At 41.7% G+C, this 238,076-nt stretch overlaps 3 protein-coding genes and 1 pseudogene across 9 annotated transcripts in view; 1 reads left to right on the forward strand and 3 right to left on the reverse strand.

The window, feature by feature from the left end:
• Positions 1–45,743: 45,743 nt before the first annotated feature.
• On the reverse strand, positions 45,744–125,039 carry sepsecs (Sep (O-phosphoserine) tRNA:Sec (selenocysteine) tRNA synthase). 7 transcript variants are annotated; one of them, XM_059988969.1, is made up of 12 exons: positions 124,800–125,039; positions 110,344–110,462; positions 101,814–101,968; positions 97,737–97,855; positions 88,249–88,407; positions 83,964–84,117; positions 83,021–83,123; positions 70,141–70,270; positions 68,809–68,900; positions 54,139–54,232; positions 46,961–47,051; positions 45,744–46,638 (listed from the first exon to the last, which is right to left on the reverse strand). In XM_059988969.1, exons 1-12 carry the CDS (start codon positions 124,879–124,881, stop codon positions 46,320–46,322), a joined length of 1,617 nt encoding a protein of 538 aa, XP_059844952.1. In that variant the 5' UTR covers positions 124,882–125,039; the 3' UTR covers positions 45,744–46,319. The 7 variants fall into 7 exon arrangements, with proteins under 7 accessions (XP_059844952.1, XP_059844956.1, XP_059844953.1 ...); XM_059988973.1 differs by having other exon boundaries at positions 124,807–124,906; XM_059988970.1 differs by lacking the exon at positions 124,800–125,039 and adding an exon at positions 114,914–115,028.
• Positions 125,040–125,153: 114 nt separating this feature from the next.
• Positions 125,154–180,747, forward strand: LOC132404657 (phosphatidylinositol 4-kinase type 2-beta-like). Its single transcript, XM_059988977.1, has 9 exons — positions 125,154–125,668; positions 153,932–154,132; positions 155,867–155,998; positions 162,544–162,697; positions 168,869–168,936; positions 172,340–172,439; positions 177,273–177,406; positions 179,706–179,765; positions 180,174–180,747. The coding sequence occupies exons 1-9, from the start codon at positions 125,186–125,188 to the stop codon at positions 180,345–180,347; spliced, it is 1,506 nt and encodes a 501-aa protein (XP_059844960.1). The 5' UTR covers positions 125,154–125,185; the 3' UTR covers positions 180,348–180,747.
• A 43,004-nt stretch (positions 180,748–223,751) lies between these two features.
• Positions 223,752–224,686, reverse strand: LOC132405091 (RNA-binding protein 25-like; annotated as a pseudogene).
• An 8,837-nt stretch (positions 224,687–233,523) lies between these two features.
• Positions 233,524–238,076, reverse strand: part of LOC132404660 (transmembrane protease serine 9-like) — a 6,635-nt gene continuing 2,082 nt past the window's right edge. The window contains exons 3-6 of the mRNA XM_059988980.1: positions 236,261–236,429; positions 235,697–235,956; positions 235,232–235,365; positions 233,524–234,140 (exon numbers count right to left, since the gene is read on the reverse strand). Coding sequence (XP_059844963.1) covers positions 233,976–234,140; positions 235,232–235,365; positions 235,697–235,956; positions 236,261–236,429 — 728 coding nt within the window. The 3' untranslated portion in view covers positions 233,524–233,975. The remainder of the gene's footprint in view (positions 234,141–235,231; positions 235,366–235,696; positions 235,957–236,260; positions 236,430–238,076) is intronic.

Raw genomic sequence — 238,076 nt, forward strand, 5'->3', positions numbered from 1 at the left:
ACATTAGAAAGAAACTTATCTGGACTGAGTTCTCTTGTAAACTGTGAAAAGGAAGTATCACTGTGGTGCCTGTAAGATCCACTTTAATTTCAAACATAATTACAGTACTTGTTATCCTCGTCATCTGAGGAATTTGCAAATAACCCCACAATTTTCAAAATTATCTTCACGACTGAGCATTTATGCGCTAGAACGAATCTCTATTTGTTTTTACTCGCATGATTAAATTATATTACTTCTAGCAAATTTGATTTAAAAAATTTTTAAAAATTTTTGAAAATGACGGGAATTACAGGGAGTACCACGTTAGATCGGAAATCGCTATTCAAAAGGAAATGACTACACTGAGTGGCGAATCTTTCACATAACCTGGGATGTTATATTCTCTGCAAGCGTGTGTGGACCCGAAAGAGCCCTCATTTGCACATAGCACCTCCATACAGGGACACTGTGTGACAACCAGCTTCTTAAGGAAAGGCAGCATCACGCGGAGTGACTGCGCACCGGGGATTACGAATCACGGGACACCGACCAGCACTCGGCTCACGGGGGTAGCTGCTGACACTCAGCAAGACCGGACTGTTTCACTGGTACCGTCTACAGATAGTCTATGTAACACCTCGGCAGCCTCGGACAGCTTGACAAGGCGATGAGATATGCAATGCCTATTGAAATAGATACCCAGCGGTATTGAAAGCGAAATACTGCACTAGGCGAGAAATATAAAAGAAAAAAAAGTCATTATGCCATAATTAAATGCAGCGAAGTGGGCAGGGGAAGGGGGGGGGAAGGGTGCAATGAAAACACGGGCCGTTTGCTCCACAGCCAATCCATTAACTGATAGCAACTGGCAGGCATGTGACAACTATTCTCTGCTGAAGGGCTTCAGAGTGGAGTGACTGGGTCCGTATTCTAAACTGTTGGGATCCTCTCCAGTCAAATGCAGTGCGAACTGGTGAATTTTGCTTTTAGTCTCCAGTTTCTGGGGTCCGTTTCTTAACAAATACACTCAAAATTTAGCCAAAAGAAATATCAAGTCAATTTTAAATCTAATACAGGTTTTAAAGAAGGAGTAAGATGATTGGGGGTGGGGGGGGGGGAACAGAGCGGCTGCAATCTGGAATGCACTAAGGCTGGTGTTCTCATAACATTTAGCAAGTACACAGAGCACTCAGGCATAGCAGACCCTCTTTAGAGAAGTCTGATGAGTACTGGTGAATACTTGAAGATCTGCGTGGATCTGGTGGGCCAGGAGCCTGTGTCTTTGCTGTATGATTCTCAGGCCCTATGATAATCAAGGAAGACAGTACAATGATGCAGCATTTTGTGTGTGTTGCTTGAGACAATATAATGACACAGGAAGATGCTGAAAGGAAGGGAGGTCCTTCTTGGATGTGTAAAGCAACACACACACACACACACAAACAAACAAACAATGCTGGGGGATCTAAGCAGGTCAGGCACCACTTATGGACGTTTTGGGCTGAAACCCTTCATCAGGACTGAGACGCCAGAATAAAAAGTTGGGAGTGGAAGGTGATAGGTGAAGCCAGGTGGGTGAGAAAATTTAAGAGCTGGAGAAGAAGGAATCTGATAGGAGAGGAGAGTGGACTATAGGAGAACAGGAAGGGACCAAGGGAGAGGTGATAGACAGGTGAGAAGAGGTAAAAGGTCAGGGTGTGGAATAGAGGAAGGGGGAGGGGAAACTTTTTTTACTGTAAGGATAAATCAATAGTCATGCCTTCAGGTTGAAGGTTACCTGGCAGATTCGCAAGTGAAATGTTGCCTCACCTGGAAGGACTGTTTGGGACCTTGAATGGAGGTGAGGGAGGGGGTGTATGATCAGGTATAGCACTTAGTCACTTGCAGGGATCCAGGAGGGAAATTATTGGGGAGAGACGAATGGGCAAGAGGGTCGCGTAGGGAGCGATGCCTGTGGAAAGCAGAGATTGGGGAAGGGAAAGATGTATTTAATGGTATTTATCTCTTTGGAGATGGTGGAAGCTGCAAAGCATGGTATGTTAGATGCAGAGGCTGATGGGGTGGTAGGCAAGGACAAGAGAAACTCTATCACTGCTAGCCATTTGAAGGTATCTCTCTCAGATGAAGTGACTGTTCTGTGATGCATTACTCCTGAACTAGCTTTGTGCAAATTTTATATGTTCTTAAAGCAGATCAGGTAACCAAGATGTAAATCCTTTGGAACATATTTTTCAAAGTCATTTGATTTTCAAGATATTTTTCATCACTGATTTCTGCTTGCTCTTCAGGAAAACTGCATAATCATTTAGTGATTTACATAATTTTTGAAATATATGGCCACCAGATAAATACCTACAACTTCTGTTTAATTGATGCTTCTCTGGGTAAGACAGCCTGATTATGCACATTCATAGACTAATGTCTAAAAACAGGTACTACTAAAATAATATTTCCAGTTTAAGTAATATTTGGCTTTTGTTTAATGATGCAGAATGAAACATAATGCTGAAAATACCAAAATGCTATTGGAAAATTGTGCACTGATTATCGATCAAGTAAAGTGCACTGCAATGTGTTCAAGTTGGTGCTGATTTTGCACTGTATATGAAATCATTGTCTCCAAATGTAATGGGTAAAGAATGAACAACGTTAGTCAATTAAACAAGCAATATTAATTGCAATTCTTTCCATTTCATTCATTTTATGGTTTTCAATTATAATGAACTTAATCACGGTGTTAATAATTTATAATAGAGGGAATTGAAATGTTGACTATAAGACAATTTAGGAAGCCCAATAATTTAAGCAGTTTAAAATTAATTTCCCTCATGTCACCATTTTGAATCTTGAGGCTGTCATTTTTTGAACAACCCACCACATTTAGGCAAATTACTTCATTCAATGTATTGTTCATTTTTACTTCAACAGGCCATAAACAATGTGTACCTTCTTTATTTAACTTATATTGTCACTTAAGGGAGGCAAGCAAGCACACAGAATGTAAAAATGCAGGGCATCAATTAGCCTTGATTGTTCTCAAGATGACCTACAGGACTGGTCCTTGTATGCTCTCTACTGTGGTGAACCTTTTCATCCATCTCCTGTAAAAAGCAATTAACTACTTAGTTCAAGTCTGCAGTGTACACAGAAGAGATCAACTCGATTATGAGCTAGGTTCAAATTACAAAATGTTAACAGTAAAAGCCAAAAAAAGTCTGATCAATAAAATTTCAATCTTGGAAGTATTCCCTTCAGTGTAATAGTACACAATGAAAGGGAAGTCGTTGGGAGCAGTACTGATCAGTGTAATATGTCCTGATGCAACAAATACTGACTCTACAGTAATACTGAAAATGGAGCAAGTTCTCTCAATGTTAAAGCCAACGATGCAGCTTCAACTAATAACAAGAACAATAAACTGTCAATCAATTCCCTTTATATTTGTGGCACAGTGCGAAGCACAAATTGTTCCACTGGTTAAACTGCAACAATAATTAAATGACTCTGAAGGACTTTGGAGACATGATAATGAGCTAAGTTGATACAGGCTCTACGTGTCCAGGAAATAATGCATTTTCCACTATTCAATGAGCCAAAGACCAGAATTTTGTAATCAAAGAACTCCATCATCATGAAATATCAATTTGTTTACATTCAAATGAGTTTACTGAACGGATTCCTCATGCGTTCAGATAACATCAGGAATAAAATAGTATACAAATCGTATTTTACTAATAGAATGTGTAGGACAAATAACGGATATACATATTTTAGACTGAATGAGAAACTTTTGATTTAAGTAAGCCTACAGGTCTTAATTATCCAAAGTGTAAGAATTTGTTTCAGTTCAAATCAATTTTCCAAAGTCATCTTGACATTTGAAAACGTCGCCTTATTTATCCATAAATTATTGGGACCTGTCAATGATAAATAAATCCAATTACCCAATAGCAAAAGAGAATTATTTGCTATTACTGTCACTATCATGCTTCTCAAGATCATACTTAACATGAAAAGTTATTTGAGTTGTGTATTACATATATTAAATGAGTAAGAAATATCTAGCATTTTAAAATTTGAAACAATTGCCTAAAAATTGGATTTCATCTACCACAACTTGGTGGCTTTTATCACTTACGCCACTTCATCCCACTCAAAAAAATGCAAAGTTGACCAATGGAAGTAGAACCTCTGTGGTTAACATTCTACATCAAGTGGGATCTGTGCAGATCTGAATGAGACCAGGCTCAATGGGCCAAAATGCAGACTTTGCATCATGGAATTACAGAAGACATCAGCCTTTAAAGGCACACTGTTCCTGGCAGCAAAGCTGCAGCAACTCACTTTCCAGTTGCCATGGAGAAGGTGAGACTATTGGTTAAAGGGGTGAACACTATAAACCCATGAAAGAACACTGAAGTTCTTATAACTGGAACGCATACTAGGAGGGATGTTTTATGTGCTGGGGGTTCGTGGTGAGATGGAATAGACTACCAGCCAGCACCACGGTTAGGAGACCTTGACTGAAGCTCAAGTGGTTTCCTCCAGTCGGGAGAATTTACAAACATGGAGCATTTTTTTTAAATCTTGTGTTACATAAAGATAAGCAGATACTCATACATATCGTAAGTCAGGCAAGTTTACTGATCTTTACTCACATAGTCTATCATTTTGTTCCTCTCCTACACCATTATTGGCCTTCAAGTGACATCCTACCACATCACTGCCTGCACAACAGGACATGCCTCCGAATTTGGACAACGAACAGCTTATACGTCTGTTCAGGAGCAGTTATCAAGGAATAGAAATCAGTCCCCCCTCCCCTGCAGAAGGAGGTTCATGTGAGTCCTGTTCTTCTAAAGAGCCTGGGGAGACAGGTAACAGTCAGTGCCTGTGCCACATGACAGTCAGTATAGGAATAGAGTGAGGTGGAAAATAAATACATGGCTGAGGGATTGGATCGGGAGCATGATCATGTGGACAGTCAGAGGCTTTTACCCAGGGCTGAAATGGCTAACACGAGAGGACACAGTTTTAAGGTGCTTGGAAGTAGGAACAGAGATGTCAGGGGTAAGTTTTTTACGCAGAGAGTGGTGAGTGCATGGAATGGGCTGCCAGCAACTGTGGTGGAGGTGGATACGATAGGGTCTTTTAAGAGACTGCTGGATAGGTACATTGAGCTTAGAAAAATAGAGGGCTATGGGTAACCTAGATAATTCCTAAAGTAAGTATGTGTTTGGCACAGCATTGTGGGCCCAAGGGCCGGTATTGTGCCGTAGGCTTTCTATGTCTCTACGTTTCTATAAGGCTGGAGGAGACCATCATAGGTAGAGGTTCACAGAGCCTTAACTAGCTGCTGGGTAAGCTCATTAACTATGTAATGACTACATCCCCTTGGATCTGATCTACAATAAACACCTTCACCTATATCACCATACGTGTGCTTTGGATGAATGCAACTACATTCCTTTCTGGTTTTAAGATGATCAGAAGTGGCCCCTTGTTTCTCCCTAGTCTCCCATTCCTCCTTCCCCACCCCCAACTCCAAGCAGATGGAGCAGGGAGATTAAGCAAATGATGAAGTTCTCATTGCATCATTACCCACCAGACACCCCTCAGCATCACTGAGGTACTGGCACCATGAGGTAGTGGGCGGGTTAGGTTAGAGGAACTGGAGGAACTCTGATGAATTCAATGATTAGGCGATGATCTCTTTACCAGGCTTCCCTGCCCAAATGCAGGAAATAACACATCCAAGATCTTGCAGGAGGTTGAGCAGAGATAGCTGACCATGACCTCCAGTGGCTTTGAAGACCTCATTGACAATCTCAGCACACAACTCACACTCATGCAGGTGACAGCTGTCACGAAGGCACAGATGGAGATCACACAAAGTCTTTATGTACTGTCAGCCTGATCAGGCTCGTGGTCTGGTCTCTGCCACACACGAGATCGGGAGGAACAGTGATGTATCACCAGGGAGCCAGTTATTGTCCACATGCCACTCTTGTATCGATCACTGACCTCATTAGGCAGTGAAATGCAATTTGTGAGCAGATTGCTGCTCTCACCCGCCACAGGGATCTGTCCACAGGCCACCAGCTGTTCGACACAAACAAGGCGACGCGGCAAGTCAGCGGATTGCTCCCTGGCTGAGCACACACAGGCACGTCGCTCTCTTGTGGGGATAAAGATACAGCACAGGTGTGTCAGAATGCAGCTCTCTTCTCCAGGAATGGCGTCGCTCCCCTAATTCCTTCAAACAATTTTCCCTTCACCCTATCCCTCACAGATCCCTTCCGACTCACAACTCTTCATCTTGAGCAGGCCATAAGATGCAGAAGGAGAATTAGGCCATTCAGCCCATCGAGCCTGCTCTGCCATTCCATCATGGCTGATTTATTTCCCCCTCAACTACATTATGACTTAGATTGCACGGAATGATGACTCTAAAGAGAAGAGTGAAAAGAACAAGGGGCATTCATCGACCAACCCGGCTCCAGACATGATGGTCATAACAATGTTGGTGAGGTCAGAGTACTCCCTTTTCTGTGTGTCCCACTTACAGCCCGTGCCCGTGTTCAGAACAGCAATATCCACTCTTGCAACTCATCTCCCACAGTGACCTCTCAGCTGCCAGCTCAGCTATACCCCTCTGCCAGCAATCTCAGGCTGCACCTCCAACTGGCCCACCGCAGTGTAAGAAATTAACACCTCTCAGCAAAGAAGCAGGACAAACTATAAATAATATGAAGCTTTTGAACATACTTACTTCAGCTGAAATTACAGAGTCCTTGGAGAAAAACTGAGTTGTTTGTACAATCTGAAAACGCAGAGCTGTTGAGCAGAAATGATAACAAGACAATGAAGCAGTGTTGCACATAGTAATGGGATGACAAGATAATACCAAGCAGGTATGGCCCATGTAAACCATTGATTCCTGCTCTAAATTAAGATATGGACATGTGCATAAGCCTGATCATGATTTTATTCTCTGGGATATTGCTCAGCAGGATTTAGGATAAAAGTGACCCTCCACACACAGAGTAAGAACCAGAGACAAGATAACAATAGAGTCCAAAGATCGGAATGTTTGCAGTTCTTATATAGACTGCATTGGCTGAAAGTCGCCGTCATGAGTTTAATCCTTGCATTTAAGTAAACTGCATAATCAGGTTTTACATCTCAGTAAAGTAGCTTTATGACTATATTTTCTTAGTTTCATCTCTTCTTGTACCAGTGAGTGGCATGAGCCTTATTATTATGTACAATGGAACATCCTGTGGCTAACTCATTGTGAACAAATGCTCCTTATGAGTCATCAAGAACATCTGAATTGAGTCAAGGGGGAGAAGTCTCCCAGCGGCCAGGCAGCACGTTCACCAGGATACTTCAATGTACTGCAGCTGCAGGGCACAGAAACTCACACACAAATCCTACTGAAAGATGTTATGACTTCCATGCTTCTATTACTGTGTTGTGTTCCCATCCCGTGTTCATTTTCCTTCCCGGAATTCTGGATGAATTTGGGAGCTGTTCAGTTCACATGATCAGCAAAGATGCTACTGATATTTACAGCTGGTGTGTGAGTTGGAATTCAGCAAGATCTTCATAATAGTCACTGTAGAATGGTGGTATTATACACAATAGGGAACGGGGAAGGGGGAGAGGACCAGGGGAAGTTATAGGCAGGGGAGGAGAAGTAAAAGTTCAGAGTGGGGAATAGAGGAGGGGGGGAGTTTTTGTTCACTGGACGGAGAAATTGATCTTCATGCCATCAGATGGAATATAAGGGGTTGCACCTCCACCCTGAGGGTGTCTTCATCTTGGCAGAAGAGGGGGCCACAAGTTGACACATGGGAAAGCGAATGGGAATCAGATTTAAAATGTTGTGAAGTCCTGCTTGTGGCGGATGGTGTGAAGATGCTCAGCGAAGTGGTCCCCCAATTTAAAGCTCAGTTGCTACAAAGTTTGCACTACACTAGGTCGATACACAATCAATGTATGAGATCTGACTGGGCCAGCTTTCTCTTTGAATGTAATCATTGTTTCAGTGATGCACCTATCCACACTGGCTGGCAAATGACCACGTCAGCTTTCCTTGACAGCATACACATGAGAAGTTATGCTTTTAGTTAAAACTCCTCCAGTCATAAAGCGTTTTTCTTTGATCTAATGCTATTTTTGCCTTCTGCATGGGGGCAGGAGGAACGAGTTCCTGTGACACCCTGGGGTTTCTGAATTGGTGACCCAGATGTTTGAGGCCTAATGTTTGGTGATGTCCTGTTTTTAATGCCAAGGATCAAAGCCCGAGAGTCAAATTGGAAGTCCACAAGTCAAGACCTGTTGACCGGAGCCCGAGTCTACAAATCTCTGTGAGTCCATTGGGCAAGCGTGAGTCCAATGGAGGCTGAAGATGGACTGCCCAGGGGTCGGAGCACTATGTATGTGCCTGGGTTGGGAGGAAGAAATGGGGCTTGTCTTGTTATTATTGTTTTGTTGCTTGTTGTGTTCTGTGTAATTCTTTTGAGCCTTGTGGGCATGGTATGTTATTGCCGGAATGTGTGGCAACACGTGCATTCTGCGTCCAGCACACCCTCGGGTGCATTGGTTGCTCATACAAATGACATATTTCACTGTAAGTTTCAGTGCACATGTGATAAATAAATCTGAATCGTAAACCTTGAATCATGAATCTCCCTCCTCTGCAGTACTAAGTTAACAGGCCCTTTCCAACCTGGAATCTGTGCAGCTGTTTACTGTTACTGTTACAGAGTCGTAAGTTTTCATATTAACTCCCAAACTCAACTTCAATAGTTACAATCAGACTTTTTCAATTAAGCTCCAAGTAGAAAGATAGTTCAAAGGGAATTGCACATTCACAATGGGATACATTCCAGGTGGGAAGATTCAACGTCACTTGCCCCATCATTGAACTGTTCCCCCAAACTATGGACTCACCTTCAAGGACGTTACAACTTATTGTCTGGATATTTATTGCTTACTCATTTATTTTTGTCATTTTGTATTTGCATATTGACTTGTCCATCCTATGGGGGGGGGGGGGGCTGCAATCTTTAATCGATTCTATTGTATTTCTTGTATTTATGGTGAATATCCACAAGAAAATGAATCTCAGGGTTGTATATGGGTTCATATATATACACTTTGATAATAAATTTACTTTGAGCTTTGAACAAACTTTTAAAATGTCTACCACCTGTTCTTTTCTCATACTCACTACTTCAGTATAGCACAATTGATGTGGTCTTTCTGAAGGATCTTTTCCCCCTAACAGCTACTGACTCAATAGTTTTTGATTGTTTATGTGCACTTTTCAAAGATTTTGTTTATTTTACAGTTCCATTGATGGTAGAAAAATGTCACAGGGCAACAAAATGCATCTCTCTCTCTCTTACTCTTGCTCTTTCTGACACTCTGCTCCTCACTCAGCATGTTCACTTCAAAGAGTTATAGTTCTTGTTCTGGAATACTGGTGGCGGTGGTGGCATCTGTTGGTCTCGAGAGACCATGGATCTGTGCCTGGGGTTTCCAGGCTGCAGGCCTGGGCAGGGTTGTATGAGAGACCGGCAGTTACCCAAGCTGCAGGGCTTCCCCTCTCCACGCCACCGATGTTGTCCCAGGGAAGGGCACTAGGACCCATGCGGCTTGGCACCGGTGACGTCGCAGAGCAATGTGTTGTTAAGTGCCTTGCTGAAGGACACAAACACGCTGCCCCAGCTGAGGCTCGAAACAGTGACCTTCAGGTTACTAGTCTGATGCCTTGCCCACTAGGCCACGTAACCCAGAGGTTGGGTTTCCGGACCACAAGCTGTCTATAATGTGTGGCTGCATGTGGAGCCCCCTGCCCCTGTTTGTTAATATAGGTAGAGTTTGCCAGTCTTCCTGTGAGATTCCTACACCAAAAACCCACAATATAACATCAATATGCCCGGGCATCACTCAGTACAGTAAAAGAGCTGCTACACAGATGATTTAAATATCCATCGTCAAGAAACCATGAGAACCACCACTGGAGCATCATGGCCAATGTAACTAATGGCTACCTGTGAACACTCAATTGCACCTCTAAATGTCAGCAAAAAAAGCATCCATCCATATAAAAAAAATCACCAGTTAAAAGCCAAAAGGCTTTCCAACGAACAGAAGAGCCCTAAATGATTCTTTAGCTGCTCAGGGAACTTTAGAGAATAGTAACATCCCAGCTCTGCATGAAGAAATTCCCCCTTGTGTTCCCCTTAAATATTTCACCTTTCACCCTTAACCCATGAATTCTAGTTGTCTTCTCTCCCAACCTCAGGGGAAAAAGTTTACATGTATTTACCCTAATTATATCCCTCATAATTTTGCATACCTCTATCAAATATCCCATTAATCTTCCATGTTCTAGGAAATAAATTCCTAACCTATTCAACCTTTCCTTACAACTCAGGTTCTCAAGTCCCAGCAACTTCCTTGTAAATTTTCTCTGCACTCTTTCAACCTTATTTACATCTTTCCTGTAGATAGATGACCAAAACTGCACACAATTCTCCAAGTTAGGCCTCACCAATGTCTTCTGCATCTTCAGCATAATGTCCCAACTCCTGTACTCAATACATTGATTTATGAAAGTCAATGTGCCTAAAGCCTTCTTTATGACCCTGTCTACCTCTGGTGCGATTGTCAAGGAATTATGGATCTGTATTCACAGATCCCTCTGTCTATCACACTCCTTAGTGCTCCACCAGTACTCTGGCTGGCCCCCTCAAAGAGTAACACCTCACACTTGTCTGCATTAAATTACATCTGCCATTTTCCAGTCCACCTTTCCATCTGGTTCAGATCTCACTGCAAGTTCTGATCGTCGTCTTTGCTATCCACTACACCCACAACCTTGGTGTCATTGCTGATCCAGTTAATCACATTATCACCCAGATCATTGATATAGAGGACAAACAACAACAGACCCAGCACTGATACTTGCAGCACACCACTAGTCGTAGGCCTCCAGTCAGAGAGGCAATCACCAACAACCATTTTCTGGTTTCTTCTATGAAGCCAATGTCTAATCCAATTTACTACCTCATCTTCTATGCCAAAGGACCGAACCTTCTTAACTAACCTCCCATGTGGGACCTAGTCAAAGGCCTTGCTAAAGTCCACATAGACAATTTCCACTGCCTTGCCTTCATCAACTTTCCTGGTAACTTCTCTATAAGACTGTGTCGACATGACTACGCATGCACAAATCCATGCTGACTATTTCTAATCAGTCGTGTCTATCCAAATATCGATATATCTGGTCCCTTAATACTGTTCAATACATTTCCCACTACTGATGTCAGGCTCGCCGGCCTATAATTTCCTGGCTTATTTTTAGAGCATTTTTTAAACATCAGAACAACATTAGCTATCCTCCAATCCTTTGTCACCACCCACATGGCTAAGGATGTTTGAAATATCTGTGCTGGAGCCTCTACAATTTCTGTACTTGCCTCCCAAAAATCTGAGGGATCACCTTAACAGGCCCTGGGGATTTATCTACCCTAATATGCCTAAAGATAGCAAACATTGCCTATGTAATCAGTATAGGATCTATGACCTGGCTGCTACATTTCTTTTCCCACATCTATAGACTCTGTGTCCATCTCCTGAGTAGATACTGATACAAAAAATCCATTTAAGATCTCCCCCATCCCTTTAAGCTCCAGGCATAGCTTTCCAGTCTGATCTTCCAGAGGACCAATTTTGCTATCATTTTGCTCTGAATATATCTGTAGGCAGCCTTAGAATTCTCCTTCACCTTGTCTACAAGAGCAACGTCATGCCTTCTTTTAGCATTCCTGATTTCCTTCTTAAGTGTTCTTTTGCATTTCCTATATTTCTCAATTACCTTATTTGTTCCTGCCTACCTATATCTGTTATGCATCTCCTTCTTTTTCTAAACCAGGGCCTCAATATCTCTCAAAAACCAAGGTTTCATAACCCCGTTATCTTTGCCTTTTATTCTGACAGGAACGTTAAAACTTTGTACTCTCAAAAATACCACTTTTGAAGGCCTCCCATGGCTGATCCATTTTCTTTTAATCTCCTCCTCAATCCCAGTTCCCGGCCTTCTCCCCATAACCTTTGATGCCATGTCCAATCAAGAACCTTTCAATCTCTGCCTTAAATACACCAAATGACCTAGCCTCCACAGCTGCATGTAGCAACAAATTCCACAAATTCACCACCCGTTGGCTAAAGACTGTCACGTACTCCGTGACGGATTAAAAGAACCAGCAGAAGCGGAAAACACATTGCAGTCCGGTAACTACACAATACAGTAATATAAATGCAGATATATCAAACAGGTTAGCAATGATATATATATATATACATAAGTGTGGAAATAGGAACAAAACTAGGCTCTTTCAAATCCAGGGGTGAATGGATAGAGTCTTACGATGATGAAGAGAGTTCAGTTCAGTTCGAGGTAGTTAGTTGAGTAACGTTGGAGAGAGAGAGAGGTGAGCTGATGCCGTCGATCTTCCCGTTGTCTTCTGAAGTCCTGTTGTAGTCACTGACTATGACCATAACACGTACGACCGTTCTTCAGTGGTGGAATTATCACTCAGGCAAGGGTGGATAGACAGATAACTCCCCATCAGTCGCACCTTTTCACACTGCTAGAGCCACTGTTCGATTTCCCCGAACCGACCCTCCAAAACCTCACCTTCCTGTGGGTGCAACAAAGCTTGTCCAGTGTCCGAAACTGCGTGTCCGTCCATGTCCCAGCGGACCTGGTTTTTATCTCCATATGTTGGACAGCAGCTGTCCATCAACCTGCTCTGCCCTCCTCTCTCTTTGCAACTTTGCAAGCAGGCAAGTGTCCTTGGAAAGGTAAACAACTTGTAGAGAAACCATAACATCAATCTTTTGAGCAGTTTCTCTCTCTCTCTCTCTCTCTCTCTCTCTCTCTCTCTCTCTCACTGCATTGGATGCCTCCCTCTCTCACTTAATAGCAGTTCAAACAGTATCCAAAAGCTAGTCTCATTCTCCCAACATTTTAAAGTGATTGTCCACAGAAAATATGAACCCTAGGGGTACATAACAAGACCCAGACCCAGAGCCATCAAACGTTCCTTCTATAATAACCCTTTCATTCCTGGAATCATCCTTGTGAACCTCCTCTGGACCCTCTCCAATGCCAGCACATCTTTTCTAAGATGAAGGGCCCAAAACTATTCATAAGGTGAGGCCTCACCAGTGCCTTATAAAGCCCCAGCATCACATCTTTGCTCTTGTATTCTAGACCTCTTGAAACGAATGCTAACATGGCATTTGCCTTCCTCACCACCGACTCTACCTGAAAGTTAACCTTCAGGCTGTTCTGCACGAGGACTCCCAAGTCTCTCTGCATCTCAGATTCCTGGATTTTCTCCCCAATTAGAAAATAGTCAGCACGTTTATTTCTACGACCAAAGTGCATGACCGAGCATTTTTCAACATTATATTTCATTTGCTACTTTCTTGCCCACTGGAGGCAGGAAGCATGTTCCCACTGATGGGTGAGTCCAGAACTAGAGGCCACAGTTTAAGAATAAGGGGTAGGCCATTTAGAACAGAGATGCGGAAAAACTTTTTCACCCAGAGAGTGGTGGATATGTGGAATGTTCTGCCCCAGAAGGCAGTGGAGGCCAAGTCTCTGGATGCTTTCAAGAGAGAGTTAGATAGAGCTCTTATAGCGAGGTCAAGAGATATGGGGAGAAGGCAGGAACGGGGTACTGATTGTGTATGATCAGCCATGATCACATTGAATGGCGGTGCTGGCTAGAAGGGCCGAATGGCCTACTCCTGCACCTGTCTATTGTCTATGACTACCATAACATTGCCCTTTTGACTCACCTTTTCTATTTCCTGTTGTAACCTGTGGTCCACCTCCCAGCCACTGTTGGGAGGCCTGTATATAACTGCCATCAACGTCCTTTTACCCTTGCAGTTTCTTAACTCAACCCACAAGGATTCAACATCTTCTGATCCCATGTCATGTCTTTCCACTGATTTGATGCCATTCTTTACCAGTAGAGTCACACCACCCCCTCTGCCTGCCTTCCTATCCCCCCGATATAACATGTAACCTTGGACATTCAGCTCCCAACTACAACCATCCTTCAGCCATGATTCAGTGATGGCCACAACATCATACCCAACAATCTGTAATAGTGCAACAGGATCATCTACCTTATTTTTTATACTACATGCATTTAGATACAACATAATGAGCACCGTGTTTGCTTTCCTTTCTGATTTTGCATCCCTAATACTCGGCCTGTTGGCTGCAACTAAGTCCCATCACCCGCCTGCCCTTCCTGACAATCTGACTGCACACTATCTTTACTTTTTTACCATCCGTCCTTTCCTGAGTCCCTTCACTCCAGTTCCCACCCCCCGCCAAGTTAGTTTAAACACTCCCCAACAGCTCTAACAAACCTGCCGCGAGAATATTGGTCCCCCTTGGGTGCAGGTGCAACCCATTACTTTTGAATAGGTCATACCTTCCCCAGAAGAGATCCCAATTATCCAAGAATCTGAAACCCTGCCGCCTGCACCAGCTTCTCAGCCATGTACTTATCTGCCAAATTACCTTGAAACTAATGGCATTGTGATCACTGTCTCTTCCCCTAATAGAAGATCTACTGCTACATTCTCTCTAGCTGGGACTTCAATGTACTGATTAAGGAAACTTCTCTGAATACATTTGACAATCTCTTTCCCATTCAGCCCTTTTACAGTATGGGAGATCCAGTCTATACGTGACAAGTTAAAATCACCTACTATCACAATCTTACATTTCTTGCAACAGTCTGTGATCTCTCTACAAATTTACTCCTCTAAGTCCTGCTGACTGTTGGGTGGTCTATAATATAATCCCATTAACGTGGTCATACCTTCCTTATTCCGGAGTTCTACCCGTAGGGCCTCATCAAATGAGCTCTCCAATCTCTCCTAACATTTTCCCTGACAAGTAACACCACTTCTCCCTCTCTGTCACATCTAAAACAACAGAACCCCCAGAATACTGAGCTGCCCCTCCTGCAACCAGGTAACACTAATGGCAACAATGTTGTAATTCCTTGTGCTGATCCATGCCCCCAGCTCATCTGCCTTTTCTACAATTCTCCTTGCTTTGAAATATACTGTATGGAGCTCAGAACATTAGTCCCAGCATGCACACCTTTGGTTTCCTGACCTTGTACATAGGCTTTCTCCACAACCACTCCACTATCTGTTCTGGCACACTTGATATTGATGTAGAGCAGCTGTCCAAATGGTTCAAGACTTTGGCTATATTTAGGTGTTTCACATTGAGCTAATCCATGGAAAGTGCATTTTGTGCAAAACTCACAGGTGTTTGAGCAACATGCCAGTGATCAGGAATACAGAGAATTTATAGCAAACATTTGCATTATAAAAACAGGGAATCTTCACTGAAGTGCAACATTCAGTGCATAGCAGGATGTGAGGGAATTTTATGCATCATCTGGGCTTTCCTGGTATACTACGTTGATGTTAATGGCTGTAGCGTGGGGAGTGTCAAGATTTACTTGGCATAATTTTATTTTGCATATGGCCACCTATTTCAATTCCACTTCCCATTCCCATTCCAACATGTCGGTCCATGGCCTCCTTTACTACCACGATGAGACCACACTCAGATTGCAGGAGCAACACCTCATATTCAGTCTTGGTAGCCTTCAACCTGATGGCATGAACATTGATTTCTCTAACTTCTCATAAGTTCTCTCCCCTCTTTATCATTTCCTTATTCTGGTTCCCCTCTCACTCCATCTCGTCTCCTCATCTGCTCATCACTTTCATCCGGTGCCCATCCTCCTTCCCCTTACTTGGCTTCACCTATCACCTGCCAGTTGCCACTCCCTCCACTCCCTGCACCATCTTATTCTGACCTCTGCCCCCTTCCTTTCCAGTCCCTATGATGTATCAGTAGTATCACAATGGGATAGAGAATTACAGAGGCATGAAAGAGGAACTTGCCCAGGTGGATAGGTGGCTAAAGTTTCTGGGATTAGTTCACAATGCGCAGGATAGATATGTTCCACTGACGATGTTCTCAAATGGCAGGGGTAGGCAACTGTGGCTGACATGGGACGTTAAGGACTGCATCAAAGCCAAAAGGAAAGGCCATATGAGGCAGTAAAAGCATGTGGGAAGTTGGATGATTGGGAAGTTCCAACAAAAGGCAACTAAAAAAGACATAAGAAGGGAAAGGATGAAATATGAGGGCAAACTAGCCAATAAGATAATGCAGGATGCCTAACATTTTTTCAGTTTTCTAAAGAGTAAAAAGGAGATGAGAGTTGATACTGGACCACTGGAAAATGATGCTGGTGAGGTAGTAATGGAGTACAATGAAATGGCAAATGAATTTAATGGGTACTTTGCATCTGTCTTCACTGTGGAAGTCACTAGCAGTGTGGCAGAGGTCTGTGAATATCAGGGAGCAGAAGTGAGCACCATTGCTATTACAAAGGCAAAAGTGCAAGGTAAACTGAAAGGTTTTAAGGTGGGTAAGCCACCTGGACTGGATGGACTACATCTCAAAGTTCTGAAAGAGGTTACTGAAGAGACAGCCGATGCATTGGTCATGATCTTTCAAAAATCACTTGATTCTGACGTGGTTCCAGAGGACTGGAAAATTACAAATGTCACTCCATTCTTTAGGAAGGGAGGAATGCAAAAGAAAGAAAATTATAGGCCAGTTAGACTAACCTCAATGGCTGGGAAAGTGTTGGAATCCATTATTAAGGATGCAGTTTCGAGGTACTTGGAGACTAATAATAAAATAATTTAAAGTCAGCATGGTTTCTGTAAAGGGAAATCTTGCCTGACAAATTTGTTACAGTTCTTTGAGGAAATAAGAAACATGGTGCTCAAAGGAAGGCGGTGGATGTCATTGACTTCGATTTTCAAAAGGCCTTTGACAAGGTGCCACACAGGAGGCTGCTTAACAAGATTAAATCCCATGGTGTTACTAGAAAGATACTGGCGTGGATGGAAGAATGACTGATGGGCAGAAGACAGCGAGTGGGAATGAAAAGGGCCTTTGTTGGTTGGCTGCCAGTGACTAATGGTGTTCCTCAGGGGCCAGTATTGGGACTGCTGCTTTTCACATTGTCTGTTGATACTTTAGATAATGGAATTGATGGCTTTGTGGCAAAGTTTGCGGATAATACGAAGATAGGTGGAGGGGTAGGGAGTGCTGAGGAAGCAATGTGATTACAAAGCACTTAGACAAATTGGAAGAATGGGTAAAAAAGAGGCAGATGGAATACAGTGCTGGGAAATGTATGATAATGCATTGGTAAAAGGAACAAAGGTGCAGACTATTATCTAAATAGGGAGAAAATTCAAACATCAGAGGGACAATCGTCATGCAAGATTCCCAGAAGGTTAATTTACAGGTTGAGTCTGTGGTAAAGAAGGTAAATGCAATATAGGCATTCATTTCAAAGGGAATAGAATATAAAAGCAAGGAGATAATGCTGAGGCTTTATAAGACACTAGTCAGGCTGCATTTGGAGTACTGTGAACAGTTTTGAGCCCCATATCTCAGAAAGGATGTGTTGACATTGGAGCGAGTCCAGAGGAGCATCCGGGAATGAAGGGGTTAACATATGAGGAGTGTTTAGCAGCTTTGGGCCTGTACTCACTGGAATTTAGAAGAATGCATGGAGATCACAGTGAAACGTACTAAATGTTGAAAGGACTGGATAAGGTGGATGTCGAGAGGATGTTTCCTATGGTTGGGGTGTCCAGACGAGAGGGCACAACCTCAAAATTGAGGGGTGACTCTTTAGAAGGGAGGTAAGGAGGATTTTTTTTTTAGCCACAGAATAGTGAATCTGTGGAATGCTCTGCCACAGACAGCTGTGGAGGCCAAAACCGTGGGTATATTTAATGTGAAAATTGATGGTTTTCTGATTGCTACGGGCATCAAAGGTTGTTGCAAGAAGGCAGGTGTGGCTGGGATCCAGGATCAGCAATGGTTGGATGGTGGAGCAGATTCGATGGGCTGAATGGCCCAATTCTGCTCCTATGTTTTATGCTCTTGGCCCAAAACACCGACTGTTTATTTCCATCCATAGATGCTGCCTGACTTGCTGAGCTCCTCCAGCACTTTGTGTGTATTGCACAGGAAAGGAACTCTTCTGTAACATGACCTCAATGTGCACTTGTAACACTTCTTTCAATGCAATAACGTTTTCTGAGATTACAAGGTCAGCATGAGGAGACATAAAGAAGCATAAGTCATCATGGTGAAATTATAATGGGTGAAATTATATTTTCTTTCCCAGCTGTTTCATATGTCTGGACCGTCCTTGCTTGGTCTTTATATTGTTGTACAGGCTCAGAAAGTAGCAACCTGTTCTACTCTGCATATGCCTCTTTGCTGAGCATAAGGATCATTAGATGAGCATAAGGAACAATTTTCCATTATTTATTCTGTTTCTCTGGCAAAAGATGTGGATTTTCCTTCTGGCTCCTCCACATTCATTCAGTTCATGCTTGTCCTGCAGAGTGGAGATTTGCATCGGTATTCCAACATGCTAAATCATATGATAGCCTCTCAAATGAAATGTAAATGTTTTATTTCCTTGATGAAATCTCTCAGTTCAGATAATTGGCTCTTCAATACCAAAGGCCCTTTAGGGAAAGTCCATAGTCTAATGCCCTTCAGCTATTGTACACAACAAAAGCAGAAACAATGTGAAGGCCCCCTGAAGTGTTTTCTTCAAAAAACATGTCAGAGAAATTGATGTGTGGTTGTGCAATGTACATGGCTTGCAATTAAAGATGCAACATGAATGTTCTGTACTGTATATACAAAATGTAATGTCATTGAGTTTAAAAAGGAATCCTAGTGTAAGACCCCTGCTTAAGGGATGCACAATTTTCCAGAAAGGAAGGCCAATATCTCTGTGGGGCAAAGATTTGCTCACTGTTTTCTGATTCTCCATATGTCCAAACCACAGCCCAAGTAGATTTGGTGTATCTGCAACCCAGCTGAAATACCTTTGCCACTACTGATATTTGACAGCTGCTATTTGTGGAGGTGAGCATAAACATAATGAAATAGTTTTATAATTATACCCAATCAATAAGATATCTGCCATGATCTTTGAGGGTACAACAGACAAGGACAACACAGACTAGTGGCGAGTGGTCTATTTCTGTATTTTCAAAATGTATTTGATAAGGCTTCACCCATCAAGCTGCTACGTAAAAAGCAGACTTAAATAATGTGTTAAGATGAGTAAAGAACTGGTTGAAGAACAGAAAAATGACAAGGAATTCCCTTCCTCCACTATCAAAGCTGCCCTCAACTGCATCTCTTCCATTTCGCACACATCTACCCTCACTTCATCCTCCTGCCATCCCACCAGGGATAGCGTTCCTCCTGTCTTCACCTACCACCCCACCAGGGATAGCGTTCCTCCTGTCTTCACCTACCACCCCACCAGGGATAGCGTTCCTCCTGTCTTCACCTACCACCCCACCAGGGATAGCATTCCTCCTGTCTTCACCTACCACCCCACCAGGGATAGCATTCCTCCTGTCTTCACCGACCATCCCACCAGGGATAGCATTCCTCCTGTCTTCACCGACCACCCCACCAGGGATAGCATTCCTCCTGTCTTCACCGACCATCCCACCAGGGATAGCATTCCTCCTGTCTTCACCGACCACCCCACCAGGGATAGCATTCCTCCTGTCTTCACCGACCATCCCACCAGGGATAGCATTCCTCCTGTCTTCACCGACCACCCCACCAGGGATAGCATTCCTCCTGTCTTCACCGACCACCCCACCAGGGATAGCATTCCTCCTGTCTTCACCGACCATCCCACCAGGGATAGCATTCCTCCTGTCTTCACCGACCACCCCACCAGGGATAGCATTCCTCCTGTCTTCACCTACCACCCCACCAGGGATAGCATTCCTCCTGTCTTCACCTACCACCCCACCAGGGATAGCATTCCTTCTGTCTTCACCGACCACCCCACCAGGGATAGCATTCCTCCTGTCTTCACCGACCACCCCACCAGGGATAGCATTCCTCCTGTCTTCACCGACCACCCCACCAGCCTCCAAGCCCAGCACAGAATTCTCTGTAACTTCTGCCATCTCCTACGGAATTCCACCACCAAACACATCTTTCCCTATTCATTCATCCTGACACTTATCCTTGCAAGCAGAACAAGTGCTACACCTACCCCTACACCTCCTCCCTCACTACCATTCAGGGACCCGAACAGTCCTTCCAGGTGAGGCACCACTTCACCCGTGTCTCTGTTGGAGTCATCTTCTGTATCCAGTGCTCCCTGTGTGGCCTCCTGTATATCAGTGAGACCTTACCTAGATCAGGAGATCACTTCATTGAACACCTACACTCTGTCCGCCAGAAAAAAATGGGATCTCCCAGTGGCCACCCATTTTATTTCCACTTCCCATTCCCATTCTGACATGTCAGCTCTTCTACCTTCATGATGTAGCCACACTCAGGTTGGAGGAGCAACGGCTTATATTCTGTCCAGATAACCTCCAGCCTGATGGCATGAACATTGATTTCTCAAATGTCCGGTAATGCTCCTCCCACCTTCACCATTCCCCATCCCCTTTTCCCTCTGTCACCTTATCTCCTTACCTGCCCATCACCTCTCTCTGGTGTTTCTCCCCCTTTACTTTCTTCCATGGTTTTCTGTCCTCTCCTATCAGATTTCCCCTTCTCCAGCCCTGTATCTCTTTCACTGATCAACTTCCCAGTTCTTTACTTCACCCCTCCCCCCTCCCAGTTTCACCTATCACCTTGTGTTTCTTTCCCCCCTCCCACCACCCCCCACCTTCTGGACTCATCTTTTTTTCTCCAGCCCTGATGAAGGGTCTCAGCCTGAAATGTTGACTGTACTCTTTCCCGTAGATGCTGCCTGGCCTGCTGAGTTCCTCCAGCATTTTGTGTGTGTCACTTGCATTTCCAGCATCTGCCGATTTTCTCTTGTTAGGAGTAAATTGGTCTTATTCGGGTTGATTGGTGATGAAAGATTTTGATGGAATAAATGTAAATGTGAAGTGACTTTGATGGAATAAATGTACCCCTATACCTATGTTCCCGTTTCTAGCTCTGGTGACACATTTAATTATATTCCCAACCCTTAGCACTGGCAGCACATCCCTGATCCTTGGCAGTGCCAGTGCCCCGAATCAGTTTCACACCTAAATATGTTTCCGGTTAAAGCTCTGACCACGTATCTAATCACATCCCCACCACTGGAACCAACCACTCATCTATCTGCCTAATTGTTGTGTTTGGTCATACACCTAACCCCACCGAACATGACTCTTTCTACACACCTGACCATATCATCCCGACTCCTGCTGAACTACCAGGCAGGTCGTATGCTTGGCCTTTACTGTAAGGGAGAGGAAGGAGTTCTTGCTGCAGTTGTAGTAGGGTTTGAAGAAACTGTACCTGAAATACAGCATCCGATATTGGGTCCATGACTATTTTTGAATTAGTGCAATGTATATCCAATTCATGACAAGAATGAGAGGATTTTTTTCAAAAGCAGATTGGATAATGCTCATCTTTCTAGAATCTGATGGAGAAATTAACCTAAATCATTTATTTCTATCAACAACTTGGAGAATCTATGCCTTTTCAAAGAGCCCCAGTAAGTACAATGGCCAAGCAGATTTCACAAATCATTAGGTTACAAGTAGATCAGTAAATGTCCCATTTTCAAATATGGAACTGTGTAGTCATATGGTCAACCAGAAAATACCTTCACTTCCTCACGAATTTATCATATGAAACACAGATGTTCACATGAAACTCTTTTAAAAATACACTATTCTAAAATCGGATAAACATAAACAAATACAAGCTTCCTACTTCCCTCATGTAAATGAAGCTCAAAGATGCAAACTAAAATAAAAATGTTTCTGCAAATGTCATTACCTGTTCCCAAATAACATTAAGATGAGAATCCGGTTCTAATAATCCCTGTATAATTTGCAACATTGTAAAACTGCATGCTTAACAATTTATTACCACAGTGCCTTACAGCTGAGTCATTAAATGTTAACACAACCATATGTCAGAAATAACATTGCTGTATCAGCTCACAGAGATGATTTTTAGCTCTTTTATGCTTCTAGATATATCTTTGTAATAAATCATTTCACATTTAGTTGAAAGTGATAACTTGCATTTCCTTTCTCCTCCAAAATAATAGTTGCTGGTTCAGAGATGGGATTCAGAATGCTGCAGCAGGAAACGGCAAATGAGAAACTGGCAAGACAGAGCCACAGACCCATATCACCAAAGGGACTGTCTCTGGCCACCAGCATAAACAATCACGAAGGGCCAAGGGAGAGATTTGCTTCTTCCCTCCTGACAAAACCTACAAAAAATAGTGGCTCAGCTTCCCAAAAGTGCAAAGTAAATAATTTCCAAACATGAAAGCCCACTGATGTCAATCAATCATACTTGTAATAGTGGCCAAATAATAAACATTTTCTGTCACTCCAAAGTCACCAAAATTCATCTTAGTAATGGAAATTGGTACTTTAAAAGACACTTTTTGGGCCTGGTCTGATGAAACATGTTGCTCTTGCATTCACAGTTAGGGAACATGAGATAAAACTGCTAAAACTTCAAACTTTCCGAACCAGAACCCTAGATCAGTAGTTCCGTGTGAGCAGCGTTTACCGCACAAAACAGAGCTTACACTGCCGGCAATCAGCAGGAGCTCAAGAAAAGCAGCTACGATCTGTGCAAAGATATCAAGCCTGCGAAACAACAATATAGGGACAAGATTGAGTAGAGATTCACAATGAACAACACACGTGACTTGTGGTGAGGGATGCATACCATCGCAGACTTCAAAGCCAAACGCTGTAGAGCTACCAATATCATGGCCTCTCTCCCAGATGAGCTCAATCACTTTTACACTCGGTTCAATGCCGCTATCAGCCTCTGAGGAAAGCCACTGCTACAACCTGCAACCTGGTTATCTCTGTGCCATAGTCCCAATTGTTAATCCCCTATCTTGCCCCTAATCTCCTTTGATTATGCCGTGATTCCAATCATTATTTTCCCATTTATTGCTAATTCGCTTGATGACAGCACACCTGGTCTCCATCAAGAACTGCAGTATAAGAACCCGGGTGTCACAACCACTGGTTGCCAGTTCGTTGGTCTATTTCTGTGTGATAACTTTGTTTCCCGGCTGATTAGAACTGTTTGTTCTAAATTCAGCTTAAGTTTCAAGATATTCCATGAAAACCCCATCTCTGTGTCAAGACTCCATATCAGAGCTCCGTGTCAAGATTCCTCCTGTTTGCAGTTCAATGTTCATGTCTGCACTAGTGTCCTAACTGCATCTCCATGCCTGTGTTCTGCACTTGGGTTCTCTTCAGTCACTCCATGCAACAGAACAAACTGGACATAATGAACCCAGCGGACACGAATCCCCTGCAACAATCCCTCACCAGCCTGGGCTCCCTACTGGGCCTGCACGATCAGCTGCTCTGGGATGTCATGGAGAACCTCCGTTCCCTGTCAGCTGACATAAGAAAGCTCAGTGAACAGGTTGACCAAATATCTGCTCATCTTACACCGTCCACTCCGGGAGCTCTGTCTGACCAGCCCGGACAGCCTGTAGTGGCAACGCCCTATGTGTTGACAACACGTCCGCTAAGAGAGCCGCACGTACCTGAACCAGAACCCTACACTGGGGATCTGGGGAGGTGCCGGGCCTTTCTGCTGCAATCCTCCTTGGTGTTGGAGCAGCAGTCATCCACGTACAACACCGACAGGTCAAAGATAGCTTACATCACGGGGTTGTAGTGAGGAAGTGCCTCAGCATGGGCCACTGCAATTTGGGATAATCAGCCAGAGACCTGCTCTTCATTCCCCACCTTCATCTCAGAAATGAGTAAGATTTTTGACCATCCCGTCTGCGGTAAAGATGACGCTAAGTGTCTACTCACCCTCCATCAGGGCTCATGCAGTGTTGCCAAATACTCCGTGGAGTTCCGGACGCTAGCGGCCGACTCAGGGTGGAATGATGAGGCACTCCAGGAGGTATTTCAGCAAGGCCTCTCCGACATGGTAAAGGACGAGTTGGCAGCTAGGGAAGACACCAACAGCCTGGATTCATTGATCTCCCTAGCCACCAAGCTGGACAACTGACTCCAAGAACATCAGAGAGAGAGGAGCAGTCGTCCCACACCTTTGGTCACCCCATGGCATGCTTTACCAGCCTCAGCCTCTCTCCTCCTCCCGCTCCTAGAATAGCTTCCGATCTGGCCGCTTCCACCGCCCCAGGAGAGGAACCAATGCAGCTGGGACAGAACTGTCTTTCTCCCACAGAGCGCCTCCGAAGATTAAGAGCAGGGGATTGTCTCTATTGTGATGTGTGATGAGCAAACCAGGCTGAGTTGGGGTCCAGAGTTGACACCCCTGTGAACTATGCTGCTAACGAGAGAGGGAGAAGAGGGGCGAGGCATTCTGCTGCAGATGCTGATAATAAGAGAAACAGATAATTTAGTATTATGGCTTCATCTCTAATTGTTTACTTTACTCCAAGGACACTTTGCCTGCTTGTGTGGATTCCTGCTGAGACAGCAAGGCGGTACCAGGTGATGGACAGTTGATGGATGGCTTGTACCCCGGCAGGGGAGATGAAAAGCAAGTCTGCTGAGACACAAGCAGACACACCACGGGACACTGAAAGAGCGTTGTGCACCCACAGGAAGGTGGGGGTTTGGAGGATCGATTCGGGGGAATCGATCAGAGGCTCACAGTGTGTGAAGGCAGACCGGTGGGGGCTTGTATCTGTGTGTCCACCCTCGCCTGGGTGACAGGCTCACCACTGAAGAATGGTCTGGCCTGGAACGGAGGGGTCACAGTCAGTGACCACAACAGGACAAGAAGACAATGGAAGGTTTGCCTGCAACTGCATCACCTCTCGCGCTCTGTCTCTCTTTCTCCAACGGTACAACAGCAACTACCTCGACGTAACCTAAACTGAACTGAACTCTGCACCATCATAAAACTATTCATTTACCCCTAGACTTTGATACAGCTTGGGTTTTGATTCCTATTTCTACACTTCTGTATATATCATTGCTAACCTGTTTTATATATATTTGCATTTTTATAGTACAGTATTACTTAGTTTACTATTAAACACTTTTAGTTACAGTAATACCAGACTCTAACGTATTATTCCATTTCTGCTGGTTTGGTAACCTGGTCATGGGGTATGTGACACTATTGCGGTCAGTCTGGCCATTTTCATGCTACCTGTTCCCTTCAGCCAAAAGGAAGGGTTCACCAGTAGAAAGGGGGACCCTGGTGAGTCCCTTCTGTCCCCCAAACCTGGATGCAGATCCAAGCTACTCAAAGCTACCACCAACAGTCCCTGTCTGTGTCAGCCTTGGTGGACTCCAGTGCCGAGGGGAATCTGTTGGATGAAGACACAGCTTCCCAGGCCAGAATTACCCGGGAGCCGTTGAGTACCCCTCTGGAAGCCCGGACACTGGACGGAAGACTTCTGGCCCAAGTCACTCACTGTACACCACCGCTGTCTTTGTTTCTCTCTGGGAATCATCAGGAACAGGTACAATTTAACCTAATTTCTTCTCCTCAAGCTACTATAGTTCTTGGGTACCCCGGTTAAGTCGCATTATCCTCACATTGATTGGTCCACTGGGAAGATAGCCAGCTGGAGTCTGTTTTGTCACTCCATTTGTCTATAGTTGGCCCTTTCCCCTGTGAAAGCCTCTGCAACTTCGTCTGCCACTGAACCCCCTGACATCCAGGGTTCCAGCGGAGTACCACGACCTGGGACACTAAACAAGGGGCCCTTTCCCTGCCTCCACACTGACCATACGATTGTGCTATCGACTTTCTCCCCAGAGGTCCTCTACCCACCAGTCGGCTGTATAACTTGTCCCGGCCACAGAGGGAAGCAATAGAGGGTTACATCAATGAATCTCTTGCAGCGGGCATTATCCGACCCTCATCCTCCCCGGTGGGTGCACGGTTCTTCTTTGTGGGGAAGAAGGATGGTTCGCTACATCCCTGTATTGACTACCTAGGCCTAAATCATATAACCATAAAGAACAAGTATCCACTGCCCCTCATAATCTCCACTTTTGAACCACTTCACGGAGCCACCATCTTTTCCATGTTGGACCTACGAAGCGCCTACCATCCGGGCAGAATAAGGGAGGGAGACGAGTGGAAAATGGCATTCAAAACTCCTCTAGGGCACTTCAAAGACCTGGTCATGCCATTCAGCCTCACCAATGCCCCTGCTGTCTTCCAAGCCCTGATTAACGATGTCCTAGGATACTTTATTAACTGTTTTGTGTTTCTTTATCTGGATGACATCCTAATCTTCTCCAGCAGTTTCCAGGATCACACCCATCATGTCCGTCAGGTTCTACAGAGGCTTTGGGAGAACAAATTATTCGCTAAAGCTGAGAAGTGTGAGTTCCATGTCCCCTCAGTCAGCTTCTTAGGGTACATCATCAAGAGCGGGCGAGTGAGAGCATATCCCAAGAAGATCCGAGAAGTGGTAGAGTGGCCAAGACCTACGACACACAAGCAAATCCAGTGATTTCTGGAGTTTGCAAACTTCTATCGCCAGTTCATCAGGGATTATAGTCGTGTAGTGGCGCCCCTTACCCAACTCACCTCAACTACAACCCCGTTTCACTGGGACCCCGAAGCTGACTCAGCATTCTCGGAACTGAAGAGGCATTTCACATCTGCTCCCATCCTGGTCCAACCAGACCCCTCTTGTCAATTCATTGTGGAGGTTCAGGTTTACATTCACCTGTCGTCCGGGGTTCAAGAATGGGAAGCCTGATGCCCTCTCCCACCAATACATTTCCGAGGAGGGCCTTCCCAACCCTGAGACCATCCTTCCACCATCCTGTGTGGTGGCTGCCCTCGCCTGGGAGATTGAGGCCATAGCCGAGGAGGCCCAACGGGCACAGGTAACGGATCCTCCAATCGCCTTTTTGTGCCCGACTCCGTTCGATCTCAGGTTCTCCAGTGGAGGCCCAGGTCTCATTTTGCCTGCCATCCTGGGATTGATCGGACTCTGTCCCTCCTGAAGAGACATTTCTGGTGGCCCTCCGTGGACGCTGACACCCGTTCCTTTGTCTCTGCCTGTTCTGTTTGTGCCTGTGGACAAGCCGCCCACCAACCACCTGCTGGATTGCTTCATCCCCTACCTGTTCATAGCCGTCCTTGGTCTCACATAGCACTGGATTTTGTTACGGGACTACCCCCTTCACATGGGAACACTGCTGGTGGACCGCTTCTCCAAAGCTGTGCACTTTGTAGCCCTTCTCAAACTCCCTACAGCTCGTGAAACAGACAACCTTCTCATCCATCATGTCTTCCACCTTCACAGGATTCCTTTGGACATTATTTCTGACTGGGGTCTCCGATTCATCGCTCAAGTCTGAAGATCTTTGTGTCAAGCCCTTGGTGCCTCAGTGAGTCTGTCATCCGGCTTTCATCTGCAGATGAATGGGCAAACAGAGCGAGCTAACCCGGATTTGGAAGCAGCACTGTTCTGCATAACCGCCAACAACCTGTCTGCCTGGAGCAGCCATCTCGTTTGGGTAGAGTATACCCACAATTCCCTGGTCAGCGCCACCACTGGAATGTCTCCCTTTGAATGCTCCCTCAGTTACCAAGCCCCTCTGTTCTCTGCTCATGAAGAGGACATTGCTGAGCCTTCTGTTCAGGCCCATCTCCACCAGTGCCGCAAGATCTGGAAAGACACAAACTGCCTAGATCTATGCATATCCATCCTACATTGCACGATTGAAACCGGTATCTGACAGCCCTTTGTGCCCTCTGGCCAAACCCCCTCCACTCGCCTGGATCATTGACGACCATCCGGTGTACACTAACTGGTGAATACCTGCTCGACTGGGAAGGATATGGCCCAGAGGAATGTTCCTGGATTCTCTGCTCCTTCATCCTGGACCCTTCCCTCATCCGTGATTTCCAGCGGGACCATCCAGACAAGCCTGGTGAGTTGCCTGGAGACTCCCATTGGGGGGGGGGGGGATACTGTCATGATCCTGATTGTTAATCTCCTATCTTGCCCCTAATCTCCTTTGATTATACCTTGATTCCAATTGTTAATTTCCCGTTTACTGCTAATTCACTTGATGACAGCACACCTGGTCTACATCAAGAACGGTAGTATAAGAACCCTGGTGTCACAACCACTGGTTGCCAGTTTGTTGGTCTAGTCCCATGTGATAACTTTGTTTTTGGCTAATTAGACCCATTAGTTCCAAGTTCAGCTCCAGTTTCAAGATATTCCATGAAAATCCCGTCTCCTTGTCAAGACTTCATATCATAGATCTGTGTCAAGATTCCTTCTGTTTGCTGTTCAATGTTCACGTCAGTGCCAGCATCCCCAACTCAATCTCCGTGCCTGTGTCCTGCACTTGGGTTCTCCTCAGTCGCTCCATGCAACACTCTGAGGCTGAGGTATGCAGATGTTTCCAATGAGTCGACAGTCGCAAGGCTGGAGGATTGGACGGCATCCCAGGGCAGATACCCAGGATGTGCCCAGCACAACTGGCAGGCGTGTTTACAGACATTTTTAATCTCTCCCTGTCCCAGTGTAGAGTGCCCTCCTGCTTCAAATTATCCACCATTGCCCCTGTACCAGCTAAAATGCCTGAATGACTGGCGTGTTAGTCACACTCACCTCAATAATAAGCAAATGCTTTGAGAGGCTGGTCAAAGACTACATCTGCAGTATGCTACCACCCACACTGGATTCCCAACAGTTCACCTACTGACACAACCGATCAACAGATGACACAATAGCCATTGCTCTTCATACTGTCCTTACACATCTGGAGAAGAAGGATGCTTATGTGAGAATGCTGTTCTTGGACTACAGTTCAGCATTCAACACCATAATTCCATCCAGACTTGACAAGAAGCTCAGAGACCTCGGCCTTGATCCTGCCTTGTACAGCTGGATCCTGGACCTTATGTCAGATCACCAGCAGGTGGTAAGAGTGGGCTCCCTCACCTCTGCCCCTCTGATTCACAACACAGGAGCCCCTCGGGACTGTATCCTAAGTCCCCTCCTTTATTCCCTGTTTACCCATGACTGTGTCACCACCCACAGCTCTAATCTGCTAATTAAATTTGCCAACAACACTACATTAATTGGCCTAATCTCAAACAATAACAAAGTGGCCTACAGGGAAGAAGTCATCTCTCTGAGCCTCTGTGCCTCTTCCACCTCAGATGGTTGAGGAGGTTTGGTAAGGGCCCCCAAATCCTAAGAACTTTCTACAGGGGCACAATTGAGAGCATCCTGACTGGCTGCATTGCTACCTGCTAGGGGAACTGCACCTCCCTTAATCACAGAATTCTGCAGAGAGTGGTGCGGACAGCCCAGCACATCTGTAGATGTGAACTTCCCATGATTCAGGACATTTACAAAGACAGGTGTGAAAAAAGGGCCCGAAGGATCATTGGGGACCCAAGTCACCCCAACCACAATCTATTCCAGCTGCTACCATCCAGGAAATGGTACTGCGGCATAAAAGTCAGGACAAACAAGCTCTGGGACAGCTTCTTCCACCCAGGCCTTCAGTCTGATTAACTCATGCTGATCTGAGTGTATTTCTATGTTATATTGACAGTTCTATTTATTATAAATTATAAATGGCTAAGATTGGAGATTGCACATTTAGACGGAGAGAAAGTCAATTCAATTCAATTCAATTCACAGATGGTCCTTGCTTGCACAAGTATGTACGATGCTGAACTGATAAAACAATGAAGATAATACTAACTAATTTTATGCAGTGAATTCAAGTTTAATAAGGACTGAGTGAACCTTTATCTTAATCATAAAAATTTGCAATAGATCCACCTTTTTCTGCAAAAACCATTTTGTTACTTAAAGGCCTTCACTGTGATACTGTTCCATTGGCCAGTATAAGTAGTTTTGTAATTAAGATACTGAAACTAAACCTAAACATTCAGCAGATTGAATTTTGTGTAACAAGCTTTTTGACCACATTCACAAAAAATATATTTTTGACAATTCAATTTGCCAATTATTTCTTTGCAATACCAGTCAGCATATCTGCCTGCTTGCAATCCTAATGCATTTTCTCTTCCTCTGTCCGCTATAACATATTGAAATATTGCTATGGTAGCTCAGGTGTAGAATGCTAAAGGGGATTCTGGACTATTGATCCAAATACATGAGTTTGAATCCCATCATGACAGCTGGGAAATTTAAATTCAAATAATGAATAAATCAGTAATGTCCATGAAAATATTGGATTTTCATAAAAATGCCTCTTGCTTACTAAAGTCCTTCAGGGAAGGAAGTAAATCATTTTTATCTGGCCTTTTCTGTTATGTTGCTTTACATTCACAGAGATGGTTACCCTTAAGCAACTCAACTCAGTTCAGGAGCCATTTAAAGTCATGGTGTTGTCAATGAAGATTGCTTATTGGGAATGAATGAATTAAGCAGATCATTGACCAGTTCATCTACTGATGGACATACTATGTAATTCTGATATTTTCCTATTTTTATCTTGTGTTTTTTTTTGCTTTGATGTGATTTTCTTTTAGATTTTGCACTTTGTTTCATTGACTCAGGAATATTTGCACTGATGTTTTCAGATTTGTTTTTTCTTGTCTGTTTTGTATACACCTATCAAAATTCAAATTTTTCAATTTGTACCTCTAACTACAATTGTCTTTCTATATTTTTTCAAGCACCATCATAACTGACCAACTATGTTTGTGATATTCTCTGCTTCTTTTACCACTGTACTTGCTGTATTGCAAAATTCGATAGCGTCAGATGCAGTGGGATATATTCTCGGCTTCTCTTCCTAAAGCCATTGATTCAGCCTGCGTCATAGCTGACCTTGTCCTTTCTCCAGCAAAGCATTTCTCTGAGAAATAACCTTGCTTCTTTCTTTCAGAATGTAAGTGTATGTCACGTGTAATACTTGTTGTTAAATGTTGATTTTAAAAAAAACACAAGAGATTCAAGATTCTTAGAGATACCAAGATAGTAAGGATCAAAACTTTACCAGTGAGTTCCACACAACCGCTTTGAATTGGACCCTTTGCTTCACTTCGCGTCCTTGCCTAAATGAAGTTCACTCTGAAACCTCTCTCATGCTATTGTCTCTAACTTTCATGCTTTTTCTTTCAACAATAGGCTCCATGGTTTCAATCACGTTTGCTGCTTTAGCCATCTCACTTTTATTTTGTCTCTCCACTTTTTCTTTTTTGCTCAGTAGAAACAGCTATTGCAATATTGCTGAATATGATGTTTCCTCTTTACACATTATAATCTACTTTGCATTTACAGCCACAACACTGCCATTCAATTGTGCATCTGTAAAACAAAAACTATTTATTTTTTTCCCCGACTCCACCTTGCTCAAGTCCCTAGTCAAATCATCATTGCACAAGTCGTCACTCAACCAGTCTCTTTTCTGGACATATCTGCTATATCGCTTCCATTCCCACCCTCCACGCACCTGCCCTGCCCTGTGCTGTATTGTATGTTGCTAGATTTTTTTCATCAAATACTGTAGCCTTAGTTTCCTACACTGCCTCACTGAAAGTGAGGATAAACTTCAGAAATGTACTTCAAAGAGCTCATCTGCTTCTAATTCTCACTAGATTTCTCATTGTGGATCTGCTGTAAGTTCTGTAGCTGTGTTTTTCTTTCTGAATCTCTTTGCAAGGTGGCCTGCTTTAATTGTAATGAAGAATGACCTTTTTCATGGGGTGCTTTCATGTGCCTTCCTGAAGACCATGTACCATTTTAACTTAATCCAAACTCTTGCAAATCAGATCATTCAACTTTTTATCCACTTTCATGAGCAGTTCAAGTATATAGATAACATTTTCCTTTTTTGATTGAATCAGAGACAAAGCAGGTTCAGCTGACAGATTTCTCAAATTGAATTTAAGGAACTCTTGTAAATCAGAGTTGCCATTCAATGGGAGAGAACAGATCTTCCTTCAAAGGGAGATAACTGATCTACAAATTGACCAAGAAATGAAGAGATGACAAAATGTACAGCAAACCTCTGAGGCTAGAATAATTATTTCATGCAGATAAATGACAATTAATATAAAGTTGTTGCAACCCTCAATATGAACCCATACTTCCTTTTCAGTTATTAGAAGTGTATTATACCTCTTAGTCCTGTTGACGAGAGGGCAGAGAAACAGATTTAGATGTTGCCCATCAGGCTTTGTCGGAGATACTTTGTCCAATCCCACTCCGGAGTTTTGAAAGTCATTACATACAGCAGTTTTGATTTTCTTCATTGCACAATTGATTTCCAGTGTAAACATGATTCCAAACACAATCACAGTTTGTAACCAGTCGTCTGCTCTGAAGCATTCTTGCTACTGCTAAAACCCCATGGTGCAGATATGGATGATGTTATTCCACATGCAATTCCCAACTGGCGGCTTGTTTTTGAAGTGGACTCATTGAAGGACAGCTATCACTGTTGAAGCTACATGTCAGCAAAAGAAGCCTGAACAAGTGAGTGGTATGGATCAAGAGAATCACTCAGTAAACAGAAATGTATTCATTCGGTAGATCTTTTAACTGAGGAGGAAAAGGCAAGCCTATTCACCTTACTGGTAGTCTGGTGAACACACTCTCTCTGCTTGTACCCTTAGAGACCAGATGTTTGCTTCTTGACCAACCATCCATCCCTTTCTTGTGGCCTCCTGACTGAACTCTCCTCCACTCACACACTCAGTGATTCAGGAACAGCTTCTTCCCCTCTGCTATCCTATTCTTAAATGGACATTGAATCTTTGGACACTACCTCACTTTAGAGTTTAGGGGAGATTTCAGTCTAGTTACTTTATAGAGAGATCGTTGGGTGCCTGGACTGCACTGCTGGGATGATGGCAGAGGACGATGCAAATGGGGCACTTAATAGACTCTCAGATCAGCACATGGATGGAAGAGAAATGAAGAGTTATGGGCTGTGTAGGAGGAAAGGTTTATATAGGTCAGCACAACATTGTGGGCTGAATGGCCTGTACAGTACTGTACTGTTTGATGTTCTCTATGTTCAATGTTAAAGTATCTTTTTGCTTATTTAAGGTTACCTGTTGCACAAATCAGGACTAAGGGTACGTCCACACTAGATAGGGTAAGTCTGTTACTGAAGCTTTTTCTCTTCGTTTTGATCCTCCGTCCACACTGAAACGGTGTTTTCCTCCCCCGAAAACAGAGCTTTTCTAAAACGCCCTCCTGAGTGTGTAAATTAGAAAACCGTGATTGGGCAGAACAACGTGGACAAGGTAACTGGAGATTTCTAAGAACACTGTCATGTCATGCCAGAACAGATGGCAGTGGCAGCGAGGCATTTCATTGTTTTCTTGAATGCAACCCCCACACAACCTAACAATTTCAGAACAGATGGCAACGAGACTGAAGCCAATAGAGTTGGAAATGTACTCACCAAATATTTTGACCCATAAATAAGTATACTCACTTTGCCCCGTTTTCTGTCCTTGCTTGTATGAAGGTGGTTTACCTATTTATGCAAGTACTTCTCTGACAATAGATGTGTAACTGCCTAATGTAACATTGTATATAAATACAAGATAACACTGATGCAGACATGTTTTATACATGTAACAAGGTGCTTTATTAATGCAACAGAGTTAGTCAGTTTTTCAATGTTCGTCGTCAGCTGGGTCATACTGTCAGTGAACTCCGTAGGTTGGCTCCATACGCTTCCTCTCGCGCTGTCCTCCTGCGCGAGAGCAAACAGCTGTCCATCATTTGGCAATTTCCTTTTAAGTTTTTCTAGTCTGTAACTGTATAATCGTGCACTTTCACAGTGAGATCTGACACCAAACATGTTGCTTGTTTTCTGTAGATGTGTCCTGCGCATGCCCAGGAGGAGGAGGTTCACCCAAATACCCATTTTAATGTGGACTGAGCTATCTTCAAAAACACTTGGTATGGACACCTATCATTTTTACGTGAAACCGTCTTTTTCAAAATTATCCGGTGTAGTGTAGACGTAGCCTAACTTTCTTGAAATACACTTTAGACTTACAGTATGATTTTATAATGCATTTGTTTATGTTAACTCTATAGTCTATGTTCCTGATTTCACATTGTGTACCACTTCCAGAGATGCTCCAGATCTTTTCTGTTTAGGGAATCATCAATATTTGTATATTTCTTGGGGACTGGGTTGAATGAGAGCTCATTGTATTTAACAGAGCAGAATACTGCACCATGAGGTGTTGAGAATTTGCTTGATATATGCAACTCTGATAACTTTTACATACTCATTGTTATTAGTGCTCTTATATGCAGGGGAGGGAAGAGGGGAACACATATCACACTTGCTCAGGGAAGCTAAAGAAGAGTAGACCGAAGAGCTCTGGTTAGGAGTTCTAAATACCAAAAGTTGGCTTGGAGTCATCTCCAGCCTCCAGTGTTTGAAGAGCTGGGGGTCTGTGCCTAGACTTGGTTAGAGAAAAGTATAAAGGCTGAAGTCCAACAGTCTCTTGAACCTTATGGTCTGTGTCCCAGTATCTTAAGGAAAAAATGCATTGTTTGGAATGTACTAAAGTTCTATAAATTCTGGAGAGATCCAAGAGGATTGGAAGACACATAATAATACTACTATTCAAGAAAGGAAGGAGACAGAAAACAGAAAACTAAGCCAGGTAGTCTAAAGTCTGTCTTTGATAAAATGCTGGCATCCATTATAATGGAAGTAACAGCTGGCAATTAAAAAAATCATCAAGACATTGAAGCAGAGTCAGTATGTTTTTTAAAAATAAGAAATAAACAGTGGTGGACATATATTCTATAGTTTTTTTAAGAATGCAATAAACTGGGTGTAAAACAAGAAACCAATAAATACACCATATTTAGATTTCCAGACAATATTTGATAAAGTGCTGTGTAAAAAGACAAGATGAGATTGCAAGTGGTTGGGGAATGATAACAGGTCATTATCTTCATTTACATCCTGTCTGCTACCTCCTCCCACTGGCACTTTACTTCTCTGCTAGGTGGCATCTACAAACCCCCAACCAATAGGATCTTCTGGATCCCCACCTACTAAGGCCTCTGGATCTGCATACACAAACAAAGTGCCTGTTGATTTACCTATGATACCAGGGCTCCCAGTAATGTCTGATTCAGTGCTCCTCTTCCTCATGCTTTCCATCCCTAGTTGATCATTACTTTATACAACATTTCCATCCTGATTCAAATCAGATTTATAGAAAACTTTAAACATAGGTTGTAAAAAAACCTCTCATTAGCAAACTACTATAGGTAAATAGAATCAGGATCAGGGTTATTATCACCTGCATGTGACGTGAAATTTGTTAACTTAGCAGCAGCAGTTCAATGCAATACATAATCTAGCAGGGAAAGATGATAATAGAAACAAGTAAATCAATTACAGTATACATATATTGAATAATTTTTTTAAATGTGCAAAAAACAGAAGAACTGTATATTAAAAGAAGTGAGTTAGTATCCAAAGATTCAATGTCCATTTTGGAGTGGGATAGCAGAGGGAAAGAAGCTGCTCCTGAATCGCTGAGTGTGTAAATAATATTCTGTCTAACCAAATGTTCAAATTACCTAGTCTTTTACTTCTTTGTATACAACAGTTTCTATGTGGGTGATATGCTTATTGAATGAATGGGATGTGGATTCATCTGAGGAGTCAAATGCTTTTAAACAGATTTCTACTTTAATATTGTGAGTCAGAATAAAGTCCTCCAATATTAGGTACATCAGTTGTAAGGAAATATTATTATTGTGTTATGGCAGCCATAGTTCAAGCTGCTCTCTGACAGCTCTGATGACTTTGGTTTACAATCCTGCCCATGTGGAGTTTGCATGTTCTCCTGACTACACTGGTTTCCACCAGATACTTCCACTTCTAATATCCCAAAAAATGTATTGAGGGTGGGTTAAGTGACTCCTCCAAAAAGCTCCTTGTGTAGGTGGATAATTAGAGGGATTTAATAGGCATGAGACAAGGAATTGATTCCAGAGATATTAATAGGGAAATGGGGCTAATGGGAATGCTGTGGGAGCAGCACAGATTTATGGGCAAACTGGCCTCCCTGCATCATATGAAAATAAACTAAAATTGGCTGTGACTATTTGCAAGTTGCCAGTGACGCTTTCAATTAGATTAAAATCAAATATCAATACTAGGCATTAAGTTTGAGACTGCTCAAACAAATTTCAGTGAGATTGCTAATAGAAGAGAACTCCATTTGGTTGGTTATGGATTCACAATAATTTCCCAGCAGTAATAAGACTGAATAATAATCTGTCGCATCTGCCATTCCAACCTCTTGAGAATCCATTCCATTTGACAGGTCTTCTCTCTCAACCGCCCAATATTTTTTTCAGAATACTTTTGTAAAACAGGATGCTATTTCTGACAGGAAGGAATCAAGTTGCAACACCTTAGTAAGCATGAGGATTAAAATACCCTAAACAAATATCTTATAACGTAATCATGAGTACCATCAACCATCGGGTAAGAATTTTACACCATCTCCACTTGGTTTACTTCACATACTGTCTTGTATAATAAAAATTTTTATGTCTCTGTATTTCCAATTCTTTGACTCTGTAATTGAATAAAATATTAGTCCTTTTAAAAACAGAACAATTGCATAAGGAGCTAATGTTGCAGCAGGATATTCTTTAAAAATAACAGCGGGTTTAATGGTGCATGATGCTATTATTGCATAAGAAACCCAACTATTGGCACCCACAGAGATATACTATATTAAAACTAATACTCATCTCACTATCAACCTCTCTGTGCTTTTCATGAAATTGTTGCATCTACATATTAGTTGTGAATTAAACTAGAAATGTAGAAACTAACGGGTGATGGTCAATGATGTAAAGACTAATTTAATTGTTTTTGTAATGCCATTCAGTTCCACTAGCCCAGCAAGGAAACATTTAAAACTATAGAGTCTCCTTTTTAAAAGTAGTTAATTGTTCCTAAAGGTCATTAAAACATAAGATAGGTTTTATTTTTAAATTCTTGTTCTGTTCAACTTTATTTTCTCACAAATTAATTTGACTCAATTTCATCCCATCTCTGTTTCTCTCTCTACCCTGAAACTCACAGTGTATGGAGAATGATTACTGGATTTGATGCTTCTCATGCTCATGGGTGCACTGATTGCCTCACTGAGCTGTCATCAATTTGAACATTTTTCTACTGATATTTGCAAAATGCACCATGTTTTTTTCACACTACTCTGATCATGAGTGCTGGAGCAAGGTTAGTTAGCTCTGTATCCATAATGCCCATACAAACTCTTATTCGGGCGGAGGAAGGGATAACCAGCTCTCTGCCCTTGAGGTGACCGAGGAGGCGGAATGTGCTTCAAGGGGTAAGAGGCTTCAGACACCAAACCCTTGCCCTCTGAAACCACCTGTCAAATGGTTGTGGACATTTTAACTGCCTCTGAAACTTGAGGACATGTTTAAAAAAAAGCAACTCAAATAGATTTAATTATTTAAAACATACTGTTGATATTGGAGGTGAAATAATCTCAAGTAAACCTTAAAACGCTAAATCATTTAAATATATTAAAGAAACATCCCTCCCCCCCCCCATATAGTCAGTAATCCAATTCAAATAAATGGGCTTGTACTACGACACCAACTCCCCAGAGCAAAGCTGAGGCTGGATGCAATGTACATCCCCCCTCTTCTGCTGCTGAGCTCTAAGTGAGTTCTGCAGTGAAGCCAGGGATTAAGTGGGCTGGGACTTCTCAAGGTGGACTGGGAACTCAAAGTGAGTTCTGCAGTGAAGCCAGGGATTAAGTGGGCTGGGACTTCTCAAGGTGGACTGGGAACTCAAAGTGAGTTCTGCAGTGAAGCCAGGGATTAAGTGGGCTGGGACTTCTCAAGGTGGACTGGGAACTCAAAGTGAGTTCTGCAGTGAAGCCAGGGATTAAGTGGGCTGGGACTTCTCAAGGTGGACTGGGAACTCAAAGTGAGTTCTGCAGTGAAGCCAGGGATTAAGTGGGCTGGGACTTCTCAAGGTGGACTGGGAACTCAAAGTGAGTTCTGCAGTGAAGCCAGGGATTAAGTGGGCTGGGACTTCTCAAGGTGGACTGGGAACTCAAAGTGAGTTCTGCAGTGAAGCCAGGGATTAAGTGGGCTGGGACTTCTCAAGGTGGACTGGGAACTCAAAGTGAGTTCTGCAGTGAAGCCAGGGATTAAGTGGGCTGGGACTTCTCAAGGTGGACTGGGAACTCAAAGTGAGTTCTGCAGTGAAGCCAGGGATTAAGTGGGCTGGGACTTCTCAAGGTGGACTGGGAACTCAAAATGAGTTCTGCAGTGAAGCCAGGGATTAAGTGGGCTGGGACTTCTCAAGGTGGACTGGGAACTCTAAGTGAGTTCTGCAGTGAAGCCAGGGATTAAGTGGGCTGGGACTTCTCAAGGTGGACTGGGAACTCAAAGTGAGTTCTGCAGTGAAGCCAGGGATTAAGTGGGCTGGGACTTCTCAAGGTGGACTGGGAACTCAAAGTGAGTTCTGCAGTGAAGCCAGGGATTAAGTGGGCTGGGACTTCTCAAGGTGGACTGGGAACTCAAAGTGAGTTCTGCAGTGAAGCCAGGGATTAAGTGGGCTGGGACTTCTCAAGGTGGACTGGGAACTCAAACTGAATTCTGCAGTGAAGCCAGGGATTAAGTGGACTGGGAACTCAAACTGAATTCTGCAGTGAAGCCAGGGATTAAGTGGGCTGGGACTTCTCAAGGTGGACTGGGAACTCAAACTGAATTCTGCAGTGAAGCCAGGGATTAAGTGGGCTGGGACTTCTCAAGGTGGACTGGGAACTCAAAGTGAGTTCTGCAGTGAAGCCAGGGATTAGGCGGACACCAGCCTGTCCAGACCTTTGCATGGCCCAGACTTGAATGATTGATGGCCACAAGTTAATTGGTTGGCTTTTTCCAATCTCTTGCTCAAAGTAAAAGATCCTTAGACTCTATTGATCTAACCACTCATTCGGTAGACTGAGGTACCCACATGCTTCAAGTAGGCTTCAGTTATACTGGTGCCAAAGCAGAACGTGGTAACCTGCCTCAAGGGCTATCGTCCAGCAGCATTTATATCCACAGCGATGAAGTGTTTTAGAGGTTGGTGATGAAACCTATCAACTCCTGCCTGAGAAGTGATTTGGATCCATTCCAATTTGCTTACTGTCACAACAGGTCAACAGCAGATGCCATTTCATTGGCTCCTCACTCAACCATGGACCATCTGGACAGTGAAGATGCTGACACTGAATGTAGCTCTACAAATCAGAAAGGAAGGGAGGGGGAAGAAGACACATGCAGACATGATAGAGGATTCATTCATTAGGGAAATGGACAGGAGGTTCTGTGGACAAGAACGAGATTCCCAAATGATATGTTGCCTTATGGGTACCACCGTCTGGGATATCTTGGATTGAGTCCTCAGCCAGAAGTCATGGTCCATGTAGATACCAATGACATTCGTAGGACAAGGGATGAGGTTCTGCTAGGGAGTTCAGGGAACTAGGTGCTAGGTTAAAGGCTGGGACCTCTAGGGTTGTGATCTCAGAATGGCTATCCATGCCACATGCTAGTAAGGCCAGAACTAGGAAGATTTTACAGTTTAATACATGGCTAAGGAGTTGGTGTAGAAAGGAGGGCATAAGATTTTTGGATCATTAAGCTCTCTTCCAGGGAAGACAGGTTTGCACCTGAACTGCAGAGGGACTAATATCCTAAGAGAAGGTTTATTAATGCTGCAGTGGGGGTTAAACTATAGTTGCAAGGGGTTGGGAACCAGAGTGCCAGAACAATTAATGTAAAGGTTATGGAGGCAGATGTTCATACAGATGGTGTACACTCCAGGGTTCTGAAAGAGGTGGATGAAGAGATTGTGGAGGCATTAGTATCTCATCTTTCAAGAATCATTAGATTCTGGAATGGTTCTGAAAGATTGGAAAATTTCAAATGTCACTCCACTCTTCACTACACAGGCCAGTTAATCTGATCTCAGTGGTTGGGAAGATAGAAGTGATTATTAAGGATAAGATTTCAGGGTACTTGGAGGGACATGATAAGTCTCGTCAGCATAGTTTCCTCAAGGGAAAACCTTGCCTGACAAATCTGTTGGAATTCTTTGAAAAAATAACAAGCAGGATGGACAAAGGAGAATCAGTTGATGCTGTGTACTTGTATTTTCAGAAAGCCTTTGACAAGTTGACATACATGAGGCCAGTTAACAAGCTATGCGCTGATGGTATTACAGGGAAGATCATTATGCTCTCATCAGGATGCTGGTCATTGATTATAGCTCACATTCAATACTATCATCCATCAAAAATTATCAATTAGCTTCAAGACTTAGGCCACAGTACCTGTTTGTGCAAATGGGTTATCAATTTCCTCATTTGCAGACATCATTCAGTTTGGATAAAGGGCGACGATGAAATGGAAATCAAACTTTAGTTAAGTATTTTGCATCAGTCTTCACTGTGGAAGACTCTAGTGATATACTAGAAAATCAACAGTGTCAGGGGGCAGAAGTGAGTGCAGTTGCTATTACTAGGGAGAAGATGCTTGGAAAGCTGAAAGTTCTGAGGGTAGACAAGTCATCTGGACCAGAAGGACAACACCTCAGGATTCCAAAAGAGTCAGCTGAAAAGATTGTGGAGGCATTAGTAATGATCTTTCAAGAATCACAAGATTAAGGAATGGTTTCAGAGGACTGGAAAATAGCAAATGTTCACTCGACTCTTTAAGAAGGGAGGGAGGCAGAAGTCAGGAAATTATAGGCCAGTTAGCTAGACTTCAGTGATAGGGAAGAAATTGGAGTCTATTATTAAGGATGAAGTTTTGGGGTACTTGAAAACATGATAAAGTAAGCTTTCCTTGGGGGAAAGCTTGCCTGACAAATCTGTTGGAGATCTTTGAGGAAATAACAGGCAGGGTAGACCAAAGGAGAGTCAGTGGATGTTGCTTACTTGCTTTCTCAGGAGGCCTTTGACAAGGTGCTGCGCAAAAGGCTGCTTGACAAGATAAGAGTCAATGGTATTACAGGAAAGATTCTAGCGTGGATAGAAGATTGGCTGATTGGCAAGAGGCAAAAACTCAGAATAAAGGAGGCCTATTCTGGTTGGCTACTGGTGACAAATGGTGTTCCATAAGGGTTGGTATTGGGACGGTTTCTTTTCATGTTTTATGTAAATGATTTGGATGATGGAATTGATGGCTTTGTTGCAGTTTGCAGATTATATAAAAATAGGTGGAGGGGCAGGTAGTTTGAGGAAATAGAGAGGCTACAGAAGAACTTTTACAAATGAGGAGAATGGGCAAATAAATTACAGATGGAATACAGTGTAGGTAGGCGTATGGTCATGCACTTTGGTAGAAGGAAGAAAGGTGTAGACTATTTTCTCAATGGAAAGAAATTCAAAAATCAGCAGTGCAAAGGGACTTGGGAGCCCTTGTGCAGGATTCCCCAAATGTCAACTTGCAGGTTGAGTTGGTGGCAAGGAAGGCAACTGCAATGTCAGCATTCATTTCGAGAGGACCAGAATATGGGAGCAAAGATGTGATGCTGAGACTTTATAAGGCATTGGTCAGACTGAACTTGGAATACTGTGAACAGTTTTGAGCCCCTTATCTAAGAAAAGTTGTACTGGTATTGGGGAGGGTCCAGGGAATGATTCTAGAAATGAAAGGGCTAATGGATGAGGAGTTTTTGACGGCTCTAGGCCTGTGCTCACTGGAATTTAGGAGATTGAGGGGAGATCTCATTGAAACCTATCAAATATTGAAAGGCCGAGACAACGTGGATGTGGAGAGAATGTTCCCTATAGTGGATGAGTCCAGGACCAGAAGACACAGCCTCAGAATTCTCTATTTAGAAGAGAGATGAGAAGGAATTTCTTTAGCCAATGGGTGGTGAATCTGTAGAATTCATTGCCATGGAGGCCAAGTCATTGAGTATATTTAAAGCAGAGACTGATAGGTTCTTGGTTAGTCAGGGTGTCAAAGATTACAGGAAGAAGGCAGGAGAATGGGTGTTTGAGAGGGGTTAATAAATCAGCCATGATGGAATGGTGGAGCAGACTCGAGGAGCCAAGTGGCATAATTTTGCTCCTATGTCATATGGTCTTATGGATTGGCAATGATATTTCCTCCACAATCACCATTAGCACAGGGGCATCACAAGGCTGTATGCTCAGCCCCTGCTCTACTCACTTTATATTTATGAATATAAGGCTCAAATCCCATCTTTAAGTTTTCTGACGACACCACTGTCGTTCGCCAAATCAAAGGTGGTGACGAATATTTCACCATGTAGGAGGCAGATTGAAAATCTGGCTGAATGGTGCCACAACAACCTCTCACTCAATGTCAGCAAGACCAAGCAGCTGATTATTGACTTCAGGAAGAGGAAACTGAAGGTCTATGAGCCACTCCTCATCAGGGGGATCACTGTTGGAGAGGGTCAGCAACTTTAAATTCCTCTGCGTTAACACTTCAGAGGATCTGTCCTGAGTCCAGCATGCAACAGCCATTAAAAAGAAAGCACGTCAGTGCCTCTACTTTCTCAGAAGTTTGCGAAGTTGCAGCATGTCATCTAAAACTTTGACAAACTTCTATAGATGTGCGGTGGAAAATATATTGACTGGTTGCATCATGATCTGGTATGGAAGCTTCAATGCCCAAAAACACCTATACATTCGGGACAACTTATAGTGGCCCTAATCTACCAACAGCAAGGTTTTGGAAAGTGGGGGGGGGAAGAATCCAGAACACCTGGAAGAAACCCACATGATCAAAGCAAGATGAAAACATAGAGAGCGTCAGAGGTCAGAACTGAACCTGGAGCATATGAGCTGTGAGCCAATAGCTTCATTAGCTGCACCACTGCCCTTAACTGGTGTGTCCTAAATACTAATGAAGGACTACTTCACACTGTACCGCTAAATTAGTAACTCAAGTTGCTACTGCAAGCAGTTTACTCTGATAACTTATACAGTTACAGATGGGGATGTAGCCTCATCCTACAAGTTAGCAATTTCCACTCAGGGATTTTTTTTTGACCTGCGTGAACCCTTCCTCAACCATCAGATGTAGCCTATCAGCTGAATGAAGGATACACTAGTGACTTTCAACCAGTTATACATGGCATTAGCTTTTGAGTTGCTGCTGCTATTGATATTGCCCCACATCATCTATGGCCCCAGGCAGAAATTGCTCTGTAAATATAAATTCGACATTTAATGTAGCGTAAAGACATTTCAGAGGAATATATTAAATGTTTATGTACTAGTACCCCAAAGTGCAATTTTAAAGCCATTTCTGTTTAGTGGATCAAAAAATACAAGTGATAAAAAAAGTTCCACAGCTATGTTATGTGGATGTTAAAATAGTTTACTAACAGTATTTTAAACATATGGCCAATATATTGTTATTACAATACTAAGAGAAATATGTAATCATGGCATCTGAAATCTCAATTAAATATATTGATGGGAGAGGAAGGATAAAAACACTACTAAATTTTACGATCTTCAATAGTAAGGTAGCAAAGGAGTGGATAAGGAGCCAAGCATAGGAGGGTGAATGGGATTTGATTTGAGTTAATATTTCTGAGTTTTTAGTCTGTTTAAGGAAAATGAAAGACATGAAGCCAACTGACAGAGGGGGCACAAAAATCCTGATCTCAGCTCAATTATCAGGGAAGTAAATAATAATGCAAATAATAAAGCAAAACAAAAAATATCAGTGATAGTCATAGAAAAATACAACACAGAAGCAGGCCCTTTGGCCCATCTAGTCCATGTCAAACCATTTCAACTGCCTACTTCCATCGATCTGTACCCAGACCACATTCCTACCATCCATGTACCAATCCAAATTTCTCTTAAACGTTGGAATCGAGCTAGCACGCACCACTTGCAGTGCCAGCTCGCTCCAGTGCAGAACATAAAAAGTTTCCCCTTAAGTTCCCCTTAAATTTTTCACCTTTCACTCTTAAGCCCTGACCTCTAGTTGTTGTCTAACCTACCTCAGTGGAAAAAGTCTGCTTACAGTTACTCTCGCTAAACCTCTCATAATTTTGTATACCTCGATCAAATCTCCCTTCAATCTTCTATGTTCCAAGGAATAAAGTCCTAACTTATTTAATCTTTCCTTGTAACTCAGGTCCTCCAGTCCTGGCAGCATCCTTGATGGTTTGACTTCTCCATGAGATTGTCCGTTGAGCTTCCTGCATTACAACACAGTAATTCCACGGTGTCACTAATGTGATGAAAGAGGAAGATTGTATGTGTATTGCAACATGGATTGTAACACTGATTCTGATCACCAGCAACACTTTCACCCTAGTTATCATTCTTTACACCATCTGTAAGTGTAGCACAATTATATGCATTAGCAACTGTTTGAAAGCACAGTCTCTCTCAACTCCTTTACTGAAAAAAAATCAGCAATGTTATATGTTTTGATGCTAGTCGTTGACTTGGAATTTTTATTTTATTTCTCCCTCCACATATGCTGTCTAACATGCTGAGTATTCCCTCAGCTTTCTTATTTTATTTCAGGTTTCTAGCATCTACGATTAATGTGTTTATACCATTTTTACAGCTTATTTCACATAGTAAAACACACCAAGATGCTTCACAGGAGTTTTTCATCAAACAGCAAGGAGATATTAGGGTCTTTGACCAAGAACTTGGTGCAGTAGAAAGGAGGAATTCCTGGTCATTGGACCTCAGCACCTGAAGATCTAGTCGTCAAAAATGCAGGTTTGATGAAGAAATACACTAGCTCAGACTTAACAGCAAAAGATCTGGGAGTGTTCTAGGAGTCGCCACGATTACAAAGTTCAGGAAAAGTAAAGCAATGAGGGGATTTGAAAGCAAAGGGGAGAATTTCAAAACTGAGGCACTGCTGAACCCGGAGCCTGCACAGGTTGCTGGGTGAACAGAACAGGGGAACAGCACTTTGTATAAGTTACAACAAAGGATCACAATTCATAGAGGTCAAATAAGGGAAGCTGACTGATGCAAAATTGCAATAATCAAATCTTAAGATAAAAAGAATTAACAAAGGTTTTATTAGCTGAGACAGGAGCAGAATTGGAAAACATTATGAAGGCATTTGGAATTGGCTACTCTGTTCTCTTACATTTAGAGCTTAAAGTACAAGCGCAATACATGGAACTACCTTGCTATTTGGTGTCATTATTCTCTTTCTTCTTCTTGGAAAAGAAGTGGCCTTATAGACTCTTCAAATGCTATCAAAGTGAAAATCATATTTACTTCTCTTTTAAACTTAAATCTCAACTGCAAGACATTCATACTGCAGAGCGAAAGAGAAAAAAAATCAACAATTTAGTCTGTGCATTTGAGCCCCAAATAGAACTAGGTTCCTGGTCTATAATCCTGTTGCAGAATGGTAACTTACTTTGAGGGTGTTAACTCTGTCAGTATAGCTTTTTAAGGGTCTCAAGTGAAATGATGTCTGGCTTTTTTCCATGTAGTCTATAGCGGATTTGATTTGACAACTGTCTGAAGAGCTGCCTAGTGCAAAGGAGATAAGTGATTTCTTAAAGCCAATGCTGGGCCACCAAATAATCCCACAGATAAAAAGAAATGCATCATTCATTATTCCCAACTCTCATCTTAAGAAAACACAAATCCCTCATAGTTGCTAAATATTTTTCGTACTCACAAGATTCATTTTTACATACACATATTCTAACAGCTTTTAATAAACAAAACAAATTGTGCAATGTCAAGCATATTTGACAAGTTATCCTAAATGCTCAGGAGAAAGCACATAAAGGGTATTTCTGCAGTGCTAGCACAAATTAAAAAATGCTTTCAATTATTTTTAAAATTTTGTCCTTTTTCCTCCAACTCCCAATCTAAATATTAGCTGCAAAATATACATATTAAACTAATTGACAATTAATTTGTTATAGATTACACTAATTCTTTTTTTTTTGCTTCACCATTCTTGCCTGGCTATCACAGAAACATGAGTTTCTCCAATACGAATCAAAATCATCCCATAATTCCACACCAGTGTTACCTTTACAGTCATGCACTTCAGAACATACTCTGAACTGAGCAAGGATCAGTGAGTTAAAAGGCATCAAAGAGGCTGATTTACCCCATCAGCCGCAACTTCTAGACTATTTTGAAGAGTTTCTGACAAGTGCTTGGTATCAACATCTTTGGTATTTTCTAGCACTGCCGTTCCAGTTTCCACTTCGGTTCCTGAAATTCCATTCTCCTTCAACAAATAATTGAGACATTTGTCCAGCTTCTTAATAAAAAGGTCCACATCTTGTTTTTTCATCCCAATAGCTGATGCAGCATTCAAATAAGGGCACAGATAGCAATTAGTGTGAGACATAAATCCTTGGAAAGAATAGCCATTTATATCTTGTTTAGAGCCAACTGGAACAACTCTGAAAAGAAGGGGACAGGAATCAATGTGGGATTGGTTCATGTTGAATTTATGTAGATATTCAATATGACACTATTAAATTCAACCTTTGAATAATATTTCAAAAGACCAAAAAAAGAACACTAAAATATTTTTTAAATCCCTCCTCACTAATAGCAAAATGATGAAATAGCTGGGAGTGGCTACTGTTTTTTTTAATGATAAGTCTTGGTGGATGCACCTTACATACCTATTCAGATATTCATGATCCTCATGTGAAAAGGAAAACAAAGCTGAAGGCAATCAATAACTGCATTAAAGGTGCCAAATACTGAGTAGCTCACCTGGCTCCAGATACCAGTCTGGTGAAAAGCATAGATCCAAGCTGAGTGACAGCCTTGTCATTCTTCTCACTGAATCTCTTTAAGGACATTGCTGAAACGTGCAAAAAGAAAGCAACTGTAAGGTGACAGAATAGTGAGAGCTTCATAAAAACTGTTCCCAGACAATTAATAGAAAATATAATAGCTTAAATATTTGTGTTGTTACTGCTCTGTGTAGTTCTGCTGAATATCATGGACATGTTGGCCATGGAATGTGCGGCGACATTTGTGGGTTGCCCCCAGCACGTCTTTAAGATATTTTGGTTGTTAATGCAAACAACGCATTTCACTGTATGTTTCATTGTATGTGTGATCAATAAGTAAATCTGAATAAACATTGAGAACAAGAAGCTGCAATTACATAATCTTTAGGAATCTTTGTACTGATGAAAATATCAGAACTTTACAATAGATGTAAAATTCTTAGTGCAGAACACTCTGTAAGTGTCAGACTTGGCTGTATAAAGCACAGACAAGGCCTCAATGGTATAACAAGCTTAATATTTCTGCCCCCCCCCCCAAAAAAATGTGTATGTAATTTTTCCTAGTAAATATTACAAACTATGTTGGGTTTTGAAGGTAATATTTAACATTTAAAATATTAATTATATTTCAGCTTCTTATCCATGAAATTTTAGTAATATGATGGGATACTTATCCAGCTTAACAACACTATACTCTGATTTAATTTAGCAGGCATTTAACAGCAACCACTGTCAGGCAAAGGGAAACCATGGAATGGAGATAACTAGATCTTTGTGGGCAGCGTTCTTCAATGTCAGCAGTAAGCACCATCACTTCAATTTTGACTGCAAAATCCAAGTCTAAATCTATCAAACTGTCACTTGTGGTCTTTGGGAGACACTAAATGGAATTGAACAACTTTCTCTTGATAACGGGCAAAAAGCGATTACACACAATTAAGTGAGTCACCCCTTGGAACTCTCACATATTGCCTGGCAGCTCTTCGATAAAACACAGTTGAGGCCACCAGGAATCTGTTTGTTAAAATGAATGAAATCCTAAAGCAAAGGATTCTCAAACAATAAAAACTTATATCAATGAAAGAATTAGAAATCTTTGGTCTGGGCAGTGCCAACACAATGAGGTTTTCTTTAGGGGCCACATAGTTTGTGGAGCTGCTGCCTTACAAAGTCAGAGGCCCAGGTTCAATTCTGACCTTGAGTGCTGTCTATGTGGAGTTTGCAGAGTCACCTTGTGACCCTATGGGTTCCTCCCATATATCAGACATGCAGGTTGGGAGGTTAAATGACCAATGCAAATTGCCAGTAGGGTGTAGGTGAGTTGGAATCTGGGGAGTTAATAGAATGTAGGGAGAACAGGATTAGTGTAAATGGGCTGTTGATTGTGCATGCTCAGTGGTCAAAGGGCCTGACTGCTGAATTTCTTTATGATATGATTTCTACCTAAAAATATAATTGATAAAGATAGAGATAGAAGATTGGCTTAGAAAAGCAACCACATATTTTCAATTGACATTCAGGGCCCATGTGTTGCAATATAAAAGAAGACCTGGAAATTGGAGTGCTTGATGTGAGATTACAAAATATCTGTTACACATCTTGTACCAGCCTTGATACCCTGGTTACAATTTATGGTTGGAAATATGCAGAACTTGAGTGTCCCAAATGTACCAGGCCTTGAAAGCTGCCTAAATATCAATCTATAAAGTGACCTGCCAAATACACACTAGCACAGCACAACTCCAATCCTCTGAAGTTCATCTACAGCATTTTTTTCTCGAGTACTCAGTTTATCAGAGTTTAATCTATTTTGTTTCAATATCTTTAAAAATGCCCAAAGATATTAGAAATTAAATATGATATTAATCACTAGTGGGACCTTCCCAAGAAACTACATGGAAAACTGTTGGGTATGGATTGGATTCCCAGCCATTTTAAGTCCCATCAATGACTTCCTATACTACCATCTCCAAGGAGGCATGATCCTTATATCATGTAGATGATGGAGTTTTAAAATATATTTTTTGAGTTTCTTAATTTTAATTTATAATTGTCTTCAGTCTGCATGAAGCGAAAAAAATCATAACTTCTCGACGATAAATGGTTTATGCAAAGGATATTTTTTATATTATATGCCACCCATTTGGCAGTGCTTTAAGTTGTTTTGACAGTGCACTAAGATGAGGTTTGCAGTACAGCTGCAGCTCTACTGGAATCGGTTTGAGATCTGTCAGATGTGACACAACTTTGAGAAGGTAGTCTCATACCAGCTGTGCTCAACTGCATGCGGAGAAAAGTCTTTCTTGAAGAACCTTTATTTTAGAGTCTTTAATCGTAAAATTTGGACTCACCTGGCAGTTTATTACATTTAAAGCCTTTTATTTAATTAGTAAAGTACAATGATTGCTTTTGAAGAAAAATGTCATTAAAACCAACTTTTCACTAACATTAAATTTAACTGTCTGATTCGCTGTAGCTATGTGTGACTTAAAGCTAACCATGTAATTTGCTGTTGCTAGTTTGTACTTCTCATAATTTAGGCAAACTCCAAGTGCACCAGTAAAGAAAAACAAATGCCACTCAGTATTCAACTGGGTTAATCAAATTAGCATTAAATTAATCTGAGAAAACTAATCATTCTTAAATTATAAATACAAAAGCTATGTACTGTAATACCATGCTACAATGAATGTTTATATGGCAATTAAACTGGTATCTTTATGTCATAAAATTATAATTACTTTCTGATAACATTTACACAATCTAAAGCAAAATCAGTAGAGATGGAGCTTTTACTTTATTACTGCTGTGTTTAGAAAAAATTAAATTAAATCACTTCTGAGATGCAAGTACTTGAATTGATAAAAATCAATTAACAGTGAACAGCTGCAAAGCATCTCAAGTGCCACTATTGTAAGGAGAAACAGCAGCATCACTCACTTCACTGACAATACTCCTGGCAGCAGATTGAGATACAACGATATTCTGCAAGCAGAGGTAGGATGCACTTCTATAACAAAATTGAAGAAGCCAAAAGTGCAACACAGTTGTGAAATAGACCATAATCATAACTCCTCTTGTTAATTCTGACTTTGTGGAATGTTTGTTGATGTGTAAGAGGCAATCAAGCCAAATTGCACTTTTGCAGTTGCCAATATGCTGTCCAAAATTGTTCCAATTTAAGATGGTGAGGCTCAGTAAGGTTGGGTCCTCTTGCATAATATAATGCCTTCAAGTAGACGGGCCAGAACGAGCTCTGCCCATTAAATTGTGACAGTCGGCTTGGCCATGCACCATATTAAATCTGCTAATTTGTCTAACATTCAGCAACATTTTATATTAGAATAAATTTAAGACATTTTAATAATATCATAAATGTAAAGTAAGAATAATATTAGTTTACTTAAATACAAAACCATAAATTAACCATTCCTCATCTTCTTTTGCAGTTGTTTCTCTCGAAACAGATGTTCAGGTGGTTACAAAACTGTTCTCTCCAGATCTAACTTGATGCAGGTTCAATAGGCAGAATCTCAGCCCAACTTCTAGTGATAAGTTCGTGCTCATTTACCAAGACACCATGAAGAGCCCTACTTCAGAATGCTGTTTGGGAAACCCCAGCACAGAGCAGCCACCAAGTTCAGGATTTTATCTGCATGGGAGTTACAAATTTCCTTACATTGATGAGGCTGAACACAAGCAAAAATGCTGGTATATTCCACAAAATGATCAAATAGAAGGCATGTGCTAATGAAAAAAGGAATGCTGCCAATCTTGATGCAAAGCTTTGAAAACAGAAAACTGGAGCTAAACACTCTTTTCAATAAAGAGCAAGATTTAACTTAAAAAAAAAATCTTGGGGCTAGAAAGCGCTTTACTATTTCCAAGATCTCTAAAACAATTCTGTGTTCCATGAAGCCATTTGTGAAAGTTACAAAAAAACTGAGATCTAATAACAAGAAATTAACTGGAAAGCATCATCATGTTTTTCAATGTAACACTGCTCTGAATCTGAAATGAGTTTCAGCACAGCATTCTCCAATGAAGTATTGCAAGTTGCAAATGTTAGCAGATATCCCACAGGAGCAATGTTGCAGTCACTCTGAAAGAGGCACACAATAAAAAAGCAACACTCTTTCAGTTACAGGGGAGTGTTGCTACTGAATGAATGGATGCATAGATGTTCCTGGGAAGGCTTAAGGGATGGTCTAGAGGGACCTACACAGAATGGTATAGATGTTTGCGTACAAGAAGGATTTTTTTTTTATGCACATGGCCCATAGTGACCCTCCAGGACAGCAGTGATCCCAATATGGAAGAAGGTTGCCTCTATCTCTTACTGTCTGCACTTAGAGGAACACTGCAAAGCTGGCAAACATTTAGCACACTACTCCATCTTCTGGGGCTGGATAAGAAGTAGATGAAGTTTTCTCACCTTGACTAGGGAATCTGGATGCCCCCTCCTTCCACGTGCTGCAGCAGTGAGCAGAGAACAGATGTGGCAGATATCAGCAGCTGTTGCCTGGAATGATGCCGAGGCCAGAAAGCTGAATAACTGTGAGCATGACCTCTATGAGCAAAGCTGTCAAATATCTGTGAGGCCAAACGCTGCAGTCTAAAGGTTGCCACTTTAAATTGCATTGTTTCAGCTGAAAGTGCTCAGTAGAAACCATATGCTTTGTGTGTAAATAAGAACTTCAAAGCCAGTGAAGTTGAAGATGAGATTTGTACCTTGCACTACTGTTGCTCTCATTTGGAGCATAAAACAAGCAATAACAAATAAGAACCTCAGGAGCCAAATTTCCTCGTTGGGCACTGAAGTATTCAGAAATCTGTGCATATTACAAAATGCTAAACAATTTTCCATTTGTAAAGTTTTCTTTTGGAACTGTATGGAAGAATTTTCAGATCCTGCTTTCACTTTCACATGAAAGTAACCAGAAATGTGTTCAAGAAACTGATTTTACTCCTATTTATCAATTAGCAGCGCCCTTTAGCTCCTGTCACCAGATCAATGCATTTTCAGAAATCATTTTCCCATAACCTGAAACTTCAACACACAATCTTATGTCTTCATACTGTGCAGCCCAGCTCAAGGAGGTGCTGATGGATATATTCAACATCTCTCTGAAACAATCCACTGTCCCCTCAGTTTTCAAGGTGGCCACATCATTCCAGTGCCAAAGGAGGCAACAGTAACAAACCTAAATGATTATCATCCTGTGGCATTAACATCAACCATTATGAAATGCTTTGAGCGGCTGGTTGTGGAGTGCATTAAAGCCTTTCTCCCAGCTACGTTGGACCCTTTCCAGTTCACTTATTGCTCAAATAGATCCACTGATGATGCAATATCCTTTGCTCTACACTCTATCCTGACCCACCTTGATAATGGGGTCTCATATGCCAAGCTGCTGTTTATAGACTTTAGTTCGGCGTTTAATACCATCATACCCAAGAAACTGGTGGGGAAATTGACCTCACTGGGTCTCAATGCCTCCCTCTGTAACTGGATCCTGGACTCCAGGACTACCAGAAAGGCCACAGTCCGTCCTTGTGGACAGCAATGTTTCTAGTCTCATTGTGCTAAGTACTGGAGCTCCCCAGGGCTATGTGCTCAGCCTACTGCTGTTCACACTGTTGACACATGACTATCGCAGGATTCAGCTCAAATATGCAGACGACACAAGTGGTTGACCTCATCAACACAATGATGAGTCAGAGTACAGAGAGGAAGTGGAGTGGCTAGTGGACTAGTGTGAGAACAACAACCCAAGTCTGAATTTGGAGAAGACCTCGGAAATTATTGTGGACTTTAGGAAGGTGCAGATGAACCGTCCTCCTCTGCACATTCACGGCTCCTCCGCAGAAAGAGTTAGGTGCACCAAGTTCCTGGGAGTTCAGATCACGGATGGCCTCAGCAAGTCCCTCAACATTAGCTCCTTGAATAAGAAGAAACAGCTCCTCCATTTACTGAGGTGAAAGGGCAAGCAAGGCTGCCCCCACCTCCCACCTCTGAACTGAATTCCACAGGAGCACCATTGAGAGCATCCTGACAAGTTGCATTTTCATCTAGTATGGGAGCAGCAGACTGCTGGACCAGAAGTCCCTTGAAAGGGCTGTGAGAATGGCAAAGAGGATGATAGGAATCTCTGTCCCACCCACTGGAGATATTTATCACCAATAGCGCATAAATATTTCACAGCAATTAAGAGTTCGGGAAATACACAGAACAATTATCTAAATTATCCAACAGGATTGTTAGCTTTCAACTCTAGTGCAAGAATCCAAATGAATAACTGGAGTAAGATCAACAGCAAAGCATACTCTGAAGCACCCTTTAAGTTAATTATGTGCATTTTTCACATCATTAACAGAAATTCATATCCTTGGATGTAATTGTAAAATCAATTCATCATAGGTACCGCTAAATTTTTGTAACGCTGAATTACGTCAGAGATTAGGACATCAATAGCTATAACTTACTAACTAATGTAGGAAAACAAGGTGGAATAGAACTCATGGGAAACCATAATCTTCTTCAAAATATTCATGCACTGTAACAATAGATTACATTGCAAATAAACCGTATGAAAACATTCACTGTTGTGTTACAGTGACCTCTTGTGACAGTAACAAGAAATGATTGAAAGATTCTGATCAAAAGGTCATTGATAGGAAGAAATGTACAAAAGCAGCCCAAACGGAGGATTGTTTCATGGCATCTCCTGTTTTCATTTCTGATTTCCAACATCTGCAGTCCTTTATTTGTTATCCTCTCTACACCTCCCCCACTACTGTTTCCAAAGGATAATTACAGATTGGAAATGATCCAAACTTGAATGATGCATCATAATAGTCTAAACATTGGGATGTCTCACTACTTCTGCCGAATCATTTTTCTGTATAACTAGCTTGGATTTCCATTCTGGCTATCCCTTAGGGAAAAGCTGTTTTTATATATATATGTTAATTTGAATTGAAATGATGAATAAGTGTTTCCTGAGTTAATATCCTACAGTTGCTTAATCTGAATAATGGAATAAATTGGATTTATATTGCAAGGAAATAGAATTGTTTGTAGTATAGAGTTCAAGGCAAGTAGAAACAATAATTTCTCATTTTAAATAGGTATGGGAGAAAAATAAGATATACCCAGAGATACAGTATTATTTGAGGTCTCCAGAAGTCTTTCACCATGAGCTTCAGCCAACTTCTTTAGTTCACTAGAAAGATAAGTGAACATTTCCTGAAAAAACACAAATTCATACATTTGTCTACAAAAGAATTAACTGTAATAGTTTATAATTGCTTTAACTTCTATTAAGTAATATCATAGAACAGTACAGGCCCTTTGGCCCATGATGCTGTGTCAACCTTGTAACATACCTAAGATCAGTCTAACCCTTCCCTCCCACATAGCCTCTATTTTTCTATCATCAATATGCCTGTCTAAGAGTTTCTTAAATGCCCCAAATGTATCTGCCTCTACCACCACCCTGGCAAAGTGTTCTACACATCTACCACTCTCCGTAAAAAAATACTTACCTCTGACATCCCCCCCACCCCCCTACACTCTCCTCCAATCACCTTAAAATTAGCCTCTTCCACCCTGGGAAAAGAAGTCTTTGACTATCCACTCTACCTATCTATGTCTTTTATCACATCATACACCTCAATCAGGTCACCTCTCATCCTCCTTCACTCCAAAGAGAAAAGCCCTAGCTTGCTCAAACCATCCTCATAAGACATGCTCTTTAATCCAGACAGCATCCTGGTAAATATCCTCTGCATCTTCTCTAAATCTTCTACGTCCTTCCTATAATAAGGCAACCTGAACTGAACACAATATTCCAAGTGTGGTCAAACCAGGGTTTTAGAAAGCTGCAACATTGCTTCGTAGCTCTTGAACTCAATGAATCCCTCAACTAATGAAGGCCAACATACCATATGCTTTAACCACCCTATCAATTTGTGTGGCAACTTTGTGGGATCTATGGACATAGGTCCCAAGACTCCGGATCTCCAAATAAACCTGGCGACTTTTTTATTTCATATTAACTTAACTGTTCCCAAACAGTGACCACACCTTTGACTCCACAGAAGCTGCCTGATGAGCTTAATTCCTTCAACAATTTATTTGTTGCTCCATATTCCAACATCTACAGTGTCTGTGTTGACAAACTGGTTTAATAGATCTTTTAATAGATCTAACATATTAAGACCATAAAAGATAATATGCAGAATTAGTGCATTTGGCCCAATGAATCTGCTCCGCCATTCCATCAGGGCTGATTTACTATCTCACTCAAACCCCTTCTCTTGCCTTCTCTCCATAACCTTTGATGCCTTTAATTAATATTAAGAACCTATCAACCTCTGCTTTAAATATACCCAATGACTTAGCTGCCACAGACGTCTGTGGCAATGAATTCTACAGATTCACCATTTGCTGGCTAAAGAAATTCTTCCTCATCTCTGTTCTATAAGGGACATCCTTCTATTCTGAGGCTGTGCTCCCTGGTCCTAGACTCACCTCTCCACTTGCACTCAATCTAGGCCTTTCACTATTTGACAGTTTTCAATGAGATCCCCTCTCCCCATTCTTCTAAACTCCAGCTAGTACAGGAGCAGAGTCATTATACGTTAACTAGTGCTCTTCATATGTTGATCCAATCTGTCAATACCACTATTGTCATTCCTCCATCACTCTTAAGAAAATATACACGTATAAAAACAATTAGGTAACTATTTACAAATAGATAATCACAGTTCAAATATCATGAAGCCCGGAAATGCAACCAATAATACCGTAAGCTACATTTTCTGCAATGGTGAAGCAGTGAAAGAAGAAAACAGAATTTGCTATGTTTACAACCAATTACAAACTAAAATGCACACCCAGCAACAATATTAGTAAGCTTACTGTGCACAGTGAAAAGAAATCTTACAAAATTGGATTGGAAACCATATATATTTATTGATTGTTATAAGGTGCACACTCTATTCACTGCAATATAACAGACTTAGAAGTTGTTTCTGTAACTCATAGCTATATATATATATATATATATATATATCTCAAAATGTATCAATAGAATGAACTTACACCAGTCCTTTGATGTTCTGTACACTTCTGGTTTACTGAAACTTTTAATTTTATGCCAAGGTAGCACTTTGATAAATCTTAATTTGTAGCCTATAAATTGAGGGACTATGCACAGTCTTAAGAGTTTATTCTGATTAAATACATTTTAATTTCATTTTCTTTTGGCTTCCCATCACTGTCAGGTGAGGCAACTGCAACATATCATGATTTCATGGGAAGGACCATTTACACATCATTACTCTATTCATAGATGCATATTACTTTTATAAACCTCCCCACTTTACAAATCGTATTCCTCCATTAAATTTATATTCACATCTATGGCATTTCTTGAAAAACAATTTCAAAGGCAAAGATATCCTGGGTACCATAGCCCAAACCTTCCAGAATAATTACGATAAATCTTCAAATACATAATAGATGGTTCCACTCCAAAATATTCAAAAATGATTATGCTTATTTTACTTGGATACTAAAGATAATTTCCAACACTGGAAAGTTTACTGACTGCATTTAGAAAATGGGCACTTTAACAAAGATCAGTCATATGCTCTGATCATGTGGAAGAAATATCTAATCCTTTCATGTTCCATCATCTCAAGGTACAAAATTGAGCACTATTATGATTATTAGTAGAGTGCTACATCCTTAAGCTTCTCATCAATACCAAAGTTACTAACTGGGCACACACCATGTTCATTTGGTTAACAATTTCAAAACTAAGTGCACTGGATTCCAAATGTGAGTAAGAAAAACTAAGTTTCCATTAATTGTTTGCTCAAAAATATGTCTCATTTATTATTCTATACTTAACTTTATATCTTAACTTTCCAATCTACAGTTACCTTCCAATTTATACTTGTTTAGCAACTTCTATGACAAGCAATATAAACTGTTTGCAAAATCATCCCTATCACATTCTCAAGAATATTAAAAAAACTAAACTTTGATAACAGTTCTGCACTGAATTTTGTTTCTCTCTGGTAGTAATTATTTCTATGAATAGATTTACTCCCAGGCCTATAAAACTAAAATACCTCAATCAATCATGTTTTAGTTCATTCTTTTGCAGAACATTTCCAACAGTGCATGTTCTATGCTGTAATTCTGTAACCGGTAATTATTTTTTTAATAAATATGCATTTCATTGCATCAGTTTATCGTTTCCACACTATTAAATTCCCATGAATTCTAAATAAAGAATGGTGACTGTCTGACTACAGGACATCTGTGTAAATGACGTCGTTAATGAACATTTAATGAGTCTTTGAAAATTAATCTAATTGTGCCATTTTATCTTAATAGGATCCCTCCACAAGTCAAACTGAATTGATCTACTTTAAATAGGACAAAGAAGATTGTTTATTAAGGACAAAGACTTTCCTGAATACTAATTAAACTAAAATGCAAGACCAACAAAAAGTCTCCAACTGTTCAATAAAAAGGAACAAGCAAGCAAAACATTATGAGGAAAAGTAGTACAAAGACAGTCAAATTTCCTTAGATTTATTTTACAGAAGTACATCTCTTACTATCTGCTGTCAGCTGTATGTTAGGACATATGTTCTATGCTACTTCTTAATCACCATTCAAGATTGCCAAATCCAGTCTCTAATGCAAAATAAAAGACTTCCAGAGTTAACTTCTCAATTGAATTAGGCTGAAGGATGGGCACAGTTGTTTAATTATACAGAAATTGTAAATGTGCATTTAAAGAACAGATTTTGAAATGTTGATGTAAACAGGAACCTGTCGAAATCTTTCTTGCTCGCTAGAGATGCAAGAAGATCATCTGAATGAAAATCAAATAATGTCTTCAGCTAACTGAAATCATAAGCTGCTTAAGTGCAATTTCCAGCTCATCTAATGCTGAAAAGTCATTTACAATGTTGGGTATTTTCAGGCTAGCAGCAGTTCTAGCTTCTTCAGTTATTATGAATTTACTTAAATATGGCCCTTGGTTTTCTTTGCCCAAGTTCTTGAACAAGTGGGAAAGTGGTAAATTATAAATACTTCCTTTTTCATTAGTGGAACCTATATAAGGAATAGATAGCTTGTCCCTTTCTACATCTCGTGTAATTGAGGTTATATAATGCACAGAATAAATGGCTTTCCCTGTAGAACATTTTCTTCTCCATGAGGACCATAAATGGCAAATGCATTTCCCTCTCATTCTGTACTGAGCTCAATTTTTGTACATTTGACTCTTGATAAACTTTTGAAAATATGAAACTGCAACCTTGAAAACTGAACAACATATTAAAAAATAATCAGTTATTCAACAAGAATGTAGAAATAATGATAAAGTGAAAACAAACTTTCCTCATTTATCACTGACGTAGATTTGCTGTTTAAATGAGTTCAGGATGTATTATGAAAGAATATGGATTACCCTGCTGTGTGGAGTAATTAGTTGGCTTCTCATTTGCACAGTCACAAGGTACTTGGACTTTATTCCAAGTTTTTTTGTATCTCTGACAGACCAAAGTGGCCCAACTTGTTCATGTGCTGGAATTTATCGTGCTGTTTTTAGCACTCAGATTTGTAACCAGCCAGCATCGGTGCCCAGTTAAGAATACCGTATGAATGCAGTGGAGTGCTGTGACAGATGCCATAAATCAGCAAACTTCCCAGTGCATTAATCTTTTTAGCTGTAACTGTCATATTTTTATCTTGTTGAATGAAAACTTATCTGCATCATACAAACCATTAAACATTCTATGTATTTTAAAGACCGACGAAACAGTTTACCACAAACACAGACTATGGAAAGAAATCTCTTTAAATTCCATTTGTTAGCCCTTCTCTTAAGACATTAACCACTTTATTATTTTTTTGTCTCCCTTTCCTTAGAATTTATTTCATCTTTTTCCAAAGATGTGTCCACACAACAACAGGACTAAAACATCTGTATTTGGACATTGAGAAAACAACCTTATCACTTAAGATGTTAGAAAGTGATTTCAACAACACCAGTAGACTTTTAAATAGTCCTTATATAAGACAGAAATCAAGATTCAGTTGGTTATTAACCTTGGGGTATTACTGGGGATCTGGACTACTAGAGGAAAACAGGATAACTACAGGCTAATTAAAGGCAGAACAACCACCAACGTAGTGTAATTCAGCATCTAATCTTGCGACAATAGCAACTTTAGAACTTATAATGAATCTTCAAGGAATTTACTATTTTACTCAAATTGCAATAACTATAAAACTTCGCCATCACTCTTTTGCTAATTTCCTTCCCTTCCCCAGCATGAGGACACTATCTTCTTTTCAATGTCTTGGTTCAGCAAGCCTCAGTAACACATCCAAATAGCTGCAGTACAGGGAGTGACGACAGCAGGATAGTCAACAGCATGATAAATGTGGACTGCAGTTAAGCCTCACTCAAAACCCTACAAATATCAGCAGAAGTTATTGAAGAGCTAATTGTGGCTCTCCTTCCATTCCAATGAAGATTGGCCAACAGGAAAGGATTTCATACCTAATCCAAGTCAACATGTCCTTACCTGAGAAATTACCTGGGGTTATCCATAGCCCTCTATATTTCTGAGCTCCAGGTAACTGTCCAGGAGTCCTTTAAAAGACCCTACCGTATCTGCCTCCATCACCGTTGCCGGCAGCCCACTCCACACACTCACCCCTGTTATCTCCTCTGTACCTACTCCCAAGCACCTTAAAACTATGTCCTCTCATGCTAGTCATTTCAGCCCTGGGGAAAAGCCTCTGACTATCCACACGATCAATGCCTTTCATCATCTTATACACCTCTATCAGGTCACCTCTCATCCTCTGTTGCTCCAAGGAAAAAAGGCCGAGTTCACTTTAACCTATTCTCATAAGGCATGCTCCCCAATCCAAGCAACATACTTGTAAACTTCCTCTGCACCCTTTCAATGGTTTCCACGTCCTTCCTTTAGCGAGGTGAACAGAACTGAGCACAGTACTTCAAGTGGGGTCAGACCAGGGTCCTATATAGCTGCAACATTACCTGTCGGCTCTTAAACTCAATCCCACGATTGATGAAGGCCAATGCACCACATGCTTTCTTATCCACAGAGTCAACCTGTGCAGCTGTTTTGGGCATCCTATGGAATTGGAGCCCAAGATCCCTCTGATCCTCCACACTGTCAAGGTCTTACCATTAATACTATATTCTGTCATCATATTTGACCGACTAAAATGAACCACCTCACACTTATCTGGGTTGAACTCCATCTGCCACTTCTCAGCCCATTTTTGCATCCTGTCAATGTCCTGCTGTAACCTCTGACAGCCCTCCACACTATCCACAACACCCCCAACCTTTGTGTCATTAGCAAATTTACTAACCCATCCCTCTACTTCTTCATTCAGGTCATTTATAAAAATCACGAAGAGTAGTGGTCTAGAACAGATCCCTGAGGGACACCACTGGTGACTGGCACCCATGCAGAATATGACCCGTCTGTAACCACACTTTGTTTTCTGTGGGGAAGCGAGTTCTGGATCCACAAAGCAATCGCCCCTTGGATCCCATGCTTCCTTACTTTCTCAATAAACTTTGCATTGGGTACCTTATCAAATGCCTTGCTGAAATCCATATACACTACATCTACTGCTCTTCCTTCATCAATGTGTTTAGTCACATCCTCAAAAAATTCAATCAGGCTCATAAAGCATGACCTGCCTTTCACAAAGCCATGCTGACTATTCCTAATCAAATTATGCCTTTGCAAATGTGTATAAATCCTGCCTCTCAGGATCTTCTCCATCAACTTACCAACCACTGAAGTAAGACTCACTGGTCTATAATTTCCTTGGCTATCGTTATTCCCTTTCTATAATAATGGAACAACATCCGCAACCCTCTAATCCTCTGGAACCTCTCCCGTCCCCATTGATGATGCAAAGATCATCACCAGAGGCTCAGGAATCTCCTCCCTCGCCTCCTCCAGTAGCCCGGGGTACATCTTGTCTGGTCCTGATGACTTATCCAACTTGATGCTTTCCAAAAACTCCAGCACATCCGTTTTAATATCTACATGCTCTAACTTTTCAGTCCACCTGATTCTGATATAGGTCTTCATTGTGGACCGAGAGAGGGAAAGGGGGATCATGGTTGGGAAAAGGAGAAGGGGAGGGGAAGAATAGGAAGCACCATAGAGATATTCTGTAATGATCAATAAAGCAACTGTTTGTAATCAAGTGACCTTGCTTGTAACTCAAAGTTGGGTGTGTCTACACCCGCACCCCCCCCCATCCCCCCGTCCTGGCACTTCGTCTCTGCCACACGTCCCACATTCCCCCTGCAGCACTCCAACATCCCCCAACATTCAGCACTCCAACATTCCCAACATCCTTTGCTCCCGCCAGATTTACAAATTTGCTCCCTGGTCCAAGATGACTAATACAATATATGCACAAGACTTAGGCACCCCAGCTAAATATACAAACCCCATTTCCAGAAAAGTTGGGATATTTTCCAAAATGCAATAAAAGCAAAAATCTGTGATATGTTAATTCACACGAACCCTTATTTAACTGATGAAAGTACAAAGAAAAGATTTTTAATAGTTTTACTGACCAACTTAATTGTATTTTGTAAATATACACAAATTTAGAATTTGATGGCTGCAACACACTCAACAAAAGTTGGGACAGAGTTAAAATAAGATTGAAAAGTGCACAGAATATTCAAGTAACACCGGTTCGGAAGACTCCACATTAAGCAGGCTAATTGGTAGCAGGTGCGGTATCATGACTGGGTATAAAAGTAGTGTCCATCAAAGGCTCAGTCTTTGCAAGCAAGGATGGGTTGTGGCTCACCCCTTTGTGCCAAAAATTAGTGAGAGAACTGTTAGTCAGTTCAAAAGGAACATTTCCCAACGCAAGATTGCAGAGAATTTAGGTCTTTCAACATCTACAGTACATAATATTGTGAAAAGATTCAGAGAAATCAGAGACATCTAAGTGCGTAAAGGGCAAGGTTGGAAACCACTGTTGAATGCGCGTGATCTTCGAGCCCTCAGGCGGCACTGCCTAAGAAACTGTCATGCTACTGTGACAATTATAGCCACCTGGGCTCGGGAGTACTTTGGAAAACCATTGTCACTTAACACAGTCTGTCGCCACATCCAGAAGTGCAACTTGAAACTGTATTACGCAAGGAGGAAGCCATACATCAACTCTATGCAGAAACGCTGGCAAGTTCTCTGTGCCTGAGCTCATCTCAGATGGACCGAAAGACTGTGGACCCGTGTGCTGTGGTCAGATGAGTCCACATTTCAGCGAGTTTTCGGAAAAAACGGGCATCAAGTTCTCCGTGCCAAAGATGAAAACGACCATCTTGATTGTTATCAGCGAAAGGTGCAAACGCCAGCATCTGTAATGGTATGGGGGTACATCAGAGCCCACGGCACGGGTGAGTTGCATGTATGTGAAGGTACCGTTGACTCAGAGGTGTATATTAGGATTGTAGAGAGACATATGTTGCCATCAAGGTGACCTCTCTTCCCAAGACGTCCATGCTTATTTCAGCAGGACAATGCCAGACCACATTCTGCACGGGCTACAACGGCACGGCTTTGTAGACACGTAGTACATGTGCTTGACTGGCCAGCTGTCAGTCCAGACCTATCTCCTATTGAAAATGTGTGGTGCATCATGAAGAGGAGAATCAGACAACGGAGACCATGGACTGTTGAGCAGCTGAAGTTTTATATCAAGTAAGAATGGACAAAATTTCCAATTTCAAATCTACTACAATTAGTATCCTCAGTTCCAAAACGATTAAAAAGTGTTATTAAAAGGAAAGGTGATGTAACACAATGGTAAACATGCCTCTGTCCCAACTTTTGTTGAGTATGTTGGAGCCATCAAATGCTAAATTTGTGTATATTTACAAAATACAATTAAGTTGGTCAGTAAAACTATTGAAAATCACTTCTTTGTACTTTTGTCAATTAAATAAAGGTTCACCTGAATTAACATATCACAGATTTTTGTTTTTATTGCATTTTGGAAAATATCCCAACTTTTCTGGAAATGGGGTTTGTATATAAGAGAGAGAGAGAGAGAGACTTGTGCACAGTACTGTAATTTCAGAATATAACTAAACAGTAAACAAATGCAACCACAGAATTCATAAAAGAAAAATTATGAGATTGTAGCGATGTACTACATACAGAGCTAGAGACGACATGCAGTCGGAAAGTCGTTTCGAGACTAGTTTATTCAAACTTCGCGGCGCTGGCATTTAATCCCTCGCGCCCGCCCTCTCGGGCGGAAATGACATCCAAGGTGCATTATCAAAGTCTCTCCCCGCGCGCTGGCTATTTGTGAGCCGGTTTGCCTGTGCAGAAAGTGGGTGGCTACATAACCACCCCACCCCCACCTCCAGAACCGGCGATACACCCCCAAATGTCCACAGTCTGGATCAGCCTCTGTTTGGGAGGTCTGCCTCTGCGCCGCGGTGCCTGAACCTCGACTGGTTGCGCCAAGTGCACGTGGGCTGGTTTGAGTCAGTCCACCGTGAAAACCTCCTCTTTCCCCCCAAAGTCCAGAACATACATGGACCCGTTGTTGATCACCTTGAACGGCCCCTCGTACGGCCGCTGTAGCGGTGCCCGGTGTCCACCCCATCGTACAAACACAAACTGACAGTTCTGCAGGTCTTTGGGTACATGGGTCAGGGTCCGTCCGTGCTGTGAAGCCAGTACGGGGACCAGGTTGCCGAGCCTTTCGCGTAGTCTGTCCAGGACTGCTCCGGGTTCTTCCTCTTGCCCCCTTGGGGCTGGGTATGAACTCTCCTCGGACGGCCAGGGGTGCGCCGTACACCAACTCGGCTGACGAGGCATGCAGATCCTCTTTGGGCACTGTGCAATTTCCAAGCAGCACCCAGGGAAGCTCGTCCACACAGTTAGGTCCTCTCAGGCGGGCCATGAGAGCCGACTTCAAGTGACGGTGGAAATGTTCCACTAGTCCGTTCGACTGTGAGTGGTAGACAGTTGTTTGGTGTAGTTGTGTTCCCAACAGGCTGGCCACAGCCGACCACAGGCTGGAAGTGAACTGGGCGCCTCTATCGGAGGTAATGTGGGCCGGTACCCTGAAGCGTGCTACCCAGGTTGCAATCAGTGCTCGGGTGCAGGAATTGGTAGATGTGTCCGTGAGTGGGACCGACTCTGGCCACTTCGTGAACCGGTCTACCATAGTTAGGAGGTACTGCGCTCCTCGGGACACTGGTAGGGGGCCCACGATATCCACATGAATGTGCTCGAACCTCCGGTGGGTGGGTTCGAACTGCTGCGGCAGGGCTTTAGTGTGCCGCTGCACCTTGGCTGTTTGGCACTGCACGCACATTCTGGCCCATTCACTGACTTGCTTGTGAAGTCCGTGCCACACGAACTTGCTGGAGACCAGCCAGACGGTTGTCCTGATAGATGGGTGCACCAAACCATGTATGGGGTTGAAAACTCGCCGCCTCCAGGCTGCCGGGACGATGGGGCGAGGGTGGCCGGTAGCCATTTCGCACAGGAGGGTCCTCTCACCTGGGCCTACGAGAAAGTCTTGCAGCTGCAAACCCGAGACTGCAGTCCTGTAGCTGGGCATCTCATAGTCTGCCTGCTGCGCCTCCACCAGTGCTGCATAGTCCACCCCCAGGGACAGGGCCTGGACAGATGGTCTGGAGAGTGCGTCTGCCACAACGTTGTCCTTTTTCGAGACATGCTGGATGTCCGTCGTGTACTCCGAGACGTAGGACAGATGTCGCTGCTGGCGAGCCGACCAGGGATCAGACACCTTCGTGAACACGAAGGTCAACAGTTTGTGGTCCATGAATGCGGTGAACGGCCTGCCTTCTAAGAAGTACTTGAAATGCTGGGTTGCCAGACACAGCGCCAACAACTCCCGGTCGATAGCACTGTACTTGAGTTTGGGTGGTCGTAGGTGCTTGCTGAAGAACGCCAGGAGCTGCCAGCGCCCCTCGATGAGATGCTCCAGCACCCCACCGACTGCTGTGTCGGATGCAGCCACCGTGAGGGCAGTCGGAACGTCCGTTCTGGGGTGCACCAGCATCGCGGCATCTGCCAAGGCTTCCTTGGCTTTAACAAAAGTGGCTGCGGCCTCCTCGTCCCAAGTAATGTCCTTGCCTTTACCCGACATTAGGGTGTGCAAAGGGCGCATGATACGGGCTGCTGAGGGGAGGAAACGGTGGTAGAAGTTCACCATACCAATGAACTCCTGCAGGGCTTTGACCGTGTTGGGCCAGGCAAAGTGGCAGATCGCGTCTACCTTGGCGGGCAGAGGTGTTGCCCAGTCTTTGATAATCCTGTGGCCCAGGAAGTCGATGGTATTGAGACCGAACTGACATTTGGCTGGGTTGATTGTGAGGCCAAAATCACTCAGGCGGGTGTAGAGCTGGCGGAGGTGGGACAGATGCTCCTGCATCCATTAGCTGCTGGAATGTCTGTGCTGCATTCTTCAGGCCGAATGGCATTCGGAGCAACTCGAACAAGCCAAACGGGGTGATGAGTGCTGTTTTGGGGATGTCTTCAGGGTGCACCGGGATTTGATAGCATCCCCGGATGAGTTCTACTTTGGAAAAGATTCTTGCCCCGTGCAGGTTTGCTGCAAAGTCCTGTATGTGCGGCACAGGGTAGTGGTCTGGAGTTGTAGCCTTGTTCAGTCTGCGGTAGTCGCCGCATGGTCTCCAACCCCCGGCTGCTTTGGGTGCCATGTGCAGGGGGGAAGCCAATGGGCTGTTGGACCGCCGTATGACCCACAATTCCTCCATCCTCTTGAACTTCTCCTTCGCCAGGCAGAGCTTTTCCGGGGGGAGCCTTCGTGCGCGGGCGTGGAGGGGTGGTCCCTGGGTCGGGATGTGGTGCTGTACCCCGTGTCTGGGCATGGCTGCCGTGAACTGCGGTGCCAGAATCAATGGAAAGTCCGCCAGGATTCTGGTGAATTTGTTGTCCGACAGCGTGATGGAGTCCAGCTGTGGGGTCGGCAACTTGACTTCACCCAGGGAGAACGTCTGGAAAGTCTCGGCATGTACCAGTCTTTTCTCTTGCAAGTCGACCAGCAGGCTGTGAGCTCACAAGAAGTCCACCCCCAGGAGTGGTTGGGTCACCACGGCCAGTGTGAAGTCCCACGTGAACCAGCTGGCACCGAACTGCAGCTGCACTGTGTGGGTGCTGTAGGTCCGTATCATGCTGCCGTTTGCGGCCCCCAGGGTGGGTCCTGGCTTCCTGTTGTGGGTGTCGTACCCTGTCAGGGGGAAGACGCTGATTTCCGCTCCGGTGTCGACCAAGAAACAGCATCCCAACTGTCTGTCCCAGACGTACAAGAGGCTGTCCTGGTGGCCAGCCGCCATAGTCATTAGTGGCAGCTGGTCCTGGCCCTGGCCCTTGCAGGGCGGGCAACAACAGCGGGCTTCTGTGCCCAACCGTTGGTGGTAGAAACACCACTGTTCACTGTCCTCCTCACTCCCACCTCTGTGTTGTGTGCGCCCCCCTGCTGGGCCTGGTCTGGTCTGCTGTTGGGCGCGTGGCCTGGTAATCTGACCGATGGACGCCGCCACGCTCTCCCTCTTGGCTTTCCACAGCACGTCTGCCCAGGCTGCCACCTTCCGGGGGTTGCTGAAATCTGCGTCAGCCAGCAGCAGATGTACGTCCTCGGGCAGTTGCTCTAGGAACGCTTGCTCGAACATGAGGCAGAGCTTGTGTCCGTCAGCCAGGGCCAGCATCTCGTTCATCAATGCTGACGGCAGCCTGTCTCCCAAACCGTTCAGGTGAAGCAGGCGGGCACCCCGCTCACGCCGTGAGAGGCCAAAGGTCCCAATGAGCAGTGCTTTGAATGCTTCATATTTGCCTTCTTCCGGGGGCAACTGTATGAAATCTGCAACCTGGGCGGCCATCTCCTGGTCAAGGGCGCTCACCACGTGGTAGTAACGTATGGAATCAGAAGATACCTGCCGAATCTGGAACTGGGCTTCTGCTTGGCTAAACCACACACGTGGCCGCAGTGTCCAGAAAGTCAGCAGTTTTAGTGAAACTGCGTGAACAGATGAAGAGTCAGTCATCTTTGGTTCAAATCCCGTTTGCACCGTCCGGATCACCAATGTAGCGATGTGCTACATACAGAGCTAGAGACAATGACACGTAGTCGGTAAGTCATTTCGAGACTAGTTTATTCAAACTTCGCGGCGCTGGCATTTAATCCCTAGCGCCCGCTCCCTCCGGGTGGAAATGACGTCAGAGGTGCATTACCAAAGTCTCTCCCTGCGCGCTGGCTATTTGTGAGCTGGTTCACCTGCGCAGAAAGTGGGTCGCCACAAGATAACTGATCTAACAGTTGAAAACCTATGTATTTTAGACAGAATTAGCTGTTCAAACTGAATTCTGATATGATGTGCAATAATATTCAGGAAATAAATGTACCCAGATTTTGTTCCTAAAAAAGGGAAATGAATACATTTTATGATCTAGTTTCTATATATACAGCATTTCCTTACAAACTCGCCAGGGGTACAGTATTTGATAAGATTTCTACAGATGTACCGTGGAGAGCATTCTAACTGGTCTGCATCACTGCCTGGTGTGGAGGGCTACTGTACAGGATCAAAAAAGGCTGTGGAGGGTTGTAAGTTCCATTAAGGGCACCTTCAAAAAGTGATGCATCAAGAAGGCAGCATCCATCATTAAGAACCTCCATCACCCTTTGCGTGCCCTCTTCTCATTGCTACCATTAAGGAGGTGGTAGAGGAGCCTGAAACCACATAATGATTTAGGAACAGCATCTTTCCCTCCACCACCTGACTCGGGAGCGCACAATGAGCACATGAGCACTACTGCACTATTTTTGCACTGTTGATTTTTATTAGATAGTCACTGGCCACTTTATTATGTACATTTGCTCATTAATAATCCAAATATCTAATCATCCAATCATGTGGCAGGAACTCAATGCATAAAAGCATCCAGACATGATCAAGAGGTTCAGTTGTTGTTCAGATAGCTCCCAGAGTGGGGAAGAAATGTGGAGTGAAGAGATCTTGCTGGCTGCTCGCTGTGTAGAATCTACTTGGGCATTATGGGATAGGGGCTGCAAAGAAAAGAGCCATCAAGACCGTCACAGAGGGTGCTGAGCGAGCCTCCAGATGGCTATAGATCAAAAGATGCAACCTGTGGACCAACGCTACTAGGACATAAGCCTGGTTAGGTTGCCTCAGCGAGAGTGCCTGATATTGAAAGATCTGAAAAACCTGATGACCCCAGGTTACATCACTGATTATGTGACCCTGCACATCCTAGGATCTACCTCAACATCGGTTTCCTCTTTATATCTTCCTCTCTACTCAATCCCACCTAGACTGTATCATCAGTAAACTCAGGAATACTACATTTGTTCTCCTCAGTTACATCACTGTTATAGCTTTAAATTCATCCCATAAAGATACGAAAATGATTGAAAGGTATCTCCTTTGCACCTCTGGAAGATTACCTCCAAACCTCACTTCACCTTTGTCTCCGTCAGCCTGTAATTCACTGTTTTTATTGCACTAAATATCACACAAAGAAGCGCAAATGTAAAACTATGCCATAGAAGAGTAACTCTAAAAAGAAATGCAATTTGTAGCAGTAAGTTCATTCCCATGCAGTACTAAAATAGCAAATTGGTAATTAGAGTTTAATGATTATGTTGGTATTGGGTCGGAGACACTATAAACTCACCTTTCTCTCTTTTAAGAGGCCCTTGTATCCATTCACACCAAGCGACAGCAGTGTTATGAGAACATCCAACGAGGGTGAAGCTGAAGCTCGACCTAGAAATATCAAAAGGAAGTAATACTTGACAAATAATTTAGCTAAATGTCATGCAAAAATATTCATCCCCAAAGATTTGGTAGTGGTGTTGAGCTCTGCAGACCAGAGAGGGAAAAAAATCTAATTTCTTCTCCTAATTCTTCTCAACTAATCTAAATCAGGTGGCAAAAGACAATATATCAGCATGAATGTCATTTGCAGACTTCTCATTTGTGGAAGGTTGAAGTGTGGAACATGCCTGAGATTGCATACACTTGCATCTGTAATCCCACTATTGTCCAAGACCCAATTTCATATCTGAAGACATTCCCTCAAATATTAATCTAGTCCCTCAGCCTTATACCATTTACTTGATGGGCTGCCAAGGTGGATGAAAAAGGTAAGTGGAGGTGACTTTTATCATTTAACATTAATATTTTAAATAACTTAAACAATTTAGATGTGCTTTTAATATAGTTTTAAAGTTTTTAAAAAATCATTATGAAAATCTTTTTAAAATAAGGATAATTTCAGCTATTTCTAAAGGTCTCACAGCTGCAACACCACTGAGACATCAGGACTCCCCTGCAAGTATAAGTGATGGATTAGTGCTGGTGCAGTGCATCTCGATTACCACTAGGCCTATTATGTGACGTTTCAGATATAACTTAATACACAGCAGTAAAATTTCAGCAGGGCAGGGTTTCACCATTCTTCCCTGGAAACTAAAAAGAAACAATATAATTACATGTTTCAAGCTACCTTTGAGTATTGGTACTGATTATTCATTAAACCTCACAGAAAAAGGAAAGGAGAACAGTACAGACATTTTACAAGAGGTCATTACATCACACAATTTATTATGAGGTGCAAGTTGTATTTTAAATGGTAACATGAAAATAACTCCTCATTTCTAAATATCATTCAAATAATGTTAAAAGTTTTTAAATATACTTACTCTTAATATTGCTGTTCATTTCACTAATATTGACAACTGTAAAATAACAGTTTCCTCAAAGAACTCTAAACTCAACCTTACGAGTTTTGTGTGTATACACACACACACACACAAACACACATATATATAAGTTCATATTCAAAATTCTAAATCAAATTGGGATTAAAGAGCCTTACTTAACCAGAATTAGCATCAAAGATTTTCTTCAGCCAAGCTGGACATAAATGAAAGTTGATCTTACAGTAATTCTCATCATTATTATAACTACAACATATTTTACTAACTCAAATATAGTGAATTACCTGGATACATTTTGCTGATTTCTTGAATGAAGACATCATCAAAACCAGCAACTACAGCGCCACCTACAGGAACCATGAAATTCTTGTCTAAACTCTGTACAAAGGCATCTATTCGGCCAATACGAGCTCCCTAATTAAAGGAGAAAATAAAGTTACTGCTAAAACAAAAGAAAATTACATTCGGACTACTATTTTAAATACAAGAAGTCTGAGCCTTCCAGATACATTTATTTAAAAAAAAGTGTGATTTCACTTTTTTTTTCAAATTCTGGGAATATTTAAACATGCAAATGACAAATTCAATGCACTATAGACAGAATGGCCAAGAAGATGTACTGACTCCAAAAATCTGAAGTAAGTGTACTGAGAACGGTGACTGTATCTAGTGTTAACTTAGTTCTTAGGGTGTACTGCTTAGCACCTTTCCAAATCAGTTCAATAAATGTGAGAAGGGACAGTAGTGGGGGAGCATTAGTTAAAGTATCAATTCATTGCTCTTGATGAGAATGGGAAAAAAAAGGGATATAATTGTGAACTATTTTAATGATGCATTTTATAAAATGCTGATTTGTTGCAATGCAGTTTTCATTAATATGAATGATGTTGAGTGCAGGCAATTAAACACCTTTGAATTTAGGAAAACAGTGTCAAAAAAGCTCCCGGGTATGGTTTCTGGCAAAGATTAATGTACACTCCCCAGTACTGTCCCATTTATATTACAGGAACACCTTCAAATGCAGCAATCTTTCACTTGCTACACACACCAACCAAATCTGGGTCAATTTGAGTTTTGTGGAGCTCTTTTATATAACTAGAAAATGGACCTGAAATCCCCTGTTTCGGCTCACATCTGGCCACCTGAGGGAGATTTACAATCCATCAGTCGAGGCTTAGTTCAAATCCAGGCCACAGACAGCAATTGCCAACAAATCTTTTCCTCCAGCAGAGATCTACCAGAAGGAAGCGCAAGAATAGAAAAGCAGAAAATGGAAAATGTCTGGAATACTCAGGTTAGGCAGCGTCCATGGAGGGAAAAAAAATAGCATTACCAGTCAGAGATCCCTAACTAAAATAATTCTTATAAAGTTCACTGGCTCAAAGAATAACATGCTTTATCTCTCCACAGATTCAGACTCTTCAGGTATCCTCAGAATTTTCTGTTTTCATTAAAGCAACAGAAAATCTTGCCAGCATCACTGAATTTGGATCAGTAATTAAAATTATTTGCATCAAAGTTACTCCACACTGTATTGGAAGAAAACAGTATTGCTTGTTACCTTTATACTGCTGAAGTGAAAGCTTCAAATATAAGCTTATTGGGGTTCCCTGTGTATTGTAATGCTAAAACTGACATGGTCTTTCTCTGTGCTGTTCCCTGTAGACATATTGCAAGTTCTCGCATTCTCATCATTTTGCCCAGCAAGTGTAACCTCTGCAGGCAGCTCTTAAAAAGGAAAAAGCAACATAAAAGAAACTCTCTTCCAGCTAGGTAGAGTACAGTGAGGCCTAGGCATCCTTGTGCATGAATCACAAAAAATTTGCAGGTGGATACAACAGGTAATTATGAAGCCCACCAGCCTCTGGTCCTTTTCTTGCCAGTCAGTTGGAGTTTAGATATAAAAGAGGTACTTTTAGTTCCTTAAGTTTGTTATATCTGAGGGGTGCGAAAGGGGATAAGCTCCCACCACCTATTAAATACCTGAATGGCATGCACCTCAAATAGCCTGACAAACATGTCCAGCTCCTAGCCTTCACGTGTCGCTTAGTTACTAAGCATGGTGGAACCATTTCTACTGACAGGAAGGGCAAAGACAGGTTACTGGCACCTTAAAACCAGTCACTTAGGGCAGATGGGATTTGTCAGCTGTGGTTGGCAGCTCATCTAGGAGAAGGAAAACTCTGACCTCCAGTGCCTTGTGGCTGTACCCACTCATGGGGAAGGCTGAGGGAGTGAACCCTGAGGGAAAAATGCAGAGTTGGAATCTCTAAGGCAGTGCTATGAGTTTAATGATGACTGGGAACTCCTGTGATGCTGCTGGTGCCAAACCATTATCAGTCTCTGCTGTTCCTTTGCGTTCATCAGATGCTCTTTTGCTCTTTTCTAAAGAGCAAAAGGGAGGTGAGAGTTGATATTGGACCACTGGAAAATGATGCTGGTAATATAGTAATGGGCGACAAAGAAATGGCAGATGAACTTAATAAGTACTTTGCATCAGTCTTCACTGTGGGAGACACTAGCAGTGTGCCAGAGGTCCATGAGTCTCAGGGGCGGGAGTGAGTGCCATTGCTAATTGAAAGGAAAAAGTGCTAGGCAAACTCAAAGATCTTAAGATGGATAAGTCACCTGGGCCAGATGGACTACATCCCAGAGTCTTGAGAGAGGTTCCTGAGGAGATAATGAATGCATTGGTCATGATCTTTCAAGAATCATTTGATTCTGGCATGATCCCGGAGGACTGGAAGATTGAAAATGTCACTCCACTCTTTAAGAAGTGAGGAAGGCAAAAGAAAGGAAATTATATGCCAGTTATCCTAACCTCAGTGGTTGTGAAAGTGTTGGAATCCATTATTAACGATGAGGTTTTCAGGTACTTGGAGACTAATGATAAGTCAAAATCAGCATGTTTCTGTAAAGGGAAATCTTGCTTGACAAATCTGTTAAGAGTTCTTTGAGAAAGTAACAAGCAGGATGGACAAAGGAGGCAGTGGATGTCATTTCTTTGGATTTTCAGAAGACCTTTGTCAAGATGCCATTCATGAAGCTGCTTAACAAGATAAAATCCCATGACATTACAGGAAAGATGCTGGCATGGATAGCAGAATGACTGACAGGCAAAAGGCAGCGAGTGGGAATAAAGAGGGCCTTTGCTGGTTGGCTGCCAGTGACTATTGGTTTTTCACAGGGGTCAGTACTGGGACTGCTACTTTTCACATTTTTTTAATCAATGATTTAGATAATGGAATTGATGGCTTTCTGACAAAGTCTGTGGATGATACAAAGATAGGTAGAGAGGTAGGTAACGCTGAAGAAGCAATGCGATTGCAGCAGGACTTAAGACAAATTGGAAGAATAGGCAAAAATGTGGCAGATGGAATACAGTGTCGGGAAATGTACGATAATGCGTTTTGGTAAAAGGAACAATCGTGCGGACTATTATCTAAATAGGGAGAAGGTTCAAACATTAAAGGTGAAAAGGGACTCAGGAGTTCTTATGCAAGACTCCTAGAAGGTTAATTCACAGTTTGAGTGTGTGGTAAATGCAATGTTGGCATTTATTTCAAGGGGAATAGAATACAAAAGCAAGGAGATAATGCTGAGCCTTTATGCAACTCTAGTCAGGCCACACTTGGACCACTGTCAACAATTATGGGCCCCATATCTCAGAAAGGATGTGTTGTCCAGAGGAGGTTATTGTGGATTATTCCGGGAATGAAGGGGTTAACATATGAGGAGCTGATCTTGGATCCCACGCAATCCCATATACCTGGGTTCTCGCCATATCCTTTGATGCCCTGACCGATCAGGAAATGACCTACTTCCGCCTTAAATATATGCACAAACTTGGCCTCCACCACAGTCTGTGGCAGCGCATTTCACAGATTTACTACTCTCTGGCTATAAAAAATCCTCCTTACCTCTGTTCTAAAGGGTTGCTCCTCAATTTTGAGGCTGTGCCCACTAGTTCTGGATACCCCCACCATAGGAAACATCCTCTCCACATCCATCTTATCTAGTCTTTTCAACATTCGGTAGGTTTCAATAAGATTCCCCCTGCATTCTTCTAAATTCCAGGGGGTACTGGCCCTAGGCATACTATTTAGAGTTTTGGTCACTTTTTTAAGTAAGACTACACAATCATTGGATGATTAAGATGCAATGTGGCCTGCACCTGCTCCTATGTTCTTGTGTCCTTCAGCATGTTACTACTGAATGAATGGATGGATGCTTCAATGCTGACAGGGAAGTGGGATGAATTTCTGAGTGTGTCAGTAAGATCTGGACAGACTGCTGAAGTATAATGGAGATACGTGAGAGGCAGCTGACGTTTTGGGCTGAGACCCTTTATCAGACTGAAAGAAAGAGGGTAGAAGTCAGAATGAAAGCCTGGGGAGGGGGAGTGAGAAGATGCATGAGCTGGCAGGTGATAGGTGAATCCAGGTGAGAAGGGAGAAGAGTGGAAAATGGGAGTAAGGAAAAATAGGAATGATATGAGAAGCTGGGATTTGACAAGTAGAATAGACAAAGAGCTGAAAAATAAGGAATCTGATAGGAGAGGACAGTGGACTATAGAATAAAGGAGAAGAAGTGGGAAACCAGATGGAGGCAAATGTGAGTTATGGACAGGTCATGAAATTGGGGGAGGAAAAAGATAAAGGGTAAAGGAACAAGAGGGATAACGGAAAACAAAGAGGAGCATAACTAAAAGGAAGTGGTTAACTTCCAATATAATATAGTGCTGCTGAGGCTATGGGCCTGTTCTAGCTGTTCCAGGCTTTGAATCTGTGGGCTGTGCAATGTTCTGCTATCTGATGAACTTTGGCTGAGGCTGTGGGCCTGCTCAGGGTGGGCTTCATGTCTAAGTACTCACTTTCATTATAAATGCTATTTGCTTACTTTCATTGTTTGCACAATTTTTTTTTTCACTCTACAAATTGGCTGTTTGTCAGCCTTTATGTTTAATGGCATCTTTTGGGTTTCTTGTTTTGTGGCTCCCTGTGAGGAAAATAATGTCAAGGTTGTATAATGCATACATACTTTGATAATAGATGTGCTTTGATCTTTGCTTACATAGCTAAAGAAATCAATGTCAATGCCATCAGGTTGGAGACAACCAAGATGGAATATAAGGCGTTGCTGCTTCAATCTGTGTCTAGCCTGAACTTAACAGTAGAGGAGGCCATAGACAGACTGTCAGTGTGGAAATGGGAAGTGGAAGTAAAATAGCTGGCCACCAGGGGATCTCAACCGTTGGCTCTCTAAATGGCACAGATTTATGGAAAAGGAGCTAATAAAATTAGAGATTCCACAGATGCTGAAAATCCAGATCAACATACATAAAATGCTGGAGGAACTCAGCAGGTGAAGCAGCATCTATGGAACTGATTAAATGGTCGATGTTTCGGGCTAAGAGCCTTCTTCAGGACTGGAAAGGAAGGGGTAAGATGCCAGAATAAAATGGTGTGGGAATGGAAGGAGGACAAGCTAGGTGATAGGTGAAGCCAGTTGGGTGGAAAAGGTAAAGGGCTGGAGAGGAAGGAATCTGCTGAGAGTGGACCATGTGATAAAGGGAAGAAGGAGGGGCAGCAATGGGAAGTTATAGACAGGTAGTGAGAGAAAAGGTAAGAGGCCAGAATAGGGAATAGAAGATGGAATGAGGATGGGGAAAAAATGTTACTGGAAGACAAAATTGATGTTCATGCCATCAGGTTGGAGGCTACCTAGATGGAATGTGACGTGCTGATCCTCCAGAGAATGGCCTTACCCTGACAACAGAGGAACAAAGGAGGTCATGGACTGACATTTTGGAACATGAATGAGAATAGAAACTAAAATGGTTGGCCACTGGGAAATTCCACTTTTGGTGGATGGAGCAGAGGTGCTTGAAAAAGCGGTCCTCCAATTTACACGTATCCCACCAATGTAGAGGAGGTTGCATTGGGAGCATCAGATACAGTAGATGACCCCAACGGATTCGCAGGTGAAGTGTTGCCTCACCTGGAGTGACTGCTTGGGGGCCTGAATGGAAGGAGGTGAATGGGCAGGTTTAGCACTTAGGCCACTTGCAGGGCTATGTGCCAGGAGGGAGATTACTGTGGAGGGACAAATGGACAATGGAATTTTGGAGGGAGCAATCCCTGTGGAAAATGGAAAATGGGTGGGGGGAGGGCAAAGATGTGTTTGATAGTTGGGTCCTGTTGAAGCTGTGAGGAATGAGTTGAATGCAGAGACACGTGGGGTGGTAAGTAAGGACAAGAGGAACTCTATCACTGTTAAGGCAGCAGGAAGGTGGGTGAGCAAGAGTGTTTGGGAAATGGAAACGATGTGGGTGAGGGCAGCAACAATGGGAAGGAAAGAAAACACAATACTTTGAAGGTGTACATCTCTAATGTCCTGGTAAGGAAAGCCTCATCCTGGGAACAGATGCGGCATAGATGAAGGAACTTAGAAAATGGAGTACTGTTTTTACAGGAGACAGGGTGAGAAGAGGTATAATCAAGAGAGCCATGGGAATTGGTAGGTTTATAAAAGATGTTGGTAGACAGTTGGTCTTTAGGGATGGAGAAAGAGTGATCAAGAAAGGGGAAGGAGGTGTCAGAAATGGACCAAGAGAATTTAAGAGCAGGATGGAAAAAGCTGGAGGCAAAGATTTCCCCAGATTCTATCACTCATCTTACAGCAGCTAATTAATCTACCAACCCATTCTGACCAAATGTTCTCCACTGTTTCTTCCGAGAAGGAATGTTATGCTAGAAAAAAATGTGCTAGAGAAATCCAAAATGCTGCCAAAAACAATTCTCAGCTGTTACCAAGATGCCCAAAAATTTGTGCAAATGTACCCTGCTCCAGGCTAAATCAATTTTCAATCAAACAACACCTCCCTCCCACCTGCAGAGCTGGTAAATGCATTTTAGTTCACACTACTGAAGCTCAATTTAACAGAACTTGCTGGAAAACGCTAACCATTTGATGTCAAATTTCCAGCATTTCTCTACACATGTTCTAGCATCCTGGACTTCTGAATGAACTTGCAAACTACATGGAGATCTTGCAGACTGTACATCAACATCAGGCCTAAATAATAGTTGTCACATGGGTAAAAATGCTATAAGATACTTTTGCAAGCAAATCAACACCAGTGGATCAGCAGCAGATAAATATGCGTACCTTTATATGTCAATTGCAATTATAGGCAGATTGTTACCAGCAACAAGTTCTGGACCATTACTACAATATAAAAAGCTGAATTGGACATTGTTAACCACAATTGACAGATGACCCAGTGTTACAGAGAGGTACATTCCTACAAAACTATCATTATCACTAGTTCAATAACGCAAATGGATTTTTCCCCATTGAATACCATATTACAAGTGGGCAGGTGTTTCTACTGCATGTTATATCAATGTCCGGCCCATATTATGCCAGTTTATTTACAATGATGAAGTGACAGTGCCCTAAAGGCTGAGGCCCACTGCAGACATAGGTGGGGGGGGGGGGTGAACAGGTTTAGGAAATGGGAAGATCAAGGAATTGATGAGATTTGAAGATTGGGGTTCATGGAAGAAAGGTGTTGTAGGATGAATGTGTATGTGTGGTGAGGGTAAGGGGTAATGATTAAAGTATGAAGAATTAATGGAAGTGGAATAAAGGTCGGGGATTATTTTAAGGAACTGGGTATAAGAATTGGCCACGGCAGTATATCACAGAGAATGCCTTACAGATGAAGAACACAGTAGTGCTGTACTTTGAGATGACTCTTCTGCAGAATGGAGAGGGCCTGGCAAAGTAAAGACTTGGCTGTGACTACCAACCCAATCAACCCATATTTCTTATGTTCTTATGATCCGTAACATCATATCCAAATCCTATTAGCCCACAGTAATGGCTGATTAAAAATAACAAGTGACAAAATTTGCAGGAACTCTTTTTGTGAGTTTCGGAGTTCCTCCAGCATTTTGTGTGTGTTGCTCAAGATTTCCAGAATCTGAAGAATCTCATGTAACTGACAAAATTTGATATTTCTTTTGCATTTAAATTTTCCCCATATTAACTGCATAAGAGCAAATTTTACTCTTACCTCAAATTTTTGGGAAGTAATTTATGAATTCTTTACGGGCAAATTTATGTTATCTGAATTGCCATAATATGCTGGTCACCTGTACCAACAACGTCAATTCTATTCGTCACCTATCTATAAGGAATAAACTGTGACCATGCTCTGAAAATGCTCATCACTTACTTTGGTCATTAAATATCCATGTTTACAACAGTAAAGTTATAATAACTGTTTCCATTTTCAACACTTTGCAAGATGACCATTGTGGTCAAGTGCACAATACCCCATTCCTACAACTTAAAATTTTCTCAGCAACTTTTACTTTGCACCAACATCACAGTTACGTTTTCTCTCATCAAACAAAATGCACAGAATGTTGGAAACTTTTAAAGCAAACACATCTGTAAGCATTTATATATAATTAGTGTGCTCTACCCCAAAGGTCCAAGTTGAAAGTTATTAAAATACTGTTGGCAGAAACTGCTTTAATTACTGTACCTGAGAAAATACTCAGTAAAGCCAGCACAGATAACACTTTGCTTGGAAAGATAGAGAGATCCAGCTGATAATTTTCAAAATTATCAAAGGATTCTAAGATATGTCCTTCCTTATCGTCCAACACTCCTTCCACCTGCAGATCTTGTTGTTCAGTTATCAATCAGATTAAAAAGAGCAATCTGGTACATGACCTTCATAATTTATTCATTTGGCGATGACAAGACTGATGTGCTCATCTAATGATATTTGGCATGCTTGGAAATATAACGGCTGTTGAAGAAATTACTTGTACTGCAAATTTTCAGCTGTAGGTACATCCTCATCCTAACTCTCAATGCTATCTAGGACACGTAGTTAATTCTCATCTAAAATATATTTGCGATGAACAGATTAACTAAACCAAACTAAGTTAATAAAAATGGTACTTAAACCTGAATGGGTGGAGCTTAGGAGAAGGATGGCACCTAACAGCGACTCCTTTGCTTGCTTCTTCGGAAACAGCTTTATTTCTATCTTTGATATCTCTTTTTATCCTTTCAAGGTTCTTTTGAAGACCCTGACCTGGAGTTAAATGCTGACTTTGGTACTTTGTGGAAATGAGACCCACTCTCAGGGCCTCACGACCGGATGCTTTTCAATAAGTCAAGGACGTGGCCTGGAAGCCTCATGTGCCTTCAGGGTACCGGATTTTTGTGGCTGTGGAGAAACGCTGATAGAGGCCAGTGCTGCCTCCTGATGTGTCGTGGGAGTAAATGTAAGATCGAAAGCAGTGAGCTGGCTGCGGGCTGTGTCCCCAAGGACCCGAGCGCTTTGGGCACAGAGCTTGGTAAAAACAACACAACAGACTTGTAACACCATAAATCAGCAAGTTGTTTTGTTATGTGTCCCCTCTCACTGTGAAACGGGGACTCTTCTTTCTCTCTTATTGGGGGGGGGGGGGAAGAGGGGGAGGGGGAAGGGGACAGAGACTGATTGTGATATATTGTTGAATACCAGGTGAATGAATAGCCTTTGGGGGTACTGCAAGTCTAAATCTTTATGGATGCTTTGCAGCACGCTTGAGTGCTTGTCATTCATTCTTTGGGGCACTGTTTTTTTAGAGGTTTGCGAAGAAAAATAATGTATGTATGTATATTGTATACACTTCTCTGACATTAAATGTACCTATTGAATAGTTTTTAAAATCACCTGACAATTACTATCTTCACTCATAACCTGAACATCTGCATTACAAAATAATTGCATCCAAGTTCGCTGTACTTTGTAAAATTACTTTAGATCCCAGAAGCTTTCAATTTTAAATCTAAATCAAGATACAAAAGACTGCATGTTTAGAAGTTAGTTAGCATAAATGGCTAGATTGTACATCTGTTCAACCACATCTACTACAGAAGCAGTATTTTGTATTTTGGTTTAGCATTGCAATTGAAGGGTTCCAAGAACTAAAGTAACAAAAAATGGAAGCTTAAATGTTAAAAATAAAGGTAAACAATACTTGTCAGCTTAATAAAAGCCTTTCAGATTGAACGCTGATAAGAACATTAAAAAAGTAGGAGCAGGTATAGGCCATCTGGCCTGTTGATTGTGCTCCGCCATTCAATAAGATCATCGCATGAACTGACCACGGACTCAGCTTCACCAACCTGCCCTTTTCTACTTCTAGTTTGGCATTGTGAGCTTATACTGAATGGGTGCCAGTTCAAATGAGGACATATCTACTGTTGTAACTTTGTGACCCAGATGCATTTTCAAAAGTGATCTGCTGGCCTACTCCTCATCTTTTTCAAGTCAACTAAAGTGACGCCTCTTTGCATTCGGAAGCAGAAGTGCAAGATAAACTGTCCCAACTTCTCAATTTTGGCCAGCACTGGAGATTAGATGTGCTATAAAGAGAGCACAAGTGCATTCAGCCCCTCAGCTTCAGGAAATACAACCTAAATCATGTGAATGGGATTGCTGACCTGAAGTGAACATAAAGGGAAGTGCAGATAATTTCAAATGATTTAGACAATGCTCCTTAAAGTTGAAGGCTAGATGTACTTTGCATCTGGCTCCTCTTTTCAGTACATCTATGTTTCTTTATGTTTAAATTAATAGTTGTCTCTTATGTTTTTAATATTAAAATACTTTTATTTCAATATATTTAATTTTATTTGAAAGATTTTAAAATACATCTACCAATGCCCTTTAAAAGCAGTGAGCTCTCACTGCCATCAAGTAGTTATGGGTCTACAACCTGAGATTACAAGACCTTGACTCAAACCATAGACCATGCTTGGCGTCCATAGATGCTGCCTGACCCACTGAGTTCTTTCAGTGGTTTGCCTTTTCCTCCAGATTCCAACATCTGCAATCTTTTGAGTCTCCATTATTGAAAGTGGGCAGGCAATGGTGGTGGGCTGAAGATACACTATGCCTATAAAAATCCTACGTGCCATAAATCAAGGTAATCTTAGTTCCTTGCACTAAACCTGCCATGGTTTGTCCAAGATTAGCAATCCTACAGCTAGAATGGTCAAGGGTAGCTAGTTAGGTAGGAGAAGTGGCATTGGAAAGTAGTACTCAAATAAATCCACAGCACATTAGAAATCAGGATCACCAAAAATGAACTTGATAGATTACATAAACTGTCCATTCAGCGACTGTTTGCCACTTTAGCCAGTATCAGATATTCTCTTTTTCTCTGCTCAATGCCTTTCCTCACCTTCTCTGTTACTTAAGACTAACTTGCTTTCTCTCTTTATGAGTTTTGAGAAAGGACTGGAAACATTAAGTAGCTACTCTCTCCACAGATGCTGCTTGACTGGCTAAATTCTTTCTCTGCATTCATGTCAGATTAACTTCCTTGGGCAAATCACATGGACAGCCAATGGAATCCAAATTAAATAGTACAGTTTTCTTTAAAACAAATTTCCTGTCTCTCAACTCATGTAATCTGACTATGCACAATTAAAATTCAGCTTATTTATTCATTCTTTAAAAACATTTAAAATAGTTATCCAGGAAATAAGATAAACATCTGTACTGGATGACAAAGAAGTGATGATCATCATGAGCTTCATGGTAAAAAGTATTTTATATACAAGTTTCTTATCATATTACACATGTCCCATTCTAACTGCTTCAAATGTATTGTTATCATGAAAATATAGTCATTGTTGTTAACTGAACTAAACAGAACTAATTCTAATACCTCTCAAGCATCAAAGAAATAGAAGGACTGGATAAACCTGACTTAACAGGTGTGACTTTGACTAAGAGTCAGACAAATCGTTCTCTTTTTAATCAGTACCAGGGAGTCTATTTTGTCATAAACACGAGGAAGTCTACAGCTGCTGGAAATCCAAAGCAAGGGACACAAAAAATGCTGGAGGAATTCAGCAGGTCAGGCAACATCTATAGAAATGATCAGATAGTTGATGTTTCGGGCCGAGACCCTTCTTCAGGACTGAGAAGGAAAGAGGAAGATGAACAGAATAAAAAGTTGGGGGAGGGGATGGGGGACAGTTAGAAAGTGTTAGGTGAAGCCAGGTGGGTGGGAAAAGTCAAGGGCTGGAGAAGAAGGAATCTAATAGGAGAGGACAGTGGACTGTAAGAGAAAGGAAAGGAGGGGGAGACCCAGTGGGAAGTAAAAATCAGGTGAGAAGAAATAAAAGGTCAGAGTGGAGAATAACTGCAGTTGGGGGAGTTTTTTTAACCAGAAGGAGGAATCGATATTCATGCCGTCAGGTTGGAGGGTACCCAGAAGGAATATAAGGTGTTGCTCCTCCACCCTGAGGGTGGCCTCATCTTGGTACAAGGGAAGACCATGGACCTGTTTTGTCCGCTTCATAAAGACATGGGAACTCAGTTAAGTAAAGAAGAGTATAATTTTCTCAATGCTACCAAAAAAGTACAAGCCTTAATTCTTATTCATGGTCTTAAGTGGGGCTTGGATTAAATGCAGAAAACAAGCTGCTGGAGGTATCTGCAGCCTCTTATTTTATTTATTTAGAGATACAGCGTGGAATAAGCCCTTACTGCCCTTTGAACCGGGCTACCCAGCAATCTATGATTCAACCCTAGCTTAATCATGAGACAATTTATAGTGGCCAACTAACTGGTATGTCTTCGGACTGTGGGATGAAACTGGAGCGCAGAGAAAACCCATTCTTTCCAAAGGGGAGGACATACAGACTCCTTACAGATGGCATTGGAATTGAACTCCAAATTCCAGCACCCTGAGCTGCAATATAGTCGCACTAACTGCTACGCTATCGTGACGCCCTGGACATAAGTCATTCCACCTGTGTATGACATCTCTAAATTTTTGAATTTATTCCATTAAGAAGCGTATAAAACAACCAAGAAATCAGGATTAGGATGAGGTGTGGCCTAACCCTAAACTTATCCTTAATGCAGATTATTGTTATGGCAGAATTGAGATAGGGAAATAATGGACAGGAATTGAGTCACACAATCAAAAACTTACTTTTCACCAATAACGTGGGAAAATATACTCTAAGTCTAAAAGATGCAAGTACTCTAGACTGCTAAAAGCAACATATTTTCACCAAACATTTTCCTACCTCTTTTTACTTTTGCAATATCATCTTGTTTCGTACCTGCTGAATAAGATGCATGCACTTGGACAACTGGATTCCATAAGCATTATTAACGATGTGAGGAATGTCATATTTTGCACAAATCTGAGCCAGTTCTTCCAGTCTACAGAAGAAATGCAAGTATGCTAATGAAAATCAATGCAAAAGTGATTAAAAATATCAAATGGCTCTATCCGCTCTATACGCTTAATAGAAACCTCATTCAAAACATAACAGCTCAAAATTGATTGAAATGAACACTACATCTTAACTTTGTATTTTAAGATAGAGTCTTCATATGTAGAGTGAAACTTACAAGAAAAACAGAATATATTTATAATGGGTACAAATCAGAAGCAAATATTGACAAGCTCAAGTTATACAAACTATTCCAGAAACTTGTTGCAACTTTTCAAACAATTTTATTTTACCTCTCCTTCTCTACTAAAGGTGACCTTTATAATGATGACCTTTATAACTTTCCAATGAGACAGCTGGTTAAATACTGCTGTGTGTTTAGAATTCTAGCTTGATCTTTAAGCAGTGCTGTGTTAGACAATGCAATCTAACCATATTTATGGGATTAGTATTGAGATCTGCACCAGTGTAGATCTTTCATCAGTGGATCCATCTAAAGAACCAACTAGCAAAGCCAGAATATGCTTCAACTATTAAAGCTTTTAATGAAACAGCTTGCTGGCAGTATGGTCTTAAAACAAATTTGTGGTTTTGCACATAACCAAGACATGAGCGGCTCATAGCCTTTGAACATTATGAGGAAGAAGGGAAAAATTAAAACAAAGCCCTGCTTATTCCTCCTTTCTTTACCACATTCCAAGGCTTTATGTGACATATATGTCAACAGCCAATGAGCAGGACACCCTATTTGGTCTAGCAATGCAAGCTAAACTACTAGAAAAATGCAGAGCTCTTAAAAAATCAGAAACAAGCTGGATTTGCTTACCTGTCAGGAGCCCTAGGTGCAAAACAAGAGGTAGTGGAATGAACACAAAGAATATTTTCTGCCCCCAGCTGTTGGATCTTGCTCTCCACGCTCTGCAAATCTGTGCGTAATTCATCTCCCTCGAGCAGATTCTCAATCACTACAGGCTCAAAACCTGGCATGAAAATAAATCCACATGGAAATGATTAGAATCAGTTCTAAAAAACTTACATTCCTTACGGCCACATGATGCAAACCTCAAGGTATTCAATAACAAATAAATTATAGAAGAAGAAAAGCATATGCAAGAGTTGAGGAAAAAGCTTTGAAAAATAATTTGGTCACATATCACAATTGAAAGATATGGACATTCAAAATGCATTATAAACTGAAATGTCACCTTAGTGGAGATTATTAATGATCCTGGAATAAAAAGGGAAAAAAATGGGTGTTCAAAAACGAATCAAATACTTTCTAAAGGTCACCGACCCCACTCAAACACCCTTTCCTCTCACCAGAAGTTGTGCCAATCTGCCGCCCCTTTCCAGCAACTTGTTTTTTTTTTCAGATTTGTAGCACTCTTTTGATTTAATGTCAACATTGCAAAATAGGTCTATTATTTTAAAGGTGGTTTATTTGATAGCAGCACATTTTTCAAATTAGACATTTCTGTTGGAGAAAAGGGAAGAGAGAATATAGGGAACTATGGACCAGCTAGGGTACATGATAAATAATAACAAGATTGTCCAGTGTCAACATGGATTAATGAATCAGATTTGGTAGATCTGACTTTGATTTGAAGATTTTTTTGAGCTTGTAAATAGCCAACAGAGAAAAGGGAACCAGTAAGTGCGGCGATTTCGGACTTAATAAAACAAAACACCTTTGATAAAGCACCATGCAAGAGACTATTAAGCAAAGTTTAAATGCAGGGTATGGACAGTAATACGATTGCATGATGTGTTAAAAAAAACAAAGAATAGGAACAAACAGATTATTTTGAGCAGGGAGACTACAGCTGTTTACTGGCACTCCACCCAATCAAAGGTTCAAAAGCAAAGCTAAGCATGACAGACTTAATCTTGCTGTGATACAAAGTTACATGACATGGGTTAGGGGGCAGGGACCATCGACCAGAAAAAGTGACCAAGCAAGGTCAGATGGAAAATATGCCTAAATGACCTTCACTTCAGTTAAAAAAATAGTAACTTATAGAGTACATTTTTTTTTAAAAACTGGTGGGAGATCAAAAGATGTTTGTCCAGATACACCCAAATGTCTTAAGCAGGTATCTCTAAAAGTTAATATAGAAATACAAAGATAAATTAAAAACAAAAATAAAAGTATGTAGGCCTTTATTGCAAAAAGGATTTGAAATCAAGAAATAAAAACATAAAATGCTGGCAGAACTCAGCAGGCCAGACAGCATCTATGGAAGGAGGTAGTGACGACATTTCGGGCCAAAACCCTTCATCAGGAGTGAAGTAACATGGGATGGTCGAGGGGGGAGGGATGAAGTAGAGAGCTGGGAAGTGATAGGCTGAAGGGAAATGGGCCGGGGGAAGATGGAGAATTATGGGAAATAAAAGAGAAAGAATGGTAGGGCTGGGGGGAGATTATAGTGAGGGGGAAAAAGAGAGAGAAAGAGAACCAGACTAAAATTATAGATGGGGTGGGGGAGGGCAGGGGTATCATCTGTGAGTTGAAATCAAGAGTTTTCAAGATATTTTGCTCCAATTATGCAGACCCATCATGAAAATGCACCTAAAATATTATGTACAGGTGTGGTCTCATGGACCAAAGAATGATACACTTGTAGACACAGAAGAGTGCAGATATAGATAATGCAGCAAAGGTCCACCAGTTGATCCTGAGGAAGATAGTGGTCATGACACAAGAGATTATTCTATGAAGTTAAGATGAATGAGACATGACCTCAATAAAATGTACAATGTATTGTGGGATCTGACAAAGTTTATGCAAAGTTATCGCTTCCCCGGCTGATGATCTAGAACCAGAAATGAGTGTCTCAAACTAAGGTGCCCATCATTTAGTAAAAAGAAAAGGGTATTTTTATTCCACCCAAAGGGGAATGAGTCTTTGGACTGTCTACACAAAAAGGCTGGGGAGGCGCAGTCGCTGAATACACTCCAGGGATGGATTGATAAGACTTTCAGTTATTAAGGAATCAAGGATATGAGAGAGCAGGAAAGTGGCACTAAGGAAGATGTTCAGCCACTGAATGGAAAACAGATGTGAGGACCCAAACAGACACCCTCACTTCCTGCTCCTGAGCTAACTGTGCAGGTATATAACTGTTCTCAGGCCTTCCAACTTTCAGAGCTGCACAAACACGTTATCAGTCCATGCATTAATTATACCATTTGATTAGGGAGAGGCTTTCATTTGTCATAGTCATCATATTAAATACATTTTTGGAGCATTCTTCCAGTGCAGAATTTTGTGAGATGTATGGATTGCAGAATGTGACACAGTATGACAGATTTCCAGCTGCCTCTGCTCCAGGTTAAAAGCTTTGTATAAAGGACAGCAGATCTTGATCTCTAATCTGTCCTATTGATCTGGACTTCATTCTGGCAACAGAGTTTATAAAAATGCATTGTTAAAGTTAACAACAGGCTATTACCCTGGATAATTGTACTAATCTGTGTAGTCCAAAGTCTTGGGTTAGGTTTCTGATCAATCAATGCTGATTAGGACACTTCCAACCAGAGCAGTAAAAACAGCCTTGTGCCCTTTGTCCCACAGCATAACAGATTACTTTGCAATGATTCATGCTGAGAAATATAGACATTTGAATATCAGGCAAAATGTATTCTGGCTTAGTACAGTTAGAGAGATACATCACAGTATAAAACTTTTATGCCAGGGAGAAACATGGGAATTTTAGAAGCAGTATTTTGTTTTTAAACTGGTAAACAATGTAGGTCATCAAGCAAAAGGATGACGAAGGGAAGAGTTGCTAGTTGGGACATGGGCAGTGAAGTTTAGGGAGAAGATTATGTGGGAAAGTTGGGAAGTTGGCTGGAGTACTTTAAATGAGTACAATCCAGAGGTAACAGAATCTGAATGTTTCAGCAGCAGGTGAGCCGATGCAGAGAAAGAAACGAATGATGTATCAGTGATGGAGTGGATTTTGGTTGAGAGTTCCACTTGGGAATCAAATATAAAACTAAAATGGTAAATAGTCAGTATCAGCTTTTGATAGTTATTAAGATGAATGAAATTGGTAGTTTACTAAGGATCAAAGTAAATGGATTTGGTATTCCAAATACTTACTGCAGAAAATTAATTACATCTTGTACAACATTAAACATGGATGGTGCCAAACAGATCACGAAGGGGTGGATAAAGGTGGTTATGCTGTTGTTAACTTATATGTGGAAAACGGTGCATTTACAGATACTTTAATATTGAAGTATGACCAAAAGGCCAAAATGCACCTAGGCACTGATTCAAGCTCTACCGCTACTCATAATTTTTAGCTGCAGTGCCTAGGAATGTTGGGTGTGCTGGGGAATGGAAGCAGGAAAGATTGTAACTAATTCCACACAGTAAATAGAAACTGAAAAACAAAACTGCAGCTGCTGGAAATCTGAAACAAATACAGAAAACACTACAAATACTCAGCAGGTCCATCAGTATCTGTGTAAAGGGAAACAAGTTATGTTTCAAATCGAAGACCCTTCATCCGAATTGAGAAAGAGTAAAAGCAATTTAGTCCAGGAGGCAGAGAAGATGGGTGACAGCAATGGGTGGAACAAAGATAATGGGATAAGAGGGTGGCTACATTCTTTTCCCATAGTGTTCCACCCATTGCACTCCCCTATCATCTCTGTTATGTAAACTAATGTTCTCACTCCCCCATCTTCCCTGCTATGTAAACTGATTGTCTCACTCCTCCATCTTCTCTGCTATGCAAACTAACTTTCTCAATGTTAATGAAAAGTCCTTGATCTGAAGTATTAGCCAACCTTCTTTCCAGAAATGCTGCCTGACCTGTTGAGTATTTGCAGAATTTCTCCTTTAGTGCCCCTGTCGAGGATTATTCTAATGTGTTAGCACAAGAAGTTCAGAAGTATTATGCTAAATCGCTTTCTCAGAGAGAAAAATATCATCAAGGGGAAGATACAAAACTCAAGTAAAATTGTTAAATTGAAAAGTAAATAGTGCCAGAATATAAATGACAGGAGAAATAGAAAAGGAAGGAGCTGGCGCAGCAAATCTGCAGTGAGGTGAAATAGATGTTCAGGAACTGTTTGATATGATAATGTGAACTTTGCACCTGCTGTGATCATGGATTTGAAGCACGATTTTTGATCAATCCTTGGCCATATGATAAACTTTGCTTTAGGTCTCCGGTGGCGTAATGCAAGAAAGCAAAGAGTCAGGCTCATTCCTGTTGCCATTGGAACAACAAAGCAGCTTGAGACACTTCGAACACCTGGAAACACAAGAGACTTACTGTCAGCATTTTCCAGTGTGCAGAACATTAACAAAGTTGAAGAAATATACAAGTACGATGGTTTAAGGATAGGATTCAATAATTCAATTTCAGCACATTGCTATTTTGTTTAAAAGATATCCATTGGAATCGTGTTCAGAATGGCTATACGGACAAAATTCAAAAGACTAATTTATTAAACAAATGAAACAACATTCAAAAGTAGAAGAATCACAGAACTTCTTTCAGTAAGAAGTTGCAGAGTAATATGGAGTCATCTATATCAAAGCTAAAAACACACGACTTGAAAAGGATGAGTACACAGCAATGCTACTGGATGTGAAACTTATTTAGTTAAATTAAAATTAGAGTAATAGAGCAACCCCCACACCTCTCAAGTCATTATACTCAAAATGACTTTTGAGTAATGTAGCAATACTAAATTTACACTAAACATTTGTCAGAATACACCCATCTATTTAAGATATTATGAAAAGGTTGTAGAAGATAAAGGAAGTGCAGAACTGTAATCAAAGTTCAAAGTAAATTTATTATCAATGCATATATGTCACCATACCTGAGATCGTTTTCTTGCTGACATACTCAGTAAATACAATAACCATAATAGAATCAATGAAGGTCTGCTGTCAGCAGGGCAGATAACCAGTGTGCAAAAGACAACAACTGTGCAAATACAAAAGTGAAAAAGAGATAATAAATAAATAAGCAATAAACATTGAGAACATGAGATGAAGAGTCCTTGAAAGCAAGTCCATAGGCTGTGGAAACAGTTCAGGGATGGGGAAAGTTGAGTGAAGTTATCCCCTTTGGATCAAGAGCCTGTCCCTGAACCTGTTGGTGTGAGTCCCGAAACTCTTGTACCTTCTTTCTGATGGTGGCAGCGAGAAGAGACCACGACTTGGGTGGTGGGTGTCCCTGATGATAGATGCTGCTTTCTTGTAACAATGTTCCTTGTAGATGCGCTCAGTGGTGGGGAGAGCTTTACCTGTGATGGATTGAGCTGTATCCACCACTTTTTGTAAGACTATTCATTCAAGTGTGTTACTGTTTCCATTCCAGGCTGTGATGCAGCCAGTTGATATACTCTCCACCACACGTCTTTAGAAGTTTGTCAAAGTTTTAGATGTCATGCCAAATCTTTGCAAGCTTCTAAGGAAGTAGAGGTGCTGCCATGCTTTCTTTGTAATGGCACATATGTGCTGGGCCCAGTACAGGTCCTCTGAAATGATAACACAAAGGAATTTAAAATTGCTGACCCTCTCCAACTCTGATTCCCCCCCCACCCCCCCAATCAGGACTAACTCATGGTCCTCTGGTTTCCACCATCCTAAAGTCATTAATCAGCTCCTTGGTCTTGTTGATATTGAGTAAGAGGTGGTTGTTGTGGCATTACTCTGCCAGATTTTCATCCTCCCTCCAATACGTCATATATCATAAAAGCTATCTATTTACAGGGTCATTTTTCCTGAGTAGATATGGCTAAAACTAATACAATAGAAGGACTTAAACATAAAAGATTATTGATTGGCCAAAAGAGAGAGCAGAAAATCAGTGAGAAATAGCTAGAAAGGAACTAAAAGGGACGTCAAGATTTGAGTCAAGAATCTTGTTTCAAACAGCTGTTTTCTGGATGGTTTTAGAGTCAGGAGAGGGGAGTTTGGGGTCAGTTTAAGGTTGAGACAGATATATGGAGGAGTTAAGAGGTCAGGTCTCCGCTCCACATTTGAATGCCAGCAACATGGGCAGGTGCCAAAGGACATCCGGAGACTAGACACCCCCCCCCCCCCCCCCCACATCTATGTTTGAAGTAACGAGGGACATCTAGAGTCTAGGCCTCCACACTACGCTCAGAGGCCAGCGACACAGACATGTGATGAAGAACATCTGTAGACGTTGGGTTGTCCCAGGTCAGTGGATCCCAGGATCAGACATCCATGCAAGTAAGAGGTACAAGGGACCGTCATTCAGTAAACCCAGATTTAGAGACTGGAGTTCAGGTTCCATTATCCGTTGATCTGTGAGCCAATACCAAAGATCAAAGCCCGAAAGTCGATCACAAGTATAGAAGTCAAAGCCAGATGGCCAAAACCTGGAGACTGGAGGCCCGGAAGCCTGTCCTGAATTGGAGGACCGTTCATGTATGTGGATGGGTGGGAGGGAGGAACTCGGGTGCTTTGGAGTTGTTGTTTTGTTGCTTGTTGTCTTCTGCTTTATTGTGTTCTAAGTCGTTCTGCTGAGTATTGTAGGCATACTATGTTGGCACTGGAATGTGTGGCAACATGTGCAGGCTGCCCCCAACACACATGATAATTAAATCTGAATGTGAATCTGTAGAGAAAATCATTACTCACCAATGGCCGAGAATACCAGTAGATAAGGAAAATTGTGTTAAACTGTGTTTGAGCACCTCTGCACCATCTGCCACAAGGGGGACTTCCCACTGTAATTCCCACTGCTGTTCCAACATGTCGGTCCTTCACCTCCTCTTATGCCAGGATGAGGCCACCCTCAGGGTGTAGCAGCAACACCTAATATTCTGTCTGGGTAGGCAGGCCATCCACCTGGCTTCACCTATCACCTTCGAGCTGGCCTGCATCCCTTCCTCACAACTTTTTATTCTGGCATCTTCCCCTTTCCTTCTTAGTCCTGAAGAAGGGTCTCAGCCCAAAACATCAACTATCTATGCACTTCCATAGATGTTGCCTGATCTGCTGAGTTCTGGATTTCCAAAATCTTCAGAATTTCTCATGTTTAAAATTGCATTGATCTTTAAGTGGAACATTGCAGGATCATATGAAGGAGTAGCAAAATGAAGATTATGCTGATGACTAGGAAGCATAGGGAAGATCAAGTGGACATAGATAAGTATAGAATCAATGGGCCAAACCATTATTTTTCATTTCAAGTTTTAGGCAGAGCGATTTAACTTTCTAAATAGTATACCTTCAAAGGCAATGTAAACCCTATCATGTGCCAAATTAGAAAGGGTACCATCCTATTAGTTGTTGAATACTGTGCATTCGCGATAATAACTCCAAAGACCTGCTGAGTATCATCTTTGTTTAGAATAACTCTGTAAACCTTGAGAAAAATGCTGAAATTGGTTCTACATGTGCATCAGTGTAATGACACTTACAAACCCTCACCAGTAAAGGCTCAAACTTCATTGGATAATGTACTGAACATCTTGTTTAATGGTTGCTACTAAACTTAATACCTATCCTCCGTCTCTCTGGTGAGGCGCATGGTGGCTAAAAAGCACCTTGGCATATTCTACGTCACCAAATTTGCTTCCACAATAACTCCTTCCCAGCAACTCTCACCGAGAAAGACAAGATCACAGGAAATGGGTGCAGTACAGTGATCACGTTACCTTACCAATAGATGCATGAACTAAATTATCCAGTGATTTGATGTTAACACATACAAAATACTAGGAGAATTCAGCAGGTCAGGCAGCAATGGAAATAAATAAACAGTTGACATTGCAGACCAAGACCCTTCCTAACAGACAGCACCAGGTTTCAACATGGGTTCCCAAACCTATAAGGCAAAAGCTCTATGTGTGTCACCAAAGGGCATTAGAAACAAGGGTTAACAGATGTATTTTACACTAAATGTAACGATTACAATCTCACACTGTGTATAGCGGGAGAAGTTCAATCAGTAGCAGGCATTTGGATAAACAACAGCAACTGATAAAATGAACACTTCTACATTATTTTAAAACTAATTTTTGTTGCTAAGTAATCTGTGTACTCATTAGAGTGGACATTATAAGAGTTCTGATCGCAAACTAAAATGATGATATAAATTGTAATTTATTTTCCAGTTATTTAATGACAGAAAAACAACTTTCTACAGAAATACTTTAAAATAGATAACCAAAATAAATTAAAGCTTTTGCAGGAATCAGCAAGCCATTAATAATGTGTCTTGACAAGTCTGAAACCTTATTAAAACATCACAGGTACATAAACTCAAGAACACCAAAATGTTACAAATACATCTGTTAGCAGAATAATTAGCAACCTTGTACATTTATTTATGTATCACTGTCACATTCCTCTCTTCCTGTAGGTCTGGGTTCTCATTATCTTCTAGCCTGTTTTCCAAAAAAAGTCCCCAATGATCCCTATCTCAAACTCTGGAACTGTCCCTTAAACTATCCATGGTTCAAAGGTGCGTTGAATCTCCAATTAATCAGCAAATACTTCTGAGAACATGCTGTCATTTTAATGCACAAAAAAAACAGAAGCAACTATTACAAGAAATGTACAATTTTCAGGATTGAAGTTCTAATGCCAAAACTGGAAGAGATGCTGCATATGCAAATACAGAAATATTTTGAGCTGTCTTTTAACTCCAAGTGGGAAAAATAATCAAATCCAGATTTTCAGTATCAAGCAATATTTTATGACGGTGATATGTATTTTTCAGTTTAATTTAGTAACTTCATACTTTGTTGTTCAGCATAACCCTAGATAAAGCCGGAAACTCTCACACAAGTTGGACTCAAAATTTCATTTCTATTACACCTTTGAACATTCCAAGGAACGTTGGCAATACATGGTAGAAGTGTGAAAAGACTGAAATCTCTAATTTTGTGTATTAAAATTAATGGGGCCATATTTCAGTTTACAATTCTTAAGCCATAACATATCCAATCCATAGAAACACAAATTAACTCATTACAGAACTACCTTTCTGGACAAAACATTGATTAGGATGCTCAGCAGGCCAGGCAGTATCTGGCCTGTTGAGTTCATTCAGCATTTTGTGTGTGTTACTTTGGACTTACAGCATCTTCCAATTTTCCCACTTTAATGATTAGGATACAGCTGGAATACTGTGCGTGGCTCTGGTTGCCACACTATAAGAAGGATGTGATTGCATTGGAAAGGATGCACAAGAGATTCAACAGGATGAATATTTTAACACCGAAGAGAGAGTGTATATGTTTTCCTTGGAGCAGAGATCAAGAGATTCTGACAGAAGCATACAAAATTAGGAGAGGCACACAAAAGGCAAATATAAAGAAAGTTTTTTCCAGCAGCTCAGAATACATAAGCATGCATCGCTTCTGTAATTCTTGGGTCACACAAACAGCACAAAACATTCAGACAGAATCTGTGGGGCTTGCTTCAACATTACTCCATCAATAGGTCCAAGCACTGAGGTGCTTACCTTTGTTGGCTGTGCTTGAAGTTAAGTGTGTGTACACCACAGTGCCTTTGTCTCAGGGACTCAATACAATGCAAAGACATGACCCCTATCTCTCCACCCAACTTGCAACCTTCATGCAAACCCACGCATTCCTCACCAATCTACTTTCAATTCACTACTAATTTGCTGCTCCATCAACCATCATTTCACCGTCAAACCACCTGCTGACTGCCATCCACCGTAATTCTCTCACATCGCCTTGCTCTCATTGATCTGCCACAGAACTATCTCCTCCCCACCAATCTGGCACTCAATACCTCCAATTACTGGCCCATATCACACCACTAAAAATCTGTTGCCTAATCAAAAATCCTTTTATTATCAATCCACAGTTTGTAAACATATATGTGTATGCTTTTCAGTTATATTTCACCCACAACATTCCTCAGCTTCTTCATTCAAGACTATACTCCAAACTAAATGTTCTAATTATTTTCTAAGGTTCTTCAAATTCCACATGGACATAAAACAGGATGTATTAATGTCTTAAGCTATGCAAATTAGTGGTTATGTCAAAATTGGAAAATGGTGTTCAATTTCAAACCCCTTAGGGACCTCAAGCTTGAGGAGAGAATTTAAGAGATTCATTGTAACTGCTAATCAGATAAGTCAAGAAACTTCTGCTTATGTAAAGGTTAAGAAGAAATCTAATGGACACATTCGAAACCATGAGAAATTCAGATCCCCGTGGGGGTCAAAAGCAGAGAACATAAAGTTATAATCACCACGCAGGATTACAGAAAATGCATAAACACGTACAAGTTATGCTCTTGCAAAAACAGCAGCAAATGCAATATTATGTACTTTTCAACAAGGAGAAATATTTCAATAGAATTTGTTTTAAATATGTTTAAAAGACTTGGTGAACATATCTTTCAGAAGGACGATGTTGCTGTATGTGTGTGGTGTAAAATGCTGTAGAGGATCTGTCCCCTATCACTTACCCTAAACCAGGGGTCGGCAACGTTTACCACTGAAAGAGCCAATATGGACCCATTTCCCACAGAAAAGAAAACACTGGGAGCCACAAAATGAAATAACACTGCATACAACGGGTTTTTTTTGCCTTTATGCTATGTATAAACAAACTATAATGTGTTGCATTTATGAAATTGATGAACTCCTGCAGAGAAAACGAAATTACATTTCTGCATGCAACAAAAACATTTTGAACTCCGAAAAAAAGACGTTGGGTTGAAGGTTACTCCGTAGGTAGCCTACCTTGGATCGAAGAATTAAAAGAATGCGCGCACTGGCGGGTGTCAGGCATTGGCAGTTGTGATGTATATTAATAGCGATAAAAAAACACGTTGTAGCGGTGTAGTGCTACACGCAGCGCTAAAATAAAGACTGCAGTCAAAGGTAACTTTATTCGAACTAAACAGCCTTGCTTTAAAGCCTCCCTCAACCCGTCCCCGTGGGCGCGGATGCTCCAAAAGACACGTACTCACAAACCCCCGTAGGCTATCTCCCTTAGTCGGAACGGTGGCTAATTGTGAGCCGGTTCGGATGTGCCAGGAAACGGTGTCTCCGCAAAGTTTTCATATTGTACAAGATCACCATAATCTTCAAATTTCGAATTACATTTCAAAAGCTAACAAACCACGGGGAGCCGCATCACAGAGATCAAAGAGCCGCATGTGGCTCTGGAGCCGCAGGTTGCCGACCTCTGCCCTAAACAAATTATATCGTACTGGCAGTGTATTCTGCCTCCTTTCCAAAATTAGACACAGCATGGAAACAGGAATTCAACCCAACTGAACCATGCCAAACAAGATTGCAATCCAAGCTGGTCCCATTTGGCTGCCATTGTCCCTTTTCTCTCTAAACCTTTCCTATCCATTTACATGTCCAAGTACCTTCTAGATTCTAGTAATATACTTGCCTCAACTATTTTTCCTGTACTCTGGCAGATTATTCCATCTACTGACCACTCTCTGGGGGAAAACATTGCCCCTCAGGTTCCAATTCAGCTGCTTACCTTTAACCTATGGCCACTAGTTCTCGATTCCCCAAACCTAGGACAAACACTGTGCGCATTCACCCTATCTGTGCCCATCAATTCTGTACATCTCTATTAGAACACCCATTGTTCTCCTGTACTCCAATGTAAATAGTTTCAACCTGCTCATTGTTTCTCCATAACTCTGTCCTTTGAGGCCTGGCAACATCCTTATAAATTTCCTCTGCACTTTTTCTGGCTTAGTGGCATCTTTTCTACAGGAGGGTGACCAATCTTAAACAATCGCAACATAACACCCAACTTCTGTACTAATTTCTCAGAAAGTTGAAGGTCAATTGCCAAAATCTTTCTTCACTACCATCTAGCTGCGACATTATGTTCAGGAAACCATCTGCTTGAACTCCTAGATCCCTCTGTTCTAGCATACAGGGCCCTATTGTTCACAGTTAAGTCTTACCGTCATTTGTTGTCCCAGAATACATTTATCTGAAACTCTATTTCCTATTCCTTAGTCCACTTACCCAGCTGCTCAAGAATCCTCTGCAAATCCTGATAATTACCTTCAGTGTCAACAATATCACCTATTTTAATGTCATCTGCAAACTTACTAACTATGCAATAAATAAATGCCATTGAACTCAGGAGGAACTGAATTTCAGATGCACAATGCATTTAAAATGGGGAAACAAATACATATTTCTATTCAAAATCACTTCATTGTTCTTCTGAGATAGAGCTGGACACCGTTGTTTATACTCCGTTTATACTCCTCAATTATCACTATCATGTCATTCTGGAAAATTAATTTGGATTTGAGAGACAAAATTCCAACTTTTCTTTAAGTGCATCAACATCCAACAATTTGCCTGCCTGCAAAAGAAACATCCATACTAAGGTCCCAACCCCTGCTTTGGGATCCATTCCCCAAACCCAATATAAGTGGCAGATTCTGCACTGCTCTTCTCAGTTTTTTCAACCAGTTAACAGTGTAAAGTGTTGTGCATGGCCAAGTGGCTAAGGTGTTGGACTAGCGATCCGAAGTTCGTGAGTGTGTTGTGTCCTTGAGCAAGGCACTTAAGCGCACACTGCTCCAGTCCACCCAGTTGAAAATGGGTACCAGCATAATGCTGGGGGGTAACCTCGCAATAGACTGGTGTCCTATCCGGGGGGGGAAGAGTCTCGTACTCTCAGTCACTTCTCGCCACGGAAACCGGTATAAGCACCAGCCTGATGAGCCTACCTTACAGCTTTTAACAGTGTAAAAGCCACTAATGAAATGCATGAGCAAATTACTTTGTTAATTTCAGCTGTGACAGTAGTTAATGTCAATGAGAGTGGTTGCCAGAAATGTGAAATCAGATACAATGCTACATTTAAGAGGCATTTAGATAGATACTTAAGTAGGCATGGTACTGAACAATACTATTTTAGGCAGATGGACATAAAAGTTGGTTGGCTTAGATGTGGTGGGACAATGGGCCTACTGTCTGTAGCACCCACATTTGGCTTGAATCCATAAATGTGTTAAAGGGCACATGCCCTCCTCTCCCCACAATCTTTCACTCAAGTTCTTCTAATCCCTCCTGGAAACACCTCAGAACTGGTGCCATCTTGTTTCCTTGCAGCTCTGTCTGGTGAGCTTTGTCGGGATCCCTGAAAACCTATTTTCAAGAGGAATCTGAAATTTTCAATGAGCTTCAGGCCAATTTCCAGAATGAGTGAGCCAGAGGCGAAAGTAAAATGGTACGACCTACAAGCAACAAAGTAGCTGTAGTTATGCTTACAATGTAATCGCATCGATAAGGAATTTGCACAGATAAGATAATTTACTTTCACAAAAAGAGGCACTCTTCTCAATATAGCCCTCTTATACCAGTTTCCAGTGAGGCCAATGCTATCCAGGCTTAAAATAGTATTTATTAATGATCCAAAATACCAATCACCTTCTAAAAACCAGATAAGCTGGAACTTTCATTTCATACTTGAAATTTATAATGAATGAAAATGATTTTTCTTTATGCACTCGTACAGATTTAAAAAACAAATGACAACATCATTAAGGTCGTCAAGCTTATTTTTACTAAGACAAAGCAAGTAAAATAATAGAAAATTATCAAACCTGCAATTCGAAGAATATCCAACACTAGGGAGTTTGTAATTTTATTCAGGAGGCTGGATCCTGCTGCTTTCGGCTGAATAGCTGCAATATCACCTGATCTTCCAATCCCATGCATTAACCTAAATTAAAACAAATTAAATGCTTAAAACTATGGTCATTGCTAAAAATCAGTTTTATGAATTACTAAAATTTATCAACTGTTTGTAGTAAGTAAAACTGCCTTCCATTATTCACTGAATTTAACTCAAAGTTAACTGACTCTATGGTTATCTATTTAGTTCTTGATTATTTTCCAAGATTATGCATCTGAATATTTTTAACTCACCTTAATTAAAATTATCTTTATACTTTAGAATCAGTTTTCTGGGTAAGTTTCTATCTGCCACATTTTTCTGCATGCCTAACCTTGAGATCCTCACAACAGCTAGCTTTTTATACAAAGAAAGCAGCCCAAGAAACCAATACCTGAATAGTATTTGTCTTAGGTCACTACATTTGTTTTATGCTTTCCTTAAAATCTCATTGTTTTTTTTAAGTCTTGGATTAAACATACTGCATATTAAATGTAAATTTATCCAAAAAAATCCATATGAAATAATCATACCTCTTCCTGGTTCCTTGTGTTAACCAAATAATACAAAAAGCAAATCCCAAGATCATTCTACTCCTTAGCAAACAATTTTAAATGCAAAATTTTGCAAAATGAATAGTAATCAACCCATTATCTGAACATAAACTGGATAAAGAGTAAAAAGATCTTAAAATTTTGAATCACATCACAAATGATAGCAAGATAAATTCATCTCTAGAGGGACAGATTTGAAAAGCACATAATTTGCATTAACTTGTAACAAACTTTCATTCACACCCTCACAGTTCTTGGGGGTGGGGAGGGGAAAATCTGCAAGTGCTGGAAATCTATAAGAACAGAAAAATGTCAGCAATTCTAAGCAGACAGCATTTGAGGACCAAGAAACAAAAAAGGCAAATAGTACATATATAGATAGATTTAATGTTCGGCTCATGAGTGACAGTAATAAAAAATTATAATGATTGGGTTCAAATAAAGAAGAGATGGGGATGGAGCACAAATAACTATGTAGAATAACTACTTGAAAAGTTCTGCTCATGAGTTACAAATTCTAATATAGAATTGTAATGCTCAGGATGATAAACTTTTTTCAGTTGTTTAAGGAACATAAAACTTGGCTCATGGATTTTCCAACTTCTCCCCACTAACAAAAAGAACAATTTCTTTTCTCGGGAAAACACTGGCAGGATTGCTAATGAGGTTTTCACAAATCTGGGAAAATCACACTCATGCTTTGATTATCTCCACCTGAGGAATTTAAACCAATCGTAGTTACAAATTGTACTGATGATTAATTTTTATATATTTATAAATCCCTCATTTATAAATGCTCATCAGCACCAACCAATAAAAGATTACAAAGAAGTAAATGATGGATTATGAAAGGTGATAGTCAAAAAAATTCAGAGTTCAAAGTAAATTTATTATCAAAGTACATCTGGTTGCGTATTTAATATATCAGTAATATTTGAGTAATCTAGTAAACATATATATTGTTTCACTAAGCATTCTTGTTCGTTTAAATAATTTATTACAGATAATATGTATAAATACATGAATTGCATATGTCATCATGTTACCACATAAGTGCACAGCTCACTTAAAGTAGAGAGCGAATTTAGACTCCCATGTTTTCCTTTGAATTAGTTTAACGTTTTGAAGTTACAAAACGTTATATATGTCATATTACAACCATGAGATTCATTTTCTTGCAGGCATACTCAATAAAACCAGAAGGAAATAATAACCATAATAGAATCAATGAATGGACACCAACTTGGGCACCAACCCGTGTGCAAAAGACAATAAACTGTGTGGATACAAAAAGAAAGAAATAATAATAATAATTAATTATTATTCATGCTAAAAGCAGATACTAGAAACTTCCAAACAACTTTAATTATGTTGATAAGTTCTTCAAAATAAAACCATCACCTGTTAAATTACACAAGGGAAAATCAAGATCAACAATTCCAGTCTTATCAACCAAGGTAGGATGGTAAATAAGAAATATTATGGAGCTGCTGTTATGGTGAAGGTGAATTATAAGATCAGACAACAATGCGTGGTGGATGAGGGAGAAGGAACAGGAGAATGTCAATCCAGTACTGATCTGACGTGGGCATCACACAATAGCTTACAGATTCAAAAGGTTGCTCTGTTAGGCATTGAACACCTACTTGAAAGTACCTCAATGAGGAAGAAAGTGGAAAAATGTCTTACCATAACAAGATTCAAGAACCTATGTGCAAAATAGGTAAAAGCAATAGCAATAACGTGAAGTTAACTAAAATTGTCCTCTGCTTCAGCATTCAAAACTATAAGGACAGGCACCAAAGGATAACTAGTTAGTAGGGAGGTGAAGGGAGGCTATAAAGAGGAGATGGGAGGTCCTTGCTTGGCACGTTTCTACCCCTCCGATGCCACTGACTAACTGCCTGAGACCAACAGAACCCAAATGTATATGTAGTATTCAGGTTGGGTATTAAAGAAAATGAGAAGCAGTCAGGCTTGGGACCAGGTCAGCTCTTTATTTATTTATTGGCCAAAAGTGCAGAGTAGGCTCTTCCAGCCCTTTGAACCACATCTCGCCTAATTACGGGACAGTTTATCTACCAACTGGTACAACTGAGGGAAGAAACCAGAGCTCCTGGAAGAGAACATATAAACTTACAGGCAGCAACTGGAACTGAACCCAGGTCACTGGTATTGTATAGAGTTGTGCTAACCACTTCAATATCATGCCGCCTATGCTAATCCTGCCTGTTGTGGAAAAAGAGAGAAGATTGCCCTCAGAAATTTAAAGGGGAACAGGGCACAGCAAATGGTGCTGCCCCATCACAACTCCAATAACCCAGGTTCAATCCAAAACCCACTGCTGTCTGTGTGCAGTTTGAATCTTCTTCATGTGAATAAATGGGCTTCTCCAGTTTCATCCCACACCTCAAGGATGTGCTAGCAGGGGGTTACTGTGAAATACCCTGAGAGCAGGTAGTGACAGGAGAATCAAAGGGACTATGATGTGGTGTGGATATATTATGAGGAACTAAAAATATGGGAATAGGACAAATCCAAATGGTCTGGAGAGCTGGCATAAACTCGATGGGCTGAAATTGCCTCTTTCTTTTTGGTGAGAAAATAAAATGCAAGTGCAGATTTTCCAGGAAGCAGCTCCTGTTTTTCAGTACAGCTTTAATGCCTGTCGATATGCCTTGGATTTGGGTTGGAAATTTTTAAAAATTGTAAGTTCTAAGGCTCAGATCAGTTTCAGCCTTGTATCCAAGAAGATCTCTAGTCTACACAACAGAAACAGTGCCTGATATAAATAAACCAAGCAAAACAGAAATAGCTGTAAGGAGAGGGAAGAGTGAGGAAGGTCAAACACAATAAAGAAGAGAGACAAAACATGGTAAAAATGAGAAGTCATGAAAGTCACAGTGAGGAGTTGCAGAGTGAATTTAATGTCATTTGAAGACAGGAACTACTGAAAATAAGGTGACAGAGAACAACAAATTATCTTAGCTTTTGTAGTCTGACCATTGTCTCTAATGTAAAACTTGTTCTGGAGCGAGAGGTTAAAGAAATCAGGAATAGCACCATGGCAATGTTTTCAATGTTCATTCTGAAATGGTAAAGCTCACTGAAGCTTCTGGCAAGATAAGCTGCAGGCCAACCTGCATGTATTCCCTCCAAAATCAATTACTGCTGAATGAGATGACAGGACTTCATGAAATAACATTCTTCAGAAATGTAAATTGATTTTTTAGAAATAATACACAGATAATGTACAATGCCCAAATTAACCCAATGTGCCATGCATAAATTAGACAATCTGTTTAGAAAAACTGAGAGCTTTACCTTTAATAACGACTGGAAGCATAAATCTGATCACTTTTATTTCAGAAGAAAGATTGAATACATTCAGAACAGTGCCACAGAATTCTTTTTGAAAATGTGTTCAGCTATTAAAACATCTTGAATTTTACCGGTAATGCCTTCGAGCAACTAGGTCCGAGGCCACTCTTCCTTCCCTCTCTCCAACTCCACAATTACCGAGGAAGTTGTTGCTATCCATAATAGCCAGCTCATGTAGAAAAAGTTCAATAGTACTCTCATTCCATCCATCTTCAGGACACTTACCCTATGGAAATAATGCCACAGTGAAAAGATATGCAGATTTTAATATTTCACATGGGATACAAGATGGCATTGATGAGACTTAGAACACAATAAACCTTATTTGTCACAACAGTATCTGCACTTAGTTTGCACTGTAGTGAGTTGTATCTCAAACAATGATGAGTCAGAGTACAGGAAGGGGATAGAGAGATTGTATGACAACAATCTTTTCCTCAGTGTAAGCAAAAGAGCTGGTCATTGATTTCAAAAGGGGATTGTTAAGCATATTACTGGCTTGTTTATTGGTGAACTGTCTCATTGACTATTGCCCAGTGGCACTTAAAATTTACTATGATGGAGTGCTTTGAGAGCTTGGTAATGGCTAGATCAACTCCTGCCTGAGCAAGGACCTGGACCAGCTACAATTTGCCTAACTCCACAGGAAGTCTACTGCAGCTGCAATATCACTGGCTCTCCACTCAGCGTTGGATCACCCAGTGAATAGCAACATCAATATCTACGATAAGCTGCTGTTTATTGACTGCAGGTCAGCCTTCAACACAATAATACCCTCAGTTCTGATTAATGAGCTCCAAAAGTTAGGCTTCTGTACTTCCCTCTGCAACTGGATCCTTGTCTTCCTCAGTTTGTGAGGATTGGAAATAACATCTCCTCACTGACAATCAACACTGGCACACCTCAAACACCATCTGTAAATTTGCCGACAACTATTATTGACAGAATTTCAGATTATGAGGAGATGGTGTCCAGGTGCAAGAGAGATCAGCTGATTGGTGTCACAGCAACAATGTTGCACTCAACATTAGTAAGACCAAGGAATTGATTGTGGACTTCAACAAGGGGAAGCTGTGGGACACACCAGTCCTCACTGTGAGATCAGCAGGGAAAAGGTGAGCAAGTTCCTGGGTGTCAACATCTCTGAAGAGTCTATCTTCATTATATTGATGCAATTACAAAGAAGGCATGACAGTGCCTATATTTCATTAAGAGTTTGAAGAGAATTAGTATGACACCAAAGACACTCACAGATTTCTACAGATGTACCGTGAAGATTGCTTTTGGTTTCTTTTGGTGTAGTTGGACGATATGCAGTGAGAGGATTGATTTAACCAAGCAATAATCAGTCTAGCATTCCACGATACCAACAAGTTGCAGCACCAAAGACATCATGTGCAATTTGCAAACAGTGTCAACGAGGCACTGGTGACCCATATGAAATGTAAGCGTAGCACAGAAGTGGGACCAACACAAGATGCTAGTGATGAAATCAGCAAAGTCAATCCTCAGACCGAAAAAGAGAGTTCATCAGCATTGATCTCACAGAAATGATGAAAATATCACCAGGATTCTGGAAGAGAAAACAAAAGCATTTTTCATAGAGCAGAATGATGTTTCTTGCATCCTGAAGTGGGATAATTTCAAACACAGTCAGAGGCAAGCACAGACTGCAATACACAGAATATGAACTGAGTGGTCAGGAGAGAAAAGTGGAGGAAATTCAGTGCTAGGTTGACACCAAAAACTTGAAGATGCTCTTCAGTGTCATCAAAGCAATCTGTGGACCAAACAAGCCACATACCATACCCTTTCTGTCAGCAGATGCACAGTCCTGCTCAGGGAGAAAAGAATGGAGGGAACAGCAACTTGTTCAACAGGCTGCACTCGATCAGATCCCCAGAAATCCACTATAGACAGCCTCGACCTCCCTCCTGCAATAGTTGAGTTCAAACAAGCCATTGTTTGCTTAAATTCTGGGAAGGTCAGAGCCACTGCCAAGATCTTCAAGCCATTGAGCCCATTTGCACTAAGGGCCTTCCATGAAATTCTGACAAGCATCTGAGAAGATAAAGACAAGTCCATTGAGTTTAGAAATGCTTTGATCATACCTCCTTTCAAGAATAAAGTTAGAAAAGCTGAATGCAGTAACTACAGTTGTATTTTGCTGCTTTAGATCACTGGGAAAATCCCAGCCCACAATTTTCCCAACCACCTAACCATGACCACATCAGAGAAGAACCTGCCTGAGACACAGTGTGGATTCTGCCCTGGAAGAAGCACCATCAATATGATGTTCGCTGTCCAGCATGTTCAAGAAAAGTGTATTGAGCAGGACCTAGATCCGTACTTTGTCTTTACAGATTTAACCAAGGCCTTTGACACTGTTAACAGAGAAATGCTCTGTTAAAGTTGGGATGTCCACACAAGTTCTTCAGTCAAATCCATGATGATATGACTGTCCTTGAGTTCTCAAATGGGTAAGTCTCAGAGCCGTTCAATATCCTAAATGCGTGAAGCAAGGTCCATACTGTTCAACCTCTTTTTCACACTCAACCATGCGGTCAGGGACCTTGAACATGAGGTGTACCTGCAGTAGACTTGATGGATCATTTTTTGATCTGCATCACCTGAAATCTATGACCGTTAAAAGAGTCATCCTCGAAGCACTTTAAGTGGACTTCTGTGCTCTATTGGCCCACACAGAGTCTGATCTGCAACTGGTTATTGATTGGCTCGCAGAAGCCTCAAGTCTGTTTGGCCTCACCATCGGTGCGTACAAAAGGGAAGCCTTATTTCAGCCTGCTCCTGGATCTGCTGCTGTGCTACCTTCCATAACCATCGAAGGCACAACATTGAGGGTAGTAAAGGAACATAAATACCTCAGGAATATAACTAAGAAATCAATGGCAGGATTGACAAGGCTTGTCAGAGCCTGGGCAGACTGCGATCACGTGTGCTAAGTCAGCACAATATCCAGATGTTCACTAAAATCAACTTGTACAAGGCCGGCATCCTGTGTGGTTGTGAAACGTGGCCCACATTCAAAAGGCAACTCAAACTGCTGGAGCACTTCCACATGCGCAGCCTGAAATCCATTAAGGGTATCTGCTGGCATAACTGTATCACAAGCCTGTGAGTCCTGTGAGGTCAAAGACTATCAGTACTGAAGGAATGATCCTGAAAGCACAACTTCATGAACCGGATATGTTATATTCATGGAAGACCCCAGATTCCCCAAGCAGCTGCTCTATGGCCAGTTATCACGGGGAAACAGATCTCAGGTATAAAGACTGTGTGAAAGTCTGCATTGCTTAGACTGGACTTGCTCCTCTTTGTCTGGAACATAAGGCACAAGACAGAACTATTTGCCGTGCCTTGGTTAAACTTGCTCACAGCAACTGAGAAGATAGGCATCATGCGGATCTAGAGACTGCCCAACGGAAGAGGAAAGCATCAGCAATAGCTGCACCTATGGAATCAAGACAACTCCACTGTAAAAGTCTACGCCATTCAAAAACTGACCTCCACAGTCAGCTCAAACACATATCCAATGAGCTGCACAAACACAATCAACATTGGCGAAATCGACGGACAACCACCCACTGTGGAGAGCATTCTAATTGGTTGTATCACCATCTGTTATGAATGGGCCACTGCATAGGATTGGAAAAAACTGTATACAGTTGTAAATTCTGCCAGCTCCATCATGGGCACTAGCCTCTCCAGCAACCAGGACACCTTAAAAAGGCAGCAACCATCATTAGGGACCCCATCACTCAAGACATGCCCTGTTCTTATTGCTGTGATAAAGAAGTAAGTACAGGAGCTTGAAGACAAGCACTCAATGTTTCAGGAACAGCTTCTTCCTCTCTCCCATCAGATTTCTGAATGGACAATGAACCCATTAACACTCCCTCAGCATTTTTTTCCTCTCTTTCTGCACTAAATTAATTTAATTTGCTATTTTTATATATACTTATTGTATTTGTATGATTATGTATTGCAATGTATTGCTGTTACAAAACAACAAATTTCATGACATATACCAGTGATATTAAATCTGATTCTGAATATAGAATCATTTTGTGCAGAGGTGGGGGAATCTGTTTAAACCTCTGTCCAGTAATCAGACACAATGTCTCTTAAGTATACAGGGTGCATGTTTCACCACAGGAAGAAAGTTGTTTTGGAATTTGACAAAGAATCGCTTGAATTGATAACTACGAATCAATGCCCTATGAAGCAAAGCAAACCCATTGATGCTTTAAGTCCAATGAAACCAGCCATTGAGCACAGGACAACCTGATTCTGTACTGTTATAGCTAAGCAGGGGGAGATGATAATTAAATGCTGTCGGCCCTCAAAACTGTTCATTACATTACTGTAATATGCTGATCTAATTTGCAGAGGCCACAACATTGATAGGCCTTACTTCCAACAATGATGAGATAGCCTACAGAGGAGAAATGAACGCCCTAACACAATAATGCCAAGAAAACAACCACTCCCTCAATGTCAAAAAAACGAAGGAGTTGATTGTGGATTATAGGAGGAACAGAGACAGGCTCACCCCTATTGACATCAATCGGACTGTAGTTGAGAGGATGAATAGTCTCAATTTCCTCGGTATAAGCATCACCAAGGATTTCAGGTGGACTGTACATACTGGCTGTGTGGTGAAAAAAGCACAACAGCGCCTCTTTTACCTCAGACGGCTGAAGAAATTTGGCATGAGTCCCCAAATCCTCAGGACTTTCTACAGAGGCACCAACTAGACCATCCTGATTGGCTGTGTCACCGCCAGGCATAGTACTGTACCACTCTCAATCGCAGGGCACTACAGAGAGGGTGCAGATAGCCCAGTGCATCTGTGAATGTGAACTGTCCTCTTTTTAGGACATTTACAGCAGTAGGTGTGTAAAAAGGGCCTGTAGGATCATCAGGGACTCCAGCAACTCCAACCATAAACTGCTTCAGCTGCTTCCATCTGGCAAACGGTACCGCAGCATGAAGACCAGGACCAACAGGCTCCTGGACAGCTTCTTTCACCAGGCCATCAGAATGATCAATACACATTGATCTGATTGAATATCTGACTGTACATACATGTATACAGAACAATTATGTGTACAATCTTAGTGTTTGGGCAATATTCTCCCACATTTCCCTTCCTTATTGCTTGTACATAGCGACAGGGACACAACACAAATAATTTTACTCCCTCATGTTGTGAGATGGATGTAAGAAATAAAATTCTAATCCTAATTCTGTAGAGGTATGATTATCATATAAAGTGTTTTTTTTGTGTGTATTTTGTGACAAAAGCAAGTTTCCTGCTGACGTTCTTGACTTACATCATTAGTTAATTTAACCTGCACTTTCCCACCTCCCAAATGTCCTCACATCTCCTTCTCACTAATCCAGAGCCCTGGTTAGAAAAGACAAAGGAGAATTAAGCTGACTTTTTTTAAATCAGGGAAACATATAGTCAGTTAATGGAACATGTACATTACCACTGGCTGGTTGGATTGAATAGCCAGTAAATAGATATAATTTAACCAGCAACCACGATGGATTTAGGCAATGCAGCAATATCATAACCACTTGAGGAGTCCAAAAAAAATTCTTCACATGACCACCCCCAGATGTCCTACATGCAGATTTTCTAACACTCTGGTGAGCAGTTTAAAGGGAACCACAACACGAGATCCATAATCAGCGTTCCTTGACATACCGAAAGTTGGTCTCGTCTCGCTGAGAACTTTGGAAACATAGGGTTACCGTGAACTGGCCATCCTTGCATTGTGATTTCACAGACTTTTGACAATATTGGGTCATTCCTTGTTTCCCTTTGTATTCCACAATTTTTTTACAGACAACTGCTCCACCAATGCTGTGTGGAACATTTCTGCTGGGTCACAGCTTGAAGACTTTTCTTCTTTAGTTGTCAATAGTGGCAGACATGACAAGCCATCAGTGTTGCTGTGTTGTTTGTACCTTTCAACTCTATGTCATAAGAGTGGGCTCCTAGGAATAGTGTCCAACATTGTAACCGGGTAGCAGTCATCACTGGAATCCCCTTCCTGGGATTGAAAATGGACACAAGGGGCTGGTGGTCTGTCACTAGCATAAACATTTGTCCATAGATGTAGTGGTGGAATTTCTTTATTTCCCATAGGAGACTAAGGACCTCTCGGCCTATCTGTGCATAGTTGCACACTGCACTCATCAGTGATCTTGAAGCAAACGCAATCGGATGTTCAGATCCATCTTTCATAATATGTGACAAGATGGTCCAATGCTTTAAGGGGATGCACTGCATGCCAGTGTGAAGGGCTGGGATGGGCCATCATGGTTAAGTAGTTCATCGGATGCTATTAGTCTGTTTCCTTGAAAGATCTTTCACATCTTTCTGACCATTCCCACTTTTCTCCGGTCTGTACCAGTGTGTTCAATGGATGCAGCACTATCGCAATGTTGGGGAGAAATCAGTGGTAATAGTTTACAAGGCCCAAGTATGACCTGAGTTGTGACACATTTCTGGTTTGGGTCCCTGTAGCACTGCTTTAATCTTCTCTTGTGACTTCTGTAAGCCATGTTTGTCAATAACACGTCCACAAAATGAGATTTCATTCTTGTAAAACTCACATTTCTCTTTTGCACACAGACCATACTCACTCAGCCTGCTAAGCACTTTACCAGGGTTCTGGAGGTGCCGCTCATTATTTTTGACACTCACGATAAAGTTATCAATATAACGTTGTGTTCCTGGGATATCTTGGAGCACTTGGTCCATTGCTCTTTGCCAAATTGCTGGAGCTGATGCAACGCCAAAGACGAGACGATTATACTGGATACTGGAACGGTCCCTTGTGAGTATTGATTGTGAGGAACTTCCTGCTTGACTCCTCAATCTCCATTTGCAGATAGGCTTGTGACAAGTCTGTCTTTGAAAACCTCTCCTCCCCCCCCCCCCCAACTAAAGATGCAAAAATGTCTTCTATTTGTGGCAGGGGATACTGCATTGTATGCTGCACCAATTTGATGCTTACCTTGAAATCCTTACATATGCGAATGGCTCTGGACTTCCCTTTCTTGATCTGGACAATGGGCACGGCCCAATTTCCCCACTCAACCATGGAGAGAATTCCAGTCCCCTCCAGGCTCTGCAGTTCAGCCTCTTCTTTAGGATGTAGGGCATAGGGCACTGGATGTACTTGATGGAATCTTGGTATTGCTGTTTCATCCAGTTTACTTCTGGCCATCATGTCTTTGAGTTTACCAATCCCATTCTCAAATAGCCTGTCTCTGGTTAGTGCTACCATTTGCGCTGCTGAGCTTTGATTGAGTGCCAGTCTAGTTGGATTTTTCTCAACCATTCATGTCCGAAAAGTGCTAGCCCTCCACTTCAATACATGAAGCTCTAACTGTTGTGGTTGATCTTGATATGTATTTACTTTCAGTTTTTCACCCGTGTAAGTCTTTAGCATCACTGTGGTCTTTTCTAATGGTATCTTAGAAAACAGTCTGTGGTAGTTAGCCTCTGGAGTTATGGACAAAGCTGATTATGAATCCAGCTCCATTTTCAGTTTTACACCAGACACATTTATTGTGATCCAGATGATTTTGTGATCTGCTTCAGTTATATTCTGCAATTCTAGGCATGACAGTTCACCTTTGTCAGACTCTGTGTCATCTGTTTCTGTTTTACATTCGGTACCTTTAGGCATTTGCTTGGTTTTGTCTTTGAGACTTTTCATTCGGTTGTGCTTTTTGTCTGACTTGCACATTCTCTCTAAGTGAACTTGCCTGAGACACTTATGCTCAGTTTTTCTTGAACCAACAGTGATTTGCACAATTGGAGGCTTTGCCAAATCAATACCATTCAGGGATATATTGTGTTTTTCACATTCTAACCTTTTTTTGTAGTTCTGCTGCATCCTTTGCTGCAGTTTCTTTTTGTAATTTATTTTTTTATTGAAGTTCATCATCAAACATGCTCGTTCTAAGGTTAGTAGCCTCTTTTGAGTGCTTTGACTATAAATCCCACATTCAATCGTGTCCCTTACTGCATCAGAAAATCCATTTCTAAAGTTGCAGAATTGGGAACCAGAAGGCACAGAGAGGAATAACAATGAAAATAAATGCAATATAATTCATAATCTACTACCTAAATTGCAGTGTGTGCAAGGGATCCAAATAAAATTTCTGCTTATATAATACTCCAAAGAATCAGGTAACAGATCAAGCTTTTTAAAAATTTGGCATGGCCTTTGCAGATCCAAAATATTAAATTCAAACTAAATATTGTGAATTAGTCAGCATCTATAAATAAAGTACCATAAACAAAATGATTTGTAATGTGTTCCCATACATAAGATTTTATCTGAGAACTAACTAATTCTTTAGATAACCATTTGAAATCTAAAAAGAATTAACACAGGGAGAAAGCTAGAGGAGAGAAGATAAATGGAGAGGTTCTAAGTTTTAGAGGGTAATAATTTTTGTCCTATTCCAGTACATGTTGAAAAAATTATACAAGCTTTCCTACACAATAAATAATACACTCAAATTGTTAATCTGAATCATTTTCATTACCTTTTCTATTAGTAGCCGAATTAAGTGCTCATGTGTGCGATGGGCCTGTAAACCTTGGCGAATGTATGAAGGGGAGACTATCTTTTCACATAGAGAGAAATTTTCTGTATTCATCCCAGCTGTTGAGGCAAAATGAAACTTCATTAACATGGCATTGTCCAATATTTACACATGAAAGAGAATGAATTATTAGAACATTAGATTCCAAGCTCATACCAACTTCTTGAAGGAAATTAGGGATGGGCAATAAATGCTAGTTTTGCCAGTGATACTGAAATCCCATGAATAACAAAAGAAAGGGATGCATTTGGTCTATCACAGATGTTCACATATTTGGTAGACACCATTCATTTGTCAGACACTGTTTATTTGCATTGTAGCTGTTCATTTTTCATATAAACAGGTTTAATTTTCATTGACTATTAACCCTAATAATAATGCAATGTTTTAATACTACACCCCCAACTAATCCAGGTGAAATGTTCTTTCTACTCACAGATCATCTTGAAATTCCCACAAGGGGACGAATCAAAAGCAATTAATAAGTATTGAAATTCGTCCCATAACTTGCCATTTAATAAATGGGGAGTGACGTGTTTCTTATTTCATGATTTTTTTCCCCTTTAATTTCTGTCTGAAAATGTTGGTCTCCTGAAAGAGGGTTCCCCATGATCATTCATCAACTGGTAATGCAAACTTCAAAATGCCTGAGCTGGAGGCAATTGGGGGGGGGGGGGGGGGGGGAACAACATGTAAACCCACAATAGCAGGGTTTTCCAACTTTTTTACCCCATTAACCGAAGGGTCTGTGGACCCCAGATTGAGAAACCCTGCACTATAGCCTTCTTTGGTGGACAATAACACAGGTTTGAGAGTAGTGGTTCAGGCACACATTAAAAGCACAATGGAGTAAATATTGTTAGTGGCCTCTTTATTAGGTACACCTGTATACCTGGTTATTAATGCAAATATCTCATCAGCCATTCACGTGGCAGCATCTCAACACATAAAAGCACACAGATATGGTCAAAAGGTTCAATTGTTATTCAGACCAAACAACAGAATGGGGAAGAAATGTGGTCTAAGGGACTTACACTGTAGAATGATTGTTGGTGCCAGACAGGGTGGTTCAACTATCTCATAAACTGCCCACCTCCTGGGATCTTCATACACAACAGTCTCTCGAGTTTACAGAGGATGGTGTGTAAAACAAAAACCATCCAGTGAACAGCAGTTCTATGGGCAAAAATACCTTGCTAATGAGAGAAGTCAGAAAAGAATGACGAGACTGTTTCAAGATGATAGGAAGGCAACAGTAACTCAAATAACGACGCATTACAAAAGTAGTGTGCACGAGAGTATCTCCGAATGCACAACACATCAAATCTTGAAGTGGATGGGCTTCAGCAGCGTAAGACCACACCATGTACCTAAATCAGTGGCCATTGAGTGCATGTGTGCTGGTGTATGGAAGACCAATCAAGCAGATAGCTTTGTTGTAGATGAGCTTTAATTTCTTCAGTATTGTCATGATGCATCCATAGGGTCAATGGAGAATATTCTATTGCTATTTCGATACGTTGTGAAGATGGTGTGAAGACTCCGAGTGTAATTTGAATCACCTATCATAAGATGCACTGCTTATTTCTTTTAGCTATGGTGTTAATGTACTGTAGTTGGTCCAGATAAATTTCTATGCCTGCTATTATTATAGTAAATTCATGCACAGCATAGTTAACTCAAATATTCAAAAGCTGCAGACTCATTTCTTCATTAAGATATGCAAAATGAATTTCATTGTCTGGTGTGTAATTTCTGTATTTGCCTGGTAAATACAAACTATACTTGAGAGAAGGTGAACATTTACTCAAATAAATTTTATAAAAATGCTGTGTTAATCCCTGTCAGCATCCTCTTTGACTATGCAAATAAATGTTACTCCTCTCAGTATGTTAAGAGGTTTTAATTTTTTTTAAATCTGTGGAGAGAGAAACATGGTTAACATTTCAGGTCAACAATTTCTCATTAGAAAAGCTCTGATGAAAAGGGAACAACTACAAGGTCAATACTGTTTCTTTCTCCACAGATGGGTGTGTTTACAACATTCTCTGTTTATTTTACAAATCAACTTGTTTCTTTCAGAGTTGGAAACGGGACAGTAAGTCAAATGTGTGTGAGTGCAGGTTCATAAAATCATATACATACAGTATGTCAGAAGCACTTTTGCTCATATAAAACAGATGTTCAATAAGGTAGAAATATCTATAATCAGGGTTTAAATCAATTGATACAGATTGAGGCTGCTATATTAAACTCGGAGCAGTTTTAATGAATAACCATTAAACTGCTGGAGAGGTCTTGAGTACTAAGAGAATTAAAATGATGTACCAGATTCGCGATATTCCTGTGCTTAAATAGCACTTCACCTACTCCCTTATTTCCACAGTTTATAAACAATTTACTCCACTAAATAATTACAAAATGATGAAAACAAAGGGAAAAAAGTCCAGATGTTACAGAATACGTTTATTACAATTTCACCGTCATCACGTGGGGGAAGCTAAGATGAAGATCTAACTACATGTGAACATTTAAGGGCTGTGCATTCATCTAAGCAATCCAAATCTGCCAAGCTAATCAATTAATATTACATTAATGGAGGGAAGAGGGATGTTAACATGTTGTAGAAGTTACATCAATAATATTATGCACAAATGATACCTCATCTGAGGGTTTGAGGCTCTCGTTCGAAGTAACAATTCTAAAACCACTGGTTTTAGTGCTCACTGCGCTGGTCTACCCCCCGCCCCCCAACATAGATTTACTCTGGTGAAGACGGCTTTACAGCTGATAGGCCCCGAGTAAGACCTCGGAGTTAGCCTAACCGGTAGGCCAACTTGCATCTTACTCACAGAAATTCCAACGGGTGAATAAAATGCGCGGGTTTGCACTTTTGAAAACTTTGCACTTTACAATAAAATGGATCCCTGATACACAGCAAGCCTGATAAACTTCTGTGTTACACTCTGCGTTTAAGGAGCAGAGGTGAAGGCCGGGGGAAATGTGCAAATTTCACAGGCATGACTGGAGTCTGCAAACGCTTTTCGAGGACTGCCGAGTATATTTATCCAACATTATACAGCCGATCGTAACAACGGCCACCCATTTCTCACCAGTTTATGCGTTCGACTTGGCTGCAGATCTCACCTCGCGATCTCTTCAGAAAAGACCGCCTCCCTGCACTGGATGAATCACATTACCGCAGACATTATTTCCACTTTGGAAATACAGTATTCCATTCACCTTCACGCGAATTAGAATAAAGACTAGGGGTGGCAGGGACGGAGTGTTTAACAACGCACCCAGTTTGTACCTCAGCGTTTTATTTCGCGTCAAAAATGGAATGCTGACTCACTGTTCACCCAAACCAAATATTATGCAAGTTACAGCATTAATGCTTTGCGCATTGAGAGTGGACGCTTGGGAAAAACACAACTCTATAAACGTGCTTGAAGTAACATTAGCTCAACCTGGAATTGACACTTGATCAGATCATTTGAAAATAATAAAAGGATTTGGAAGGGTAATACGATGGACAAGTAGCAACGCAAATCAGAAATGGGGGCGGGCTTAAGATTGGTAATTGGTTTATTATTGTCACGTGCATTGAGACAGCGAGAAAAACTTTGTTTTGCATGCCAATTTGATTGTTCTGAAGTCTGAACATTGAGGAATACGGAATAGTGTTGGTGTTACAGTTACAGATAACGCGCGGCGCAAGATAGATTGAGAGATCATCTTTAATGCACAAGAGTTCAAATAATCTTATAACAGGATAGGCGGAGTTAATATTTTAGGTGGAAGGCGTGCTATTCTGCAAGTCTTGTGAATGCAACATTTTCAAACTTTATTCTGGAGTTCTGGCATCTGCAGTGTTTTTTTACCTTCGGAAACCGACGTGAATTGAGATTAGGCCAAAAGAGATTTAGGTTACTTCAGGTGGGTGAGGGGCAAGCAGGAGAGCAGTATATTAAGGCCTAGTGGCTTCAAAGTATTAATATTTATACGGGAGAATAAGCTGAGGCAGTTGACCTTCACCTGCATGCCAGAGGACTCTCTGATCTACGGACTGTTCCCGGGGACGCACACCGAGACCAACATCCGGTGCTGCTGGCAGATCATCAACTCGGTCAAAGACGCTCTTTAGTCGGCCCGCAACTTGATGGTCTACCAGCACACGGAGATGACCGTGGGGGAATCTGCCGACTGGCTCATTCTCGGCTGCAGGAGTACGTGCTGAGGGACGCACTGAAACTTGGTGCAGCCACCACAAGGGCCCAGTGGGGAAGGACCACGGTCTAGGGTTCTTCTCTTGAGGGATAGGGGGGTTAGGGGTATATCCCCTGAATGTAAATATTAAAGAACAGAGTGCCATGTGGGTGGCAAAAATTTTGAAAATGTAAAGACAGTAATGGAAACAACTGTGAAAAATTGAAAGTCATTGAATGGTTTATTGTATGTAATTTTATTTTTGAATAAAGTATATTTTGTTTAATAAATAAAAGTTGACCTTCACAGTTGACAGTGGGCAGATCATCCATGACACACTTTGATCCAACACAATTCCAGCAACCACAGTAAACTTCGGAGACCTTGTAGGTCAAATCAAGCTCCAGGCCTCACTATCACGATCATCCTGGGAAGGCAAGCAGCTAGTAATATGATACAGTTAAAAGATTCAAATTGAAGTATTCCTATAGAAAAATAATTGCTTCATTTATGTTACAAAAATCAAAAACATAAAGTCTGATGTATGTCTCATATAACTGGATGTGCTAAGTGGGCGAATCATGGGTGGTGTAGAGCTAGATGCCAAGTACATTCAGAATTGTGTTCTACCTCCATATTGGAAATGAGTTCAGCACCAGAAAAGAAATATAATCAAGTTTATTAGCAGTGACGTGTCATGAAATTAGTTGTTTTGCAGCAGTATTACAATGTAAAAACTTGTTTGTGCTGGTGCACTGCAGCTATCCAGCTGGACTATCAATTTGATTTGGTCCAATGATTTTCTCTTCCTAATACTTGATTGAAGAAAATATTTACTTGCCCATTATTAGATGATGAAAGGCACTAGAGGAATAGACCAAAATAGTAGCAAAATGGGATTAGATATTGGTAGTGTACTTGTTTCCTACAAAGAATTGCTTCAGCAAGAACTAAAAATAAATAACATTTAAGGCAGATGCACAAAATGTGCAATTCCTTTCAAAAGCCTTTCTTTCATTATTATAGCATAGGTAGAGTAGCAAGATTGGATTCCAGGGCAGTGGTGTGCTCCTCTTGTGATGTGCGAAGTATCAGAAGCGGAAAAGGGAATAAGCAGACAGTGCAGAGTACCCGTCACCATTCCCCTTAGTAACAAGTACATTAATGGGGGAGACAAGCTACCAGGGGAAAGCTGCAGCAATCTGCCACTGAGTATGGCTCTGCAGATCAGAAGGGAAAGGGGGAGAAGACAGCAGTGGTTATAGGGGCGGCAACAGTTCTGAGAGATGACAGAATCTATGGAAATGAAATAGACTCTCAGATGGTATGTTGCCTCTTAGGTGCCACGGTCGGGGATGTCTCACATTGGGTCCATAACATTCTTAAAGGGGAGGGTGAGCTGGGCAATGGTACATATTGGATCAACAACATAACTAGGAAAAGGGATGAGGTACTGAAGAGTGAATACAGGGAGCTAAAAAGCAGGATATCGTGGATGGATATCAATAGGTACATTTAATGTCAGAGAAATGTATACAACATACATCCTGAAATTTCTTTTCTTCAACAAACATCCATAAAAACAGAGGAGTGCCCCAAAGAATGAATGACAGTTAAATGTTAGAACCCCAAACCACACCCCCAGCTCCCCCTCCCATGCATAAGCAGCAGCAAAGCAATGATCCCCCACCCCCCACCAGCAAAAAAAGTATCAGTGCCCCCCCCCACCGAGCACTCAAGTGTGCTGCAAAGCATCAATAAAGACACAGACTTTCAGTACCCCCAAAGACCGCTCGTTCACCCAGTCATTCGACATACCACACAGGCTCTCTCTCTCTCTCTCTCCCCTAATGAGAAAAAAGAGGTGTCCCCATAACTCTGGATTGCTGCCAATGAGGGTAAGAAAAAGAATGATTTTGCAGATGAATGTGTGGCTGAAGAATTGGTAGGGTTTCAGATTTGTGGATCATTGGGATCTCTTCTAAGGAAGGTATGACATGTCCAAAAGGGACGGATTATATACCTGAACTTGCAGACAGGTTTGCTAGAGCTGCTTGTGAGGGTTTAAACTAGGTTAGCGGAGTAGTTGGTGTAAAGGAAGATGCAAAATGTATTGAGACTGAGGAGGAATAGGCAGTGGAAATACAGTCAGCATGATAGGCTGAAATGTGTTTAACGTAATGTAAGCAGTCTCAGAAACAAGGGTGATCAGTACATGGAACTATGACATTTTGAGCATTATAGAGACTTGCCTATCATAAGGGCAGGAATGGCTGCTGGATGATCCAGGGTTTAGATGTTAAAAAAGGAAAAAAGGATGGAGGTAAAAGAGGTGGAGGGGTGACATTGTCAATCAGGGATAGGATCACAGCTGCTGAAATGGAGGATGTTGTGGAGGGATTGTCTATTAAGAGTGGAAATCTGAAACAGGAAGGGAGCAATCACTACATTGAGAGTATTCTATAGATCATCTCCCAAAAGCAACAGAGACAGGGAGGAGCAGATCAGTAAGCAGATTTTTGAAAAGTGCGAAAATAATAGGGTCATTGTCAAGGGTGATTTCAACTTACCTAATATTGATTGGCATCTCTTTAGCCCAAAACTTCAGATGGAGCAGAATTTGTTCAAAGTATGAAACATAGAACTTTGAGAGTCATCCCCTTATAGGCAACCACAAAACAAAGAAACCTGAAAAGAACCCTTTAAAAAAAAGGACCATCAAACACTCAATGGACAGACAGTGGGGAAAAAAAATCACACAAACAATATAAGTAATCCAAAAGCTTCAGAAGTGAACTTTTATGAAAGACACCAAGCCAGTCATCACTGCAACTGGACCAGGCCACAGTCTCAGTTCATAACAAAGCCAAGTGAACTCTGTGAGACCACAGACATGAAGCCAGGCATCACCGCAGCCGGCGTATGCCACAGCCTCAGTTCAGCGTGGAGCTGAGGAAATGTTGCAGAGTAGTGAGCAGAACCAGCCCTCGCCTCTGGTCCTGTCAATCTGGTCCAATGCTTAAATCACCCAAATATCAGGTCGTTCCTCCCTCTCAGACTGCTCTGGGGTCTGAAACCTGCTGCCAAAATTCAGCCTGTATTCAACCTTTCCAATTCAATCAATCAGACATCAGAACTCCCCTCGCTCTTGGGCATGCCACAACTCTGATTTGACTCCACTTCCATTTTTGCTTGCCTTAACCATGCCTTCTGCGGTCTTCCGCCTCCGTTTTCCTCAACCATTTCTCACCTCTGCCACTCCTTGCCTCTCCATTGTTAGCATTGATCGTTATTGATAAAGGGTTATTAATAAGGTATTTAGTAATTATGTTTTGTTTTTTTGCTGTTGATAAGTAATTGCCAGCACCATAACCTGGAAGTTAGGTGTTTCTAGGAATGACTCTTGACACAATATATGTGCAGGTTGACTAGAAGAAAGGCCATACTGGATCTAATACTAAGCAATGAACCTGGTCATCTGACAGATCTCCCAGTAGGTGAGCATTTTAGATAGTGACTGCAGTTCTATGCCCTTTAGCTTGGCCTTGGACAAGGATAGGAAAGTATTTAGCTGAGGGACTAACTATGATGCCATTAGGCAGGAACTTGGATATGTAAACTGGAAACAGATGTGCTGAAGGAAATGTACAACAGAAATATGGATGTTTAGTAAGTACATGCATGGGTTTCTGGATAGGTTTGTCCCATTGAGGCTGGGAAATTATGGTAAGGTGAAGGAACCATGGTTGTCAATAGAAGTGAAACATTCAGTTAAGAGAAAGATTTTGGAAGTAAGGATCAGAGAGGATTCTTGAGACCTGTGGATAGCCAGGAAGGATCTTAAGAGGGGGACATGAGAAAGCCTTGGCGAGTAGGATTATGGGAAAAGCCCCAATTTCTTCTACATGTATGTGAAGAACAACATGATGATTACAGTGAGGGTAGGACCAATTGGATAAAAGGGGAAACGTGCTTGGAGTTGAAGAAGGCAGAGGAGGTCCTCAATGAACACTGTCCTTCAGTATTCACCAGTGAGATAGACCTTGATTGAGAGGTCAGCAGAAAACAGGCTGGAACATGTCAAGGTGAACTTTTGAGAAATATTAGGTTAGCTATGTCCCTAGGACTAGACGGTATGTATCCTAGTTTACTACAAGAAATGAGTGAAGATATTGTGTGCCTTTGGTGATGATCTTTGTATTTTCACTAACCACAGGAGTAATACCAGAAGACTGGAGGGTAGCAAATATTACTCCTTTGTTCAAGGGTAATTGGGATAATCCTGGGAATTATATACCAGCGAGTTCTACTTCAGTAGAAGGCAAACTATTGGAGATAATTCTTAGAAACAGTATCTACGAACATTTGGAGAAGCATACTCTGATAAGGGATAGTCTGCATGGCACTGTGAGGAGCAGGACATACCGAATTGATTTTGTCAAGGAAGTGACAAAACAAATTAATGAAGCTAGAGTAGTGAATATAGATCTTAATAAGGTATTCAAAAAGATTCCCCAGTGGTAGGCTCATTCAGAGATCAGGAAGCATGGGAAAAAGGGAAGTGTTTCTGTGGTTTCAGAATTGGCTCACCCACAGGAGGAAGAGGTTGCTAGTAGATGGAATGTATTCTCCTTGAAATTCTGTGAATAGTAGTGTTTTGCAGGATCTGTTCCAGGACCCCTGCTCTTTGTGATGTTTATAAATGACTTAGATGAGGAGGTGGAAAGGTGGGTTGGTAAGTTTGCAGTTAACACTAAGGTTATTGGTGTTATGAATAGTGTAGAAGCTTCTCGTCGGCTACAATATGAAACATTAATAGAATCCAGAGCTGAGCTGAGAAGTGGCAAATGGAGTTCAAACTGAGAAATGTGAAGTGATAAACTCTGGAAGGTCAAACAAGAAGCCAGAGAACAAGGTTAATGCAGAATTCTTAACAGTGTGGAGGAAGGGAGGAATCTTGAGGTCTACATCCATAGGTTTCTCTAAGTTGCTGTGCAAGTTGATAAGTTGGTTAAGAAGACATATGGTGGTGTAAAACCCTTGTTAATCAGGGGACTGAGCTCAAGAACTACAAGGTGATGTTGCAGTTCTATAAAACTGGTTATACTACACGAAGTACTGTACTCAGTTCTGACCACCTCATTAAAAGAATAATATCGAACCTTTGGAGATGGTGTACAGGAGATTTACCAGGAAGTTGAGTGCATTAAAAAGCATGTCTTATGAGGGCTTTTCTCTTTGCTGTGAAGAAAGATGAGAGGTGACTTTGTAGAAGTGTAAAAGATTATAAGAGGCATAGAGTAGACAGCAGTGTGTTTTCCTAAGACAGTAATAGTTGATACAAGAGGACATAATTTATAAGGTGATTGGAGGAAAGTATAGGGTCAATGTCAGGGGTAGATTTTTTACACAGAGAGTGCTACGTGCATGGAATGCATGGCTAGGAATGGTGGTAAAGGCAGCTACATTAGGGAAATTTAAAAGACTCTTAGATTGGCAAATGGATGAAAGGAAAACAAGAGACAGCCATTTAGTGGATACCATAAGGCATAGGAGCAGAATTAGGCCATTTGGCCCATCAAGACTACTCTGCCCATTTCAGTGGTTCTCCCAAACTATTTCTTATTTGAGTTTGGAAAAAATCAGAAGCACTATCTTTGATTCTTCAATTAAATTTGAAGAAACCTGGGGACCATTTATTCGACACTTTCATATGAATTAATTTGGCCTATTTCAGATCCTTTTCTCTACTTATACTTGATCAGGTATGGAGTTCCGGAGTTCTTTTCTTGACACCTTTATATATTTATAAAGTGCTATTATTGCCCATGTTAGTTTTAGTTTAGTATTTTTTTTCAATATATATTTTTTCTCATATATAATTTCAATTTTTTTTTTCTTCTTTTTTCGACGATTATTTTTGTTTTTTTTTCATACATATTTATATAGACTTGATTGATTTATGTACCTTTTGTTGATGGATGTTTTAATAGGATATTATTATCCTATTACTAATGTAATCTCAAGTTTATTGAATCTGTAGTCTATTCATTATTATGTGCTGTTTTTTTTTATATATGAAATTTAATAAAAAGATTGAAAAAGAAAGAAAGAAAGAAAAAGAAGACTACTCTGCCATTTAAACATGGCTGATCCTTTTTTCCCTCCTCAGCCTCTTCCCCTTAACCTTTGATGCTATGTCTATCAAGAACCTATCAAACTCTGCCTTAAATACCCCCAACGACCTGGCCTCCACAGCAGCATATGGCAACAAATTCCTCAAATTCATCACCCTTTGGCTAAAGAAATTATTTTGCATCTCTGTTTTGAAAGGGCGCCCTCTCCATCCTAAGGCTATTTCCTTTTGTCCTAGACTCTCCCACCATGGGAAATATCCTTCCCACGTCTACTCTGTCTAGGCCTTTCAACATTCGAAAGGTTTCAATGAGATCTCCCCCTCATCCTTCTAAATTCCAGCAAGTACAGACCCAGAGCTATCAAACATTCCTTGTATGATAACCCTTCCATTCCCGGAATCATCCTTGTGAACCTCCTCTGGACCCTCTCCAATGCCAGCAGATCTTTTCTTAGATGAGCCCAAAACAGTTCACAATACTCAAGGTGAGGCCTTGCCTATGCCTTATAAAGCCTCAGCATCACATCCCTGCTCTTGTATTCTATACCTCCTGAAATGAAGGCTAACATTGCATTTGCCTTCCTCATCACCGACTCTACCTGCAAGTTAACCTTTAGGGTGTTCTGCTCAAGAACTCCCCAGTCCCTTTGCATCTCAGATTTTTGGATTTTCTCCCCATTTAGAAAATAGGAGAAATAGCACATTTACTTCTACTACCAAAGTGCATCGACATGCATTTTCCACCATTGTATTTCATTTGCCACTCTCTTGCCCATTCTCCTAATCAGTTTAAGTCCTTTTGCAGCCTGCCTGTATCCTCAACACTACTTGTCTCTCCATCAATCTTCGTATCATCTGCAAACTTAGCAACAAAGCCATCTATTCTGTCATCTAAATCATTGATTATACTGCATAAAAAGAAGCGGACCCAACACCGAAGAACACCACTGACAGCCAATCAGAAAAGGATCTTTTCATTCCCACTCTCTGCCTCACACCAATCAGTCAATGTTCCAACCAGGCCAGTAACTTTCCTGTAATAACTTAGTAAGTAGCCTCACTTGTGGCACCTTGTCAAACGCCTTCAGAAAGTTCAAATATAAAACATCCACTGCATTCCTTTATCTATCCTGCTTGTAATCTTAAAGAATTCTTACAGGTTTGTCAGGCAAGATTTTCCCTTGAGGAAACCATGCTGATTTTGCCCTATCTTGTCCTGCATCACCAAGTACTCCATCACCTCATCCTTAACAATTGACTCCAACATCTTCCCAACCACTGAGGTCAGGCTAACTGGTCTATAATTTCCTTTCTGCTGCCTTCCTAGTCCATCACGGATAAAGCCCTCCCTACCATTGAGCACATCTATACAGAGTGCTGTTGCAGGAAAGCAGCATCCATCATCAAGGACCCCTACCATCCAGGTCATTCTCTCTCCTCACTGCCGCCATCAGGCACGGGAGACTCAGGACCCAGACCACAAGGTTCAGAGCCAGGAGGTAAAGGGGACAATAATGTTCAGATAGTAAAGGATGTGAGAATGGGAACCTCACAACCATCAGGTTCTTGAACCAGAGGGGATGACTTCACTCACCCCATCAGTGAACTGTTCCCACAATCTTTAAAATTCCACTTTCAAGAAGTCTACAACTCATTTCTTATTTTATTTATTATTCCTTTGTGCTTTGTTTTGTATTTGCACAGTTTGTTGTCTTTTGCACATTGTTGTCTGTCCTATTTGGGGTGGTCTTTCATTATGTTTCTTGTATTTATTGTGAAGGCCCACAAGAAATTGAATTTCAGGGTTGTACATGGTGACATGAATGCACTTTGATAATAAATTTACTTTGAACTTTGGAGGGCGATGTGAGAAGGAAGGGTTAGATTGATATTGGAGTTGGTTAAAAGGTCAGCACATCATGGTACAAAGTATCTCTACTAGGTTGTGTTGTTCTTTGTTCTATGATTTAATAGTTACCAAATCTCAATCGATATAACACAAATCAAATGTCTATTAAATCTGAACATCAAAACTAACCTGGCAAAGCTCCAAATCTGAAATAAAAACAAGTTCATCACAATACACAGTAGGCCAGGAGGTATTCTGTATTCACAAAAAGAACAAAGTTCAAAAAAAAAATTATTATCGAAGTACATATATGTCCCCATATATTACCCTGAGATTCATCTTCTTGAAACATAAGAAATAGGAGCAGGAGTAGGACACCTGGCCCATCAAGCCTGCTCCGCCATTCAATAAGAGCATGGCTGATCTGGCCATGGTCTCATCTCCACCTACCTGCCTTTTCCTCATAACCCTCAATTTTCCTACCATGCAAAAAATCTATCCAACCTTGTCTTAAATTCATTTACCGAGGTAGCCTCCACTGCTTCATTGGGCAGGGAATTCCACAAATTCACCACTCACTGGGAAAAGCAGTTCCTCCTCATCTCTGTCCTAAAGCTACTCCCCTGAATTTTGAGGCGATGTCCTCTAGTTCTAGCCTCACCTACCAGTGGAAACAACTTTCCTGCCTGTCTTACCGATCCCTTTCATAATTCTATATCTTTCTATAAGATCTCCTCTCATTCTTCTGTATTCCAGCCAGTACAGTCGTAGGCAACCCTAATCCCCTCATCTCTGGAATCAACCTGGTGAACCTCCTCTGCACTGCCTCCAAAGCCAGTGTGGGCACACTCAGCAGAACCGTAGAATAGTACTACAACAGCGTCAATGAAAGATCAACCAGGGTGCAGAATACAGCAAACTGCAAATACAAGTATAAAAAATTGCAATAAGTAACGAGGCCATGAGATAATGAGATAAAGAGTACTTGTAAGTGAGATAATTTGTTGTGGGAGCATCTCCATATGTGGGGGAGTGAAGTTGTGTGTAGTTATCCCCTTTTATTCAAGATCCTTTGTATTCAAAAGGTAATACAGAACATTCAAGTCAATATTTTCATAACATCCTGTAATTTCTGTTACTTAACACAGGCATGCCATGAGTTATTATTCATTAACAATCTTAAAAGCAAATAGTCCACAGAGCTTTTATACAGATTTCAACTATTTTTTTGTGCAATGGTAAGAGGGTACTAAACAATGATCCTTCGCGGTAGTAAAGCAGTGCAATTGATCGTGCAGCTAAAGCACAGCTCCACTGATCTTGGTTTAAGCATGACCTCGGGTACTGTCTCTGTGGTATTTGCACATTCTCCCTGTCATCATGTGGGTTTTCTCCAGGAAATAAGTGGTGGAATGGGACTGATTCCAAGAACCTGCATGGACTCAGCAGGCTAAATGTTAAAGGGAAATATTGCCAGTGAAACTGTAACCAGAATCTACAGTGTGACTGGTCTTCTGAAGGTACATCACAGATTTGGCCTCTCCCACTGTTTTAGTAGCAAGTTCTTGGTACTTGTTTCAAAGGCATTCTGCCAAATGACCATGACATTTTTCCAGGAGAACCACCCAATGAATCCATTGCCTCCTTTCCTACAGGCTGTGATTATATTTTGTATAGACTTTCAGAAATTGGGAATAAAAACAGTAAGATAGAAAAACTCATCAGGTCAAGTAGCCTCTGTAGAGTCAAAAGCTGTAAGTAAACATTTATGTTCGAAACCCTGCATCAGGACTGAAAGGGTGCAAGAAAGATTGGTACATAGAAGTATGAGGAAATGGGATAGAGGTGAGTAGATGATTGATAGAACTGAATGGAGAAGGGATGGATAAGGACAAGATGAAGTGATTTTGAAGCATGAGAAACTGATCTGTGATCAAAGGTGTTTTGGATAAAGTATTCCATAGGGGATAGATGGAATCACAAAGTATACTGTTTACATACCCAGGGTCTCCTTACATCTATACACAAAGGTAGCCATCAAAATTATTCCTCCACTTTCAGGAGGTTTATACACGGAGCTTCGGGAAAATCGCCTCATCTTTAAGTTCCAGGTGACCGGAAAAAATCTCAGGCGATTGATACAGAGTTATTGTTGGATGGACTAATCATGCACCACGTAAATACAAACAGGAGCAAAAGTACCTCGCACCTGCCGCCTACATAGTCGAAGTGGCTGCCCATTCCAGCGGGTCGCAGTTACGCACTTTGCCACACAATGGTGCATTTAGCCACACTGACCAAGCTGGGCTGAGTTTGAAGTTATCATGTGACCACTGCCCCTTTCCCCACCCCGGGGAGGGGGAAACATCATTGTGACATCACGATTTGAGAGATTATGTCACCCGTTCGGGTTCTTGCTCCAACTCGCCCCGGTACCGGTGCGGGGCAGCAGGTGCTGCGCATGCACAGCGGTTGGCGGGGTTTGACGCGAGCGCGGAGACCGGTCGCAGGCGAGGGCGAGCGGGAGCGCGCGCGCGCGCGCTGGGGGGCATGCTTCGCCCCGCCCCTCAGTTGCATCACGGAGGCGAATGGACGAGCTCACGCTGAGCTGCGAGCCGGCGGTGCTCCAGCGTGTGTCGGAGAGCGGCAGCGATGCGGCCTCCGACCTGGAGCTCGGCGCTGGCGACGATGCTGGGTCGGCGCTGGTGTGGATCGAGCCGGCGGCAGGAGGAGCGACGGCGCTCCGTTTCGGCCGGGCTGCCGCTAACCCGGGGGGAGCGGTTCGCTTCCTGCCCCGCCGGGAGGATGAGGGGGCTGGTGAGTCCGAGCACGACAACTCGCGATTCTCTCCATTGCTGCTACTGTGCCCGGAGAAGGAGCCGCTGCTGGGTTGCCCGAGTCCCCTCGACGAGCAGCTGCTGAGCCCCGGCCCCGAGCTCAACCACTTCCCTGACGACCCGGAGTTCGCCGATATCATACTGCGAGCCGAGCAGGCCATCGAGAGTGGCGTTTACCCGCAGCGCATCTCACAAGGGTCAAGCGGTAGCTACTTCGTCAAAGACGCTAAGGGGGTAAGTGAGTTTCTGGGGCGGGCGACTCTGGTTCTGCTGCCCGAACTGTGATCAATGTACGAGTTTCAGGTACTTTGCACAGTTCGCAAAACGAGGTTTGAGACTCGGATTAGTGGTGGCTGGTTCTGATTGTAACGAGTTGCTTCTCTAGGTTTGTTTACCCAGACTCCGAGATAGTCCGCCTGGATGGACCTTCTCACCGTGTCTATTTACGCTTTGTGTTGTTCTTCCTTTTGCATTAACCTTCCTGGTTTGCACTTTTGCAAAATTCATAGACCAGTTAAGTCGTGGAGTTTTAATTCATGGTCTGCTGATAACTTTAAAGAAGCAGCAATCTGCTGAGTTTGTCGAATGTCGCCTTTGAATCTGAATTACAAAATACTGTTTTCCACTTCCTTACTGAGATCACGGGAGTCGAATATCTGCAAGTGTGTTCTACAAACAATAAAGCTGATCTCAAATTTGTGATAGAAAAACTTGCTTGTAGCTATAATTAATCCTTAATTCATCGTATTGGGGGATCTGGATATTTTCGGCAAGATCAGTGTTCATAGAAAAGGTGGTGGCCATTGTTCTGAACTGCTGTCCTGTTTGAGTGCTCCCACAGAGTTATTAAGGTGTTCAGTGACTGAGTTGAAGACAATGAAAGAATGGCAATATATTTTAAAAGTCATACTGGTGTGTGATTTGGAGGGGGTTACCTGGTTGCTGATTTCATTGTGTTTGCTAACCTTGTCTTTGGTTTGGCAAGTGCTGTTGAAGTAACTTGCATGTTTTTGTAGATGCCTAACACTGCAGTTACTTTATGCTGCTGGATGGATAACAGTTCTAGTCAAGTGCTACTGGTTTTGTTAAAATTGCAATCACCGAATTAGTGGAGAGTATTTTGCCACTCCTGAAGTGTCTTATAGATGGTGAAAGGGTTTTGTGGTGTCAAGAGGTGAGCCACAGTCTCTCACCTGTAAAATCACTGTGTTTGTGGCTTGTCCAAGTGAGCTACTGCAAAATGGTGACAGCCTACCCCAAACCCAGATGCGGATGGGCAGGCACTTGGCATCAGTAATGCTATTGAATGTCATGATTTGGTTATTATTAGATGATCTCTGAGGTGCAGATGTTGATTAACATATAGGCATGAACTGATAGTATTGTTGTTCCACACAGGCCTCAACTGGCTCATTGGCTGAGTAGTTGCAGATCTATTGTGATCAATAAGCATCCTCATCTTGGTGATGTCTGAAGTCCTGTTGAAGATTCCCAGGTCTATCACCAGCTGTCACCACTTCTGGTAGGATGAAACATACCTAGAAATTGATCAGTCAGGCATGCTGTAGACAAAGTGGCACCAAAAAATGCTGGAGGAACTCAGCAGATCAGACAGCATCTATGGAGAGGAATAAACAGTGGACATTTCAGGCTGAGACCCTTCATCAGGATTCAGAAAAGTCTTGATGAAATGTCTTGGCCCAAAACGATGATTGTTTATTCCCCTCCATAGATGCAGACTTGATGAGTTCCTCCAACATTTTGTGAGAGTTACTTTGGATTTCCAGCATCTGTATAATCTCATGTGTTTATGATATGCTGTTCAAGCTGTTCCTTGACTGGTCTGTGATATAGAAGCTTGTGAAGAGGACTTTGCAAGGCCAACTGGAATGCAAATAACTTTGCTCTATCCAAATTCAGTGCCTGATGTCAGGTCATCAATCTGATGTTATCCCTTATTTCAGTGTAACAGTAATAGAACAACTAATTGACTTGGCTATTTTAGAGGGCATGAGTATAAGCCTCAATTCTGGATTTACACATGCTATGACTATCCATTAGTTTTGTAGCTAGCATTACAAAATCTATTTTTCTCACCTTCCAACTCCACAATGATGAGATTTGAACTTTGGTCTCAGGGTTACCAGTCTGTCTTTTAATAGATGTGACTCAACTGTCTATCCCACTCTTTATCTGGCCTAGCAAATGGGTGCAATATTAACTTAGTTTTCTCTGTAAATTCGGGAGGATTTAAAGTATCCAATGACAGCATTTAATAAAAACCCACAGATTCAGTGGGCTGTGCTTGAGCTAGCAGCACAAGGTTGGATGAGCTGTTTACTGATCCTCCATTATCACTGTACTGCACGTAAATACAATACTGTTGTCAGTCTTAGGCACATGCATTAGGGTGCCTAAGACTTGCACAGTATTTTATTTGTCAACATGGAGTGGAGAGCAAGCTTGTAAATCTGCAAAGGATGTTGGGTATGGCGAGGGTGAAACGTTGCAGAAGGGATGTGGGACAGGTGGCAGCGGAGTGCCAGGGGTGGGGGGGGCATGGCTAGCCCGGGTGCAGACATACCAGCCCTGAGACACCAGGCAAAGGTATTTGATTCCAAACAATCAGTTTATTAATCATTACAGAATGCCTCTCTGGTGCTTCCTCATCCCTCCCCTCTCCCTGCCCCCTCTCAGTCCACATAGAGACCAATATCAGAATCAGGTTTATCATCACTCATATGTCATGAATTTGTTTTTGAGGCAGCAGGGCAGGACAGAAAATTACTACTGTACTATGCAAAAGTCTAAGACACCCTGACTTTATATATATGTGCCTAAGACTTTTCTACAGTACTGTACTTCAAAATTACCTGGTTTGTTAATAAAGGTCTTTGGTTCATCTTGAAATGGATATGGAAAACTTTGCAATTTTGGTTTTCTCCCCCACCTCTCAGCTACATTAAACCCTTAGTGAAGCTGTTACATTTTGAGAATATAATTGTATTAGGAGAGATGCAGTCTAGTTGTTAGGGAGGCATAAGCAATGGTACTTTTCAGAAGTGGGAGTTGCCTGTGGTTTCCATGCTAATTTTTTAATTTTTTTCTCCCTTGGCAAATATGAAAGAAAATAAATTCATAGGTCATTTACATTGTTGCTCTTTGAAGTATTGCAGTTCTAGAATGTCTTCAATATATTTGTTCAAAGATAACCACAATGTACACATTTTCCCTTAATGTTAGAACATTTTTATTTCACTTAAATTCATAATCTGGCATGAATTCATGATGAATTTTGTATTGCAGGAGTTTATATCAATTATGGGAGTGAATAATTTTTTTCATGATTAAAGTACTGTATTACTTTCTGTAACATTTTGAATCATGTACCTTGTAGAGGTGGATAAGGGATTTGACTGACAGTTAATACATTCACGTTGTTTGTTAGGATCTGCTTTATATTTCAGTCACAATTGCATTTCTTGCTGTTTGTGGTTTTTAACTCCTTTCTGTGTGGTAGCATCAAAACTAAAACGGTAAAGCAGGCCGGTGTTTTTTTTCCCTCTTTCACTTCAGGAAGTGAACTTGAGTGGCGTGTCCCATATTAAAATGGAGTGTTTCCTGTTTTCAGCATCAGAGGTGAAGGACAAAAATAGAACAATTATTTGACCTGAAAGTTTCATTGTACTTGAATTCTGCTAATTTGTTTCAGAAAACTATTCTGTTTATGAACTTAGCAAAATGAAATCTTGGACTACTTTAGCTTCAGCAAATTACTTCTACGATAAATCCAGTCTCCACATAGTCTTTTATCATGCAACTCCTCTTTGAAAACTGTGACACTCCACTCCTCTGTCCCCTGTTCTGAGGAAGGGTCCCTTAACTGATGGCTGGTTTCACCTTCCAGATATACTTGACTACCCAAATTTTTGCAGCATTTCCTGTTTTTGTTTCAAGTGCATTCACATTTCTGAATTGCATTCTTGAAATTGGACAATAACTTTTTATGTACATTTTAATACAAATTTATTATTGTGTTGCAGAATGGTAAACTTATTTGTTAGACACTTATCAACAATCAGTACAAAAGGCACAATTCTTAAAGGAGCACAATTATGCAGATCTGATTGTGTTTTTTTTATTTTTGAAAATACCCTGGCAGGTTGAAACAGTAAATACACAATCACATGGGATCCTTGTTTATCAAGAGCCAGGAAATAACTGAGCAATGAAGTCTTGATAAACCACAATAAAGCACTGATCCATATTTTGAGAACTAAGTGTCATGGTCTAGGAAAGGTATAAAGGCTTTGGAGAGAATGGAGAAGAGATTTGCCAAAGTAATTGTAGTTGTGAGGGATTTCAGTTAAGAATAGCTCGAGCAGTTTCTCTTGGACCAAATTGCAAGGGATGATATCTGTATTCAGAATAGTTCAGTGATAGAGAGGGACTGCTCCCACTGGTGAAGGGGCCATGGCATAAAAGTAATTGGTTTAAAAAAAATGTAAGAAATTTTATACTTTTTACATAGCAAGTTTGTGACGGTGGTAGTTTGAAATGTAATGATCAAAGGGGAACTGAAAAAGTGTTTTCCTTTCTTGTTATTTTGCATGTGTGGGTATGTTTTTGCACCTTGTTCCCCGAGGAACACTTGTCTCATTCGGCTGTATCCATGTATGGTTTGACAGTTAAACTTGATTTGAAGTATTTGAATGGAAAGAATTGCAAGACTAGAATGTGGGTCGGGTAGTAGGAAAAGCTCTTGCATAAATTGAGGCAGGAAATATGTTCCAGATGTTGGGAGAGTCCAGTACCAGAGGGCATGGATTGAGAATAAGAGGTCAGTTATTTAAAACAGAGTTGAGGAAGAGCTTCTTCTCCCAGAGAGTTGTGGAGGTGTGGAATGCACTGCCTCGGAAGACGGTGGAGGCCAATTCTCTGGATGCTTTCAAGAAGGAGCTGGATAAATATCTGATGGATAGGGGAATCAAGGGATATGGGGACAAGGCAGGGACTGGGTATTGATAGTGAATGATCAGCCATGATCTCAGAATGGCGGTGCAGACTCGAGGGGCCGAATGGTCTACTTCTACACCTATTGTCTATAAATTGAATTGATTTTATTACTTACATCCTTCATATATGTGAGTAAAACTCTTTGTTACGTCCGTCTAAATGTGCAATTACAGTATTTTATAATATGTACAACAGGATAGTCAATATAACTTAGAAATACAGTTACGTCAACATGAATTAAGCAGTCTGATGGCCTGGTGGAAGAAGCCTGTTGGTCCTGGCTTTTATGCTGTGTACCATATCCCGGATGGTAATAGCTGGAACAGTTTGTGGTTTTGGGGGGGGGGGGGGGGGATGACTCTGGTCACAATTATCCTTAAGGCCCTTTTTACACACCTGTCTTTTTAAATGTCCTGAATAGTGGGAAGTTCACATCTGCAGATGTGCTGGGCTGTCCACACCACTCTCTTCAGAGTCCTGCGATTGAGGGAAGTACCAGGGAATGATGCAGCCAGTCAGGATGCTCTCAACTGTGCCCTTGTAGAAAGTTCTTGGAATATGGGGGGGCCATACCAAACTTCAACTGTCTGAGATGAAAGAGGTGCTATTGTGCCTTTTTCACCATACAGTCGGTGTATACAGAGCATGTGAGATCCTTAGTGATGTTTATGCCAAGGAACTTAAAGCTGTTCACCCTTTCAACCCCAGACCCATTGATGTGTACAGGGATTAGTCTGTCTCCATTCCTCCTGTAGTCCACAACCAGCTCCTTTTGATTTTGCAAGATTGAGGGAGAGGTTGTCTTCTTGACACCACTGTCAGGGTGATGACTTCCTCTCTGTAGACCGCCTCATTGTTATTTGAGATTAGGCCAGTGTAGTGTCATCAGCAAATTTAATTAGCAGATTGGAGCTGTGGGTAGCGTTGTGGTCATGGGTATACAGAGAGTAAAGGGGTGGGCCTCAGTACACAGTCCTGAGGGGCACCTGTATCGAGGGGCAGAGGTGAGGGAGCCCACACTTACCATCTGACGGGAAATCCAGGATTCAACTACACGGGCAGGGTGAAGGCTGAGGTCTCTGAGCTTCTTGTCGAGCCCGGAAGAAATTATGGTGTTGAATGCTGAACTGTAGTCCAAGAACAGCATTCTCACAAAGGCATCCCTCTTCTCCAGGTGTGTAAGGACAGCCCACAAGTTTGGCAATATTACAAATTACCCCTGATTGGATAGCCCAAACACCGATATCATACCATTCCCTTGCTAGGGTAGGGACATACTCGTTTGTCAACAGTGGACGCGATACAGTAAGCTGCAAAATGTGCACTCAATCAGCTCCTGGCTGATGTGTATCTTGTTGGTATTAGTGTAAGCATCTCTATCCATGCTGTAAACATTGTGATTTTGTTACTATTGGTTTGTTGGAGTTATTACTCATTTTATTGCTTGGGTAATTATCTGAAAGTTGCAGATTGACATTATAGTAATGACTACTTTTTGCAATCGGCAATTAAAAGGGCCGTGTTACAAGAAATTATCCCCACTGGAGTAAACATGCTGAAAAATTCTGTGCCACATGAACACAAAACTGGCCTGTAAGCTCTTGAATGATTGACATCCATTTTTAACTATGTTTGTTTTTTCTGTAGCTACTTCCAAGATGTATATGCTTGAAGTTTTTTCTCCTTTTGTAATAAAAATATTTAATTTTCTCTCAAAATCTAGATAAATGATCACTGGCATCAAAATCGTTGAGTATGTGCGATTGACAGTCAAAATTTGCAAACTTGCTTATACAATGGCATGCAAAAGTTTGGACACCTCTGGTCAAAATTTCTGTTACTGTGAATAGCTAAGTGAGTAAAAGATGACCTGATTTCCAAAAGGCATAAAGTTAAAGATGACACATTTCTTTAATATTTTAAGCAAGATTACTTTTTTATTTCCATCTTTTACAGTTTCAAAATAACAAAAAATGAAGAGGGCCGGAAGCAAAAGTTTGGGCACCCTGCATGGTCAGTACTTAGTAACACCCCCTTTGGCAAGTATCCCAGCTTGTAAACGCTTTCTGTAGCCGGCAAGAGTCTTTCAATTCTTATTTGGGGGATTTTCACCCATTCTTCCTTATAAAAGGCTTCTAGTTCTGTGAGATTCTTGGGCTGTCTAGCATTCACTGCTCTTTCGAGGTCTAGCCACCATCTTTTGATGATGTTTAGGTCAGGGGACTGTGAGGGCCATGGTAAAACCTTCAGTTTGCGCCTTTTGAGGTAGTCCATTGTGGATTTTCAGCTGTGTTTAGGATCATTATCCTGTTGTAGAAGCCATCTTCTTTTCGTCTTCAGCTTTTTTTTAACAGACGGTGTGATGTTTGCTTCCAGAATTTGCTAGTATTTAATTGAATTCATTCTTCCTTCTACCAGTGAAATGTTCCTTGTGCCACTGGCTGCAACACAAGCCCAAAGTATGATTGATCATGCTTAACAGTTGGAGAGGTGTTCTTTTCATGAAATTCTGCACCCTTTTTTCTCCAAACATACCTTTGCTCATTGCAGCCAAAAAGTTCTATTTTAACTTCATCAGTCCACAGGATTTATTTCCAAAATGCATCAGGCTTGTTTAGACGTTCCTTTGCAAACTTGTGACTCTGAATTTTGTGGTGAGGAAGCAGGGAAGGTTTTCTTCTGCTGACTCTTCCATGAAGGACTTATTTATGCAGGTGTCGCTGCACAGTGGAACAGTGCACCACCACTCCAGAGTCTGCTAAATCTTCCTGAAGGTCTTTTGCAGTCAAGCAGGGATTTTGATTTGTCTTTCTAGCAATCCTATGAGCAGTTCTCTCAGAAAGTTTTCTTGGTCTTCTAGACCTCAGCTTGACCTCCATGGTTCCAGTTAACTGCCATTTCTTAATTATGTTACGAACTGAGGAAACAGCTAGCTGAAAACACTTTGCTGTCTTCTTATAGCCTTCTCCTGCTTTGTGGGCATCATTTATTTTAATTTTCAGAGTGCCTGGTAGCTGCCTAGAGGAACCCATGGCTGCTGATTGTTGGGACAAGGTTTGAGGAGTCGGGGGTATTTATAAAGCTTTGAAATTTGCATCACCTTGCCTTTCCTAACGATGACTGTGGACAAGCCATAGCCCTAACAAGCTAATTAAGGTCTCAAACCTTGGTAAAAGTTATCTGAGAGCTCAAATCTCTTGGGGTGCCCTCAGTGCTCCTTTCCTTTTTTTCACTCTAAAATTGTACAAAACAAAAATAATACACTAATCTTGCTTAAAATGTTGAAAAGAATGTTTCATCTTTAACTTTCTTTCTTTTGGAGATCAGTTCATCTTCTACTCACTTAACTATTCACAGTAACAGAAGTTTTGACCAGGGGTGCCCAAACTTCTGCATGCCACTGTATATTGCTGAATACTTAATTTTGAATGTGTTTGGGTTTTGAATCAGTTTGATATTCAATATAATAGAAGATTGAAGTCCTGATCGTAGAGGTATTGTTGTTCTGTGTAGGCCAGTCAATTATTTGACAAGGCCCCACTTGGTAGGCTGGTCCAGAAGTTTAAAGCATTAGATTCCATCCAGAATTGACTTGGTGATGGGAGGCAAAGCGTAGTGATGGAATGATGCTTAATTGCATTCAGAGGTGACTTGGTGATAGGAGGCAAAGGGTAGTGATGTTTTGCTTTTCTGTTTTCAGTTGTAAATTATCAGGACTCTTAACATAGAAAACCTACAGCACAATACAGGTCTTTCGGCCCACACTGCTGTGCCGAACATATACTCTTGAAATTACCTAGGGTTACCCATAGCACTCTATTTTTCTAAGTTCCATGTACCTATTCAGGAATTTCTTAAGACCCTATCGTATCTGCCTCCACCACCGTTGCCGGCTGCCCATTCCATGCACTCACCACTCTCTGTGTAAATAAACCAAACAAACTTGCTCCCGACGCATCTCCTCTGTACCTACTTCCAAGCACCTTAAAACTGTGCCGTGTGTTAGCCATTTCAGCCCTGGGAAAAAGCCTCTGACTATCTACACGATCAAAGCCTCTCATCATCTTATAAACCTCTAATTAAGCGGCTGCCACAATTAGCTGGTTTCATGAAAAAAGACAAACTACTATTTAACTAAGTAACAAATTTTGGATTTAAATGTAATACAGAACAAATTAGAACACTACCAATACTACTGCAATACTATAACATTGTATATTAGTTCCTAATACACTGGATTCCAGTTAACTGTACCATCAGCAAAGCTGCTTATTTGTAACAATTAAAGAACAAAACAAAAACCAATCAAGAAAATAGGTGGGATTCTCCCTGGGACACTGCATTGCTCACCTGGGATTGGAGACCGCTGCCAAATACCGGTTTTCCCCGCTAACCGAAAGTAGAGTATTCCTATAAAACCTTTAGTAAACCGAAATAGTGTAAAGTGAAGAAGCAATTACTATTAATGTATATGGGAAAAATTTTTGAGCGTTCCCAGACCCAAAAAACAACCTACCAAATAGCACATAAAACCTAAAATAACACTAGCATATAGTAAAAGCAGGAATGATATGATAAATACACTGCCAATATAAAGTAGAAATAATGTATGTACAGTGTAGTTTTATTTACCTGAATTGGGAAGATTCGGCCAAAAACCGATTTGTAGGAAAAAACTTTTAAAATCTTTATTAATTTTCAAACAAGCATAATAAGAAAAATATCGAGTACAGAGAGCTTGGGAGTACATAGGTTAAAATACAAATGCAAACAATTAATAGTCCACGTGTTATAGCCTCCCAAATTCATAGTAGGTTACAAAGAATAGAAAAATAAGAAAAAAAACTCAAAAAAACAAAAAAATACACCTAACCTAACCAACATGGGCTATTGTATTATATCAAGTATACACAGTAGTGTCAATAACTCCGCACCTCTATCCAAATAATTAAAGATGATGATAATAAGGTTTGGGAAAGGTCAGTTTAACTCGTATGAAAATGTTGGATAAATGGTCTCCAGGTTTCTTCAAATTTAACTGAAGGGTCAAAAATGACACTTCTGATTTTTTTTCTTCTAAACTCAAACAGGAAATAGTTTGGGAGAACCACTGAAATGTAGTTGGAGGATTAATTTCTTTCCGGTTCAATAGGATAGATCTTCTAGCCATTAATGTGACAAATGCAATCATCCGCCGGGCTGAGGGGGATAAACGACTATTATCCACAATTTGGTAAACCGAAAATTGCAGTAATAGGATGAGGTTGCAATTTGATATTCAAAACTGTTGAAATAATACCAAAAATATCCTTCCAGTAATTTTGCAAACAGGGGCAAGACCAACACATGTGAGTCAATGAGATAACTTAAGAGTGACATCTGTCGCAGCTTGGATTAACAAGAGAATAAAATCGAGTAAGTTTGTCCTTGGACATATGAGCCCTATGTACAACCTTGAATTGTATTAGGGCATGTTTAGCGCAAATTGAAGAGGAGTTAACTAACTGTAAAAAAAATTTTCTCCCACTGCTCTGTGGGTAAAAGACAATGAAGTTCTTTTTCCCCATTCCTTCTTAATTTTATCTGATACCCCGGTTGTATTTTCATAATCATATTATAAATGACCGCTACTAAACCTTTCTGACAAGAGCTAAAATTTTTCCTGTAATATCCATTGGACATAAATTTGGAAAGGACTGTAACATATTATTCAAAAAATTTCTAACTTGTATCTAAAAAAAATAGGTTTAGGCAAGTTATATTTATTGGACAACTGTTCAAAGGACATAAAGGTATTATCTAAAAATAAATCACGAAAACATGTTTTCCATAACACAAAGGCTTGGTCCATAAAAAGAGAGCTGAAAAAAGAAGTTAAATATAATAGGGCTTGATAAGATAAACTTATTCAAGCCCAGGAATTTACGAAATTGAAACCATATTCGTAATGTATATTTAACTATAGGATTAGTTGTTTATTCAATTGAGATAAAGCAAAAGGAAATAAATTTCTTAAAATAGAAAACAATGAAAAGTCTTGTAATAGATTTGCATTCCAAATTTGCCCATTGTGGACTTGGTAATGTGACCGATTCTTGTGTCCAAAATATGAAGTATCGAATGTTTACTGCCTAATAGTAAAATCTACGGTTTGGCAAAGCCAAATCACCTTCCTCCTTAGGCTTTTGTAAATATTTTTTACTTAATCTAGGATTTTTATTCTGCCACACATACGAGGATATTTTGGAGTCAATAATGTCAAAAAAAGATCTAGGAATAAAAATTGGTAATGCTTGTAATAGATATAGAAATTTGCTTAACACTATCATCTTAATAGCATTAATTCAACCAACCAATGACAAAGATAATGGGGACCACCTGGTAATAAGTTGCTTGATTAAAGGTAAAAAGTTAACTTTAAATAAATCCTTGTATTTCTTTGTAATTTTAATACCCAAATAAGTAAAGTTATCTGTGACAACTTTAAATGGTAAGTGTTTATAGATAGGAACTTGCATATTTAATGCAAATAATTCATTCTTATTAAAATTCAGTTTGTAGCCAGAAAAGCTGCTAAACTGAGCAAGCAAGGATAAAATAACAGGAATAGATCTCTCAGGATCAGAGATGTATAGTAACAAATCATCAGCATATAGTGATAGCTTATAAGTCCCTTCCCTACAGGTAATGCCAAAAATATTAGGTGAGTCACAAATAGCAATGGCTAAGGGCTCCAAAGCAATATCAAATAGTAGAGGACTTAGACAGCCTTGCCTCGTACCACAGAACAGCTGAAAAAAGGGAGATCTTTGATTATTGGTAAGAACCGAAGCCAAAGGCTTATAATATATTAATTTAATTCATGATATAAATTTTGGGCTGAAATTAAAATTCTGCAGCGTATTAAATAAATATGGCCATTCAACTCTATCAAACGCTTTTTCAGCATCTAAGGAAATGGCACATTCTGGAATTTTAGATGATGGAGTATAAACTATATTAATTAATTAATTTTCTAATGTTAAAGAATGAATAACGATTTTTAATAAATCCGGTCTGGTCTTCAGAAATAATTTGAGGTAATATATTTTCTAATCCAGTGGTCAAAATTTTGGTAAAAATCTTGGAATCCGTATTCAGCAAAGATATAGGCTGATAGGATGCACATTCAATAGAGTCTTTGTCTTTTTTAAGAATTAGGGAAATGGAGGTGTCATAAAAAGATTGTGGTAGTTTACCTACAGTTAATGCATCGTTAAAAATTTTACATAGCCAAGGAGAAAGTATAGAAGAAAAAGATTTAAAGAATTCCGCAGTATAACCATCTGGACCAGGGGCTTTGCCTGAATTCATTGAAAAAATAGCCTCTTTTATTTTGGTTTCGGTTACAGGTGCATCTAGTAATACACAATCTTCGGCTGTTAATTTTGGTGTATTCAATTTTCTTAAAAATTCATTATGGAAAAATCATCAGAAAATTCTGATTGATATAGAGAGTTATAAAAATCTTGAAAGGCTTTATTTATCTCTATGATCAATCATCAAAGTGCCATCTCATTTACGAATCTGAATGATATGCCGTTTAACTGAAGCAGTTTTCAATTGATTAGCCAATAATTTACCAGATTTGTCTCCATGTACATAAAACTGAGTCCTAGATATAATTAACTGATTTTCAATCGAGGAGGATAATAACAAACTCTGCTCCATTTGAAGTTCAACTCTCTTTTCTTTACTAGGGGTCACAGAGTACGTCTTATCAATTTCTTTAATTTTATCAACCAATGTAAGTATTTCAGTGTTAATTCATTTCCTGACTCCAGCAGAGTATGAAATAATTTGTCCACGGATAAATGCTTTAAAAGTGTCCCATAATATTCCACTAAAAATCTCTTCTGTAAGGTTTGTTGAAAAAAAACAAATCTATTTGTTGTTTAATAAAGTTGAGGAAGTCTGAGTCCTGAAGTAAAGTAGAGTTGAACTGCCATGATTTAATACTTGAGGATGAATCCGTTGTCTTACGAGATAGCTTCAAAGGTGCATGATCAGAGATAGTAATAGTCATATTTACAATCAATAACGTCTGTAAGTAAACAATGATCAATAAAGAAATAGTCAATTCTTGAGTAATTATGATAAACATGAGAGAAATAGAAAATTCTTTGTCGTTGGGGTGTGAAAATCGCCAAATTTCAGAGATTCCAGAATCAACCATAAAGGAGTTAATAAGAAAGGCAAATTTATTCGGAAGAACCTAAGTGGACTTGGATCTGTCCATCGAGGGATTTAAACAATAGTTAAAATCCCCACCCATTATCAACATGTACTCATTTAAATTAGGGAAGGATGTAAATAAACACTTAAAATTCAGGACAGTCAATATTTGGAGCGTAAACATAAACGAAAACAACTTTTTGGTTTAAAAAGTAAACCAGTAAAGAGCAAAAATCTACCTTGTGGGTCCGAAATTGTTTCATAATGTATTAAAGAGGTTGAGGAGTCTATAAAAATAGAAATGCTTCTTACGTTAGCTTGGGAATTCGAATGATACTGTTGACCCTTCCAAAACCTAAAAAAAAAGTTGACTATTCTCCTTCCTCACGTGAGTCTCTTGTGCAAAGATAATATTAGTATTCATTCTGTGGAATACTTTAAATATTTTTTTCCGTTTAATTGGATGATTTAAACCATTTGTATTCCAAGAAACAAAGTTAATAATCTTATTTATATTGCTAATGTTTATTGTAGTTATCGCACAAGGTTAAGGAGAAGATAAACTCATGAATCCAGAAGAGGAGAGCAGGTTCAAAGAGGAACTGGAAGTTACGACACTTTTGCCATTTTGGTAGTTTCAAGTCAGCCCATGAAGTGAAAACTAAGCAGAAAGTAAAAGAGAATCCCTTCCCCCCCACCCCCGAAAACCCAAGAAAAAGCCAGAAAGAGGCAAGCAGGCAGACTAACACTAATTTTACCCCCATCTCTCAAGATGGCAACTCAGAAGAAAAAGTAAGAAAACAGACACAAACCACTCAAATTAAAAAAAGAATAAAGGGTTAGTATAATAAGGATTAAACTATAAAATTAATATTATTAAAAAAAACAAGATTTAAAAAAAAGAAGAAAAATACTAAACTGTTAAAACCCAGAAGTGGATAACATTATACTAATATTTCGAAAGAAGGTCATCAGTCTTGTTCAGGCACATCCAAATGGATGTGACGTTTCCAAGAACTGAGGTCTTATGGGAAGGAGAAATGACATCTTGGAAAAGGAAGTTTTTTAAAAAACCTTAATACTTAAGCATAAAAGATACAAGGCAAAAATGTATACAAACTTAAAAACATTTAATTAGTTGCTTACAAAACTAACAGAATAATAGCTTTAAAAAAAAAAGAACTCAAAGTAAACCAAAAACAGACCTTAAGCGTGTAAAGATAAATAAATAAATAAATAAATAACTACACTATTGGTCATCACATAAGGATCATCAAATTATGAAAGGTCAGAATCTGTAGGCTAATTATTAGTTTAAAGAAAAAAGCCAAAACAATAAAAAGCCATTAAAAACGGATAATAAAAATAGAATACGTTAGTCAATTCGTAGTGGAAGGTGCTATTCCTCAAGAAATCTTTAGGCATCCGCTGGAGATTTAAACAGCCAACGAGTATCATCGGGAAGAGTGACTGTCAATTGTGCTGGAAGTAACAACGCTTGTTCGTAGCCTTTCCGATGGAATTCCGACATAACCTGTTTAAAAGTCATTCTTTCCCTCAGAACTTCGGGACTGTAGTTTTCCAGAATACAAAACTTGAAAACTTGAAAGCTGATCATACCCTTCTGTTGGGCAGCTTGAATCAGGCAATCTTTAATATGAAGATAGTGAAGTTGGAGAATCACAGGCCGTGGTTTTCTGCCTGGAACTGGTTTAAAGCGAGAGATGCGATGTGCACAGTTGATTATTGGAGGGGTATCCAGAACATCTGAGCCGAAGATATCCATTAAAAATTTAGAGAAAAATGCAACTGGATCACTCTTAAAATTTTCTGGGAGCCCGATTATCTGCAGATTCTGTCTTTGAGATGGATTTTCAAGATCAATAAGTCTGGATTTATAACATTCCAACATTTGAGAAGTCGAAGATAGCTTTTGTTCCATTGTTTCAATTTTATGATCTCTCTCTGGTGAGAGGCATCTTCAAGAGCTAAAATTCTTGCTTGTTGGTGTTGAATACCCGATGTAAGTGATTGAAGATTTGAGTCGACCGTCTTTAAAGTTTCATCAAGTGTAGAAAACTTTGGGGTGAGTTTATTCTCAAGTCTCTCATCCATAAGTTTTCCGATTATGCCCAAAGTTAACGGTTCTTTAGTCAGTTTTGATTCTTTAGTGCTCATGATTAAGACATTTTGACGAGTTGAAAAATAATTCAAAAAGTCAAAAAATAATTCATAAATATCAACCCCTTTAGAGTAGTTATAAATAGGTCAATTAGGGGGTGATTGTAGGTAAAAGAGAAGTAAAAGGATTGGAGCGAAGCCTAATGCAGCCTCACCCCATAAGCAACATCTTGTGAGCTCAAAAAAAAATCTACACGTACACGGATGTGCACACACCTGCTTGTGCATGGCTTCATGGTCATGGTAGTCTTTCTCAGGGTAAACACAAGTTTAAAATGGGTGCCTTTTTTTGTAAAAGTGAAAATCCTCTTCAGATTTCTTTCAGTTAGTGAAAACAGGTACTAATGTAGGTCTTTCGTAAAAGCAAAGTGGTGTAAAATGAACTTTCGAAAAGCGGGGTCACCTGTACCTTCCAACCAAGGTCAGTCATGTGCGCCTGCTTGGCTACCAGACATCACACCGTACCTACAGTAAACATTATCCAAACAGCATCATTTGTTTATGTTTGTGTTCAAAAAGCAGTGACCTACGTCACCGATAGCCAGCGAGATGGAAGCAGCAAGACAATTCAGAACTGCCCCGTCCACTGTGGTTTCAAGCATCCAGGCCTGGAGACACCAGAAACTGCCGAGAGAAAAAAAATTAAACAAACTTACTACTTCAACAAGCTAGGCACTATTCAGAATTTTAAGGTACTGATTATCGTCTTGAATATTACCTTTGGTCCCCACCAGACACTCAGCCCTCACCTGTGGCTCCAAGTAGCTGCTTGCCTGTGACAGCGGACATACCCCGATACACCTTTTCAACAGGCGGGCTAATCAACAGATGGTTGCCGGCGGGTTTCATACCCCGGTGAGAAAGGGATATGTCTGTCCTAGCATGTGAAGGACTGGACGGATGAGATCTACAGTGAGATCCAACAATCAGGAAGAACTATGGAGAGCAAAGGGCATGATAAAGCACAGAAATAGTCACAGTCATTCACGGCAACCAATGAAGACCACAGTTGTGATGACAATTCGTACCACTCAACCTGGAATTAAGGTTGAAAATGTGGAACTGACCCAGTGCAATGGCTTTTCCACTTTAAAAACTCCACTGCACAGGTTTCCTGTCATCATAAGAACATAAGAACTAGGAGCAGGGGTAGGCCATTGATCAATAAGATCATGGCTGATCTGTCTGTAAACTCAGCTCCATTTACCTGCCTTTTCCCCCATAACCCTTAATTCCCCTATATGTAAAAATCTGTGTGTCTGAAGTATATTTAGTGAAGAAACCTCAACTGCTTCCCTGGGCAGAGAATTCCACAGATTCACCACTCTCTGGGGAAAAACAGTTTCTCCTCATCTCTGTCCTAAATCTTCTCCCCTGAATCTTGAGGCAATATCCCCTAGTTCTAACCTACCAATGGAAACAACTTTCCTACTTCTATCTTATCTATCCCTTTCAAAATTTTGTATGTTTCTATAAGATCCCCTCTCATTCTTATGAATTCCAGAGAGTATAGTCCCAGGTGACTCGATCTCTCCTCATAGGACAGCCCCTTCATCCCTGCAATCAACCTGGTGAACCTCCTCTGCACTGCCTCCAAAGCCAGTATATCCTTCCTCAAGTATGGAGACCAGAACTGCACACAGTACTCTAATTGCAGCCTCAGCAGTACCCTGTATAGTTGCAGCATGACCTCCCTGCTCTTGAATTCAATTCCTCTAGGAATGAAGGCCTTCTTAATAACCTGTTGTATCTGCAAGCCAACTTTTTGCGATTCATGCACAAGCACTCCCAAGTCCCTCTGCACAACAGCATGCTGCAATCTTTCACCATTTAAATAATAATCTGCTCTTCTATTATTCCTTCCAAAGTGGATGATCTTGCATTTACCAATGTTGTATTCCATCTGCCAGACCTTGGCCCACTCACATAACCTATCTATAACTCTCTGCAGACTCTCCACATCCTCTATGCAATTTGCTTTTCCACTCAGTTTAGTGTCATCAGCAAATTATGCTACGCTACACTCAGTCCCCTCTTCCAAATCATCAATGTAAATGGTAAACAGCTGCAGGCTCAGCAATGACCCCTGCAGCACCCCATTCACCACTGACTGCCTACTGAAGAAACACCCATTTATACCTACTTACTGCCTTCTATCGGTTAACCAATCCACTATCCATGACAATACACTTCCTCTGACTCCATGCATCCATATCTTATTTATATGGTCTCTTGTGCAGCACCTTATCGAACGCCTTCTGGAAATCCAAGTATACGACATCCACCTGTTCCCCTCTATTTACTGCACTCATTATGTCCTCAAAGAACTCCAGTAAGCTTGTCAAACAGGACCTGCCCTTTCTGAATCCATGCTGCATCTATCTAATGGAACCATTCCTTTCCAGGTGTATCGCTATTTTTTCCTTAATGACATTTCAAGCATTTTCCTGACTACAGATGTTAACTAACTGGCCTATAGTTGCCTGTCTTTTGCATACATCCTTTTTTTAAACAGTGGCATGACATTTGCTGTCTTCCAATCTGCCGGGACCTGCCCAGAGTCCAGAGAGTTTTGATAAATGATTACCAACACATCTACTATAACCTCTGCCAATTCCTTCAGCACCCTGGGATGCATCCCATCAGGACCAGGGGACTTATCTACCTTTAGGCCCTCTAGTTTACTCATCACTATCTCTTTAGTGACAGTGATTTTATCGAAATCCTCACCTCCCATTTCGTCCATAACATCCTCCTTTGGCATATTAGACGTGTCCTCCTCTGTGAAGACTGACACAAAATAGTCGTTTGATGCCTTAGCCATTTTCTTATCACCAATATCAATTTTCCCTTCTCGTCTTCCACGGAACCTATGTTGACTTTAGCTGCTCTCTTCCGCTTTATATATTTATAAAAACTTTTGCTATATTTTGTGCTAATTTACTTTCATACTCTATCTTCCCTTTCCTTGTTTCTTGTTTAGTTGTTCTTTGTTGCTTTTTAAAGTTTTCCTAATCCTCCAGTCTCCCACTACTCTTTGCAACTTTGTACACGAGCATTTAATTTGATACTATCTTTTATTTCCTTAGTTATCAGAGGCTGGTTTTCCCCACGTTTACTGTCCTTACTTTTGTCTGGAATATACTTCTGTTGAGCACTGTGAAAAATCTCTTTGAAAGTATTCCATTGTTCCTCAACTGTCCTACCAAATACCCTGTGCTCCCAATCCACATTTGCCAACACTTCCCTCATCCTGTTGTAGTCTCCCTTGTTTGAGCATAATACACTAGTTTCATCCTCCATCTGTATGTGAAATTCAATCATACTATGATCACTCTTTCCAAGAGGATCTCTGACTACAAGATCGTTGATCTTACCTGTCTCAGTGCACAGGACTAGATCTAAGATGGCATTTTCCCTTGTAGGTTCACTAACATGCTGCTCAAGAAAGCCACCGTGGACGTATTCTATGAAGTCCTCCTCAATACTTCCTTGACCAACCTGATTCACCCAATCTATGTGGAAGTTAAAATCCCCTGTGACAACTGCCCTTCCATTCTTACAAGCCTCAGTTATTTCTTGGTTAATCGCCTCTGCAATATTTTTATTAGGTGGTCTATAGACAGCTCCCACCAGTGACTTTTTCCCTATACTATTCTTAATCTCTACCCAGATGAACTCAATATTCTGCTCTGTAGATCTTGTATCATCTCTCACAATCACCTTGATCTCATCCTTAATTGAGAGCGCCATCCCACCTCCTTATCCTTCTTGCCTATCTTTCCATATTTCCTGATACCCTTGGATGTTTAATTCCCAGTCATCTCCACCATGCACCCAGTTTTCTGTAAAGGCCACTAAATCATTTGCCTTGATACTGATCTGTGCCACAAGTTCACTAACCTTGTACCTAATACTACTGGCATTTAGATAAAGTGCCCTTACACTCATTGTCCTTTTAGAATCTAGTGACCTATGTGATTTTAGCTTTTTACTTTTATGCACTCTTACTTTTTTCTTCACTAACTCTAGCTTTGATCTCTGCATCACTTCGCTCTCTTTTCTGTGTGGGTTCCCATCTCCCAGCCATATTAGTTTAAAACCTCCCCAAAAGCACTAGCAAACAATCTCCCTAGGACATTGATCCCGGCCCTGCCCAGCTGCAGACCATCTGGATGGTACCGGTCCCACCTCCCCCAGAAGCAGTTCCAATGCTCAAAGAATCTGAAACCCTCCCTCCTGCACTACCGCTCAAATCACATATTCATTCTAGCTATCCTGCTATTCCAACTCTGGCTAGCACGTGGCATCGGTAATAATCCTGAGATTATTACCTTTGAGGTCCTACTCTTGTATCTCCTAGCTCAAGAAATTTAGCTTGTAGGACCTCATCCCGCTGTCATCATCAGAAATGACTGACAACCACCAGTAATATCGGTGGTGTTCTGATTTGTTCTTTATTTCATTTAAACACATGATTTGTTACTTAATTAAATGGAAGTTTGCCTTTTTTTTATATCTTTTTAACTATTTCCATGAAACTTGGGCTAATTGGGACAACCACTTAATTGGGCCTAAATACAATGGTCCCAATGTGTCCCAAGTAACCAAGAGCCAAATGTAGTTATCGACGGAGGAATTCATCCAGTGTATGCGTTCTTTTGACTAACTGTAAGTGACCAAAATCAGTGAGACACTTAGTATAGATAATACTTCATACAATGCTATCAACAATTGCATCCTCCAAATCTTTATTTTCATTATAAATTCAATATGATTGCCTATACCCTCAAATTCTTCACAGTTCCAAACCTTAAAGTAATGAAACAGTTTCATTTTCACTCCAGGTCCTCTCTGGCATCCCCAAGCCAGAACGCCTAAAACTGCAACTAGCAAAACAGTTCTGAATTGTCCTACTGCTTACCTCTCGCCAACGACCAGCAATAAAAATCACTCCCCCCCCCCCCCGAACACAAACACATGCAACTAATGGCACTTAAAAGCTGTTCACTCCAAGCACAGTGCAGTGTCAAACAGCCGCATAAGTGTACACATCTTCTTTGTGAAAAATGTTAATGACCTGGATGTGAATTTCAGAGGTATGATTTGTTGGTTTGCAGATTACATGAAAATCCATGTTGATATCATGGAAGGGTGACCAAAGTTCAACAGGATATGGGTAGTTGGAAAGTTGGTTAGACTTTGGCACTTGGAGCTAATCCTGACAGTGTGAGATGATGTATTTTGGCAATCAAGTAGGGATAAGGCATATACATTAAAGGTTGGCTGTAAAAGAATATTAATGAACTAGGAACTTTTGGGTTGAATTCCATTGTTCTCTGAAAGTGGCAACACGCATAAATCGGGTGATGATAGGACATGCCTGCCTTTAGAGATTGGAGTAAAGAATATGAAGGTGGGGAAAATTTAAACTTTACAGAACACTGATTAGCTTACGCTTGGAGTATTGTATGCAGATCTGTTCACCACTCTGTAGGAAGGCTGTGGGTGTGCTAGAGATTTTGAAGGAGATTCACCAGGATATTGCCTGGATTAGAGGACCAGTTTTGGGGATAGATTGGATAAACTGTTGTTTTCCCTGGAGTGAAGATGTTTGAAGAGTGACCTTTTGGAAGTACATAAGATTATCGGAATCATAGATTGGGTAGATAATTTGAATCTTTTTCCTAAGGTGGTCATCATTATGTGCTGTGTTGTATGATGTGGGCTATCATAGTCAATGACCACGAATCCTCTTGGCAAATTTTTCTGCAGAAGTGATTTACTATTGCCGTTTTCTGGGCAGTGTTTTGCGAGATGGGTGACCACAGCCATTAACAATGCTTTTCAGAGACTGCCTGCCATCAGTCGCATAACCAGGACTTTTGATGTGCACCAGCTGCTCATATGACCATTCACAACCTGCTCCCAAGGATTCACGTAACACTGATCAGGGGTTATGCAAGTGCTACATCTTGCCCAAGGGTGACCTGCAGGCTAGTGGAGGGAAGGAGCTCCTTTGCTGGAGAGGTATCTCCACCCCACTTCCCCTTTCTTATAGTAGGGGTGTCAAAACAAAAGGGCATAGGTTTAAAATAAGAGAAAGGAGTTTTACAAGGGTTGTGAGAGGTGCTTGGATCTCTAGAAATTGCTGCCAGGGAAGATAGTGGAGTTAGATACAACCACTGCATTTTAGAGTCATTTAGATAAGCACATGAGTTGTTTGCTCTCTATCTCAGTAACTAATTTCAACAGCTATTACCCTACCCCCAGCCCATCAGGCTCTTGAGCCAGAGGGGATAACTTCACTTGCCCCATAACTGAATTGTTCCCACAACCTATGGACTCACTTTCAAGGATTCCTTATCTCATGTTCTTGATATTTATTGATTTTTAAATTATTTTTATTTTTCTCTTTTGTATTTGCACAGTTTGTCTTTACACATTGGTTGTTCATCCTGTTGGATATGGTCTTTCATTGATTCTATTGTGTTTCTTGGATTTGCTGTGTATGCCTACAAGAAAATGAATTTCAGGGTTCTATATGGTGATATGCATGTACTTTGATAATAAATTCGCTTTGAACTTTGAACTCCAGCATTTTTCATTTTCCTTCCCCCTATCCTCATGATCTAATTACACCACCTGCAATCAGGAAATCTCCAGGGGTTTCTCATGGCTGCCTACTAAAGGATGAAAGGCAATGTACTTCATAGTCATTGAAGAAACTTGGGGTTGGCACTATTACAGTGTCAGCAACCTGTATTCAATTATCACTACTGTCTATAAAGAGTTTGTACATTCTCACTGCAGGTGAGGGTTTACTCTGGGTGAACATAGATATCTACAGCACGTTACAGTCCCTTTGGCCCACAATGTTGTGCTGACCATGTAACCTACTGTAGAGACTGCCTAGAATTTCCCTAGCGCATAGCCTTCTGTTTTTCTAAGCTCCATGTATATATCTAAAAATCTCTTAAAAGACACTATTGTATCTGTCTCTACCACCGCTGGCAATGCATTCCACGCACCAACCACTCTGCATGGAAAAACTTACCCCTGTATCTACCTCCAAGCACCTTAAAACTACGTCCCAACAGGCTAATTGTTAACTGGGTGCTCTGTTTTCCTTTTATATTCCAAAGATGTAAGGGTTAATAGGTTAATTGGTCACATGGGTGTAATTAGGTAACACAGGCTGATGGGCCAGATGGGTCTGTTGCTGTGCTGTATCTCTAAATAAATAAAACATGTTAAAGAATATTGGTGTTGGGAGGGGATACTAAGTGAATCAAAATTATGTTTATTAACACTGATATGTGAAATTTGTTATGTGGCAGCAGTACAGTGCAAGACAAATATTAATAAGTTGCAGTAATAGTGCAAAGGAGGACGTGTATCATGGAATGCAGTCATATAAATCCAATAAAAATGGTTATTGAGGACATCTTGTAAGAGTGTAAAAGGTACTACTAGTGTGTGTGTGTGTGTGTATGTATGTATATCTATATATATATATATAGTTAGTCTTAAAACTATTTGAGATAGATTCAAAATTTAGATGCCCTTTTGCATTTTGTACTCCATGAAATTATTTAGAACTTAATTGTGTCTTAATCTCATCCAATCTTGTTCAGCTGTCACGCTAGCTGATTTATGTTACCTTTGGATTAAACAATACCTTGATTTTTTTTTGAAGGAATTACATTTATTTTCAAACTACACTGTGGCCATGCTTCACTATTTCTGATTTTCTATATCAGTCTTTTAGACCTATGTTGATATACATCTAAATCTGGCACCTTATCTGTTGGTGAATTTAGTCTTTCGTTATTGAAAGCTCATAAATACAACGTGGAAATAGGCACATCAGCCCACCATCAATCACTCATTTACAGTAATCCTGTGTTAATCCTTTTATGTCCTCTCCACATTTTATCAACTCCCCCAGCCACTGTCACTCACTACTTAGTGAAGTTAGCAGTGAACAGTTAGCTAGGTGACTTTGGGCCATGGAAGTGAACTGGAAGACCCAGAAGAAATCCATGTGGTGGCAGTGAAAATATACAAACTTCTTACAGACAGCATCCAAGGTCAGGATTGACTCTGAGACTTTGGTTCTGTGTAGCAGCAGTTTTTGTGCTTCCAACATCTGATCTAACTCAAGAAATCCATTTCTATACTGCTATGTTTCTCTACTTACCTTGTTTTGACAGTCTGCTTAAAAGTTGCCTCTGATAAAGCAATTATTCTTCAGATAAATATTTTCTCAGGTAATGCTGTGTACATTTTGCATGATAACTTTGTTTTGATTTGTCTTTTGATGTTTTGCCCTGTTTTTAATAAATAAGCATTTATTTATTATGGGCCGGACTCTGTTTGGGAGGTCTGCCTCTGCGCCGTGGTGCCAGAATCTCGATGGGCTGCGCCACGCCCACATGGGCCAGTTTGAGTTGGTCCACCGTGAAAACCTCCTCTCTCCCCCCCCCACCCCCAGTGTCCAGCACGAATGTGGACCCATTGTTTCTTATCACCGTAAATGGCCCCTCGTAGGGTCGCTGTAGCGGTGCCCGATGTTCGCCCCGTCGAACAAAAATGAACTTACAGTTTAGCAGGTCTTTGGGTACGCAGGTCGGGTTCTGCCAATGCTGCGAAGTGGGTATGGGGGCCAGGTTACCGAGCCTCACGCGTAGTCTGCCCAGGACTGCTGCGGGTTCTTCCTCTTGCCCCCTGGGGGCTGGTATGAACTCCCCTGGGACGACCAGGGATGCACCGTACACCAACTCGGCCGACGAGGCGTGCAGATCTTCTTTGGGCGCTGTGCAGATTCCCAGCAGGACCCAGGGAAGCTCGTCCACCCAGTTAGGTCCTCTCAGGTGGACCATGAGAGCCGACTTTAGGTGACGATGGAAACACTCCACCAGGCCGTTCGACTGTGGGTGGTAGGCAGTTGTGTGGTGCAGCTGTGTCCCCAAAAGGCTGGCCATAGCTGACCACAAGCTGGAGGTGAACTGGGCACCTCTGTCAGAGGTAATCTGGGCCGGTACACCAAAGCAAGATACCCAGGTGGTGATCAGTGCCCGGGCGCAAGATTCGGAGGTGGTGTCGGTGAGCGGGACCGTCTCTGGCCATCTTGTGAACCGGTCCACGATATCCACATGAATGTGGTTGAAACGCCAGTGGGTGGGGTGGAACTGCTGCAGCAGAGCAGTTTGGCAGTGCATGCACGTTTTGGCCCATTCACTGACCTGCTTGCGGAGTCTGTGCCAAATGAACCTGTTGGAGACCATCCAGATGGTTGTCCTGATGGAGGGGTGCGCTAAGTTATGAATGGAGTTGAAAGTGCACCGCCGCCAGGCTGCCGGAACAACGGGTTGGGGTTGGCGGATGGTGACTTCACAGTAGGGTCCTCTCACCTGGGCCTATGGGGAGGTCCTGGAGCTGCGAACTGGAGACTGTGGTTCTGTAACTTGGGATCTCCTCATCTGCCTGCTGCGCCTCCGCCAATGCTTCATAGTCTACCCCTTGGGACAGGGCTTGAGTGGTAGGGCGAGAGAGAGCGTCCGCCACAACATTGTCCTTTCCCGAGATATGCCAGGCATCCGTCGTGTATTCAGAGATGTAGGACAGATGTCGTTGCTGGCGGGACGACCAGGGGTCGGACACCGCCGTGAACGCAAAGGTAAGCGGTTTGTGGTCCGTGAACGTGGTGAAGGGCCTACCTTCCAAGAAGTACCTGAAATGCCGGATTGCCAGGTATAGCGCCAGCAGTTCCCGGTCAAAAGCACTGTATTTGAGCTCGGGTGGTCGCAGGTGTTTGCTGAAAAACGCCAGGGGTTGCTAGCGACTCTCGATGAGTTGTTCCAGCACCCCACCGACTGCCGTGTTAGATGTGTCCGCTGTGAGGGCAGTAGGGACGTCCATTCTGAGGTGCACTAGCTTCGCGGCGTTTGCCAAGGCTTCTTTCGTTTTAATGAAAGTGGCGGCGGACTCCTCGTCCCAGGTAATATCCTTGCCCTTACCTGACATCAGGGCACGATTCAGGCAGCTGAAGGGAGGAAGCGGTGGTAGAAATTTACCATACCCACGAATTCCTGAAGGCCTTTGATTGTGTTGGGTCGGGGGAAATGGCGGACTGCATCTACCTTAGCGGGCAGAGGGGTTGCCCCGTCTTTAGTAATCCTGTGGCCCAGGAAGTCGATGGTGTCGAGCCCGAACTGGCATTTGGCCGGGTTGATTGTCAGGCCGTATTGTCAGTCGGGCATAGAGTTGATGGAGGTGGGACAGATGCTCCTGACGACTGCTGCTGTCTATGAGGATGTCATCCAAATCGATGAAAGCGAAGTCCAGGTTGCGTCCCACTGCATCCATTAACTGCTGAAATGTCTGTGCGGCATTCTTTAGGCCGAACGGCATGCGGAGGAACTCGAAAAGGCCGAAAGGGGTGATGAGTGTCATTTTGGGGACATCGTCCGGCTGCATTGGGATTTGATGGTATCCCCAGACGAGGTCCACCTCGGAGAAGATCCGTGCGCCGTGCAGGTTTGCTGCAAAATCCTGTATGTGCGGCACAGGGTAGCGATCTGGTGTTGTAGCCTCGTTCAGCCTGTGGTAGTTGCCGCATGGTCTCCAGCCCCCTGATGTTTTGGGCACCATGAGCAGGGGGTATGATCCCCAATTCCTCCATCCTCTTGAACTTCTCCTTCGCCAGTCGGAACTTGTCCAGGGGAAGCCTTCGAGCACGGGCGTGGAGGGGTGGTCCCTGTGTCAGGGTGTGGTGCCGTACGCCGTGTCTGGGCATGGCTGCCGTGAACTGCGGTGCCAGAACCGATGGGGAAATCCGCTGGGGTTCTGGTGAAGCCGTTGTCGGACAGGGTGGAAGCGGTGATGGAATCTAGGTGTGGGGCTGGCAGCTGAGCTTAACCCAAGGAGAACGTTTGAAAGGTCTCGGCGTGGGCCAGTCTCTTCCTTGGCAGGTCGACCAGTAGGCTGTGAGCCCGCAAAAAATCTGTGCCCAGGAGCGGTTGGGCTACGGCGGCCAGTGTGAAGTCCCACGTGAACTGGCTGGAACCGAACTGTAGCCGCACCGTACGGGTGCCATAGGTCCTTATTGTGCTGCCATTCACGGCCCTCAGGGTGGGACCCTGTGCCCTGTTGCGGGTGTCATAACTCGTCGGAGGTAAGACGCTGATCTCGGCTCCGTTGTCGACCACCTTCCGGGGGTCGCTGAGATCCGCGTCGGACAGCAGCAGGCGTATGTCCTTGGGCAGCTGCTCCAGGAATGCCTGCTCAAACATGAGGCAGGGCTTGTGTCCTCCGGCCAGGGACAGCATCTCATTCATCAAAGCTGATGGCGGTCTGTCACCCAAACCATCCAGGTGCAGTAAGCGGGCAGCTTGCTCGCGAGCTTGTGCGAGTCCGAAAGTCCTTATGAGCAGGGCTTTGAATTTCGTGTATTTGCTGTCCACTGGGGGAGACTGTATGAACTCCTCAACCTGGGCCGCTGTTTCCTGGTCGAGGGAGCTCACCACGTAGTGGTGTCGTGTGTCCTCCGAGGTTATCTGCCAAATGTGGAATTGGGCTTCTGCTTGCTGGAACCATAGGTGAGGTCGCAGCGTCCAGAAGCTTGGCAGTTTTAACGAAACTGCATGAAGAGATGCGGCGTTGTTCATCTTCGGCCCAAATATCGTTTGGGTCATCGGGGTCACCAATTGTAGCGGTGTGCTACACGCAGCGCTGAAATAACGACGCGTAGTCGATGAGCTGCAGTTGCAAAAGAGATTTATTCGAACTTTGTGGTCTTGCTTTAAAGCCTTCCTGATCCTGCCCTCCCCGGGCAGGAATGCTGTAGGGTGTGCGTATTCACAGTCCTGTCCCGTGCACGGGCTTTTCTCCTTGCTGGTGAAGCAGAGTTGGTGCCCTTTTTGGGACCTGCCTCAATGCCGGCGTGCGCCGATTTGTGAGCTGGTTCGAGTGCGCTGGGAAGTGGGTCGCCATAGTATTCCCTTTTCTCAGTTCCTTTGACCCTGCCGCATCTGTTCCCAGGTTGAGGCTTTCCTTTCCAGGACATTAGAGATGTCGTCCTCCTCCTCCAAAGAATGGTGTTTTCCTTTCACACCTACTGATGCTGCCCTCACCCCCATCTCCATTTTTCAAACATCTGTGCTCAACCTACCCTAACAATAATAGTTCCTCTTGTCCTTGCCTGCCACCCAATTAGCCTCTACATCTTCACAACTTCTGCCATCTCAAATGAGCGGGTGTAGTATTTTCACCTTGTAACACTTGTTCCATGTCTGAACATGTAATAAACTGTTCGATTATGGTGTCAATATCCTGAAATGTGTTACCCAGGCACACACACTTCTAATCGCAAACATATCACGCCTTTTAATAAATAACATCTATTTAGCGATGCAATGTGGAGTAGGTCCTCCCGACCCATCGAGCTCCCCCCCCCCCCCCCCCCCCCAGCAACCTCTGACAAACCCAATTAACCTACCCAGTATGTCTTTGGACTGTCGGGGAAATCAGAGGATTTGGAGAAAACCTATACCCAACATGGGGAGGACAAAATGGAGCTGGAATTGAACTTCGAACTCCAGACATCCCGAACTGTAGTAGCATCACGTTATCCACTGTGCTGCTGAGGCAACCAATATACAAGTTTACTGGTTCATCCATCCCTGCTTGTCTTAAATAGCTTATATAGCTAGATGAAATCCATTGTCATCCACTTCATTTTCCCTCTAAGCAGAAAGTCTATTAAAATTGATTTTGATTTTTGTCACACGAGTAAACTTATTGCAATTAAACAATTTGCCTCTGGTTTTCTCTTATTTGTGTTAAATTGAAACATGTATGTAGAAAACTATTTTTAGCCATGTTTGCAGCTGTTCTACTTTGCTTAGAATTTTTCTATGTAAAATGCTATATTGTAAAAGAAAATATTTTGTCAAGTAAATTGTGGAATTCTTAATCCATTTAATTTTGTAAATGCATTTAAATGTTTTAAGTACACAAATTACAGTTGCTTGTTGTAATTATGCTTGACATAAATGCTTATATGTACTCACTTTATTCCAGAAAACTATTGGAGTCTTCAAACCAAAAACAGAAGAACCTTATGGGCAATTAAATCCCAAATGGACCAAATTTTTCCACAAGATCTGCTGTCCGTGTTGTTTTGGTCGTGGTTGTCTCATACCAAATCAAGGTTACTTGTCAGAAGCTGGTGCTTACCTTGTAGATGAAAAATTGGGGCTGGGAGTTGTACCAAAAACAAAGGTAATTTTTATCATGGAAATTATTGAAATGTGGATTTAAATGTTGCACCATTCTGTGCAAGAGCTCTTTACCAATGCATTTGGCTTTCTAGATTAGCAGAATTGTATGTAATTTTACAACCTTTTGCAAGTCCTCTTTTTGCTATTTGTGTCATTTGTTATACCTTCTGTTTCATTTCAAAGAAAGTACTAGAAACTTTTAAGTTGTTTTATCTGATGAGATTCTGTTTTAATATGCTGCCCTCTAAAGGATTTTATTTGTATTATTCTTAGTTAGATACTTTATTGATCCCAGAGGAAATTAGTTTGTAAAGCTCCTGAACAAGTGAAGCACCCTCAGCTTCTTAACTGATGTGACTTTCGTGAAGAGCAATGTGCACTAGTGTTACCTTTACATTTCATGCTGACCATTCTTGCAGAAACAAATTTTGTTCCCATTTATTCTCCATCTTTTATAAATTGTAATGTCCAGGTCAAAACACTTCTTTCCGATTCAGCTTTAACAGTATTTCATGAACAGTTTGTCTCTGATTTTATGTCTCTGTTCCTGTATCTTTTAAAATTGCACTTTTTAGGCTATATTGTCACACTTATTCTTTCTATTTATCTTAACAGTGTTTGGCATTAATCTGTCATGTGTTCTTATTTTATTTGTCTATTTCTTGAACAAAAATAACATCCAGATTATTTACTGTATTTTCATGTTTTGTGTCATCTGCAAATAGGTTTGTAGTTAAAAACTGTTCTGAATCCAAATTTGTTCCCTCCACAGGAAAATATTCCTTATTTGTCCTTTCCTTTATAACTATCTCTTAATTTCATTCACTCTTTGCTGACATGAGTTTTGGGTTAAACATCTTTCACATTAATGTTTAAGCTATTTTTTTCCTTCCTCTATTACTTTTTTAAGACTTTTTCTGAACATTATCTTGGTTCGTTCTATATTATCAATCTTTTATTTGACTAATTTTGTCTGTCAGTTTTAGTGCATACGTTTGCAGATCTCCACTGATTTCTATGTTTGGATGCCCTCCTTTTCCCTTCAAATGAAGATTTACTGTGTATCTGAATGGTTGTTGCTTGTAAACATTACCTCATACTTTACATTTTCATTCCTTCAGTGTTGCAAATCATAGTTGAGGTTACAGCTACTCGTCTCTCTCATCCTTTCTGAATTACAATACATTGAGTTCATAGTTTACAAATTTCTCTGATATTATTTACAACTTTTTCCCACTTGTAGTTCCTGATCCCACCTCCCATGGAGCCAAAGTTAGACCCACATCTCCCTCTGATTTGCTCTGGAGCCTGTATTTTCCTTCCTTCCCAATCTATAATTAGGAAGTAGTCATTTTCTCAGTGCTTCTCATTCTCTTAGCAATCTCATTTACGTTTGAGAGCTCGTATCTTTAAACTGGTCTTTTGATTCGTCAGCCCTCAGTCTTAACCTTCTTCATTCCATCCCCATTTTAATGGAGCTCCACAGTTACAAGTGCAAAGTTGGCTGGGTACCAGTAGATGGCTCCCACGTGAAGCTATAAGTTTAACATTTGGTGTCGATGTTTTCAGTGCTGTATGTGTTTTCAAATACTTCTGAGTTCCACAGAGATGAATGTGATCTGCTGTAATTAGAATCCTTTTGTTCTTCCTTGATGTGAATTTGGAATTTTTTTTAATCTGCTGCATTGTTTTCAGAACAAAGCTAATCACTTTAAAAAAAATTTTTTAAATGTAGGTAGTTTGGCTTGCAAGTGAAACATTCAACTATAGTGCAATAGATCGAGCAAAATCCAGAGGAAAGAAATATGCTTTAGAAAAAGTGCCAAAAGTTGGTCGCAGGTTTCATAGGATTGGGCTTCCTCCAAAGGTATTAATTTAAATTTCATGTTGATTAGTTTGAACTTTGTTATTTTATACAGTTTGCTTGAGTATACAAATGCATTAAATTACTTTGTAAATAATTTTAAAATTGTATGTAGTTGATGTAATCATAACAAATTTAGTATGGTTCTCAGAAACGGGTTCAATATCATCAGCATATGTCATGAAATTTGTTAACTGTTGCAGTAGTACAATGCAATACATGATAAATATAGAAAAAAAATCAGAATTACATTGTATATATGTATATTAAATAGTTCAATTGAAATAAGTAGTGCACAAACAGAATTTTTAAAAAAGTAGTGAAGTAGTGTTCTTGGGTTCAATGTCCACTTGGAAATCAGATGGTAGAGAGGAAGAAGCTGTTCCTGATTTGCTGAAAATGTGCCTTCAGGCTTCAGTACATCCTTCCTGATGGTAACAATGAGATAAGGATGTGACTTAGGTTGTGGAGGTCCTTAATGATGGACACTGCCTTGTTTGTTCATGATACAATTAAAACATCTTTATTTGCGATACTCCAGCAATGACTTTAGCACAACACCAAGTATATTCTCTGAGATAATGTGGATGGTTTTATGATAGACTTCTGGTGAGGGGTAACCATCAGAAGTCTATATCTTCCCTTTGTTGAAGTTCAGAGTCTGAAACTTCATTTGCCAAAGCCCAGACAATGCGTCATGTTTACTAAACCTTTTGCAAACCAGAACGTGATCTTCTCACATGTTGGCAATATAGCTAAAGATTGAATAGTTATTGTTGCTGTTACCTTTTTGTTAGGACTCACTGACTCATTTAAATGAGCAGGGTGTTCACTGGAACATATCTTAAAAGCTCTGCCACACAATGTAGCCCCAAAGGAAGTTCCCCAGCACATTGTGTTATGAGTGATGAACAGACCTGATGGAAATGGGGTGCAGAGTTAACCACTCCCCCCCCCCCCCTCCAAGAACCACGAACTATTACTGTTGCTATGCTGCTCATGAGAGAGAGAGATAAAGCCCAGGCAAGAACATCTGCTACAGATAAGAGGGGGAGAGAGACTGTTGATTTACTGTATTTAGACTCTTCCTGGATTATTTATCTTCCACTACAAGGACTTTACTTTGCTCGTTAACATTCCTCAGGAGATAGCAGGAGTGGCCTGATTTGATGGACACGATCATTCAGAGTTGATGGATAGCTGAGACCCCGTAAGTAGGGATAAAAGACAGGTCTGGAGAGACACCCTTCAGACACACCAGTGGACTGATTGAGTGTTGGGAACCCACAGAAAGGTGGGGGCTTTGGGAGACCAAACCAGGAGATCGGTCATTAAAGCTCACAGTGTTACAGCAGGGCCGGTGGGGACTTGTGTGTGTTCACTCATGCCAGAGTGACAAATCCACCACAGAACGGTCTAGCTGAAGACCAGAGGGGTCATAACTGAATGGCCACAACGACACGACAGATTAAGAAGGCCACAAAAGGTCTGCCTACCGCAGCTGTTGCTGTTACATCTCGCTCGCTCTCTCTCTCTCTCTCTCCCCCCAACGATTTCAACACAACCATAACCACCTCAGCATTTATGAACTGTACTCTATACTTTCCTATGACAACTCATTTAACCCTAGACATTGATAGAGCTTGTTTATTATTGATTATTATTGTTCCTACACTTTTAGGTTTACTACTGCTAACTTGTTTTATATGTATATTTGCATTTTTGATATTGTATTGTGTAGTTTGCTAATAAACACCTTTAGTTTGGTACTACCAGACTCCAGTGGATTCTTCTTTCTCTGCTGGTCAGACACCCAGTTACGGGGTGTACTTGTACTTAACAGGTGTAAAAACCAAACTGAGCCCGTGTGATGACCCACTTTCCAGCGCACTTGAACCAGCTCACAAAATGGCGCTCGCTGGCAGAGAGGTCGGCCCCAAAAAGTGCGCCAGGCCTTCTTCACCAGCAAGGGGAAAAGCCCGCGCGCGGGAAGGTACTGTGAATATGCGCCCACAACAGCATTCCCACTTGGAGACGGAGGAAACGGAAAGGCTTAAAAGCGAGGCCATGAAGTTTGAATAAATCTTTTACGCAACTGCAACTCACCGTCTGCGTGTCATTATTCCAGCACTGTGTGTAGCACACCGTTACAATTGGTGACCCCGACGGCCCAAAGGATATTTGGACCGAAGATGAATGACGCCACATCTGTTCATGCAGTTTCGTTAAAACTGCCAAGCTTCTGGATGCTGCGACCTCACCTATGGTTCCAACAAGCAGAAGCCCAATTCCACATTCGGCAGATAACCTCGGATTCCACACGTTACTACTACGTGGTGAGCTCCCTCAACCAGGAGACAGCCACCCAGGTTGAGAAGTTCATACAGTTGCCCCCGGAGGACGGCAGATGCACAGCAATCAAAGCCCTGCTCATAAGGACTTTCAGACTCTCACAGTGTGAGCGACCTGCCCGCTTACTGCACCTGGATGATTTGGGAGACAGGCTGCCGTCGGCATTAATGAACGAGATGCAGGCCCTGCCTCATGTTTGAGCAGGCGTTCCTGGAGCAGCTGCCCGAGGACATATGTCTGCTGCTGTCCGACGCAGATTTCAGCGACCCCCGGAAGGTGGCAGCCCGGACAGATGTGCTGTGGAAAGCCAAGAAGGAGAGTGGGGCGTCTGTCGCACAGATTACCAAGCCACGCGCCCAACAGCAGACCAGACCAGGCCCGGCAGCAGAGCCCACAAAACCCAGAGGCAGGAGTGTGAAGGCCAATGAACAATGGTGCTTCTATCACCAGCGGTGGGGCACAGAAGCCCGCCTCTGTAGCCCGCCCTGCAACTTCCCGGGAAACGCCAGGGCCAGCTGCCGCTGATGGCTACGGCGGCTGGCCATCAGGATAGCCTCCTGTATGTCTGGGACAAACGGTTGGGATGCCGCTTTTTGGTCGACACTAGAGCTGAGATCAGCGTCTTACCTCCGAGTTATGACACCCGCAACAGTGAACCGGGCCCCCCCCCCCCCCCCCGAGGGTTGCAAATGGCAGCACACTACGGACCTACGGCACCCGTACAGTGCGGCTACAGTTTGGCTCCAGCCACTTCATGTGGGACTTCACACTGGCTGCCGTGGCCCAACCACTCCTGGGAGTGGATTTTTTTGCGAGCTCACAGCCTGTTGGTCGACCTGCAAGGGAAGAGACTAGTCCACGCCAAGACATTTCAAATGTTCTCCCTGGGTGAAGCCCAGTTGCCGGCCCCACACCTGGACTCCATCACACTGTCCGACAACGAGTTCACCAGAGTCCTGGAGGACTTCCCATCAGTTCTGGCACCGCAGTTCACGGCAGCCATGCCCAGACACGGAGTACAGCACCACACCTGACCCAGGGATCACCGCTCCACACCCATGCTCGAAGGCTTCCCCTGGACAAGCTCCGACTGGTGAAGGAGGAGTTCAAGAGGATGGAGGAATTGGGGATCATACGGCGGTCCGACAGCCCACGGGCCTTCCCCCTGCACATAGTGCCCAAAACAACGGGGCTGGAGGCCATGTGGCGACTACCGCAGACTGAACGAGGCTACAACACTAGACCACTACCCTGTTCTGTGCATTCAGGACTTTGCAGCAAACCTGCGTGGCTCAAGGAGCTGTTCCAAGATAAACCTCGTCCAGGGATACCATCAAATCCTGATGCATCTGGACAACATTCCCAAAACAGCACTCATCGCTCCGTTCAGCCTTTTGGAATTCCTCCGAATGCCGTTCGGCCCAAACAGTGCTGCACAGACGTTCCAGCGGCTCATGGACACAGTGGGACGCGACCTGGACTTTGCATTCATCTATTTGGACAACATCCTCATAGCCAGCAGTAGTCGTCAGGAGCATCTGTCCCACCTCCGTCAACTCTACGCCTGACTGAGTTAATACGGCCTAACAATCAACCCGGCCAAATGCCTGTTCGGAGTCGACACCATCGATTTCCTGGGCCACAGGATTACTAAAGACGAGGCAACCCCTCTGCCCGCCAAGGTAGATGTGGTCCGCCACTTCCCCCGACCCAACACACTCAAAGGCCTGCAGGGATTCGTGGGTATGGTGAATTTCTACCACTGCTTCCTCCCCTCAGCAGCCCGAATCATGCGCCCCTGTTCACCCTGATGTTGGGTAAGGGCAAGGACATTACCTGGGATGAAGAGGCGGCAGCTGCTTTTGTTAAAACCAAAGAAGCCTTGGAAAGTGCCGTGATGCTGGTGCACCCCAGAACTGACATCCCTATCGCCCTCACAGTGGACGCATCCAACACAGCAGTCAGTAGAGTGCTGGAACAACTCATCGAGGGTCGCTGGCAACCCCTGGCGTTCTTCAGCAAACACCTACGACCACCCGAACTCAAATACAGTGCTTTCGACCTCGAGCTGTTGGCACTATACCTGGCAATTCGGCATTTCAGGTACTTCTTAGAAGGTAGGCCCTTCACCGCGTTCACGGACCACAAACCGCTTACCTTTGCGTTCACAAAGGCGTCCGATCCCTGGTCATCCTGCCAGCAGTGACATCTGTCCTACATCTCCGAATACTCGACTGACATCCGGCATGTCTCGGGAAAGGACAATGTCGTGGCACACGCACTATCCAGACCTACCATCCAGGCCCTGTCCCAGGGGGTGGACTATGCAGCACTGGCAGAGGCACAGCAGGCAGATGATGAGATCCCTAGTTACAGAACTGCAGCCTCCGGTTTACAGCTCCAAGACTTCTCCGTCGGCCCAGGTGAGAAGACACTACTGTGAGATGTAGCTACTGGCCCACCTCGCCGCATCATCCCGGCAGCCTGGCGGCGGCGAGTTTTCAACTCCATTTACAACTTAGTGCACCCCTCCATTAGGACAACCATCTGGATGGTCTCCAACAGGTTCGTTTGGCACAGACTCTGCAAGCAGGTCAGTGAATGTGCCAAAACGTGCATGCACTGCCAAACAGCCAAGGTGCATTGGCACACCAAAGCCCTGCCGCAGCAGTTCCACCCCACCTGCCAGTGTTTCAACCACATTCATGTGGATATCGTGGGGTCCCTGCCAGTGTTGCGAGGAGTGTGGCACCTCCTAACTATCGTAGACCGGTTCACAAGATGGCCAGAGGCAGTCCCACTCACCAACATCACCTCTGAATCCTGCGCCCAAGCACTGATTGCAACCTGGGTATCTCGCTTTGGTGTACCGGCCCACATTACCTCCGACAGAGGCACCCAGTTCACCTCCAGCCTATGGTCAGCTATGGCCAGCATTTTGGGAACACAGCTACACCACACAACTGCCTACCACCCACAGTCGAACGGACTAGTGGAGCGTTTCCACCGTCGCCTGAAGTCTGCTCTCATGGCCTGCCTGAAAGGGCCTAACTGGGCGGACGAACTTTCCTGGGTCCTGCTCAGAAGCCACACGGCGCCCAAAGAGGATCTGCATACCTTGTCGGCCAAGTTGGTGTATGGCGCACCCCTGGTCGTCCCAGGAGAGTTCATACCAGCCCCAAGGGGGCAGGAGGAAGAACCCGCAGCAGTCCTGGACAGACTACGTGAGAGGCTCAGTAACCTGGCCCCCATACCCACTTCACAGCATAGACAGAGCCCGACCTGCGTACCCAAAGACCTGCAGCACTGTAAGTTTGTTTTTGTACGATGGGGCGGACATCGGGCACCGCTACAGCGGCCCTACGAGGGGCCGTTTAAGGTGATCAGGAATAACGGGTCCACATTCGTGCTGGACATTGGGGGGAAAGAGGAGGTTTTCACAGTGGACCAACTCAAACTGGCCCATGTGGACTTGGCGCAGCCGGTTGGAGCTCAGGCACCGCGGCGCAGAGGCAGACCTTCCAAACAGAGGCCGACTCAGACTGTGGACATTGGGTGCTGTATCGCTGGTTCTTGGGGGGTGGGGGGGGGGATGGTTATGCAGTGACCCACTTTCCAGCGCGCTCGAACCGGCTCACAAAATGGCGCGTACCGGCAGAGAGGCCAGCCCCAAAATGTGCGCCAGGCCTTCTTAAAGCCCGCGCGCAGGAAGGGACTGTGAATATGCGCCCACTAAAGCATTCCCGCTCGGGGAGGGTGGAAACAGAAAGGCTTAAAAGTGAGACCGCTAAGTTTGAATAAAGCTTTTACGCAACTGCAAGTCACCGTCTGCGTGTCGTTATTCCAGCTCTGTGTGTAACACACCGCTGCACCAGTGTGTTTTCATTAATATATTAAGGTTTTGGTTTAGTATGTTAAAGTAGTGGTTGGAGACCTTGAAATCATGACCTGATCATTCACCAGAATACCAGTGTATTCAGATATGATTTCCACAGCTGCTTGTTTCCCATGGTTTAAAATTTTTAAAGTACAGTGTGGTTCACTAGTTTAGGACTGAGTCACTGAGACTTTATTACTGGATATCTCTTGATTTTTGTTCAAAAACATTTATAACATTGTTAAATGGCTTTCTAGCAAACATAAAAACAAAATTGAAATCAATTTTGAAGATCTTTGACAGTATTCCACTTCTTTAGGTTGGCTCCTTTCAACTTTTTGTAGAAAATTACAAAGAAGCTGACTACTGGCTCAGAAAATTTGAAACTGATCCATTGCCAGAAAACACTCGCAAGCAGCTACAGTCCCAGTTTGAGAGATTGGTGATCCTAGACTACATCATCAGAAATACTGGTAAGTATAAAATCATTTGAAGCTGGAATGCAAGGATTGTTCTTTTAAGTACTTCAGAGAAACAGATTAGCCTTGGAATTTATTTATAAAATTTAAGGTTTGTTGAACTAAGTTTTACATTTTACTTATTTTATTTTCCCATGTTTTGCTGCACCATGTTTAAAAGTACTGGAGTGAATGAATTAATTTATTTATTGTTTGACGTATGGCAACCAGTGATGCCCAGATTTAACCCTAGTCTAATGACGGGACAATTTATAATGACCAGTTTACCTACCCACCCAGTATGTCTTTGGACTGTGGGAGAAAATCAGAGCACCCAGAGGAAATCCATGTAGTCACAGGGAGGACATACAAACTCTTTACAGGCATTTGTTGTCCATTTCAAGTTAACACTTCTTTGCTTGGCTATCTGTCGCAATATGAAAATTCAACCACTTGGTGGAACTCCAGTTTTCTATGAGTGATGCAACTCCTTTGCCTAAAGGATAGCATGTGAGCCCATGAACTTCCTACTAACTGCTCTAGTACTGGTCTACAGTTCTTCAGATTTATTGAGTTAAAGACATTCAAGCAGTATGCCCACTTCACAGCAGCTTGCTTGATTGGCATACTATTTATTCACCATGCTAAAAGTCTCTTTCCTCTATTAGTGGTATACCACAGTTGTATTATGTTATGTAGGTGGTAAGCAGTTACTCTCCAAGAATATTCTGACAGCAGCTCGCAAACCTATTGCCTCTTTCAATATGAAGGATGAGAACAGCAGGTACATGGGAATGCAGCTATGCTGCAGTCCAATCATAGTTGGAAATGTAATTATGGAGTTGTATAGCTTGGAAACAGGTCCTTCAGCCAACTTGTCCAGGCCAATCTTGGTGCCCACTAAGCTAGTCCTATTTGCCAGGGTTTGGCCCACATTCCTCTAAACCTTCCAATCCAATTGCCTCAACCACTTTCTTCAGCAGCTTTTTTCATATAGATACTACCCTCTGTTTGAAGAAGTTGCCCATCAGATTCCTTTTTAAATCTTTCACCTCTCACCTTAAATTTTTTAGTTCCCTCTTTTCTGGGGAAAATGATAGGGTGAATGCACATTCTATACCTCCTCATGAATTTGTACACCTCTATAAGGTCACCCTTCAATTTCCTATATCCCAAGGAATAAAGTGCTAGCTCTTATAACCTGGGTTGTTGAGTCCTGGCCGTATTCTTGTAGATCTTCTCTGTACTTTTTCCAGTTTATTGTTGACTTACTTTTAACAGAGCAACCAAAACTGTGCACAGTACTTGAGGTATTCCAAGGGCAGTCTCAACTGCAACATAATATCCCAACTCTATACTCAGTGCTCTTACTGAATGCCAATGTGCCAAATGCTGTCTTCATCGTACTGTCTACCTGTGGTGCTGCTTTCAGCAAACTTATGTACTTGTTCTTGTAGGTTCCACAAAACAACCCCAAGGCCCAGCATTCACTGAATAGAGCAAGCCCCAAAATACACTTCATACTTAACCGGATTGAAAGCCATTTGCCAGTCTTTGGCCCATTTACTTAGCTGTAATTTTAGATAACCTTCACTGTGTATGAGACCACTTACTTTCTTAACGTCCACAAACTTACTACCTATGCCGAGCCCAGTCTAATTCAAATCACTTTTATCAATAACAAACTACAAAGGACCCAGTACTGACCCCCCCTGTGGTACAATGCTTGTTACAGTCTTTCAGTCTGAGAAACAAAGTTTAACCATCACTCACTTCTTCCTGTTATTGAGCCAACAAGAATCTCCCTGACTATCCCTAAATAGACCTTGCTTATCCAAATGTTGATAGATCCTGTTCCTTGGAATTCTCTCCAGTAATTTGCCAGTCTTGCAGGCCTGTAGTTCCATGGCTTGGCTTTGTGGCTGTGAAATAATTGTACATTAGCCACTTCCAGTCTTTTGGAACTTCACCAATGGCTAAACTTGCAATGGACCCCATAATTTCTTCCCTAACTTCCCTTAGTCTGTGAATTCACTCAGTCAGGCTCTGGAGAGTTACTGAGATGGTCACATTGAAGATGCAGATTTCAGATGGATGGTGATACCAGGGGAAGGAAAGGGAACAGGCAGTCAGTGCAGAGTTCCCATATGCCATTTCCCTCACTAACAATTATGCCTCTGGATACTGTTGGGAGGGATGTTCTTTCAGGGGCTGGCAACAGTAGTTGTGTCTCTGACTGGAACGGAAAAGGTGCAGTCAGGCAAACAATAATGATAGACACTATAGTGAGGGGGAAGATCGGAGATTCTGTGGCTGTTGAAGAAACTGCAGGATGGTTTGTTGCTTCCCAGGTGCTAGGTTGAGGATGTCTCTGAGTGGCTGCAGAAAATTCTTTTGGGGGGGGGGGGTGCAGACTGAGGTTGTTGTACACATTGGTGCAAAGAACAAAAGTAGAACAAGGAAGGAGGTCCTGCAAAATGAGTATAGGGAGTTGGGTAAGAAATTAAAATGTGGGTCTCGAGCAGTGATCTCCTGATTACTATTGGTACCACATGCTAGTGAGTCCGGGGATGGTAGAAGTTAGGCCAGATGAATGTATGCCTGAAGAGGAAGTGCAGGGGGCAGGAGTTTGTTGAAGAGCAGGCCTGGCAACTCAAATGTTCTGGGATATTGAGGTTTTAGATTTGATTGAGGAACAGGTAATAGTGGAAAACTGTTACCTTTTTGATAAGAACAGTGCTTGGATGGGATATTTTTGAGGAAGTCTAATGAGGCCATTTGGGTAGAACTTGGAAATAAGGGGATGATCACCTTGGTGGACTATATTAGACCAATGGTTCCTAATTTTTTGTGTTACTGCCCATTTGGCTCCCAGACTACATCTCCAGTGCTTCCCTCTCTCTTTCTGGTCAATACATAAAAACTATAAGGCATTTTGTTTTATGATGCACAGTAGAAGAAAATAGGGACCACAAATTCAACGTAGTGACAAATAATTGTAAAAATTATTCAAAGCTACAAATAGAATTATATATCTATCCCCTTAGATACCTCTTCACATAGCTTTTTTTTTACTGTTAATTTAGCTGAAGAATCTTGTGAGATTACCTTTAATTTTGCCTACCAAATTTCATACCAAGTTTGTGGCTAAAGTAGCTTTGTCTTTCTCAGCAATTCTTCTGGTGTGTCCAGGGCCTGATATGTGATGAAGTCTGATCTATGATCTTGTCGAAATTGGTTGCCTTGGCCCTCCAAACTTTGAGTTCCCTCTGTAGAGTCTGATTTTCCAAGACAACGTCGCTTAATGAAACACTTTCAGGAACCATTAACAATTTTCCTTTGTCATCTGGAAATATATCTAGTGAATTGTCCAGCTCAGATTCCAGTTTCCTACCAATGTGCTTCCTTGTAGAATCTTGCAGGAGTGTAACTCCACCAGATAGCATGAAAGATTCAAGTTTCGTGACCAAAGAAGTGACTTGTACAATCATCTTGTTGGGTATGATATCAGTTCTGATATACTTGAAAAGTTCTTTATAGGCTTCTCTTTCAATCCTTTTGCAGTTCAGCACCATCTGTTTCATCATTGTTCTCTTTGTACTCAGGTTCCTTTTTCTTGATTCTGGTATAATCCTTATAGCATGATAGTGGACCTCTGCAGCAACTATGTCTCTGCTTGTTGCTGCTAGAATCTTTTCATCTTACTTTTGGGTTGCACATTCCCATAGTGTTTGGTCAGCTCTGAGTTTTACAGCTTGTGTAAGCTTTCACGTGACTTGGAGCCCTTCAGATATTTCACCTTATTACAAAAAATGCAGATTTGATCAAACACTCTTGCTCTGATGAAGATCTCCTTGGCCTTTTTGATGCACAGATATTCTCACCAGCTTCATCAGTAATGCTTTCTTTGGCTTTCATTTTCAGAGTCTCTAAGTCTGTCTTCATGGTATAGAGGCTTCGACATTTTGGTGATAGTAGATTCTTGGGACTTTTTCTCCAAGTTCTTTAGCAATGTCTAAAATAGGGGCATAGTTTCTCACTTTGGCTGCTTCAAGTAACGTTTTCCAGGATTCATAGTCTTGAGGACTAAGTAATGGTCATCTTCTTTTGATGTTTTCCGGTGGATGATGCACTGCTTCTTAATAGATTCTTTGTGCTTATGGCTCTCCAATCTGAAGCAAAGTGATTCAGCTGCTCCAGATCTAAATCTGCTCCTCTATTGTGCAAAACTATCCCACCACCACAGTACCTGAAACAAAAAAAAACACATTAACATTGCTGGTGAAAAAAGCACCTGCTGCAAAGATGATATAAATTTATGTATAAATTGTGATATACAAGATATAAATGTGAAACAGAACATGAAAACACAAATATGAGGGGTGATTGATAAGTTCGTGGCCTGAAATAGAAGGAGTCAATTTTAGAAAACCTAGCACATTTGTTTTTCAACATAGTCCCCTCCTACATTTATACATTTAGTTCAGAAGTCGTGGAGCATAAGGATCTTGGATCTCCAGAAAGTGTTCACAGCTGGGGTGATTGATAAGTTTGTGGCCTAAGGTTAAAAACGAGGTGAGTTATACAGCTCTTGTTACATGCCCATGCAGGTCAACCCTTTGAGTGATAATGCAGAAAGTTTGAAGTTAATAACTCTTCTTCTACCTTAGGCCATGAACTTAGCAATCACCCCTGATGAGTTATTAACTTCAAACTTTCTGGGGTGTATACATTGCCAAAAATTTCTATAAGAATTATTCTCCCCAGATGGTACCTGTGGCCCAAATTTGGGGTCCTGGCTCATGGACTACCACTCTGCCCTCTTCATTTCCCTCTTCAGCCTATTCTTAAACTTTTTACTTATCGAGGAATTCATGCACACCCGGATGCCTAAACAAGATGAACACTTTCTTCTCTTTCCTTACCAGAGCATCGATATTTCTCATCAGTGTGGGTTTCCTGAACATGGTATGTCTGCCCTTTGATTTTAAATAGTCACCAAATTGATCCTAAGTAAATCCTGCTTAATGCTTTCAAAGTTGGCCCTGCTCCAGTTCAGAACAGGTTCAGGGATTAATGTCCTATCTTTTCCCATAACCATTTTAAAACTAAGAATTGTGATCATTGAACTCGATGTGCTCCACAACTGCCACTTCAATTACTTGACCAGCCTCGTCCCTTAAGAGGTGGTCCAGTATTTCTCCTTCCCCATAAGTTCTTTTATATGTCGTCACACTAAAATCTTCCCCACCCAGGCCCTCAGCACTCTGGATAGTTCAGTCAATTCTGAGAAATTTGAAGTGTCCCACTAGCACTACCCTATTATTCTCATTACTATATGCAATTTCCTGGATCATCTGCTCCTCAAATTTCATCTGACTACAGTGTTTGTGGGAGGGGGGTGTTTGTCTAAGTGGGCACTGAATGTTGTTGAATAGTGGACTGGGGAGTGCAAGTTTGCAGTTTGCTGAAGGTGACCAAATAAATAGTGTGATTGGAAAAAAAAAATTATGACAGTCCATGCATTGAATTTAGGAGGAGGGACATTACGTTGCAGTTGTTTAAGTTACTGGTAAGGCTGTACTTGGAGTTTTGCATAGTTTTGGTCACCCTGTTGTAGGAAAGACTGGAGGGGGTAAAGGAGGAGGGTTTAGGAGGATGTTGTCTGGACTACACAAAACTCCTGAGTTAATAGGGAAAGGTTAGCCATATTAGATTCCCTGGAACGAGGAGTGATCTCATAGAAAGATGTCTATAAAATCAACAGGTAAGGTGGGTGTTCAGTCATTTCCCAAGGACTGGGGAGTCCAAAACTAGAGGGCACACGTACATCCAGGTGTTGGCATTTAAAGATATCCTTGATGGTGGAGTGGGTTGTGCCTGTGATGGATCTAGCTGAGTCTGCAGCCTCTTGCATTCTTGTGCATTGGAGCCTCCATACCAAGCTGTGATGCAACCACTCCACTGTACATCTATAAAACTTTTTTATATATGAAAAACAAATCTGTGTCAGTCACAGCTGTAGATACAATGTGAACCTCAAATGACAACACTTAAATTCTGAAGGAAATGTAAAAATGAAAACTGGAAAAGTTGTTTTGTGTTTTTTTTAGTGATTTGTACATAAGACAAAATAACTGGGTACGAGATCAATTGACTAGTTTCTCTTCTCTCCATTCTCCACAGATAGAGGAAATGATAACTGGTTAATGAAATATGAAAAACCAGAAAATACAACAGAGTTTTGTGATAAAGTGAGTGGTGGAAATTTTCATGATGTGGAATATTTTTATCTTTGGTCTCCTGCAAGTTTGATTTTTTTTGTTGCTTCAAGGGAAAATACAGTTTGCTTTTAAGCAAAATATTCTTATTAAATATAGGTATAAGTTGTTAAGTTATAGAATATTTTATACATCTTTCATGTCCATCTTGTATTGTCCTGTGTCATCTCATTGACAATTGGAGCTGCTCATATTCAGGCTAGTGGAGCGTATTCCATTGCATTCCTACTTCTATCGTGTTGACAGTAGTAAGGATTTGGGGTCAGGGAAAGAGCTAAATATATAGTGTCTGTCATGTTCTTGTAACCATTGTATTTTTGTGGCTAGTCCCATTTGAATTTCAGGATTTTGATTTTGGAGTCTCTCTGATGGTAATGCCTTTGGATGTAAATGTTATGTAGAAGTAGACCCTTAAGTCCAATAATTCTGCATTTGCCATCAAACACACAGTTACATTCATCCTGTTTTATTTTGTACTCATTTGCATGAACTTCTCCTCGATGCTATCATCCTATTCCAAACCAGGGAGAGTTTACATTGCTTATTTAATTACGAGGGAGTTGGTTGGATGGGAAAAAATTTAATGATGGAGGTTAACCAGGACTAGGGTTGCCTTCTTTAGGATGAGAAGTCTGAGGGATAATTGAATAGTAGTAACTAGAATATTAGTTGCAGAATAATTGTGAAATAAGCAACTATTTCCTTGAGGTGTTAGATCAATAACAAAGGAGCAGAAATTTCAAGGTAATATGTAGGATCTGATGGAGTCTGAGTGTTTCCATTCAGAGTTTGGTAGGGGTTACATCTTGCTAGGGTTTTCATATGTGCATTTAAAAAGACTTGGATCAGCAGTTGTTTTGCTATTAGACTGCAAAAAGCCCAAGCTGCTGATTACAAGGAGTTGAAAAGTGGGCAGCATGGTAGAGGGAAAGAGCAACTAGCTGTCCTCGGGGTAGTGGCAGAGGGAGAAGAAGAAAGAGAGAGAAACTGTCTGCGGGGAGCGAGCTGAAGAAGAGAGTAAAGCGAAAGTCTGATCTGGGAGATGAGGGCATAGAAAGGGAGTTAAAGGAACAGAAGGGGAAGTTGGAAGAGAAACCTGGGTTGTGGGGAGGGGAGAGTTGTGGGGAGTTGGTCTGAAAGGGGAAGTGAGAGAAAATGGAGACTTCCTCCTGTCCCATGCCTCCACCCCCTCCCTTTCACCCAGTTTTTTTTTATTAAACAAAATATACTTTATTCAAAAATAAAATTATATACAATAAACCATTCAATGACTTTCAATCCTTTACAACTGTTTCCATTGCTGTCTTTACATCTTCACACTTTTCACCACCCACGTGACACTGTTATTCCATATTTACATACACTTGTTGAGGGGTATACACTCTGCCCCCCCCCCACCCCTCAACTCCCGCAGGAGAAGAACCCTAGACTGTGGTCCTTCCCCACCGGGCCCTTGCGGTGGCTGCACCGACTTTGAGTGCGTCTCTCAGCACGTACTCCTGCAGCTGAGAATGTGCCAATCGGCAGCATTCCCCCACGGACATCTCCGTGTGCTGGTAGACCATCAAATTTCGGGCTGACCAAAGAGCATCTTTGACCGAGTTGATAATCTGCCAGCTGCACCGGGTGTTGGTCTCGGTGTGCGTCCCTGGGAACAGCCCGTAGATCAGAGAGTCCTCTGTTACACAGCTGCTGGGGATGAACCTCGACACTGTCCCTTCCATCCTTCTCCATACCTTCTCCACGAACCCACAGTGTGCAAAGAGGTGGGTCACCGACAACTCCTCACTGCAGTCCTCCCGTGGGCAGAGGGGTGTGGAGACGACGTTCCGGGTGTACAGGAGGGATCGGACTGGGAGGGCACCTCTCACCGCCAGCCAGGCGAGGTCTTGGTGCCTGTTGATGAGGTCTGGCGATGAGGCATTTTGCCAGATGAACTGGACAGTCTGCTCAGGGAACCCAACCCACTGTGTCCATCATGTCCTTCTCCTGCAGTGCCTGCAGGACCTTGCGTGCTGACCACTGCCTGATGGCCCTGTGGTCAAAGGCGTTGACCTGAAGGAACTTCTCTACAAAGGACAGGTATGACTGCAACGACCAGCTGACAGGGGTGTTGCGTGGGAAAGGGGCCAGACCCATCATTCGTAGCCAGGGCGACAGGTAGAACCTGGGCACATAGCGGTACTTGGTGACCACGCACCTGGAATTCACACACAACCTGATGCAGGGTGAGGGTGACATTGGGGACGTTTTTGCCCCTGTTGTCCAGGGACTTGTGCACGGTGGTCCGTCTGACCCACTCCATCTTGGATCCCCAGACGAATCTGAAGACGTCTCGGGTGATTTCCGAGCTGAAGGAGCGGGGGACTCGCCACACCTGCGCCAAGTACAGCAGCCCTGTGAGCACCTCACACCTGATGACCAGGTATCTTGCCCGCTGTCGATAGGGAGCGCCCTCCCCACAGTCCCAGTTTCTGTTTGACCTTGGCAGTCCTCTCCTGCCAGTTCTTGTTGCACGCCTCGGCCCCTCCGACACAGATCCCCAACACCTTCACGTGATCAGCCCTGATGGTGAAGGGGACGCTGGATCGGTCAGGCCAGTTGCCGAAGAGCATGGCTTCACTCTTCGTGCGGTTGACCCTGGCCCCTGACGCCTGCTTGAACTGTTCGCAGATGCTGTTCAGCCTGCGAACTGACCTCGGATCAGAGCAGAAGACAGTGACAACGTCCATGTACAGGGAGGTTTTGACTTGGGTCCCTCCACTGCCTGGCAGTGTCACCCCTCTTATGCCCTCATCCTTCCTGATGGCTTTGGCAAAGGGTTCTATGCAGCACACGAACAAGACGGGGAGAGAGGGCTGCCCTGCCTGACTCCAGACCTGATGGGGAAGCTGTCTGTTTCCCACCCGTTGACCTGGACTGCGCTACAGATGTCTGTGTAGAGCAGTTTGATCCAATTCTGGATTCCCTCCCCAAATCCCATTTTGGAGAGTACATCCGCCATGTACGTGTGTGATATCCTGTTGAAGGCTTTCTTTTACCTAATTATTGATATGAACAGACCAAATACTGTACATAGCAATCTTGAAACAGATACTGATCAAAATAGCACAGGCCATCATCAAAGCTCATTTATGCCATTGGCGTTGGAAATCTTAGATGGGAAATGATGTCTCATTCAAGGAAGATTTTGAAAGTCTTTGTTCTGTTTCATGCTTGACTGTGGTACATGGAAATTAATAGGATTACTTGGTATTTTTTTGTTTACTTGGTATTTAAAGTGGAATTGTTATTGCCAATAGGTTTTTAACCCATTCTATTAATACATTTTAGTATTTGTAGCTATAAAGTTAAAACTATTCTTTTATATTTGTAGGATTCAGAATGGACGCATTGCAAAGAGCCTATCATTAAAATTGCAGCCATTGATAATGGATTGGCATTTCCCTTTAAGCATCCTGATGAATGGAGAGCTTGTAAGTACTGTTAAAATCTATAGTATTTACAGTTCTCAGAGCGAAGTACTTTTCAAAGATTGTAATCTGTATAAAATCCTTAATTTTACCTTTTTCCAGCATATTTTTCCACTTGTGAAATATTTTAATGATATCAGCATTGAGAATGTTGTGACTTTAACATGTAATCCTGTTCTTGTAAATCATTTTCAAATGATGCCCCTTGTTTATATTTTCAACCCTTTTTAGTTCACCCTTGGTATAAAACAGTTCAAACTAGACTGAAGAAGCAGGGGAGGGAAAGTTGATACGTACATAATGGATGCGTGGTGAATAATAAGTGTAGTAAGATGCTATGTAGGCAATTGTATTGGGTAGGTAAGTGATAGATGAAACTTAATATTGAGAAATGCATAGTCCTGCATTTTGTTTGGCAGAATGAGGAGAAAATATATGAAAAAGGGTGCAATTCAAGTAAGTAAGTGTACAAAGCATAGTTAAATGCCCGAAAATAGGTACAGTCAGTAATAGAAAAGTACAGTACAGAAACTGGTCCTTTAGCAGCACATTCCACACTCTCATGACCCTCAGTGAAGAAGTTTCCCCTCATGTTCTCCTTAAACTTCTCACTTTTCACCCTTAACCTATGTCCTCTGGTTGTAGTCCCACCCAACCTCAGTGGAGGATAAAAAGCCCACTTGCATTTACCCTATCCATAACCCTCATAATTTTGTATACCTCTATCAAATCTCTCCTTGATCTTCTGCGCTTCAAGGAATAAAGTCCTAACTTTTTCAATCTTTTCTTCTAACTCGGGTCTTTTAACCCAAGCAACATCCTTGTGAAAACGCTCTGGTTCTATCGGCAGAGCAAGTCTAGGGGAGATGATCTGTGATCCTGCCAAACGCGTGAGATTGAGCTGCAAGCCCACCCCGAAAACCCCTGTTTGTGTGGATACCCTTTTACAAATAAGTACACGAAATAACAGACAGTACACGGCATACAACTAAACAATTTAGCTTTAGAATTCTTAATTCGACTAAAGGGTTAGTAAAGAAAAAGTGAATAAGAAAGAAAAGGGCAATTTTAATGAAACAGTCTAACATGCATTCATTGGAGCTCACGATTTCCCCTTCCCTCTTTCAATCTCCCCGGGCTTCGTCGAATCATGGCCCTGCTCCAGTCCAGTCCTATGATCTCTTCTCTCCAGTGTCTTCTCCCATCATCTCCCACTGAACAAAAGACCCAGCTCACACTGGTGTCAGGCACGTAACACGAAAGCACGCTCCCTTCATTGGATGGCACACATTACAAAGCACCCATTATCTCTAACCATAACCCAAACACTTTCTGCTTCTACCAAAAGGCCATTACGTTAGCAGTGAAACCTTTCCCAGGGTGTTACACTTGTAAATTTCCTCTGTACTCTTTCAACCTTTTTTTAACGTCTTTCCTGCAGGTAGATAACCAAAACTGCACACAATACTTCAAATTAGGCCTCACCAGCATCTTTTATAACTTTGACATAACATTCCATCTCCTGTTCTCATACTTTGATTTATGGCCAATGTGCCAAAAGTTCCTTACAGCTATATCTACCCATGATATTATTCAATGAATTATGCACCTGTATTTCCAGATCCCTTTATCTGCAGCACTTCTCAGTACTGTAAATAGTTAAAGCTAAGAATGCTATTTATTGTCAGGGTAATTGAATACAAAACAAGGAAGGTTTGCTTCAGCAGAGGGCATTGATGGGCTAGTTGATGTCCTTATTCAGGAAGGATGTTACTGTGTTTGAACCAATTCTGAGATGGTTTACTAGAATAATACAAATACCTGTAACAGGATGTCTTTTAGTGAAATCTGAGCAGGCTTGGTTTCTATTCAGTAGTATTAAGAGGAATAAGAAGTTAATTGATTGAAAGGATGGAGTGAAACATTTTGAGGGTCAAATTTTTGGAACTTGCTCAAGTGGCAAGGGAAATGGAATTTTCAACTATTTTAAGGTAGAAGGAAATTATTCTGGAAAACATCTTGGAGAAATGTTACTTGGAGGAGAAGGGCTATCAGGCATGATCTTTTTGAATGACAGCTGAGGTGAATAGGCAACTCCTATTCCTAAATTATATGTGCAAAGTTCATTGAAAGTGACTAGGCAGGTTGGAAAAACGATTTGAAAAAAAAATGGGATCCTGGGTTTTAGAAATAGAAGCCTGGGATACAGGAACAGAGGAGAAGCATTGAATCTTTAAGGAACACTGGCTTGACCTTGATCCCCAAAACCTATTTTGTTTAGCATAATTAATCTGATCTTTCAACCCAGCGCTACTTTCCTGCACTAACCATATTCTTTGATTCACCTCATCTAAAAATCGTGGATCTGTCATATACATGCTCAGTGACAGAACCCCCATAGTCCTCTTGTGTAGAACATTTCAGAGATTCACCATCCTGGATGAAGACTGTTGTTTTAATCTCTATCTCGATTAGTGAACCCTTGTTTTCAGATAATCTTTGTTCTAGGTCTCCAGTGTAAGTTTAACTCTGTGTCAAATCTTTAAAATGTTGTAAATGTATATACGTTCACCTCGGATCCTTGTAAACTCTGGAGCATGGATTCCCAACCAGGGGTCCCTGGACCCTTGCTCATGAGTTTTCAGCACACTCTACTTAAGCAAACTTTCCTCCAATTACAAATCCACCATCCCAGACATCAACTGTTGAGCCTCAATATTCCAAATTGATCTCACCCTATGTAATTAGAGCATGTTGTTTCTATTCTTGTCCTCAAGTCATATTGCAATAAAGTCCAAAACATTGTTGAACTTTCTATTTGCTTGCTTTCAATAATTAAACACCTCTGAATGATTTGAGTATTGTCCTGTTCTTGGTGTCAAACATGAAGGAAAAGGTTTTGGAAAGGGTGAAGAAAAAATGTGCTAAAATGATTCATGGAATAAAGAACTTAAGTTGGGTAACAAGGCTCGAGAAGCTAGACCTGTTCTTAGTACAAAAGAGGTTGCAAGAAGATCTTAACAGGAATATTTAAAATCACATAGGGTGTAGATAGAAACCGTTTCTACTGCTGAATGTCAAGAATGAAGGACATAGAGTGAAGGTGATTGGTAAAGTAATTAAGACTAGGGTTTTTTGTACACATCAACTGGTATATTGCTGCTGGTGGTAGCGGGATCTGAATAAATGTCTAAAATAATTTTGCAGGAGGAGAGCAAAAGTGCGTCTAGCTGAATTGCTTGATAGGCCAGATGGCTTTCTGTCTTGACCATTTGCTCATGTACTTTATTTCCTTAAATTTATCTTTTTTCCATATGTTACCCATCCAAGTCCTAGCAGGTTTGCTAATAAAACTGAGGCATTCTAGGTTATAGTTTTGTAGTATACTTTAGCCAACTTTGTACAATTTGATATCTACAGTATAGAGCAAGTACTAATGCTTGAATATTGACAGCTCAAGGCAGAACAGCTACTGGTTATAACTGAATTCCTAGATGTGATGACTTGGAAGGTTGGGGTAGGAAAGATAACAATTACAATGAGCTTTAAATCTTTGGTGAATTTAATTAATACAACAAAATGCTGGGAAACACATTTTGGAACAAAAAATAATTTGTCAGAACTGTAACAGAAAGTGAGTTGTGTTTTTAAACTCTCATTACTGATACTATACAGCCCTCATTGCTGGGGAAAAGCTCTGTTCAGTGCAAGTTGGCACTTCCATTGTATCCTGAGTAATGGACTACCTGACCGGCAGACCACAGTTTGTGCAGCTTCAGAGTTGTGCGTCAGGCATGACGATCAGCAGCACAGGGCTCCACAAGGCACTGTATTGGCTCCTTTCCTGTTTACCCTGTATACCTTGGACTTTAGATACAACACTGAGTCATGTCATCTGCAGGAAATTTCTAATGACTCAGCAATAGTTGGGTGTATAAAGGGAGGGCAGGAAGTTGAATACAGGGCCCTGATGAGGACTTTGTCAAATGGTGCAAGCTGAATCATCTGCAGCTCAACATCAGTAAGACAAAGGAGAGGGTGATGGACTTTAGGAAGATTAAGCCCGCACTGCTCCCTGTTACCATTGATGGTGAGGATGTTCAAGTACCTGGGGGTGCACCTGAATGACAGACTTGAGTGGAGCACCAACACAGAGGCTGTGTACAAGAAAGGCCAGAGTCACCTCTACTTCCTGAGGAGACTGAGGTCCTTTGGAGTATGCAGGCCTCGCCTTTCAAATGTTCTATCAGTTTGTTGTCACCAGTACAATTTTCTATATGGTGGTGTGCTGAGTCAATGGCATCACATGGATGATGCCAACAAGCTTATTAAACTGATTAGAAAGGCTGGCTCTGTTATAGGAGTCAAACTGGATACACTGGAGGCTGTGGTAGAATAAAGAAGCCTCCAGAAAATCCTGGCAATTTTAGACAATGTTTCTTACCTCTCTGCATGCCACCTTGGCTGACCAGAGGAGCACTTTTAGTAATTGACTAAGAGGACTGCGGTGTTCCAAATAGCACTAAATAAAGTCATTATTATCCCCTGCCATTAGGCTCTATAATGAGTCAACCTATTGCCAGGGAAGTAATCTTGTAATCTTTGACTTGTAAATCTTGTACATCTGATTTTTAAGGTAACTTATTTTATCATACTTCTAATATCTGTATATCTGTGCACTTGTAATGCTACTGTGACACTGTAATTTCCTTGGGATCAATAAAATATCTATCTAACTGCTCAGTTGAGTGGTTCCATCCTCCTCTTCTGTGTTTCATTTGGATTTCCAGAATTTGGTTTTTCTTACTTTTGTTCTCCACCTATTTATTTCAACAGATCCATTTCACTGGGCCTGGCTTCATCAAGCTAAGATTCCTTTTTCACAAGAGACGAGAGATTCTATCCTTCCTCGAATTTCAGACATGAACTTTGTTCAGGATCTCTGTGAAGATCTTTATGAACTCTTTAAGGTTTGTTATGTTTCTAGTTGTCTTCTGTTTGAAGCTCATTATTCAGAAAAACTCAAGTCCAGTGGAAGGAGGAGACTCTATTGAAAAGTTTGTATGTAATGCTGAAGTTTATGCTGTATGATTTTATATATATTCAGTAAGTTTATTTCTTGTGAAAGTAGAACTGTTCTGTGGTTTATATCTTTACATTTACTGCTGTTCATAGATCAATTCATCCAAAGTAATAGCTAATTATCCATTTTTAATGAATATCAAAGCTGGCAGATATAAAAGGTAAGTCAATCCAAGTTAAAACATCATTGAATTCTGCACCTCTCCTATCTTTTCTCTTTTAAGCTTTAAAAGTATTTACTATCAAAATATTCAATCCAGTTATAATTATGTTCTACCATTTTGTTAATTGAAGATGTTAAAGTTCATCTTTATAAATGATCTATTGTATCCAAGTAACCATGATTGCTGCTTCATCTGTGTTCAGATGAAAAAGCCATCATAGTTATGCAAACACTTTGTAAAATTAAGGATCTCCTTTGGCCAGGGTCAGCCATGAATGTTGCTTACTAGCTGTCTACATTGTTTGAAATCACTTTCCTTCTAGATGAGCCCCAACCATGTCTGACGAGTCCCATCTATCCAGAGTGACATCATCAGAGTAACCCACCTTTGCCCTTCTCCTATTCGTAGAAACAGTTCTGCCAGGCTAAGCCATACTTGAAGGTCAGGAGTTGGGACTTGGTTAGCGGAGGCTATTTGAGACGCATGCAAACAGGAGCCTTTAATAGGTACAGAGAGCTTATTGCCACTGCAACCCCCACCCCTTCCCCAGCTGTGACAACCTTAAGGATCCACGTAATATATTGTTTATCAATATTATGAGTTATACTTAGTAAGCACTTAAGATTTTTTATGTTTAGTTCTTAGAATTGCTTTGGGTGCTAATTTTTGCTGTTTTAAGGCAGCCAAGTATTGGGTATTTTAGGAATACAGGTGTCCCCCGCTTTACAAATGTTTGCTTTACACCACTTTGCTTTTACAGAAGACCTACATTATTAACCTGTTTTCGCATTACAGAGGATTTTCGCTTTTATGAAAATTTTTCCCATATGAATTAATGATTCTTCGCTTTACACCATTTTGGCTTAAGAAGGGTTTCATAGGAACACTCTACCTTTGTAAGGGGGGGGGAGCACCTGTATTCAGTATTTTGGGAAGATGTTTTTTAAGTAAAACTTGCTGCATAGCTGCAAGAACATGTCAGAACAGAAAAGGGGATAGGAAGCCAAATGATTGGTGATGGGGAAATCCGGCCATTTTACAGATAGAGTGAAATTGCTCAACAAAGCACTCTCGCAATTTACATTGGGTCTCACCAATGTAGAGGAAGCCATTGGGAACATCGGATACAGATTCGCAGGTGAATTGTTGCTTCACCTGGAAGGACTGTTTGGACCCAGAATGGAGGTGAGGGAGGAGGTGAATAGACGTGTAGCATTTCTGTTGCTGGCAAGGATAAGTGCCAAGAGGTACATTAGTGGGAAAGGATGAATGGGCAAGGGAAACGAAGAGGAAACATTCCCTGTGGAAAGTGGAGAGTGGGGTGAGGTGGCGTCACGTTGAAGATGGCAGAAATTGTGGAGAAACTAGAGTCTTTAGCTAGTTTTATCAAACAAAAAATTATAAATATTTTAAAGTATATATAAGTTGAATGATCAAATATAGATAATTAATACTTTTGCATCATCAGATTGGTCCGAAACAAAATAGTAATTTTAATTTTCCTTTGTACCTCCTATAAATCATTATGCTGCAAGGATGTGATTATTCTTGTGTTCTTTGAAAATTGTTGTCTTTTCAACCAGGAGTTTTTAATTGTTTTTAGTCCACTCTGTATTGGTTGATCTTCTCCCTCATTGTGAGCAAGTAATCCCAGAGCAAGGTTTCATGTGATTTGAAAAGGAAGTAGTAATAGGTTTTGTATTGTCATCAGGTTAAAATAAACAGTAGCTTCATTTTTTTTTCAGACACCCATTTTGTTCAGGCGTCAGATATTTTTCCTGTTTTTTTTTCATTTTTATAGCACTTGCATGTTACATTTTAAAGGAGAGAAGCTAATTGAATGCACCAGTACAGACTTGATAAAACAACCGACTGTGGATCTGTTTCTTCGCACATCCAAAGAGTGAGAGTTTGTTTTAAATAATGATTTAAAGTTTTCTGCTCATGGTATAAAGGATATAAGCCAAGAAAAAGTTATGTCTAAAGGAATGAGAATTTAATATTTAAATACACTTCCTTTCAGACCGACAGAGGGTTTGACAAAGCTACTTTTGAACTACAGATGTCAGTGATGAGAGGACAGGTAATATTTGCATCTGATTGTACTTCAAATTTGCTGTGAAATGAAGTTCGAGGTTTAGTTGGAAGTTGTATACTTTTATCTGCTTTCTGTTAAAATGTTTTTTGTTTATCTAGCTACTTTGATATAGAAATATTTGCCTTATACTATACCTAATATTATACCTAATATTGCTGTGAAATTAACATTTTTCTCCAAAATTCATTGAAGCAATTGTTAATATACAGTGAATTTCATCATCTTTAATGCAGAACCATGGATAAATAAAACCTATAATATACATTATTTATAGTGGTAATCTGTTGGAAAGATTGCAGTTCAATTAATGCTTTGGAGTAGCTTGTAAAACTGATGAGAATTTATAAATTGTGATGGAATTGGAAATGATGCACCTTCTTTCTTTCTATTTAGATTTTGAACCTTACTCAGGCACTTAAAGATGGAAGAAGTCCTATTCAGTTAGTTCAGATGCCTCGTGTGGTTGTGGAAAGAAGTAGTTCTGGAAGTCAAGGCAGGATAGTCCACCTGAGCAATGCCTTTACCCAGACATTTCACTGCCGCAAACCATTTTTCTCATCTTGGTAATGAATGTATAAATACATTTATTGGCCTTTTAAATTATTTCTTGCTATCTGTTTCATACCACCATGTCACTGTAAATATGCAAATAGGTGACATTGAAAGGGAGAAAACTTGAACTCTATATGTCACCTTTTAAAATATAAAAAGGTGAAACATCTACTGTAATTGCCAAAAATAGTTGCTTTGGTGTACTTCATCAGATGTTAGATACTGAAAGTAATGTTTACAATTTTTGCAGCGTTAATACTTGAGCAATCTTTAGTGTCAGGGAACATGAACTGCTGTCTTACTGTATTTTTATAAGAACTGCATCAAAATTTTCAAATGGTAATGTATTATATATCTGGGCAGGGGTATTCTATAGGGAACTTCTTGAATAAAGATGTTTGTGTTTATACGTTTAGACCAAAAGCTTTAATTTCATACAGAGGATAAGAATTTTTTTGTAATTGGCACTGATCATTGTATTTGTTTCATTGAAAAGCATTAAAGCAATGGTGAAACCAACTGTACATTTGAATGGGGTTAATTACAGTTCACTAGAGTCAACCATGTTTTCTCTATGAAGAGGACTGAAGTGTTAAACTATAGCTTATCCAGTATAGAGTTCATTTTAAAGCCCTTTTCTGAAAATCATTTGTTTTGAGTTTACACAGATTTATGACCTTCAGTATTGATTCACAATGAAGGATGGAAGTTTTGCATGTAGAAGGTTGAAAATGAGCAGATTACATTCTGACAACACACACAAAATGCTGGTAGAACACAGCAGGCCAGGCAGCATCTATAGGAAGAAGCACTGTCGACGTTTTGGGCCAAGATCCTTCGTCAGGACATTTTGAAATGGGTTTAGAATAATAAATAAACAAATGCTTCATTATGTTTCCTCTTTGAGCTTTAATCTGGTCACTTAGAGACAAAAAGGTAGAGGGATTTAAAACCACTGTCAATATGGTCTTACATTTGATGAATCATTCAGTATATGCTGTTGCTCCAACAATAAATTGCCAAGAATTGAAGTGCAAGTGACATGCACCATTATATATGGGCCTTAGTCATTTCCTAGAGCTTCTGTACTATTACTATGTTCTGGAAAGAGCTAAGTTCAATCCCATAAAAATAATGGTGATGTAAATTTTCAGTATTCAAGCCCATGCTCATGTCACCTATTTAATCCAAAAGATAACGTGACTGGAAACCTGAACAGCATAAATTACATTTCCTAAATTTGCTTTTGAATTAGACACAAGATCTTGCTGATGCGAGAAATCCAGAGCAACATACAAAATGCTGGAGGAACTCAGCAGGTCAAACTGAAAGTGGCACCATGGCCGATGCGGCCATGGACCGACATGTCAGAACGGGAACAAGATAAGAACTGAAATGATTGGCCATAGGGAAATTCCACTTTTTTGTGGATGGAGCCAAGGTTCTTGACAAAGCAGTCCCCCAGTCTACGTCAGGTCTCAGAAATGTAGAGGAGGCTGCATCTGGAGCACTGGATAGAGTAGTCGACCACAACAGATTTGCATGTTGCCTCACCTGGAAGGAATGTTTGGGACCCTGAATGGAGGTGAGGAAGGAGGTGAATAGGCAGGTGCAACATTTCCATATGCAGGGATAAGTACCAGGAGGGAGATGAGTGCATGTCTGACAAATGGAAATGTGGGTGAGAGCAGCATCAACAGTGGAGGAAGGGAAACTCTGCACATTGTAAAGGAAAGCCTCATCCTGGAAATAGATGTGGCAATGACAAAGGAACTGAGAAAAGGGCAAAGGGGACAGGAGACAGAGTGGGAAGAGGTATTGTGAAGAAAGCCATGGGAATTGGTGGGTTCATAAAAGATAGCAGTAAACAGCATGTCTCCAGTGATAGAGACAGGTATCAGAAATGGACCAAATGAATTTAAGGGCAGGGTGGAAATTGTAGGCAAAGTTTATGAAATTAATGAGCTCAGCATGGGTGTATGATGCAGCATCAATGCAGTCATCAATGTTGTGCAGAAGTGGTTGGGGAGCATAACCAGAGAAGGCTTGGAACATAGACTGTTCCATGTAGCCAGTGAAAAGGCAGGCATAGGTGGGGCTCATGTGCGTTCCATGGCTACACCTTGAGTTTGAAGAAATTAGGAGGAGCTGAAAGAGAATTGAAGGGAAGGTCCAGTTCTGCTAAACTGAGGTAAGTGCCCAGAAGTTCAACCCAAACTCTTGATTCATTTTCAGTGGAATCAGTTGTCAGTATTTATAGCTAGTTTAACAGGTATATTTTAAATTTTTGTTGCATCATTGTTTATTTAACAGTAACATACCTAATAGTTATCTGATGTAGTTTTAATTACGCTTGTTTGATCTACAATCAGAATCAGGTTTAATATCACCGGCATATGTCATGAAATTTGTTAACTTTCCAGCAACAATTCAATGCTATACGTGATAATATAGGGACAAAACTGAATTACAGTAAGTATAATGCCCGTGATGGAGCTGATTAATTGTACAATTCTGCAACTTACTTCAATCCTGTGCAGTAGTGTTCCCCCACCCCCCCACCACCACCACCAGACAGTGATCCAGCCAGTTTGAATCCTCTCCACAGTACATCTGCAGAAATTTGTGATTGCTTTCGGCAACATACGAAATCTCCTCAAACTCCTAATGAAATATAGCCACAGTCTTGCCTTTATAGTTGCATTGATATGTTGGGAGCAGGTTAGGTCCTCGGAGATGTTAATAGCCAGAAACTTGAAATCGCACCTTTGCTCCACTTCTGATCCCTTTTTGAGGACTGGTGTGTGTTCCCTCATCTTACCCTTTCTGATAACCACAATCAACTCTTTGGACTTACATTGAGTGCAAGGTTGTTGCTGCGAAACCACACAGCTAACTGGTATATCTCACTCCTGTATGCCCTCTCATCACCATCTGAGATTCTGTCAACAGTAGCTGTATCATTGGTAAATTTATAGATGCCATTTGAGCTGTGTCTAACCTCATGGTCATGGGTGTAGAGAGAGTAGAGCAGGGCGTTAACCACACATTCCTAAGGTGGACCAGTGTTAATTGTCAGCGAGGTGGAGATGTTATTTCCAATCCAGACATTGTGGTCTTCCAGTGAAGAACCCAAGGATCCAGTTGCAGAAGAAGGTATAGGCATTTTGATCAGGACTGTAGGAATGATAGTCTTAAATGCCAAGCTGTAGTCAATAAACAACATCCTGACCTGGGTATTTGGATTGTCCAGGTGATCCAAGTCTGCGTGGAAAGCTGATGAGATAGTGTCTGCTGTAGACGTATTGTGGTGATAGGCAAATAAGAGTGGGTCCAGTTCCTTGCTGAGGCAGGAGTTGATTCTAGTCACGACCAATCTCTCAAAGCATTTCATCACTGTAGATACAAATACTTTATTGTCACCAAACAATTGATACTAGAGCGTACAATCATCACAGTGATATTTATTTCTGCACTTTGCGCTCCCTGAAGTACAAATCAAAGTAAATAAAACAAAAATTTAAATTATAAATCATAATTAGAAAATGGAAAGTACGGTAATGTAAGTCGGGTCCGGATATTTGGAAGGTACGGCCCAGATCCAGGTTAGGATCTGTTCAGCAGTCTTATTGCAGTTGGAATGAAGCTGTTCCCAAATCTGGCTGTACGTATCTTCATGTTCCTGAACCTTCTCCCAGAGGGAAGTGGGACAAAAAGTGTGTGGGCTAGGTGAGACTTATCCTTGATTATCCTGGCAGCACTGCTCTGACAGCGTGTGGTGTAAAGTTAGTACAAGGATGGAAGATTGGTTTGTGTGATGTGCTGGGCTAGCTTCATGATCTTTTACAGCTTCTGCTGGTCTTGGGCAGGACAACTTCCATACCAGGTTGTGATGCACCCTAGAAGAATATTAGATATGATTGCTACTGGATGACCATCATTAAGACAGCCGTCACTGCTCTTGGGCACTGGTATAATTGTTGCCCTTTCTGAGGCAGGTGGGAGTTTCCAACTGTTCCAATGAGAGATTGAAAATGTCTTTAAACACCCTCACCAGTTGATTGGCATGAGTTTTCAGAGCCTTACCAGAGCCTGTTGTCTTGCGAGGGTCCATGTCTCGGAGGCTGAAAGTCAGCTTGACGTCAGCCTCCGAGACAGATCACAGGGTCATCAGATGCTGTAGGGATCTTCATAGCTGTTCTTTTATTCTCCCTTTCAAGTGAGCATAAAAGGTGTGGAGCTCCTTTAAGGAAAATATTAAATCTTATTCAAATTTCATTTCACTGAATCGAATGATTCTAATTAGCATCATAAGCATTATATTAAAAAAGAAATGCAGTATTATATGTTGATAGAAGTATAGCTGTACTTTTGTAGTTATCACTAATACTAAACATTAAGTATCAAAAGTTATTTCACTCTTGAAAGGGATTAAATCTCACTGGATTAAAGGCAGTTAAACATAGAACAGTACAGGACAGGTAAAGGCTTTGGAGCCCTGGGTTCCTGTGCCAACCATGATGTCAATTTAAACTGCACTTCTGCCTGCAAATAGTTTGTTTCCTGTCAATTCATCTGTCTGTCGAAATACCTCTGAAACATTGCTATTGTATCTGATTCCATCACTTTCCCTTAACAGAGTTATCCAGGCATTGTGACTGTGTTTTTTTTTAAAAATGACTGTTTAAAAAAAAATTTGTCTTGGAAATGTTTTTAAACTGATCTCCCTATCATCTTAAAGCTGTGCCTTTAATTATTTGACATTTCCACTCAGGTTGGGGGTGGGGGAGGGAGAGAGGGGAAAACTATCTACCTTATGTGTATCTCTCATAATTTTAACTATTTCTATCAGATCACCCTTTAACTGTTAGTTGTCCCTAAATTTCGATTGAGTATATCTTGGAGCAGATAGGAAATAGATCATTAATGTTTCTAGTTAAGCAACTAAGGAAATCGGTCAATGTTATTGATGGGAAACTGAAACACATTAGAGTAAGAAGTCCCAACTGATCATTTACCTCTGTTTTCTTTTTGTTAATTATATTCGGTTCCTTAATGGAGTTTGTAGCAATAATGAGAATTTAGATTGGGTAATTTAGATTAAAGTGCTCAAGTAATGTAAATTTACTTTTGACCATAAGGTTTAGGACAGAATTGGGACATTTGGCCCATCAAATCTGCTCTGCCACTTCATTATGGCTGATGCAATTTTACTCTCAACCCAATCTCCTGCCTTCTCCTCGTATCACTTCATGGCTTGATTAATCAAGAAACTATTAATCCCTGCCTTAAATATACCAAATGACTTGGCCTGTGGCAACAAATTCCACAGATTCATCACCCACTGCCTAAAGAAAGTCCTCGTCATCTGTTTTCAAAGGACACCCCTCTATTCTAAGCTAGGTCCTCTGATCTAAGACTCCCGCACCTTAGGAAACATCCTCTCCACATCCACTCTATTGAGGCCTTTCAACATTTGATAGCTTTCAATTAGGTCACCCCTCATTCTTATGAATTCTAGTACGTACAGGCCCAGAGCCATCAGTCACTCTATACGACAAGCTGTTCAATCCTGGAATCATTTTCCTGACCCTCCTTTGAACCGTCTCCAATTTCAGCACATTCTTCCTTAAATAAGGGGCTCAAACCTGCTCACAATACTCCGTGATGCCTCACCAGTGCTTTATAGAACTTCCAACATTACAATCTTGCTTTTATATCCTAGTCCTATTGAAATTAATGCTAATATCACATTTGTCTTCCTCACTCTGCAAATTAACCTTTAGGGAATCCTTCACAAGGACTCCCAAGTCCCTTTGGACTTCAGATTTTTAAATTTTCTCTCCATTTAAAAAATGATTTACCCCCTTATTTCTTCTACCGAAGTGCATGCCCATACATATTCTGACTCTATATTCCATCTGCCACTTCTTTGCCCATTCTCCTAATCTAAGACCTTCTGAAGCCTCTCTACATCCTCAAAACTTCCTGCTGACCCACCTATCTTCGTATTGTCTGCAAACTTTGCAACTAAGCCATCAATTCCTTAATCCAAGACATTGACATTTAAAGTGGTCCCAACACTGACCCCAGTGTAACACCACTAATCACTGGCAGCCAACCAGAAAAGATTCCCTTTATTCCCACTCTTTGCTTCCTGCCAATCAGCAACTGCTTTATCCATGCTAGTATCCTTCCTGTACTACCTTGGACTCTTATTAAGCAACCTCATGTGTGGCACCTTATCAAAGGCTTTCTGAAAATCCAAGTATACAACATCAACCAATCCACCTTTGTCTATCCTGCTTGTTATTTCTTCAAAGAATTCCAACAGACTTTTCAGGCAAGATTTTCGCTTTAAGAAGCCATGCTGACTATGGCCTATTTTATCATGTGCCTCCAAGTACCCTGAAACCACATACATAACAATCAAGTCCAACATCTTCCCAGCCACTGAGGTCAGACTAAATGGCCCATAGTTTCCTTCCTTCTGCACTTCTCCCTTCTTAAAGAGTGGAGTACCATATACAATTTTCCATTCTTCTGGAACCATTCCAGGAGAGAGTGATTCTTGAAAATTCATGCTTTCACAATCTCTTCAGCTGCCTCTTTCAGAACCCTGGTGTGTATACCACCTGGGCCAGGTGACTTATCTACCTTCAGACCTTTCAGTTTCCCAAGAAGCTTTTCCCTGATAAGGGCAACTTCACACACTTCTGACCCCTGACATTCTCGAACTTCCATCATACTGCTAGTGTCTTCCACAATGAAGAATGATGTAAAATACTTACTCAGTTCAATAGGTACATTTAATGTCAGAGAAATGTATACAATATACATCCTGAAATTCTTTTTCTTCACACACATCCATGAAAACAGACAAGTGCTCCAAAGAATAAATGACAGTTAAATATTAGAACCCCAAATGCCCCCCCATTCCCCCCACCTACGCATAAGCAGCAGCAAGCAATGGCCACCCCTCCCCACCAGCAAGAAAAGCATTGGCGTACCCCCCACCAAGCACTCAAGTGTGCATCAATGAAGACACAGACTTGCCGTACCCCGAAGACTGCTTATTAAGCTGGTAATTCAACATATCACACAGTCCCTGTTCCCCACCTCCCCCCATCAAATAAGGGGAAAAAGAGGTATCCCCATTTCACAGTGAGAGGGGAGACATAACAAATCAACTTGCCAATTCATTCACTATTACTATCTTTCTAGCATCATTTTCCAGCAGTCTGATATCCCCTCTTGTGTCTCTTTTAACACATTTTGCATTTGATAAATCTTTAGTATCCTCTTTAATATTATTGGTTAGCTTACTTTTGTATTCTCATCTTTTCCTTGGTAATTAAGTTTTTTTATTTGCCTTCTGTTAGATTTTTAAAAGCTTCCCAATCCTCTAACTTCCCTTTTTTTTTGCTCTATTATATGCCCTTTCTTTGGCTTTTATGTTGGCTTTGACTTCTCTTGTTAGCCACGGTTGTGTCACCTTGCCTTTAGAATACTTCGTCCTCTTTGGGTTGTATGCATCCTGTGCTTTCTGAGTTGCTTCCAGAAATTCCAGCCATTGCTGCTCTGCCATCATCCCTGCCAGTGTTCTTTTCTGATCAATTTTGGTCAGTTCCTCTGTGATTCCCTTTACCCCACTGATATAGTAGTATCTTAATATGTGTTTGTTTCTTAATGAATATAAATTACTGATCAAGAAAGTGATCTTGGTGGTTAATGGCCATTCCTCTAGGTTTAAAAAGTAAGATAGTTGGAGGAAAAGTCAATGGCATTTTAGTAAATATTGCTAAGTTGATGAAATACTAGTTCTAAGATATTTCACTTTGGTACACTGCACATGCATTCTACTTTGGGTTTAGCTTTAAATATTTAGTAAAGGATATTGAGATAACAAAGTATTAAAAATGGCTAAATGGGAAAACTGGCTTTGCAGAGAATTCTGATTTTTAAATATTTGATTCATATTTGGTTAAGATATTTAAAATAAATTGTTATTGTATGAGTATGAATCATTTCAGAAACTTGCCTCTCTGCATTTTACTGAATAATTTAGATATACCGCCTGCAGAAAGTGCTGAAGTATCTGAGGAATTACAATAAACTATATCCATCAAGAACAATAGATTAACCTTAGGTAATGCCTGAATAGACTGTATTCTGGCATGTTTATTGTTGAATGATTTGGTGTATTAAAAATATCTTTCTCATAATACCAAGGCCATGCCTCATCTAGCAAGAAGCTAACTAGAATATTAAGTATTAAAAGTATTTGTTCAAATATATCCATATGTCTTAAAATCAATACCAAATATTTTCCTTTGCTCAAAATTCTAGTAAGTATATAAGAATTTTCTTGTTCTGGTCAGCTGTCTTAAGCGCAGAAGGAGTTGACTGGTCAATTGAAATGAATGTTGAGACCTCTTCAAATTGATTGTAATAACTTTAATTGTGTTTACATGACATTTTGTAATGCAGTGAACAATCACAGAAGAATTATAAAATACATCTGACCACTAACCTCATGAGATTTGATGGTTCTTGGGGTGGTCCATTTTTTGAAACTCAGGCCTTTCTGTACATAGTAACTGCAAGTCTTTTTATTTTCCTTCCCTCTTATTATCAGTCTCCCTGATTTGCCACAGTTTCTCTGGTCAAGGCCTAGCATTTCTGCTATAGATAACCTCTTTCTGGAATTCTTATGTCTTTCAAAAACTGAGCTACTTTGTTTGGGCTCATTGTTGGTACCCAGTGTCTGGAATAAAGTTTGGATTACTTGTCAAAGCTTACTTAAAGCCATATAGCACTACTGCATGGAAACAGGCCCTGCAGTCCATCTGGTCTGTGCTGAACTATAATTTTGCCTAGTACCATTGACTTGTGCCTGGGTCATAGCTTTCCACGTGCTTATCCAAACTTATTTTAAAAGTTGCAGTTGAACTTGTATCCACCACTTCCACTGGCAGCTCATTCCACACTTAACACTACCATAAAGAAAGAAATTCCCCTTCAGGTTCTCCTGAAATATTTCACCCTTCACCATTCAACCAGGACCACCAGTTCAGCTGAAAAAGCTTCCTGCATTTATTCTATCTATACCTCTCATAATTTTGTTAATCTTAATCAAATCTCCCCCCATTTTCCTAAATTTCAGGACGTAAGGTCCTAACCTATTCAATCTTTTCCCATATCTCAGGTTCTCCAGTCCCAGAAATGTCCTTGTAAATTTTCTCTGTACCCTTTCGATCTTATAGATGGCCAGTTCACACAATATTCCAAATTTGCCCTCAGCAGCATCTTGTATAACTTCAACATAACATGCTAACACCTGCACTCAATACTCTGATTTATGGAGGCCAATATGCCAAAAGCTCTCTTTATGATCCTCCTTACCTGTGGTACCACTTTTAAGGAATCATAGATCTGTATTTCCTGATCCCTTGTTCCACCACCAACCTCAGTGCCCTTTGTAAGTCTTATCCTCGTTTGTCCTCCCAAAGTGCAATACCTCACACTTGTCTGCATCAAATTCCCTTTTGTCAATTTTCTGCCGACCCCAAGGACTTTTCAGCTCCTTGGTGAATTGAATTGATTTTATTTCTTAAATCCTTCACATACATGAGTAAAAATCTTTGTTACGTCTCCATCTAAATGTGCAATGTGCAATCATAGTAATTGATAATAATTTCTAATAGAACAATCGATGTAATATAGAGTACATTCAAATCAGCGTGAGTTCATCAGTCTGATGGCCTGGTGGAAGAAGCTGTCCCGGCGCCTGTTGGTCCTGACTTTTATGCTGTGGTACTGCTTCTTGGATGGTGGCAGCTGGAATAGGTTGTGGTTGGGGTGACGTAGGTGCCCAGTGATTCTATGGGCCCTTTTTACACTCGCCTTTGTAAATGTCCTGAATCAAGGGAAGTTCACAACCACAGATGTGCTATGCTGTCCGCACCCCTCTCTGCAGAGTCCTGCGATTAAGGGAGGTACATTTCCCACACGAGGCGGTAATGCAGCCAGTCAGGATGCTCTCAATTGTGCCCCTGTAGAAAGTTCTTAGAGTTTTGGGCCCATACCAACTTCCTCAACCATCTGAGGTGGAAGAGGCGCTGTTGTGCCTTTTTCACCACACAGCTGGTGTATACAGACCACATGAAGTCCTCGGTGATGTGGATGCCGAGGAACTTAAAGCTGTTCAGCCTCTCAACCCCAGATCCATTGATGGCAATGGGTGTTAGCCTGTCTCCATTCCTCCTGTAATCCACAACCAGCTCCTTTGTTTTTGTGAGACATTGAGGGAGAGGTCATTTTCTTGACACCACTGTGTCAGAGAGTTGACTTCTTCCCTGTAGGCCACGTCATTATTGTTTGAGATAAGGCCAATCAATGTAGTGTCGCCAGCAAATTTAATTAGCAGATTAGAGCTGTGGGTGGCGATACAGTCATGATATACAGGGAGTAAAGGAGGGGACTCAGTATGCAGCCCTGAGGGTCTCCTGTATTGAGAGAGGGTTGAAGGTGAGGGAGCCCACTCTTAGAATCTGCTGGTAATCTGCCAGGAAGTCCAAGATCCAGCTGCACAGGGCAGGGTCAAGGCTGAGGTCTCTAAGCTTCCTGTTGGGTCTAGAGGGAACTACGGTGGCAGCAGTACCTTGCAAAACATAATTTTTAAAAACTAAATAGCAATAGGCATTATATAATAAGTAATGCAAAAAGTAAGCAAAAAATAATAATAATGAGGTGGTGTTCAATCACACATAAGAGAAAGCCTGCAGATGCTGGAAATCCAAGCACACATACAAAATGCTGGAGGAACTCAGCAGGCCAGGCCGCATCTGTGGAAAAGAGTAAACAGTCAACGTTGTGGCCTGAGACCCTTCATCTGGACTGGAGAAAAAAGATGGGAAGTCAGAGTAAGGGGCAGGGGGAGGGTGGAAGAAATACAATGTGATTGGTGAAACCAGGAAGGGGTGAAGTAAAGAGCTGGGAAATTGGTGAAAAAGGTTAGAAAAAGGGGAATCTGATATGAGAGGACAGAAGACCTTGGCATAAAAGGAATGGGGAGAGGCATTACTAGAAGTTTGAGAAATTGATGTTCATACCTTCAGGTTGGAAGCTGCACAGACAAAATATAAGATATTGCTTCTCCAACCTGTGTGTGGCCTCATTGTGGCAATAGAGGTGGCCATCGACTGATATGTCGGAATGGGAAGTGGAATTAAAATGGGTGACCATAGGGAGATCCCACTTTTTCTGGCTGGTGGAGCATAGGTGCTCAGCGAAATGGTTTCCCAACTACGTCAGGTCTCACCGGTATATAGGAGGCCATGTCGGGAGCAATGGATACCGCTGATGGCCCAACAGACTCACGGGTGAAGTGCCCTGGATGGTAGGGAAGAGGTGCAGGGCCAGATGTAACACTAGTTCCGCTTGCAAGGATAAATACCAGCAGAGAGATCAGTGGAGAAGGATGAATGGACAAGGGAGTCACATAGGGAACAATCCCTGAAGAAAGTTGGGTGGGGGGGGGGGAAGGAAAGATGTGCTTGGAGGTGGGATCCTGTTGGAGATGGTGGAAGTTATGGAGAACTGTGTTCTGGACACAGATGCTGGTTGGGTGGTAGGTGAGGATAAGAGGAATTCTTTCCCTGGAAGGATGGTGCGAGGGCAAACGTGCAAAATGGAAGAGATGTGGTTGAGGGCAGTGTTGATGGTGGAGGAAGGGAAGGCCCTTGCTTTGAAGGAGGAGGACACCTCCTTAGCTCTGGAATGAAAAGCTTCATCCTAAATGCAGATGAGGTGGAGACAGAGGAATTGAGAGTAGGGTATGGCACTTCCCACCCTGTTTCTTGTAAAAATGCCAACCCCTTCTCTCAATTTTCCTTCTTTGCCACATGTCAGCTTTTTCTGATCCTCTGCAGTGGCCCTGCCAGACCAGGTTGATGTACCCAGTTAAGTGCCTTCCATCTATAGAGATCTAATTTACCACATTATCATGCAAATCATTAATGTAGATAACAAACAACAATGGACTCAGCACTGATCCCTGCGGCACTCCACTAATCACAGGCCACAGACATCCAGTCAGAGAGGTAACCATCGACTAACACTCTGGTTTTTTCCATTGAATAACTCAATGTTGAATCCAGTTTACTGCTTCAAGCTGAATGCCGGGTGATTGAGCTTTCTGGACCAGCTTTCTCTGTGGGATTTTGTGTCCAAGATTTTGATAAAGATCATTAGATAATGCCTACTGCTTTTCCTTTATCATCTTTCCTGGTAACCTTGAAAAACTTTTAAGATTGGTTAGACATAACCTACCAGGCACAAAGGCATGCTGACTATCCCTGTCCATCCAAGTGCTTATCTATCCTGTCCCTTAGAATAACTTACAATAATTTGCCCACAACTGATTTCAGACTCACCTGACTATAATTTCAGGGCTTATTCTTAGAGCCTTCCTTGAACAATGAAACAACATTAGCTATCCTCCAGTCCTCTGGCACCACACCTGTGGGTAAGGACATTTTAAATACTTTTCCAGTGCCCCTACAAGTTCTGCACTAGCCTCCCACAAGGTCTGAGAGGGCATCTATTTGACTGAATATAAAGAAAGAGGATGTGCTGGAGCTTTTGGAAAGCATCAAGTTGGAAAAGTTGCTGGGACTGGATGAGATGTACCCCAGGCTACTGTGGGAGGCGAGGAAGGAGATTGCTGAGCATCTAGCGATGATCTTTGAATCATCAACGCGAGAGGTTCCGGAGGATTGGAGGGTTGCAGATGTTTTTCCCTTATTCAAGAAAGGGAGTTGAAATAGCCCAGGAAATTATAGACCAGTGAGTCTTACTTCAGTGGTTGGTAAGTTGATGGAGAAGATCCTGAGAGGCAGGATTTATGAATATTTGGAGAGGTATAATATGATTAGGTATAGTCAGCATGATTTTGTCAAGGGCAGGTTGTGCCTTACCAGCCTGATTGAATTTTTTGTGGTTGTGACTAAACACATTGATGAAGGAAGAGCAATGATGGATTTCAGCAAGGCATTTGATAGGGTACCCCATGCAAGGCTTATTGAGAAAGTAAGGAGGCATGGGATCCAAGGGGACATTGCTTTGTGGATCCAGAACTGACTTGCCCACAGAAGGCAAAGAGTGGTTGTAGACAGGTCATATTCTGCATGGAGGTCAGTGACCAGTGGTGTGCCTCAGGGATCTGTTCTGGGATCCCTACTCTTTGTGATTTTTATAAATGACCTGGATGAGGAAGTGGAAGGATGGGGTAGTAAGTTTGCTGATAACACAAAGGTTGGAGGTGTTGTGGTTAGTGTGGAGGGCTGTCAGAGGTTACAACAGGACATTGATAGGATGCAAAACTGGGCTGAGAAGTGGCAGATGGAGTTCAACCCAGATAAGTGTGAAGTGGTTCTTTTTGGTAGGTCAAATATGATAGCAGTATATAATATTAATGGTAAGACTCTTGGCAGTGTGGAGGATCAGAGGGATCTTGGGGTCCGAGTCCATAGGACGCTCAAAGTAGCTGCACAGGTTGGCACTGTGGTTAAGAAGGCATATGGTGTATTGGCCTTCATTAATCGTGGAATTGAATTTAGAAGCTGAGAGGTAATGTTGCAGCTGTATAGGACCCTGATCAGACCCCACTTGGAGTACTCTGTTTAGTTCTAGTCGCCTCACTACAGGAAGGATGTGGAGGCCATAGTAAGGGTGCAGAGGAGATTTACAAGGATCAAACACGAGGAAATCTGCAGATGCTGGAAATTCAAACAACACACACAAAATGCTGGTGGAACACAGCAGGTCAGGCAGCATCTATAAGGAGAAGCACTGTCAACGTTTCGGGTCGAGACCCTTCGTCAGATTTACAAGGATATTGCCTGGATAGGGGAGAATGCCTTATGAAAACAGGTTGAGTGAACTTGGCCTTGGAGCAATGCAGGATGAGGGGAGATCTGATAGAGGTGTGTAAGATGATAAGAAGTATTGATTGTGTGGATAGTTATTTTCCAGGAGTGAAATGGTTACCACAAGAAGACACAGGTTTAAGGTGCTGGGAAGTAGGTACAGAGAAGATGTCAGGGGTAAGTTTTTTACTCAGAGAGTGGCAAGTGTATGGAATGGGCTGCCAGCAACAGTGGTGGAGGCGGTTATGATAGGGTCTTTTAAGAGACTTTTTGATAGGTACATGGAGCTTAGAAAAATAGAGGGCTATGGGGAAGTCTAGTAATTTCTAAGTTAAGGACATGTTTGGCACAACTTAGTGGGCCGAAGGGCCTGTATTGTGCTGTAGGTTTGCTAAGTTTCTTATTGAGAAATGCTTTTACTGACAGAAGAAAAGGAAATGAGTTTAGGAACTGAAGTTGGAGATTAGGTCCCAGGCAGCTGAAAGCACTGTCTCCACTGGTAGAATGCTGCATTCTGCTGGAAACTAATGGCTCATGATGTAGCTCAAACTTGTTATTTAATTTGCTTCAGTTTGCAGGAATTCCTGAAATTCTAGATAATTCGCTGACTGAGGAAAATGTATTTGCTTACCTGTGTAATGTTGAAACTTCAGGATTAGCTCTCCTTAGATTTATGAAGTGTGTTATAGCTCAGTTATGCAATTCTATTTTGTTCATGTGAATCCAAACTATATGAAGTACTTTCTTGGAAGTCTGTAGAGAACGACGACGTCAGTGACGCCTCTGCTGAGAACGAAGTCTGAACTGAGATGCGCCCGCAGGCTCGGCCCGTTACGGCCATTGAAGGGTCGGGTTATCTCTCCTTGCAGTTCTGGCGCTTTTGATCAAGGTCCTTCAGCTGCTTCTCTTCAAATCTATTGGTGTCTTTGTAAACTGCAGGCACCAGGCATTGCGGTCTTTGGCCAAGGCTTCCCAAACAGTCACAGGGATATTACATGCCTTCAAGGATGCTTTCAAGTGGTCTTTATAGCACTTTGTGGGGCCTCCCTGCTTTCTGGTGCCATGTGCCAGCTCGGAAAAGAATACCATCTTTGGAAGTCAGTTGTCTTCCATCCAGACCGTATGTCTAACCCATTGCAGTTGAGCCTTCATGATTAGTGTCTCTGTGCCAGAGCTCTTGGACTTCCATAGCACTTCTTTGGTGGGTGCTCCGTCTTGCCACGAGATGCCCATGATCTTGCGAAGGCATCACAGATGGAACTGGTCAAGCATCTTGATGTGCCTGCTGTCTGGGGTCCATATTTCACAGCCATACAGCAGAGAAGTCCGAATGACTGCCATTTTGATCTTCAGCCAGATGCCACGTCTTCCCCACACATGTGTCCATAGCCTGCCAGAGGATGCCCCAGCTTTTGCAAGTCTGTTTGAGACCTCTCGATCTAGACTGCAGGAGGAGGTGAGGGAACTTCCCAAGTAGGTAAAGGTGTCAACATTGTTGAGCCATGTGCCTTCTAGCTCAGTTCATGGTTCCACAGGGTTGGTATGAGGTGCAGGCTGATGGTTAGGCCAAATTTTCTTGCTGCCACAGCGAGGCAGTCAGACAGCTCCTGCAGGTGCCTTTCATTGTGTGCTGCAAGAGTGCAGTCATCTGCACAGAGGAAATCTTGTACTATTACTTCCAACGGTTTGTTCTTGGCCTTGAGACATCACAGATCAAGGAAGCGTCCATTAGTCCTGTGGTGAATTGTTATTCCCACATCAGTCTGTGAGAGAGCAGAGAACATCATCGTGGCAAACAGCAGGCTGAACAGAGTAGGCATGAGGACTCAGCCCTGCTTGACACCATTAGTTCCTAGGAAGGAGTCAGAGGTGCATCTGTTCTCGATGACCCTGGCCATCATGTCATAGTGGATGACCTGCCAATGCTGACTAGTTTGGAGGGCAGCCTCACTTGTAAGGATGACCCAAAGGCCTGTGTGACTGACGGTATCAATGCCTTCGTCAGGTCCACAAAGAGGATGTAGAGATTCTGGTCCTGTTCCTGGATCTGTCTGACAGCAAAGACCATGTCCATTGTCCCTCTGTTAAATCTGAAACCATATTGGGACAATCTGAGACAAGATCGTGAAGTAGGTGAGAGGTAATCTGTTCAGTTGATATGAGCCATGATCTTCCTGGCTATGCTCGGGTGAGATATGCCTTTGTGGTTGTCATGCCCCCCCCCCCCCCCACCGTTCTTGTACGGGTGGAAGATGTTTGCATTCCTAAAGTCCTGTGGTACACAGCCTTTCTCCCAGAGTTCTTGCATGAGCCCTGTCAGTCAGAAAAAGGATTTTCACCACCCTCCTTGAAGACTTCTGGTGGAATCCCATCCAGGCCAGGGGCCTTACCTGGCAGCAGCTGGTTGACTATCTTTCTAGATTCTGCCAATGTGGGGGATCATCAAGGGCCTCCAAGACTGGGCACTGGGGCAAGTCTTCTATGACCTGATCGTCCATCTGGGATGGCCTGTTCAGCAGCTGGTTGAAATGGTCTGCTCAGTGTTGGACAATGTCGCCTTTCTCAGTGAGGAGAACTCCATCCAAGGAGCAGACTGGTGCCATGATGTTGGAGGAAGGTCCGTGCACTACCTTTAGACCATCAAAATGTTTCTTTATGTTGTTCTGGTCAATGCAGTGCTGAGGCTCTGCCACTATGGCCTTCCAACACTGATCTTTCATCTTCTGCAGCACAGTCTGAACCTTAAGTTGGAGGTGCTTCAAGCGGACATGTTTGGAGGTTAACTGCTTGTCACTGAGCCAGCTTGCAAAGGACTCCTGCTTCTGCTTGAGAAGGTGACGATATCAGAGATGTTCTCAGCGAAACAATCCTGATGCTTCCATTTGGGGCGCCCAGGAACGGCACCTCCAGGGCTGTACAGGGTGTCTCTGAAGATGTCCATGCTGTTTCAGAAACTGTTTCCTTAGGCAGGTGCACAAATTGTTCCTCCAGTTTACTGACCAGCTCTTTGATGCTGGGGTCAGTGAGCCATTGAATGTTCAGCTTCCGCTTAGTGTTAGCTTGCTGGCGCCTGTGCATCCTGGCAATCTGAAATGACAGCTTGCATCTCAGCAGGATGTGGTCAGTTCAGCAGTCTGCACCCCTCAATTCTCTGGTGATGATCTCATCCCTGATGTCCCAGAGCTTTGTGATCACGTTATCAATCAGGTGCCAGTTCTTGGAGCCCCGGTGCATCCAAGTTGCCTTGTGGATGTCTGAAAGCTGAAAGAGCGTGTTGGTGATTGTCATCCCATTTTCTGCACAGAAGGTGAGTAGTAGCTCCCCATTTGAATTCTCCTTCCCAAGGCCACGCTTGCCAATGATTTCTGGCCAAGACTGATGGTCACTGCCTACTCAGGCGTTAAAGTTGCAAAGTAACAGGACCTTGTCGTCTTTGGGGATAGAGCGAAGAAGCTAGCCGAGTTCCTGGTAGAACAGTTCCTTCTGTTCCGAGGTGTAGGTCACGGTGGGTGCGTAGGCACTGTCAGAGTCAGATGAGTCTCGGCTTCCAGAGACAGTATCATTACCGTGAGGTGACCATTGATGCCTCTGGGGAGGGACTCCAGCGTTCTGACGATTGTGGTCCAGATGACAAAGCCAACTCTGGCTCTTCTAGACTCATCCTTTCCCTTGCCACTCCAGAAAAACATGTAGCCAGCACCTACGTCTGTGGTTTCATCAGTCCCAGCCAGGCGTGTCTCACTGAGTGCTGCAATACTGACGTTGTACTTCTCAAGCACGTGACCTACAGGTGCAGTTCACCTCTCTGGTCCATTGCTGATCTTGTTGTCCAGGAGTTCCCTGATGTTCCCGTCTCCAACACAGAGTTTGCTCAGCTTTCTGGTGGTTCTTCATTTTTCTGTGGTTTTCAAGGTAGTTTGAATGCAAAATAGATGGCCAGTCAGCTATGGTATGCTGTCAGGATAGCGTGAGGCAAGCTTTCTCACGGTCATCTTTTCCAGGCCCTTTCCCGTGAGGGGGGAGCAGTGTGGTCCCTGAAGAAGGCTGCGCCATCACCAAGTTGGCTGCTGACACTGCCCTTGCCTCGTGAGAAGAGAGCGACCATCCTGCCTTGGCCGCCTGAGTGCAGGTCCGTGACCAGTGGCTCCCAGCAACATATTATGCCTGCCACCATCGCCACTCGCCCATCACCCCAGGTCTTGAGTTGCTTGTGGAGATTGGCATCACCAAATCCTGGGCAGGAGGTGCATGAAGACCGTGAGTTGTCCAAGCTTCAGGATCCCCCTCTCAGTCCAGACACTGTTGTCAGAAGAGATGCCAGGCAAAATGTTTTGACGACGGCTGAACTGCAGGAGCTGCCAGAATAAAGTTGAATCAATCTGCTCCGGATTTCTATCTCATGGTTTACTCCTTTCCCATGGGTGGGTATAGCCACAGGACAGTAGAGGTTATAAATCAGGGTTTTCCTTCTTTTAGGTGTGCTACCTTCCCAGGCTGACGAGCCCCGCTGAATATGTATCTTAAGTATAAAGTTATCCTAACAAATTGTGCCTAATCTAATCACTTTGCACAATAGCAGTCTTGGTCAGTGTTAGGGAAGTTAAAATTGTCAGCTATTACAGCCCTATTATTCTTACAGACATTTGTGTTTTCCCTGTATATTTCTAATTACTGACTATTTGGAAGATAGGTGGTGATAATACGATCATAGTGATTTTACGAGGAAATCTGCAGATGCTGGAAATTCAAGCAACACACACAAAATGCTGGTGGAACACAGCAGGCCAGGCAGCATCTGTAGGGAGAAGCACTGTCGACTTTTTGGGCTGAGACCCTTCGTCAGGACTAACTGAGAGGAAAGATAGTAAGAGGTTTGAAAGTAGTGGGGGGAGGGGAAAATGCAAAATGATAGGAGAAGACCGGAGGGGGTGGGATGAAGCTAAGAGCTGGAAAGGTGATTGGCGAAAGTGATACAGAGCTGGAGAAGGGAAAGGATCATGGGACGGGAGGCCTCAGGAGAAAGAAAGGGGGATGGGAGCACCAGAGGAGAACAGGCAGAGTGATGGGCAGAGAGAGAAAGAAAAAAAATGGAGGGGGAAAAAAACTAAATATATCAGGGACGGGGTAAGAAGGGGAGGAGGGGCATTAACGGAAGTTAGAGAAGTCAATGTTCATGCCGTCAGGTTGGAGGCTACCCAGCCAGTATATAAGGTGTTGTTCCTCCAACCTGAATGTGGCTTCATCTTGACATGAGAGGAGGCCATGAATAGACATATCAGAATAGGAATGGGACGTAGAATTAAAATGTGTGGCCACTGGGAGATCCAGCTTTCTCTGGCGGACAGAGTGTAGGTGTTCAGCAAAACGGTCTCCCAGTCTGCGTCGGGTATCACCAATATATAAAAGGCCACACTGGGAGCACCGGACGCAGTATACCACACCAGCCGACTCACAGGTGAAGTGTCGCCTCACCTGGAAGGACTATCCTCTTATTTACCCCTTGACCATGACCCCACTAAGGAGCACCAGGCCACTGTCTCCTATACCATCACCAACCTTAACAGTTCTGGGGATCTCCCATCCACTGCCACCAACCTCATAGTTCACACAACCTGCACTTCCCGTTTCTACCTCCTACCCAAGATCCACAAACCTGCCTGTCCAGGTAGACCTATTGTCTCAGCTTGCTCCTGCCCCACCAAACTGATTTCTGCATACCTTGACAATGTCTTATCCCCCCTTGTTCAATCCCTTCCCACCTATGTTCGTGACACTTATCATGCTTTCAATTTTTTCAATGATTTTAAGTTCCCTGGCCCCCACCGCCTTATTTTCACCATGGACGTCCAGTCCCTATATACCTCCATCCCCCACCCGGATGGTCCCAAAGCTCTTTGCTTCTTTTTGGATTCCAGATGTAAGCAATTCCCCTCTACCACCACTCTCCTCCATCTAGCGGAATTAGTTCTTACTCTCAATAATTTCTCCTTTGGCTCCTCCGACTTCCTCCAAACCAAAGGTGTAGCCATGGGCACCAGTATGGGTCCCAGTTATGCCTGCCTTTTTGTTGGCTTTGTGGAACAGTCCTGTTCCAAGCCTAAATGGGTATCCGTCCCCCTCTTTTCCTTCACTACATCGACGACTGCATTGGCGCTGCCTCCTGCACGCATGCTGAGCTCGTTGACTTCATTAACTTTGCCTCCAACTTTCACCCTGCCCTCAAATTTATCTGGTCTATTTCTGACACCTCCCTTCCCTTTCTTGATCTTTCTGTCTCCATCTCTGGAGGTGGCCTATCTACTGATATCTACTATAAGCCTACAGACTCTCACAGCTACCTGGACTATTCCTCTTCCCACCCTGTCTCTAGCAAAAATGCTATCCCCTTCTCACAATTCCTCCGTCTCCGCCGCATCTGCTCTCAGGATGAGGCTTTTCATTCCAGGACGAAGCAGATGTCTTCCTTTTTTAAACAAAGGGGCTTCCCTTCTTCCACCATCAACTCTGCTCTCAAATGCATCTTTCCCATTTCCCGGACATCTGCCCTCACCCCATCCGCCCACCACCCCACTCAGGATAGGGTTCCCCTAGTACTCACCTACCACCCCACCAGCCTCCAGGTCCAACGTATAATTCTCCGTAAGTTCCGCCACCTCCAACAGGATCCCACTACCAAGCACATCTTTCCCTCCCCTCCTCTTTCTGCTTTCTGCAGGGATCGCTCCCCACAGGACTCCCTTGTCCATTCATTCCACCCCATCCCTTCCCACCGATCTCCCTCCTGGCACTTATCCTTGTGAACGGAACAAGTGCTACACCTGCCCTTACACTTCCTCCCTCACCATCATTCAGGGCCCCAGACAGTCCTTCCAGGTGAGGTGACACTCCATCTGTGAGTTGGCTGGTGTGGTATGCTGCGTCCGGTGCTCCCGGTGTGGCCTTTTATATATTGGTGAGACCTGACGCAGACTGGGAGATCATTTCGCTGAACACCTATGCTCTGTCCGCCAGAGAAAACAGGATCTCTCAGTGGCAACACATTTTAATTCTACGTCCCATTCCCATTCTGATATGTCTTTCCATGGCCTCCTCTACTGTCAAGATGAACCCACACTCAGGTTGGAGGAACAACACCTTATATACTGGCTGGGTAGCCTCCAACCAGATGGCATGAACATTGACTTCTCTAACTTCCGTTAATGCCCCTCCTCCCCTTCTTACCCCGTCCCTGATATATTTAGTTTTTTTCCCCCTCCCTTTTTTTTCTTTCTCTCTCTGCCCATCACTCTGCCTGTTCTCCATCTCCCCTTCCCCTTTCTTTCTCCCTAGGCCTCCCGTCCCATGATCCTTTCCCTTCTCCAGCTCTGTATCCCTTTTGCCAATCACCTTTCTGGTTCTCAGCTTCATCCCACCCCCTCCGATCTTCTCTTATCATTTCGCATTTCTCCCTCCCCCCATTACTTTCAAATCTCTTACTATCTTTCCTTTCAGTTAGTCCTGACGAAGGGTCTCAGCCCAAAACATCGATAGTGCTTCTCCCTATAGATGCTGCCTGGCCTGCTGCGTTCCACCAGCATTTTGTGTGTGTTGGATAGTGATTTTACCACTCTTTTGTTTCTAAGCTACCCTTATGACTTTGCTGATGTTTTTCCCGAATGCCCTACCTTTTCAATCGGTGAACTCCTCAGCTCTTGCTTCTACCTCTGATCATAATTGCTGGAGGGAGAGTTCACAGTGAGGAAGGTAATCTAAAGTGATAACATGTCCAGCTCAATTGGTAATGGGGCCAAAGAAATGGCTGGTGAAATTGAACTTGGACAAATGTGAAGTGACACGTGTTAGGAAGTTAAACTAGGGCAGGACATGCACAATGAAAACCAGAGTCCTGGGGAGTATTATTGATCAACAGGACCTTGGGATACAAGTACATAGTTGTGGGAAAGTGGCCACATGAGTAGACAGAGCTCTGTGATATAACTCCCTTCATCAGCTAAGGTATTGGAACAGCATGCTACATTTGTACAAATTGTTGGTTATGCTGCACTTGGTGTGCAGTTCTTATTGCCACACTGCAGGAAAAAATGAATTAAGCAAAAAGGAATGAAGAAAAGATTCCCAGGAACGTTGCCAGACTGCGGAGCTCGAGTTCTAGAGAGGACAGTCAGTGAGTGTTTTCCTTCGGGTGAAGGAGGCCAAGGGGTGACCTCAGAGGTTTATAAAATCAAGGGGCATATGATAGTATTGAAATTCATTGTTTCCATGAGAAATGAGGCGCCTGAAACTAGAGGGGACAGGTTTAAGGCAAGAGAGGGAAAACTTCATACAGAAGATGATGAGTGTACAGAAGGAGCTGCCAGAGAAAGTAGAAAAGATGGGGATATTTACATTTCAAAGATGTTTAGGCAGTACACAGATAGGAAGGCTTTAGAGCAAGGGTTCCCAACCATTTTTATGCTATGGACCCTAGGTTGATAACCCCAAGTTTAGAGGAATATGGGCCTAATGCAGGAAAATAGAATTAGCTTATGCAATCACCTTCGTTAGCATGGGTGAGTTGGGCTGAAAGGCTTATTTCCTTGCTGAATCTATAGCAAAAGCTGTAAATACCACACCTAAATCTGTTTGCTGACCTTTGTAAAGAAGCCTTGCAGGTTTGGGAGGTTGCTTTCAACAAAAGATCTTTAGAACAATGAAGCTTGCAGCACCTAAACAAGTTCTGGGTAGTGTTATTAACCTTTTTGAAACCAACATACTGATTTACAAGTCTACTGAAACTAGATTGAAGTTTTTTTTTGCTCTTGAAACTTCAGTTTAGGAGTCATATCCTCATACCTTTAACTGGTATGTTTATCTATTTATTGATTGATTAATTGATTGATTGAGATACAGTGCAGAATAGGCCCTTCCAGCCCTTCGAGCTGCAGCACAGTAACCTAGCCTAATCACAAGACATTTTACAATGCCCAATTAACCGGTATGTCTTTGGCGTGTGGGATGAAACCAGATCACCAAGGGGGAACCCATGTGATCATGGAGAGAACATGCAATCTTCTTAGGGGCAGCGACAGGATATGAACCCAGGTTGCATGTACTGTAAAGCACTGCACTACACTACCGTGCCAGCCCAATGTTTGAATAGAACTTTCAAGGTAATCTCATCGTTACGATACAGCTAAGATTACTGTATTTAAACAGATTTTTACAGGAGCCATCTTTGGTTTTCAGAGATTGAGTGTAAATTTTTTTGTCTCATTCAACAATATTTTGCTTCCTCAACGCTTCATTGCTTTTAATGTCTGACCAACTTCATAACTTGAAGTTCCTTGTGTCAGTCCTTCCTATGGGTCTTTTGCTTTCTCTCAGCATCTAAATGGCCTTTGTCAGAATTAAAATAGGCTTTATAGCATAGTGTCACTGCTAAGTTCTTTGCATAGATGGGTAATATTTTTATTTTTTATTTGTGTGGAGTTTCATCTGATAAATTATTGATACAGGATAAATCCAGAGATAAATTCATGAATTCCTAATGAGATAAGAAGGAACAATTAACAATTGATTAAGTATTGTTATCATAAATTCATGTCAAGTCATAAAATCTCTATTCTACCTGTGCAAATATGACAGCTATTTGTCCTTTTCTGTAGTGGCAATTATGTATGCAATTACACTTATAAACTGAAATGTAATTACACAAGATCTTAAGCACACCCATTTTTCAGCTAATCAGTGCCAAAAAAATCAAAATGTGGCAGCTTTGCATTTAGTGTCATGTTCAGTTTGGCCTGTTATGCGCTTAAATGCCAGATATTTGTTTATGTGTTTTTTTTTAAAAGAACAACATTAACATTTTTGGAAGAATATGAGAGTGCTAGATATTTTGGATGGAGTCTAGTTATATCAGGATTCTGGTCTTACTCTAACCATTCAAATTCCATTGTGGGTGGGAATACTGGGTAACATACTGCACCTTCCTCTCCAGAACCTTGAAGTTCTGCCTATTGCATCATATCCATTGAGAACTGATGTGAGTTATATAGAGGGCCTTACAAAGGCTCCGATTTTCTACCAGGAAAATGTAATGAATAAATTCATTAGCTTCACCTAAGATCATGCAGGAAATAAGATGATGAAGTTAGAGATCAGTCATAGCCTCATTGAATAACAAGGGGTGCAGGATCGCCTGCTTGTATTTCTAGTGTTTTGCCTCGCTGAGATTTATGCTCAGCTTTGGATCACAGTAACCTCCATTCCTCAACTCAAATAATAAATAAACAAGTAAATCAATTACATATATTGAATAGATTTAAAAATGTGCAAAAATAGAAATACTGCATATTAAAAAAGGTGAGGTAGTGTCCAAAGATTCAATGTCCATCTAGGAATCGAATGGCAGAGGGGAAGAAGCTGTTCCTGAATCACTGAGTGTGTGCCTTCAGGGTTTTGTACCTCCTGCCTGATGGTAACAGTGAGAAAAGGGCATGCCCTGGGTGTTGTAGGTCCTTAATAATGGACACTGCCTTTCTGAGACACCACTCCCTAAAGATGTCCTGGGTATTTTGTAGACTAGTACCCAAGATGGAGCTGACTAGATTTACAACCCTCTGCAGCTTCTTTTGGTCCTGTGCAGTAGCCCCTCCAGACCAGACAGTGATGCAGCCTGTCAGAATGCTTTCCACAGTACAACTATATACGTTTTTGAGTGTATTTGTTTACAGTTACAGTTCTATAGATTTGCTGAGCATGCCTGCAGAAAAAGAATCTCAGGATTTAATGTAGTAACACGTATGTACTCCGATAATAAATCTTTATGGGAGAGAGAACTTAATATGACCTTTGTTAATGAAGATTGGCTTTGAGTTTTGAAAAACATAAATTCTTCTTCTAACAACAACACACACAAAATGCTGGTGGAACACAGCAGGCCAGCCAGCATCTATAGAGAGAAGCACTGTCGAGACAAAAGCCCGAAATGTCAACAACACTTCTCCCTATAGATGCTGCCTGGCCTGCTGTATCCCACCAGCATTTTGTGTGTGCTGTTGTTTGAATTTCTAGCATCTGCAAATTTCTTCGTGTTAATTCTTCTTCTATATGTGCCAATCACTGTTTAATTCAATATAAAATTGTTCACCATTATTATTTAACAAAGGAGAGACTATCTAAAATATTTCCTAGTATAGACATCTGCTGTGATAGATGTAAAACTGAAGTAGCTACTTTGTCACATATGTTCTGGTCATGTTCTTCATTAAAATCATTTTGGAAATCTTTATTTTCTACAATTTCTAAAGCTCTGAAAATTAATTTACAACCTAATAGATTGACTGTTCTATTTGGAATAGTTCCACATCTTATTCAGAGTATTTCATCTCCAGATCAACATGTAATTGCATTTGTTACATTATTGGCAAAAAGGGCTATTTTATTAAAATGGAAAGATACCTCTGTCCCTACATTAATCGAATGGTTTTCTCAAGTAATGTTATGTCTCAGTTTGGAAAAAATTAGAAGTAGAACTTTTGATCCCCGATTCGATTTTGAGATAAGATGGGGCTCTTTTGCCAAATACTATCATTTAATTTGAATTATTTTATATGGTTTCCTTCCAATTTTATTTTTTATATAAATATGAATTGGCAGTTGATGACTCTTTTTCATTATATATATTATATATATATAGATGATGGTAAGACGTAAAACTCCGGGGAGTTGATTCCTAATGGTTTTTTTCAAGATGAAACATATCACTCCAGTTCCCACTCTTTCAAACTTCAGCTGATATCACTTAGCCTGTCAAGCCTTTCCCCATTCCAGGTAAGTTTGGCAAAATTCTGAACTGCTATCATTTCCCTAAACATAATCCCTAAACACAGGTCTCACCTGTGTCCTAAACCTGGAACATAATCTGCTACCATTAGTTTCAGTTACAATTCCAAAATTCAGTGAATTCTAAGCCATCTAGCATCCAAAGGGAATAGAGACGCTGGTTGCATGAGTATTGCTTTAAAAAAATTACTGTACATCACACTTTAATATTCTATGCATAAGCCTTCAAATAAATAGTCAAAGTAGATGTATTCTCCTAAACCTGTTAATAATATTTTACATTGCAATTCTATGTTTAAAGCGCAACAGTATTCAAATAAAATGCAGCAAATATCAAGTGAATGGTTGTACTCACTGTCATGTGAATGCCACAATTTCAGAGGATGTTGCTGCTGAACAGTCGCACTGCCCCCCGTGTATTTGTGTATGATAAACTTGGTTTTGACTTCATTTTCATTTAAATATTTGTTTAATATTCTCAGAAATGTCTCCTAGTTACATGAGACTTCCGGATGTATAAGTACTAGATGGATAAGGGTTTACTGTAATATCATTCAGCTAGCTTCCATATATATTAGCAGTGTCTGCACATAATCTTTTTGTGAATTATGCATGAGGGCACAAGGTATCTGTTCATCCTAGAGCTCTGCAGTCCCTCAATATCTGGATAATAAATATGCCATTTAGTTTTCTGGAGAGAGTGGACAATTTCAGATTTTCCCGCATTATGCTCCATCTGCTGGACCTTTGTATATGTAGTTAACCTTTAGCCACCTGATGTTCTCTTCACAACTTACTTTCCTCTAGCACACTATTTTATCAAATGATTTCTGGAAATCTAATTAATAACTTATTAACTGGTACTGGGTTCTCTTTATTCAATAGATATCAGGAATGTAAATGCTGTTATAGTGGAATTCATGGGTTAAGATAGTGTGCAGCGGTACATAACAAGGTTCTCAGAAGATTAAACTCCCCTTTGTACAGCATAAATACACGAGCATGAACAGACTAAACAAGATAGCAAAGCTAATGAAGGATTGAGAACCATACACTAATTAGGGGACAGTAATTCTACTAAAACTAAGGACTAAATTGCCACTTTTGATCAGATTAATGAAAATAAGGATTGAATAGCTTTTAAAGTTTATTGGTTATCAATGTCTGTATGAGTGTATTGTGATTGGTGATATTTAATCCTATATATGCAAATAAGGAATTAGAAAGCGTACAAGATCTCATTTGGTTAATAGCTGCAGAAAATTCACAGTCCCCAGCAGAAGTTTTACAACAGTTTGGTGATGGGCTGGACTCTTCTATCTCTGCACAAGTGGATAAGGAGTGACTTGGAATGAATGCTAGTTATTAGAGTCCAGTTGATCAGCAATGACATGTTCTTCAGGTTTACCATTTTATGCTTTGTTGTCTTTGTTCCTTTCCACACCTTGTGGCACCAAGCAGAGCAAAATTCAGGTTTGTTGCTTTTAACATTGTCTGTAATTTCCTGATATTCCAAGCACTGCACTTTGATAAAGGAAGTGCTTGCGTGGGACTTCTTTAAAAATTAAAACATGGAATTCCTATTATGTGAGTTCTACTAATCTGCACTCACTGCACAAAAATGCCCCCTGACAAAGAGTGATAGTGAAAAATATGGACTGCTTTTCCTAACTTGACAACCAGCTCTCAGAGCAGGCAGGCATGGATGATGAACTTCCACTAAAAGGCTTCAGTGTAGCAGCACAGTCTCAGGCCATTTGAGGGGAGGAATGCTTGAAGATCAAAACCTCAAATCCAGCACAAAGCTAATGGTTGACTAGGCAGCAATGGTCTCCACTCTGTTATATGTACCTGGAACTACCAAGAGCTGGGGCCTCAAAACACTGGATATTTACTACAACCCCATTCTCACTGGAGCCCTCCAAATCCACTGGCAAAATAAGCAAATGTAAGTTATCATCCTCTACAAGACTAATAGTCATAATATTGAACCTGTAATTATACTCAGCTGGCTATAAAGAGTAGATCATATCATTCCCACACCGTGCACCAGACCCTGAGTTTCATCCGGGCAAGAAATTACCAAGAGGACAGAAGAAACAGTTCAAGGATGTTCTCAAAGGTAAAACATTCATGGGAATCCCTAGGCTCAAGATAAAATAGTAAGGTTCAAGATTTAGGTGACAACCTTGAATACTTTTTTGAAGCATACAGAATTGTATTATTAACCATAATGCATCTGCCTGATCAACCACACCTTGATCCCATAAGCATACTAAAGAAATAAAATAACATGGTTGTTGGCATTCTGAATCATATGTGTTAAGTACATAAATGGTGATAGATTTGACAGCAGGTGTGGTTCATACGGGAAATGTTTTGAGATGACAGGTGAATTCCCAAAATAGAGCATGTATTATTTTGCAGCAAAATGTATTGTTCTAAAAGAAAATTTTGTTTAACATGATATTTAGAAGAGTCTCTTAAAATTTAGTGCTGAACATTTGTATCGATTTAATTTTCTATCAAACCACAATGAATAAGATTTCTCTGATCAGAATCCAAGCTTTTTAAATTAGGCTTTGTATTTTTTTACTTATTGCCCTTTGGAATTTCAGACATATCTAACATTATCAACATCTTTGGGAACTACGCCTTAATGGTCTAGAAGTACAATATCAAAAGACTTGTGCTTACCTCATGCCTTTCATGGCTCAAGGTACCACAAACTGCCTCAAAGCCAATGAAGTAATTTTGATTATCGTTACCCTTGCATTAGCCAAGCTACACAAACGCACATTCTGTCTCCATTCGACATCTCCAAAGGATCAACGTTCTTTAGATTGACAGGGTGTTTAGTGTCAAGACATGGCTTACGTGGAAGGAAAGGTCACACTGAAAACTACGTATTTGAATATTTGGTTGAAATTAGCATCAGATTTCCACAGTAAAACAGCTCCTTTTTCTTTTCTGTTACGTACCCCGTAACTGGGTGTCTTACCAGCAAAGATAGAGTTATCCATTGGAGTCTGGTACTATTTCCAAAACAGTGTTTATTAGTAAAATATACAAATCAATATCAACAATGCAAATATACAGATAGTACACGTTAGCAATACTAAACCTAAAAGTGTGGGTATAATAATAATCAATAATAAACAAGCTCTATCGTTGTCTAGGGGATAAGGAATTATCATTGGAAAGTATAAAGTTCAGTTCAGTTCATGTAGGCTGAGGTAGTTGTTGGGGGGGGAGGGAGGGAGGGAGGGAGGGAGGGAGAGAGAGAGAGAGAGAGAGAGAGAGAGAAGCAAACAGTGACAACTACAGTCATTCAAACCTTCCTTTATTCCGTCGATATGCTGTTGTGGCCATTCAGGTATGACACCTCTGTCCTTTAGCTAGACCGTTCTTCTATGGTGGTCTCGACACCCAGGCAAGGGTGGATACACACACAAGTCCCCACCGCCTCGCTATAAACACTGTGAGTTCAAATTGACCGATCCTTCGTTCAGTCTCCAATGCCCCCTCACTTTCTCATGGGTTCCAACACTTAAACAGTGCTCACTAGTGTGTCTCCCCAAACCTTACTTTTATCCCCACTCACGGGGTCTCAGGTGTCAATCAGTTTTGAATGGCTTAGCCCATCAAACCAGCCCACTCCGGTTGTCCACTGAGGAATTTTAATGAACAGAATAGTACCAAGTAAACAGCCCGCTCCGGAGCTGTGAGTCTTACAGGAGTCATAATATGGTCTCTCTCCCCCGGTGTTAACTCGCCCTTGTCTGAAGCAAATGTTCCTGTCCCAGTATGTCTTGTTCCATCTCTTTCTCTCTCATTAACAGCCTAGCAACAGTAACGGTTTGTAATTCTCCCAGGGGAGGGGGAAACATGGGCAACTCTGTACCCTTCTGCCCATCAGAGTTGTTCATCCTTCGTAACATTTCTAATTTTTCTTTCTCTTTTTCATTTTTCTTTTTCCTCTTTGGGTTGGCAGGGACTTACTTTCACTCAGTTTTGTGCCTTCTGCAAAGGACTATGTGGGAACTACAGACTCAACCACAAATAGAACAGAAGTCTGACAGGTGAAATGTATGGACAGTTTGGAAAAATTATTCTATCAACCAATTATGCAGAATTTCTCTATGCTCCCAGTGTAGAATCCTAAGTTTCATGATAAATTTTGAATACTTCTTCACATTAATCAGTGACATGCCAGGTATTTTCAACTGAGAATCAGTAAAATGTGACATTACTTTTTTTTCAAACAGGAATATTCTTAGCTTTTTTCCACTCTGTCTGACTGGAGAAACTTTAAGGTGACTGAGGTCAAATAGATCCTCTGTTTGGGACTTCTGTCTTAGGCTTGATAACACTCTTTCGAATCTTTTATTAATAATGGCCACTTGACTTAAAAATAGTGTAAAACTATTTTGTTTACCAAAGAGTTTTATTTCATTTCATTTGCATAGTCAAGTGTAATTCAAATATGGTCATTGTAAGCAGGATTATAACTTAGAGACATAAGAGACTAAATGCTGGATCTGGAGCAAAACAAAATGCTGGAAGAACTCAACAGGTCATAGTCTTAGAGAAGTACAGCACAAATACAGGCCCTTCAGCCCACCTTGTCCATGCCAAACCATTGACAATGCCTAATCCCACCAATCTGCGCCTGGACCATAGCCCTTCATAACCCTGCCATCCATGTACTTAGCCAAACTTCTCTCAGAAGTTGAAATCATGCTCACATCCACCATTTGTGCTGGCAGCTCACTCCATATTTTCGTGACTCTCTGAGAGAAGAAGTTTCCTCTCATGTTCCCCTTTTAAACTTTTCACTGTTCACCCTTAACCCATGACCTCTAGTTGTAGTCTCACCCAACATCAGTGGAAAAAGCCTGCTTGTATGGCTAAATCTATACCTCTCATAATTTTGTATACCTATATTAAATCACCCCTCAATCTTCTACATTTCAAGGAATAAAGAACTAACATGTTTAATGCTTCCTTATAACACAGGTCCTCCAGTCCCAGAAACATCCTTGTAAATTTTCTCTGTACTCTTTCAATCTTCTTTACATCGTTTCAGTAGGCAGGAAATGAAAATTGCACACAATACTCCAAATTAGGCCCCACCAATGTCTTATACAACTTCAATGTAACATCCCATCTCCTGTACCCACTACTTTGATCTATGAAGCCAATATGCCATGAGTTTTCTTTATGATGCTATCTACCTGTGACACCACTTTCAATGAATTATAGACCTGTATTACCAGATCACTTTGTTCCACCGCACTCCTCAGTGCCCTACAGTTCACTGTGTAAGACCTACCCTGGTTTGTTCTACCATAGTGCAGCACCTCACACTTGTCTGTATTAAACTCCATTTAGCATTTTTTTCAACTAATTTTTCCAACTGGTCCAGATTTCGCTGCAAGTTCTGATAATCTTCCTTGCTGTTCGTTATACCCCAGATCCAGGTATCATCTGTAAACTTGCTGATCCAGTTAATCACATTATCATCCAGATAATTGCTATAGATGACAAACAATAATGGATCCAGCATCAATTCCTGCAGCACATCTCTGGTCACAGGCCTCTAGTCAGAGAGGCAATCATCTACTACCACTCTCTAGCTTCTCCCACAAAGCCAAGGTCTAATCCAGTTTACTATCTCATCTTGAATGCTGAGCATCCAAACCTTCTTGACCAAGCTCCCATGTGGGACCTTGTCAAAATCCTCACTAGAGTCCGTGTAGACAACACCCACCACCTTGCCTTCATCCTTTCCTGGTAACTTCCTCAAAAAACTGTAAGATTGGTTAGACCTGACCTACGGTGCACAAATAAAGCCATGCTGACTATCCCTAATCAGTCCCTGTCTATCCAAATACTCATATATCCAACAACTTTCCCACTATTGATGCCAGGTCTATAACTTCCTGGTTTAGTTTTAGAGATTGTATTAAACAGCAGAGGAACATTTGCTATCCTCCAATCCTCTGGTGCTTCAGGATGATTTAAATATCTCCACCGGGGCCCTGATTTTTTGCACTTGCCTCCCACAGGTTGCAAGGAAACACCTTGTCAACCCCTGGGGATTTGTCCACTCTAATTTTCCTCAAGAGAGCAAAACACCTCCTCCTCTGTAATCTGTATGGGGTCCATGAGGCTTAGATGCTTTGGACATAACAGCTTTCAAATTGCTGAGACGGCTTTTACATTGGGCACTCCGATGGCAAAATTTGATGAGCATTTTGTCTCAAGTGAAAACATCATATTTTCCTTTGACCAGAAATAAAGTGTTAGCTTTGACTAATACTTAGCTGAGCTTCACACAATGAGTAAGTTTTGTGCGTCTGGAGATTTGAGAGACTCACTAGTCAGAGAAAAAATAGTTTAAAGAATCCCAGATAATGAGCTTAGAGAAAGATAGTTTTGTGAAAAATATTTGACACTGGAAAAGGCTGTAGATATGTATAGGGCAGCAGAGTCCACACTAGCACAAGATGTGGAGCTGCACAGGGCAGAAACAACAATACAAACTACTGTTGCTGTGGTACACCTGTTGCAGCGGCAGCGGGCCGGAGAGTCGAGCGCTGAGTTTGTCTGGGCCCTACAGACACTCGTACGGGCCTGCGACGGCAGGGGACTGACGGCAGAACAGCATGCAGAGCTGCTAGTAACAGACGCCTTCGTTACGGGGATCAGGTCAGTGTACGTGCATCAGCGGCTGCTGGAACACGCCGCTCTTACCTTACGTTTGGCGATCGAGCTGGCCGACATGCTGGAGGCCGCTCTGCACGATGCTGACACTGTCCAGGCGCGCGATCTCCCGCCAGCCTCATGGACACTGCAGACCCCACAACCCGCCGGCGAATTGACCTCGGCTGCTGCCAGTCGCGAGTCCATGAGGTCCCCGCAACCCACCGGTGAGTCGACCACAGCTGCTGCCAGTTGCAAGTCCGCGCAGTGTTACTTCTGCGGACTCGAAAAGCACCCCCAAAAATGCTGACCGGCCCGAGAAGCTACCTGCTCCAGCTGCGGAAAGAAGGGCCACTTTGCCGAGGCCTGTAAGTCCAAACCACAAGCAGGGTTGAGCAGCGCTGCGTGTGAGACGTGGGGGTCGCCATCTTGGTTGCCGCCATCTTGCCTGCCCGCTGCATGTGAGGCATGGGGGCGGCCATCTTTGTCGGCGCCACCTCGCCCCACCTCTGACCCACGGGTGCTTACCGGGCACTAAGACGGCAGTTCAACTCTGGCCTCCATGACCCTCGACCGAAGTGCCCCACACCAGGTTGCAAGGTCAATGATGGACGTCCTGGTGGAGGGGCACAGGACTAGCTGCCTGTTTGACACAGGCAGCACTGAGAGTTTTATTCACCCGGACACAATGCAACGCTGTGGACTCGTGACACAGCCGGTAAGCCAGACGGTCACCAGGGCATCTGGGTCGCATTCCACAGACATCCGGGCGGGTTGTGTAGCGACATTGGTGGTGCAGGGCACAGAATATCGGGACTTCGCGTTACTGGTCATGCCTCAACTGTGTGCCCCTGTACTATTGGGGCTCGACTTCCAGAGCCACCTGAGAAGTGTGACAATGGAGTAAGACGGGCCCCTCCCACCAATCACTGTAAAAATCCTCAGTTTTGTGAGACTTCATCATATACCCCACTACAGACCACTCACATACACCCACCCGCACATCCCACCCAGCACCATGCCAACAGCTGCGCTACTGACACCACTTGCAGCCTCTCCACCCTCAAGATCCCTCCCCCACCGCTGTTTGCCAACCTGACCCCCGACTGTAAACCTGTGGCAACTAAAAGCAGGAGATACAACGCGGGGGACAGGGCCTTCATTCAGTCGGAGGTGCAGCGGCTGCTCAGGGAGGGGATCATTGAGCCAAGCACAAGTCCTTGGAGGGCCCAGGTGGTCGTTGTTCGGACCGGGCAGAAAAATAGGATGGTTGTGGACTATAGTCAGACCATCAATAGGTTCACGCAGCTTGACGCGTACCCCCTACCTCGCATCGCAGATATGGTCAACCAGATAGCTCAGTACAAGATGTACTCGACCATAGACCTGAAAGCTGCTTACCATCAGCTCCCCATCCGCCTGGAGGACCGTCCCTACACTGCCTTCGAGGCAGGAAGCAGGCTCTATCACTTCCTGCGCGTCCCATTTGGTGTCACAAATGGTGTCTCTATCTTCCAGAGGGAAATGGACCGGATGGTGGACCAGTGCCAACTGAAGGCCACATTCCCATATCTGGATAACATCACCATCTACGGTCACGACCGGCAGGATCACGACACCAACCTCCAACAATTTTTCCAAGTGGCCAAAGCTCTTAACCTCACCTATAACAGGGACAAGTGTGTGTTCAGAACCACCCGACTTGCTATCCTTGGGTACGTCGTGGAGAATGGAGTCATTGGCCCTGAACCCTACCGTATGTGCCCCCTGTTGGAACTCCCTCTTCCCACCACCCTCAGAGCCCTCAAACGGTGCCTGGGCTTCTTTTCCTATTATGCCCAGTGGGTCCCTCACTACATAGACAAGGCCAGCCCCCTGATCAACTCCACTGCATTTCCCCTCTCAGCCGAGGTCCGCGTGGCCTTCAGCCGCGTTAAAGGGGACATTGCCAAAGCAACGATGCACGCAGTGGACGAGACCATTCCCTTCCAAGTAGAGAGTGATGCCTCCGACTGCGCTGGCTGCTACCCTCAATCACCCAGGCAGGCCAGTAGCATTCTTCTCTCGTAACCTTCAAGGCCCTGAAATTCGGCACTCCGCGGTGGAGAAAGAAGCCCAGGCCATAGTGGAAGCTATTAGGCACTGGAGGCACTATCTCGCCGGCAAAAGGTTCACCTTGCTGACCGACCAGCGCTCAGTTGCATTCATGTTCAGCAACCAACAGCGGGGCAAAATCAAAAATGATAAAATTTTGCGGTGGAGAATAGAACATAATTGACGAGTACTCGCGGTTCCCCTCTGCCCCGACACCACTGCCACATCCGTCATAAAAGCCCTGCGCCAGCTCTTCACTCTGTTCAGATATCCCTGCTATATCCACAGTGATAGAGGGTCCTCGTTTATGACTGAAGAGCTGTTCCAGTACCTGCTGGCTGGGGGTATTGCTACTAGTCAGACCATGAGCTATAATCCCCGGGGAAATGGACAGGTGGAGAGGGAAAATGCCACTGTGTGGAAGGCCACACTTTTAGCCCTTAGGTCAAAGGGATTGCCGGTCTCTCGCTGGCAGGAGGTCCTCCCCAAGGCACTCCACTCCATCCGCTCCCTGTTATGCACGTCCACCAATGCCATCCCTCATGAGCAACTCTTTTCTTTTCCCCGGAAGTCTGCCACCGGGACCACCCTACCGGCTTGGCTGACATCCCCAGGGCCGGTGCTGCTCCAGAAACATGTGAGGAGCAATAAATACTCCCCGCTGGTCGAGAGAGTTCACCTACTTCATGCGAACCCCCAGTATGCCTAAGTGGGCAGGAGGACATGGTCTCCGTCCGCGACCTGGTGCCCACAGGAGCACCAGACACCTACCCCAAACACTCCACCTACAAGACACAATGAACCCCGTACCCACTGATATATATACCCACAAGACACCACGCACACCCAGCCCTACACAGACTCCTCACGACTCTCCCATACTGGGCACCTCGCACACGCATGAGGGATCACTGACGCTTAACGGGCTGGCACCTCAAGTCAGGCCGGAGCCAGCACAACCATCGTCACTGGTGCTACGTAGATCACAGCGACAGTCGACCACCTGATAGACTTAACCTGTAAATATACTTGTAAGAAACTTCGCCCCGTGGGGACTCTCTTTTAAAACAAAGGGGGGGAGGGGTGAATGTGGTGAACTACATATACCTGTCTGGACACTCCCCTCTGCTGACTGCTCCTGTGGCTCCTCCCACAGACCCCTGTATAAAGGCGATTGGAGGCACTGCTCCTCCCTCAGTCTCCAAGATGTCGTGGTCTCTTTTGCTGCTAATAAAAGCCTATCGTTCACCTCCCGTCTCCGAGAGTTATTGATGGTGCATCAACAGGTGCCAGTTGGTTTAGTAAAGTTGACGCATCATCTGGCTTTCAGCAGATGAAGCTGGATGAGGCTAGTTCGACACTCTATAGTTTTAACACACAGTGAAGACATTGCTTCCTTCGGTTATCGTATGGGGTCCTGTTCACATCAGAAATCTACCATAAAACCATCCACATGATCTTTGAGGACATACCTGGTGTTGAGACCATGATGGATGACGTCATCATCTGGGGGTCCACCAAGGATGAACATGATGCACAACTGAGACAGGTGCTTGACGTGACACGGAGTGTTGCTTTGAAATTAAATAAAGAGAATATGAGTTTGATGTTGCTGGCTTTCATAGGATCTGTCATATTTAAAGAGGGAGTGAAGCCTGACCAAGAAAGATATGAGCAACTTGAAAATATGGAAAGTCCCCAAAACAAAATGGAGGTGAGTCATTTCCTGGGGATTGTGTCTTACCTGGTTAAGTTCACCTCTTGACTGTCTACTTTGTCAGCGTCACTTAGGTCAGTCCTTGAGAAGTGTACTGAGTGGATTTGGTCTCACGAGCAAGAAGACTGTTTCCAGAAGCTGAGAAAAAGTCCTAATTGAAGAGCCCATGCTGAAGTTTTAATATCTGGGAAGATGTACTAGGATATCAGCTGACGTGTCCCATTACGGTCTTGGAGCAGTACTACTGTAGCAGCATGATAACACATGGCAACCTGAGGCCCATGCATCGAGCTTTAACAAGTGTGGAAGTCAACTCTGCACAATGGAGAAAGAGCTTCTCTCCAGCATATGCATGTGAAAAGTTTCCATCAGTATATCGTAGAAGCAGACCAACAACCACTGGTCTCAATTACATCAAAACCACTGAATGACTGTCCCATGACGATACAGCGCATGTTGATGAGGCTGCAGAAACATGGTGTGAAGATGATCTACACACCAGGAAAATGTACGTTACTGTTTATGTGTGTTTCGAGTAGTCAACAAGAAAGAAAAGAGTGACCATGAGATTAACGTACATATACAGGGCCATTTTGATATGATTGTCGCCTCCATTCCAGTATCTCCTGATAGAACAGAGAAGATTAGGACAGCTGTAGGGCCAGATGAACCAATGAAAGTACTGAAAGAGACATCACAGAAATGATGGCCAGCAGCTAAGAATGACTATCCTATGTGCATTACTGGGCATGCAGAGCTAAACTGTCAGTGGTGAAAGATATGGTCTTCAAAGTGAACAGGCCTATGATTCCAGTGTCTGCACGCAAGGAAGTGCTCCAGAAGATACATGAAGGGCACCTTGGTGAGGAAATATGAAAAAGAAGAGCTCATGAAATGACGAAGAGATCATAAATAACACAAGACACCAGCCAGGCCACTGCTTCATGTGAAAAATGTCAAAGACCAAAGCAGCAAGTGGAACCGCCTGCACCACACCCGCTACTAAACAGTCCGTACTTCATAGTTGGAGTGGATTTGTTTGAATGTAATGGGAAGAGTCACATTGTTGTAACAGACTACTTTTCCAGTTACCCAGAGGTTGCAACACTGCAATCAACATCCAGCAAAGTGGTCATCACCTTCCTAAAAGCTGTGTTTGCGAGGCATCAAGTTCCATGTGAAGTGGCAGCAGACAACAGTCCACAATGAATGATCTATGAATATGAGTCCTTTGCCGGTAATTTGGGGTTTTAAGAGCTCTGGATCAGAACTAATTCACCAATTTTCTCAAACAGCGCATATTATTTACACTTTGACTCGACTCATTGTTTGTTTGCCTCATTAAATCTCTGTTTTCTTACAAACTTTCTGTCATTTAATCACAACTGCAGAAAACTACAGACCAAAAAGTTTAACATCTGTTATTGAGAAACTATTGGAAGCTAATATTAAAGATACCAGAGCAGCACTATTGTGTGAGGAAAATCATACATACAAACTTATCATGGTTCTTTGAAGAAAGGAAGACTGTATATGCTCCATATTTAGATTTCAGAAAGATATTTTATAACATTATTGTGAAAATAAACGCACCTAATGTAGAAGGTGAAGCATTTGGTGAGAAGAGAAGACTGACTGGTTAACAGAAAACAGGATGTAAGTGCACGACAAATTTCCATGAACTCATGGGAGATGAGAACTTAATTAATTTTCTGAATTTGTGCATTCATGGTTCATCCTTTTGAAGTCTAGAAAAGTAGTTTAACTTAAAAGATTAGCTTTATTTGTCATGTGTACTTCGAAACATTAAAACATACAGTGAAAAGTGTCATTTGGGTCAACAACCGACATGGTCTGAGGATATGCTGGGGCCAGCCCACAGCTGTCGCCATGCTTTTGGCACCTATGTAGCAAGCACACCACTCACTAACTCTTGGTCAGCTTGAGAGACTTACTGAGCTCCAAAACCTTAGACCAAACATTCCAGAAGTGAGAAGAAAAGCAGCCACAAGTGAGTCTGGGATCAAGAGACCAAAATAAAACTGAAGTCAATGGGAAATCAAGTTGATGTTTTGGGTTGAACCCCTGTATTTGGACTGAGAGTGGGGATGAGCAATAGTCAGTATGAAGCCAAGAAGGGGAACAGAGAGACAGCAGCCAGAGGTGATTCCTGGACTGGACCAAGGAGGGACAAAGGATGATGTACAGATTGAGCCAGATAAGGCAGGACAGTGGATGAGGTTTGGAGGCAGAGATAAAGATTAAGATTAGCTTAATTTGTTACTTGAACATTGAAGTATATGGTGAAACACATAACTTGCACCAACAACCAACACAGCCTGAAGATGTACTGGGAGTAGTCCACAAGCGTTGCTATGCTTCTGGTGCCAACATAGCATGCCCACAATTTACCAACTTTAAACTGTAAGTCTTTGGAATGTAGGAAGAAACTGGAGGACCCAGAGGAAACCCACATGGTCATGGGGAGAATGCACAAACTCCTTACAGAGAGCATTGGGAACTGAATCCTCAACAGTGACATTGTAAAGTGTTATGCTACCTGCTATACTATTGTGTCACCCACCTTATTTCTGTGGCTTATTTTTACTGATGTAAGTCAAGCAGAATATTGAATTCACCATTTTAGGAACTATCATTGGTAGGTTCTTCAGCTCCTTTGAAACTGGGCTCAGCCAGTTTGTAGTACAGCCGGATGATTTTTAAAAGAATTTAGTTCTAATTCTTCAATTTGATGGCCAGTTAATGTGGTCTGAGGAAAACCTAACAAAAATGTAGATGCTGAAAATCTAAACTAAAAATCGAAAATGTTGGAAGTGTTGATCATATTACGCTGCATGACACACTGTTTTTTTTTTAGCTGCTTGATTGTTTTTAACTGAATCCTGTCTACTGAGTTTCAAAAGAGAAACATTTGGCCACTTCACCCAACTCGCAAGCGACAGAAAATCTGCAGATGCGGGAAATCCAAGCAACACGCATGAAATGCTGCAGAAACTCAGCAGGCCAGGCAGCATCTATGGAAAAGAGTACAGACGATGTTTCAGGCCAAAACCCTTCATCTGGACCGATGAAGAGCCTCACCCTGAAACATTAACTATAGATGCTGCCTGGCCTACTCCTCCAGCATTTTGTGTGTGTCACCCAACTCACAACCTATTTGTATAAACTATTATTAGATAAAATGAATATAATAAGCTAAAATAAGCTGCAATGCAAGACCAAGTAATGCATTGTGATATACATTTTCCATTGGTGTTTGTTACTTGCTAAATAGTAGATTTTAGCCTGAGGTGCATCTCTATTTGCAGACAAGTATTTTCAGAACTACTCTGGTTATTCTATTGTTCTTTTTATAGGGATTTAAATAATCTCTCATTGGCTAACTAACAAGAAATAACAGGAATAAATTGCTTGTATTAGTCAGTAAGTTATAATGAGTTACTTGCCATAGGGATCAACACTTAGTCCTGATGTTTTTAGTGTTTGTATAAATTACTTGGGCCGGCTGCTGGCACAGTGACATAAGCACCAGACTCCGGAGCGAATTCAAATCCCGAGTACAAATCCAGCCAGGCCAGGTTGTGTGTCGAGCTTGCAACTTGGCCTCGTAAAAAAAAACTACGCTGTGAGAAGGACGTGGGGGACCACTCACAGAATCTTTCCTCCAAGCTAACCACTTGAAAAAAATAAGTGGTTGCCAAGCTCTGGCAGAGTAGGGCACACACCCAAAAAAAATATTTGGATGTCTGGTTTCTAATTTTGCAATTAATCCAGGATAGAAAGTAAAGCAAGTTATGAAGATAACATAATGTACAAAGGGATATTGATAGTTTAAGAAAAATCATCAATTTTGGCAGGAAAAATAAAAAATGCATGTTACATAAATAATAAGAGATTGCATTTAGTTGGGTATATGATCTGGAAAAGGCTATAATATAGTATAGCATGAAATTAGACAAATTAACATAATAGTGTAATTTATTGCTCAGGAATTCATTTGTACTCTTTGAACTTTGAGATTTTATGCTTCACTACAATGGGTCTTATTGAGAACATATCTGGCATGTTGTGTATTGCACTAGTCTTATTTAAAGAAGAAATTTTATGTTGGAAGCATTTCTGTGAAAGTCTATTGGAAAAATACATAAAATGGGGAGTCGTTATCTTGTAGAAGAAAGGTTGGACTGTTTATATTTGCTGCCATTTAGAGGAAGAGGGAACATGTATGAAGCTTACAAGATGCCAAATGGATTTGAGAGGATGGGTGGGAGGATCAGGCTTGACAAGCTTCTTGCTTAAAAGGAAGGCGCATCTGCTTAAGGCAGATAAATTTACTTTTTTCTAAGAGGTATGTCAGTCTTCAGAAACTTCTCCATGGAAGGCTAGTGGACATAGAAAATTTGAAGAGTACTTAGACACAGGCAAATGAATAGTTGATAAGCAAGGGGCGAAGGGTTATTATTGGTAGGTGGGTGTGTGGAGTTAACATTACAAACACATCAGCCATTAATTTATTGGATGGCAGAATAGCCTTAGGTAGGTTGCTCCTGCTCAAGCTTATATTCATACGTTCAGATTAACAATATTCTCGCTTCCACAAACTTTGCCTGACCTGTTGACAATTTCAAGCAACTTTGATTTCTTTTCTGCAGTTTCAAAGTCTTATTATTATTTGTGTCTATGACCAAGAATACAAAATTCTATATCACTGAATGTAAAATTCAGCAATGCATTTTGATGTATTTCACACTCTTAATCCTTGTTATGGTTGTGAATGCTCTAATAACTAACCTTGAGGTAGATTGCCTATTTCCATATTCTACCTGCATTATAGCCTTTACTAACTCATATTTGGATTCCTCTGCATGCCAGGGCTCTCCAATCTCTCTTACTAAGGTAATATATTTGTTTTTGCCCTACTAAAATGGGTAATTTCAATTAATCTATCAACATCCTCTTGTAGCAATCACAATGTCATTATTATCACAGGTCATTATATCAACTTATCTGCCTCAGAGAGTCATCTTTCTATTAATTCATTCTTGAGGTGTGGATATTTTTATTAGGACTGGCATTTATTGCCTGTCTCCTTGAGGAAGTAGTGGAATGACAACATACCAATGAAAACCACCCTGTGAATACCTTCCATTGTGTTCCTGTTGGTTCAGAGGAAGTTGATTGGGCAACAGTTTCCTGCTTTCTTACAAACAGGAAATTCTTTGGGAAATTTTCCCATCATTACGTGAATCTCAGTTTTGCAACTGTATTAGAGCAGCTTTGCTAGAAGAGCAGGTTTTCTGGATGAAATCCAGGATGTATCTGATCCCATAGACTGGCTTTCAGTCTTAGATATTAGGTAGAGCTGTTTAAATTTGGTGAAGGATGGCTTCGGCAATGGTGGGCTGTCAACTGGAAACTGAATGCTCATCTATTCTATATAATGGCTGAATACAGTCACAAACACTTCATTCTCATATTTTGTACTTCTTTGCTGGATTCAAAGTCTATAGGAGATCAGGCTTTTTCTTGGAGTTACCTTCCTCTGCTAATTGTTTCTTCCACCATTTGTGCATAGGTCTTATCCATTGGTTCTTGGATTGCTTAGTTTTTCCAAAATAGTTAACGGAGAAAGGAAGTGAACATTCCTCAGATTTCTCAGATTTGCAACTCTCTGGATGAAAAAATAATTCATCTCAGTCCTAGTTGATCAGCCTTTTTTTTATGCTCTTCAAGTCAGAGTAAACAGGCTCTTGCTGTTTATCAAGCCCCTACAAGAGTTTTATGTTTTTCCATGAAATTATGATAAAATACAGAGAAGTGTTAGCTAGTCTCATTCCAAATCATTAAAAGCAATTATATTCATTTGAGAATTTCAAGCTATACTGAGCATTCATTAAAGTTCTATGTTGTTGCAGGCAAATTTCCTTCCTCTCCTTTCCTGCTATTTTCAGTAAAGACTGACTTAAAATTTGCTTTCATTGCTTTCTCGCTGACTAGAGTAGGAGAACACCAAAACCCTTCTGAAAAGAATATGACTAAGACTACTTTTCTTTAAAAAAACATATTGTAAAGCACATACCCCATCGAGTGACTTTAACACAAGAAAGTCTACAGATGCTGAAAATCCAAAACAATGCACACAAAATGCTGGAGGAACTATTGCAGGTCAGGCAGCATCTATGGACATGAGTCATTAATCGCCATTTCGGGCTGACACCCTTCTTCAGGCTATTTAGTTATTTTTATTGTAATATGCTAGCTCGGTAGTACGGCAATTCTCTCATTGCTTCTGGGTCAATTTTCTTACTCTTCAATGGCCTCAATATGTCCTTCTATTTTCTTTTGATATTTTCAAAAGAGAAGATAAATCTCAGGCGATTCTAATGGAAGAAGAATGAGAGACAAGAGGCAGCAGAAGTTCTGAGGGCCATCTTCTCATGTTAATTGTGATCTTTGATGTTTATCAGGCATCAAGTCCTGTATTGCTGCTTTATCTGATGGACTCCTCATTTTAAGATATGCATGGTGTTATGTTTAGTAACTCCAAAACTTTAAACTAATTGAACAGGAAAACAAGGGAGCCGAGAGATGTGAGTCTTAGTTAAACTTTTACTTTAAGTGACATGCACATGTATCACTTGTTTGTGTGATGACTTATTCCATTTACATACCTTTATAGACAACACTTAATGCATTATGTCAACAATGAAGAATGCTTAATCAAACAATATATTTACAATGTTACTCAAATATTACTGAAATATTAAATACTCAACTCTCTTCCCTGCTTAGCTATAAACTCCAACTCAATGTAGAATACATCTCAAATTATATATATATATAGCATACGGTATAATACAACTACTATATAGACATTCACAGCATAGTACATTTATAAATTGGCTCATTCAGGCCTGAAGACTTAATCAGTGTGGCGGATTTCTTACTCTTGAGGGATAAAATCTTTCCTAACAAGTGGGCTCACTCTGATAGGAGAGATTTGTGCCTGTGAGACAATCTCGGGTTCCGAGGTCTCCTCCGTAGTGGTTGTGTGAGTTGACCCTGGGACTGCAGGATCTGGTTCTGATAGGTTTTCTCGGCTTTTCTCTCTCTGGATCTACTTCAATCCTTGCTTCTCTCTCCAGTCCTGGCTTCTTTCTCTCTCTTTATCCTGTTCTTGATTCCATTTTCGGTCGATCTCCTTTCTTTATCCTTGATTTTCTCATGGTCCCTATCACAGCCTTGCTCAGAGACCTGAACCTGATCACACTCTCATTCCTGCTCTATTTCTTTCTCATTTTCCTTCTCTCTTTCCTGCCTTTCTCTTTCTCACTCTTTATCTCATCTATTCTTTTCAACATGTCTTTCTTCATCTCACCTTCCTTTTCTTTCTTCTAGTTTTTTGTATCTCTGAGTTTGCTAATTTTTTGAGAAATGAGGTCTCATTCATTCTCCTTCATTTCCATAGCATTAATGCTATTGTCCCCTCTTGTTTTCATTTTTTCTCTTTCTGGAATGTGCATCTTGATCTTGGGAAAGTGCATTTAGTTCACTGAAGAATTCTCTTATTAATCCTTCTATTACTCCTTTTACAATCTGATCTCTCCTTTTGGTTTCCTCATCTACAACATCCTTTGATAAATCCTCTGTTATTATATTTCCATTGGCTCCTTTCATTTTGGTCTTCCAGCTGGCTTTGGTCTCTGCATCTACTTTTACAAGCAGCTTTTTGTCTCCCACTTAAATTTAATGCATGCAGAGTAGATTCTGGTTCTTTATACTCTCAAAAACTGAATGCCTGTAGCTTTACTGAACTTCTTTGAACTCTCTTCCAACTTAAAACCAAGCCACATTTCACAAGTAATTGCCCAATTAACATATCATAAACGTTCTTAGATATGTTGCCTATAAAAATCTTTTGTAGTCGGACCACTGCTTTTGTCAATTTCATAAATCCTCCGAGCAGCATGGCCTTTCCATGGTCCAATATGCTTTCCAACCAGAGGCACAAAGGTTGACACCAACACCTGTTTGTTCTCTGTTGGGCAATGGTTCATGGCGTATAGCGTGGAGACAGTTGTGGTATCATCCTTTACCTTTCTTAATTCACTTTCTGTTAATTATGTTGCAGGGGATCTGATATGCTTATGGTGGATGGACCCCAGTCCAGTTGTAGTTGTCTCAGGCACTCACGACCCCACAATACTGGTCCTCCTTTTTTAACCACATACAAGCCTAATGTGGCTTGTTGGTTGAAATGTTCCACTGTTACAAATGTTATTCCCACAGGGTTATCTTTTCTCCAGTACAAGATCTTAATTGGCTACCTGCAGACGTCAGTTCAGTATCTTTGAAATGACATTCAAACTCAATTTGTGGAATGACTGAAACAGTCAAGCCAGTGTGCAATTCTATTACAATTAATTTACCCCTCACTTCTGGTGTAAACCATATTACTTGTCTCATGTTAGTTTTCACATGGTATATCTTAAGGCCACCCTCACCATTAACATATTTTTCATCAACAGCATTTCAATTAGTACTCCTTTTGAAATTGCAACTGACTTTTTTTTTAGCTTTATCTCTTCCCTTTGCAGTCCGCTTATTTTTGCTTGCCCAAAATGTTCTTTGTATGTGTCCCACTTTGTTGCATTTTCTTCAGGGTTCGCCTTTAAATCTCCATTGGACTGGTGTATGTGAGTCCCTGCCCAATGGTAGCATAATTTGTTTGGCCAAGCTGGTTTCTGTTTAGACACTGCAATTTTATTCATGCTCGTTCTGAACTTGCTACTGAGGAGCATGGTGATGGGTGTTTTTGGGAGGGGACAGTGTCTGGTATTCGCCGCAAAAGAAACCCTTTGACGACTCATTATGAACCAGGTTTACAGCTGAGCAAAAGGCACAAGCTGGTGGAATGAGGGGAGAGACAAGACGTTCTGAGCAGAGGTTTGCGTCAAGTTGCACTTTCATTCCTGACTGCAACTCAATTGCCTTTCTGTCTGCTGTTTCCATTGATACAGCTATTTCAACTGCTCTTTTAAATGTAACTTGTGCAGTTAGGAGCCAGTTTTGAATGACTTCTTGTAAGAGTCCACAAACTGAACAATCTCTCTGTGCATCAATAAGCTCATTACTGAAGTGACAATGCTCAGACAATTCAGTCACATATGCTGAAATGGACTCCCCTTCCTTTTGATTCCAATTATGAAACCTAAAGTGTTCTGCAAACAACAATTAGCAAACTACATTACTTCCACGATATCATCAAAGCTCATTTCAGCTGGTTTGATTGGAGCAGTCAAATTCCTTAGCAAACTCTCTGCTTTTCCACCCAATGCACTCAGCAAAACTGGTACTTGTTTCACATTGGCTATTTCATTTGCTTTAAAATCCATTCCCTGTACATATTCCAATCATCTTTTGTGTAATCAAATGCATCAATCTTTTTGATGTAGCCAGTCATTTCCGCTCCTTTTTTATGATTATCACCCAATATTCTCTGTTTATGAATCAATGAATTCTTCCATTTTCTGCCATTTTTTATTCAATCATCTTTCCCTTTGTGAAGAAAATATACTGCTCTGAAGTACGCTGTGTTCTTGTTACTCGACTATTACTTGCTGCGCCTTTTTAACCTTGAACTTCTCACAGCATTCAACAGGCAGGTAGTTGTTTTGAGTTTGTTTAGAGATTACCTTGTCACCACTGTTATGTTTTGTAACTCCAAAACATCAAACTAATTGAAATGAAAACAAAGGAGATTTTCACTTTAAATTAGGTGTGTAAATATCTCTTGGTGTCATGATGACATATGGCATTTACATCCTTCACAGAGAACCCACAGTGCATTATGTAAACCACAAAGAATACTTAAACAAACATCACATTTATATGATTATTCAAATATTACTGAAGTACGCAGCACTTGGTACTGCACCTTCCATGTTCCTCATTGAATTAGGATCATTCTATATTTTGAATGTAACAGTAAAGTGGGGGTTGAAATTTACAGACTGGAGTGTTACACATTTCTGCTGCTGATGCTCCACAGCATCTCATGGGTGCTTGGTTTTGTTGGATTTGTTCTGAGTTAATTCAGTTACCGAAATTGTAATGCTACATAGAACAATAGACAGTGTCCCATCTCTGCCCCTCTCATTCTACCTATTTCCTTCCTCACTAACCTTAACCTTTTTACAAAACTCAAAATGCTACTGAGGTCTACCTTCAAAAGACACTTTACTGAAGTATTATGTATCTGAAGCAAGTTTTCTACGATGGGCAATAACTACATGATGTTGTGTCTTCTCTCAAATGTATGAGCTTGCACACCCCTGTGATAAAGTGTGTTTGTTATGCCTGCTGCTTCAACTTGTTTATTTCTGTTCTTCCTGAAATATCTCACAATTTTGCTCTTTTTCCAACTCCTTAAATTTGCATCACGGAAAGTTGAAAACCAGTTCTCCTGTTTTTGGAGTCAAAAACCACTGCAATTTTTCTAAGGGCATGAATCCTTGGTATATTCTGGTCATACTCTAATCCAAACAATATGCATTAAACTTTATCTTTTTGTCTCTTGTCTATCAACCAACAAATGTTTGCATTCAAAGCCTAGCACTAAGTCTGGGACATTAGATGCACGTTCCTCTCCTTATTCAGGTATAGTTTATTGTCAATTATTGCATTGAACTAGATGGTAGTGAAGAGGAGTGGGGCTAATTACTTCATTATTTCAAAGGTATCATTCCATGCCTTATGACTCCAGGATTCTATGATATCTCTGTAACAGTCTAATTATGTTTTGGATGCGATACCAATTTGAGGATTACTCATGTAAAAAGAGTAAATTTCAATTCTGGGTGACTCAAAACAACAGAGCAACTGCTTTTGAAACTCATTGACAGAAAATGGAAGAACTCCCCAGGTGGCAAATGATTTAACAGATCTCAAATACCAAAGAACATATGACAAGCATCTATTATGTTAGCAATTTTCCAAGTTGTCCCGCCCCTGCAGTTATGAAGAAAAGTGAATACTGGAGGTGATTCATGAGTCATCTTTGAGAAAGAATGGCTCACTTCACTCAGCCAAGTTTTCTGGACTGCTGGAAATTTGTGTCCGGGCTGCATGGTGATGTAACTGTCATGTAAGCCCTTGCCATGCTATTCTATTTGCTAGCTCATTTGACCATGCACTTAATAAAATCTACTTCATGATTCTTATAGACTAGTCTGGATTAAAACAAAAAGTTCCCAACACATCAGGTCATTTTGCTTCCATACCTGTAGCCCAGAGCATGATATCTCACAATGCTTCCCTTTCACTCGTGTGAGGAAGAGTGGATCGTGTCTGTCAGTCTCCAGTTCCAAGGATACTTGTCCCTATCAAACACATTCACAAGTTGACATGCTTTACTATGCTATAAAGGCAGATGAACATATCCTCTGGTGTGATGAGGTCCATTATGTCATCGCATTCTTCACTCTCACTTAACTCCATTTGGTGGTTCAATTTGCAGACTCCCCAATATACTGATAGTAGGATTGGACAACATCCCTTCTTTAATTTTGTCATCTCATCTTAATATCTCCTTAGGTTTATTATCTAAAGAACTTCCTTTAGCCTTCTCTGCCTACATGATGAGACATCAGATTGTGTGCAATATTTAATATGAACTGTTGTCCAGGTCCTGATCTGAAACCCCATAAGCACAATTTCATTAAATATTCAAGTAAGGGATCATTTACATCCTTTCCGTAGAGCACGTGAGTTTTCCTGGATGCTCTAGTTTACTATCACTGTCCACAGATTACAAGGACTGCTTATTTGTTCTACCATGTGCTCCTTTTTTACATTCCCTGTGTTTAAGGATGGCTATTTCAACCACACAGACTTCCCACAGTGAAACATCCCCCCCACCCCCCACTTTAAGACTCTTTTTAAATCTGCAAGCCACAAGAAAAAAATATCCCTGAAGCAGGCCTAGAGTTTAGAGATCTTGAACAATTCCCTGTTCACACACTGATCTCTACGATGGTAAAGCAGTCCCTTGTTAGAGTTTGTTCGTTCTCTCTATGACTGCACGGGCATCCAGCTGGAGGTCTAGTTCTTTTCCCCTTTACTCACTTACTTGGTGATACAGCACAGTGAAGGCCCTCCTGGCCTTCGGCCCACACTGTTTCTGCAACCCTCAACAACCCCGATTAACTCTGACCTAATCACAGGATAACTTACAATGACAATGTCAACATACCTGGTACAACTTTGGACTGTGGAAGAAATTGGAGCACCTAGGAAAACCCACGCATTCCATGGGGAGGATGCAAATGATCCCTTACTGTAGGTAAAGTGGTTAAAAAAATCAAAGGGGTGTTGATGGGAAAAAGGTGCAGGGCTACTGAGAAGAGGATGAGTAGGGTTCACGAGACTGCTCTGTTCAGAGCTGGTATGGAAACAAGGGACAGACTGGCCTCCTTCTGTGTCATAACAAGATAAATTATGTCTTTTTGACTATCAACTGTATGTGGAAGCAGGATGAAGCAGACAATTAACCTTAACACCTGCTGTCTTCAGTAGCTCCATCAATTACCACAAAGTTCTGTATGTTCATGCTTTTCATTCCATCTCAAAAGACTTCTCCTCACAAACCATACAACAATGCTGAATACATACATGTGACAATAACTCTTAAAAACACACACTGATTTAGTAAAGCAAAAACACTCATTTTAATTTGCATTCCATGAGACCAAACTTATTTCTAAACTTGATAAAATCAAAACAGGTAAGGTTTTCAAAAGAACTCAGATCAAGAAAATCACAGGCAACAACATAACTAACCTTCTGGCCAAATAAAAAATAAATTATCTTTGAGAAAGATAATTTTTGGGATGATAACAATTGTTTCACGCATTTATCCAAAGTGTCAATTCCAACTGTTCATTTCTAAAATGCAGAAATATCATTACTGAAATTGGAGATACTTAAAGAATTGTGGAACTCAGAACCTCATTTCTTCTAGTATCAATTCAGAAAACAGCCAAAGAGAAAAAAAGAAATGAAATAAGAGTCGTGTCTAAAATGTGGATAAAGGTATCATTGATGTTGTTGATTTCATTGTTTAGGAGCTTTTGCACAATTAAATAAAGCTCTGACACTCATTTTAAAGAACAAAAGAAAAATAAGTGGAGCCTCATAGACATAAAGGGACGTTGTTGATTAAAATGTAAATAACTTCCCTCTTAAGTCACATCATCACTAAAATATGTCATTTAAATTTCCCCCAACACAGTTAAAAATATAGCCATCCTCATCCTCTATTTTTCTCAATGCATAGTTCACAAAAATTCACGCATTTACTTAAGGAGAATAAATGCTGGAAAGATTTGATCAATAAAGCAACTATATTCAAATACTCTTACACCAGCCAAAACTCTAGTAGTCTTTGTGTTTTCCGACTTTCATAAACCTATTTGCTTTGATAATTGAAGGTAGCTCCACACTGTCTTCCGGCATTTCTCCCGTGACCTTCATATCCTTGGTCTGCAAAAGCAGCAGAAGGTTTGGGGATGGTTACTAGCTTTCTTCTTGACAAAATTCCCTCCCCCCCCCCCTCACTTTAGCTAACCTTTGGATAATACAACCTCTGATTTAAATTCCTGTTTTACAGAGCTGCCCTTCCTTGTTTGGAGTGCAGATTGAAAGAAAAGTACTTGTTCTAAAAATGTATAGGATTTACACAGGGATCGATGTGATCGGGATAAGACTAGGCAACACACACAAAGCATCTGCAGATTTTCTCTTGCAACACGAGTGAATCTGCAGATGCTGGAAATAAATAAAAACACAAAATGCTGGCAGAACTCAGCAGGCCAGAGAGCATCTATGGGAGGAGGTAGTGACGACGTTTCGGGCCGAAACCCTTCATCAGGAGAGAAGTAACATGGGATGGTCGAGGGGGGATAAGAAGTGGGGGGAGGGATGAAGTAGAAAGCTGGGAAGTGATGGGCTGAAAGGAAATGGGCTAGGGGGAAGGTGGAGAATTATGGGAACTAAAAGAGAAAGAAAGGTAGGGCTGAGGGGAGATTATAGTGAGGGGGGAAAAAGAGAGAGAAAGAGAACCAGACTAAAATTATAGATAGGGATGGGGTAAGGGGGGGGGGCAGGGGTATCAACGGAGGTCTGTGAGTTGAATGTTCATACGGCAGGGAGGAGGCTACCAAAGCGGGAGATAAGGTATTGCTCCATTCTGGATATGTCTGTCCATGGCCTCCTCTACAGTCACTTCAATTCCACAGACCACTCCCACTCAGACATGTCTGTCCATGGCCTCCTCTACCGTCAAGATGAGGCCACACGCAGGTCGATGGAGCAATACCTTATCTCCCGCCTAGGCAGCCTCCTACCTGTCGACATGAACATTCAACTCACAGACCTCCGTTGATACCCCTGCCCCCCCCCCCCACCCCATCCCTATCTATAATTTTAGTCTGGTTCTCCTTCTCTCTCTTTTTCCCCCTCGTTATAATCTCCCCCCAGCCCTATCTTTCTTTCTCTTTTATTTCCCATAATTCTCCACCTTCCCCCGGCCCATTTCCCTTCAGCCTATCATTTCCCAGCTCTCTACTTTATCCCTCCCCCCACTTCTTATCCCCCCTTGACCATCCCATGTTACTTCACTCCTGATGAAGGGTTTCGGCCTGAAACGTTGTCACTACCTCCTCCCATAGATGCTGTCTGGCCTGCTGAGTTCTGCCAGAATTTTGTGTTTGTATTGCAGATTTTCTCTTGTTTGTGAGGGATAAGACCAATGCCTCTCACTGCCTTAACTTTAAACAAGCTGAATTTCAGTTACTCATGTTCTAACCCACTGAAGATTTAAAAATGAAAGCTTTATTGGTCACATGTACCTTGAAACATTGAAACCTACAGTGAAATACAGTTCATCATTTTGTTCCAATGATCAACACTGAACGAGGATTATTCTGGGCAGACTGTAAGTGTGGTCATGCTTCTGGTACCAACATCCTCACAACTTATTAACCCTAACACTACGGCTACACCTTTGAAATCTGGGAGGAAACCAGAGCGCCTGGAGGAAATCTATGTGGTTACAGGGAGAACGTACAAGTTCCTTACAGACCACAGCAGGATTCAAACCCTGATCGGTGATAGATAACATTGTAAGGTGATTGCACTAACTGCTATGCTTCCAAGACGCCCCTTTACAAACATCTCTGGCACTTCAAATGTCAGTGAAATTACAAATTAAATTACAATGCTTAAGCATAGTTTATAATAAGTATTAAAAACAATTCCAACAGAGAACATAGAACAATACAACATAGGAACAAGCGCTTTGTCCCCAAATGTTGTGCTGAGCCAATTAAATTGGTAATCAAATGGCCAATTAAACTAATCCCTTCTGCCTCCTCAATATCCACATCCTCCAATTCTCCTCACTTTCATGTGCCTATCTAAATGTTTCTAACATATCTGCCTCTACCAACACACCATGCAGCACATTCCAGGCACCCACCAATCTCTGTAAAAACTTGCCCCTCACATCTCCTTTGAAATTATCCCTTCTCATCTTAAATGCATGCCCTCTGACATTAGGTATTTCCTGGTTTTAAAAAAAGATAATGCCTGTCTATTCTAACTATGCCCCTCATAATCTTTTAAACCTCTATCAGATCTCTTCTCAGCCTCTGCTGTTGCAGAGAAAACAGACCAAGTCTGTCCAAACTCTCAGGAAAGCACATGCCCTCTAATCCAGGTAAACCTCATCTGCACCTTCTCCAAAGCCTCAACATCCTTCCTTTGGTGGGGTGACTTGTTTGCAAAACTCCCGAAGCAGCCTAACTAGAGTTTTATAAAGCTACAACATAACTTGCTGGCGTTTGAACTCAACGCCTTGACTAATAAAGGGAAGCATGCCAATATGCACCCTGTCAACCCATGAGTAGACGTGGAACCTCTTATAAGAGCACAAAGTGCCCTTCCTCCATGTCACACCCTCTAGCAAGATCCTATTTGATCCAGTTGTGACCTTAGCACCCCTCGTCTCCATCTTATCCAAATGACTCTAATTTGAGCACATTTAATCACTTTGCCTTCACTGGTCTGGAAGTCCTCTGAAATGGGCACCTCCTTTTGCCTCACTGACGGACCCTTGTTCTACAAAGCCCCATTGGTGGACAGGCATCCAGTTAGCATTGGCCACACTCAAATTCTTGTATCTTTCAATAAGGTGTATTCTTTGGTGCTTGGGATAAGCACAATTTGTTCAACCGCACTACATACATTAACCCTTTAATTTTAGGAATTAACCTATTGCCACTTGTCTGCTCTCAAGAGAAAGTGTTTGAGATTATTTTGCCTAGGTGCTTCACCAAATCTCCCCCACCCTACCACAGGATATTTCAAAACATTCTGGTCCTCTGTAACACATGGGACCCTCCTGTGCACTAATTAAATGCTTTATGTCCTGTAGTACAGTTATCATAATTCATTGGCTTCGCTATAAATGCAAGTTATTTTCACTCTGGTTTGAGGATTGGAACTGTGCAGATTTGATGAATTAGTCTTCCCTATCAATGGTATTTTCTTCTGTTGACAAAAATGGAATACTGCATAGTGGAACATAGGGATATAATTTGGGAAGGAGCACATTGTAAAGTTAAGTGATTATGGAATTAGGTCAGGAAATTGGTATTACAGTAAAAGATCAGCTGTGACCTTATGATTATCAGGACAATGCAAATGGTAAAGGACTGCTGTTTTCCCCCAATGGGCAAAGACTACGAGTGTACAGTAGTGATGAATTTAAGAAAATGCATCACTGTTCTCCCTTCTGAATTACAAAGCTTTAAAGACAAACTTTATAATCTTAAATTATATTTTTATTGCAAACAGTTGGACACATCTTACATTACATTAGTGAACAGTACATTTTATAAATTGTTACATTGTAACATACAGAATTCCACCACTTGTGATGGTTAAATAGCCATGGTATGGCCAAATAATAAGTTTAACAGAATCTTTTATATTTCTAACGTATAGTTTTCCAAGGAGACCATTTAAGCAATCCATTTAATAAATAGTAATACTATTAAAAATACAAATGACAACAGCACTATGCTTTAGCTGGTTGATTGCCATAGAGCTGGATAGTTCAAAATCCAGATGTTCTCCAAATGGGACTTGTTATACTAAGGCTCAAATTGAAAGCTTTTTTCCAAAGCTACAGTATTTCCCACACAGACTCCTATATGGGGTGGAAGTATTAAAAACACAACAAATCTAGGCAAATTCCTAGAAAGACTGTCACAAATGAGGCTGCTATTGCTTTGTATTTTCCATTATCCAATTTCGAACAGACATTGTCTGCATATATACACCAGGCTGATGAGGTCTTCCACAGCCTCTTCCAAAGGAAACAACTCCTGCCAATAACCATGCCTGAGAACCCTCATCTTGGCACAGCAATGGTCCTCCAGAATCTCCCTGGGAAGAAAAGAAAGCAAGGTTGAGGATATGTTACACTTGGAGATCACCATGCAACCCCAACTATCCTTACACATCTCAAACCCAAAGTGTTAGTTCCTTTCCATAGATACTTCGGACCGACAAGCCTTTTCTAGTATTTCTATTCATGCAATTCATTATGTTCATCTTGGATACCGAGTGCCGTCTTACCAGCAAGTGAAAGGAGAAAATGAATCTCACACTACTCAGCTTTTCTTGAACTACACTCCAAAACTGTGCAACTCAGTACCTTAAACTACAAGGGATGCAGATTCAGTCGGCAGTGCCAGCTCAAAACCTATTGAACTAACATCTCATCTCTTCACTAAGATCTGTCTTGCATTTTCATGTTTGCACTTTGAAGTACATTGTATGAAAATTGCTCTCTAAATTATTACTACTCCATCTGATACAAGCCTAAGTGGTTATTACACCAGAATTCAGTGCTTTCCAACTGCCCTGTTGGAAATTGTACCCACTGAGATGCAGAATGCAGCAGTTATTTTGAAAAGGGTTGCACGTGGGATTTTTGAGTTTTTGTATAATCACAAGGATAAATTAGCTCTGCTTTAGAAAGCTACAGAAAAACAGCTACAAAATGACTGCACTAATCTTAAAAGAACAATTGCTCGTCTCCAATTCTTGGATATACCCAGTGAGTAGTAAATGCACAGAAGGGCATGCACACCTTTCCTTGCTAAAGGATTTAGTGAAGGAGACAGAATGAAAATGTCACATGTCAATTCCAAAAAGATGAGTGGAAAGCAATCTGTTCAAACTAGCTCCCTACAGTTTGAGCAATGTATTTATAAACAAGCTGCACCATTTCAGTCACTCTGGAATTCTACCATCGATTAAGCCAGCTCCAACATTACAGCCAAGCTATCAGACCCTAATGAAATTGCCACAATTTTAATGATGAGAACTTGATTACTCCACAGTATCCCCATTCATTCACCTGCAAAAGCTTGGTCTAATACTGAGTTACCATTTCATGGCAAGTGATTAGATATAATTAACCTGAAGAGCATGGCATCCCACAGAAAAAAACTAATCAAATAACTCCATACCTGACATGCATCTCTTCCACCTTCAGCCACCCCCGCACAGATCATCTGTTCAGTTATGTTGGGCAGGTAATGCCGACATCGGCTGTTGCTGAAAACTTCCACTTCAGTCTTCAAAAGACTTCCACTGTCCTCTCCTATTGGCAATGAACAGCACAAAGTTAATATGCAGTCCAAAACAATGGCAACATACGTGAAGTGTCAGTCACCCCTATGCTGCATCACAACACCCTAGATAAATGGCCAAGCATTTTAAACAATCTGCAATTTAAACAATTTTAAAAATCCAAATGATCTTGCCAGAAAGTTACTTCCCTTAAATATCAGCAATTTTTAAAAAAACTATTCTTTTCAAGCTTGGCTTGTTCTTGTTTTAAACCCAAGACCTATACTACCAGAACAGATCATGTAAAAGCTCATCTTAGGTAACCTATGGAAGATGGCTAATTCAACAAGTCTGACCCGTACCATTTTCACTTGTTTTTCCCCATCCGACGGTTGTACAATTTCTGCCAGAAATGGATGTTGTGGCTGCAGGTAGACAAGCTGGTTGGACAAAGTCAGTGTATTCAACTGGCTGTGACAGCTGTAACAGGGCAACGTCATAATTAAAGGACGATGTTGCCTCGGGGTGAACGACCATCTTTGAAATTTTTCGTTTCTGTACACTGCTTGTTGGCTGAGCCAAGAAATTGATTCCAAGCACTGCAGTCCAGTTCTGTATATCACTAGAATTTAGAGGGAAAGCAAATGTTAGGCTGTGACGATTAAACACAAGGCCTCGCGTATCCATCTTTGAATCAATTAAACATTTCCTTAAAATGCAATTAGAATATTTACTAAAGTATTTGCACAAAGTACTTAATTGGCAGAGTGTGGCACTTTATATTACACATCTGAAACAGGTTGCCTTCAATATATAATTAAATGTAGCAACAATACAGACATCTCTGCTTCCATGCAATTACAATTTACAGTGCAAGGCAAAACAATACTTTACAATAGCTTGCCGTGGGGGAACGTTGCATTTACCTGTCATTGACACAATGTGCAGCTGTTAAAATCCACCTACACGAGATAAGTGTTGCTCCACAGACGTGTCGGTTGTTCAACTGTATACTGGCTACAAAAGGCCACTCGCCACCATAGGTCTTCAGTCCACCTACAATTCTCTCAGATCGAGTTTTCTGTTGACCACAACCTGTTCAAAGGAAAAAAAAGTAGATTAATATGCCAAGCCATCAAAGATTTGCCCTCTTGATCTGTTAAAATCACAATTCAAAAGCTTTGATTCACTTCCTTATCAGGAACTTAACTATTTTCACAAGATGCCAAAACAAAGTACAGTACACGCTAGTTAACTGGGCCATCTGCTAACCAGGGCAGCCGGTTATTTGGGACAACTCTTAAAGAGCAAAAACAAATCAAGAAAATAGCTGGGATTCCCCTGTTTATTTGGGACACCATGTTGCTTAATTGGGACAGAAGAAAATGTGCAAACAGTTTCTAACTAGAATCAATCATGTGAACTTGTGTGGCTGTTAGACAACACTGTGCTGACAGCAAACAGTTTTAAAAAAACTTTCAGTTGTATGTGTTCAAAAAGCAGTGACTTTGGTCACTGATAGTTCACAAGAAATAAAGCAGTAAGGCAATCTGAATGCTTGAAACAGCAGTGAGAAAACAGTTCCAGACTTAAGATGCCAGAAGTGGCCAGGAGTGAAAATGAAACAATTTCACTACTTCAGTCAGTTAGAGACTCTGAAGAATGTGAAGGTATCGATGATCATCTTGAATGTTACACTGAAAATGAAGATTAAAGGATGTAATTGTCAAAAGCATTATATGAAGGCAGTCCATTATCTGCACTAGGTGTCAGTGCTGACCTTGTTCACTTACACAGCATACTCGAGATGAATTCCTCCTTTGCTAACTATTAGGAACTGAGTTTCATAGTACTGTAGTAGCATCAGTGGTGTTTCAATTTGTCCTGCATTTTATTTAATTATACAAGTTCTTTCTCAGTTAAATGGTAGCTTGACTTTTTTTTTATATATTTCCATGAAACTTCAGCTAATTGGGACAGCCACCTCATTGGGCCAAAGTATACCTGTCCCAATTAACTGGAATCCACTGTATTCCCATGACCCAGCCTGATTAACTCCACCATGGATGATCCCAAGTCCAGCTGCAGAAGGAGATGGGGCTAGCAACCCCATCCCGTAATAACCCAGAGCTACAGAATTGCCAACAGAAACTCCAAAGGCCTCATCCCTGAGAGAGGACGCATCTTTGCCGAGAAGATGCATGGTGAAACCACAAGCCCATGGAAGCCAGGAAGATGGAGATGATTAGGACGCAGTCTGTGCAAGCCAAGCACTAATGAGGACTCCCCAGGGAAAGTGGAAGAGAGACTGGCCAAAGGATACCTGGTGATGCGACCCTGAAGCTGAAATCAAGAAGATGGTCTACACCTGGGGACAACTTGAAGACTACAGAAGACTGGTGAGCTGCTGTTGGTAGACTATGCCCCAATAAGGGGTGAAGGGCTTAATTAACTAATCCACTTGGGCTTTTGTGTTCAAGTACACTGAGTACCAACTACATTTTCTCCTATTACTTCAGAGAACATCACCACTGAACATACTATAATCTGTATTCTACCATTTCAGGTTTTAATCTGGTAAATTTCTACAGTTCAGCTTTATCACCCTTCTACACGCTTTGCAAAAAAAGCCATTGCATTGAAAAATCAGTTGATACAGAAGTAAATCTAGATTATGAGTATTCAGTATCGTTGTGTACAGAACCTTGAATCCAAAGCTATTCGAGTTGCTTTTCAAGTTAA

The sequence above is a fragment of the Hypanus sabinus genome, chromosome 14 (genome assembly GCF_030144855.1).
Source record: "Hypanus sabinus isolate sHypSab1 chromosome 14, sHypSab1.hap1, whole genome shotgun sequence".
NCBI classification, from domain to species: domain Eukaryota; kingdom Metazoa; phylum Chordata; class Chondrichthyes; order Myliobatiformes; family Dasyatidae; genus Hypanus; species Hypanus sabinus.

Bases quoted from the DNA above. Each gene is read 5' to 3' on its own strand.
- sepsecs (XM_059988969.1), bottom strand. From the start codon at position 124,881: ATGCACCATTGTGTGGCAAAGTGCGTAACTGCGACCCGCTGGAATGGG. The intron at 110,463-124,799 runs GTACTTTTGCTC...TTGCCTCAACAG, and splicing joins ATGTAGGCGGCAGGTGCGAG to CTGGGATGAATACAGAAAAT. The intron at 46,639-46,960 runs GTGAGCTACTCA...CCTTCTTTTCAG, and splicing joins AGACTGGTATCTGGAGCCAG to AGTTGTTCCAGTTGGCTCTA.
- LOC132404657 (XM_059988977.1), top strand. From the start codon at position 125,186: ATGGACGAGCTCACGCTGAGCTGCGAGCCGGCGGTGCTCCAGCGTGTG. The intron at 155,999-162,543 runs GTATTAATTTAA...CCACTTCTTTAG, and splicing joins GGATTGGGCTTCCTCCAAAG to GTTGGCTCCTTTCAACTTTT. The intron at 177,407-179,705 runs GTTTGTTATGTT...ACTTCCTTTCAG, and splicing joins ATCTTTATGAACTCTTTAAG to ACCGACAGAGGGTTTGACAA.